At 39.5% G+C, this 221,540-nt stretch overlaps 5 protein-coding genes across 10 annotated transcripts; 3 read left to right on the plus strand and 2 right to left on the minus strand.

Annotated features, from left to right (window-relative positions):
* Positions 1-14,817: 14,817 nt before the first annotated feature.
* fbxo11a (F-box protein 11a) lies at positions 14,818-28,132 on the plus strand. 2 transcript variants are annotated; one of them, XM_042501635.2, is made up of 22 exons: positions 14,818-15,220; positions 17,169-17,293; positions 17,402-17,483; positions 19,036-19,180; positions 19,945-20,074; positions 20,839-20,922; positions 21,010-21,142; positions 21,427-21,533; positions 21,665-21,776; positions 22,125-22,231; positions 22,463-22,600; positions 22,804-23,021; positions 23,144-23,324; positions 23,469-23,591; positions 23,880-23,965; positions 24,204-24,280; positions 24,486-24,629; positions 24,935-25,045; positions 25,177-25,284; positions 25,433-25,541; positions 25,632-25,730; positions 26,287-28,132. In XM_042501635.2, exons 1-22 carry the CDS (start codon positions 15,127-15,129, stop codon positions 26,414-26,416), a joined length of 2,643 nt encoding a protein of 880 aa, XP_042357569.1. In that variant the 5' UTR covers positions 14,818-15,126; the 3' UTR covers positions 26,417-28,132. The 2 variants fall into 2 exon arrangements, with proteins under 2 accessions (XP_042357569.1, XP_042357570.1); XM_042501636.2 differs by having other exon boundaries at positions 19,039-19,180.
* On the minus strand, positions 28,100-37,554 carry msh6 (mutS homolog 6 (E. coli)). The gene is made up of 10 exons (XM_042501633.2): positions 37,139-37,554; positions 35,685-35,890; positions 35,384-35,568; positions 32,618-35,192; positions 30,857-31,140; positions 29,970-30,087; positions 29,782-29,871; positions 29,505-29,659; positions 28,444-28,643; positions 28,100-28,322 (listed from the first exon to the last, which is right to left on the minus strand). Exons 1-10 carry the CDS (start codon positions 37,399-37,401, stop codon positions 28,241-28,243), a joined length of 4,158 nt encoding a protein of 1,385 aa, XP_042357567.2. The 5' UTR covers positions 37,402-37,554; the 3' UTR covers positions 28,100-28,240.
* Positions 37,555-51,956: 14,402 nt separating this feature from the next.
* kcnk12 (potassium channel, subfamily K, member 12) lies at positions 51,957-84,890 on the minus strand. Its single transcript, XM_042501542.2, has 2 exons — positions 82,905-84,890; positions 51,957-59,603 (listed from the first exon to the last, which is right to left on the minus strand). Exons 1-2 carry the CDS (start codon positions 83,242-83,244, stop codon positions 58,711-58,713), a joined length of 1,233 nt encoding a protein of 410 aa, XP_042357476.1. The 5' UTR covers positions 83,245-84,890; the 3' UTR covers positions 51,957-58,710.
* A 24,323-nt stretch (positions 84,891-109,213) lies between these two features.
* On the plus strand, positions 109,214-138,160 carry golga4 (golgin A4). Of its 5 annotated transcripts, none has more exons than XM_042501530.2 (25): positions 109,214-109,446; positions 110,954-111,031; positions 112,702-112,803; positions 115,953-116,021; positions 116,115-116,444; positions 117,324-117,371; positions 117,487-117,543; positions 117,647-117,745; positions 118,281-118,428; positions 118,571-118,761; positions 120,060-120,143; positions 120,888-121,035; positions 121,120-121,298; positions 121,628-121,726; positions 121,833-121,988; positions 122,428-126,242; positions 127,110-127,231; positions 127,685-127,815; positions 129,146-129,232; positions 131,707-131,727; positions 131,902-131,970; positions 132,335-132,410; positions 135,472-135,554; positions 137,201-137,287; positions 137,400-138,160. In XM_042501530.2, the coding sequence occupies exons 1-25, from the start codon at positions 109,369-109,371 to the stop codon at positions 137,412-137,414; spliced, it is 6,372 nt and encodes a 2,123-aa protein (XP_042357464.2). In that variant the 5' UTR covers positions 109,214-109,368; the 3' UTR covers positions 137,415-138,160. The 5 variants fall into 5 exon arrangements, with proteins under 5 accessions (XP_042357464.2, XP_042357466.2, XP_042357465.2 ...); XM_042501532.2 differs by having other exon boundaries at positions 127,685-127,752; XM_042501531.2 differs by having other exon boundaries at positions 116,118-116,444.
* Positions 138,161-139,583: 1,423 nt separating this feature from the next.
* On the plus strand, positions 139,584-204,827 carry itga9 (integrin, alpha 9). Its single transcript, XM_042502004.2, has 28 exons — positions 139,584-140,062; positions 140,354-140,481; positions 144,169-144,275; positions 147,343-147,466; positions 149,056-149,123; positions 152,256-152,385; positions 153,116-153,201; positions 153,293-153,355; positions 153,812-153,949; positions 154,374-154,479; positions 157,974-158,068; positions 159,447-159,537; positions 159,872-159,917; positions 160,030-160,184; positions 162,823-162,983; positions 184,476-184,628; positions 186,359-186,435; positions 186,861-187,008; positions 192,291-192,377; positions 192,504-192,583; positions 192,723-192,806; positions 193,517-193,625; positions 193,745-193,852; positions 195,075-195,200; positions 195,384-195,503; positions 195,593-195,688; positions 199,566-199,685; positions 201,975-204,827. The coding sequence occupies exons 1-28, from the start codon at positions 139,872-139,874 to the stop codon at positions 202,071-202,073; spliced, it is 3,096 nt and encodes a 1,031-aa protein (XP_042357938.1). The 5' UTR covers positions 139,584-139,871; the 3' UTR covers positions 202,074-204,827.
* Positions 204,828-221,540: the final 16,713 nt, after the last annotated feature.

A 221,540-nucleotide genomic window follows, 5' to 3' on the forward strand; every position in this document is an offset into this window, starting at 1 on the left:
TCAGACATAGCACTCAATTTTGTTGTATACTCTCAGTATAATGACAATAAAGGCATTCTATTCTATTCTATCAAGAACCCCTGCCTCACTCTATGATATGTTCAGGTAAAATGGGAGTGATGTTTGTTAGTTTTATAAATGATTGAATCAAATCATCAGATCATTCATGTAAACAGTGGCTATTTATTTAAAAATGACTGTCCAACTTTTCTGCAATATTGTCCCCTGTTCATTCACTGCCTGTTACCTTGGTGCCATATTGTCCACAGTGGACATATGTGCTTGCATGTGAGGAACAATTATGGCTTATTCTGGGCTATTGTCGCTGACATGGACTTACTGCGTCATCTTTAATACTTTAATACTTTTATAATGTGACAAAAAAACAAAAAATGTCTTTAATATTACAGGGTGGCACACAACCAGCAGGTCGGTTTTGTGCCGTTTCCAGGCTATCTGTTGAGTGCAGCTTTACTGGCCAACTGACTTCACACCACACTGTAACTTTCACATCATGGTGATACCTTGCTCATCTCAGTCACTCCATTTCATAAGTGTAGCCTACATGAGTAGCTCTCTGTGGACTAATCTAATAGCTTCACTGTTTGCTTTTACTGTGCCTAAACCCCAATACTGGCCACGCAGCAGTGCTGTAAATACTTCTGCACTGGTGTTGATGCACACCCTTGTTTTTCCCCTTCCTCCAACTTGACAAACAGGCTTTGCAATGCTGTAATGGTGGTTTTGTGTCAGAGTGAATACCTTAGCAATACTCTGGAAAGTGTTGTTGATTTGCGGCTTAGATTATATCATTAATTAATTATCATTAGGGTGTTCCAGTAAGTTTGTCCTTTGTTAGGTTATTAAGGTGTATTACCAATACAAACACTCATATATATTTTATACCTAAAGAATGGTATTAAATGTGTTAATACTCATTTATCCAACAAAGAAGTACGTTAAGTGATTTCTCAGTGGTGAGAGAGCACTTTGACAACCATTATACTGTATTCATTCATTCATGTTTTTGAGCCTTTGCTCAGGTTGCTGTGGCATAATTTCCTTGCGCACTGAGCTATTCTTAGGGCCAGCAAGCAGCATAGACTCTGCCCCATTTTTCTTTCCAGTATCACTCCTAGGGATGATGAAGTTGCAAAGCTAGCAAATGAGAAGAGAGGAGCACAAGATGCATTAATCACACAGGGAAACAGTTGATTGAGGTTGCCTTGAAAAGACAGAGCCATTAGTCTGTGTGCCTGCAATGGTGCTAATCTGATTGTAAAAGCTGTTAGGCTAAAACAACATGCCCCACTGACCACCATCAGAGATGTTCATAACAGTACTGGAGCATTTTATGGACCATATAACGTGTTGTCTGCCCATGGTGCTGATGAGGGACTTTAGGAATGATCCTTTCTGTGACACGACAGAATAACAAAGAAAGTCTTTGTGAGAACTGTGTTAACTTAACAATGGAGGAGAATAATTACAGTAAACAGCTCACTTTGTATCAAAGGGAGTGAGGTGAAGATTAGTGGGATTACAGACTATGAGAGGAGTTCATGTAAGGCAGTAAAAGTGGTGCTGATGAAAGGATGAACAATGAGGAAGCTAGCCTGTGATGGGGAGCAGTGGCCGAGCATGAATGAGGGTGCAGTGTGTCTTAGCAGCCAGCCTATGGTGGCACAGCGGTCAGGAGGCCTGCTGCTTTAATGGTCCATAAATCTGTGTGGACTGGCTGGTCTGATGCCGCCCCAGTGAGACCCTCTCATGCGGAAAATGAATCAGACCATTTTTACGGAGCGCAAGTGTGGAAGCTCTCACCCTCCCCTTACTGCCAGTGAGCCGATAAGAGCTGCTGCACACGCACGGCACTCCATTTCAGCAGGTCTGGAGCTCATAAAACTCTCTATTAGTGACAACCCCTGTTTGTATGCTGCTCTTCTTTCAATCTGTCCTCTTGCCTTTGTTGTTCTCTGTTTTCTTTTTTTTCTCTCATTACACCTCACTTTGGTTTCTGGAGTGGGAACACAGATGTTGACACTTTGGTACACAGCCAGTAAAGAGGTGGAAACTAGTAAGGATAAATCACATTGCAGGAAAAACTCTCTGGGATTGCTTTATGCTGCAAAATGTCTCTTTTTCTTTCTGTCACACACAGATTTTGCATACTGTTTCTTAGAAACATGCCAGGTACTGTTCTATCTTTCTTTCTCCTGCCTGCTCTCACACAAACACAATAGATGCAGTTGTGTAAGAAAAAGAGATTCTGGGACTTTTCAGTTCCATTTTATGTACCTGGGACAGGTGAAGACATTACAGAGTGTGCTAAGTAAAGTTGCTGTAGAGGATCTACACGTTGGAACAATCACCTGCAGTTGTTATGGGACTGAGACCAACAGACAACTGGCACCCTGAGCTAATTAGTTGGAACCTCTTTTGAAATGGGAAGTGAAAGACTCATCAAGAGAATTGTGACGTAGATTAAAGCGTGTTGCTAACACACATTCACACATGCACAGACAAGCATGCAAGAGCACACTCAGATGCACTGGGGCTCTATGGTATTTCATTTTCCTAGACAACTGTGGTCAGTTAACCATTTGAGCAAATTGTCTTTATTTCTTTCAAAAACATAGGGAGAATTCAATGAACAGCAAAAGAAATGGCCCCAAAGAACAAGAAAATTACTTTAAAATTAGTAACAAAACAACAAAAAAACAGCCCAAAAAATTAAAATTAAAGACAGAAAATTGCTTAAATATTATAAGTCTGCAAAACATTTAATATATAATTTGGTTTATCATTTTTTCCTAGCTTTTTAAAAAATCATTTCTGAAAGCAGCACAATCAAAGTGATGTCACTCCTGGTTTTAAAGGTTTGAACAGGTATTTTTTGCATTCTGTCCAGGACAAGAGGGCCACCTTAACTGTGTGTGGAGTTACTAGAGGCCACGTAAAGTGTCAGGACAAGTCATAAAGGAGTAAACCACTGTTGTTTGAGAAGAGAGCACAAAAAAGCATGTTAGACATCTCATTTTTACCTTTAAATATTCCTAAAGGCTACATATGCTACATTCATGTGTTTGCTGTTAAAATACTGTCAATGTTACTTGTTCGCGCCCTCTAACTGTCAGCAGAGCAACCAGGCGTGGTCAACTTGTTTCAAATGCAACACTTTCTTTGTTCTCCAGGTTTGTTTTCCCTGGAGGTTCTCCCAGCTTTAGCCTGCAGTTATCCTCAACTAAAGAGCGTGTTTGCCTACAGAAGCCTTTGTTTGACAATCCTTTCTGCTAACCGGGTCTTATGAATTGTGTCAGCAGTGTGCTGATTGTCTGTTATCTGTCAGCTGATAAGTGCCTCCTTTAATGCACAGGCAATAAAATGCTCAACATGTAGGGCGGAGGAATGATCCTTTCAACAGTCAACAAATATCCTGTAATTCTGTATTGATTCAGTGTATTTATTCAGGTTAGATTGGGTAAACGCTTGTATAAACAGGCACAAGTATCAGGGTTGTTCCAGCGGGGGCTTAAGCATACCAGCGTGAACTATGGACAATAGGTGAAATTTTACAAGTGCTAAATGATAAAGAGCTGTTTAATGAGACAGGGAAATAGATGTTTAGTGTAAGAGATTTTTGCCTACTAGATTTTGTTTGTTCATATTAGTAATCAGTGCTCAGTAAACAAAGAGGTAAACAGTTTGAAATGAAGACAATTCACTCTTTCACTAATCAACAAAGACATAAGCAAGAGTACTAGCTCTAATCATATTAAAGAACCACAGCAGGGGCGTAGCTAGAAAAGCTTGCCCCCTTAGAAAAATGAATCCACCCCCCACACCCCACTCTTTATTTGAATAATTAGTTCCAAACCCCCTTTTACATCTGAGAGAGCCCCCTTTGCTGAGAGCCTCTACCACACCCACAAAAATGACAAAATATACTGTCTGGGAAATAAAGGATTACTACATTGTATAGCTACAGTAATGTTGCATAAAAGAATGGTCACATGGTTAGTCACTGAAAAGGTCAGATGAGGCTAAAAGAAACCCACATGATATAAAAAGTCATTATGAACTTGATTTGGCCATTATGGCTTCTTTTTAAGATTCTGGAGTGAGTAAAATCTGTAGTTTAAAAAAATCTGTCTGGAATACAAAAAATGAAATGAATGACTAAATGAATGACAGACTGCCTTTTCAGTCATCTGTATTTATCTGACTGTGTCACCAAACACACAGCACTGAACTTTGGTCTTTTTTTATGTCGTTGCCTTCGGTGCTTTTTTTCCCCTCTTTATTGACCAATATCCATGCCATCTCTTTGCACTTTTAAACACACTAAAACGGCATGACTCCCATAATAAGGCCTTCAAATAGTCCTGCTATACAAAACACCACATGCAGGGGCAATTGAATTAACCCATTGATCCCTGGCTGTTCTATTGCCGAGCTAAATTTTGTTATTCAACCTTAATGACTGCTCCTTGCAGGCAAATGAACACTTGTAGTCAATTAACTGTGAAGCAGGAGTAGGATACAGGAAAGGCAACCCACTCCGACATGTACCTAGAGTTTAAAATACTCCCATCAGCAACGTGAAGTCGAGACGTCTGCAGTAACATTCGACTGATGGCTTCACTGTAAACAACTACACAACACCAAAAGCTTTGTTCTGTGACACTCTCCTATCTTTTCACAGCATCGGGTCCTCCCCGCCTCAGTCACAAACGCACTTTATCTTGTAGGACAATGATGGTCTTGTGCCCAGCAGCGTTGTCTGGCACTACCAGCTCCATAGTGGGCTATGACACGTATGAGGGATTGCTAACGTTCTTCTCGCAGTGTGAATAAGTGTGCTATGTAAATACACTGCAATAATCAGTCTGTGTGCAGCTTTGTAATTATCATACACAGATGAACTATTACATGCTTTTTTTTTACCTACAGTTTAAAACGATTATACCAGATTAAAAAAAAAGAAAAAGAAATGCACCCATAAATTCATAATCTGGTATCACTGATTCCCAACCAGGCGTACATGTAGCAAAGAGAGTATTGATGTAGTTGCCAGAGTGTACAAAAGAAGATTGTGGATCAACTTAACTGTCTGGATAAAAAGAAAAAAAAAGAATGTTAGAATTTACGACTAGATTTTCATACATATATGTATACTTATATTGAGTTCCTCTTAACATCTGAACAATGTCGTAATTCATTTGTGTTATAAAGTTATTGTGAAAATAGTTGACAAAGTGAGCAGTTTAGTTAGCTAAAAGCTAAGAAATGCCTTAAAATAAAACACATTTAAAATACACAGCTAAAGTTAAGGTGTAAACAATTAAAACAGTCAATAGCTCTTTTTTGAAATAAAAATCTAAAATTAATGGATAAACAGTTGGATAAAATTAAGGGGAAATTGTAGTACAGTTAGCCAAATTAAGCAGAGGATAAAGAACTGAACTCCTAAAAGTGAGGGATAAATAGCTGAAAAACATAAAACAGATCAATGGTTGAAATAGCTAGCTAAAGCTAAGATGAAGGGAAACATAAGCTTATGCCAGTCCTGTTGGCAGCTTGTATAAATACAAACGGAGCTGACAGTGGTGCCTCCAAGGGGGGCCAGGGGAGCAAGTGGCATGCTCATTTGAACTAACCAGCTGTAACGGGGTGTGGTAGGTCCCAATTGCAGCATAACAGAGCTTTATTTAATTCTTTTGGCAGGTTGAATAGAGCAAAGGTGAGTATAATCAGGTTGCAGCTAAGTAGGGACAGATATCAGTTCTGGGGTGGAGCAGAGTTAATGGGTTGAGCAGAGTTCGCAGAGAGACTGGGGTGAGTTCACGTTCACAGGTGATAGTTCAGAGTTTGAGTGGGGAAATTCTAAACATGGAGCTGACTGGCATGTGAATGTATCAGGTAAGTTGCAGAAACACTTAGAGCAGGGAGCTTGTGGGAAAAGCGGGAACTCCAGAGAGGGGCAGGCAGGGCTTGTGGTTAAGGAGGAAGCAGAGTTGGCATCAGGCAGGTAGGCAGGCAGCAGAGCAGACAAATCTAGTAGGAGCAGGAAACGGGATCAACGAGGACAGGCAGGGAATCGATATACCATCAAAACAACAAACACCAGCGGCACTCACACAGGAGATATTTCACTTGGCGGGAGGCTCTGAAGACAGCCACAAGAATCTTTTTCTAGGGAGCCGAAGCAGTACAACACCACACAGCCACAGGCAGACAAGAACTAGGAAGTGCACAGGCAAAACTCGTGGTCGTAGACAGAAGGCTGTTAGGTTTACTGGGGCAGAGACAAGGAGAGATGACCAGAGGCAAGCTGAGCCAAAACCAGGAAAACAGTCTGAGAGTGAGTACTGGAAGGTCAGGCATGAAAGCGAAGACAATCTGGAAAAGAGCGAGTGGAGTGACGATGCTTAAATACTGCCTTGATTGGAGCTGAAGAGCAGCTGGGAGCACCAGGTGGAGGTGATGAGGCTGATGAGGGGTAGTGCCCAGGTGGGGAGAGAGGTGGGGGCGGAGTAAGTGGAAAAGTCCCACAGCAGCAGGAGAGATGCAGAGCAGACTGTGACACCAGCATCCAAAAATTAGCTCTATGGGCAGCCACGAGTCTGCCTTAAACTTTAGACTTAAACTTAAACTTTCTTTTAGGAAAAAAGGACACCTTGAGCCAATTTTAAGAATAACAGAGTATTATATATAGAGTATTTCAGTATGTGATTCCTTAGCTGTCACATAGACATAGTTTTTCAAAGCCTATATTCTTCAAGAGCAAAAATAATAGAGCTCCTGAAATTCAGTTTTGTTTTGGTGTGCCACCCTGAAAAATCTGACCACCCCTATGAGAGATTTTTAGGGGCACTATGTTATTCGAACAAAACATTAACAGTTCAAATATGAAATAATTATTTGAACATCCAATTTTATATTATTATTAGTTAAATAATATGTTGTTTAAAAATTGATTCAAAAATACATTTGTAACATGACAGGTGGTGTCAATGAAGGGATACTTAAATTCATCTAACAGGACTGTGGCGGTACATCTGACAAAAAGGCTGGAAACCACTGCTTAGTTTTCATACCAGTGCAGACCTCCCAAATGTTTGTCTCTGCACTATGCATATAAAGTGAGTGTGACCCGATGCCTGAGGGGCAGCGTATACCCTGCCCGGGTCTGCGGGGAGCCTGGCTGCGAGGCTGTGAGCGGGCACACGGCTGTAGTGTGGAGAAAGTGGTGCAGTGCCTCTCTGTGCCTGGCTGAGCACTGGGTAATGAAGCGTGGCAGAGGAGAGAGGAAAGGAGTGTGTCTGCAGGGTAGGCATGGCCCTCGTGTTCCTATGCAACCAGGGCGGATGGCTAGGTGATGCAGGACCGCCTCTATTCTGCTTACTTGTCATGCTGCTGCCACGCTTTCTTTTGCTCGTTCTGGTTAGTTGTCCTTTTTGCCCTCTTTTCCTATCCCTCTTCCCTTCCAGCACACAAATGCAATGTTGTCAAACATCCCACCCCAACTCCCAAATTGGGAATTGTGAAATGTCTCAAACCTAATCAACCAACATTAATTATCACAGCAAATTACAAGAAATTAAGCTGCTTTTTGTGTGTAATCTCATATCAAACTATGACGCAACAACCATTCAGTAACTGGCACAGTGAAGCATTTACATCAACGTAAATATGATACATTTTTTCAGAAATGATCTAGATTAGACTCTCTTCGTTTTCTCAATTGATTTCTCCTCCTTCTTGTTTGTGAGACAGTTGGCTGCTCTTGCCCTTTCAACCCGAGGTCTAGTGAGAGCAGATGTGCTATTGTTTCAGAGGTGGTGTCTTGACTGATATACTTCCTGAGTGCTTCACCTCACCCCACACTCCTTTATTTTGGTGCACTCTTTATATTTGAATATGGTTGGCTACATTTAACAAATATGGCAGTCATTAAAAACAAGGTCAGTGACTCAAATGGGGATGCTCAGATTGGGAAAAACAAGAGAGATTAAAAATAACAGAGGTGTGGCTAAAAAAAAACCCACTTACGTCAGATCAGAGTCATGTTGGGATATTGTGTGTTTGAGTGGGTGGGTGTATTATTTTAGTACTTCCCTATACAAGGATTGACCAAATCATTGCCATTAATTGTTTAGGAACTAAATGGCAGCAAAAGAGATGCAAGAGAAAACCTGTGATTATCCTCAGTGAATGATTTTCATCCTACTACAAAGCCAAACTCTCAACATATTATCATCTATTGTGCAGCCACACATTTCCTGTGGGCAACAAGTGTGGATCTATTCTTAGCTGATGGCCTGGGCTTCAGCACTCTCCGCTCCTGTTTCTCATAGGTTGGACAGGATAAGGTGTGATTCAGTCCTGCCAGGTCTGACTGTGTCAGTGTAGCCCATGTCCAGCTGTATAGACGGTGGGGCCCATCGACCATCTGTCCCCGACCAGCAGATTCAAGGCTCGGTCCCCAGAGCAGGGAACGAGGGGGCGGGAGCGAGATGAGGTCGGATGGGGGAATCAGCTTTGTGTTGCCATAAAGCTGTCTTTCCTCTCTCCTAGCAACGGCCTCCCATTTCCTTGGTTTTGGGCGGCATGGTCCTGTTGGTCGGTGTGCACGGCCCCCTCACTCACTCTCTCTCTCTGTCCTATTTATGGTAATGAGCCATCTGCCCTCTCTGTAACAGCCGCCCAAATAGAGGAGAAGCTGGGAGGGGGGGGGTGTCTCTGACAGACAGGAGTCTGAGACAAAGACGCTTATCCTGTTGTGTCTGCCTCTGCCTGAGCGGATGCCTTCAGATGTGGATAGCACTCAGTGATGACGAAAAACGGAGACATTTTTTATCAGAGAATATAATATAACCCTTTAACACCCTGCTCAACACAGCAAATTTTGATTCACTATATCTCAAAGAAAAATGTGTTGAATTTAACTGATTGAGCTATCTCTACCATTCAGTTTATGATTATTATACTAAAAAAATCCACTAGATGTCATTGTGTCTTGTGTCTGCCTTAATAAGATCACACTACACATGGGGGCTCTGTGTGCTGAGGCTTTCAAAGGTGGGCATATTTTTTCGACGTTATAATTCAGAGGTCTTGATGAACAGATTTATGACATTTTATACAAAAAGTAAAAGTCCCATAAAGGTTAAATCATTTTTTAAAAACATGCTCTACCAAATGGGCCAAATTGGCTTTTTATGATAAAGCTAGTGAAGCTAAGTTTATATCATTAATATCGACCGTTTGCTACGAAAAACAATAAACATTCTGATCATTCATTGTTGTTAAATTATACATTCAGTTTTATCCATTATATTTATAGTGAACTAATTTCAAAAGTATGATTTTTTACTGTCTAAAGCCATGCTCAACCGGTTTAATTTTTATTGTAAAGGTATTGATGTTTGATAATAAATTCACATTTTTTATGAAATAAAAAAAGCATGAATATTTACTGTTCTTAATACCATATATTTTCTGTAATTCCATTTTATATTACATACAAAATATATCAGTGCTACCACTTCTGAGATGTTTTCAAAGTACTGTAATGGCAAATATATATAATACATACATAGAATAATAGCAGTACTGGTAATACCACTAATGACATAGTCACAAATTGTTAAATGTTGGTATACTAATATATTACAAGCATTATAACAGTACATGATTTGTAATTTTGATTTTTCTTTCTGTTCTACCTTTCATGAAGGGCCATCCCAACAGTTGGGGGGATCTGTTAGAAAAAACAACAACAATTTTTGTTATTATAGCCCCAAGCAAATTAAAAAAGGCAAAGAAAAAAAAATGCTTCCATGCCTTTTTTTTTAGTGAGGACATTAAATGTATCAGGAGGGAGTTCATTTGAAATGGTGATAAACTGTGTATATTCATATTTGATGGAGAGACACAGATAAAGTGACACACAGAGACAGAAAGTGCTACCACCTCCAGGTCAGTACATTAAGTTGTTGAACACAAAGAGCATTTGTAATATCAGTGCCTGGGTGACCCCTCCCCAGTCACACACACACACAATATTGACTCCTGAGCTGAATATTACAGAACCCTACCATTATTCAGAGCTGCTATATGGATGTGCGTCTGTGACTTGGTGACATGGGAGAGTGGTGGGCACAGCAGCCAATACAGAGCCACCCAGCATTCAATAGACCTCTGTTGCCACTGGATACTAGATTGGTTACCAAGCCAACACATGTGCCTCACTGTCATATCTCCGACAGATTAGTGTCGAAAACAACGGATATCTTGACAGTTAAGCTCCCCATGCTGCAGGTTTAGGTAAAGCAGTATTTTTCTAAGAGGATTGGTGATTCAGTATGTAAAAAAAATGCAAGTAAAAAAAGACATACCTAAATGAAGATTGCATAAGACGGGTTGCAAATGTTCCTTCTGGCCATGGCAACACTGAGTCCAACCATTTTATCATCACAGGGCAACAGCTAGTGCATCACGAACACAAAGAGAATTGGTTTGTCATTCTTTTTTTTTTTTTACTGCTGGCAAAACAACTCCATTCAGAAAAAAGTGATTAACTAGACACATAACTGCAGATTTAACAATAAAAGACACAAGACAAAAACTACAACAAGAAGTCCTTTAGTTCGTGGGACAGCTAATGTTGGCGTTTGTACAATGTCCGACACGAGACTCTCAGATGACTCCTTTCAAGAGGTCAATCACCATTAACCTCATCAGGCAGACAGACAGACAAAGTCACAGATGGGTCAATGACCACCGAGCAACAGATCACAGATGGTCCTGCTGATAGGCCCGGAGTTGATTGCAGGCATAAAACAAACCATTGTGAGAGTAAACAGATGCATGAACAGAAAATATATAAATGTGTATGAAAAATGTTGCATCAGTTGTGGGGATGCTGCCACCTAAAGGCAGACGCAGGGTGCAGCTCAGTGTGACTCATTTGCTGTAGGTAGTTAATTAGTCAGTGCAACAGTATTTCATTTAGAGCAGCCAAAAAATATGCTAACTAATTACCATGTTGTCACCACAGGCACATATTGATATCCTACGAGCAAACATTTGCATAATCAAAATGCTGAGCTGTGTAAAAAGACAGAGGCTCCAGTCTGTCAGAGGGGAGATCATTCTTCAGTATATTTGGAAATCTGACGCTATTAGTATGACAAACAACATCATTGCCATGGCAACAACCTGTGGGCAAGGGGCTCGGGAAAGAATAAATTTAAAGTAACAGCCAGGAGTGATTGCTCAGGATGCATGTGAATAAAAATAAAAATGAAAAAAAAAATCATATTCTAGCAACAAGAAAAAACAAATGGTAAAGGTGAGGCATAATTTAGACAAAGAGACAAAAACACACAGACCACAGAGGGAAAGTATCATGTGATGCTCATCTTCTACACAGCATGCAGTTAATACTCTCCACTAAAGTGGAGATGAAGAGACATCTAGTGGACAACCAGGCTCCTGTGCCTGTTTATTTTTATTTGGTAAACTATGGAGAGTGGCAGTTAACCCAAATTCATGAACAAAAATTGATAGATTATAAAAAACTATATAGGCCTCTAGGCAAGCATTTTTTGTAGAGCATCTCCATGTGATATGTTTTTGTTTGTTTTGGTGTTGTCCGTCTCTCATCGTGCTGTCTTCTATATTGTAATTTTATTCTTTCATTCATTTGTTTTAGGTGTGTGTACGTGTGTGTGAAGTGCTTTGTAAGTGTGTGTTTTAAAAAGTGCTATATAAATAACGCCTTACTTACTGTGCATGCTGTTCAGGCTGGATAAATATATATGTGAGACTGTATTCAGTGTGATCCTTTGGTTATGCTAAATAGCACCACCATCTGATAAAACACCAGATTTTAAAATTGTAAAATGCAAAGTACCATTTCAACCAACAGTAACATGTTTGCGAATTCTTAGATTGTACACATTCATTTGCTGCATAGGTTTGGTTATTGTGGTTTTGCTATTATTTTCATATTTACATCATTTAATCAGATCAACTTGTTCATGAGGAATGCACTCACTTTATGATGTGTAAACCAAGGTTGCACCAAATCACAAAAACTGGGAATAATACCAAGAGGGAAACTATGTTCACTGGATTTTGATATGTGGCTCACTGACTTGTGAGGTCATTGAGTTTTATTTCTCCTGACAAACTGGAAAGGTCTCTGTAAAGATGTTACTGTTTTAACAACTAAAAAGATCTGGTCAATACTCAGCCATTGTAAGACAACTTCACACTTCACTCTCTCTCTTTGTTCAGTGTAGATCACATTATTTATACAATGTACATTACAGTAACACTGTGCTTTTTGTTTTTTTTCAACATTATGATTTTGCAAGCTAAACACTGCAAGGTTTGAATGTCTGTATGAACTTGTGTGAAGCAGGAGAGAAAAAAAAAGAAAGCATATCTGCTGTGGGTGAATAATGTTCCCTGCAGCAGAGCCTGAGATGTTTTTTACTGACATAAAATGATCAATCATCCATTTTTGATCCATTTTCTAGTTGCTTATTCAGGTCACAGTAACACCTGTAAAATGGCAAGCCAAAGATGCTGAGATGTATAGGCAGGTCTCATGGTTCTCCTCCCAGTCAGTTCCAGTCCTCAAAACACAGACACGGCCACATGAAGAATCTCACCTTGGCCACTCACATCTGAAATCTAATTTTCTGAGTCACCGTGCAAGATTATGCGAGTGAGAGCTTTGAGAGCTTCCTCATCACTTCATGCAAAGTACTCCACATAGTAATAATCATGACACACTTTATTGATCTTAGAGGAGAAATTATCTTCTTAATTGCTTCTTCTCTGAGCTCAATTTTCAGTAGCCTAGTTCCTACTCACTGCCAAGGACAGCTTTTCTCACCACTGGGACCAATCTGTTCTAACAGATCAATACTTTATTTTATTTTGTATTTATTTTAGCAAATTATGCAAAATTGATTACTAATCAAATTTTAACTTTGCTATTCGATCAAGATACCAACAGTGGTGTAATGTAACAGAGTAATAACACTTCATTATTACTATATCTAACTATTGTTTGGGAGTATCTGTACTTAAGTTTTTATATTTCTGTTAACTTTCACATTTACTCCACATTTCCTACATAAAATGTATACTTTTATTTCAATACGTTTCCACAGTGCCTCTTAGTTACTTAGTACAGAATAAGGAAGGAAGGGAGGAAGGGATGGACAGACAAATGAAGACATGGGAGGGAAAGAAAAACTGGATTTTGTTTTTTAAATCGTGTGAAGAAGGCTTTGTTTTTCTTCAAGTGTAATGTAGGCTGCATTTTTGTGGTGGTGTACATGTTACATAGAAATCAACAATCGTGTAATGTACACAGTAATGATACTTTGTTACAGTACTTAAGTATTTTGGGGGAGTATCTGTTTTTCACTTGAGTTTTTAAAATTTCTGTAAACTTTCATTTTCACTCTACTACATTTCTTAAACTGGATTTTGTTCTTTAAATCCTTGAACTTGAAAAAGACCTAATTGTTGTTTTTTTTTTTTTCAAGAGTAATGTAAACTACATTTTAGCATGGCGTATGTTACAAAGACATAAATCCCTAGAATTCTGACCATTTGCTTTTTTATTCATACCATTTACTTGTACTTTTACTTTCAAAATGTAAGTGTATTTAACATCATAAAAATACTTTTGATACTTAAATTACAGTAAATATCAGATCATGTGTGGGTTTCAGGTACTTCATCGACCCCTAGAAATAAACGTAATAATTCTCAAAATTCTTGCTTTTTATTAAGAACATTTTCGTGTAGGCCCTACTTTTAAGTAAATTTAATATAATAACATTCCTTTTGATATTCAAGTAGAGAAAATATTAGATACTTTAAAACTTTTCCTCAAATAATATTCTGATAGGTGACTTCTACCAAGGACATTTTTTGGTAAGAAGTCTGTATTTTTAGAGCATGGCTTTCAGGTATTTCCACCATTGGCTAAAGATACATTTTTTTCAAGGCCTACACTTTGTTAGATAAAAGTGGCCAACTCTTGTCTGGGCATGAAAAATATTCTGTATGTTATTTCTTAAAAACAAAAACACTGATGGCAGTCTGTTACATTGAAGAAGGTTCAAATTCCTCAAAGGTTCAAATTTCTCAATCACCCTGGTGATCTTTACAAATTAGTTTTGCATTAAAAAAAACATAGGGAGAGCTTATAAAATATGATGTTTTATTATGAGTTAAATTAGCTGCAAAGATTAGCTAATTCACATTACCAACTATTGTGATACCTAAACATTTAAGTTATTTCTATTTTTTTTTTTTTTAAATAAATTTGAGTTTTGGGAGGTGTTTTTTTCTTCTTTTTAAAATGTTTTTGATTTTTTTATGATGATATTTTTTCTTCTTTTTTATATTTTGAGTTTGGGGGTGTTTTTATATTTTTCTTGAAAAAATAATTTTGAATCCTCTATCCATCTACAAATCTATCTATCTAAGTGTCTGTCTGTCTGTCTGTCTCTGTGTGTGTATTTAGAGTTTTGAGCTTTGGGGAGTCTTTTTTAAGATGTATTCGCATTGCGTCCTTTTACTTTTAATAGCCTACTTTTCCGGATTATACTTAGTATACTTTTACTCAAGGAACATTTTCAATGCAGGGCTGTTATTTGAGACAGAGCATTTCCACGGGGTGGTAGCATCGTAGTACTCTTACTTAAGTAACGGATCTGAATACTTACCCTGCCACTGCTCTCATGATAGATGGTTGATCTGTGAAAGCAGATGCAATCACAGTTGAATAGGCCGCCGTGGAAAGGGAAGGCGACGTGACGGCGAGAGGTCCTCCCATGTGATGTGACTGTGGCCTGACGGACCGTGCTTGTCTGTTATGGCTCCTCCTGCTACAGTAGATCGGAGCTAGACGTAACACCAGTGCGGAGGAACGGGAATAACACACAACGATACGTTTTTTCCAGGTGCCACGGCTAAAGATGGCAGATCGTGCAATGCTGAAGAAAAAGACATAGACGATGTGCTCAGAGTCGCCTCTTCTGCTGTGAAGGCTTCGACATTTCTTCAAGATTAACAACACCCCAAATGAACTCCGTCAGAGCAAGTAACGTTAGCAGAAGACCTAGGCGAGTCTCGAGGCCGCGCCCGGTGCAGCCGGAGAGGAACCACCAGGAAAGAGGTAATGCGTTAGCATCACTGGACGGCTTGTCAAACAACTAGCTGTAGGGACGAACTGTGTTACATGCTTGGACGGATGTGTGTCCATGTGTAATGCGTGCATTACGAGAGTATTGGTCGTTTCAGTAAGACACTGGGGAGCTAACAGCAGTTTTCACGGGTCGCTGTGTAGCCAGGAAACACCGAGGCTTTTGTGTTTGTACCTAGCATTCAGGCCGCGCTTTGTTTTTGCTTGATTTTTGCCCCGAGTCGGCCTGTCTTTTGCGTATCTGACCTCATATCTCTTCTGAGTTTTGTTTTTCGTCAGCTAACGTGACATTAGTGGTGAAAATGGCGGGCGATAGTCAGCGGTTAGATTGGTTCATGGGTGACAAACGCAGGGGAAGGGTACACAAAGTGGTTTCGCCAGTTGTCGTAGCATGCTAACTGGAGGTAGCCTGTGCTAGCATAGCTGTTATTATTAGCATGTTTGGCTAGCTATCTGCGTCCTGGCGTTTTCAGAAAAAAAGCCACTTCTTCATAGTATTTGCAACGGTGAAATGTCAATGTGTGTGGACATTATGCTTGTAATTAATGTAACAACGTTACAGTCACAATTCACTCACAGTATGTTTATTTCTACCGTAACGCTGTGTGACAGCAGACGGTGTAATGCAAGCGAATATTGACTGCAATTTTTCAAAGTAAACATTAGCTAGGGATGCTCTGTAATCATAGTTTCCATGGCTGAAATCTGAGGGCACCGATCACAAACAGTAATGGTTGGTTGCTGAATTTAATTCAACGTTATTAGGTTGCTATTGACATGTTGTGATGTTGGATCTCACTGTATTTAGTGAGTGACAATCATCAGAAGAATATTAACTCTTGGTGGTTCTTTCAACATTTGTTATAAACATATAAACTAAGGTAATGACTTGATCATAATGGTAAAACAGTAATTGAGGAGGGCCTGCTCATTTGTTATTTAGAGAGCTTCTCCTGCTCTCAATTAATTTGTTCAGCCATGACCTGCCATGGTACCCATTTCCCTCTGCACAAATGTCCACAGCATAGCTTCGCTGTCATTTTAAGATGACATCAAATTAATAAATTATGGTGTAGTTGGTAACAGACTGACGACAGTTTCACACTACACTGTACATTTGCTGTGACATTTATACACCCCTGGTCTTCATTTTGTTTGTTTTAGTCAAACAAGGCAGGAAATCCTATAATTCACTCCAATTTACAACTACAGAGAAGTTGTTTTAACCAGCCCAGTTTGTCACACAGACAGTGTTTGTAGTGGTTACTGGTCTAGTAGCCGGGGAGAATCATCCCTGCAACCAGAGCAACAAGAAGACAAGAGTTTGCATCTCCCATCTGGGGTAGCTATCAACTCATCATACCATGGTGAATAGCCACACAAATAGATGTCGGGTTGAGCTTAGGAGTGATGCTGTGGTTGTTTTCTTTTTCTGTTGATTGAATCCTCTCTTGATAGGGGATGTAATCAATTTGGAGCATACAGAGCAAGTAATGAAAAAAAAACCCTGCTTTTGTTTTTTTTCTGGGCTTTGCTGTGATGACAAATACTGTTGTTAAGGCAATTGTTTCTGCTAATGTGTTGTTATAGTTTGTTGCTTATTTGTGTCTGATGGCTCAGAATCTAATAATACATTGTAAACAATAAGTAGATAGTTTAAATTGCCTGTTGTTCAATCAAAGACCTGATTAAATGAATACACAGTGTTTTAGTCATATTAATGAGCGAACCTCAGGAATATCCAGTTGCTTTCTCACTTTCTTGATGAGCATATTTGAAATGCTATGTCATGTATTAACAACACATCAAAAACACATGGTTTTCATCTAATTCCCTCTGTTGCATATCATACTGTGTTTAGAATTGGTTTTATTAATAGCTTTGTAAGTTCATTTTTTTTCCTCTTTTCCACTCTATGCAGATGAGGACGTTCCTGCAGATATGGTCGCAGAAGAATCCGGTCCAGGAGCTCAGAATAGTCCCTACCAACTTAGAAGAAAGTCTCTACCCAAGAGAACAGTGTGTCCGACAAAGACAAACATGGAGGTGCTTTTACCATTGCTCCCTTAAAGATAATATAAATGCCTACAAGAGAATAATGCACTGAAATGACTGATGCTTAAATGTCTCACTGACTTTTTTGTCTATTGACAGGGTGCTTCCACTTCAACCACAGAAAACTTTGGACACCGACCCAAGCGCCCGAGAGTTTCAGGAAAGTGTCAAGATTTACCAGGTAATTAGGAACGCATTATTTGATATGTGAGTGGATGTGTGTTTCCCACAAGTTGTGAGGGGTTGGTTTAAGGAATCATCACTTTTCCAATAAGTAAAGTGAGAGCAGTGTATTGACTCATCAAATACTGAATCAGGGCAAAATGCAGTTAGTCACTGTTGTTAGTTAGCAGTGGGCAGTAATGCATCATAGTTGAAAACTTTTTCCTTTTCAAATTGTGAAATTTAATGTTTCACTTTTGCTTTAATGTTGTTGTAATGACAGGTCTGTGTATTGCATGTATCCGATTTATATAATGTCAGGGTTCCCACGGTCATGAAATTCCTAGAAAAGTTATGAAATTAGAATAGCTGTTTTCACGGGCCCGGAAATGGTTAATTTGAATTAACAAAATGTTTTGAATGTATATTGTTTTGGCTATTGTTGTAAAATATGTTCACAAAAAGGTATCAAAGTGTTGCGTATGCTTGGGCTCAGGCAAGGACACAAAGCAAATATTGGACATGTCTATAAAACAAATGTATGCTGACCAAGAAATAAATACATACAAACTTGTCAAAATTAAAACCCAAACACCCATTAAAAATAAAAACATCTGTAGGATGCCCAAAAATGGACATGGCCTTGACATTTTGCAAAGTGACCGCATGTGCCAGTCTGGTCTATTGGCACATACAGCTAATAGCCGGTGGAAATGTCTAACGAGTAAAGTTATCAGGCACTGGCAGTTTGTTTATCTGCAAATGCATGAGAAAGTATGTGTTTATTAATATACCACATGGCTCTGTCGCTATGTAGTCCTACCATATTTAAACTACTTTCACCCTTTAGTCCAGGCTTTTGCTTAATGTCGGGGATTGCAACCTGGGAAAAGTAGAAGTGTAAGAGTATCAATCTCTCAAGAGTTAAGATCATCGTTTTAAAATGCGTGTTGGTTAAGACATGAAGTAGCACCATGAGTTTCACAAAGTAAAAATTATAGAGTCTGTTATTTGTGGCATTTGGAGTCTTTCTCACACGGTGCAGCTCTTGCCAAAGCATCTGAAATAGATGTTTGCCTTGTTAGATGGCATTTGCTTCTAGCTTTCCATTCATCATACATGGCTTTGTGGTGTCCGAGTAAATGGTCACATTGCCTCGTGTTGCGCTCCCAGTAGCTCCACGTGATCTGTTTAAAAAGCAAAATTTCTTCCTAACAGCAAATATGACCCTAATGTGCACAATACGTCTTTTTGTTTCATCTCTGTCTAGATGCACGCTAGATGCAATAATTCACACAAATAGCAGCTTTTTTTTCATGAACAAATACACTAGTATACATAATTAATTAGGATAATGCCCGGCAATTCAGATCATCACATTTTCTTAATATTCAGATGGAGTCCTCATCATTTCTGCAGCAGCGTGTTGCTTTTGTGACTTGAGAGATACTTTTAGTTCCTTGCATGATCTTGCTATAAATACGCTTGTATGACTGTGGTTGTCTAACCCCACCCAAACCTCTGTCCTTTGAATATATTTTATTCTAATTCCCTGGTCGTCCTCCTCCCAGCAGCTCCAGCAGAGCAGTATTTGCAAGAGAAGCTTCCAGACGAGGTGGTGCTAAAGATCTTCTCGTACCTGTTGGAGCAGGACTTGTGCCGCGCAGCATGTGTGTGCAAGCGCTTCAGTGAGCTGGCCAATGACCCCATCCTCTGGTGAGATGATGTTTCCTCTTGACCAGTACACTGTTGCGTTCACTATGTGTGTTTAATATATGGTATAACAGCAGCTTTAACGTTTGTATCTTATAAATATGTTAATCTATGCTTAGTTCAAAAGTTTTGAGGGCACTTACAATAACAGTCCCTCAGCCGCTTCTTCAATTTATATCGATTTTGATTGTGCCTTTAATTTGCCTTTGATTATGTTGTGCATCTGATTTGAAACAGTTGCCCACATTTGACAGCTGAATCAAGAGGGATGTATGTTGTTTTTTTTGCCTTGATCAGAAACAAAATAATGCTGCCAGGCCATTGACAGCCTTTCAAAAAAAAAAAAAAAACACTGGTCAAATTGTCATTAGGGCACTTGTTTTTTATTTTGTAGTATATCAAAATAACTTGCATAGTAACTTGATTTTCCTTTATCAATTTTAGTAGAGCAGATTTCTTTTACAGCTGTAGAACGAACAACTTCTTGATTTAAAAAGAAGAGTTTTAAAAAATTTAGTCTGTTTTTTCAATCCAAAAAACATTTTGCACACGCAGTGAAAGCAAACCAGCCTACCATGTCATTTCGGCTGTCCTGACCATGATGCAAATGGTTGACTATCTGCGTTGTGTGTCGGGGCCCCTAATGTGGACATGACCTTTGACTTCTGAGTCTATTGTACAGGAGCTTTTGTATTGTGGAATGAGAAACTCTGACGCAAATGAGAGGAGAATTTGGTGTTAAATATGGTTGTGCCTTCACGTTTCAGGAAGAGGCTGTACATGGAAGTGTTTGAATACACACGACCCATGATGCACCCTGAGGCAGGGAAGTTCTACCAGATAAACCCAGAGGAGTATGAACAGCCAAACCCGTGGAAGGAGAGTTTTCAGCAGCTGGTATGGAAGCTCCTGCAGGCTCACTGATTCACCAAATCACCTGTTTGAAGTCTTACCTTTTGTATTGTTGCAGTTTTCTACATTAACAAATTAGACACTGGCATACAGAACACTGCTCTGCTCTTGATTGTTATTATGGCCTTTATTTTAGACACCAGAAGAGGCAAATGCTATTTCCAGAGCGTCAGCCCTAAATAAAGGACGCCATGAAAACAATATCACACTTTGAAAATATCAAAACTAGAAAATAATGAAACCTACTGATGTGAACATTTATTAGAAGGTTAAGGTATGCGGGGTGGAACCATTAACCATAAGTTGCTCCCATATAAAGTAAATTATGATACAGTACTTGATCAACTTTTAGAGGGGAGTGTTCTGTTCAGGAGATACAGATTACACCGTCCGCTTTCCTTTAATATTTTTCGATATTTTTGCTGCCAAAAGTTGCTTCAGTGCGACTTTAAATCCTCCCGTGTACCGACAGCTAATGTCATGTGAAAGGGCAACACCACAGGCCATAATGGTGACATTCAGTATTCAGTGGATAGAGGAGAACTGTTTTTAAATTGTATTCCTTTGCGATATATTGACCTTTAGGTTTGTTTTCTGTTGACCAAAGTTTCTCAGGCATTTTTTTCTAGTGACAGTTTTCTCATCTTGTCCGAAATGCAATGTCAGTGCAATGTCTTGTCTCAAATGATTGATTATGAATTATTCTAGTTCTTTATGTGTGAATTGTCATGTGAATATTTTCTTGACAGTATAAAGGAGCACATGTAAAGCCGGGCTTTGCAGAACACTTCTACAGTAATCCTGCCAGATACAAAGGGAGAGATAACATGTTTGTAAGTAAACTGTTTCTAAACATTTTTAATTTTTTAATTTTATTTTAATGCTCCAGTCATTTAACTGACTTGTGATGTTTTGTCCAGTACTACGACACCATTGAGGATGCTCTTGGAGGGGGTCAGGAGCCTCACTTTGACGGCCTGATATTCGTCCACTCTGGTATCTACACAGATGAATGGATCTACATCGAATCGCCAATCACAATGATCGGAGCTGGTACGTGTGCGAAGTCGTGTTTACAGTTTCATTGTATTGTCTTTCATTTAAAGCTAGGGTTTGGGACTTTTACATATGATCGCCTGCTACATTTAAGCTTTTGCCAAACGAGTTCACACAATGCTTATTAAAGTCAAAATAATTGCACGGGAAGACTCGAAGAGAGAGATGCAGTGAGTTCACCTGCAAGCATAGTCAACAGTGTTTGTGTAATTATTCTCACAGCCAGAGGGGGGAGACAAAAGTTCTGCACTCCAGCTTTAACCTTTCGGATCATTTTGCAGCTCCTGGAAAAGTAGCAGAGAAAGTCATCATTGAGAACACCAGAGACTCCACATTTGTATTCATGGAAGGCTCAGAAGATGCTTATGTTGGATACATGACCATCAGGGTGAGATAACTTTCTCTGTTTTTTTTGGGGGTTTATAAAGGCTACATTTATAATGCATACATTTGTTTAAAAAACTTGGCTAGTATGTACATTTACTCTGTATGAAAGAGCTGTTTTTGTCTCTGCTGCAGTTCAATCCTGACGATAAATCCGCCCAGCACCACAATGCACACCACTGCCTGGAGATTACAGTCAACTGCAGCCCCATCATCGACCACTGCATCATACGCAGCACATGCACAGGTATGTCTGCAGCTCCTTTGATCTACTTCTGTGGTTCATAGCCTTCAAAGGGGTCACAAGATAAATGTGATGGGTTGAAATGAATAATGGGATAGATTGGAAGAATAAAATCAAAGTCAAATCAAACTTATTACAAGAGGTTGCAGGAAGCCACTCCTTCATTGTGAGCGCTCACAGGACAAAAATCACTGCTCTATATTATGCCGGCAGACCTTCAATTCATGTTGTGATCACTGGATATGTTTTGAGCTGAAATAAATGTTTCCGTGACGGGGCAGAAATTCTTTTTGTTGTATGTTGTAAGCGGCATATTTGCGCACTAATACATCTCTGTCCTGCTTGTTTCAGTGGGGTCGGCTGTCTGTGTCAGCGGTCAGGGTGCTTGTCCTACAATCAAGCACTGCAACATTAGCGACTGTGAAAATGTTGGTCTTTACATCACTGACCATGCACAGGTAAAATACACCTTTCACCTATGTTGCAAAATATTACAGTAATATTTATACAGTAGGTCTTTTAACCTAATTGAACAACAGCAGCAGAGCTCAGCTTTCTCCATTTGTCATGAACAGTTAATGAGATTAGACTAGACTTTTACACACAAGGTTAAAGTTATAGTACGATAAAATAAAAGTATAACACGAAAATGCTCAAAGCCTTAAACCTACTCATGGTTCGTCATTCAGGGAATATACGAAGACAATGAGATCTCAAACAACGCTCTGGCTGGGATCTGGGTTAAAAACCATGGAAACCCAATCATCAGACGGAATCACATCCACCATGGCAGAGACGTCGGCGTTTTCACATTCGACCACGGCATGGTAAGATACAGTAAACTAATGGTGGATGTGTGTGTGCTGTTGCTTTAATCCCGCAATTATATGATGCTTTCAGGTGTGTATGCAGTGTTTTGTAAAGGGTTGAATACACACGGTTTTTAGTTGTTCTCTGAGTTGTTGCTCATGGACTGAAAATTAGTTTGATAGGACTTGCAGTAATGTTATATTTCCATGATCGTTTCCAGGGTTACTTCGAAAGCTGTAACATCCACAGGAACCGTATAGCCGGCTTTGAGGTGAAGGCGTACGCCAATCCGACAGTGGTTCGTTGTGAGATCCATCATGGTCAGACGGGGGGCATCTACGTGCATGAAAAGGGCCGCGGCCAGTTCATCGAAAACAAGATCTATGCAAATAACTTTGCTGGGGTGTGGATCACCTCTAATAGTGACCCCACGATAAGGTCAGTGCGGCGTGGCTTTCAAAGGTCAAATACTAAAACTGAAAGTGTTATTTAAAAGGTATCCAATTAAGCACAGTTGTGTCATGTCCTAAAACGATTCTTTTTTTTTTTTTCAAATACAGGGGCAATGCCATTTTTAATGGCAACCAAGGTGGCGTTTATATTTTCGGTGACGGTCGAGGCCTCATTGAAGGAAATGACATCTACGGTAACGCCCTGGCAGGAATCCAGATCAGGACAAACAGCTGTCCAATCGTCAGGCACAACAAGATCCATGACGGCCAGCATGGCGGTATTTATGTGGTAAATATGAACCCATAAAGTTACACAAGCAATGTCTTTTTTCCCCCTTAACAGTCTCACATCTTAAACTGTTCACTTCTTCAGCTTTGTTATGTTATAATTTAGAAACATGGCAGTGATGTAGGGCGGTTTTGTATCACGCAGCATGAAAAAGGACAAGGCGTCATAGAGGAGAACGAGGTGTACAGCAACACGCTGGCAGGAGTGTGGGTGACAACGGGCAGTACGCCAGTGCTGAGGAGGAACAGGATACACAGCGGGAAGCAGGTACCATCACATGCTTGTTACAAGTTTAATGATGAAGAAATAATGGAAAGTGACAAACATGAGATGTACACTGTTATCTGGTGGGATGCAGTTACACTGGTATGTTCATTTTTATACCGATGATGACATATATGTGAACACAAACTGCCATGTCAGACTGGCATTGTCTGTAAACTAAAACCAAATCTCATGCAGTTAGCTCTGTGTTATTGATACAAATTCATGAAATGCATTTTAGTACCAGGAATAAATGAGAGCTGATATATATTTTCACTGTTGTTTTACCAGGTCGGGGTCTACTTCTATGACAACGGCCATGGCGTCCTGGAAGACAATGATATCTACAATCACATGTACTCCGGAGTTCAAATTAGGTTTGTGGAAAGTGGCTATAATATTCAAATATTTACCTTAAGACCTTAAGACAATGAATTATGTTATTTTTATTGTGTGTTGTGAAAGTTTGAATGGATTATTCTCAGATAAATGTCCCAATAAAGTCAGCCTCGAGCTAGTTGTCTTGATGTTAAGATGGTAAGGCGAACGAGGAAATGCATTCAGCATTAGTGAGGCAGTGGATCAATTGCCCTGTGTGGGCTCTTTTTTTGACAGGACTGGCAGCAATCCCAAGATCAGGCGGAACAAGATCTGGGGAGGCCAGAATGGAGGCATTCTGGTTTACAACTCAGGTGAGCAGCAGAGAAATCTTTTCTGTTTGGTTTTTCTAAAGTGTTTTTCCCTCCAAGAGGTTGTTTTCTGCCAAGACTGAATCAATCTACTCGTTGAGACCTTAGAGTCTCCGCGGCTGTTGCTAATTAACAGTTTGACAAATCTGACGATGAGCGGTTCTCCCTTGTTGCCCTAATAACGAAACATGAATTTGTTGTTTTTCAGGCTTAGGCTTCATCGAGGACAACGAGATCTTTGATAATGCTATGGCAGGAGTGTGGATCAAGACAGACAGCAACCCCACTCTGCGGAGGAATAAGATCCACGACGGGAGAGACGGTGGGATCTGTATATTCAACGGAGGAAGAGGTGAATAATTTATTGTATGGAAATGGGAGGATACTTATCAATGTTGTTGAAGGGGGACCTATGGAGATTTCTTGTAAAGAAACATAAATGATGTTTAGATTCAGTGTTTCTCACCAAAACTCATCAGGTGTATTCGAATTATTATCATTATTTTCTGTCATATACATATTTAAAGTTAAAATGTGAGATGTTCATATGAAATGTGGCCAAAGTATCAAACATACGTAAAAGTAATCCTTGGGGTAGGACATTTGTACAGTTAAATTTTCACGTCAGTGATTTGTGGGTTTGTTTTCTGTCTCCAGGTTTGTTAGAAGAAAACGACATCTTCAGAAATGCCCAAGCAGGAGTCCTCATTAGCACCAACAGCCACCCTGTACTGCGGAAAAACAGGATATTTGACGGCTTCGCGGCAGGTGGGTGACGCCTTTACGCAGGCTGCAATATCATTATTTACAGATCCTCACAAATATGTCTGTGTAAACAAATAGTCCTTAATGGGACCCAGTTTGCCTAACTTATTTATATATATTTTTTTGACTACTAGGTATTGAGATCACCAATCATGCCACAGCGACCCTAGAGGGCAATCAGATCTTCAACAATCGCTTCGGGGGATTGTTTCTTGCATCTGGTGTCAATGTTACAATGAAAGGTACTCTCTCCTTCTTTTTAACCTCATATTCTCTCACAATGATTGTGACTCATTTTCTTAAAAAAAACCCTGAATTGCCTGGTAATGATACCACTTAGCAAAACTGTTGCCTGTAGTTTACTGATATATGTTTTCCCTTTGCCTCCAGATAATAAAATAATGAACAATCAAGATGCCATTGAAAAGGCTGTGAGCAGAGGTCAGTGCCTGTACAAGATTTCAAGTTACACCAGCTACCCAATGCACGATTTCTACAGGTAAATTATGCTTTCCCTCACTGTCAAGGTGACTCTCGTTCGTCAGTTTGTCTGTATGGTTGTTAACAAGCACAATTTGACTTCCTGCAGGTGTCACACCTGTAACACAACAGACCGCAACGCCATCTGTGTGAACTGCATCAAGAAGTGTCACCAAGGACACGACGTGGAGTTCATCAGACACGATAGGTCAGTTCTTTTGACCCATATTACTAAAAAACAAAAGTACTACACACACTACACAGACAAGCAGGGTTCCCGCAGATCCTTAAATAGTCTTCAAAGGCACTGAATTAATTCATGTACAAATAAGACCTTAAAAGGTATTAAAATATCTTAAATAAATCTTTCAGAATTCTTAAAAATGTATTGGAAATAGGATTTAAGTAACTGGTTAACATCTTTGATTTTATTCATTTTTAAAAATATTTTATTTTAAATATATGCAATCTGCTAAGATCCCCTCGATAAATGTCACCAAAAAGTCATGTTTTATGTTACAATACATATTTTGACAAAACTGTCCCTAAGCAGTTGACGTCAGTTTTGGTTGTTGTAAAATTGGTCTCAAATCGCATTCAAAGCGGCATTAAAATGGACTTAAATCTAATCGCATGAAGCTGTAGGAACCCTGAAGAAGTGAATTAAGGGAGGGGCAGTATTAGAAATAGATATGTTTTCTTCCTGTGTATCTTAATGGAATTTCACTAAACATAATTATTTCTCCGCTTGCTTCCACCAACAGATTCTTCTGTGACTGTGGTGCAGGGACACTGTCAAATCCTTGTACGTTAGCTGGAGAGCCAACTCACGACACAGACACACTGTATGACTCAGCTCCTCCTATAGAGTCCAATACACTGCAGCACAACTGAGCTCGAGACCCGAGGTCCCTTTGCGCTTCAGCAGTAACGGACACGAGACACTTTAAGTTGTGCAGCGGAGGAGATCCAAACTAAAATACAGAGCATATACAGTGATTTTCAAAAAAGACTCAGACATGAATATGCTAAAAGGAGACATTTAGATAAAAAAAAAAGTCTGATTATGGATGCCTCGCTTTTTCTTTTTCTTCAATTATTGACAAAAAAAGATCAGTGGGAGAGAGCGGAAGAGCAGCTGACTCAGGGTTTGTGGGTGTGTTGGTTTGGTCGAGCAAGAGAAGCCTGTGAGAGATGGACAAAAAGCCACCGAGGCTCACCTGCTTTTTGAGAAGCAGAAGAACGAAATACTGCAGTCATGTACAGACCCTTCGTGGACAGACGCTCAGTCAGAAGAGGCACAACTTTTCTCACGTGGAGGCAAAACATAGGCCCCAAATACAACAATGCTTCCATCACTGGGCAATCGACGTGCTCGTATGATATGTACGGGAAAAATGACCTAGCACTTCAGCTTTTTTTTGTTTTTTTTTTCCTCAAGACAAATGTTGAGATTTGATTTTAATGCTTTTTGTGTAGTTTTGTATTTTCATGCAAAAATCTTACTGTACTTGAATGTCTTTATTTTATTAAATGTGTTCATTTTTTTTGGTTATTATACCCTAGAATTGCTGTAATTATACATGTCGCAGTATCTAACTTCTTTCTGTGAAAGAGATCAGAGAAAAGAGAGGAAAAAACACTAAATATTTTCTCCAGCAACGTTGACTCATTTACATTTTGCAATACCGAACAATAGATGCTGAAATGTGCTTTCACCAGACTTGTATAGTTTTATCTGTTGACAGTAGCTTCATAGTAAATGTTTGTCTTTGTAAGGGAGCTTAACTGTCCGTTTTACATAATCTATGCATATTTTGTGTTTATTTTTTATTTGTGTTGGCCTTTTGTGCAAGACCTGATTCACAGGAAAAAAGACATGGGGCAAAAATCTTTTTTTTTTTTCCTTTTTTACTCCAGGCCGCAGTTGTATAATAAGTTTGTTTATCTAGTTGAACCTGCAATATTGTAATTAAGATGAAACCTCTTCTATACTTGTCAACTGAAAAACACATTGCTGGTCAGGGCATTATTATGCATTTGTTAAAAAGTTATCCAAGTATGTTTGGATGGTTGTACCGTCAGTGATACATCAAGTGTCACTAATTTCAGTCAAGTAGATTATATAATCTATATCTTGCCCTGTGTTAGAATCAGTATTTGTCTCCAATGACAGGCACAAAGGCTGCTTCTTGGCCTGTTAAAATACGTTTTCTTTTTAGATAACAATAATTTTTTTTCACTTTGATTAGATCTAAGGAAAATAGACAAGTCTTGTGAAAGCACTGCTAATTTTGATGTGTTTTTCCCTTGTTTGCCAATGTTGCTGGAGAATTTAAAAGGCTTTTACTCTACTGAAGCTGAGACAAGTATCTATATACAGCACTATATGGTTTCCATTGCCCCTCCCCCTCCCTCTCCTCCCCATTCATGTGTACTGGTGATTGTGGGTTCTCATACAGACTGAAATGTATGCATGTATCATAACATCTAGACTTAATATATTGTGAAGTATTCAATAACCGTTATGTAGGCGCTAGCGTGAATTAAAGGGGTTTAATTTCCTAGATGAAACATTGTCATTTTTTAAAAATAAACTTTATTAGATCATTACAGTAGTGTTTTTTCAAGCGCTGACGAAAACAAATTCAGAACAAATCATGTTTTGAAAACAACTTCTGATACGAAAACAAAATTAGGACAAATCGTCTTTTGAAACTACAGGGTGTTAAGCATCTGAACGAGTGATGCAAAGTGTGTGTTGCCCAGTGAAGCATCCTCAGCATACTGGCAGAGCTTCCTGCAAGACAAGAAAAAGGGGGAAAAAGTCACAACTAAGCTTTGACATTTGTTATTACCAAGTTCAAATTCTTGCTTTGGATATCGCTACATAATATTTTAACCCAAATACTCATACATACTTGAAGAGTCTGAGGCTGATGGTGCTCTTCTCAAACTCTCTGGCCTTCCTGTGTCCTGACTGGATGACCTCCTCTGGCAGGCTGGCGAGTCGAGCAGCGTTGAAGCCGTAACTCTTTGGACAGGCACCAGAGATGAACTTGTAGAGGAATGTAATGGTCTCCTGACTTGGATCCTCACATTCATTCTCCACCATGCACGCCTAAAAGGGACGAAACAGCAACATATTAGACTCAATACACAAGATGCAGAATCATTTTGATTGCTAGACAGAGTTTGGATTTTTCTGTTAGACATTGTGTGATAATTAGGTAGTAATTTACCTAAAACCTAGGATCTGCATGAAACCAAGGAATATGACTTCAGAGGTGAATTCCCATCAGAAATTAGACTATAATATATACTGATAACAGAGAGGGAAGTCATGAGTAAGTCTGTTTACACAGAAATTTGACTCCAGTTCCTTAAAATATCAGGTAAAACAGACAGGATGCAATAATCAAATACAGTTTTGAACATATTTGCCCAGTAGGGGTGCCACGCTGTGGTATTTTTCACACCAATTAATAAACAAGTGACATTTTGCAAGAAAAAAAAAACTAATCTCAATATCTGTAGAGCCCTGAATCAAGTTCCTGCTCATGTAATGTATTTCCTCCTGCTGCAGCTTCACATTTCAAGCATATATCTGGTACAAGTTGACTTTTAAAATAAAGTAGTTCCAGGAAACACAGTGTTTTTGAGATTAGCAGTGCCACTGTCAATCACAAATGCTTCTACAGAAGAAAACAGAGGCCATTTTTGGCATTTATAGAAACCTGATCAATTTAAAATGTTGCAGGGAGCAATGGAAAAAGCAAAAGCCACAGCAAGTTGTTAGTTACATAATTGGTCTGTGCCCAAAACACAGTGTAAAACAGTTAAACACAGACTGCCGCGGCAAGCCGATTAACCAAATAATAGTTTTACAATGAAGCTGTTTACATTTTACCGTTCCCAAACTGTCTGCTCCCGTTCACCCTTGCAGTGCAGTATTTAGGGTGTTCAGCAAAGCTGTACTCACCATGTGGCCCAACCGCACAGCAGGGCAGTTGGCGTAGTCCTCCACCAGGGAGTGGTAATGTGTAGAGAAGAGGGTGCGACAGCAGATCTTCTCAGCAAGCTCCTTCACAACAGCACTGGCAATCGCTGTGCCGTCATATGTGGCTGTGCCCCTTCCTGCAAACAGTTCACGCCTGAATGACAACACTCCGAAAAACACGACAAGAACAAAACAGCGCTTTGGAGACCGCCTGTGATGTTCACTGTTGAATCAGCATTGGTAAGCATCGAAGACGTACCTAATTCATCAAGGAGCACGAGCGAGTGTGTAGTGGCGTGGTGCAGGATGCTGGCAGTCTCGCTGAGCTCCACAAAGAAGGTACTCTCTCCTAAAGAAGACATATTAGAAAGTACAAGCCGATGAGGTGAAAAGCTGATGACATTGTCCCCTATTTGTTACATTGCAGGAGTTCATCATGTTACCTACCGGCCATGATACGATCTGAGGCTCCCAGCCGAGTGAAGACTCTGTCAACTGGTGTGAAGCGCAGGCTCTCAGCAGGAACATAGCAACCCAGCTGAGCGAGGATGATCACAAGTCCGCACTGTAGAAAAGACCAGCACAGTATCAAAGTACAGGCCGACAGAGACTTCAAACAGACCCGCACATTGTCCACGTGAAATTCAGATTACCTCCAGTCCGTCACTGTTAAGGTTTTGTAGTTTTACACACTAAAATAATTGTTAGACCATTATATATCAATAAAGCTACATAAACACTGTGGAATGACAGTGTGAACAGCCCAAATCACATGGAATCTGACCTTTTCAAATCAGATTTGGGCCCCTTATATATGCAGTCATAAATCAGATACTGACACTGACTTTTTTAATGCAATCTCTGTCTGAACATCCATGCATCAGAATTCAGTGCAACTTCTGCATCACTCCAGATCAACATCCTTTTGTAAACTCCATCTGTCTGTCTGCATCCATTTTTCTCTTCAGTGTGTCGCCCAATCAATCTGAAACTGCGCATGGCCGCTGAGAATTGCCATAGGTGGAGACTGACAAGGCCCTTGTCTCATTCACCCACTGCCTGTGCCTGTTTTGTATAAAAATACTTCATAAACTTCTTCTTCTCTTCACTCTTCTCCTACTCATCATCTGGTTCCACATTTGTCACTGCACAATAATTTAAAAATTAAACCCTCAACAGTCACTTCAGGGCCTCCATGTTTATTATAGACTTCTTCTCCTTGTTCTTTTTCTTTGTACGCTATGACCAGCTCACATTGGAGTCTGTTATTGGCCGAATTTTTAACAAAAATGTAAACAGCTACATTAAGTGTAAGTATAGTGTAAGTTACCCACCTGTCTCATAAGAGTAGACTTTCCTCCCATGTTTGGCCCCGTGACGAGGACACAAGAGGCATGCTCTTTTTCCTCATCAGTGTCACTGCTGCCAGAGCAGCCAATGTAGATGTCATTAGGGATGAAGTCGTCGCCGAAAAAGGTCTTGGTGACACAGGGGTGGCGGGATCCAATGAGGTCAAGGAAGGGTGCTACCTGATCATCACTCTCAGGAAGCACCACCTGTGGCCTGGCCATCGGTCCATCTCCGCCCTGACTGTAGCGTGACAAGGCCAGCAGCACATCTGGCAAAAACCGACAGTTCATTAGTGATCAAACTTAGAGAAATAAAGCACCGAAACCAGTCATCCTTTAAAACTCCAAAGAGGATTATCTACCTGCTTTCTTAATATTTCATGGGGTGATTCTGCAGCTCAGCTCTTAACTCTAAAACATATAAACAATATAAACCTGTTGCTGAGCGATGACTTGGTGGTAGGAAAACACATTATAAGCACATTATTTTACTGCACCAGAGATCCGTATTAAACTACGCAATTATCTCTCCCTCAGTCAGGAGCAAACTCCAGTGCACGATTTCCATAACAGTGATAAACAAACTAATTAGTGTCAACTCAGCCAAGTGGAATAACTGAATAATTACTCAGTGACATAAAGATCTTAAACCACCATCTTAAACACACATTATGGAAGCATATCTGTAACATCTGCAGGAAATGTATTTAGAGCATACACCTGCAATGCAAACTAACAAGCACAAGACAGCAGCAAGTTTTTATTCCACAGAATCAAAGGAAATTGCACTATAGGGACGAGATGAGAACGCTCGCCGTTTTGTTCTGCAGTAATTGAAATGCATCACAATTTCTGAATCAGAATCATGTACATGATACTTTTGTCGTCTTTCTCTTCAGCTTTGTTATCCTTGTCCCTAGCTGTTATGTCTATTTGTCAGTCCCCTCTGGGGTGTGTGAACTCTGCATGACCTTGCAATTTATCCAATCATCGCAATTTAACAACAAAAGCATTGCAACTATTTTTAGTGATTTTCATTTGCCCCCACAATTTCGTTGCATAAAATATCACAACATGCAATGCATTTTTAAAAAGGGTGCTTGTAGGATTACAAACAGCAACTCAACATGAATGTGGGATTTTTGTGTGGCTGGCTGGCGCTGGAGTTAGGTGAACAACATGATGTGTTAAAGAAGCTCAGATGCAGAAGTCTGCAGAAAAAAAGTCACATTGACGACCCCCCCCCCCCAAGCCAAGGCTGCCAGCAACCACAAATATATCACTATCATCAATAAACTGGGTTGAAACAAAAGTAAAAACAAAATAGATTAGACACCTAACTGAGAGCTTCACTCTGACTAACAAGGCACAGGTGGCCTAATCAAGCGTGCTGACAGTGACTGCTGTTGAGGATCTGTGCATGTGAAAGGGTATCACAGTGCTGTTAAATCAGACAGCTCAGGCCACAACCATCCCCCCCAAAACAGCCGGTAAAATCCTGGAGGAACCGATTTCTTTTCAAGCACAATGAAAGCATTATTTTTTTTTAATTTTATTTAAAAAAAAAAAAAAAATCTTGTATGTGTTCACATACTTGGCCTAGAAAGACAATTCAAAAATGTGTCATGGGATATATTTAAATTGAAAAAGCAGTACAGAACACAAAGTGTTGCTCTTAGAAAAAATGGATTGGTGCATGCAATCAAAAATAATGCTGATTAACGAGAGAAAAAAGAATGTAATTACCAATCACTGCCATGCACTCCACACCAGTCTTCCAGTCTCTGTAGTTCTTGTCAAAGTTGTAGAAGAGCCTCCTCATGCAGTCTTTCAGGGCCGCGTCTCTCTTTTCCTCGAATCCCTGCAGCTCTGAGAACAGCCGCTCAGTCTCTTTGGTCACATAACGCTTCCAGCCTTTCTTTGTAGACTTCACCTCGTACTCCTCAGGAATGTTCCTCTCTGAGACGCTGTCGGGCACCTCCATCTGGTAGCGGTTTCGCCCAGTTCCCCAATAGGACATGTTTTTACAGCCAAGTCTCTTCTTCTGTCTGTCCAGGTAGTCCTGCAGCTCTCGCTCACAGCTCTTGATCGCAGTCAGAGCCTGGTCATACTCTGGGTCAAAGCCAGCTTTAGGGGTTATGACACCAGTAGTGCGAGCTTTCTGGTGGTCGAAGGCCGTCTCCCAGCGTCTCAGTTCAGCAGAGAGGTCGGGAAACAGGCCATCCTTTTCGCCTTTCAGACTGGCAACTTGACGCAGCAATGTGGATTGAGATTCACCTGAAACTGGCGCGAGGACAGTGATGATCTCCTGCATGGTTTTGAAACCTTCCAGTGCTGAGAGGAAGTCTGCTATCTTGCGCTTGCTGTAGGTGACCTCCTCGTAGAGTACTGCCCTGCTGTCTGGGTGATCCTGGCTCTTCAGGGGAGTGCCAATGCTGTGGATTTTACTCAGGAGACGCTCCAAATCTGGAAGCTTCTTCAGCAGGTCTGAAACCTCAGTCGCCTGGGCCTGAGCTCCCATCAGTTCATCCACTGCGTCCAGTCTGTCCTTGATGGATGTGGGGTTACACAGAGGAGCACACAGCCACTGCTTCAACAGCCTCTTTCCAAACGGGGTACAGCAGGTGTCCAAACGCTCCAGCAGCGTCCCTTCTGTTCCTCCTGACCCATTCAGAAAGATCTCCAAGTTTGCCAGAGTCACTCCATCAAGGACCATCCGCTGACGAGTCTTGGCAAAGAAACTGGCAGGTCCAGCAGCTTTCTCCAGCTCAACATCAACAGGAACATATTCCTCAAAATTGGCCAAAGAGAGCAGCTCTTGGTCCACCAGACATTTCTTCAGGTAGAAAATGCATCCACCCAGAGCTGACAGAGCCAGCTCATAGCCCTCTTTAGGGGTAAGGCACAGCGAATCACTCTCAGAGGTCATCTTTTTTAAAAGAGCAGGAAGGACGTTGTTCCCTGTCCCCTGATCCTTGTCAGCAGTCTCTCTGAAGTAATCTTCTTCTGAAAGGGTTTTCAGAGTCTTCTGAGCATCCCAGAACTGAGTGCCTGCATTAAGTCCTTCCTGCAGAGCAGAGGACAGAGAGGCCTTGAGGATTTTGCGTGTTTCAATGGATGGGTTACTCTTTTCAAAGAGCACTTCAGCAGGGGCGAAGTGCGCTATGAGCGTGCGCAGACGTGAGCAGTGACGATCGTCTGGGAACTGACCAACGTGAAAATAACCGACAGATGTGTCTACAAAGCAGACTCCGTAGGTACGGCAACGACCGGAGCTTTCCTCTTCAGCCTTTTCCTTTAAGCTCAGCAGGAACTTGCTCTGACTCTCAGACGGAGCACCATCCAACACGCTGTAGGTTTGGGTGCCGCGTGTGATAATCCGGCACACCTCTCTTCTCACCACACGGTCAAACTTTGTGGGCTTAGCCATGGTCTTACAGCGTGCTTCCATCATTTCTGGGGTCTCCGTCTGCTCCACACGAGCCACCTTGTAGCCTTTCTGGACCAATACATCTGAGAAACGCCCAAAGCCGATCTCTGGGAAGCCGGAGTGTGCCCAGGTTCCTTTCATGAACGTTAGACCCAGCTCGTTGACTCCGATCACAGCATCCATGTGGTACAGCTCATAAAACTTCCCCACCTTGTAGAAAATGACTGTGTCAAACATCTGGGATTTGAGTTGCCACCACCGACGCATACCAGGAGTGTTTCTGTTTGAAAAGTCTTCTGGCAGATAGAGTGTGGTGGGATCGTAGTCATCCTCTGACTGTCGCCGCCTTTTGCCATCTTTCCTTTTGCCGTCTTGCAACCACTCCAGCTTCTCATGGTCCCAAATTGTGGCGCTTCCACTGGTGCCTGATCCATTTGTCTGGCTCTCAAAGTTCTCCGGGGCAGAGAACGCCGATAAACGAGACTTTGTGTCGAGCGCAATATTTGCTGGAGCTCGTTTTGGGGTGTTAGACTGCATAATAGGCATCTTTGCTTTTGTAGAAGCAGTCTTTTCTGCAGGACGTTTGCGTTTTACAAGCTTGATGGGGCTTTCCACTTCTGACTCTTGGGAGCTCTCCTTTTCCTCCTCTTCACTGGTTACAGTTGCTGCTTCCTCCTCATCCTCACTGCTGGAAGCAGCTTGTTCAGGTTTGAATTCCTCATCTGATCCATCACTGTCAGATGCTACGATTATGCGGCGGCGCTTGGCCTTATTTCCCTTTTCTGTTGAAGCGCGGGATGAACGTCGACCGACCTTGGGCGACTTCACTTTCTCATTTTTCTGTTCTTCCTCATCACTGACCTCTTCATCAGTCACTGTTGACTTGTCAAGCTAAAAAAAGCACAAAGGGGGACATTTAAAAATAAAAATATGCAACCTGTATTACTGACCTGATTTGATATAACAACCATTCTGTATCATGATGAGATTAGAAAGAGGCATCAGAATGACATGGTTATTATTAATAGTGACTTTAATGTCAATATTATCAACATAGCAATAAATAATAATGAATATATCACCTCCATTTCTTCTTCTTCATCATCATCATCCTCTTCCTCATCAGACGGATCCATACAGACAGGCATCTTTAATCTTTTTTCAGGGCTGTCAAACATAACTTCATCAGCGAGCGCCATTGCACGACGGATTACAGGTTTGCCGCTGAAGAACACGCCTCCTGTTTTAGCATCGCTGCTGTCAGAGCCTACAAAACAGCACAAATAAGATAACCCCTCCAACTATAGCTTATTGCACATTAAAGACAGATTTAAGATCATTATTATTATTAATTAATTAATTAATGGACTAACTATTGCTAACCTTGGTACTCTCTTATATATTTGGTGCTGACCCATCCTCTGGTAGCAGGTTCATCGAAGAAATGGACATGTATGCGTTGTTCCCGACCACGACCCCTCATCTGCTGTCCAGTCAGAGGTTGGGGCACCACCATGCATGGCCACCAGGGGTGTCCCTCGAGTTTTGCCCACACAAGGGCACCAGCACTGAATGAGCATGTGTTACTGCTGCAGGAAAGAAAAAACAAAGTCTCATATTCACCCCACTAAGAGTGTTATCCCACCTGTTGAAATTTTGAAAGGTTGCATTACTGATATTCCTAAATAATCCTCAACCTACAGCTGCTAGCCATTGTGTGTAATATGTCATATGTTAGGTCAAACTGTGGCAAACTCTTCCTTAACTGGCTGTCAGACATTTTAGACATAATTCCAATAAAAAAAAAGTTTCAGATTTAAATTGTAATAAAACCTGTCTGTTTTCATTGCTTTAATGGCCATTGGAAATGATAATAATAATGATGATGATAGTGTGATAATGTATGCCATTAGATTTTCTTTGATGGTAATAGTACTGTTCAGATCTTATACCGCTGCAACCTCATGGACAAACTAAAGCACATCTTCAAATCTACATGCAACAAACTACTGTCCATTAAGCTTTTTACATTTTGACTAAACTGACTTACAACTTAAGAAATTCTGTCACAGGAAATTTATACAGGAAGAAGTCAAATTTCTTTTGCAAGGAGTTGCATATTTTTGATTAAACATTTTCTGAAATGTTGCACAACACTCATTTCAAGCTGTCAATTAAAGCTCTGCAATTTAACTTAAAAAGTAAAGACTACAAAAACGAACACAAAAAGGTTCTTCTGGTAATAATGTATGTTATTTTTGCGGGTTGTTTGACTGTAAGTTTTTTTATGAACACTACTACATTTAGTTTGATGTTAAAAGAACGATTTTGCCACTTGGACTCCTGCAGCATTGTTATGTTTGCAATACAATGATGAGCAGAGGAGGAGGGGCCGCCATGCAAAGAGTTCATTAAGCCAGTAAACAGCTCAGCATTAGCCCACGTGGCTCTAACTTCAGTCCACATTGTGTAAAAACGCTAAGTAACAGTCATGGGTACTGTATCCTGTATGGTTGTTAATATAAAGGCACTAGTGCTGATTTGACCATGATAAAACCTCGTGCAAGCATAATCTGCAGGACTTATCAACTCATTTGTGATTTGAAGCAAAGTTTCAATCATAAACACGAGCAATTCAACTGTTAAGTGAAAAAAAAGATAATGTTGCAAAGTAATATGCGGGTTTGAATGAGTCGATGAACTAAAAGAGCTGCGTCTTTCGATCAGCCAACGCATGTTTTCGGGGCCTTGCAGACAATCTTAGCAGAGAGGAAAAAGTAGTGCAAAACGTGTCTCCAGCAATTACACTGCTCCCAACATTATCATTGCTAACTCACCTTTGTTTGGTTGCAGAGGCCTTGTCGCCAAATAGTTTACTGAACCCCCCTTTTGCAGACTTGTCGTTACTTTTCGGTTTAACTTTGCTGCTCTTGGCTGGTTGCTGTTGCGCTGTCTGTTTAGCTTGCTCTTTGGGAGAGGAGCTGGACTTCTCCACGGAGGACGGCAGGTCTGCCTCGGTCGGAGAGGGACTCGGCTTCGGCTTGGAGACCGCCGTCGGAGACTTGGTGAAGAAATTGAAAAGTGAGCTTTGCTTCGCCATATGTGCGAGTTTAAAGGCAGTTTTCACTGTTTTGTTGGGATGAGCCTAGGGTATCCTGAACCTCCATGCATCACCTAGCACTAAGCTAGACTATAGCATCCCATTCGCGGGAAAGGCACACGCGGATGTTGTGGGAGTAGAGACGAGTCTCCACCAATGACAAGCGAGTATGCTGTGACGTAATAATCACATGCTGCCAACACAACTTCCTTTGGCGCGCAGGGAACTAATTTTTTTTCCCTTCAACCCTTTCACTCTAAGCTTTTTCTCCAATACAGAGTATACATACATATAACGTGCAGTTTTTGCCTTGAACATTTTTGCATGATGCTCATATTGTCACTCACCATGACTGTCTCTATTTTCTTAGAAATAAAAGAGCAATACACTGTGCATCTTATATAGAGTAGCTTATAGTTGAATAAATAAATGCTAAAATGTATTTCTCTGGATATTCTTTTTATCTGGCAATGTTTCTCAACCTATTCTTTTTTTAAGGTCATTTTAGGGCTTATATTGTCTTTATTACAGAGTGGCTAGAGAGTGACAGGAAAGGCGGAAGAAGGAGGGAATGACATGCAGCTCAGGGCCACAGGTTGGAATCAAATCTATGCCACTGCCAAGGACTTAGCCTACGTGTGCTGCATGCTCTACTTGGTGAGGCAGAGGTCGCCCTGTCAACCTTTTGTGACAGACGGCCATGTTTTTCAGTTACATGTAAGAAACCACTTTTGAAACCAAGTTTTGCATGAAGACTCAAACAAGTAGAGGAAAGGCTGCTATCTTGAAATGGAAAGAGAAAACCCATCCCTTGCCACCAACGTCATGTGTGTTTCATTTCGCTACCAGAACCATGTATATGTGCAAAAATTCAGCGCACAGAGAATGATTCAAAGAAAGCTAAAACAGGATCCAACACTAACATAACATCATGGTGAATATTAATATAAGGAGTGGGAAAAATTGATTAGCTGACAAATTGTGCCCTCTCTGTGTCTGAGGATTAAATTCTGATTGTGTACAGAGCATCTGACATTGGCTCTATAATCTGTATTAGTCATTTACCACCAGCAGAGTGCAGCAGAATACCGGAAACTTTATGAGCAATGGCTTCTCTCTATTAATATACATTTCTTGCAATTCAAAGATGAGATGGTGGTAGCCTACAAATATTCCAGTTTCTTTGCAACACTGATCAGTCAAACAACATCTGAGCCATATGCATGCTTTGTTTGCAATTATCTTAGCGTTACAAATTCACAACACTAATAGCGAACAAATGTTGATTTTGACATTTTAAGTAACTTGTTCTGCTATTACATAATTTTATCAATAGGTGCCAAAGGTGCAGTATGCAATGAGTCAGCACTGCATACAGTTCAGTGGCCTTGCCTCAACGCAAGTCTTATGCTGAAATCTTGTTTTATTCACTCCATGGCTGAAACATTGCAGTGTAACCTACCAAGTAATTTTATCGCCAGATGTGATGCACACAGACTTAAAAAGTCGAACTGCATACATTTGTTTTATTTTCAAAGTATAGAGTAGATAAATACTGAAATAAACACCGGAAAAGGATAGCCTTACATATTCAAAACAACCAAACATCCACCCACATATGACTTTTTGGCATATGGTGTGTGGGTGATAGAAAACATCTAATTAAGACAGCATTGTGAAACCTTACACAGCAGTTGTTATGAGGACTGTTTTAATTCTGTGAAATCTGCAATTGCTAATCAGTGAGTAAACATGAACTAAGTTACCATACCATAAAGCTGATTAGTGTCAAGTACTGTGTAACATAAACATAAATGCATGTACATATTTTTATCTAACAGAATATCATTTTGCAGAATTAGGTATGTTTGATGTCTAGAGAAATAAATAATTTTTACCCTGGAGAAAATGTGGAAACTCAACGTCTTTTTCCCTATTCATTTTCATCAGCTCTGAAGTCTGCTAAAGAGCAGCAAAGTGAGACACCAAATCCTGTACTAACAATTTAGGAAAAATCGTTCAAAACCACCACAAACACCTTAGTAACCCATTTGCAACGACCTAGCACCGCCCTTGTAACAATTTAGCAACCACCTACGGTAGCAATGTATCAGTGACCATTTAGCAACACCTTTGCTATAATTCTGAAAATGCACAACCACCTTCCAATTAAGCATAATTAGCAATAAGGTGATAAAGTTAGAGCAAGCATAAAACACACAGTACAATGAGCGTTTTTTCACTGCAGACAGTTTGAGGTGTCATAGTGGGAAAAGCATTGATAACATTAATGACTATGTTCTTATCTAGTGTCTCATTAAGCCAGCACAAATCACCATTCAGTCATCATTAATTTTATTATTTACACCTCTCTTTGATATTATCACTGCATGAATGCACTGACAAATGCTTAAAAAATGAAAGAAAGCCAAGCCAAAGACAATTTTTCTGACTAATTAAATCCTTTCTTCAAGCTATCATCTTCATCCTTGCCTTCTTGTATATGCATAATGCATTTTGCTGGGTTTTTTTTTGTTGTTTTTTTTTACTTTGCATGTGAATCTTCTTTCCTGTAGCACATGCAGTCTCCACAGTTTACAGTTGTGGTTAACCCAGCAGGCACACCAGTTAGGCTGATACAAAAGTAGGCAGAGACTGACATGGGGAGTTTTGTCAGTGTTTAACTGTGTTTAATAATCTCAAGTCAGAGAACAATACAAAGGATTATAAAACCCAATTAAGCATTAATATTCTAAGCACAGAATAACAGACATTGTCATATGTTTGAGCCGTGAAATGTTTCATGAGGTGGGCAAGAAGTCCACAGTGTAGCCTTGGGTGACAATATAAAATGTTACATCTTGTTCTGTCCACTGACGAAATCATCACCTGGCCTAAAGACATTTTTCACCCACACAACGACCATTTGTGTAACAGTTAGTCATGCCGTTCTACCTTGAATAAGATAAAATGTTTTTCTTGCATGCCTCCACAGAAAACGACAAACATATAGATTTACTGACTGATTGGGGTCCACTTAAATAACAGCAAAACTATAACAAAACATCACATTTTTTCATAGTTTATCTGTTGTTAAATGTATTAGGATCTGCGACACTTTGTCTTTCTCCTCTTGTCTCTCCAGTGCTTTTCCCTCCCTTCTTGTTGAATGTTTGTCCCCAGTTAGTTTCCCTTGTCTGTGTGTGTCTCAGGCTGGGCGTGGCTGACCTACATTCTGCTCTCCAGCTGCACTCCTTACACACCTGCTGATCATATACTCTGATTACAAGCCACCTGTTGTAAGGCCGGCTTTCCTCTTCAGTCTTCGCCAGTTTGTTGTGAACCTTTCTGTGTTAATGCTTCAGCCTTCATCTTAATTAGTTTATGATTCTAGGAGTTTTTGCCTTGATTTTTGGACACCTACCTGTCTTCTTTATAATTCAGATTTGCCAAACTCACCAGCCCTGTGCAGCCCCAGCCAGCCTCGCCTTTCTCTCTCTTGCACATGGGAGAGAAGAGACTTTGTTGCTCTCTGTTTTAGTTAGTTTTCTGTGGAGGCATGCAAAAAAAAAATAAAAATGTTTTCTTCATGAATTCAAGGTAACATGATTCAACTAACTGCTACACAAATGGTTATTTTGTGGTGTTGTGTTAAGTTTTTTTTTTTTTTTTTAAGCTGCTCCAGTATAAATGTGTAAAAATACACCCACCTAGTACCTGAATCAAAAATTGTGACTGTGAAAGGATCCCTCCATCTCACCTCATGGAGAGGCTTGAGATAAAAAAGTCAAATGCCAGGGAATGGTCACTTGCCAGCAGATTTTTATATACAGAAAGTGACAAATTAAACCTTGTGAGCAGCGAGACATTTTCTCCCAAACAGCAGCAGGCAAGCTGGACTGTGCAACAGTAGATAAACCCGCCTCTGAAGGAATTAATTTCCATCATTTCCATGGCTACCAGTTAACAAGGAGAGGATGTTCGAGTCATGTAGCATGATGTCTGGATGTTGAAATACATCAATATTTTTCTGTCCTTCAAAACTATTATCTGCTGCTGTCTCTTGGGGACACTAAATTGCAAGTTATGTAGTGCAGCTTTGAAAGATGATTTTTTTTTACCTTCAGATTTCTTCTATCATTCCTTGGCTATTTTTGAAGTGAGACAAATAAGCTTAGTAGCTTTCTTGTCAAGAGTTAGATGAGAAAATTGATATCACTCTCTCTGTATCAATCCTTTTATCTAATTCTGTGAAGAAAAAAAAGCAAATAACTGTATTTTTCAAGACAGAGCCGCCCTATACCCATTAAGTGATATAAACAGTTACTTAAGGCCCCCTGGTCCCTGGGGGGGCCAGCAGAAAATACATTTTAGGGGCAAAATAGACAGTTTAGGTAGGCTTGATAAGTAATTTATTGTCCCCTACAAAGCAAGCACTCCCATAATTCGATGTTAAAAAAACAAAACAAAAAAAACCAACATTTTGCTGTTGTAGAGATATGTGAAACAAAAGTAACAAGTAAAAAAGAACAACAGTCAACAGAAACAGGGATTTCTCTCTTCACAAGCTGTTTGCCCATGATTTATAAATTATGGCAGTTGGTTTAAGAGGACCATTCATAGTGTTTGGAGGTAACAGACAAATAATGTATTTACTGTTGTTCATTTAAAGATATCTGTTGCTGCTATTTTATACTTTACATGCTATGTACATTATTACTACATTACTACAAATGTTACAACACACACGTTGGTTCAGTATCACGTTAAGTGTCCACACACTCAATTAGTTCAATTAAAGTTAAAATGAACAGTGTAGTTTGGTTCAGTGCTTTACAAAATATTACTGTGAACTTAAAACTGTTTCTTTGTTTTTTACAGTGCACAGTCTTTATTTTTTACAGTGCACAGTACCTGATAGTGTTTGATTTGGATCCTGTGAGCCAGTGAATTATATTAAGCCATTGCCATCAGTGCAGGGAAGGTTTAGAGCAGTAGATCAAAAACAGTAATGTTAATATTATACTTAAAGCAAACAACCATCTCTATGGACATCTCTATTGGGAACAGAGCAAAAACAATAACACTGATGAGAGAACAGAGGCTGTTTTAAATCTCTCTTGTTTTTATTTTCCTTGGATGGGCTGCACCCACATCACCTTACCTGTTATTTTTGCTTTACCTTTTTTCTCTCTCCTGGGTGTCTTTCCTCCTCTGCGACCACTCCTGAAGCAACGCTATTGGAAAGCAAGCCATATGGGACTGTTTTAAGCATAATGAGCAGCGTACGCGAGGCTCATGTGCAGAGTGATTCCCTAAGCACTGCTGGGACTGTACAGAGAGAAGAAAACATGAAATAACAGCTCAGCCCCTCTTCTCTTCCTTCCTCCTTTCCCCTCATCCTCTCTTCCTCTGCTCTCATGCCTAATAGGGTGACCACTTCTCTCTTTGTTGTTGCTCTTACTTTACACCATCATGAAACAGACTTCATGATCACAGGGTGTCTTTTTTTCCTTCTTTTTACTTTTTTTCCCCCTTTATAGTAAAACACAGACCAATTAAATGCCTTCATGCAAATGACTAATGCCTCTTGCCAGTTCACAGCTATTCACTCAGTGATTTTGCCATCCCTGCTCCGTTCTGCCGCCGAGCTTTACTAAAATACCATAAATGTGTATAGTTCAGTCACATTAATTCAGCTGCCTCTGGGGGTGCTGAAGTGGGGGCAGTCACTGATAGTGGAGTGATAGTGCAGTCAGCAGATTTAACTCTGCAGAGCTGCAGTATCTGTTTCTCTAGATGGAAGGAAAAAGCAAGTATTTGTGTAGATGAGAATGGGAAAACGAGAGAGATGAGAGATTGAGACAGATATTGCAGCATGCATTATATTGTCCTCCCAATGGTGCAGGATGAACAATTCAGTCTATATTTAGATGCATTTAGTCGCTGAGTCTTTGCAAACAAGGTTATTTGGAGCTCCCACACAAATAAAACACTCAAAAATCTGACCATAAAAGATCAAGGAGAAAATACCTGGTGTTATCTAGTTTTTTCATCATCTCTGTAATTTCTGCTCTCCTTGGGATGCACCATAGTTGCGCACACTCATTTGCAATTCAAAAGCAATTTACCCGCCCCATTTTTAGAATCCAGTTTGGGGGTTTTTCACTCGAGAGATTTAGAAATACTTTACTGCCCATCAAGACTTCTCTTCTGCTTTCAAATAAGCAAAAACCTCACAGTATATGAGGACGATCAGGGGTGTTTATCCTGCCTAATCTTAAACTAGAGTTTGTCAGCGTGCTTTCTTTACCTTTCCTTTCATCATTTCCTTTTTTTTTGGGCCCCAGTTTCCCTTTATGATCAATATTGGTCCAATATTGACCATCTTTTAGCTCTGTTTAGGGCTCCACTATAGAAGATATAAAATAACGGCCTGAAGCCTTAAAGTTGGCATTTCGGCCATCACCATCTTGGTTCTTTGGAACCAGCAGAGTCCATATTTGGATGAGAGGATGAAGCTGTGGATGAGTGAGGGCTGGATCTGACTCACAGACTGTAAAAATGCCTTGCAGACAGCCTGTCACTCAAGCGGCCTGCTTGTAAATATGCAAAAATGGGTAAGCTATAAAACAATTCACCCCCCTTATAGTTTTTTATGTATGTTAAAATTAGCTGTAGAGACTCAAACCGTTTTTGCACCAGGCTGTGAGCATGTTTAATTCTGCTGTAGGGCCTTTTAACATGGGGGTCTATGGGGATTTACTTGGTTTTAAAGCTAGCCTCAAGTGGCCTTTCAATGAACTGCAGTTTTTGGCTTCTGCATTGACTTTATTTTTCTGCCTGCAAAGTTGCTGCCTAGTCTCCACCAACTTGTGATGGAAATATCTGGCTCTTTAGTTGCTAAATCATCCACTATGTTCACGAACCACTCTCTATCTGTGTCTGTCTTCTGTTTGATGCAGGAAGTGTATATTCATTTTTTAGCTCTTCTGCTCAGCACAGCTTTGTGCTGTGAAAGAAAAGACACTGACAAGAAAAGTGAGAGTGAACAAAAAAGTATAATTTTTTTTCTGGAAAACCAAAACAGTGAGCTGACAGAAGATAAAATGTGAGTGATGACTCTGTGGGTTCAACACTACGAGCGACCGCTTTCACATTTGCTCCATTATAAAAATATCAGTTGTAGCCCCTTTAAAGCTCCTGAGTGCCTTCAGCTGGCTCTCAGATACACCAGCAGGAAGATCTTTCCATCAAAGCAAGTCGAAACCAAAGTGAAGTTCATTCTTTACACTGCATTTTCTAAAATGAACGTCACCTGCTGTGCAGTGCGTTGACATATCGAAAGCAGTCTGCCAAAACAGTGATGAAATAATAAAAAAAAAACCTCTGTGACTGTGGGAATTTGCATAAATGCATTATTATGCTGTCAGGACTTTTAAACACAGACAGTCAGAGATGAGATGTTGGTTTTACTTGCAGCTCAAGAGTCAGCTCTGTCTTTTTTTTTCTTTTTTTTAAAATTTGGTTTGAGATAATAGCAAACCACATAAAGCTCAAGCTTTTCAAATGCTTTCTTTCAAACTTTTCATTATTCTAGTCTGTGTCTGATATTTACTCTCTTGGCTTGGTGAACGATTTAGAATTAATTAGTGTTTTACCAAAGACCATCTAATATTGCACAGGATTTAAAGGACTAGTCCGATAATTATATGTACCAGGCTCTTGTTATTTTATGTATATGTAAGAGAAGTAAACCTGGATGGCATTTGGTGTATAGGTAACGACACTTGAATCACTCTTTTGGTGCACAGAAGGAGGTGGATTCTCTGTAGAATCTGGACCTATTTTTCCCCAGCTAATGATAATGGAAACCCATTTGACATTTGCTTTATATCTCCGCTCCATCTGAGTCACTGAGGTGTTCAGTGCTGAAAGGTTTGCTTCTCACCTCCAGCATGGTATTCGTCTAACTTTATCAGCTCTGAGCGGTGTGGTTTATTGCATTGAAAGCAAGCTGACACTGAAGAATTTCTGCAAAAGTAAACACCGCTGTATTCTAATCTGAGGAGGGGATCATATTAAACTTCATTAGCTGAATTGGTGAGTTTCCCTTATCTATTAACCCCTCTCTCTCGCTCTCTCTATCTGTCCTCCCATGGTAATTGAAAGAGCAGATGTTATAAGGTAATTGCCTCATCACTCAGGCTGCTCAGCCTCTCTACATGTAAATGTCGCGTTTCCACAATGACTTTTGATTCTCACACTCTGCCTTTAATTCAGATATGCTCATGGTCTCTTCAGATACTATTAGAGCGCTGCAGGCTATTTCAACAGACTTCCCCATGTGCATTCTGAATAGATTGATGAAACGGCAGCCACTCGAACATGAAAGGCATGTATGAGGAGAGGTTGCTGGATTGAAAATGATCCTTAATGTGACTAAATGTATGACTGCTCTGGGTTAAGACATGAATAAAAAGAGTTAAGAGCCTAAGGATATTGAAGGCAGCTAAAGCAACTGACACTGTTAGTAGAGTAGTTAATTAAGTATTTAAAGTTTAAAACAGAGCAGTTTTATACTAAAGAGTCGTAGGTCAGTTATCTGTCCATATAAATGTTTCAAGAGTCCTTCGTTTATCCTTGGTTTATTAACGGACAATCAATTTAAAGAGTCATTTTAGAACACATTATATATTCTACACATCAGAGCATCTCGGCTCAGCTCTCATTTCTTAAACATGAAGATTGTAAATTAATTCAGAAAAAATCTAATGCAGCCACAGCTTGATATTTCTTTTTATCTCCTAAGATCTGAATCTAAATGTAAAAACATTGTAATGATTTATGTTGAGCACCAGCCAAAATGAAAAAAAAACAAACTTGAAAGTTCAAGCCATAACTTACTTGCCGTCTTATTTCTTATTAAAGTACAAAGCTGGTGATATTTTATCCTCAACAAATCCCAGTGCAATTAGTCTTTTGACGTCCCTGCCGCCCTTGTAGCTGTCAGTTCTAAGCCCATTTATTCCTACTGATGATGTAAATCCTTAAAAGATTTTTAAAAATATTATTGGATATGTTTAAATAATATATTTGGAAAAAAAGGCTAAATATAACATAGCAGGACACTGTACGACTAAGAAAGATTACTTGAACAAGAGGAAAGTGTGTTTCCGTTAGTGACTATTTTAGCTGCAGATGTGGTGTGTGAGTTAGCAGCAGCAGAATATGTGGGACTGACTACAGCGTCCAGGTTCTTCACAATGAAGGAACACATTAGACAGTGCAACAGTAGTCCAGTTTACCTCCAAATATATAGAGGTTCTAACCAAATTTTCACAAATTAGCACAAGAAAATGCAAATTAGACTGCTTTTTCCTTCAAGGCTGTTATGTGAATATTGTACCTTTAACTAGTCTAGTTGCAGTTCATTTTTATAGATGTTCTTGGATGTATAAAACTGGGTTGTTGGCTACCCACTGGAGATTACCTTGGTTAGCTGCTTAGATCACACATACAATATGTATATGTGTTTAAACTTTTGTCAATATAGACATACTACTCACAATGTTAGCTTGGTAATATTCTCTACAATTCAATAATTTAGTTAATTTTACTAAATGCGTGAGCACCCAGAAGCTATCATCGGCAAACAAAACAAAAAAGATGCAAAAAGTACATGTAGAATAATATTTTTAAAAAAACTTAGGAAAAACGTCCAGTGAACTGTATTCAGAATTATATAATTAAATGTATTTTACAGAATTATCTTTTTTAATTATTTTTTCCAGGTCTTTTCTTTGTATTTTTTTCTTGTTTTTGTTTTACTTTATTTCTTTTTCTTTTCTATTATCTTTTCATATATTTCTTAATAAAGCCAGGTCTCAAAAGGTTAAAAAAAAATAAGTTGATTGTATTTCCATCTTTGCTAAGCAAGTTTTGTGTGAAAGGAATTAAAAGCCCGTCCCTTTTAGACGCCTGGCCCAAATAAAAGCCTACTGAGTTCAATAATTTAAGCAATTAATAACCCGGGCTATTTATTGAAGTTTCATGGTAGTCTACCTATGGAAGACAGGTGCAATGGTAGCGGCCGTTGTTACCTCCCCCCACGGCTTCAAATGGATCGGTCCATCATGTAGTGTCAGAGGTCAAGCAGGAAGTAAACAAAACTTAACCGATAAAGTGCATGATAAAGTGGCGTAATTGGAATAAAGACACAAATTAAATGGAAAAAGGAGCCCGAAACGAAAATGTGGAGCACAGAAGGTTCGAGATAAAAGAAGAAAATACTCGAGGCTGATGCTGCAGAATATTTCAAAAGTTCAGACTTATTTAAAAATAACTTCAGCGTCGAAAATGTTCGTTAGCGGCGGTAATGACATGGTGATGGATGTTGTGACAGTGCTAACGGAGCTGGCAAAGCTAACGTCATAAAAAGGACAGAGCGTGGACAGAATGGACAGGACTAAGCTGATACCAGCGGAGTAACGTTACAGGCCAGGGACAAGAGGAGGAGGACGGGCGACATGACAACTTCTCAACAGGTGAGACCGCTGGTACTAATGAAACTAGCTCATGAAATGACAGAGCTAACCAGTTAGCAACAGCACTGCCGTTACCAATGCTGTACACTCGGGTGGCTAAAACGTATCTATTTTTAAGTGTATCTGCGCTGTTAATTGTGTTTTAAAGAAATTCCCAATAGCAGACCGTTGTTATGAACAACAGACCGTTGCTATGGATTCAGTTCTGATCGTAGACGTTTACAGCGAGCTATAAGTCATTCATAAATCAGTGTGAACCCCGTCATGATGCAAGACTTCACCATTAGTCATCCTCTCTGGGTTAATTTCGCAATACATTATCCCGTGGTTATTGTGCTGTTACTTTGAGTGTTTCTGTACTGTAAATCCTGCTGAGATGCAGGTAATTATCTGTGCTGTGTACCTGGGCTGTAAACACTGTGTTGATGAGATGCAGGTGACATACAGCCGATTTTTTCTGCTTATTGTGCTGTTGACTTGCACGTGAATGTATGACTTGGTTGATATGCTGTGTTGGTGTTAATTTAGTGTACCTGGGTCCTGTGTTGTAATACCTGTATTGCTGAGATACAGGTTAATGTAACTCTACCTACTGTGTTTTAGACTGTGTAAATCCTGTTTAGATGCCATTGTATGGAGAAATCTGTTTAGCTCTCGTTCACAGGGAAAATGCCATGTTCCCAGTCCGACTCTGCCCCAACCTTCATTTTGACATTTTTATTTTGGGTGTTTCCTCTTAGGTTTTTCGTGTGCAAATTAAAATTGGTGGATGGAAATGCATTTAGTGTGGCTCAGTGCAGTGTATCCTCATACAACGGTTTATGATATTTTACGAAAATGCACATTAACAGTTTGTATGATATTATTGCTCCAGGACTTACATAACATAATTGATTCAAAGGTATGCAGGTTACACACTGTAGGTTAGGTTTAGGAAAACGCTGGTCTCCTGGGGGAAAGTCCTTTGTTTGTTTGATCCATACACAAACTTTTGGTCTTTATACTACTTCCTTCTTTGCTCCCATCAGCACATTAGTGACCTGATCACAGCCTTCCTGATAACATAGTTAACTTAAATGACCAGCTCATGCTCACAGAAGTTATATTGTGGTACATTACTTTTTGTAGGTAGGAACAGTGCATGAGAACAGTTTGCTCATTTATTTGTTTTAAGTAGGCTACTTTGTAGCAACAAAGGAGCTCTATAGCACTCTGACTGTCTATAAAGACAAGAGACTTGATGCCAACAGGAAGAATATTGAATATCACCAGACTCAGCCTTTAATGTAGAAATTGGCTGTATTACAAAGTGCAGAACATTAACTTAAAGCTTTTACGTCATTTACTCCAATTACAGTATTAGCTTTCTCTTTATTCAAGCAGTCAAATCCCATTTATTTTATTCTAAAAGTCAATAAAAGACCTTTGATGACCACTTCTTGTTCAGGGTGTAAAAATCTGAAGAACTGATCTGAACAAAGCGGCTCCAAATCAGATAATTTAGTGATGAAGACTTCATCACCTTGAAAAGTGCCTTTCCACAGGCCTTACTGCCACCTTTTACAGTATTAATGCCTGTCATTATCCACCTCCTTCAAGACTGATTGAACAATGTATTTAATTTGACAAGGTTTCAAGAAGAGTATATTCTCAACAGCTTGCCAACCAAATCACTTATGACAATCTTAAAATGAAGATAAATGACATTTTGTCAGTGTGTGTGTGTAGGGAGTCCAATTTCCCTCTTCCTCAGTTTCCAGAAATAAATGTATCTGATTGCAGTTGCAACAGAAGTGTTCATATTTGTGAAGTGAACATAAACTGAAAAAAGAAGAGTGTGAGGAAACAGGGAGGAGGTGCAGAGAAACAGTGAAAACAGCCTTTGACAAATGGCAGGAAATCAGAGGTTTCTGCCGCAGTGAAGGAATTGAGGCACATGTCTCCGACCCAGAGGAAACATCTCAGCCTGCTGCTGGAGATTTAACTGCAGTCCTGTCTTTCTGTGGGATTACCACGCTGTTAACACTGTATCGGTGTGACAGGGAGCTTTATTTGTATGTCTAGTAAAGGAATTACAAAGAATAGATACAAAGATTCCCTTCCCCAAAAAATCAGGGGGACTGTTTTGTGCATCAAAGCTGAATTGACTTGTGTAATTTCATGTGAAAAACAGAGGCAGTTCCAGTTATTTTGTACAAGTCTGGCAACATGCAGATAACTCCAGCAAAACAAAAAGCTCAGCTGGTGATCAAATGTGGTCCAGCATAAGGAGAGGACAGACATTCTAGGTGGGTGTTAATTCCTCCAACAACAATATTGGACTGTTTAATGTCCCTGCTAATGAAAGCCGGCTTCTCGCTAAACAGAGAATTACTGATGAACACAGACTTTGTGGCACATTTCTTCTGCACAGACTCCTCTTAACCCCTGTGCAGTGAGATAATGTATGCTGTTTTTCAGCACAATTTGCTGGGATCAGACTCATTTCAATAATGAATGCAATTACAGGTCCCCCTTTATGACTAACATCCTGATCGACCCATTACTGAAGAGCCACGCTGTTTCCAGGTCCTTTCAAAAAGCTGTGTGCATTCTGGTGGAATAATATCTGAGATAAATACATGGATCAGTAAAGATCAGCTAATTTATCACATACACCGAGGACCACCGTTAACCAGTTGTTAATTAAGCATTTATGAACGCATTAAAATAAAAGCTTTAAAGGAAAAGCAAAATAAACCTCATATTTTATACTTCTTGGCTCAGAAATATGATGTTGGTGAGACACAGCAGGTCTGTGAGAAATCAAAGATGACATTTGCTGTTAAAACAAAAGCGAGTGTCATACTGAGCTTTTCTGTTGGTGACAGTTTTGCAGCTTAACAGCCTTTTTGCAGTTTTGCAGCATTGCTTGAATGTGTAAATTGTGAATTTTCACAAGTTAGAACAAATTTTGGGTTGCCAAGTTGTGAAAAATCTCTGTGACTGGTGAGTCATTAAAGGTCCAGTTTGTGGAAATTGGGGGGATATATTGGCAGAAATGAAATAAGAATGTTTTCTTTAGTGTATTATTACCTGAAAATATGAATAATTATGCTTTTGTTACCTGAGAGCAATCTGTCTATATTTACATAGCAAGCGGGTCTTTGTCCACGGAGATCGCCATGTTGCACTACACTGCCATGCATTTTCACATTGGCCATTGTAGTTGGCAGCCCGTCCACGATGAGCAGAGTCCAAAAAACACAAGATTTTTCATGTGATACTGCGTAATTTATTGTTTTTACTGTTTTACATCTCCTTGTCTATTTCTTTTGGAGAGGAAGAGACCTCTGGGACAATGTGGTTCCCAGTAAAAACTACTTTAACGTCTCGATCTTAACTTATCACAGAAAACTTGCGAGCACACATTAGCAGATGCTTGGCCAGTGGCCGTCTGTGACGCGCCAAACTGCATCGGAGGAAACAGGAAACATCTTTACTCAGTGCTTCAACCAGTTTCATCGATCTGGTCTGTGTGTTTTGGGGAGGAAGAGACTTCTGCGGATAATTCGTCTCCCGGTAAAAACCTCTTGAACAATAAACTCTGGCACATGGGAGAAGTTTGAGTTAGCCGCAATCTGTAGTCCTAACTTCAAGATGCCACTAAATTTTTTAGAAATTCTACACAGTGCTTCTTTAAAGGAATAGTTCAATATTTTGGGAAATATCCTTTTTTTTCTTTTTTGCCAAGAGTTGGATGAGTAGATTAACACCACTCTCAGGTTCTTAAGCTAATTGTGAAGCTGCAACCAGCAGCCAATTAGCTGAACTTTGCATAAAGACTGGAAATAGAGGTACAGCTATGGCTCTGTCTGAAACTGATAAAATCCACATCCCAACACTCCTAATGCTCACTAATTCACACATTATAACTTTTTTGCTTAATCCTCACAAAAGACAAAGTGTAAAAATGACATATCGTTGATGGACCACACTATTTTTTTGGCATTTATATTATCTGCAAAAATTGTCATTATATGAGAAAAACAGTTGAGAAAATCAGTAAATATCAGTGTTTAATGGAACCCCTTCTTGTTTCATATAGGTTTTACTTTTAATTACATAAATATAAAAGTACAATCATTAGTATAAATGTGCAACTTGCAGAAAGAAACAGAAATAATTTGCATACATTAACTGGATGTTACACCACGATGCAAGCAACATGAGACACACACCAAGGTGTATAATTATGTAGATGGAGCCAACATAACTGTGGATCACAGGCCCCTGAAATAGATTTAAAATTGAGATGTTAGCGTACTTTGTGGCGCCGCACCATCAGTCTTCATTTTATGAAACCATCAGGCTCACATCCTGTGGATTTGAAAATCAAGCTCCAGATCAAAGCCAACAATGTGACTCTTGTTAAAGATCAGTAGCAGCCGAGCAAAGCAGTGATACATCATTCTGTTACCGAACCACTCAGCTGTTTCCCGCTTGTGCTCCAGCCAAATGAATGTAAATACATTTTGTTCCTGAAACTAGCAGCTTTAACAGTCTCAAAGTACAAAATCGTTCATGCATTCTTCTTCAGAGGAAATCGGAGAGAGCGCAGTGTTATGTTGTGATCACAAAGAAATAATAGCTTTGCCTAATATATGATAATGCCATTAGCACCATCAACAGCCTTCAAGATTAACACTAATAACATCTCCAGTCGTTGCTTATTTCAAACAAATTATTCTATTATCGCCCTAGTGTCTCTGGAGCATGATGCTTTAATGGGGTTATTTTACAGTCAGAGTGTTGTTGACTACAGGGCAGATTATCCAGTGTAAATACAGTACAATAGTTGTACAATATGTGTAAACACTGGCAGTGTTGATTTTAACAAATTTAAGATTAATTATTCAGCGCTGTGATCCGAGTCTGTTATGTTCACCCATATTATGTACTTGTAGTGTGGGCTTGATTTTGCATCATTTCAGCCTAATTTGGTGTTTGACAAGAACATGAGAGGAATTAATTACATCAGAAACAAAAGTCAGTGATGTCACATTAAAGAAGCATTTCTGCTGATAACAGATACAAACATACAGTAAATCCTAAGACCATCTGTCTCCTCTTACAGAAGACACAGAGGACAGCGGGGCAGTTAAAACCATTGCAATCAATGGAGATCAATTTTGCAAAATGCAAAAGGATTGTATAGTACAATACACGAGCTCTACACACTAATCTTTTCAATAAGGAACCTTTTTGTAATATGCAAGGACTAAAGTAAGGCAATTAATTTCAAGCCACGCATGCATTTTAGGTGAGCAAACATTACTCTAAATACTATATTCAATGTTTTAAAAGCTTGATGTGTTTCAGGCTTAAGGAAAATACATTTTAATGGATATTATATTAAATTGAATACCTTCTGCAGGGGTCTTATGTTTTGGGAGGCATATAAAGATAACATATCACAGTCCTTTAATTCTTATTCTCAGTCCTTTACACACTGCTTAGGACGTACAAATGCATACACACATGCTCCTTGTCAAGGGGGTAAAAGATACAATGCAGCTAACAAGACCCCAACAGCTGCGGGGGCTTTTAAAAATCTGTAAGCAATCATAAAACCTCTTCCATTGTAACCTCAGGCTTCAGAGCGAAAATAAAGGTCCACATACAATACCATTCAGGCATCATTACTCTAGAGAAGTGTCAGGAAACCTTCCGCCGACACTTTATAGCAGGGGAACACCGCCGAATTCACGTCAGTTGCTACAGCGTGCTCCTGCTCAAATGTCTCGGGGTTTGACACTTTTCTATGCCTGCTATGTTCCTGCGTACAGCGTGGCAGCACATGAAGCCCCAACGCTGCAAGCTTCACATCACATCAACAACATACGATAAGCTCACTCTGCTGCTCACAAGCCACTCTGTTGGGAGCTGTTGAAGGAATAAATGTACACTTTGGGAAATTTACATTCGCTTTCTTGCTGAGAGCTTCTACCCCAATGTTTGTACGATACATTAGACAGCAGCTGGTTTTCTTAGCTTTGTGTAAAGACTGAGGAAAAAGAAATAATAGCTAGGTATTCTAGTTAAACTAGTTATTTTAACTATTTTGTTTTTATACAAATCTAACAACTGAGCTATAACGTTTTAATTTGGGAACTTCTGTGGTGCCGCTAAATAGAGTTTATTATCTTTAGGCAGATCCAAGAAGCTTAAGTTGGCAGCTGGTTAGCTTAGCATAAGAAATGTTTAGAAAAAGGGGAAAACAGCTAGCCTTGTTCTACAGCTCTCTAATGCTGCATTCCACTGCAGAGTACGGCATGGCTCTGCTCATCTCGCTATATTTTGGTTTTCCATTCAATTAAAGTTGTGAATAGTACCTGGTACCTGGTAATTTTTTTGTAGGCCTACCACCTCAGCTGAGCTTCCATGTGAGCTGAGCTGATACTACGACGTGGAGTTAAAGCACTGCAAACCACTGATTGGTCAGAAAATCTTTTCAACAATCTCTGATTGTACAACATGGTATGCCATTTTTTCAGTGTATTTTATTTTTATTTTTTAGGATGGCAAGGTATAACTTGCCCCACTCTTCCTCTGGCTAGTGCTTGTTACCTTTGTTTGTTGGGTTGATTTGGTTTAGATAAGAGGAGTGAGACTGGCTAGGGTTAGGGGTCAGGGTTAAGGGTTAGAGCCAATCAGGGGCAGAGTAAGGTAGAAGTCAAGCTCTCGCCATCCTGGTAAAAAAAAAGACAACAACAGCAATAAAAAACACTTTCACACAGGACAGCCTGCACAAGTCTGATGTTTTTACATATCCAATTTTCGCTCAACAGCAATTGCAATTTATTACTTAACTCAACCAAATGAAAAGTTTGTCAAACTACGCTGTGTACTACATATGCAGCACCAGTGCACACATTCCTGTTTGGTTGCTGATGAAAGGATTCAGCAGACATCACATTGAAGAGGATGTCATGGCAGTTTCACACAACATGATATGGCAGTCAGCTGAGAATCCCGCCTACACTGAGGGGTTATTTAAAAGAATTCGTAAAAAAGACCTGGTACCAAAGTGTGTTGAGTTAAGTTGAGTTGAGCCGTACTATTCAGTGGAAATGAGGCATAATCAACATGTAACATCTCACCAGTTTACTGGGTTATGGAGCCAAGTTATTTCTTGTAAGGCATCGTTTCCATGGTAACCAGCAGAGACTCCAGCAGGTTAGTAGTCCTGGTCAAGAAAGTTGAGCAAAGCTTTTTTTTTGTTAAGCACAAAGACTGAAACAGCTGGAAACAGCCAGACCGGCTCTGTCCACAGTCAACAGCTTACTGGATTTATGCCATAGACTGTAATAATGGATGTAGCTAATGTGACATCACCCAATGTTTTGTGGACTTTGGGTTTGGTTTGGGTTTTGTATTTTGGCCATTGCCACCCTTTTTTTTTTTGGAGCCAGAATTAATCATATTTTGCTGAGAGGGTGAAGATGTGGAGGAGCAATCGAAAGACATTAATAATGCCCTTAATAATGCCTAACTTTAAGTCTTAATAAAATGTAAACGTATGAGTTATATAAAAATTCACCTATGTACAGTTGCCATGAATGCTGAAATTAGCTTTCGAGATAGAAAATCTTTTTTTTGTACGGGGTTTTGAACATGTTTATTTCTGCCATAAAGTTGGGCATTTTAACATGGGGCTCTATGGGGATTTACTTGATTCTGGAGGCGGCCTCAAGTGGCCATCAGAGGAACTGCAATTCATGGCATTTCTGAGTTGACTTCATTTTTTATCTCTGGAGGTTGCTGCTGCATTAACACATTATCTATCTTGAGTGTTATATTTGTGCAAAAGAGTAAAAATTACTCACTGTGGCTGTGCAACCACATATTTAACTTAAGATGTGATAGATGTAAGAGCGATAAATCTAAGTACAAGAAATAAATAAGTAATAAATCATGTCATCTAACTTTCAGCAAGAAAAGCGAATACTGGCATGCGTAATTCCCAAAATATCAAACTACTCATTAACAACTGGAAAACCTGTGTTCACTTCGTAACCTTAGTATCCATGTTTTTGGAGGGTAGTTAGGTTCTGTATGGTGCATCTTATCAGTCTGCTGACTGGCTGTGTAAGAGACATGTGACAGTGACTTCCTCAATCATTCACATGTAGATATTTGAAAGCTATATGTAGAAAAATAGACTTTAAATAGTCCTCTGTTTTATATACAGCTATCTCGTATGGCTTTACCATAATGGCATGCAGGAGAAACTAAGACAAGCCTGAAGATTTAACTACCTGAGTCATTTTCTCTATTTCTCTGGATGAGACTGGGGAGTAAAGGAAAATTATTCAGATCTATGCACGAACAGGATGAAATCAACGAAGGATAGATCCAGATCCAATTTGCGCCTTGTTGAAAAAGCGCTTTTTAAGACATTCCGATACTATATACTATATATGTACATTTATGGCATGTCTCATCGTATTCACAGTGTAAGGGTGATGAGCGTGAGGAGAGAGCCGAGATCTGCAGGAGTGTTTTGGTGCAGTGTGTGTGAAGTGAATGCAGAGATGACAGAGAAAAAGAGGTGAGCGGCCTGGGAGGATATTAGATCTTGAAGATGGACGCCAGGAGAAGTTGAGCCCTTGGCTGAAAGAGCCCATTGATTTGGTTTGGGCATGAATTTGATACCAGCTCCTTTACCTCCACTGCTGTCACCAGAACCTCTCTCTCTAGTTCTCATCCTCCATCACCGTCTCCCGGACAGTTTAACTATCAGCGTCTCCTACTCTGCCTTGCTGTTTACGAACATCAAACACACATCACACGGCTTTAAATCACAGATGCCCTGGAAGAGATAGTCGCCGGCAACTAGGACATTGATCGCACGGCCTGACAGGGTAGCAGCGTATCCACCCGCCATCCATTAAACCTCGGCTACACATTTACACTGAAATCGAGAAAAACATTCAACTTCTGCTGGCTTTTGTATCATGCTTTGTTTCACAGAGAGAGCCATGTATCTGGAAAGAAGTCTTCCTCGACGAAAACAGAAAATCCCCACAAAAATAAATCAGTGCATTTGAGAGTCCTTCAGGGTTTTGTTATCCACTCCAGCATCTGAGATTGACCTGACTACTTTCAATCTGCGTCATTTAATAGAACGTGCCTACAGGGTAAAACTATCTGTACTTCCATCCACCTCAGTCTTCTCCCTAATATTTCACTTCAAACAAACAAACAAACAAACTCACCTCTCATTATTCTGTTTCTACAAACACAAGTTTATATTCTGCATCCAAAGAGTAATTAATACACTGCAGGCCTTTATCGTTTGTTTTCCTCGCAGACAGCTGAAAGCTTGAAAACGAAGAGAGAGAAAGAGTTGGGTGGTGCCTTCTTTTACCCTTCAAGTCAAAGTCTTTGGCCACCGAAGCATTTTCTGAGCTGATAAGGAAGCCAGTTCCTCTCTCACGAGAAATGGCTTTTCATTCTTCAACCCTGCTCTTTTCTCCATCTCGAGCAATGGGAAATTACTCTTTTAGAGCCCGCTAGTGTGGCACACTGTAAAACCGGCCCTCGCCACATCCCCGTCGAAATCAGCTACATCACAGCCATGCTTAGCTAAACCCAGGCACTCGCCCCCAGAAATGAAATCAATCACCTGAGGGCAAAACTTGATGTGTGCCAAGAAAGAAATGGGGTTTGCACAATCAATGGAAGGTCTAGAAATGGTGCAAAAAAATGCATGAGAAGTATAATGCATAGATCAGTATGTGCTATGTCATTCAGTGATTACGCTTTTTATATCAGCATTCAGTATGTACATTCAGCTAAACTGGTGAAAGCCCAAAACAATGAAGACTGCACTGTATGCTTCCCTTGGCTTCTTTACAGCACAACATTTCAGCTGTGTAAGGCTGATATATTGAGCGTATATAGCAGAGCTGCAGACTAACACTGATGTTTCAGTGAATTGTTCTGGGTTGAGTTTGAGGTGAATGTGACCGCGAAATCTGACAAGTTGATCTTACTTAAAATAATCTTGTAAATGGATTGCATTGAAAAGGGAAAGTAAATATAACTAATAATATGAATTTATGTTTATTTTGTATCTAACTGTTGAATTTACTCAAAATTTAGCTGTTTTACTTAATTTTGTGAAGTTGTTACAACTTAAAAATGAAGTGTTAGCAGCTTTATTAAACCAAGTTAGTCTGACTTGATACAGATATATAGCACAGTAAACTTGCTTCAGTGAATTTTCCAAAACTTCGAAAGATTGATTTAAATAAACTAAACTAAATAAAAAAAGTAAATATAACTAAATTTTAAGTGAACTCAACAATTAGATATAGAGCAAGCCTAAATTAAGACTAATAGTTATATTTACTGACATTTTTCAAGGCAATGGGTTTCCTTAATTTTTTTTTTTTTTTAAATAAAAACAACTCTTACAGATTTTACAGTGTGGGTGATGAGTGCTCCCCACACTTTCAGAACAACTTGTGTTGAGTCTGTGGTTCTCTCATCATGCCATCATCATGAAAACATCACTTACACCATCACTGTCGTGCCTGTATTATCATCGCAGGCTTGTAATTCCAACCAAAAGTATCCAAAAACTCATATGTATCATGCATAACGAGTTACAATCCATCTCAAAAGCCTAGTATTTTTCTATGGCGATCAACCTCAGGGTTTGTTACACAGTATGAGAATCAAGAGCTCCACATTTCATGTCTCACTGTGTCCTCTACCTGGAGTTACTCGTCTCTGCCAGCCTGTTGTTCATGATACCGAGGGCGCCAACCCCCCCAGAGAAACCATTATGGCGTGAGCTGCCACAGACTGTCCTGGGATATCCATTGGCCGACTCAGACAGCTGCTTCTGCATGATGGCCAGCGACACCTTGTTAGAGGCTGCCAAGTCTTTCATAGAGATCATCTCCCCTGATAGTCTGCGTCCCTCGGTATCACTATCACAAGGACCATCTGAGTCGGGCGGCTGGCCAAGCCGACCCTTGCGACCCTTGAAGCCCGGGCGGATGGCGTTACGTCTGCCCAGGAGGGCGCTGGCCTTATTGCAGCGCTGGCAAAACAAGCAGCTCATTTTCTCCAGAATCCAGTTGAGCACCTGCTTGATGACAATAGAGATGACATTAAAGAGCGAGTAGATGCAGCACACTCCCATTAGCATGAAGAGGAAGTTGGCCACCCTGTAGAGGCTTTGGTATTCGTAAGCAGCGCTCTGACTGCTGACATAATCCCCAAAGCCGATGGTGCTGAAGGTGACAAAGCAGAAGTAGAGTGAGTCTAAGTACGCCCAGCCTTCCACGGGGGTGTACATGGCTGATGCACAGCAGGAGATGGTGATGGCTGACAGGCCAAGAATCAGCATCACATGGTACACGGATGGCTTCCAGCCAGGGAGGGAGTACGCTGAGAAGTCATGGCGGATTCCTGGAGGGAGTAGACCACTGTTCCTGATTCGACGCTCCCTCACGGCCTTCATCACCACAGCCAGCAGCGTGATGATGCGTTCCAGGAAGAGGTTAAAGAAAAGGATGGTGGCGGCACAGCCCAGAAGCCCATAAAAGATCAGGAACACCTTGCCTGCAACTGTCACAGGCGTTGTCATCCCAAAACCTGCAGAGACAGGAGAGATATATCAGACAGTTTCCACACTGAGGCCAAAAACACATTTTCTCTGACAAGATGACTTCAGCTCCCACAAAAAATTATGTCCCTGAGACAGGGGAAGTGAAGCGTGAAAGCATGACAACCTCAAATCTAATGTTTTTTTTTTAAATGAAGCTTAAATCATATTTTGTGCTATAAAAGTGTGTAAAGGAAGGATTGAGTGAAGTACACACAAGTTATGTGCAGAAAATACCTGATACTAACTGGTGTTGACGCTGATACACGACTGTAAGCTTTCTAAGGAAGATGAGTGTTTGTTAAGTCATAATGAACAAAGAGAACAATAAAAAAGTGACTATGGGATTTTGAACAACACAGTATTTTGCATTGCAAATGAAGCTGCAAGTTGTGAAATGCGACAGCGACTGAGTGAAACTAACAAAGTGGACACTGCTAGTGAAACCAGCATTACATATATTAGCAGAAACAAGACAACATTTTGACATCTGAAGGAACCTTTTATGTAAACTTGTATGATTAAAAAGAAAGCCCAATGACAGTTGAACAATCCATCTTTTATAGATTTTTACCCTTTGACACCTGAGCAATAACAATTATGATGATTATAAATATAATTTTATGAATATTTTCCCCTACCTTTTAAACATTTTTTCTAAATCTACTAAATCTTGCAAATTGCGGGACATTTTTTGTCAAGTTCCTTATTGGCTTTTTCTCCATATTTTTGAATGAAACCAATTTGTTCTGGGATTGAAGGTGTAAATACTTGTGAAAGGCATCTAAACTCAGCACAAGAAAAGTCATGTCCTTCCAGGTTTCAAAGGGTTAATGTGTCCAATATATCTGATTTAGATGGTACGCTAATATAACGTTAGATGATATTACGGCAGGTCTACATTCGTGTATTGTTATTTTGCATTGTGTAAAGCCACATGATGTTTTTTCATGAGTATTTGCTTTACCGTATACTGCTGTTGGTTAGGCTGTAAAAACAAGGACATAGGGGTTACATTGAGGGGAGGATGATGTTGGGAACAAGCTTAGGTAAGCCTTCTGAATATTTTTTCTCTCTGCTGTGCGGTTTGGCTTCCTGCTTTCTTCTGATTTCTTAGTCAATTAGACTGAGTGTTCAAGCTGGGAAAGGGGTTATGAGAGGATGTTTATGAATTCTGCTGCATGTTGAAGGAGCACTTCTTGCTCTCGATGAGCATCACAGGTGCAGCTCTGATTTCGCAGCTACAGCGCGGCTCTGATATTAACAGTAGCTGATGAGTGCCTCTGCATTTAAGCATAATATTGTTTCCTTTATAAGATCAAATTGTGCTAGAAATTCTTTCAGCTTCACTTCAAGAAGGCTGCCACTTTTTTTTTAAGAGGCGTTAAAATAATGAAGAGAAGATCATTTACCTCAATATTTGATGGGGAGAAAATTCTCTTGGGTTCATAGCAGTGGTTCCCAATTTGCATTGCTAAATATAACACATAGCCTTTCAACCCCTCATTACAGGTTATGGTCATAGTCTGGACATTTGCTCTGAGCAGTCCAGGCACAGAGTGACTTTTCCTCAACTAAAGGTTTTATTAGATGCCTGAAAAGATGAAAGTATCCAGTGTTTTTGCAAGAAAGTGGTCGACAGCCATGAAAGCAGCTCTGTGAGGCTGTATCACAGCACTGCTTAGAGTTAAATGCTAACACCAGCATGTTCACAAAGGCAGTGCTAATAACATTAACCATCCATTTTACATTTGTGTGCTAGCATGCTAAGATAACATTACATCAGAAAAAAATCTGCCCAGTTTTATGAGAATTTACAAGAGTATTGTCTCAATAATTCAGGAAAAACAAGAGCAGGTGTTTTTTTTTTTACCCAAGTTTTGTCTTATATTTTCCCAAGTTTTTTTTTTCAGGATTCTGATAGAATAATCTAATTAATTCAGAAAAATAGGGCAAATTTCCTCAAGTGAATGCATAACACTTCTGTATAAAAGTTTTGGAAAAATCAAAAATTTACCTGACCTAACCTTTAACAATAGACCTGATGGTAGTACATAGAGGTCAGAGGAACAACTAATTTGTAGGCTGATATTCATTGGAAAGAGGATATGAATGTGTGTACCAAGTTTCATGGCAACCCATACAATATATATTGAGAGTATTTAAGTTAGTAGGACTCTTCCTCTGGAGACCATGAATGTCTGTACAATCTATCAAATAGTTGTTGAGATATTTCAATCTGGACCAGAGTGCTGGACCAGCTGATGGAGTAACATAGCCGCCATTACTATAGCCATGCTAAAAGGAACAAAGTACAGTCAGGTTTAAAAAAACAGATTTTGTGCAACGTAAAAACTGTTGTTTTTTGTTGTCCTTTTATTATCTTGTTATGGTTCAGATTTCTCCTGGCAGCAATTTGTGGGATCCAAGAGGTTATCTTCAGGTCTGAAAAGTGAAGCAAATGTGGAAAAGCTTTAAAATTGCAATTATTCTAACGGCCATGCGAGGCAACTCCACAGGTTGTAAAAAGAAGGCTGATTGTATCTAAGTATATATGGAAATGAACCTACTTCTCACTTGATTTATTACCTCATCAAACATTTTCCTAGTGAGTTAATGGTCTCAATCACTAATTTAAAGTGTTCTTTAATACAGCATGATGTTCATTTTGTAAATGATGGTCCCATTTAGAGAAAAATAGGTAATAAAGTAGGGTGTGCTTTATTATTAATTACAAGTCTATACCAAGGTAGTGTACTCGGCCTCCCTGTCAGATTCACCCCTTTCTCCTTCACAGCTTCACCCTCACTTCCAAATATGGTAATTTTTGGCTCCAAAAAATAAGATGGAAATGGCCAAAATGCAAAATCTTAAGGTTTCAAAACAGGAGTACATAAACCAGTCGGTGACATCTTGGTAGTTACATTCACTTCTTTTATACACACTGAAAAAAGAGAACTGTTAATCAACGGAAATCAAATGATGTCTTCAATCATTAACACACGCATGATTTAAGTTTTTTCAAATCAAGTTAGATCAACACAACTGTTTGGAAATCGAGTTGAGAAAACATGATTCATTTATATTTTATCAATTCAAGTAATTATTCTCAGTTGATTAACAGTCGTCTTTTTTCAGAGTAGTCTATGGTAGGGTGGCATTTCAGGTTGGGAATCACTGTAAATAAATGATTGAAATGATGATTTCATCATTTCATCAAATATAAATGTATATTTATGTATATGTATACATCTAATGTGTCAGACCACGTTCTTTTCTGGTAACAACTGATGTTTGCTTTTTCTTGTGCAAATTTCTGCTCTTTGTGTTTACGATATATGGTTATTTCTATACACACACACACACACACACACACACACACACACACACACACACACAGTCATTCCCCTTAACCACAGAGCAGCAGATGGTATATTTGTCAACAAATAAAATCGTGCTGAAAGATCAACCAGTTCACTTCCAGGCCAAGGTTAATTGATTTTTCCATCATGGCGATCCTCCATTTCAGTCTTCTCTGAGCATCAGGGCAGCGCCTTTCCCCCCCTTTTCACCAACCACTCTGTAATCATCCTCGTCAGGTAATAAATGACATCAATAACTAGACGATACTTCCTTTATGATACTCAAAATGGCTTTTTTGACCTTATCTCTCGTCCTGAAAACCACTCTCCGGTGGGTTTGCTGACACCCCAGGTCATTTAAATCAACACTGATTGATACAGATTGCTTTATAGAGACAAGAGGGGATACATCCCCCACATGTGCACACATGTACACACACCTATGGCCTTACACACACGGAGGTAGACGTGTAGGTTTTATATATTACACCAGACACTGAATTATCCGGTTTTGTAAAAGAAAGTGACAAAGTTCAGAGAGGGACATTTGGATGATGGGAAAGTGAGGGGGCAGTGATTACCCAAATTAAGCCCTTCAGTGGAATCCTATTTCAGTGTTTCATGGTTAATTAATTAGTAGCTCAAGTCTTTTTAACCCAACTGAATAACAGGGAAAACAGATTACATCTTCTCAGCGTGCACAGAGACAGTCTTCCGCACTGTCTCTCATTACCAAGTAAATTACCTAAGAGAGGAAAAGGCACCAGGCATCGATTCAGTGTAGCATTTCGGAGCCATTACTCCAGACTACTGTGTCAGGATGCATTAGGAAAAACAGAACAATAATAGAAAGCAAAGGACGGGCAAAGCTAAAACCAAACACTGTGTGGCTTTATACTTGCAAAGACTTAAAACTCTTGATTGTTACAAAGTCCAGACCAGCCATCCTGCTGCTGACCTCGGTGGACACTTTTAATGTCTCCACTGTTTCCAAGCCATGATGAGTCATTTAATTCCACAGAACCTGATAAGGCTGGAAATCATATGTGTGCTAATCCAATTAAATCAGTGCCCTGGGAGAATATTTATTCATTAACATTAAATACAGTATGCTCAACCCAACATAGAAAATGATGCTATGCTCTAATGGCTAATGATGCTTGCACATATAATCACACTCTGGAGATTCGATCAGAAGAAATGTGATGAAATGGTGCCATTAGTATCCATTAATTACCACTTGACAGTTTTAGGAGAAAAAGAAGAAGAAGATGCTCTAATGGTTATCAGACCGTGGGGAGGTGAAATGTTAGGGGGGTTGGTTGATGAAAATAGATTGTTACTGAACTGATGTGACGTCGGGGTTAAGGTCAGCTTTTATCACCAGTGGTCAAGTTTAAACCACATGCACTCAACAGTAATCACAGAGTTGACACAGTTTAGACCGAGTAGCTCTCATTACAGTCCAACAGCAGATTTCAATGGCCCATTAAGTTGTGTAGTAAAGTCGGGACCTAAACAAATAGCACAAATTACTGAGAGCGCTGCTAATAGAAGTATTGATGGACTCTGCATTTCATTTGTACACTCAGTAGACCGCTGGCCTCTAAACAGCAATCAATCATCAGATTTTACAGCAACGAGCCACTCTGAATGAAGGAGACCTGTTTGAAATCTACAACACTCAGCAGGTATCTCATTATCTAAAGAGTCTGCAGCACCAAGGAGTTAACAGCAGGTGTTTAATCTAAACCTATAAAGTGCGGTGTTCAAACTCTCCTCGCCTGGTGGAGTGACATTTCTGCTGGCAAGATATGTGGAACTGCGCTATTTTATAGCCATTTGTGCATGAAAACAATGAAGCAGTGGAAATTATTTCTCTATAAGCATATAAACATCATAACAGAGTTATGGTGATAGACTATATAACAGGAATGGATAAGGCAGGCGATAACCAACCTAACTGCTGGAGTAAATGTTGGCACTGTACATTTCTGCAAACCGCAGATGTGTTACTTTTATATGCGTATATGGTGAAACTTTATGTTTCTTCATGTTTCAGTTTTCAGTTTTATGTTGTGACAATGCTGTAGTTAAGTTGTGGGTTTAGACATCTTGGTTAGGGTTAGGAAAACATCACGTGGGGGCTTAAAAAACAGTTTGGTCACTGCAAACATGGCTGAACAAGTCTCGGACTGTCATTATAACGACCCTGTTTTTCTGGTCTCCAACAGTGGACTGATGCTGTCTGCTGCTTGGCAGCCATCTGACCTAAGTGTCACTATAGCCTCCTACTAATGACAGATACTTGATTGATCCTTATAGGAAATTATTTTTCTAAAATGAAGCTCAGCTCATAAATGTCATGTGAAGACATAAATGTAATGTGAAGACTAAAAAAATATTCACTATCTTTTAGCTCTGTTTTTATATTGGATTGAATATTGGACACGACTACAATAATTTTACAATGGTTCTTTCAACAGTTTTTCTTGGAAGTTTGTCTTATCAACCAAAGATGTGGGTATTTGTCAGTGCTGGTTTCTGCTGCCCCTAAGTGGCAAAAAAGCCCCAAATATGTTGTTAAATCTTTTAAAAATGCTAAAAAATTTCCAAAAACTGCTGGAAACGTGTGGCCATCTGTGGGCCCATATGCGTGTAGGTCTTAAAATGAAGTGTTGCTGGGCGCATGGTTGGCGCGTTGCTATTTTGAGGCAGCAGAAAGCAGTTGTACCACTGACCAACAAAAACCTAATCTCAATTGCGCAGAATTTTTCTGCTATTTAAAGAGTGCATTATTCAAATAGTAAGATGCGTTTACATAGCTGGTTCACAACACACCTACACTCTACACAAGGACGGACGGATGGATGAAATAATACATCATTAGTGAGGAAACTATTAATTACATTCTCTAAAATGTGAACAAAGCAGAGAGCAAAGCTGGAGAGCCGCTGTAACTCTGCAGCAGACTCCTCATTAAAAGAGACACAAAGAAGCAGTATGACTTCATTGATTATCTGAGAAGCTTAAAGTTTAGTTCTGTTTCCTTTGTCAAGTTTATAACTTCAGTTTTTCATTTTGCTGCCCACAGTATTTGCTGCAGTAACATTACTGCTTCTACTGCATTACTCTCAGCAAAAAACAGCTGGCTACTTCAATTTGCCAAATCCACCATGTAAATAACAGTGCACCAGCTCCAGGAGTACCTGGCTTTTAAATGGAAGGTGAGGTGATACTGATTGGTTGAATTCAGGTTATGCCAAAAACACACCTGTGATGAATCAATGGACTAAATACAAATCCTCTTTCGCCCTTGCACCTGACTTTGCACACAGATTAAAAAAGTAGTTTGGCATGCTCTAAATGCACTTGCACCATACACTTCAGACCATGTGCTATAGTGCTTTTTAAATAGGACCCATGGTCACCGTAATAAAGGAGCATGTCACCCAACAATCGTTATTGTCAACAAATCCCATGTAAATCGCATTATTCCGCATTATGTGCCACAGAGCTCCAATGCGATTTACATGGGATTTTTTTGACAATAACGATCATATATAAAACCAGCAGACATACATTTATCCACACCATTTCTAAAGGGAAAGATTTGTCAACAGTCCAACTGCAGATATGATACATTATTTAACACTTTAAAATAAAATAAAGATGAAGTAATCTATTTCATACTTGGTATGTGTTGTGGAGTTATTGAGTTATAGAGTTTTCAAAGAGTTCACCTTGGTGCTGGTGACAAAGCTGAATTGACACCTTTTACGAAACAAAGTATCCTGAAAAAGAAAATATTGATTCACTTTCCTGGAAGAAAGCCTCACAAGGCCAACTATCATAAAGCTGAACCCATTTCAGTCTCAAGTTAGAGAAGAAGTCTGCTTTTAGCGTAAGTGAGTTCAGCTGATAATTTTGGGAATGTAAGGACAGTCAGGACTAATCGACAACGGCCAACGAAGCACATAATGCAGGAGAAAAATACAGGAGAGCTGGTTCAAAAGGGCCAAGGTTCCTAATGGATACACATGAGAATAAAGGGTAACTAAAAGCACTCAGTCATGCCTCTGTCTTTGGATGAAGGACATGTGCTGTACATTCAGCTGTCTCTCTGAGCCGTATTGAATCTGAAGGTCACTGTGTGTCATTGAGGACAAGGTCGCCCCCACACAACTCCTAGAAAATTGGACCCAAAGATTCATTATGACTGTTTTGCAAACCAAAAATCAAACCTTGACCTCCTTTTCCCTCTTCACATCTTCAATTTGCGTGCTTGAAAGCAAGCTCCCAGTCAAACCAACTGCGTCCCACTAGTGGGAATACTCTTAAATTGGCCTGATAGGAGCGACAGCAGAAAACGCCACGTCCTCCTGATGATGACTGTGTTTCTGTGAAGAACAGGAAATCATTTGTCATGGGGTGGCGTGGTGGGGGTCTGCGGAGAGGACAGAGGGTTGAGGAAGCATCAACGTGGCCAAACCTGACACATCATCACCACACCATCTGCTGAGGAGCTGCCAGGATTACTGGCAGACCGGGTAATAATAGGAACATTCACACTATGCTGTCAGGTTTACAAAAAACACATGATAGAATAGGTCACATACATCATTGAGATGCGGCTGTATTGCTGCGTCTGTGCACTGCATGAACAAATAAAACAAAGACCATGGTAATATTAATAAATCACCCAGAGCCTACACATGCAACAATATATATATAGTGCCCTGAAGCAAAACAATGTAGCTTTGAATTTCACACCCGGCTCACCCACACACAATATAGGCGATACATTAATGGTATCTGTTCTGTCAAAGCATTGATAATAATGGTTTTGTGTTACACATGGCTGCGCAGTAATTAGGAATAGACTGAGGTTATCGACACACTGTTCGAAGTAACAAGATCTGCAGAGCAACAAAACCTGTTCAGTAAAACACGACTTAAATACCTTCTTTTTCTGATTTTGTAATTTGTTTGGCCTCTCTGTAACTGGATCAAGTCAAGTGTTTTAAATTGTGTCTCGGTACTTAATTCACTGGCAAAGAGAGCCAGGAGGATTGATGACTCCGCCGCTGTCTGTATCGATTTATTGTCAAAAAAATATGCTGCATTGTCTTTGGATCTGCGCCAACAATTATTCTTTTTTTTTCTTCATTTTTCGATCTGTTTTTCATCTATGGAGAGTTTCGAAAGAACTAAAAAGACTCCAACATGCATGGAGTCTGCTGTTATGCAGTTAGGGGAGTCAGGGCTTACATAAGCAAAATTAAAATTCAGATTAACGTGGCTTCTTTGTCCATCTGCGGACGGTAACAGATTTTGTCCTTTCATGTGACTGAGGAGTCACTCTCTCATCAGATTAATAGCTTCTCCCTGAATGATCTAAGGGCTGAATGTCCTTGTGTTTCCGATTATCTTGTACTGTATGCACAGTCAATGTTTGAGCAAAAGCTTAGCTACATAAAGCCCTCTTCTATTATTCGCCAAAGTAAATACACCTGTCCAGGTGGAGCTTTTGAAACACTATCACCCTGAGATCAGTGAGATAAGCCTCCATGTTCAGCATAATATAGATTTGGTGCTTGTGCAGTATCATGGTAACTCTACATTAAAGGTCCAGTGTGTAGGATTTAGGGGATATATAGGCAGAAATGGTATCTAATATTACTGTGTATTCTGTAGTGTATAATTGCCTAAAAACATGAATTGCCATTTATATCCACCATGTTTCTACAATAGCCCAGAGCAGACAAACCAAACACTAGCTCTAGATAGGGCCATTCGCGTTTTCACATCAGCCTCCCTTGTTGGGGGGGGGTCAGTGCCTATTCAAGGTCTGTGTAAAGGAAATGGCTGGCAGGATGGGATCATGGGCAGCAGCAGCTGTAAATGTCCGCAAAAAGGGAAAACAAAAAGATTTGGGACCTCCTTACCCTCCAAGTAAAGGACAAGATCAGTTGCCATAAAACAGGAACAGTAAATGATTGTTATTGCCATGTTATGGTATTATTGTTTATATAAGGCTGCCAAATTGTATGTCATATGTCACACCAGAGACGGATGCTATTGCTTTAAACGTCACACCCATCATTCTCGTAGTGCCCCTGTTATGCCTCTTTTGATTCCGCGATGCCAGCATGCTACCCAAAAACACACACTTGAGCCGCATGATGTTGCCATTGTGTAATTCTTTTTAAAAGCGCGAAGATTGCATATTTTGACCTTTTTGTAGCAGCTCTAAAAAGTGATCTCTGTGTAAAAAGGGCTTAAAAAAACCTCTGAGACCTCTGTGGATAATTCAGGACCCGGTTAAATCCTTCACAGAGAACACTGAGGGAAATCTAACCTGGACAAGTTTCAGCTGGTTGCAGACTGCAATCCTCACCACTGGATGCCACAAAATTCCCCCAAATCATACACACTGTTCCTTTAAATTAACTGCTTCACATAAAAACTTTGAAATCAGATGTCAGCAGCAAATGAATGCTTGAGTGCTCAGTAGATAATTCAATATATTGTTTTTTTTTATTACTGATAATGTGAGAGCACACATCCCTGAAATTTAAGGCTGGGCACATTCCTGTCAGGGACTGCTAAGTTAGTGACAGCTGCAATAATGATCCCGGATCATACACAGACAAACCACTGCAAGCTGCCTCAGAGAGATGAAGAGGCGATGCTCTGTTGCTCACAATTAAATCATATTTTACTTTCTATTAACTGAATTTGCCCACTATGAGTCTGAGACTATGCCAGGGGCTGCCAGCCTGGAGGTTGCGGAGTAATTTGTGAATGCTGGCATGACGACAAAATATATGCATTTCAACACTCTCAGCTCTCGTGTGATCCTGGTGTTTTCCAAGGATAATTATTGTTTCATCATCAAATTAATGTGTCCAAATGGAAACAGGCTGTTTGAGAAGTAGATCTCTGATGTGAATGATTTAAAATCTTGGTCTGGCTGTAGTCCAGCTGATCTGCAGAGCAGCTAGTGTGGATTCACCCAGAATCTCACACAGTTTTGCTGAAATAAAAGAAAGGATGAGGAGTGCTGTTTCCTCTGATCCAAACAGACTGTTTTATAAAAAATTCACATTCAGTGGCCCGCACTGCATCTAGTTTCCAATTTCCAGCAAGCTCCAGTGTTTGAGTTTCCTGTCATTTCTCTCGAAGGCAGATGTGTAAAATGCAACAGCCAATGGACTCCCACTAGCATGCTGCCCATGATCTCATGCTGCACGGAAGACGCAGCGCTCTGTCAGTTTTTTATCTGTAATCTAATCGTAATGATCAACCGTCTGACTGATTCAAGGTCATGCTCAAAAGTCATGTGCCTCCTCTATTTCTCATGTGTTATGCTGTTACTGTGTTTGCTCTGTGTAGAAAGTTTTGACTGAGGCTCAAAGAAACAGGGGATTGTGCCAGGTCTGAAGGGGGATGTTGATTAATCTCAAATCTGAAATCTGAAGGGGGGCTATTATGGTCACTCTTTATTTTGGGTGTCTACTATAACATGTTTACGTGCCTTAATATTAAAAAAATTACTTTATTTTCTTTGTACTGCCCGTGGTGGGACAGCTGTGTGTGAAACGCTCAGTTTTAGCATCCTTCTCTTTAAGCCTGTCCTAGGTTTTGTTACATGATGGACTTTGTGGGTTTTCTGTTCTGTTTTTCTTGACACTCATGTTCTGTTTCCTCTTTTACTTTGTAGTATCACTCCTCATGTGTCATGTCTGGTTGATTTGTATCACCTGTCCCTCACTTGTTTTACAGTCCTCACTTTTTCTCACTTTCCTTTATGGTTTTCCTGTGTCCTTAGTTCGTCCTGCCTTTCCCTCCTGTTTTCTATTACACCTGCCTTTTATCAGTCTTGTTTGTCCTTCCCTGTTTTCAGTCTTCCCAGCACACCTGTTGTGTTTTAGTCCTGTTTGCTCCACCCTTGTGTTCCCTGCCACACCTTCCATTGTTAGCTAATCCCTGTGTTTCCCTCCTTTTACCGATGTCCATTTACTCCAGCTGTTTCTTGTTCTTGTGATTGGCTCCTTGTGTACCTGTGTGTTTCCCTTTGTTCCTCGTCACTTTGTCTGTGATCCTCCCTGTTGTCTCCACTGTGTTGTCCTCACCTGTGATCCTGATTGGTTTCCGTTTAGTTTTTCATTTGTGTTTTATTTGTACTTTGTGTATGGTTACCTGTTTTTTTTATTTTTTAATTTCCATCAGCAGCCCTTTTTGTTCCTCACTTGGTCCACGCCTGAACACACACACGTGACAAAGCCACCATCCCAAAAAAAAACAGCCCAGTCTGCTCTGACCTATCTACCATAACTTTAATTTTGGTGTCTCTGAAACAGGGCCCCAGGATATGCATCAGGCTTTGAATCCAATTTTCATAGTGGCCAAATAGTGAAATTACATCTTCCCCGTCCACCACGTGATGCCACTGGGCCCGAAAAGATTTTCCCTCATTGACTTACATTATGAGAGAAATGCTGATGAATGGTTTTGGGTTTTTTTTTAGTGTCACAACACCCACGAAATGACTCATTTCACTATCAGGACTTGATCCATTCAGTCTGCTAACATATGAAAGGTCTAGAGGAGCCGCACAATTTAGTCATTGTAACCTCTTTCAAGTTAGCGGTGCACCAAACAATGTTGAATGTTTTTAGCTTCATGCACCACTGAGAACCACCACTGAGGCGTTGCCCACAACACTTTATCCAGGTCTCTTCATACATCCATGCTTTGCACCAGGACCCCCAGGAAGTTGGTCGGACCTCGGAGCTAATTTGACACAGTGACCAAATTGTGTAACTACAACTGTCATGTCCATCACATGATGCTATTTGGTGCAACTTGACCCATCTGGTCCAAAAACAATTTGAAAGTCTAGAAGAGCAGCCAATTAATTCCTTTTATCCCCATTCAAGTTAGCGTAGGGCAAATAGGGAAGTTAGCTGCTCAGTTGGTGAAGTCTCTAGTGTGCTTGCTCTATAAGCTCAATGATGCAGAAGATCTGGGTAATTTTACACCAGTGAGGTCAGTTTTTTTTGGCTTTATTTGACACTGAGCAACTTTCATAGCAATAAACAAGGCCCCGTCTCCAACAATGCATCCAGTTCTCTTTTTACATCCATGCGCTGCACTGTTTAAGCACACGGGAGAACGACCGCAACAGAGGATAGCGACACTTTTTACAATGACAAATCACTTAAAAATCTTCTGAAGCTAAATCTTGACAACTAGGCATGGTCTGACAGAAATATAATTAGATATTAACAACAGTAGCAACCAAGATTTTATTTTTCCCCAGATGTAAGCATGTAGCAATGTTGGTTATGTAATGTAAACACTTTCAGGTGTGTTTGGAGTAGATGAACATATGAAGGAATCTGTCACAAGCTGAAATTAGCTTGTTTGAAAGGTAGGGGGGGAAAAAAAAGGAAAACAGTATTCAAATGATCTGAAGCATTTTACATCCTACACCCTGTAACTATACCTTGTTATTTGAAACTTCAGCCACAATGGCTCTGAACATCAAACACTGTAACATTATAAATATGACAGAAAATACGGCAACTGCTGTTTGCATTTAGACAGCTGAAAGATACAAGAGTGCAGCCTGTCCTCCGGTGTCTCTGGTCTCACACAAGCAGCCCCTCCTTCACACAAAGAGACAGATGGACGGCTGCCAAATCACGCTGTTTGCCAACTTGCTGTTAGCTTATTAACATTGATAACTATTTATATACATGACCCCGAGATGCAGATAAACGTTCTGCTGGTGCAAAAGTGGAATCTGCTATGCAGGCTTTCTGCAACATGGCGACACTTATTGAGATTTTACTGCATCAAAGGCTGCCGACCAATCTAAAAGTTTCAAGAGAGGGACTTTTCTGCTTATGGGGAAGAGTTTAAACTCACATAGCTGCAAGTCAGCATTGACGTCAGCACCAGTGCAAATTGGGTTGTCGCAGAAACATAACACCAGAATATCATTTAAAATGGCTGTTGAAATTAGCCCTGATAGGAAGCAGGTCAGAGGACTGCAGAGTGCAAAGAGCACACAGAGTTTATTTTTTCTTTGCCTTGGCTGGTGCAAAGAGCAGAATCAGTGAAATGCTAATCAGTTTGTGGAGGAGGAGGAAGCCCAGCAAATCTGCTGTGTCCTCTAAAATGATCTTGGTATCAGTTGGCCATGATGATTTGAGTCTGTGAGTTACTGTAGGCGAATGTGCGCCTTAGAGAGTCAGGGCAGATTTATGACCCACTGTGACAGCGCGCAGAGGTGTGTACAGCTATCCTGTACTATGGCAGTTAAGTAAGATGGGGATTTATTGAAGCGAGTGCTTCTCAGCAGGTTTGCCCTACGCACACACATATACACACACATTTCCACTCCACATCAGGAAGCGCCCGTGGAGGAGAGGAAGTGGGAGAAATGGTGGGATCAAATGTTGCAGCTGTGTGTTATCTTGAAAAGAATATTTTTTATTTCTTTGACTTTTAAGTCAGGGGATTTGAGAGGATGATTGTCACTTTACCAGTTATGTTTTTTCTTGTTATTTATTCACTTTCTTAAAATTATTTGTCTGCATGCTTGATTGCTTTTTTACTTCTTTTTTTAATGGCAGTGTTGGCCGTTTGGTTATTCAGTCCACCACTTTGGTCCAGGTTGATATCTCAATATCTGATGCATGGACTGCCATGAAAAACATTTGCAGTTTCAAGATTATGTATCCCAAGGATTTTGGTAAATGATTTCAAAAACAGCTGCCTGCTTATGCTAAAAACAAGGGGGTGAGTGTGAAAATTTCTTATATAAAGAAACATGAGCTCAAAAATACTAAAGGCCCTGACACACCAAGCCAACGGTCAGCCATCAGTATAGCCATTGGTGAGCGTCTGTGGGCCTCCTCACTGTCACTCTGATTTGCTTAGCACACGAGAAAAGAAATGGATTAGACTGTTTTTCTTTAGCCATTGAGCTCTTTAGCAGAAACATTTCCTGGTGGTTTTCGGTAGTGTTCACTGGCGCACAGTAATATATATTTTGTTCTTTCAGCATTGGGTTGTGTTTTTATTGTGCTAACTGGCTAACTAGCCTCAAGACGGAGACACACCGACATGAGGCAGCGCAACAGGGGACTTTCTTTGCTGCTAGTTCTGTGATGTTGGTTGGGTGTGTCTGGACCTTTAAAGCAGAATCTTTGCTCTTTGGTCACGATGAATGCTACCCTTCTCAATACACAAAACCAAAAATATTCATCATTGCACGTTTAAGGCAGAAATGAGTTATTGCACATCAATCTCAGAACTCACCGACTGATGACGATTTTGCCTCTAGGTGCAACAAATTTGTGTGTCCTAGGTTAGCGAAGGAACTACCTGCCCTACTCTGCCCTATTCTGTATCTGGTTGGCTTACCCTGACATTCTTACCCTGACCCTGACTAATCTTACTCCTCTTGCCCAAACCTACCCAATCTAACCAAAGAAGGCAATGAGAACTAGCTACCCAGAACAAAAATAAGGCAGGTTATGCCTTCACTAGCTTTGTAAACGCAAATCCGCCAATATTTAACAGATAATGGATATCCGGGCTGAGACTTCTCCCCTTTTTTGTGCACTTGTCATTGTTAACAGTCCAATTAGCAACTTGATACACAAGAATGTAGTTGAGAGATGACACTCATGTTGTTGAATCTCTATAAACATAAATCTGACACGGACTGTTTACCTTCTTGCATCTAAAGTCCTCTTAACCGTAATTTGTAAATACAACAAAGGGAAGCAAGAATGCTTCCAATAGGAAAATCTTGTCCTGCTGCCTACAAATTCTGCATTCAGTATCTGTTTAGATAGAGTAATTGCATAGAAACTCAATTAATTAAGACAGTCTTCTGGAGCTTCAATGCAGCGGTGGTGCAATTTGGTTCCACTTCCTCATTGGGGACACAATTTTTGTGCTGAGAGTCCTGACTGCACACAATCTAAAGAGACCCCCAGTGCCTTTCATGTGACTGGAGGCCCTCTGTTTTCCATTTTTAACAGTGACATTTCCTCTGAGTGTGTGATTCCACAGAGCAGCCCAGGAGATCTAAAGAGAAACGACGGAAAGACGAGGAGAGGGAGACGAGGTTAAGAATAAAGAGTCGTACAGACCGGCTTCAAATGGTTCTGTGAAATAAACTGTAAAGTGATCTCCATCTCATTATGTAATGCACTGCTTGTGTAATATGAGAGGACTCTCTTTTTGTAACACACTTGCAATGTTTTCCCACAGAGACTCACTGTATAAAGAGATCGAAATGATTGAATGAATGAATCTAAATAAGTGAGTGTATTGTGGTTAAGAACAAAGGAGCAGAGTAGTTACATTTGAGATAGATGTTAGACAGGAGTCCACACTGTCTGGGACAGTCTAGCAACAGTGCCGAAGTGAGAGACAGACGGCGAGAACAAACATCGCTGTGCACCGATGAATCTGCTTTCACAGACTGCAAACCTTTCCCACCCACCTCCTGTAAGCGCACTCATAACATACACCGACAGTAACGACAACACAGATGGTTTTGTCCCAGCGAGGCGGCACCGAGCGGTTAATCTAAATACGAACACGACATCAAAGCAAAAACACAGCCTGCCTTCAGGAATCCACCAAGTCTATCATGTGACATTTCAAACTGCTTAAATGCCAAACGCACGCTCTGCCAGTCTGAGGTGACATTGTCTTGTGACCTCAGAGACTCGGGAATTACAAGACGCAAATTTGGTTTGCAGTTTCATTCCAGATACATGGGCCCTGGTCAGACAAGCGTGTAATAGTCACACAGACCTCACAAGTGTTCCTCACTGCTGAGAATGGGCTGCCAAATCAGCACTTTTTAAATTGGCACAAGAAGATAACACCCACTAAACTATTAGGCCTGATTGTTTACTAACCCTGACAATGAGGTAGAAGACTTTAATTATAATTTTACTTCATGTTTCCTCATGACCATGACATAAGAAGCTCCTATATTTAAATTTCTTTATCACAGCAAGAGCTGATAATGATATTAGATCGTATTTGTGTGATCTCAAATAATTACTCTTTGATCAGAGATGAGATACAAGATCTTTTTTTTGTCATAGTCAAATCCTGTGAAAACACACCATTTCAAGCTGATATGTTCAGTCTGATTTTATGTTGACACACACATCTTGATTTGTTGATTTCCATAAAAAAATGTTGTATACCTAGTTTTATATGACAATGATTTTGCCAAGCTATTGCCACAGTTTATTAATGATTGTTTGACTTTATGATTTATGATGCATTGCTGCATGTTTTTAACAGTTTCTTATAAGGTGTCCTTGAGTGCTATAAACAGCCCCTATGAATAAAATGTATTATTATTGTTATTATTATTATTATTATTATTATAAAAATAAAAAATTGCTTCCTGTCCTATCTGGACCTCCTATTTGGAGGTCAGATCTACTGTTCATTAACAGGACTCTGCTGAACGTCTAACATCTGTGGTGAGACACTATATGATGTCGAGGTTCACTAAATTTGGCAGAATGTTCCATCTTCACTGTGGGGGAAATTGATTTGCCTGATTTGGGAGCTATAAAATTTTACACATAAATTTGATATTCTGAACACAGCTGGGCAGCTCTGCAAAGTTATGCATTTTGGCACTGCGTCCTGGCTTTTACAGCGCTGTGTGACTGTCAGACTGTCTATCATATTTTAAACTCAAAAGTGCTGTCTCAGACACTACTGGTCCAGATTTGGCTAGGTGTGAAGGGGAATTACACTCTTGTACAGTGTTCTGAGGTTATAAATGGTTTATATATATTTGCTTGATGGGGTTGCTGCGGTCAAATGTTAAACTGCTGTTTGACAGACTTACTCCTACAAGCTGAGTCCATTTAATACAGAACTGACAAATGCAGCTACAGGAAATACAAATGCTACTCTGCTGTTAAATTTATGTTGTTAATAATGTTCATACTTTATAATGTGTCAGACTGCGCTTGAGGGGCAGCAGATCAAGCTGTAAACATCCACATAATATCACCATATAAAGTTTATATATGGCATTATGGACTGGTTGCTGATTTTTGAAATCCAGCAAACATGAAGCAACATCAGCATTTATTGAGAGTAGTGTTTTCGGATGACGACGGATTTAAGCCCAATATTGACTCTCCTTTTAGCTCTGATTTGGTCTGCACCAGCTCCTGAGGGAAATAGCTATATCTTTAGTTAGTTGATGCTCCACAATGTTTACCAGCTAGCCACCACCTTTGTGTGTCTGCCATTTGGTGCTAAGTATAAAGTTAAGTATATGTATCCTCATACAATACTTCATGTGATATCTAAAGAATTAGCAACCCACAAATGGCATCGTTATATAATGTAGGTAGCATAAATTTCCATGGCATAAAGTTCCATAGGTTTTGTATGGAAACAGGGTTTTGGAAAAAAAAACAACATGGTGATGATGTACCTTAAAATAACGCAAAGTTCACTCGATTTTGAATGGGAAATGAACACCGCTCTAGTGGGTTAAAGTCCTGTGTTTCTTTGACCCCTCCACCACCCCAACCTGCCTTGCAGGAATTTTGCTCTTCATACTACTTTCCTCTTTGCTCCCGTCAACACATAGGTCAAATGATCGCCGCATTCCCAATTACATGGGTTATGCACATATTGCTGGCTCATGATTACATGAGTTACATACAAATTCTGTTGCATTACTTTTAGTAGGTAAACAAACAGTGCATGAGCACAGCCTGTGCCAAGAACAACTGCCTTTTGTTATGAGGAACAATATCAATGAGAGCTTTGACACAGAAACAAAGTAAAGTTGTGGACTGTAAAAATCAAAACAATGACTTGAGCAGCTCAAACCGTAAACATTCACATGATAACATCATTTTAAGTTTATATATGGAATTAGCCAATAGTTGCTCATTTTTAAATGTAGTAGACATGAAACCACATTAGCGTTTATTGAGAGCAGTGTTTTGGGGTGACTTGAAGAATTTGAGCCCACTATTGACTCTGCTTTTAGCTCTGTATTGGTCTCCACCAACTCCTGTGGGAAACAGTTGTGTAGGGCTGAAGGGAAGTGCAGTTTTTGGTGATAATAGTCTGAGAGTTTGTCACTATGAGCGACTCCTTTTACACCACAAATAATTTAGTCATTTGACACTTTGTTAATGTATAAATGTTGATTAGTGTAGCTTTAAGCTACATTTTAGGATCATTTACAATGTAATCTGATGCAACAGTAGTTGTTTTAAAACCTCTCTTAGTATCAATATATGCACTTTAAGATAAGTCCAATGAGGACACTTTGATTAAAACATAACGTTTCAGCCTGGAATCAGCAGTTTGTGAGGGATGGGACAATGCCTCTCTGCCGTATCCTGAGGGCAGAGCACCCCGTTATCCTGCTGCAGCACAGCTCTGTGCACCCAGGGTTTACCAGGATTTTATCTTCTCTTAACTCCTTTGACATTTACCCTCATTTTTGCAAGTTGTGTACTGCATGGAGGTTAAATAAGGCCTCATTTAAAAGGACAAACTGTATCAGTCTGTTTTGTGCAGTTTGTTAAACTGTCCTATTTTGCCTTGTCTGCTTGTGTGGCTTCTCTGAGTGGGTGGATATGAGTGTGATGGAGCTAGGAGCTGCAGTGGCTGCCAGGGGCAAAGAGAGGCACGACAGAGTCTATCCCCAGGAATAAATAGCCCACAAGATGATCCAAACCTGCAGCTGAATATGATAACTGCAGAAAAAATAACTGCCCTAACCTAACAGGCTTGTACCACTCAATCTCAACAAGTTAAAAGTCTCAGACCAGACAGCCACCACTGAGTACACTTGATTCTCAGACAAGTTGCCCCTGTGAGCACTTCAAAACGGACAAAGTGTTTCTTTAAAATGTCATCGTAGCAGCTTACCAGGAGACCCACAGGCCTACAAACAGTTACAGAGCGCTGTCCTAATTGGAAGTCGGCAGCTATCAATCAGCCTTGAGGATTATAAATAACTTTCCTATTAATAAATATTCTGTTTACAGAGCAGACTCTTGTGCCCTCTTTAATGAGCATGCAAACAGTAAAGCTGTGTCTGAAAATGTAGGACAACAACACCAAGAGTTGGAGGCTGACAAAAACAAACTCAACTTCAATCCAGCGCTTCAACAAGATGAGAGTCTACCGCCACACTGGTGCATCAGTGAGGCTTCACTAAGACACAGCGGTGCTTTGATGTCAACATGCTGACATGCTTACAGAGATGAAACTAAAATGTGGATGTTTATCCATGGATGTCTTATAGTGACTGGATGCCATGCTCAAAGATGTCGCCTGTTCACATGTATCGAAACTGACATACAAATGACTTAAAAGTTTCCTAGCTTCTAAATTTGCTTCTGCAATCTGCAGCCCACTGCACACGTGCATAGACTTCATATTGGAACGACATCATGCAAATAAAAACAGCTTTTTTAGGCTTAAATGCAAATAGTAGTGTCCTGTTGACTTTTATAAAGTCGGTGCTGGTGCTTTTTGGTGCATTTAAATTTTTCATTGCAGTATGATTGGCTGCAAGACAGGATGGTAGTGCCACAGTATCCACAACAGGCCAAGTGCCATGACAAAATGGATCTGTTAAAAACTGCAATTTCTCTTTTTGCGAATTGTTTTAACTATACAATAGCCACTTAGAGACTAAATAACAACAACATGAAACTGTTTCAGAATCAAAGAATGATGTGATGTGCTCTATCTATCTACCAATCTACTCCGCTCTGGTTCAGTTCTACAGATAGTACACCACATACATGGACCTCTGGGCTTACACACAACAAACAGCGCTATCCATGATTCTGAAACAAAAGCTAAGTGATTGTAACATCTATCTTGGTCAATAAGTTGTTGTTTGTTTATGATACATAAGCTTAAACAGATGTGGCAAAAATATGCAATCCCTCTTAATACCCCTTGTGGCCCTGGGCCTGATCCAGATCTCCACATACACCCATGTGTTTAACAGGTAATGTTTACCTTGGCCACTGTCTTGGCCAAGTGACAGCCTCTAAGGCTGAAAAATGAAGCCAATGTGGACGTTCCACAAACTGCAGTTCATCAATTAGCCACTTGAGGCTGGCTCCAGAGCAAAGACAATCCCCAGAGACCCCCGTGTTAAAATGCCCAGTTTTACAGCGCAAATAAACATGTTTACAGTTTGGCACAAAAAATGGTTTGGTTTTTTTATAGCCAATCTCAACATTCATGACAACTGCACAGGAGGTGATTTCTTTTATATGTTTATAACTCACCCATTCACATTTTATGAAGATTCAAAGTTAAGCATATTTTAGAGGGTGGGGTCACCTGGCTGACAGGCTGGCTTTGAGTCATCCCTACTGGTCGCTACAGTCTATAAGTCAGATCCACCCCTCGCTCCTCAACAGCTCCACCCTTTTGTCCAAACCTGGTCACTTCTGGCTCCAACAAACCAACATGGTGATATGCTGAACTAAAGGCTTCAAAAAGGCAGCCAACAAACCAGTGGGTGACGTAACGGTAGCTATCCATTATTCATACAGTATATAGTCTTGGCATAGCATGTTAGCATCTTAACATTTGCTAATCAGCACTAAACGCAAAGTATACCTGAGGGTGATGTGATTAGTTTTGCAGATCTTTGGTCATAATCCAAAGTTTTGGACAAATTTCCATGGTAAGCCATTTTATAGTTGTTGGAACATTTGAAATAGAGGAAAAGTCAGAGGAGAGTTGGTACAATTTATCCTCTTGCCTCCATGGATACCTGTACTTAATGTCATGGCGATACATCCAACAGCTGTTAAGATATTTCAGTCTAGACCAAAGTGGTGCATCAGCTGACAGATTGACAAGTCTGAAATGCTGGGGTTGGAAGATGAGAACTTTCTATGTCAACTTTTATGCAACCATGGACATGAAGTGAACTCAAGCATTTACAATTTCATGGCAACTGGGGAACTTAATTTGCTGAGAAAGATCCTGCGATCTGATTGAAAACTCCAGAACAGCTACTGAGCTCACCATGTGATGAGATGTCTTTGTCTAAAAAGGTGCTTTAGGTATAAAGAATTAGAGAAAAGTGTCAAAAAGCTGTTGCTGGTTTGTTTAGAGCATGCTTCAGAAAAAGCAATGTATTTTTTGTGTTCCCTGCAGCAATTCCTGAAATTGGGAAACTACACACTGGGTGCGGTACTAATGGCCGTTGAATCTGGCCAGAGCTCCTGGTAAACAAGCGCCTCAAGTGGCCACGGCTTCACTTTCATTCTTCAAAGCGATATTGTGGAGGTACATCAAGGGGAGCAAAGTGTCACAGCTGATTTGAAGCCTCTGCCACAGCCGAGTCAGAGGCGGGAAGTGTTTGGGAGGAGTGTCTAGAGTGCGCAGGGGGATGCCACTCTGATAAAGAGTTGTGTGGGGAGGCCCCCAAATCCCTTTCATATCAGCGGCTCACAAGCATGCAGAAAAAAGTAGCACATAAGCCAGAGGGGTAGGGGGGTGGTGGAGATCAAAGTGAGATGGAAATCTAGACAGAAATCCATGCAAGCATATGAAAAAGACAAATACTGTAGAGAGACATCATGCTTTTTTTTTTTTTTTTACCCCTTTTTTCCCCAAGCAGCTGAGTCAGTTTATGTGATCTTGCTTGTCGGGGGAAGACTGTGTGCTGCTGCATGACAACTGGAGCACAATGGATTTCAACCTGCCACAGACATGTACACAAACACAGCTGCTGTGGTTCCCTCCTGTGACTGGGTGAGCTAAGTGCACGGGCTGCCTGAAAGCTTTGAGGGGAAGACGGTGGAGGAGCCACTAAAGCTCTCATGACAGGTCTACAGTAAATAAAAGTTCTGACAGGTTTCCTGCTCATGTGCATCCAATTCTCTCTGTGCAGCCATGCACAACCATCAGTTTTCCTTATTGCTCTCCTCGCTACAGTTTTCAATTAATAAGAGGTGCCAGAGGTATCACAGTGTACACAGTGTGTGTGTGTTTGTGTGTTGAGGGCAAGGTCAGAGATAGTCAGCAGCTGTCAGTTCAAATGACTACCTGGAGTGTCTTTATTTGCTTGTTCACCCCTTCACACTCACCCACTCACTGTATGACTCCTTTCAGCGAGGGAGGGGCCAAGGGCCTGATGGGTGTTGGAGCCATCAGCCATGCAGTGCACCACACCACTGGCCCTCGGGGTGCCCTGCAAGGGACACTTGCTCTTTTCTGACCTATCGCGCGAGTAAATGTTAAATGGGGGGGAGCAGACGGGGCTTCTCATTGACATTCCTGTCAGTTTGAATGGAAATGTGGCAAAAAAGAGAGAGACTGCACCCATGGGTGCTGTCCTATAGCCAGGGATGAGTGTGCCGTTCCTGGCAGGCGAGTCAGATGTCACCCCCGTTGCCAAAGTCCCTCACAGCCAAAATGTAACACATGACTGGAAAAAAACAAAAATGTTAATCTGTTATTCTGTATGTAAGCCAGTGGAAAGAAAGCAGCCTGCAGGGATGGCAGCTCCAGTCCCTTTGACACCCAGACTGTCAGTAATGATATGATTATTTAACAAACAGAGGCCATGTAAAAATTCTTCAACTTGTTTGTCTTGAATTTGGCTTCATCAGGGCTCTAGATCCCAAATTTGATCAGCATTTAGACTCCTACACCTGCTGGAAGATTCAGTTATTACTGTTTACTAGTGTGAGATGATTATTATGCATCTATGCTCTGTTTGTAAGAGTTCATGTGGCTACATTGAAAAATACATGTTTTCCAACAAGTATTTAGAGGACACCATGGCTGCAAGCAAGAGGTCAGGGAAATCAGTGAATGCTGCATAGATCTACCCACCTATAGTCGACACCACAGTTCCAACAAAATAAAAAGCCCCTGTAAAATCCCATCGTGGCCTCAGAGCATCAGCCCGGATCCCGGCGGCGATTGCAGCCTCATACTCCCGCAGGAAGGAGTTGAGGTCCTGCAGGCTGATGTTGAAGGTCTCACTGAAGTTGTGGAGCGTCCCGTTCCAGCGGCCGTGAGCCCGCAGCTCCGAGGGCCTCTCTATGGCCGAGAAGACCGCAGCGCCGCACAGCAGGTACAGTATGATGAGGACGGCGAGCAGCACGAAGCGGCCGTTGTCCTCGTTGAGGTGCAGGGAGCGGCAGCCTTGCAGTCGCTGGCCAGGCATCATCCAAATTTCAGCACCACGCGCGCGTCGGACAGCGACAAGCTCCACATCGGAGACGGCATTCACTCGCCTGCAATTGTCCTCTGGAAGTCACTGCCCTGCACTCTCACTGCACTTCCATAGGCAACATTTCCTCCACTTAGCCCACCACGTTGTCCCATTGTAGTTGTGGAGTTATTTTTATCTGAAATGCAGAGAAAAACGCTCCACTTGTGGATGGAAGTCTGCGGATCCACTGGAAGAGTTCATAAGAAAAGCTGCATCGTTTCATGATGGATACATTTTCTCACAGTTGTGGCAATGCAGTTGGTTGTGAAGTGGACTGCAGCTTAAATCCAACCGGACGCGCTTCTTTGTGCAAATGCAAGCAGCAGTAGTAGTATCCTCTGGGTCCCCTGCACCAAAATGTTCCTCCACACAAATGGCGCTCGGATTTCTGCAAGTTACAGATTCATGCGCCGCGGGAAAAGCCGTTCCCGCTCTCAGATAAAGTCATCAATCCTCAGGCTTTCTTGCTCTGGAGAAGTGTGAAGCTGCGGCTTTCATGTGACATATTGCATCCTATGATCAGTGCATACGGTGAGATCACTCTTTGCTACAAACCGGAGACTACAGCATCCCTCCACTGCAGAAGAAAGCCAGCAGATGAAATGAGACATTTATGTTGTGCAGTTGGCTGAGTTAAAGGAGTAACCCCGTGCGTCCTTAATGAGGTATAGTCCTTAGATAACAGAGGATTTACATTTCCACTTGAGTGAAGCCGTGTTGCCCTTTTGCCATGCGCACTGAGGATACTCCACTCACTGGAAACTGTTACTCACTTTCTGCACCGTGGGCACAAATGCAGAAAGCAAAGGTGCACTCCTGAACTAAGCTGCTTAAAAAAGTTTCTAAAAGCTTCAACACGGGGCCAAGGACAGTATGAAAAAGACAATCCATTATAAGAAAAAGCCCTCATATTCAGAAAATTCATCATAATCAGCAAATTATGCATTCAAGTATTAAAAGTACGCATAATACAGAAGACTGAGATTATATTTTGATTGATTGTGTCTTATGTATTATCATTACAGATGCATGATAAAGCTGTAGTTTGCAGGTGGAGCTTTTTTTAATTAACATTTTATATATTGGTGGGAAATTGAATCACTGAATCAATCTAAGGTGTTGGTGAACTACATTAAAAAAAGAAAGATATTCAATTTCCAATGATATAAAACAGGGAAAGCAGTGATTCCTCACTGATAAGAAGCTGAAATTAGATAATATTGAGCTGGAAAATGTCAATTAATTGATTATAAAAATTGCTGGCAATGAATTTCATTGATTGCTCATGATCAATCAATTAATCTATTTCGCTCCAATCATATTTTACAAAGTGATCATATCTCAATTTGCAAAATAACTAGTTGTTAAATAAATGTAGTGCAGTAACAAGTACAATATTTCTCTCTGAAATGTAGTGATGTGGAAGTACGAAGTAGCAACAAATGGAAAGTTAAGCAGCCAAACACAAACGTTTTACTCAGGTACAGTGGGGTAGAGTGAGGCTGTTGCAACAAGTGTTATTCCTCCAATCAAAAACCTACTAGAGTGATGACACGCATTCTGCACATGCTCGGTTAGACCCTCCATTCATCTGGAGGACAGAAGACACATTGGACAACTGCTGCTGCATGTATTGAAAAACAATATTGTTTTGGAGGTATAAAAGTATTTTGTTTTAATGAGTTGTATTCTTGTCTTACTGTCCTGTCCTTTTGTATACAGTAAATTACTCAAAACTGACTTAGTTTGAATAAATGTTTCGTTGACTTTGAGCTGACATGGTTAGCACGTGTCGTGTCTAGCTTGCACATGAAGTGCTGTTATCAGAATCAGAATAAGGTTTACTGCCAAATTTCACTTACAAGTCTTTTGCTTTGAGTTTGATGTAAGCATTAAACATACAATAAACACAGTAAGAGAAAAAAAAAAACACCAGGCGACGTACTGCAACACTCAAGAACATAGATAAAGATAGGAAATGTACAATAAAAATATGACAAAGACGCTTCAAAAGTAGTACAACATAAACAAATGTACAATACAACTGTTTCAGAATCAAAAAGCTGTGCAGTTGTGCAGGATGTGTTAAGTTCACAGTAGAGCAAATATGTGCAGAGAATGGCTGATAGCTAATATTAAATAATCAGCCACATTAAAAAAGACTACACAACCTGGTATTTTTCAACATAGCAGACAGATGTAAGTTTAATTAAAAAAAAAAAATAGTTGCTGTAGTCCAAACAGTCTCTGAGTGACTGAGAGAAATGCAAAAAAATGTTGCAACTGTTCCTAGTCTCCCCTATTTGACTAAACGTACTTAATGACATAATATAGATATATGTCCTACTCATTTTTGTGAATGCTTATAATGCCTATGTGATACTCCAGATAGATTAAGAAAATGACTGGAGACAGACGTGATCTCACCCTGCTGTCACTGTTTCACTTGATTTAAACGACTAACGACCCACTCTGCGTGCTTTTAAGACCCAACAAAAGCCTTACTGGAAAGATGGAGTATTTTGCAATGCATTGATAGCAGTGAGCTTGTGTGCTTGTGCCAAAATATACATAAAAAAAGAGCACCAGATTCATCGAGTTTCTGCTCACATTTACAGAAGGTCAAGACACTCTATTGACCGTTTTCAGAGCGATTAGGACAGGGTTGAGTGATTTTTTTTTTACAAAGCACACAAGGCTTAAATTACAGTCCAGGAAAAAGAACAGCAATATCCTTTTGAGTTGTTGGACACGCAGTGGAGATTCTAGCAAAATCTATTGACTACCTTGAGCTGCTGATCCATGAAAATACACTTTGAAAATCGACTGATGCTTTAAAAAGACACTGGAGCTGAAGCTGGAGTGGAAGCAGTGAATCTCTGTCACACATAAAGTGTCACTGTGGAGCTCAGAAAGGGCTGTTTAGTTGTTACTTTACCACACCTTAACATTTCTCCACAGATGCCTAAACAAATAGAAGACCTGTAGAAGAGAAGATATCCTATGAGAGCCCAAAAGTGTGGTTTGGATCCACATTGTTGCAGCAGGCAGTAGATGTTTGTCTAATGAGAAGACAGTAGCAGGGTTGCACAAAGTGGCTGTATTGATTATGCTTTCTAATCTAGCTAATTGGCTTACAAATATCAAGGCAGAATGCAGGACGAGGGCATGCTCAGCACAGTCATCTCAGCTGCTCACAGTCTGTCCTTGTCAATTTTAATCATTACCGCAAAGTATAGGAAAGCACGGGATAGAGATTTAATAGAAGGAGACATCAATGAAAAGTTGTGTCTGTGGCAGTGATGGGAAGACTATCCATTAACTGATCTGCGTTTGAAAAATATGCCTAAACACACAGGACGTACAGAAGAACATTAGCGGACTCTGATCCATCAGAAGCAACATGCAGCATCGACGGTGGTGATGATTAGCAACATGAGGGACGTACTGATCAGTGAAATACAATATGTTCCCGTTTTTAGTCATTTATTTTCTCCACCCACTAATTTCTTCTCAGGGTTGTAGGGGTGAGGCAGGCTATCCCAGCATGCACTGGGTGGAAGGCAGATAAGTCATTTCAGGCTTTTAGACACACAGTTCAGATGCTCATTCATACCTCCGGGCAATATAGAGTCTCCTGTCCACCTGACTGTGGGAGGAAACCAGCACGACCAAAGCTGAAACTAATCCTGGGTCCACTTGTTTTCAGGCAACACAGATACACTTACATCCAGCATTATAAAACATCAGGAGATCACATTCACATTTATTTGATAAGGTAACTTCATTTCAACCTTAAGTACTCTGAATTTATGAGCAGTAAATCAAGAAAACACTTTATAATAGAACTCAAACAATAATATCAATTTAAGCAAATACTGTATAAGGTCAATATGGACAATGTGTTTTTCAGCTATTTTAAATTCTCCTATGAAATGATCCATTTATACTGTTGACCTATAATAAATACTGATCAGTATAAAGAGTTGAACTGTGTTTGATAGCACACTGTAAATAATGTTTTTACACAGTGTAAATATAAAGCATTTATTAACTGGGTATACTCATATATGTAAGTTAGTAAGTCCATAGACGAGTGGGCTTCAAAAGCGATTCATCATATATTTTTACAGCTACGTTAGTTACATGATGTTATTAAATCCATTTGTTGAATAATTGATTCTGATTGGTCAATCATGGCATGTTATTTCCGAATAACAGGCTGTCACTAAGGTCTCTGGATGGAAGCAAGACAACCATTTTTAAATCAATATTTTCTGTCACATTATTGATTTCTTTAGTAATTAGCCACGTAATAAGCAGGATTACATGTCGATGCAGGAGTTCATTTTTTGCGGTAATGACCCGCTCGCTGTACATTATCACTTATCAGCTACCACGAGTTTCATAACTGTTCATATATGTTTATAATGGAGGAATTATGTTTATTTAGATAAGAAAGTGTCCTTATCGCTGCACACAGTTATAATATGGTGACTTGTTATGTCCCATCCATCCATTATCTGTAATCGCTTATCCTATTCAGGCTTTTACAGGCTATTACAGCTTATAAATGTCAAATAGTGAACAAAGTAAGAAGTGACACCACAGTAGAATCTACAATTAGATATTCAGTGAAGTCAAGTTGTCATCAATCTAATAATAAAACATATACATGGATCACTTTCAGTTCTCATCAAATAATATTCACAGGAGGTGTCCTGTTCTCTGTTGTGTTATGTGATGTTTTCGAGCTTGTTTAACAGACACTGGGGCCAACAGTGACAATAATGGATCCTGTGAAAGTGTAGAGTGTAACAGTGGCACAAGTAGAGATGACTCATGAAGTTAGAACACTGACTCAAAAATTGCCTGTTATACAGCAATATTGACTTAAAGTTTCTACCATTTGCTATCATCAGCCATCATAATCTGCTGGTTATTACCAGACCAAGAATGGCTGTATTTAATTAACCCTTTAACACTTGGATCGACACCAGTTTTTCTTTGCTGCATTCAGCCTTTTACTAGCATTTAAACAGCTGAAACCTGGGAAAATTGGTTTGATTTCTTTTAGAAACACAGGAAATGTAATGAGCAACTTACTCAAAAAAAGTAAAAGGTGACAAGGAAATGATCTGAAAATTAGCTGGGAGGGATTTTTTAGATATTAACAAAAATCTAAGGGAAAATGTCTAGAACACTATATTTGTAATCTTAATTATGTAATTGAAATAATGTCACAGAAAAAAAGAGAAAAAAATAAATAATTTAAATAAATAAATAAATAATAATAATAATAAAAAAATAATAATGATGATGATGATTGTGATGATGATGATAATAATAATAATAATAATAATAATAATAATAATAATAGTGCATTTTATGTCGTTTTCTTTGTTTTCTTTTTTTATTCTTGATTTTAGGTATTTGTCGTCTTACATTTTACTTATTTCTTGTTTATTTTTTGGTAATTTCTTTTTGGTAATTGCTCATCACCCTCTTCCCATGTTTTTAACAGAAATTAATGCCAATTTGCTCAGGTTTCAAAGGGCTAGGTAAGCCTGTATTTTAGTGCTCATGAATTAAACTTTTAATTGAGAGGATTTACAGTTTTGACCTGTCCCTTTAACATACTTCTATTATTCTACAAAAACCTGCATGGCATATTCCCCTTTAAGCTCCAATGCAGCAATCATTTTACAGTCATGTTAAATGTAGTGTTAAATAGTAAAAGCACTCCAGCCGTATCTTGGCAAACACCTTAACAGGCCTGTAACAGGAGATACAGGGGACATGTGAGAAAGACAGAGGACAGACAATCCTTCAGAGTGCTGCAACAAGGCCTCCTGCAGTGAATAAAGATGAGGAGACAAGGGAGGACACTCATCCGCCTACAGTGAGAAATGAAACGGCCGGGGGAGCGAATGAGGGATTTCCTCTCACCCTGCTGAGAAAGAGGCTGATCCCAATGATTGAGAACATATGGTGAAATCAATCATTTTGTCATTTTCAAAAGCACTCTGCTCACAGCCCTTTAATGGGCGAATGTGATCCAATGCATCCCACAAGTTCTTGTGTGTAAGGTTGACGTGAGAGGTGAAAAAGCAGGCGCGATAGTGTTTCGTGGAGTGAGGGTGTATTGATTTAGATCTGGCTTGACAAGGCCAATTTGCCCAACACAGTCCTCTGAGATTTGAGAAGAACCGTTCAGGAAGCTCATTTGGCGTGGGGGCTGTGGAGTGATTAACCTAACGCAGCAACACCTGCACACTGTGTCAAAGGTCAATTCAGTTTTACATGATTTATGTCTATAATCGTTTTGTTTCATAGGAATGATTCAAATCAAGACAAGGCAAAAAACACACGAGGCAAGAAAAACAAGCCAAGAAAGTAGAAATCCCATCTCTACACACTAGCTCTGTCCGTGGTGCTGATCCCGCTACAGTGCTGATTGGTTCTAATTATCTCTGCAGCTTTGACCCTCGGTGGTACTGTGTTGCCTCTGGGTAACATACCCATTTGTTCGCTGTTTACACTCACACAACACATCCTTAATTATGTTGCAAAACTTTAAAAAAGAGCCAGGGCCCTAAGGAAACCAACAGCGCTGTATATATTGTAACATGGCTTTCTAGAGGCTATGTTGAGTCCCTTTTTCAGGGCCTTCCTCGCATAGTTCAGCCCCATTAACTCTCCACAGAAATGGTATTTTTCTGTCATTTTAAAATGTTGGAGAAAAAAATCATCACAATAGTAGATGAGTAAAGTTTTTTTAATAGTCTAATGAGCTTGATTTGAGAATTACTTAACATAAAATTATTGAAATGCAAATGTTGCGTTGAAACATTGTACCATTATGGAATCCCACCATGACACTGGTATTGTGTGTTTAGGTTTATAGCATAACCGTCGTCATAATTTTCTTTTTATCTCAAGTTTAATCATTTTGAATATTTCTGACACAGGATTGTATGTAAGTTTATTAAGATTTTAATATTAACCCCTTTTTAAAAAAATTTTACCATCATGGTACAGTGTTGCTTTAAAGTAACATAACCAAAAGTGTACACCAATTTTTTATGTTTTTTACCAACTGCAATCATATTGCGTACCATAGAGTGTTAAAAGTAACTTTGTCTGTTAATAAGAAGTTTGACTTAATCTTTATGATAAAAATAATGTGTATAATTTGAAGTTACAAGCAAAATTTAAGCCGCATGTAGCTTTTACCATCTGCCTTTGTGACTCTGAGGTTTTTCTTTTTGAATAAACTCCTGTTGTAATCTCTGACACAAGCACTGTCAAAAGTGCAAGTCAATCAGTACGTCTGTCCCACAACTTTAATCAACTTCTTTTGTGCTCATGTGATTTCCTGTGTGCATGTGTGCGTGCATGCATTTGCTTTAAATGAAAACCATTTCCCCACTCTTCCCGCCGAGGAGGATTTGCCATCAAGAATCCAATTAGATTTACAGTCCAACAACAATAGTTCTCCTCGAACATCCTGGAAGGTACACTATTTGGGGTTTAAGGTGAATCATTCAGTTGTGGAACCTGCATTTCATTTTGCTAAAGCAATGGATCCACTTGGCTACTCGGTGGTGAATTGAGGTGAACCCTGTCTGACAATATGTGATTTTCCACTCTGAGGGTTTCTTGCTGCCCACATGTCTTTTTGAAAATGTAAAGCTGTTTTGGTTTTGATACCTCAGTGGAAGGATCATCCAAGCTTTGTCATCTTACAATGCAACAAAAAAAAAACACGTAAAGTTTTGCTTCTGTTTACACTTTTATCAACATTTGTGCTTTTCTTCAACCTACTTTAAGACCAAGAGTGTGAGAGCAGGTGAATCTTCTCCAGATTAGAGCTATATTATCCGCAGAGTTTCTTCCTCTCCAAAACAAATAGACCAGGTTGTGTAAACACTGAATAAAGCAGTTTTAGGTTACAAATCAGTGTTTCTCCTATGCTGTTCGGCATTTCGGAGGCGATCCACTATCACTGCACCTGCTGAAGTGTGCTCGTTTACTTTCTCTGATGAAACGTGCTCACCAGGGATGATAAAGATTAATAGGCCATCCATTAATTTCTCATTAAGAATTTGATTGAACATGTGAAATTGAATCGATCAAAAAAAGACCTGATTCTGAAATATGAACAACGTGAATTCTGCTAATAAATTCAAGCTATCAATAGAATGGTGCATTTTGAATGCATGTTTCTATTCAGCAGACAAAGGGTGTAATATCACTATTTCCTGACATGGCAGCAATCTTAGGGTCTGGCAGAAGAGCCTGGTGAACACTGGAAAATGCAGTGGGCAAAGCATTAATCATTACATTCAGTGTGTTTAATTTGTCCATCAGAGAACATGTAATATTTTGCTGTGAGCTTTGATTGAGGAAAGAAAAAAAACACATTTAGTATTGTTCTGTATAAGTAAAGTTATTATGTGTAAAAAAAAATTAAAAAAAATCACAATTAATTCATCATTCACGTTAATGATGATTGAATAAGGAGGTGCTTCCAATTAGCAACCCTTGTGCTAACCTTTTTTTCCAATCCATGTTCAGGTCTGATCCTCTCCGAAACAAATCACCGACTGAAGCAGTTTCAGTCCCAAATCAATGTTTCTTCTACACCATTTGAGCATGTCAGAGACAGGCAGCAAGCCCAGGACATGCTAATGTGTGTTCATCTTCTTCTTTGATAACTTAAAATCCGGATGTTCAGGAGGTTTTTACCAGGAGCTGAATTATCCACAGGGGTCTCTTCCTCTCCAAAACAAACAAGCCTGGTGATTTAAACCAGTAAAAACACAGAAAATCTAGTTCACGTTAAAGAAACTACTTTTTCGACCCTCATTGCAAAGAATAAAAGGGGAAAAAAATGCAAAAAAAAAGCTTGATTGGCCCTATCTAGAGTCTATGTGTGGTTTGTCTTTTCTGGGCCACTGTAGAAATATGGCAGTATAACATAACATAGCAACTTCTGTGGATGAGGACCCGGTCTTTATGTAGATATAACTGGCTCATTCGAAGGCAACAAAAACACGGTTCTTATTTTCAGGTGATTATATACTAAAGAATATATACTTTCTCATGTTATATTCCATATATTCCATATTGGCAGACCAATATATATCACACTAAATTCTACACACTGGACCTTTAATGCCTTCATGCAATACACTCATTTTAGTCATTCTGCAGAGTGAGTCAAATTTTCTGTATGTCCTTTAAATCGCAGCCTTCAGAGAGGATCCTCCTCAGTAGAGAATATTTTTCTCGCTGAGAACAGTCCAGTCAAAACCTGGAGGTGGTCCACAGTAAGAGCTGTGGATGGTTGTAGCATGCTGCACTTATTATACCTTCCAAATCCACTCACCTTTTCAACAGCTTGCAGCACCTCAAGGGCAGCCAGCGGAGTGGAATTACAAAATAACATATCATAACTCTCCGACAAGCTAAATGGTACAAGGAGGAGGAAAGCGGACTTTTAAGTGTCTCGGGGGTATTTCAGCCAACATATTGCCAGTTCTTTTACTGTCATAATCGTTTTTTTCAAACACCACCTCAGTGCGGAAAGCTAATATGCACGAGGAGTGCCTGACAGTGGATAAAGCCTGCTTTGGATGCTTATCTCCCTGAAACATACTCATGTTAGGAACCACTGTCAGTCTCAGTTTTGTGCTGCAATGCTGCTATTTGTATTCAACACATGTATCACCATGTTTGCCTAATGTGTTTATGAATTAAGTAAGACTAATTAGAATAAGTGAATGCCTCGCAGAGCAGCATCACACAGTGTGGTGTTTTTCTTCTCAGATTGCCTTTATTCCTTAAAGACCACGAAACACAGAAGCCAAACTTGCAAAAACCAACAGTAGGCTGAATGCAGCGAGGGGCTGTTAATTACTGAGAAAAGGCTGATTGGACAGCTTCACATCCCAACAGGCTGCATTCCTGGTTGCTGCAAATCCCCTGAAGCAGCAAATGTCACAGTCTAGTAGTTTTGCTGTAAACCCAGAGCTCTGCGATAAATCCAGTATCTCACTCTCCACTCCACATTTCTACAGTATGTTATTTACCCGAAAAATGCCACTTCTCGACATCCATCCAAGAAATTACTTATGGATACAGCAATAACACCCAAGACGAACCCTATTTATTACAAGATGATGGTGCATCACCCACAACAGAAAGGAAAAATCAATTGTTCCCATGATGATATGGATTGCTGTTACAGCTCCTTAAAACCTGACTCATTTTATCCCATCGAGACTTTGAACTGTAATTGAAGGAAATCTAAGTCCCCCCTCGATTCATTCATCATGATGACAGTCGCCTATAGCTTGCCCCACCCTCTATAGGCTCTAACTCTCTGCTGGAACACTTTCCCCAAACTTTTTTAATTAAGATGTGCAGAGATGATAGCGTTGCGGGGTGATACACATAAGGTACACTGTGTCTCATGCCTGCATATGACAACACACACAAACAATACTGCAAAATCTTACGTTACTCTGGAGATATTTTGGTTGACAAGAGGGATGTTTGCAGTCATGGCCCTGATGACCTAATGGACAATACAGATTTGAAAGGTAATGTTCCCCGAAAACTACATATTTTCCCTCTTACCTGTAGTGCTGTTTATCAATCTAAATTGTTTTGGTGTGAGTTGCAGAGTGTTGAAGAAATCAGTCATGGAGATGTCTGCTTTCTTTTGAATATAATGTAACTGGTTTGCACTCGATCTGTGGTGTTCAAAGCACAAAATAAATAAATAAATAAAAATAAAAATAACTTAACAGCAATGTCTCTATCCAGGAATCCTGGCCCTATTACTTAAGATAATTTGCAGACCTTGTTGTTTGCAGTTTCATGTAGGAACTACTTTTCTTTCCCAAACAACACAACCATCAACCATATCACCACACAGAAAAAAACGTGCATCTACTGCTGACGTTACAGCTCAGCTGAGGAGGACACTGTTATTGTTTACATTTAGAGCTGTGGCGAGCTTTATGAGTAGATGCACAGCTTCTTCTGTACAGATTTCCAACCAAATCCGCCAACAGTTATATTCAGAATGGGGTTTGATTTCATGTAACTCTTACACAACTTTAACATCTAAATAGTGTTTCTAAAACATTACCAGGACCAAATATCTAGTGGGAAAATATGGATATTTTTGGTAACCTATGGGTAGTCAAATTTAAAAAAAAGTTCTATCAAGAACTATTTTCCTTCTACTGAACTACACCCGTATCACGGTGGAAGCATGCATCCGCTCATGAACAAGAGTCTTGTACTTGTGACAGCATGAGATGTAATCGGTAATGACATCGTCCTCGGCTGAACTGCAATGTTAGCTAGCTCAGTGGTGCTCAGTGAGCTGGTAGTGATAGGGTTGGCGGGTGAAGTTCAGTAGAAATAAAATAGTTCCCGTGTGAAACACCACAAGCTGAGTGTCATCTAGTTCCATTATATTTGAGAGAAGGGCAGACATCTCTACGGCTGATATCCCCATGACTTGGCAACTCACACCAAAACAATCTAGATGTATAAACAGCACTGCAGGTAAGAGGGGAAATGTGTGTTTTTGATTTGGGCGTGAACTGTCCCTTTAAAGCTGCCTTAGTCCCTAAAGAAGAAAAGCTAATCAACAATCCTGAAACTATGCTTACATGCCCAAATAAAGCAGCTAGGAAGACTAAAAACAAAAATCTTGGGACTGATTTAGTAAACCTGTCTGGATTCAGTTACATTCCTCCTTTTAGTGTTAATCTGTTTTTTTTATGACTATTTTGGCATTTCGCAAAATGACTCATAGCAAACAACCCAGCAGCTCAGAAACATCACAAACTGGATGTTCAGCAAGTGTTTTGTGCAACGTTGGGGGAATTACACACCATGTTATACTGCTCTGGAACAGAGACTAAGAGAAGGAAAAGTCCTGTCACAGTATATTAAAAGCGATTAGATAAGGTGTGCTGCGTTCTTAGCGCGTGTCTTAGTCAGCAAATTGTGAAAGCTCTGTGCAGCCCCACAATGCTGCTTATAGAAAAAGGCTTTTGAGCCTCTATTTCAGACAGTGGGTCGATTTTATTACACTATGTGTTGATGGTATGGATCCAGCCTCCTATAGGTCATGAACTTGTGATGTGTGAATATCTCACACCACCGCATATCAAAATAAATGTTTCCTCCACAGCTCTGTACCAGTGAGACAGGAAATAAACACCAGAATTATGTTGCTATAATATAATGCACTGTAATGGTGTGAACCGAGCACACAGAAAATACAGACCCAGCTCATAATGTTCATGTTGATGCTGCTGAAATAGAGCTTGATTGCTTAAAATGGTCACAAGAAAGGAGTCATAAAGCACATTAATGCTCTTCCTGACAATTTTCACATCTTCATCCTTCCCTGTGGATACCATGACTGCTTGCAAATACTAATGCTAATGATAATGTGACATATAATAGTGCTAATAATATGATTATTTCTAGGGGTTTTGTAGTGGGGGGAGAAGTGGAACTAGTTATCCAAGGTCCCAATAGGTGGGGGGCAAAAGCCTGGAATGAAAACTTTGGTTTTGTTAGCAATATTTCATTTCGAAGTAATACGTGCCAGAATTGAATTAAAATGTACAATATATATTGGTTGAAAGACCAACATGTTTTCATCCCAACAAGTCAAATAAGTGGACTTCCACGTGATGCGCCTCATATCCTCCTGTGTCTGTCGTTGACGTTCCATGATGCCATGTCAATTTATGCCTGTTAAATCTTTTTGTGTCTTTTCAAAATAAACTTCCAGTTTCACTGGAATTGTGCAATTTCTGCTTGCTAGATGCACTCAGTATTTTTCAAAATAGACTTAAAATGTTGGTAAAACACCTCGTATTTACATGTGTTTTCATGTGCAACTAAAGCATGTGGTTGAGTTCAGACAACGAAACCATGTGATTAGGCTTTAAAAAACCCATCATGGTTTGGCTAAACATTTACACGGGAAGCAGACAGCGGGCTCCCAGGTGAATTTGGTTCTTTGCCTCTGATTATTTATAAATTAGTCCCATTCAGAAACATTGTCAAAAAAAGAAAAACACTAAAAGGAGCTCTTCATAAAAATAAAAAATAAAAAATTACATGTGCATAAAGTGAGTGTGAGAAAGTGTGACAAAAAAAAATTAACATTTCGGTAATGGGATCATCATTAGCACAACTGAGAGGCTCCTTCAGGCTTTTTTTCCTATGATGAAGGACTGTTTATCTTGACTACAAGCACCTGAAACTACATTTTGAAAAGCCTGAATTTAAAACCTTTCATTAACTTGTCTTGACCCTTAATTATAAAGCAGGGAATTATTTTAAACAAAGCCACAACCCATGCCCTTAATTGAAATTGAGAAGAAATTGGGGTAAGTGCAATAGTCACCCCAGTGTTCATTTAATCAGAAGCAACTTTTTTTTTTTTGTCAAATACACTGGCTTCATTTAAAAATACTTGATAAACTGATGTGAAAGTGGTGAGGAGCTGTGGAAATGGCCTTACTCATAAAAAATCTATACCTACAAATGATGATGTCAAACATGGATTGGCACCAATTAAGATAAGCTAAACATAAATAGACAACAGCTTCGTTTATTGGTGACTTTGCCTTTTTTGGCCCTCATCCAGCATGCAATTGACTTTATGAGCCTGCTCCTAACCATATGTTTTCCTGCAGTCGGCTGAGTAAAGTCGTAATCTTGCTAATACAGACACCAAAGTGCAACCTGAAATGCACAGATGTCAACTGATGTTAACACAGAACAAATAGAAAATTGATGTTTGCTCTGAGGCAGAGGTTAACATTATGGCACAGTTGACTGATGCGGCATCTGCCCCTATAGGACTTGATCAGATTACTGTCTCTTTCTTCTCTAATGGCTTCTCTGTCTCAACCCCACCTCCAGAAGCTCAGAGGGGGAGGCATCACAGTTATCAGCAGGATTGCTTTTATCCTCTGCCACAAAGCAGCATTTTATTACCACTGGCATGGCGATGAGGGGACAGATAGATAACCCCTTCTTGCCATTGCCCAAAAGCAGCCTCCCCTGCCTGTGCATTGTGAGACCAGACTTGCAGCTGTTCTCTCTCCTGAATTTATCAAACACTATTCAAGGTTGCACCGTGACAATCGTGGCCATTGCAAGGACACAGTGGAGACATTTTAACAGGCTAGAGTGATGTTTGTCTGATCATTGTCAGCAACAGATGAGTCTCTATCTGTGGTGCCAGATGCCATTTAGTAGTTCAAAAATGTAAAAGTGTATCTAATTAGATACATAGTCATATCAGCATTGAGGCTAATTGGTGCCCACGTGGTGGGATCCATGGAGAAAAGTGACAAGTTTCAGCCCACCGGTTATTATGCAACGCCAATTCCTCCTGCCTGATATCCATACAAAGCAGTGTCCTATTATGTCTGTATAATAAAGATGTAAAACAATCTGGTGGGCCGCAGCAAGGATTTAAGTGGTTAGTCCCCCACCCCACCCTCCTTCAGATAATTATGATAGCAAATGAAAAATAGAGTCTTTTAAATGTTTAAATTTTGAAAAGCTTAATTTAATTTTCTTTAAGTTCTATTTAAATTAACCCTTTTGAAACTAAATTAAATTGGCTTGATTTCTTTCAAAAACGTGGGAAGAAGGCAATGAGCAACTTAACAAGAAATGATACCAAGATTATGGAGAAATAAGTAAAAAGTTACGAGGAAATAACCTAAAAAAGTAAAAAACAAAATTACCATATGAAAGTGCTACAAAAATCTATTTATTTTAATATATAAAATAATTTTAAATATATAATTATAATAACTATAAATTTAGTTTTCTGGACATTTTTTTCCTATTTAGTTTTAAATGTCTGAAACTCCACTGGGCTAATTTTCAGATACTTTTCTTGCCACCATTATTATTATTATTATTATTATTATTTTTTTTTTTTGCATTTTTTATAAAGTTTCTCATTATCTTTTTTCCACATTTTTGCTCACAAGAATTACTTTTATATGAGTTTACCATATTATTTCAAACTTTAGCCATGTTTGATATGAACAACCAACACTGTAACATTAAATATTTGACAGAAAATAAGAAAAGCGCAATAGGTCCCCTTTAATGTGAAACAGCAGCAGTAGGAAATGTCCAGTGAATGCAGCTGATATCATTGAGGTGAAATCAAACAGTATCACTGGATTACATGCATGCATCACCTCCCTCAATCTTAAATCCGTAATTTTAAGTCACAGCGAGAATGGTGGACTCTGCCACTGCCAATGAAAAAGAATAAATAAGGAGCTTGTTACAATATGCAAATATATTGAATAGCTATTGTTGAAAACAAAACTGTCAACCATAATGTAAAAAATTGGTTTGATTTCATAAACCTCTTCTCACTTTAAGATTTAAACAATGCCAAGACAAAATATCTGGGAAGAAATGAATTTTTGGTAATAGTGGTCAAATATAAAAGAAAGTTCAGAGAAAAGACACTGAAATCAGCCGATAAAGCTGTTAGTATACTTTTAATTTGGAATGTGAACTCCACCTTGGTTGCCTAAATCTCCAAATTACTGGGAAAGTTGTGAGGATATGATCTCTTTTTCCTCAATAGTTGCTACAGCCTTGAGGTATAAGCACAAAATGTAATGTGCAATATAGTAAAGTGATTTACTTTTCAATATTTCTGCCCTTTAAAGCCAAATAGCTAGAAGTAAGCACTAATGAGCTTGGTAGATGAGATAAAACTGGGATGAGTATGCTGTTTTATGCACCAGGGTGTTAATGCCATCTGGAAATGCCAATGGCTTTGACCACAGAGACGGGTGGAAATCCAGCTGCTCGAGAGATAATAATATTGGGACCAACACAGCCTTCCAGAAAGATATCCTTACATAAAACATGTTCATCCAGGTGTACTCTCCTCCTCACAAGATGCTGAATCTTTCAACAGCAGGGGTCTTTGTAATGAATGATATCACTATCATCAGGCAAACTAAAATACAACCAGTATTCAAACAGCCTAAACAATTACCAGATACATGTTTCATCATTCTTTCGTTAACCCTTGATGTTCAGTTTTCCTTTTTTGTTATTTCTATGTGTGTCATAGTAGAAAGCAAACAAAAAATGTAGACACTAAATCAATACAGAGCAGGATCCGTCTTTTTTCTTCTTACCGCTGCAATTAAAAAGTTATGTTAAACTGACTGATGAAACAAAAAGAAGAAACTGAAAAGGCAATTATGTCTTGGGTTGGAGTGTGTAGATCTGTGTGAATCCCCTGTGGGGAAAGTCTTAATAATGGCTTCTATTTCTGAGGGAGACTGCAGTTTAACTGCTTAACATGCAAAGTCTGGGACAAGTACTCAAGCTCATGAGAGACTCTGGTTTGGTATATAGCTGCCTGTTCTCTATAGGAATATGAATAAATGTTGAATCATGTCTTCCCATCATTCATGAGGTAAAAAAAAATGTGTGAAAAGTGTCAGGATGGAAAAAACCCATAATTTACCTACACACTGAAACTTTCAAAGGTCTTTGGTTGGCAGCTCCATTACATTATTCAAAGATCCCACATTTCCTTTTATTCAAGATTTATTAGTAACCCGCACTGGCAGAAAATTAAATTCTGATTTATGTCAGTGTAGTCACTTTTCATGTAGAAATAAATTGAACTGTGTAAATAAATACAGCTCAGATCTTTTATTCCTGTAAAATAGTGGTCAGAAAAGTCAGTAAAATGCCAGTGCCCATCACACTAAAAGCATGTGTTTATTTTCCTAAAGTAATACTGGAAAAAAATAATCTGTCATCTTGTCAGTGAATTTCTTACTGATATGGTCAGTGGCTTACATGGTTAAGCCTGGGGAAAAGACCGTTATAACAACATACAGAGCTAACCTTTTTGGGTCTTTTGCTCTGTTGTCAGGCCGACATTCATTTAAAGAGATACTTTGCCAGTTTTCAAGCTTTCCATCAAAACAATTATTGCCTATTTCCTTTATCAAATGTTTTCAGAAACGTGTTTTCGAGCACTTTTTAGTTGTAAAAGCAGAAGTTTCTGAACAGGAAGTACATGCCATACAGCGTCCAGCACAGTGCAAACGAGGGCCAAAAATAAAAAATGAAAAAACTGAGATCAAGATTTCGTTACGATTGCCTCTTTCTCTGTACCACCAATTTTAACAGTTTTTGTTTCTTTGCACTGCGTAGACAGCCTAGTTTCATTTGAGGACCTTGAGAGAGACATTTGACAATCAGTGGCTACTGTAGCTGAAAGTGACATAAACGGTGACATATATAATGCTAAATGCTATACTTAGTGTAACAATAGCGCGGTGGAAGCATTAGCCATCATAAGGTACTGGTTATACCACACCAAATAAGGCTCTAGGTGACGTAACCCTGAGTGTATTGGATTAAGCAGGTGTATTTTACGTGTATTTTTTGGCTTAATAATTTGACTTTTCATCTGTTAAAGGGAGAATGTGTTATTTCTTTACTTCCCACGGTGGCTTAAAGGCGAGACAACCGTGTCCCCTCACTCTGCGATCGTACTTTCTGTACAGAACGGCAAGGCGGCATTAATGGCATGAAATTCCCACCCTGAACAGACAGTGTAAATGGGCTATAGTCTTGCTTTAACCTCTCTTGTCATTCCCTCCCTTACCCCCTTAATCTTAATTTGCTCTGCTCCAAACTCCCTCATTAGCCCCACACTATGTGGTGTATATTATACCTGCCCTTTTACCACAGTAGTTCTCCAGAAGCTCTCTGTTGCCTTCAACTTCCTGCTTGTGCCCCTATGGACATGTTCCAACTGACTGCATTGTTTTACTGAGCCATAAAAGTAAGGCTAGATCCACTTTATTACAACTGGGGTCCTACTTTTTCTTCTTTAAGGTGCACTTTGTAATTCTGGAGAAATATCGTTCAGTCTAATTCCCAGGTTGAACTTTTGGGTTGGTGGTTCAGTCAGAGTCCTAACCCCAAAGCATTGATGTTTGATGTCCTGGGAATGAGTCTCATCTTTCTCGAGAGTTACATACAGCGTCTTTATGACCCATGATATTGGATTCACTAATCTGATCACTAAAATCTGGGAATACACTCACATCCAGAGAAATCCAGTACTGGTAAGAAACAAGCTGTCAGATGTTTAGACAGGTTGGGAAAAAAAAACAAGCACCATGTTCTGTAAAAATGAAGCAGCATTAGCATGTTCATTGTCTAAAATCATCACGAGTGTGACAGGTCAGACCTTGAAAAAAATATTTCAAACTCAATCAGACTTTTAGTTGGTTAAATAAAGGGAAAGAAGAGTGTACTTTGCAAAATTTAACTCACAGGTGATTGGATTTGAGGGCTTTGGTATAAGCCTTTTTCACCGAAGACATTTGAACACCTCACTGGAAAAACATAAAAATCCTGGCATTGTACTTGTGGGCTCACTGTCACACTGTCTTACTGGGACATAGATAAAACAGACCCATCGTTAATGTTATTAGTAACACTTGTGCTTTTCCTGCCATGACCAGTCAAATGTCTGCTGTGAAAATTGTGCAGTTTGCCCCACCGTCATGGCTTATTGGCTCACCTAAATGGAACAGAACCATCATTAATGTCATTAGTTACACCTATGTTGTCTTGGTATGACAGGTCAAAATATCTGCTGAGACAACAGTCTTGTGATAAGTTCTCACATGGAGGAGGATGCAAGCTGTCGGTAACTTTGTGAGCAATGATGAACATCTGTTGTTGCAACAGATCTTTAGGCTACAGTGAATTATCGTGGGCTGTTCCAGATAAGACAGGCTGAGCTGCAATGTTTTCATTACACAAAGCCTTATCCTTTGCTGAGAGAGGTGGGTGTGTTGTAATGCAGAAGTAGCTCCATCTAGTGGATCCACTCTTCATTAAACCACAGCAGCATCATACAGCTACATTGAAAAACACCACAGAGATCATGGTTCCCTAGAGGGAGTTGTGTTCCCTCAGTATCAGAGACACCTCAGGGGTTATGGATGTACAAAGAAAACTGGATACAAAGTTGGGAGTGGGGCCCGTTCAAAAACGCAAAATTTCCAGGATGCGAAATTACCAAGCGCATGAGATAATCATGATGGCAGAGTGGCTAACTTCTGGTATAGCGCTCTGCTAGCTTGAATCGGCATAAAAGTGATTTAATCATGCTACTCCTCTAGACTTTTGACTGAATAGATCAAATTCATATAGTGAAACTCGTCATTTCACAGGTATTGGGGAGTGAAAAAAAAATTCCACAGATGTGTAGATGTCTTTTTTAAGAATGTGAGCCTATAGGAAAAAAGTATTTTTGGGCCCAATAGCATCAAAAAAAAAAAAAAAAAGGGACCCTGAAGTTGTCATTCCATGTTTGGCCACTGTGTAAAATTAGCTTCAAAGCCTGGCGCTATTTGTGGAGGTTAGGGTTAGGTTAATGTTAGGGAGGGATTTGGGATTAGGGTTGACCATGTTAAAATCGATCTAAAACTTTTTGAGATACCACACTAACAATATTGTTAAGATGCAGAAAAAGAGACAGGGACAGGGGCAGAAACAATGCCTGATTGGCAAAGATACTGATCTGAGCGGACACAGGGATGAGGGAGCATTTAAAATGCTCCCCAAAAACTTCCAATGACCTTTTGATTTAAAATAAAACTTCCTAGTGCTGACTTTGGCCTTATCACACCTTCATCACTACAATTCAGTCAGATAACTGTTAACCAAATGCTCATTAAAAGGCTATGTTAAAAGGTTTGCAAATCATCATGTGCCACTGTTGTGGACAGGGCATGAATAAGAGATGATGGCTGTGCAATGCTTATCCCCATGCCAGTGACAAAGATGTGCCCGTGGAGCTGCTTCTGAAACAGGCTCTTCAAGCTGGCACGGCCTCACTGTGACAGGAGGCATGGGCACAAAACAACCAGATGATGACACCATGGGAGGTGGGAAAGGGGCAAGAGATGGTCAGTGTGCCAGCCTTTAATCATCAATCACATCAGTGTCCAAAAACTGCTGTTATATCAACCTCAGCAAAAAACAGACACATTTTAAACCTACAAATACAGGAATATAAAGTAATATTTGACTAGCAAAGATAACAAAAAATATATATATATATAAAAATAAATAGTAGCTCATTAGCATTTTTTGACTAAAATGTGCTATATTTACTTCTTGGTGTTTTGAACACTTGCTCTTTGCACAGATACACACACAGCATGCAAAATTTGAGCAAAGGCAGTTTGATAGAGATTTGGGTGGTTTATTACACAACTCAATAAACCATGTGCAAGACTGGAAATCTATATGTCTAACATGTATCGCTGTCCTACTGCCATGACAAAAATAAATAATTAGACTGCTGAGTCAGCTTGTATGCTCCAGTAAAATCTGCTCAAATAAGCCACATGGACGTCATCTGTCTAAAATAACATGGGCACACATTGAGGGTGCAGATTTTAAAAATCATGACAGACAATAATAAATAAAAACTTAAACTTTGAACAGGTCAACTTGTCTTTGGCAGTGGGGTTACTGGAAATCATTCAGATTGTGGTGGGGATTTTACTCTTAGTAAGCCCTTTATAGCCTGTTTAACCCCTTGTATAGGAAGACAGGTTTACTAGTTCACAGTTTTAATAAAGGAGAAAAGAGGAGACATGAAACATGACAGCAGAGAATGCGAGGCTACCTCAGATGACCGTCCTTTGGGCCAGCATCCTGTCCGCATTGTGGAAAGGGTTTTTAGAGAGTAGGGAGGTGAGAAAGAGCCATGACAAGCATCGAGTCAGGAAGTGTATCAATATTTAATCAGTGTGACCCACTCTCTCAGGAGGGAGCCTCCAGAGAGACAATTATATTTAATGTTAGTATCCAGGAGACACTGCATGAGGCACCCTTATGAGGACCCATATACCTCTGGGTGCTATATACGACATTCAAAATCTGGGATTATCTGTACATGCCTCCCAACTTTGACATCAAAAGCAAATGAGGACATGGCTGAGCCTAAATGGCGGTGGCTAGCAGTGATAGCCGTGCTCACAGTGCTAAAAGCGCTAACAGTACTAAAAAAGGCAACAGTGATGACAGGGCGAACAGTGTCAACTTCAGGGTTCGCTTCCACACAGACTGTTATTAGCAGTAACTCCCCAGCAGGTTTTATCCCAACTTGTTGTTGCTGTTTTGTTAGTGGACTTCCATGTCTGCTGTGATGTCAACAAATGCACATGGTTGGATGAGGCAGCGCATGTTTAGGCAACAACAGCACATGGCAACCAACGTCAGGACATCAACAAACACGCATGTTCTGGCACAGATGGTAAGGTTTAGAAGGAGGCATGGTAAGGTGTAGAAAAAAATCATCACATTCAGACATGACACAAACACTGGACTCCTGCATGAAAGACTCTTGTTTGTGGGACCCACCCACTTACCCACCCTACAGGCACCCTTGCACTCCTTATATTACTTCAATACTGGCAGCATTTCAACCTGATACCGTCCTGCCGCATTTCAAGCGCACACAACATGTTCTGTCCGACCGCGTTCTCATGTGGATGTGGTAGGTGCCATCCAGCTGTCCGCCAGTGTATAATAACACCACAACCAGCTCTGTCCTGCAGCTCTGTCCAGTGACTCCATCCAGTGACTCCATCCAGTGACTCCATCCAGTGACTCCATCCAGTGACTCCATCCAGCAGCTCCATCCAGCGGCGCGGCATGCGCATGTGAAAGATGCCTTTTGGCGTCGCACAATACTCCAAAAGCACTGAGCAAGAGGCACTATTTTTTTGAGTTTGGATTGAGAATAGGCTTAACCAGCTCAGTGAAGAGTGATTAACTGGCCAGTGGGACATTAGGGATAATGATATCTTTTTCCTACAATGGTGAAGGCATGAGGCGCCCTGTTCTTCCCTACTCTGTCTCTGATTGGCCAACCCAGCCAATGAGGGCAAAGAGTCAGTCAAAGGCAGAGTAGATTGGGTCAAGCCTTCACCATAGTGAGAAAAAAACCCCCAATTGTTTTATGTTTTGGCCTGGCTGCCAAAACATAAAACTGAGAAGCTTGGATTGCAACACACACACATGGAGTGTGACTTAATTCTCTGCTCAGGACGCTATTCTTTGTATTGCAAATAGTTGTTTGAAAAAAATCAAGCTCTAAAATATTTGCTTGCACTTCAGGTCCTGCAAATGTGCTTTTAATTGGGCATCAATAACCTTCAAAGAGGATTTACAGATTTCTTCTCATTGATCTGGTCTCTGAGCCTCATTGTGTTGTCAGCAGTAAATTTAAGGTGCACAATACTCTGGAGTTCATATTTGTTGGACTTAAGCCATACTTCCAAGAGAATGTGCTTGGTGGTCTTTTCCTTGCTGTCCATGAGGGTGTCTGTAACTTTGCAGGAAGGCTCAGAGAAGTTCCTGAGTTAAAACGGGCATATACTGTATATTTCAGTTTAGAACGGGCACATTCATTAGTTGGATGATATAATAATACATTCATGTTTGAAATCCTACAAACAAGCCACAAGATTGAAAGGGAATGATAAAATATAGTTTTTAGGTGCTTTTATTGAGTGTTTCTATTTCATGCTAGCCTACTTTATACTTTATAAATATTGTGATTTCATTTATTTAGCAGCTTTAATTAGTTACTTTTCCAACTAAGACTCCCCATAAAAATCGCATAATAATAAGCTGAATATATAGTTTGGCCCTTTGATACATATCAGATGTCTTAGTTAAGAGATGTTTCCCCTCCAAATTCTAATATGTTTACATTAAAATCATTGTTCAAGGCCTAAATACATTAAATTATATAATATTTCACAAATTCATACATTCATATTTGTAGTGTATTATAAAATTTAGCTGCTGTCTGAAACAAAACTGCCATAGCAAACAAGCAGCAGCTGATTCCTCTGTTTTCACTATATATGCTCTCTGCTGTAAACCTCAGGGTGAAGCAGTGACTGCCGCATTGTATAGGAGAGCTCCATCATTCTGCTGTTAACCACCCATCGTTCATACTCACTGTTCCAGGCACCCATCATAGATCAAAAGCCCTGCTGAGTTGTAAGCACTAAAGCCAGAATGGTGAAAAAATGCAAATCATATCTTCATTTTAGTCCTCATTTTAATGCATTTAGGGCCTACAACAGCATGTTTTTTATTCTTTTTCCACTAGACAGCAAAGTCTGACTCAGATGTGTTTATATCAGATATCTGCACATGGCCAGATCCCAAAGGAAGGAACTATTTAAACCATTACTCACGCCCACAGTGTGAACTTCTCTGTCTGTTACAGTTTTTATTATATTACCCAAGGACATGACTCAGATGAAGAGCAAACATACAGACTTTCTATTTTTAGATATGCATTGATATAAGATTAATATAAAGCATAAGAGTGCAGAGACTGCCACAGATCATCACATAAACAATAAACAAGAACACACCGATCTGTGTGTGTAGTGTATGTATGTTTCTAATGAAACAAAACTAATATTTGTAAATCACTGTGGCTTAGTACTGGCTCATCCTAAACAAATTCTCCAAGTTTCACAAAAAATATATTTGTTGGCCCTTACATTATGAGTTGTTGATCCCCTCTGCAGCATAAAAAAATAAATATGTTCTTTTTGAAACTGGTCCAGGTGTAGCAACACAAAGGCATTAATAACAATACAAAAAGCCACTAAAATGGCAACACTGGTATCACTGCAGCTTTTCTCTGTGATGTTCACTTTTAAGGATGCCGCCAAAGAATAAAGAGAAAGTGATTAATGTTCTTTTGGCAGGGAAATGAAGTAGTCTCAATAGCACATACAGTTTAAAACATTATGTAAGTCTTGGTAGTTTAGCTTTCAACTGGCCTGAAGCAAAATCTCAGTAAAACGTGTTGAAACAGTGCCCTCTTCTGTCCAAGCAAAACCTCCTCTGCAGTAACTTTTATTTATTTATTTATTTTTTAAGTGTGTTAGGTTTTTGTGTTCCTATTTGGCGCATGGTTTTAAAAGTTTAAAGACCTGGGGTTTGTCCCAGACAGATTCAATGATGATGAATAAAGGGATAAGACAGAGAAAGAATACATGTACAAAACATATGTTTCAACAAATTAAGATTTAGAAGTATTTTCACTGTTTTCACATCAGAAAATATGAATGTGAAAGTTTGTCTTCAATACTACATCCTGATCAATTCTGCATGGATCAAACTAACAAACTAAGTATGCTTCAATTTTATTATTATCCCAGAGGGCAATTTGTTTTGCAGCAAGTGCAAAACATAGGAAAAACACACAAAAGCACAAACAATATGACACAGAAACATACAGCAACAACAACACCGTGTCCACCGTAACTTCATAGGGCCTACTGTTACTGTCACTACTGTTACTGTCAACATCCTCATCATCATCAGCATAATCAATACTACAAGTACAATATGCACATTCACTGTCACCCTATCATCATCATCATCATCATCATCATCATCATCATCATCATCACAGGTAATGAACAATCAGACCAGTTGCCTCCTTCTGCTATCAGTATTTAAAACATGAATGGAGACAGAATTGGAGTTCCTGGAGCTTAGGTGTAGGTCAGAAGGTAATAGCTTGTACTCAGAGTTTAGGGGATAGGCACAGTCAGAGTAAATGACTGATGCTTCTTTGAGCAACTGCTCATTAAATAAGTTATTTAAAACTACTGAACTGTAGCCTAGTCCCATTTTATGACTTGCCTCTTTCACAGTCTTAGCGAGGATCAATTTTAACACATTCAACCAGCAGGAACTATTGAGAGCATGAACAATATATATGGCTGCAGCAAACCTACGAAATTTTAAAGTAGAGCCATGTGGTTTTTGTTTAACAGAGCCCAAACTACAGAGCATTTGTTTTTCTCTTGCTCGGCTACTTACCAATTTTGGCAATATGTTTACATTTTGATGAATATTGGGACTGAAAATCCCTCTATATGGATGGTCTCTGAAAGAAAATTTGAAAAAAAAAAAAAAAATGGTAAAATTATTCTGGGTGAAAATCATATTCACATGTGCAAATGAAAACTAACCAACAGCCAGCCCTCCATAAGCTGTTTTAAGAATGAAGTCATTCATAAAGATGAAGATAATCAGTCCCTGAATGAGTTGTACAATGTCATGTCTAAGTCTCTTGCACTATAAGTAATAGTCCTTGCTTTCTATGGGGTTTACTGGTTTGTTTTCTATCATATTGTAACCCCACAAATGTTTTTGTTTTGCTTTATCTGTACAATAACTCACCTCTGTCTGCGCATTAAACTCCGGACTTAGCTCCATGTCACTCTACACTGCTGACTTTATTTTTATTTATTCAGATACTGTTCCGCACTTTACACATGTATATATGTATATATGTACAGTCTCTTAGTTTTTTTTTTAGTTTTTTTTAAGCATATTCCTTTATATTCTATTAATAATGTGTGCTCTTTATTCTCTGTTCTATCTATCTATCTATCTATCTATCTATCTATCTATCTATCTATCTATCTATCTATCTATCCATCTATTTCATTCCACTCTTTCATTTCATTTCAATTGACTGGGATATATGTTTTTATATTTCTGGCTTTTAATGTTTAAAGATTGCGGTGCCGTTCTTAACATGATTGTATTTTAAATTTTTCAAATTTAAATTTAAAAAAGGATCTACTGAGAGCTACCTGGGACATCACAGGTGCTACTAGTCTTCTCCACAGGTGGCGCTGTGGCTAATTCATCTCTGACTGTCCCTTTAACTCTGACGTTTCAGTTTTTCTCCACGTTGGCCGCACATGCGCAGAGAGCCCGGTCACCTGCTGGATATCAGAAACCAACAAGGAAGTCTGACACCGAGGACTGGATGTCAGGCTAAACTAAAACAAAAATACATCTCCGCCGGATAGGAGACATCTGCTCGTCAGCTGTTATCTACACAGGCGTGACAAGATGTTTAAAAAACTGAAGCAGAAGATTAACGAGGAGCAGTCGCCGCAGAGGAATGCGCAGTCACAACAGCAGGCCCAGGTTGGTTGTGTGTTGCTAACTAGCTAAGCTAATGTCTGTTTACATTGCTGAGCTGCTAGCTCAGGAAGATAAGTTAGCTGTCGTTTCGCATTGCTCGAGGTTCATGCCCCGAAAATGTTTATTTAGTAATATTTAATTGACATAACGTAATAAAGGGTTAACTTTTGTTTACTTGTATGCTCAGTTTGCCCTTTTGCTTTCCTCCAAACGTCAGCACCATGCTAATCATTTAGCTGCCCAACTTAGCTGTCATCAGCTGCTGCTAAAACTTGTAACTGGTATATCTCGTCGCCCCACGTATAAAAAAACCACCCAACAGGCTCGTGTACTTCGTCGAGCTAAAACTCTGTCAGTGAATCTTGTAATAGAAACTGAGACAGTAAGGGCGTGTCTGTTTTATGTTGCTTGCGTTGGCTGCAAGTGGATGTCAGCTGGCAGCTTTATTTGACACATGCAAATCCCGCCGGTGTCAAACGCCAGCCGTCACAGTACAAAAATATAAAACGTTAGAGAAAGTGGAATTCATCAAGGAAGTTTAAGTAAATAATCATTACAAACATTGTTACAAAGCTGCTTTGTCCTGTGTTCATCGTAACCCCGCTGGTCAGGTTCAACCTGTCTTTATTTGCCAGTGCAGTTTGTCAATGTTTTGCAGATATTGACTAGATCTTTTAGCTGGTCACTGTATTTTGGACACATAATTCGGTCTCTTTACGGCTCTATTGTCTGGCTTTGCTTTAATATGCAAAACCTACATGTACTCGTTTGTCAAACCTCCTTAGCAGCTGTAAAAGGCAACTGCTTGATATTTGTGGTTAGTGTGTCGTAATTGTATTGTATGTTCTATATATATTCTATTGTAAGTTTCTTCAGATTTCTTTTGATGTAAGAAAGCAATATTTCATATTGCATGATATTTCTTCGCCCACGTCTTATTAATGGTTTAAGTTTCTCTTAATGGCCCTTGTGTGGAGCAAACTGTAATTTGCTACTTTTTGTGCTTGCAATTCACGTCACCCATTGTCTTGTTGTAAAACCCAAAGCTGATTGGGTTCAAAGGTGAAGACTGACAAACAGTAGGGTAAAATCACAAGAATAGTTAGCATAGGAAAATAGACGTATTACAGTGGCACATTGTATGTTGAAGACCCCTCTGAGGCTAATAATGATTTGTGATATTGGACATTATGGATCAAGTTGAAATTGAGTTGAAATTACTATTTTTACACCCCTTTTGGGCATATTTTGTTATAGGGCTCTAATTAACTTTGACTCGATTAATCTAGAAAGTACTTGAGTTGCCTTTGGGTATGAAATGTGCTGTATGAATAAATTTGCCTTACCTTGCCTTGCTATCAAATTAATGTATGTCAAGTAACTAAAATACTTGGATTCTCAAAACCTTATCAGAATTAGAAAGAAGAGCACAGGTATAAGTATGAGATTTGTGGAGCAGGATGCTGTGTTTTGATACAGATATTCTTTTTCTTTTTCTTTTATTGAACAGATGGGCAGTGTTGACCGGCGCAGCAGTCAAACCCCGCCGTTTCTTCATGATGGCTCACCCGCTCCCAGTGACAGAGAGGTGAGCATGGGGTCAGCTTCTGATAGATAAGCTAAATATTTAATATCTTTGAGTTCAAACTGCAGCCTGCAAAAGTGTCATGTTCTCTCCCCGGCTTATATTCTAATTTTCAACACAGAATAATGTTTCTGTCAGTCATGTGTTTTGTTGTGCTTAATGCTCCGTCAATAACAAACCAGTCCCTTTTTGACTGCTGTGCCATGTGAAAGCAAATCAGTGACTAAGTAGTGCTTTCAGTTTTCAAAGTGTGCAGGCTACCCATTTTCAGTACTCATTATCTACTCTCAAATTAAATAGTCTGAACTCTCTGTCCTGAATTGATCATAATTTGTTAATATGATAAAATATGCATAGTATTCCTGCATCGTCGCTGTTCCGTCATGTTAGGCAGCAGATGGCAACCTGTCACCAAAGGGTCCTTATGATTTCATGAGCTGGAATAACATTGCCATAAACTGATCTTGTAGAGCAATCAGCACTGTGATCACTTCATATGCAGGTATGGTTTGTTAAGCTTCCTCTACAGTTAACTGCATGTATTATCGCATGGGAAAAGGACGTAGAAATTAAGATTAAATTCATGGCATTGTAATGTTCATCCTTAAAAGCGCTCGGCCAATTATTATTATTAGGTCTGTTGCTAAAAAGCTTTCTAACATAAATTAAATATTGTGCAATATATGTACAATAGCTCCTCTGATGAAACAACAACATATATATCTTTATTATTCTGTGAAAAGAGATTCTGATTCTGAAAAAAAAAAACATTTTAATGGTGGAGAGTCAATCACATTTCATCCTGTGTATGAATAATTGATGTATCCTCCTCTGAGTTTTTTTTTCTCTCTCTGGTGATTTGTTGTAATATTTTCCTCCAGTGGATATGGGCAAGTTTTTGCAAGACTTCTTTGATTCATTTGACAGAGGTAGACCAGCAATGAGGTACCAAACACGACTGTAAGGCTGATGATGCAACAGCTGGTTAATACATCTATTTTAGGGCTTAGATATGGATGTTAACAGTTTCGGCTGTTTGATCTTGAGATCAAAAAATGGGCTTAATCACTCATTCATGACACGTTTTCTACATTTCAACACTGCAGACTCCGAACTGGAATAGTGACAGTGCCCCTTTCTGCTCAGGTTTCTATACTCTCACTTTCTCCCTTATCCTGTGGAAGCACCGATGTGTTGTTGTAACTTTGGGCCCATTTGCTCTCAGCGTAGAAGCTTCTTATCATTGCAGCATCTTTTTTCACCTCACAAATCTGTAACACTTTGACATCTCTGAAAATGTGTGTATTTGATTATTGGAAACAAATTTAGCCTATTTTTGACGTCATCGTAATTTAAGACTGCATGCAGAGATGTCAAACTGTTATTCATAACATTAATGTTGATTGAGTGTTACACTTTCCCGCTTTTCTTATTTTTCTTCCTGTCCCATGTAGTCTCTCACCCTCTGTCTCTCTGTCTCTCTCTCTCCATCTCTCTCCCTCTCTCTCTATCTCTTCATCCATCTCAGTCTCTCTTGGCCAGCCACGTCTGGACAGTCTGGCTGGACACTCCCTTCAGCGCTATTTCACACTCATGGTGTTGTTTTTCTCATTGCTCTCTGTGTTCCTCTCCTTTCCCCACCTTTCGTCCCGTTACTGCACTGACGGGGTCAGATGCTGGCCGGGATGATAGCAGAGCCCGCTTTTCTCTCTGAATATACTATCTTTGCTCTGGACCATTCAAAACGACCCAAAACGGCCCAGGTAGCCAGTGTGGTGAGTTTGTCCTCACTTCCTGTCTCCTCCTCCTCATCTTTCTCCTCCTCCTCCTCCTCCTCCTCCTCCTCCTCTTGCCCTGTTCCTTCCTCCTGTCTCCGTGCCTTTGGGGAATCGGTAGAGGATGTGGCCCACGTAGGGACAGCTTGTTCCCTGCTCTCTGTCTCCTGTTTCCTTTGGATTTAGCAACAAGAAGGCATCTCGTATCTAGGCTAACCCTGCATCTAATGGGAGTTATGGTTTAAACTTTGGGATAGAAGCTTGTGTGCTTTTCTGCCGTATGTTGGTTTATTGCCCCACCTTTCAGTTCTTATGAGCTGTCACAGAATTGAATATTGCCCCCTCGTCTTTAGGTATCCTTAGTTGCTTGCCGTACAGACCCTCAACACCCTGTGATGTTGCCTGATGGCCTCTGTCCCCTCTCCCAACAAGTCTGTTTATTTGGAGAGTTGCCGTTTTCATTTTAAAAGCTATAGACACACTTTTTAAGCAGTTGAAATGCTGCATTTCGCATAACTTTTCCAAATAAACAAACAAACCAGAGCACCCTTGTAGATGCGCTTGTGGAACTCAAAAGCTAGATGATGTGTGTTCGTACGTCTAAGAAGTGAGAGCAGTGGAGGACAACGAAATTTGAAAAAATTAATCTTTTGTGATAGGAACAGTTTTAAATGCATACAGTAAAATCATGTTTCTAACATTTCGTATATGTCTGTTTAAATGTCTAAGATACATGTAACCTTTAATGTGAATGTTTGTTTGATGTACAATAGATAATTGTGTTTTGACTACTAATGAACTGCTCTGTGTGAAGGGAGTTTGGCATGCTATTTGCAGTTACTTTAATGGACATCTATTATAAAACTCTAATTTAAAATGCTGATTTAGGTTGTTTACCCAAACAATTTATATTTAAAGAACAGTGTGTAGGATTTAGTGGCATCTAGCAGATGGCGACTGCAGATGGCAACAAGCTAAAAGTTCTCCCATGTGCTAAGCATGAACTCCCTGTTTGGATTTCTTCAGTATTCATTGTTTAGAGATTTTTATAGGGAGCTGAATTATCAGCAGAGGCCTCCTCATCTCCAAAATAAACAGACCAGGTGATTAAAACCAGTGCAAATACTGGAAAAAAGCGTTTTTCAGTGAACCTTTTTCCAACACTGCATCTCGCGGAGGGGCTGTTAATGATGATTAGTCTGGTCTGAGCGGGGGAGAAACATGGTGGTGTAACGTGGCAGACTCCGTGGACAATGACCCGCTCCCCATGTAGATATAAACAACTCATCCTTCAATAACGAAAACGCTCTTATTATTTTTTGAAGGTGATTGGACTCTACAGAAAACCTAATTTTTATATTCCATTTCTGTCAATAGCTCTAACTCCTACACACTGAACTTTTAATACTTTTATAATTGTCCAGTGATATGAGTATTTATATTTGCAAAAATAGTGTGCCATTCATTGTAAAAATCATGAACTTCTTTTTGGGGTCAGTGGTAACAACCTTGTCAGTGTTCACCAAATGCCAGTCAGGGTGTACTTTTTAAGTGACTAAATTAATGTTTGAGTCTTGAACTCTGTGCCCTATGACTCTTTATTACACCCACACCTAAATAAAATTGAATTGAGAAATTAGCATATAAAATATGTAAATAAATTAAAATGATCAGGGTAGCCTAACGACTTTTCCTCTGTTGATACAACCGCTTTTGTACTTTGTCCATAATTGACTAATACATAATTGAATTATTGCTCTACAGTCTTGAGTGCTTTAATGTGTAGCAGCTACAGATACGATCGGTGCTAATATCATGTCCTGTGATTAACCACACATAACTTAAATTCATCACTGTCATTGTCATTTTCCATCTACATTTTATTCAAATGTTATCTACACGAAGTGTAAATTGCTCAATCCAGCGCTAGTAATCCCATCAATCTATCTCATCCATTCACTCCTTTTGTTGATTTTTTACATTTTATTTTGGAGGAACCAACTTGTTTCACCAGCTATGTTTGTCTTTTGACGAGAGCTTTTTTGAAGGAATCTTTTGGTCTGTTGAAAATATGTTTGTGCTTGGTACTTGATCAAGGTAACAGTTGCCGTGTTTACTATTGTAAGCAACAGTGTTTTGGATTCAGAACGTCTTTGAACGTAGTCGATCAGGTTTTGTCTGTGAGACTTGGGAAGTGTTTGGACATGCAGTACTGAAACACAGTAGGGGCATTCAAGTCTTGGTTGGTGACGGGCATCTCCAAGGGATGACACAGACGGAGAAGTAGTCAGTAAGTATAATATGCTATATAGAGTTTTTAAAGTTAGTCACTTATTCCTGTTTATTGGCATGAAGCTGTGAGAATCAGTTAAAGTAAAGACAAAATTATCTCTGACTTTATTAAAAGTGAACTTCTATTACTTACAGTAAAATTAATGCTTACTTTAAATTATTTTAGCTTTGTTAAACCACACAAACACACACACATTGAATCTAACAACTGGCCAAGTGCACAGATAAATGAATAAATACATTTGATCATTTGGTTTTAAACGTCACCATCCCCACAAAAGAAATACACTACGATGGCCATTGCTGCATAGCAAGCAAAAACAGATCCTGTCTCATTAAGGACTTCCCCACAAGAAACAGGACAGACACATAATCCAGAGGAAGGACTAGCTCGGAGCTGGACAAGGGAGGAGGAAATATGCTTACTCCGATTCTGCTTCTAACAAGTCAACTAAACCAACTGAGCTGCAAAATGTTTACTTACTTTAAATAGGACTCTCTTGTGCTCTTGTAATACAGCTGCACACGGCACTGCCAAGCATCTTTAATACAATACCAGCTCTCCTTCTCGACTATTAACTGTCTGTTTGTTCTGACCTCATGGCTGTTCTGTAGTCTAGTTTTAACCCTTTTTTTGTTCAATGTACAGTAGAGATGCCTTCTTTTATGTATTTAACCCCTCTGTTTTTTCCAAGTTGCATGAGGGTACCCATTGCCCCTGCATTGCTCCCAGCAATACTAATATTGCTCCCTCCAGAGTAATCAGGGAGAGCCACGCTGGGTGTGGATGACTAACTGGCCCAGGACAAGTTCACTGGCACAGTTTTTCTTTCTCTCATAATCTGTTTTATCTGCAGAGCACCCCTAAAGGACCAGCAAGATCTCCCAGAGGTAGCATCAATGGAGATGGAAGCGCTTCTCCTCATGTACGTTCATTATCCGTTCTTCTCTTACCTCCTCTCTGATTTATTGCTCATTCATTGTTTGAGATGGCCTTTTAAAGCAATTTCTTGATCCAGCAGAGAGAGGAGACACAGTCATTTGCCCAGAAACTGCAGTTAAGGGTTCCCTCAATGGAGTCGTTGATTCGTGGTGGTGCCAGTCGGGCAGAAAACCTGTTTCGCTCTCCTTCGAAAGAAAACCTGGTCCGAAGCTCATCGCGTGACTCCCTGACACCATTGGGAGAAAACGACTCCCCTGGCGCCCCCACATATGACCCCCCATCAGATATTGAGAGTGAGGCTGAGGAGCCACCAGGAACTGCAGAGTCCCTTTCCAAAGAGCAGTTGTTGCACCGACTGCTCAGAGTGGAGAGGAGCCTGGGGAAGTACCGAGGGAAGTACTCCGAGGTGAGAGTCACAAAGAAAATACAAGGTACAAGGTAGATTTATTAGTCATTTTTTAAAAAAAATGACATTCAGATTTCGCCTTGATCTTGCTACATCTTTGGAGTTGAAGGGGAAGTTGATTAAAATCATCACCTACTATGAAAATTCCATCCAGCTGCTTTGGCTTGTTGTCGCTGATGTTATCATACAATTCCTGCAGTGCATTTTTGAATTTGCATCAGAGTCTTGTGTCCTGTTGGCTCTGAACAAGGTCTGCCCATCCAGTGTAATAGCTTGATCCGGGATGTTAGGGGTTAATTATGTCTCTGTGTAGATGTGCACAAAGCAGTCTCTGATTTCCCATTGTTGAGTAAGCCTCAATCACATCTCATCCACTTTATCTCCTGCGACCGTACAATCTCTCTTAGGTCATGGATAACCTGGAATAGTCATGGAATTGGTAAAAAATTAATTGAAAGTGTAGAAAAGTCATGGAAATTTGTTTTGTGTAATGAATTTGTTACAGTAACATTCTGTGGGTAACCTTCCATATGATGTAACATAATGGCAAAATTATTTTCTCTCGTGTGACGTTTTGTTTACCATCACGTTTCTTCATTTTCTCCCCTTGTTCATCTCTCCCTCCATGTATGCCAGCTAAAAAAATTTGTTAAAAAAATGTTTTTGAAATTTTGTCCACGAAAATGTGTGGGAACACTGTTACAAAATTCAACCTGTTATAGAAATGGTGTGTAACTATAGCTATTTTGATATATCCGCATTCATGATTTTCTTTGTTTGTTTCTTTATTTGTTTGTTTGTTTGTTTCTTTATTTGTTTGTTTGTTTCTTTCTTTTTGTTTCTCTCCCTTTTACTTACCTCCACTTCTTAACCAAACAGCTGGTTACTGCGTACCGAACAGTACAGCGAGATAAAGAAAAAACGCAGGTAATTTCCTCTAACTACAATGTTTGCTAATATTTTATTTAAATCTGAGGTTTTCCTGCAGTTTCTTCATCATACTGAATTGATCAGTGTTCATTTCTGTCCTGCCTCCTCTCAGGTCATCCTCAGTCAGAGTCAAGATAAAGCGCTCCGCAGGATAGGGGAGCTGCGGGAGGTATGGCTCTATGTTATGAATGTTGTTAACTTTCTAGGTCAGTGTCTGTCGTCCTTTTTGATGACGTATTTACGTGTCAGTGAACATATTGAATGATTTCTAGGAGCTTCAAATGGACCAGCAGGCAAAGAAACACTTACAAGACGAGTTTGATGCTGCATTGGAAGAGAAAGACCAAATGATCACTGTTCTCCAAACACAGGTGAGTGATAGTATATGGACGGTGATATGGATATGATATTAACTTATTGCGAAATCTGCAACTTTCAGGAATCACAAGCCAGCAAAGTCTGACTTAAAATCAGGTAGAAATGTATTCTTCACCTATACAATACTTGATATATGTTCAAATATGAATGTGAAAAAACAACATCAACCATAATCATAAAATAATTTTAACTTGTGCATTGAACCAGCACAGTGATACAATGTATGATTGCCACTGGTGCAACCTAGAGTCGTGTTGATATATGCTAGTGTGTATAAACATGGCTGATAAATAAAGAGATAGATATTATGAAGAAACCAAAGAGGTAAATTTCTCTGTGGGGATTGCCACGTGCTAATTTGACTAATTATTCTTTGTTGTGATATATTAAATAATAATAATAATTTCCAAATCATTACAAATAAAAACACAAAAACATATAGAATATATAATACATAGAATAATGCTGGATTTGAGTCTTTAACCCAAATAGTTAGATGTTAATTGTACCTTTTGCGCTCTCTAACAGGTTGCTCTGTTGAAGAAACGAGCCAAGGGCTTCTCTGAGGGTGCTCTGCCACCTGATGGTGACGTTGTACAATCTGAAGATGCAGACTCAGTCTCTTCCACACAAAGTCCTTTGAAGGAGCAGGAAGCAGAGGCTGAGGTCACTGAGGGTATGCACATTTGTTTTATGCATAGTTATACTCTGGTTTGGAGCAAAAGCAAAACATTGAATTACTGTGTATGAGAGTTATATGAGAATCATTTTTAGTGCTAATGCTATCTTTTAACCAGTGCATTTTATTTTCTGAGCAGGAGAGGGCAACAGTGATCCAACCAAACTCATGGAGGCTCTGCAGAAGAGAGTGAAGAGGCAGGAAAACCTGCTGCAGAAGTGCAAAGAAGTGATGCGGACACACAAGGAGCGGAGCGCCCAGCTGGGCAGTGAGAATGAAACTCTGCAGGAGCAGCTGCAGGAGAGACTGCAGGAACTGGAGAAGATGAAGGTGGATAACCTGTGTTAATACTGATACTAGAGTGTCGACCATGGTCATACTTTAATATGAGTGCATTTTTCAGTCAGTTTAATCTGCAGATTTGATAAAGTATCTGCTTATACTCATCACTTTGTCAGTGTTTTAAGTACAAACTAACCACATAATCAATAGAAACTGATGTGGCGGTAAACTGTAATTATGAAGAGGTCTGGTTAAAATTAGGCTTGGCTGTGATGCTGCAAATGACTGAACAGTGTGCTCAGGGTAATTAATGTTGTTTTGCAAAATGTATGCCAAATACTTAACGGCCCACCGATAATGTGACTCAATTATCTCAGTGACACAGTGGATCTCTGTGGTTCTCAGAGTCCAAACATCCAAATTCTCTGGCAAAGCTCCAGGACGAGGATTCATGTCAGCGCGACATGACTGAACCGTTGTTTTCACTGATTTGAAAACATTTTGCTTCGGTGGTATGATCTGCTTGTTTAGTTTATCTGTGGCCGCTCTGATGTTTTGCAGCGTCTGATAACAAATGTTTGTTGGTACAAAGTCACTGTGATAATAGACAGCACGTCTGTGGCTCTATGTTGATAGACTTGGTTTCACTTTTTGCCACAAATTTATGTGTTGTATCTGCGGTCTTTTTTGGGAACAGGGGCTTTCCTGTGTCGGGAAAAGGAGAGGTTAACAGGCGCGTTGCCCTCTTAAGCAGCATGAAGGCATCCTGGAACTGCAGGGCTGTGCTGCTCATCCTCCACCTTAGACAAATATCCCATAAAACAGACCATCTGTCTGTGATTCCAGACCTTCAGCTCAGGGATTTTGAATCTGTTATTTACAGTCTGGTCGACAGAGTGTTGTCTGCTGTAGTGGCTTTTTTTTGTATATTTACAGCAACCTTATACATTTTTAAAGTTTGCTCTATGAATTTTTGAACATCAAGATGCTGTTAACCCAAAGTTTGCAAAGATACTGATACTTTGGGTCACACAAAGATAAAACAGCTGAGAAATACAAGCAGCCCGGCGTTTCCTGTTTAGAAACCACTGGTTACACAGCGGTGCCACAGGAACACAGCTACTACATGCCACTGCTGCTAAACTGGGCTGTAATTTAGGTCGACTTGTTGGTTTAGCTGGGCTTGTATACACTCTCGGGTTATTTGGCTTGTGGGCGAGGCATCCTGGGTGGTGCAGAATACATTTTGAAGTTATCTGCCCAAAGCATGGACAAGATATGAATCGAAAAATCAGAAGTGGCCCTGTGTAAAGTATGACATACTGTCAAATGTTTTATGTTTATAGGAACTGCACACAACAGAAAAGACTAAGTTGATCACTCAGCTGCGTGATGCCAAGAACCTTATTGAACAGCTGGAGCAGGACAAGGTGAGTAAGGAGTTTTTTTATGCATTAGTCACATCTTGATTGACGGTCCCGCAAATCCAGACATGTCATGTTTTTTTTACTCCGCAACTGAGTAAAGAGGTCTGACACCTTGAAGTCCCATGTTGTTTCTTTTAAACTTTGACCCCGACTCTGTGGGATGAACAGCAGCTCAAGAGATCTGTGTGAGGAATGCTTAAAGCATTTAAAGTCAGAAACAATTACAGACATTTGAGCTTAAGTCAGAGCAGTGGTGGAAAGTAACTCAGTACTTTTACTCAAATACTATAAGTGCAAATTTGCAGTACATGTTCTTTACTTGTGTATTTCCATTTCCAGAGACTTCATATTTCTACTCCACTACATCTCATTTTTTTTTTATAGATATGTGGTTCTCACAGGACAGCCACACTATAAATACATGTTGATGTTGTAGAATATAATGCATTGCTGTTGATTAAACAGGACAAAAATGAGTTAAAATGAGCACAACCATAAACATCTACAGAAAGAAAATGCAACGTATACATTAATGCAGCAGAAACATTCATCCAAAAAAAGTGTGAATGCAGGACTTGTAGTGCAGTATTTTCAGTGTGGTATTAGTACATCTTGCAGTGTTGAGTTAGGGTGTAAAATACAAAGATAGTACTTACAAAATCAACACCAGTTTAGGTGTGAATTCATTTACTCAGACCATGCAGTTAAAGGCCTGATGTTCTGTCATGCATTGCTGCTGGCTTTCAGGGAATGGTCATTGCTGAGACAAAGCGTCAGATGCATGAGACACTGGAAATGAAAGAAGAGGAGGTCGCACAGCTCCGCTCCAGGCTCCAACAGGCTACTGCTCAGAAAGAAGAGTTACAGGAGCAAAAAGAAAAGGCTGAGAAATCAGGTGAGTAAAATCAACCTCTGAAAGTTCACGTGTATATGCATTTTGTGGATATGTTAAATGATGTGTTGTTTTTTTTCCTGAAAGCATTTGAAGAACTTGAACGAGCACTGGGTGTAGCTCAGAGGGCGGAGGAGGCCCGTAAACAGCTGCAGGTTCAGCTGGAGGAGCAGGTGAAAGAAGTTGAAAGGGCCAGTGAAGAAGAGAGGAAGACTCTGCAGCACAAACTCACAAAGGTCAAACAAGAGGTTGTTGCCATCATGAAGGTGAGAAAGTGACGTCTGCTGTATTTTCATTGCCCTATGAGTCAGCTTCAATGAAGTAAATCTAATGTGTCACGTTTAACAATACACAACCAAAATAGTCAAGACACTGACTCACCAATTGAAGTATTTACATTGGAAAAAATAATAGTAAACTGCAAACTATTGCGCTTCTGACTTGTGGGAAGCGCAAGGCAGATTCACTTTGTTTGATTTTGGTTGGTTTTGATTTGGTAGATTTTTAAAATGCATGTCATGCTGAGAAGTGTCTTTAAGAACACAGAAAACCACTACATACATTTTTAAAAAATTGTTATCATTTATATCATCAGAAATCATCAGAGGAAACGGTGGCCAATATGGAAAAACTCCACAGTGAAGCTTTGGCTGCGAAAGAAGAGGAGATGACTGCCAAAATCAACAAAGCTGTGGTATGTGCCAAGGGTTCTCATTTGTTTAATTTCGCAACGTGATCAAATTGATCAGATGAAAAATAGTCACATTAGAATTTTGATTGTGTGCTGCTTGTGTATTTAGGAACAGTGCAAAGAGGAGTTTGCCCAGTTAGGAAAGGAGCGAGAACAGCAGTCCTCTCTGGCTTTGGAGGACGTTGAGCTACAGAAGATAGCTCTGAGGACTGAAGCTGATAACAGGGTTAAAGAGATACAGCTGGAACTGGAAGCTGCAAGAACTGTGAGTGTTTTTTTCTTCACAATGTATTAAAGAAAGTGTTAAGTAGACATATTAATTAGGGTCGACTGAATGCTTTGAGGCTCAACAAAAATTGCATTTATATGATCTGACTTATGTATTCATTTAGTTATTTGGAAAGCTCTCAGTTCTACAGAAACGCACACACACACACACACACACACACACACACACACACACAGTGAGAGACACGGATTTATTCAAGACAAAATTTAAACTGAAATACTGTTCTTCCCTTGTATAGAAATAATACACACACACACATCACTCCTGGCCTTTTCAGTTTTTAATATTTTGTAATAACTGTACTGTTTAAGTACAGTCCTACTATTAAAAAAAACATGATTATTTACCATTTGTTTTTCAGTTAACATTATGACATTATAGAAAAAACTAACAGCTTATGTATATGTGATTGCAGAGAGTGTTGGAGTTGGAGAGCTCTCAAGAGAAGATCCCACAAGAAGGATCAAGTCTGTCTCATGAACTTTCCAGTCAGCTGGAGGAGTTGAAGGATAAACACAAAAAACAAATCTCTGCATTAGAGGAAAAGCACCAGGAGGAGCTGGAAAAGCACAAGGGCACCTTAACCCAGCAGAGTAATGCTGCTCTTGAGGAGCTCAAGGAGAAACAGAGAGCTGAAGTGGAGACCCTTCTGAAAGATAAAGAGCTGCAGTTTCAAGCACACGTTGAAGACATGAACCAGAAGACTTTGGAGAAACTGGATGCGAAGCAGGCAGAGTTGGAGGCGGTTTCCTCTGAACTTTCTGAGGCTTTGAAGAGTAAACAGCTTCTGGAGGAGAAGTTGGTGGCAGCTGAAGATGCTTGTCGTTTAGCTCAACAGGAACACGAGAAGAAGTTTCAAGATCAGATGGAAAAGCACAATGTAGAGCTCTCAAATATCAAAAAGGAACATAAGCAGTCACTTGGGGATATGAAGAAATCTCTGAAGGAGGAGCTCAATGCATTGAAAATTGTTCTGAATGAAAAGGAAAAGGAAATTAAAGAACACATCCTAAAAGAAAAAACACTACAAGATGTATCAGATTCCACTGTACAAGAATTAAATGTCAAGGTTAAGGAACTGGAGGAGCTGCAGGCACGTTTGTCACAATCCCAACTGGAAAGTGGGAGTCTAAAGGAATCTAATGCACAGTTGAGTAATATGTCAGAGGCTCTTGATCAGTGTAAGAAAGATTTGGCAGATTTGGAGCATCAGTTGGAAGCAGCAAAGACAAACTGTCAGCAGAAAGAGAAGGCACTTCAAGAATTAGAGCAGCAATTACAGCAGACCAAAACGGAGCTCTCCGAACAGAAGACATCACTCACAGCAGAACTGAACACTAAACAGGAAGAGCAAAGTCGCCTCAAGAAACAGCTGGATGATGAAAAAGCTGCCCACGAGATGAAGTTGCAAAACACTGTCACTGAGATGGAAGCTAAGCTGAAATCACAAGAGACAAAAATGGAAAAGTTGAAAAACAAAGCCAAAGAAATGCACGAGAGTTTTAAAAAAAAGCTTCAGCAGAATGAAGAAACCATGAAGCAGGAACTTGCAAAGAAGGAGAAAGAGCTTCAGCAGACAGAGCAACAAGTTCAGGAGAAAATTGTAGAGATGGCCCAAAAAAGTTCCCAAGGCCTCAGCAGTGCAATGTCTGAGCTGCAGGCCAACCACAAGGAAGAGGTGGAGAAACTACATGACACCCATAAGTATGAGATTGAGGAGCAGGAGCGTCGTTGGCAGGAGAAGTTGGGGCAGCAGGAGGAAGAATTAACGGAGAAACATTCACATGTACTACAGGAGAAGGCCCAGGAACTGGAGGAAATGTCTCAGCAACTCAGCAAAGGCAAAGAGGAGAACGAACAAGTGTTGCACGAATTAAAGGATTTAAAGGAGGACCTGGCAATTCGAGAAACCACTGTGCAGAAGCTGCAAGAGGAGCTTAACGAAGCAGCTGTTAAGCTTGAAAGTTTGTCTCAGGGCGAAGCGTTGCTCAAGGAGCAAATGGAGTCAGTGGAGAGGAACCTTAACCAGGCTCTGAAGGAGAGAAACTCCCTCCAAGACGAGCTTAACAAGACAAAGGAAGAGAACAGAGAGAAGCTAAAGAGCTTGTCTGGAAAGTTGAAGGAAACAGAGAAGCGGCGTAAAGCACTGGAAGGTTCTAGATCTAAGGAGAGTGCGGACTTGCAGAATAAATTTGAAGAAACTGCCATTCAGCTAAAAGCCAAGGAAGAAGATTTCCAGCAGCAGTTAATTCTGATCAGAAACCAAATGGAGCATTGCTGTAAAGAGGTTGAGTCAAGGGTGGAGAGTGGCTCTAACGAACTCAGTCAGAGAGTTGAATGTAGGTTGAAGGAGCTGAAAGATAAACTGGACTGTAGTCAGAAAAAGGTTGTGAATCTCAAAAACGCCATTGTCACTAAAGCAGATAGAATTTGCACTTTAGAGGAGAATCTCCGCCAGCAGATGGAGGAGAATAAGAATCTATGCATTTCATTAGAACAGACGACTGCTCAGGTAAATGCTCATATGGAGCATGTCAAAGCCTTAACACATGAGAAGGAGAATCATTCTCAGTCTATCAACGAGAAAGCTCTGAAAATTGAGGAGCTGAGTGAAGCAAACAGACACATATCTGAAAGCATGAAAGCAAATGAGTTGCAAATCAGTAACTTGGAAAGCATCATCAGTGACTTGAAAAATCAGCTAGCAAGTAGCATAAAAGAGAAGGAGGAAGCCATAAATCAGCTGGACCAGCAGTATACAGAGGAGAGACGACAGGCTGCTGCTCAAATGGAGGAGACCATTGAGAGATTAGAGCAGGAGAGGAAGTCTGCTTTAGAGCAGGCGGATGCACTCAGGAACAGTTTGTCTGAGTGTGAGAACAGGGCAGAGACAAAGCTGACCCAGAATGACAACACTATTGCATGTCTGCAGACCAGGCTCGATGAGCTGCAGCGAGAAATCTCTGAAAAGAATGAAGCCCTGCAAAGGCTGGCGGCGAGTATTGACAATCAGTCCATCAGCAAGTCAGAGATGGACCAGGTGCTGAGCGAGAAGGAGCAGAAGGTCAGCACGCTCACCTCGGAGCTGGATAGCTGCATCGGTCGCCTCAGTGAGCTCCAGGAGCAGTTAGCCTTAAAGACAAAAGAGTGCGACCAACTCACAGCTGACCTCAAACAGCAACACAGCATCAGGGAGAATGAAAAGAGGGAGTTAGTGGAGCAGCTGCAGCAGACCCAGATGCAGTGCGCTCAAAATGGTGATTTGGAGCAGGAGATGGTTGAAAAGCTACGCTCCCTTGAGGAAGACAACCAAACTTGTAAAGACAAGCTTGAAAGTCAAAGGGCTGAATTTGAAAGGACGAAAGACGAGATCATCAAGAGCAAAGAGGAGAGTCTGAAGGCAGCCGAGGAGAAGTTTTCTGCGGAGAGCGCTCGAAAAATATCGGAGCTGAAGAAGAAAGCCGAGCAGAAAATCGGTCAGATTAAAAAACAGCTGACCTCTCAGCTCGAGGAAAAAGAGCAGGCGATCAAGGCTCTTCAGACGAGCCTGGAGGAAATCAAGATCAATGAAACGTCCGGCAAACAACACGCAGAAATGTTAGAGGAGAAAACAAAAACACTCGAGGAAGCTCTGGTCAAGCTTAAGGAAGAGCAGGAGCAACAACACGAACAGATTCTGAGTAATGAGAGACTCGAAAGAGAGAAGTCTTTAGAGGAATTGAAAAACTTGTATGAAGAGAAGCTGTCCTCACTGCAGAGTGATGCAGCACAACAAGGGGAGCTCAAAGAAAGTGAATCAGCACTGCGTGAAATTGAGGCAAAGCTAAAAGAAGCAGAAGAGCAGAATGGAAACCTTCTTGCTGAAATAAATCGTCTGAAAGAGGAGCTCTGTGCGAAGGAGGCCCAGATCGATCAACATCAGGCAACTATTAAAGAGACGCAAAATCCATCTGAACCTGATGCTGAGATAAAGGTGGAATGTAGCAGCATGCAGCAAACCAAGAGTGTGATGCAAACCAAGATGGAAAACCACTCCCCGATGCAAGAGGTGGAAGGCGACTCTCTGGAGTCTCTCAAGGACAAACTGAGTCAGCTGAAGAACGAGAAGGAGAAAATCCACAAGGACTTTGCCAGACTACAGAAAGACATGCGCGTGCTGAGGAAGGAGCACGAACAGGACCTGGAATACATGAAGAAAGAGTTGTTAGAGGAGAATGAGAAAAAGCAAAAGTAAGTTCATGGTGTCAATTTATTCTTGTAATTTATAATGAAAAACTAAAGGCACAGTGTGCAGGATTTAGGGGTATACACTGGAAGACATAGAATATGATATATACATTTCTTTACTGAAAACAGGAGTAGTTGTGTTTTAATTACCTTAGAATGAGCCGTATATGTCCACACAGAGAGCGGGTCTTTTTCACTAAGTCCATCATGTTGCACCGCCATGTTTCCAGAGTAACCCCAAACAGACACGCCAAACACTTGCTCTTGATAGGGCCCATTTTGCCAGCCACCGTACTTTGCAGCTCCTCCACGACGAGCAGCATCAGAAAAACACACTTTTTTCAGTTTTTTTTAAACTGGTTTTAATTCCCGGGTCCATTTGTTTTGGAAAGAAAGCAACCTCTGTGGATAATTCGGCTCTGAGAAAAAATCTCCTGAATGTCTGGATCTTAATTTATCAAAAAAAAAAAGGTGAGCACACATAAGCAGGTGCTGGGCTAGCGGCCTGCCCAAAAACATCAGAGAAACACTAATTGGTAATGTGAAACAGCTTTATTATTTTTTTGTTTTGTTTTTATCACCTGGTCAGTTTGTTTTGGAAAGGAAGAGGCCTCTGTGGATAATTTAGCTCCCAGTAAAAACCCCCTGAACTTTGAGCACTGAAGAAAATCTAACCAGGAGAAATTTCAGCTGGTTGCAATCTGCAAACCCCCCTAAATCTTAAACGCTGTTCCTTTAAAATGCATACTAACCTATATTTGCAGATAGGAGGTTGTAATGAATTTGTGTTCTGTAAATATTAAAACACATGCTTGTAGTGTCCATACTAATTGAATACATTTGCTGTATTATCTGTATCTGTTTGAACAGAGTGGAGTTGGAAGATGTGGAGATGAAGCACAATTCTGCTATCAAGCAGTTAATGAGGGAGTTCAACACACAGATGGCTCTGAAGGAGCAGGAGCTAGATACAGCAGTGAAGGAGGCCATTGGTGAGGCGGAAGAAATGATTCTCCTTTCATCAAATTAAACTGACAAGATTTACAGCTGGGTTGATGAGGATGGTACACAAGTGGTTTCAATCATTATCTCTTGTTGTGGTGAAATCCTCTCATTACCCGACAAACCACTTCTGTTTTAGGCAGCTAAAGAACTGCCTTAAAATGAAAAAAATCAAAGCGAATATGTCTCACTTTCATGTACAACAGTAGGGTGGAATAATTACATGGAAACATGTTTTTTTTTTAATCTTGACGCTGGGTGGAACAAAAATTAAGGGATCATTGCGTTTGGAAACAGTGCGTCTGAATTGCCATGTTTCCTCGTTTCCTCTTTGGTTAAACTGTGTTACATTCCAGATGGGATGTGACTGAGTGGTTTGGAATATGAACTTGGTTATTTTTTTTATGTGCTAACTTTGGCTTTGTTCCCTTTCCTCGACACAGCGAAGGCCCAAGCTGTCGAGTCAGAGCTCATCAGCAGCCATCGCGAAGAAGTCGGTGATCTGAGGAAGGTGATTACGCAGAAGGAGGATGATTTGCACAGAACTGTTCAGAAATATGAAGAGGTTATACAGGTACTCTGAAAAGATGAAGCCAAAAAAACATGTTTTCCCCAAAACAAGACCCCGTTTTATAGGTTTAGCATGAACTCCACCCACCATTTGGATACTATCACTGTACTAGTTGGCAGCTATGTTCCCTCAGTCTAAAGAGGCGGTTCCCAACTTCTTTTTGTCTGACACATCCCGCATTCCCGCCAGATAAGTACCCCCTCATTTTCACCAACCATTATGATCTGAATGTATGTATTTTAATTTAGATTAAACTGATTGATTTAAAGTGGAGATATAGGTATTTTTCTGCTTTATCCTATCATTATGAAGTAGATGTTGATTGCACACTGTAATTGCTATAGAATAATGACATCATTGGCAATTAGATTGGTTCCCTATTAGCCTTCCTTTTGTTATGCAATTATGTCTGCCACCTTTACGATCTCCCAGAAAAGAAGGGCATGATTTGAGGCTACCCATTGGGTAACCAAAACAGGAAGAAGTTAGCCTTTTTGTTTTCTGTGGTAGCTATCAGCTGCCTTAAGTTACTAAAAAGTGTTAATGAAGGTTCTTTGCTATCCGAAGCAGTTTAAATGGTGGATGGTGGAACAACCAAATAACTGTGGAAACTTTACAGTGTAAAAGACGCTCTCTGAGGAAAACCGAAAGCGATCTGGTTGTCTCTGTGAAAGTAGCACCAGCAATAATAGCACTTTGAAGTATAAGAGACTGGGAGCTGAAGTTGTCTGATTCAACTTTAATAATATTAATGACCTATTTCAATAATATATCCACCACTTTAAGCAAACTGTTGCAACTGTGTATAGTATTAGCTATCTTTCAGCTGTTTATAACTATTTAAAGCATTTATCTGTGACCTTTTTCCAATTATTAAGTCTTTATTTATTACATTTTTACTGTTTTCTCTTTTCCGCTTGCTTGCTAAGTAGTTTTTTTGTCTTAATCACAGCATTGTCAGGATGTTATAGCTGACTACAACTATCAGATTTTTTACATTTTTATAATCAAATCAGAATTATACTACTTCACAAACTGTCTACATGTCCTCTGGTAGCCCCCTCCGTAGGTAAACCAGTGGTCTATGAAAACCTTGAGTTGATTACCAATGAATGCCTGCTGAATGATTTATATTTGGAAATCTGTCAAACAATTACTTAAGAACAGTCACCGTCTGGTCTAAAATTTTCTCCCTTACTGTCTCGAAACATAATCAAGAGTAGGGGCCTTAAATAAATAAAGGCAGTTCTTTGACTGATCAGACCAACATGCTTGAGTTGTGATGCTGAGATGAAACATAGGAAATGACTCAACCTTTTATTATTTTTTTCAGAGTCGAGAGGAGGAGATGGGAGACAGAGTGTGGCAGGTTCAAAAAGAACTGGAGGAGCTGCAAGCAAAGAGCCATGACACTACAGAGGTACAAACCTGTCTGTCCTCCTCTTCATATTCACCAGGTCAAACATCTGTGACCGGTGTCACAGCTGGCTCATTTATCTGGGAACATTTTTCATTTATACAGATGTAGAAATTCATACCTGCAGCCATTAAAGTCCATTATGTGTGAGACTGGTGGCTTAGATTAAATTTATATAGTCATTCTGTTGAAACCATCAGTCATTATGAAGTCACGTCACAATGGCTGTATGAAATCACTTTTTTTCAGCTCCCTCGTCTCCTCTGAGAAAAGGCTGTCTGATGGAAGCATTACTTGTTTTGAATGACAGCCCAATCCAGACGCATATTTGTGTCCCGTACCACGAGGCCTTTATAGATACTTTTCTTATTTCAAAGTTCACATCCAGGTTACCAGACTTAGCAGTGTTTGGTTATCTTTTCCTTTGTCTTGCTTGGTAATTGAAGGATTCCGCCTAAGAGCTCAGGGACAATTTGCTCACATACTTTGCTCTGATCAGTCTCTCGCTCCAGTCGTGTGGCTGCTCTCCAAAGCGCGCCGGATACTGTGGAGCTCGTTTGAATCACTCAGGAATGTTCCCCTCGGAAAACAGAGATTGTGAGGCAGCAGCAAGCCTCAATCCCTGTTCTCAATTATCATCATGCGAGGTGATTCTAGACCCATAGATTTATACTGCAGCGATACTCACAGGCGAGAGCTCATACTGGAGAGTCGCCAGAAAGGACAAAAGTACTCCAGGGAGACATTTTACCCAGGTGTTGAGGTGCCATGAGACCCCTGCGCTGATTCCTCTACCTTTACGCTGTGTCCAGATGCACACAAACACAAAGAATTATGTTGCTCTCTCTGCTGCATTTTTCCCTGGTGAGGTAATAACTTTATGGGTGGATTGTATGGGTTCATGCACAGGGAGGCCTTTCCCACAACGGGCCTCACAAACCATTCTTCATTTAGACAGTGGGTCAGTGTGTCTCTCCATGGAGACAGCAGCTCAACACTCTTTGAGTTTAGACCTGAGTCTGGAAAAAATATAGAAAGGATACAGTTTAAGGGAGAGTTAGTCCATTTCTCAGTTCTTGAAAATAAATAAATTGATAGTAATATTAATACATTTTATTTGTGGCCGCTTTTTCAGGACACACTGACAGATACAAGAAACAACATCAGACAATCACAGAATCTCTCTGAGAGCAGCGGCACACAGTCGTGCCAGCATTTACTCCTGGCAGTCATTTTAGACCTCCTCCACCTGTGTGTGGCTCCCACAGTGGTTCATAAAATATGGTTTAAAAAAAACCCTGCTAATCAATTTCCTTAAACAGCTGGGCGCTATAGCTTTTGGAAAATATTAATTAAACAGGACCAAACTCCCTCTTGGTTGGGAAGTATTTTCAGTGGTTGATTGATACAAATTGGTTGCTCTAGTCAGAGCATTCAGCTGCTCTGCTCCTCAGCTCTGGAACTCTCTCCCACCTGACCTCCGTAATACTGACTCACATTTCACATTTTAAATTCAATCTCAAAACTCATCTATTTAGACTAGCGTACTCCATCTGACCACCACCATTGTCCATTTTCCTCTTTCTTTCTTTCTTTCTTTCTTTCTTTCTTTCTTTCTTTCTTTCTTTCTTTCTTTCTTTCTTTCTTTTCTCTTAAATCTTTTTAAATTGTATTTTACTGGCATTCTTATTTGTTTCTTAAACTCTGTGTTTGTTTTTTATGATGTAAGGTGACCTTGAGTGTCCAGAAAGGCGCCTATAAATAAATTGTATTATTATTATTATTATTAATTTTTATTGTTATTGGTCTTTTTCTTTGTTGACGACAAGAAAAATGTAGAACATCAGCAGAATTGTCCTTTAAATGAATATTGCACATTTTATTTAATTATTATTATGTCATAACTGACTGAATTAGAGGTTTCACAGAATAGTCCATTATCGGAACTACTGGTCGACGTTATGTATCGTAAACTAACCGTCCATCTATGGTTTAAGCACTGTACTCGGGCAATGCAGCTACAGCAGATTTGGGGATTTGTTGACGTCGCAGTTGTGAGTTGAAACAGCCCTCTAATTCCTTCATATTTGGTTGTTGTTGAACATAGATTTGTCATTAGGTTATGCTATGTTAAATAAACAGAATTTAAGGTTTTTAGAGGAGTAAAGACTCCAATTATTCTTACAAGAAATCATTAGTCTGGTCAGATATCAGCTCATTTATAAACAGCCTCACAGGAACAATTACACACTCTGCCATTTCACCTCCTCACAATGTAGGTCCCCCCTAAATCAGCTAACCCTTTACTGGTTGCAGTTGAGACTTTTTTCGTGAGAACTGACCGTTCTTATTGGTTGGAAAAACATTGACTACTTTTTGGGAGTTCACCAGTCATGAAAACTTAATGTGTGTAGTAACTTATGTGTATTCTGTTGTAACATTCAATAACTTGTTTTTTCTTTATTTTTTGGGCACAGATGAGCACAGAGGAACTGCAGGTATGTTTACTGGTCACAGTTTCACAGTTTTTTTTCTGTTTATAGGATCCCTATCATACCAGTCCATTTCCACTGTAAAATGTTTGTTTGATCAAAAAACATGCATCACACTGTGTTTTTCATTACATGTTTCAGTTTTCACTGATATTGACATTCTTTCCCTCTCTGACTCAGGCTCAGCTTGCCGAGAAGACGACTCTGCTGAGTGAGGCTCGACTGAAGGAGCAGGGCTTTGTTGAGAGAGTGAGTGTCAGGCCCTGTGTGCTCTTCACAGGGACAAGTGGACAGCAAATCCCACGCAGCGTATTCCCATCATTCTGTGGCCTCCAGCAAGAGCAGCTACTGCTCTCCTGCTGGATCAACTTAATTACAAAGCACATCTGTTTACATTTGGTTTAACCCTATAAACAGTCACAGCAACGCCTCCCACAGTTTTTCTCACACACATCGTCATTCTCTGAAACATCCCCCCGAGGATGATCAACAAAATGCTGTGCTTATGTCCCATGCAACAATTAAGCTAATGCATAGCATTAACCCACTGGGGTCAAAATGTTTTTTTATATTATTATTAATCTGTGCATGCATGTGTGTTCTTCTACGGTAGATTCACTCGCTTGAGGACAAGATTAAATGTTTCCACCGAACCACTGTTGTAACTCATCTCGGGAGCACACTCAAAGGTAATGTTAACACCATGAATCACTTAGTTCTGCGTCTTGAACCAGTTTCCTTTTAGATCAGCATAAAGAGGATGCTTTGCAGAATGCTTGAACAGGTTATAGTATCACTGTAAACATACACATCACATACTCTACATACACCTGCAATATAAGGCTACATCCACACAAATATGTTTTTGTTTTTATACACATATATTGCTATGTTTACTCCTAGTGTCCACACTTTTTGTGTGTTTTTGGAGCGCCTATAATAGAGACCTTTTAAAACGCTGAAGTTTTAGTTTGAAAACAGACTCAGTGATCAGATTGAAACGTTGCATTTCAGTCTGGATGGGTAAAAAGGAAAACTTTTAAAAATAATGACACAGACGCACATTTTCGCTTCCTGACTCAGTCATGACGTTATAACTTGGTCTAAGTGCCTTTTGTGATTTTGTCCTACTTGTGTGTGCAAGGTTAATTCTTACCCATTGCCATGGCTTCCTCTGGCGATGGATAATCCTCCTTGCATCACTGTAATATATGCTTTGCAGCGACTCCCAATCTGTTGTCCGCCACCTTGACCACCTCATACCCAAGTGTTTGTCTCAGTACCAGCTCCACCTCATCGTAGGTCCAAGCAAATAAATCTCTGGTCTTACTTTTCACCATCTTTGAAGTATTTTTTGTAACTCAGCAACCAACTGCTGAGTTGGCAATCTGATTCCTGTTTATATCTGCATGCGCATGATACATGTGCATGAATGGTTACGTAATATTAGTTTCCAGGCATGCTTATTTGGACAGAGATGATTTCTGAAACAGTGCTAAAACACTCACACCCTGCAGAAGATAGTTGTCATTTTAAAATGCTGCTTTAAAATAAAAATGTATTAGTGTGGATGTGGCATTAGATAGGTTACCTAACTTTAAGAAAACAGATTTTAAAACCAGAACACATGAATATTTATGTTGTTATCATATGTAGCTTAGCTGCTCTGCAGGATTGCAGGGTTGGTGTTTTTGCAAACCACCAGCAGTCTGCCTCATCAGCCAGCCCCCACGTCGCTTTGTGGATCAGAGATGGGACAAGAGATGCAGATCCTGAGAAGTGTGTGGGTGTGTGGCCTGGTTTTTAACGTCCTTTTGAGGACTTTTTAGCCAACTAAGTGTGATTTTAGGCTGGTTAAGATGAGAGCTGTGGTTATAATTAGGGTTTGGTTAAGGTTCGAGTTAAGAGCTCGGGTTAGACATATAACCACTGTGGTTAAGGTTAGGGTAAACCTCTGGGTGCTTACTGTAAGTCAGTGCTGTATCCCCAAGTATATCGTAAACTGAACACAGTGTGTGTGTGTGTGTGAGTGTGAGAGAGATGGGGGAGATAGATTGCATTTTACCCTCCTCTTAGAGCTTCCCTGCTGGTGTAATAAAGAGAATCTGCTGTCTGAAAGGGGGCCGTGAAGAAGCCATCCTTGGATTTAATGGGTTTTGCAGATTTTGGTCTTAACGTTTCCCACACAGGACCCTGCAGACTTTCAGGTCTCAAATCCACTACTTCCAGTACACATACTATATCCAGCCTAATACCTACTCTCCTTCCTGTATTCCCTTTGGATTACAGTACTTATTAGTGAAGACGTCTTCCACTTATTATGAATCTGTTGAGCCTACTTAAATCACAGAGCTGTGGTTTCAGGTGGAATCAGAGGGCTGTTTATATGTAGGGAGGGAGGGCAGGCTCCGTCAGGGCACCGTGGGGTCAGGAGGGCAAAGGCTATGGGATTTATTGGTGACCCATTGCTTCACAAAAGAGATCAAAGAGCTGTTTGCACCTCTGTATCACCTTTTCCGGTCCTCTAACCACACAGTCACCCCTGGCACATGCGAGGACATTTAGCGCAGCCCGAATGATTATTCCAGATAAGCAGAGAGCAAGTGGGTGTTGTTCCATATTAAAGAGCTGAGGGGGATATATCAGTGGAAGAAGCAGAAGTCTAAGTGTTGCCAGCCCTGTTAATGCTGTAACACAGTTTCCCATTCATAGTTTTTAGAGGGATAATGGCATTATAGCTTTGGGCGTAGAAGTAAAATGTTCACTCTTTGACTCTTGTGGTATTTATTTGCTCACGCTGAGTCTCGCCGTTCTTTCCTGTGCTTTTAGTCGGTGCTTAATTTGAACCCATACCTGTGCAGAAAGTGGCTCTGTATATGGTTGCTAACAAACATGAGTTGTTGTTGGGTCAGGATTCAGCTGGAGTATTTGACAAAGGAAGGCATTGTCATGTGCTAGTCTTATTTTAAAACTAGAAAGAAGATTTTGTAATGGTTATGAAAGTACATCCAGATTTAGAGTTCATAGCAATCTTTTATTTTACTGTATTGATACAGAAAGTCTCTTAAAATGTATTATCTCTTTCACCAGAGAGACATAGCAGCATAGAGTACCAACACATAGTCCCATAAAACCAGCTCTCACATATAACGCAGTACTGGGTCCTGAGAGGGTGCATGGCTTTCCAAAACAGATACATTCTTCATGAAATATTATCTCAATATGACAGCTGTTTAGGGATGTGAGCACATATTGATACACAGGGTGAAATGTTTTGTGATACTGTATCGATCCTCAAAAACACTAGTGATTCTTAAGTGTTTCGATTTTTTTTATTTTTCTTAATTTGTTACGTAATGAATCCTGCAAGCGCTTTTATTTCTATTTCTAACTGATATAAACGAATGTTAACTTTTTTGCTCAGATTTCACAAAAATGAGTGCTCTGACAGTGGATGTTAAAGGGACTGTGATAAATACAAATGCAGATCCCACTGTTCTGATTGCCTTTAAAAAAGTAAACGTTTTATGCATTTGTGGTGTGCTCTTTATATTATGACTTTTTTTAAAAAATGATTTAAAAAAGGCAATATATCACAATTTATTAAACTGTAATCCCTGTATTGTGATACGCATTGTATCGGCAGATTCTTTTCAAAGCAGCTGATTATTACATCTTATACAGTGTGCACTGTCGTGTGACTGACCAGGTCTCAGATGATTAAGTGGCTCTTCCTGTTTGTTTTCACAGATCCTGTATTCAACAGCGAACCTACTGAGATGGAGTACCTGAGGAAGGTGTTGTTTGAATACATGATGGGACGAGAAACAAAAGTATGCTTTTGATTTTCTTACAGTACTAAACTTAAATGAACATTGAGTAAATGTTTTTATGCTTTTGACATTCTATGCAGGAATTGTCAGTTACGGTACAAAGACTGTATCACCAGTGAAAGTGAAAGTGAAAGCAAACCCCAGATTCATTTCTGCTTTGGAATGACTTTTTTCTGCTTGATGTTTTCCGTGCTGTATGCGGGGGGTTTTTCTCGACGCTGTCCATGATTTTTCGTAGCTTCCTTTAGGATGCATCTGGTTGCTACGGTTTTATAAAGTCCCGACCTTACCTCAGTGTATTGCTCAGGAACATCCCGAAATACAGCAGAATAAGAAGAAAATAAGACAGAGACAGAGTCTCTGCAAAAAAATACTCCGCCACACTCTCAGTGTCCATGTAGTTGGTTGACTGTGAAAACATCAGGAACAACAGTGGAATTAAGTCCACTGGCCCTATTTTAATCGTGTGCAGCGATAAATGCAAAACAGCAGGTCCCAGACAGTTTGGGCATCTCACCTGCTGCTGATCCGAGGGTGCGGTGATTAATAAAATCACGCTCAGCCCATCACGTCACTGAGTCCCATAGACCTAAAACAGCTGTGCTGATCACAGTGATGTATTATAACGACAGCTCTACAAATATAAAGATGCTTCTTCAGGAAATGGTATCTTGTCTGGGTGGTTCACAGTGACATGGTGTGAAGGGTGTGTTCATTTGTACAAAGATAATAGCATTAAATTATGAATTTTTTAAAAACTGTTTATTGAGCTGTTTATTTGATTGCATCAAACCGGTGCAATTTAAATCATAATTCTGCTGTTTTTCGTGGTACAGACGGTTACATCATATCAAAAAATGTGACAGCTGCATTTGCTGTTTAGCAAATTTCAAGAGGAAAACATGAACTGCTAACTATTTTTTTATTCATTTATTTCTTCTAAGTTGAAAGGAAGAACATTTAAAACCACTGCTTTTAAATAACTAATGATATCAGAGGGTCAGGCCATCACATCTTCTTTTGGCAGGATACCCATTGACCTCTGTCCGCCACACAAAACGTGAAACCATTTAGGACGCCAATATAAAAGTCATGTTGTGTCCAGCCACTCTGGGTAAAATTAACAGTGATCTCCCTAATTAACAGTGCTGTTGACATGGTCCTAAAGTCAGCGGGATTTTCCCAGCTCCTCAGCAAACAGTTAGTCTTTATGGCAACACAGCAGACCTCCTTGGTGCGGAGGATGTCCCCCAGGCTGCCTGCTAGCACATACATCTCGCATGACGCAGACTTGCCATTCAAAGGCATGCTGGCCTTGTTTAGTGTTAGTTGCACGGTTAGGTTTCCTACACAGCAGCTCTGTTTCTGATTATCCCATGTGTTTACGGGGAAATGCATGCACACTGGCAGATAGGCCTGGAGTTGATTTTTTTTTCTTGTTGAGCTTTAATTGACAAAGAACAAGCTCGATTTGTTTGGATCATGGTGTTAAAGGTAGGGCGTTAGCGTGTCTGGTTTCATGAAAGGGATGTTGAGAATTTGTACCAGGGGAAACAGAGATTGAAAAAATATATTAAATCTTTTTTCTTTTTTTTTAAATTCTGATTTTAAAGCTTTTTTATATATTTGCTGCTCATCCTCCTCAGACAATGGCCAAAGTGATTACCTCCATGCTCAAGTTTCCTCCAGACCAAGCGCAAAAGGTTTTGGAAAAAGAAGACTCAAAAGCCACTGTAAGCATCAGTTACCTGCTGAGGATAATCTCATGAGCTCATTCACTAAATTCACCTCAATTATTCTTAGTGCAAGATTTATTGAATCGGTCTCATCTCTCTCCTTTCACAGCCTTGGTTACGATGAGCGTGTTAATGTTTCGGGTATTAATGGATGAAAATCTGCTGCTGCTGCTGCTGCTGAAGGGAAAGACTGCCATGGATTTGATTAAGCCCTTCTCTGTATTTCTTGTCATTTTGTGTGTGTGTGTGTGTGTGTGTGTGTGTGTGTGTGTGTGTGTGTGTGTGTGTGTGTGTGGTGTGGGGGGCGGGGGTTTGTATGTGAGCACACACTGGGGCATAAGTGTTATGTGTGCGTGTGTGTGGTGCTGTATGAGTGAATATATCTTAAGGTACGAGGGAATTAGAGAATATGCCAGAAACACAAATCTTCCACAAATCTAGTTTTACCCTGAAATTTAAGTTTTTGTTAATTTATATGTTTTAGATGAAGTGAAATTGTTTCCTTTTTATTTTAGATTGTGTCTATACAGATTGGCTTGTGCAATAAATTATATCATTATCACGTGTTGATGCTGACAGGTCAGTTGATTTATTAGGTTTCTGTGTTGTGCTGTTGTCTGAATCACTTCCTCTGTAAAACTGTAAACGACCCTTTAACTGTGCACTCGCACCACATTAAGATATACTGGCCTCTGGACCTTGTTTGTTTAACACAGCTTTTCTATGCTTTATATTTTGTCACTACACTGACATAGAGACACAAAAAAACACAAACTGTACATTGTATTATGATAATTAAGACTGTACTATAGGGCACTATATGACTTGCTATACATTTTCAAATTAACAAATTAAAACGTATTTACAGAACACCTTTTGTCACTCCTTTATCCGTATTATCATACAGTATCTTTTGTGTCAAATGCAATAGGTAATCTCATTACCTGGTTTTACATTGTTTAGGCTGTCAAACAGAGGGTAAAGTATGATAACGTCCTGTTGAAATAGAGGTATGAGGAATGTAGACATCACAGCAAATCTTTGTTTTAAAGATCCGGTGGGGTCACATCTTAGGTGAAGGTAACCCTTGTTTGACCTTTTTTTAAAAAAAAAAAAAATCCTCCGCAACAATTCCATATAAAGGATATACATACAAGTATTTGACCCTAAACTAAAATTTAATAGTCAAGTACAGTAGTGGAATGTCACTGAGTATGTTTACTCAAGTACTGTTCTCGAGTACAAATTGAAGGTAATTTTTTCATGCCCCTTTAAACTCCACTACATTTCAGAGGATTATATTGTGCTTTTTCCTCCACTACAATATTAGATCATTTAAGTTACTTTACAAATCAAGATCTTTGCCCACAAACCATATGAAAATTAACGTAGCTGAAATAATCACTTGATTGATTCAAAAATGAATTGGCATGTATTTTCATAATTTGTCGTTTTTTATGCAAAATATTTAATGGCTCCAGCTTCTCAAATATGATGACTTGCAGTGTTTTGTTTTTTTTTACTTATTAGATTGCTTTAAATGTTTGGGTTTTTTTTTATAATGATGATAAATACTTCATTTATTTATAACCTCCAAGATGCAGCCCAAAGTGCTTAGCAAGACAAGATCAAAAAACCTAAGCAAAGAAGAAAAAATTAGAAAAAATGGCAGTAATAACGACAGAAGTAAGTGCGAGCAAAACAAACAAAGCTTATTAGGTCTCTAATTTCTTTGAAAAGATGATTTCTATGAGCAACAGTGTTTTTACAGAGTGGTATTAGTATTTGGGTAAAGGATCTGAAAATTTGCTCCACCACTTATTAATGCTGACACCGACAAGGATTTTGATCTGGTTGTCAGTCACTGTAACTTAACTTAAATGCAGTGAAGTTTACACTAAAAATTCTCTCCTTTAAAAAAAGAAAAAAGTAGAAAAAAATCTAAAATTGCATTAATTATATATGAAAATCTATGAATATGTAAATAAAATTAAGTTGCATGCTGTGAGTGGGAAACGTTAGATGGCAGCAGTGCGCCCTCATCTCACAGTTTAGGTGAGCGGAGCCCCCAAAGCTCACGGGTGAAATGTGATGCTTTGCGCCTCAAAACCATCCGCGTCTCTCCATGACCGCGTTACCAGTGTCAGCGCACCAGCATGAAAACCCATTCCGGTTTAAGTTTTCACATTAAAACCCACGACTTATAAGAGCTGTTCAACCAGCGGCGATGCTTTTATTTTGAGTAAAACTTCCTTCTATTTCCGGTCTTGTCCTGCACACCTCTGGGTACCTTGACACCAGTGACCGCATTTATCTCTGGGACAGGGAGCCTGCGAGCAACAACTTTCTCAGATTGACACAGAATGGAGAGAAGCTGACGCACCGTTATTTACCGGACCGTTAACTTTCCTCCTCAAGCTTTTCCTCATGCCATCACAGCCTACATGCGCTGCTAGACGAGGGGAAAACAACTGAAAGATAGTTTTGTAACAGTCTGACAACCCCAGAGCTGACAATTCCCCCTGACTGCTTTTTTTCTTCTTTCTTCTACTTTTTGGATACTTTAACCGCGTTATTACGCATGATGCGCAAAGGGATGGCTCCACTTCGGAGACACAAAACGGGAGTACAGAATGTTTTTTATGTCTATCTCTCTATTTCAGTGGCTTATTCTTACAATATAGACTTAGAACATCCTTTGGTGTTCCGCGGACCCAATTCTAGTTTTTTTGGCTATTCTGTGCTGGAGCATTATCATGACAACACACGCTGGTGAGTCCCATGTTTCACTGTTCCTGGAAATGATGCTATTTTCTGTCCGTGATGTAATGAATTTGTACTTTTGAGGCAAATGTTAGTTTCTTTGGAGCTCAGAGTGCATCTACACCCAATGAATACAAATTATAATGCGTAATATTCCCCATTATAAGCCATTTCTGTTCGTACTGTAACTTTTTCTGCCTGCAGACGATTTTCTTTTTTGTTGTTGAAAGGTTTCAGAGACAGATTAGAGATACTGCAAGGTGTTTGTCCCATCCTCTCCTCCTCTCCTCATGTCTGCAGGGTAATAGTAGGGGCACCAAAGGCAAACTCTACCTACAGTAGCTCTGTGCACTCTCCTGGAGCTGTATATAAGTGTCGAGTTCACAGCAACCCAGAGCGCCGCTGCACAGAGATGGATCTGGGAAGAGGTCAGTCACCACTGCCTGCAGCGTAAATACAAGAGCACATAAAGACATGTACACTAACTGCAGCCTCAGGACAACACATGCACCCACACAGACACACACACACACAGCATCTCACAGAAAAGTTCACTATCTGGTGCTGCAGTCCACACACACACACACACAGACACACACACATACATGCTGAGCCTCCCTGCAGCTTTTCTCTGTCCACTCTTTGCCTAAACTCCCCCAAGCATCTGTTTTGTTTTATCAGAATAATGCAGCCTTATACTGCTATTAACAGTGCGACAGTTGTTCTTTTTAGTTCTGAACCTGCTGTATGGAGAGACACGCAAAAAGACAAGAGGGTCCTGTCTGCAGACGTCCATAAATAATTTTGATAAATATGATTTATGCTTCTGCTAATATTTTCCAAGCACGTGAGCCAAAAGCTTCAGCTCCCCCCCAGTCCCCGGCTCTGTTCTTGTGGTCAAGAAAGCCGGGGTGCACGCATGGCTTTAATATTAACCCTGTGCTCAGTCAATGTGTCACCAAAAAAAACATACATTATCAGAGTGAGCGTGTGCCGCACCAGTGCTCAGTGAGCCACATGGAGCAGAGGAGCTGAACTCTGACGGGCCTCTGGGAGCTCCCAGCACACTGACACAGAGAAACACTCACAGCTACATGCCATTGTGCTGAATCAGTTGTCTGCAGGGAGAAACAGAATAAAACTTTGGAAAGGAAGGATATGGAGTCTTTAAAAGAAAATTTGCAGAGGTGCCGCAGATCTTTGTCTTTTCATTGGCTTTATTCTCCTTAAGGGCTGCAACTATTAGTTATTTTCATTGTCGATTAATCTCATTGTTATTTCCTTGATTATTCAATTAGTTGTTTGGTCTATAAAATGACAAAAAAATGTGAAAAAAAGGTTGTTTCCCAAAGCCCAAGATAAAATTCTCAGATATCTTTTGTCCACAACCCAAAAATATTCAGTTTACTCTCACAAAGGAGTAAAAAAACGACAACAACAAAAAGAAACAGAAAATATTCTTTGGAAAAAAAATCAACCAAGTTAATCAATTATCAAATTACTTGAATAATTTAACAGCTGACAGCTATTCGTATAACTGTTGGAGCTCTATTCTTCTTGTCATGTACTGTACCTTTATGTTAATTTTTTACTTTTGCTGGATTTATGTTCTTAATCATCCTTATGATTTGTTTATCATAAACTGGTCCAGGATTTAAATACACTAATGTTTATAGCATCACAAAGCTGTATACATCATACAGTAAATTATTTGGAGTTTTATATTTGTTTAAAGTCAGTTGTTTAATCCTCATATGGGCCCTGCAGTCTATAGCTTATGTTGAAGTGTCCTGGTTCCCAAATTTCTGTGTGAGTGCATGTGAATGTTCATCAGATGAGCAGGAGGCACTTTGTGGTAGCCTAGTGTTTGTGCTTTAAAGTGCTTTGAGAGGTCCTTAAGACTAGAAAAGTGTTACATAAATCTATATTAAGTCCATCTTCCAACTGAATTTGGAGTGGACATTTTTCATTGTTTTCTGAAATTGATTCAGATGACTAAATTATCAAAATTATCCTTTGTTGCAGCCCTTAAGTGTCTCTATCCTTAAAAATATGTGTTTACGTGTTAATGGAAAAATTGAACATTGATCAATAGCCTATTATCAGACTTGTTTCACCCTTTAACACCTGGATCGACATCGGTTTTCTTGTGCTGTGTTCAGACGCCTTTCACAAGCATTTAACCCTCTGACACCTGAGAAAATTGATTGGATTTCTTTTGAAAACATGGGGGGGAAAAATAAGCATAAAATGAACAAGGGGTGATTATTTCATATCAGCTATCAAAAACCAGCAAAAAGTAATTCCTTGCAATGTTGTTTGGCTTATGTTCAGATATTTTTCTTGAAGGTCTTACTAATTTCTTGAACATTTTTTGTGCCGTGTCTTGACAAGTTGATTGCCTCTTCTTTCTGTATTTTGATAGAAAGCAAGCGAATTTGCTTAGTTTTCAAAGGGTTAAAGGCTATGACACACCAAGCCGACGGTCGGCAGTCGGTTCACGTTGGCCCTCATCGGCCGTCGTTGGCTTTTTCCGGCCGATTTAACGCGTCGAATCGGCCGTCGGTGAATGATGAGTCTGATTGGCCGTTTAGCTCAGCGCACGAGCGAAGGAAGGGGAGGGAGGAAGTAAACAAACAGGTAACGTCAACAGGCAGTGACGTCTTAAAAAAACTAGTTACAAGAGGTAAGCTTGTCTTTCTTTAGCCACTGAGCTCATAACAGACAGGTTTCCTGATGTGTTGTGTTACTGTTCACTGGCGCACGGTAAATATGACTTCCTCTTTCAGTACTGGATTGTGTTGTTAACGTGCTAACTGGCTAACTAGCGTTAGCTGGCTAACTGGCGGTCTTCCGGTTTATAGTTTTGACCATGGCTGTATTAAGGCAGAGTCCCACTGCAAGTCGACAGTCGATAATTCAGTGTCGGTTTTTCGACTGCCGACCTAAATGTGTTTCTGTGCATCTTCTCGGGAAAACACAGATGCCCGCAGGGGGCTCATGTTGGTTTGGCTACCCTCTGAACCCCAGAAACGCGCACTGAAGACCTCTGAGCTACCACAGCACCGTCAGCAGTGTTGCCAGATTGGACATTTTAAAGTGGCTAAAAATGATCGGATTTGGGGGAAAAATATCATACGACAGTCACAATCACGAGAACGAATAGGCTAAATGTATAATTTTAGTAAACAAGTATATAAACAACTTTTTGACACATCTACAAATCTGCTCATATCCACTGCCTTAGAGAAAAGCTATTTCTCAGTCTACACAGCTCAGCCATAGCATGTATATACTTACATTTATAGACTACATATATATATATACATATATATATATATATATACCGCATTATCCAGGTGTGTGCATTATCTAGGTGTGTTAGACCGACTTCAAATTTTTCCCAGTACGATTTCAGTCAGATTAACATTTTTAGCCGTATTTTAAAGTCCATCTTTAGTGGGACTAAATTCTACTTTTTCTAACATCATGTAAATGTTCTAACTTTATCTTATTCACATAGTATATGAATGTTTCACTTCCTGCCCTCCATTTACATTCTGCACATCATAACAGTCATGTGATTGCAAACAGGCTATTCAAAGGGACCTATTTAAAATGTTTATGTTTAACGGTCAGTATAGTTGTGACATCACATCTTCAGTGAAAGTGCTGATGGCTCTTTCAAAGTTTTTGAATACAAACTGAGTGCATTTCTCTGTGGATTGAGCGTTTTGAGACTTTCACAGCATCTAGCACCCTTACATGCTTTATTTAAAGACTTAAAGGACACGGTAATCAAACTTTTTACAATATGGGACCTTTAACACTCAAATATCAATGTAATATCAGCCTCTAAAATCCACTGTTATTGAGCAATACATGAAATCATAATAGAGTGGCTTACAGTATTTGGTTGTATCAGATACACAGCCTTTTTAAATTTTCATCTACATTATTTCAAACTGTCAACTGTGTAAACAGCGCTTGCACATTCAGCAGAAATAAAAACGAAGTCCAAAAGCTGACAATGGCTGACAAGTAACAGTACTTGCTCCAAGTCATCCTCCGTCCTGATGACTCAGTGTCTGCAAACTGCTCTCATTGTCTTTCAGGAAACAAGCTGAGAGAGTCTTGTGGGAAGACGTGCCAAGGGGACAGGAATGATGAGTGGATGGGGGTCAGCCTGGCCCGCCAGGACAGAGCAAGCGGCAAAATACTGGTAAGTTCCGGGACGCAACATCGCTGTCACCCCGCCAAATAGTTTAATGTGAAACATGTACACTCGTGAAAAGCAGAGCTTATTACACCGACATCATTGTTACCAATGAACCGCACTGTTAAACCACAGCTGGTCTCAACATTACAGTAAAAAAGCCCTCTCCTTCTATTCTGTGTTTCCATGCTCACAAGTAAAAACTGAACTTTTTGCATATTCAGAGTTACAACTAAAGTGAGGCAGATTTGGAAGCGGCTGCATGGTTACATAATACTGTGAAACATTTACCTCGTGTTTGGAGCTGGAAGAGTCAGTGGGACGGGGTTTGTCAAAAGTAGATTGTTGTTTATGAAAATGGAAGAGAGATTTAGAGAACTAACTAGTGGTGCTAATCCCAGAGGTGCTTGGCTGGGTGTTTGCACAGAGATCATAGGGCAGCTGGCAGAGTTTGTTTAGGCTTCGGCCCCTCTGCGGTGGTCCCGTCCAAGGGCAGCCTTTCATTAAATGTTAACCCCCCGTCTGCTGCGGCAGGTAGCGAGGAAACCAGCAGTCTTACAGGACAGTTTGAAGCCGGCTGGTGGACTGGGCAGCTCAGAAAAAAAACTCATGGCTGATGTGTTTGAATACCTGCTGCTGATTGACCTCTTAAAGGAGTCAAATAAATCACAAGTATTCCTTTTTAAAGGGATGGTCCAGATTTTTTGAAATGGGGTTGTATAGGGCCCTTATCCACAGTCAGTGTGTTACATACAGTAAATGTCAGTTGGCATTGCCTCAGTTTGGAGAAGCAGCCTGCAGTCCAACACAGAAGCTAAGCAATGTACTGCTATGGATGCAGTCAGCAACAAGATGTGTTTTAGCCACCTACAAAAAGTCCCACATAAAAAAATCATTATCAGTGTAAGTGTACGCTATATTGGGAGTATTTTCATTGTTTAAGTTTTCCGTTCAGGCAGGGAAGCCGTTGTATGCTCTCGTCAAAGCTACCAGACTCCATGGAGGAAAAAAAGTAATTTGAGCTTACTGAACACAGGTGCTGCTTTTCTACTGCTGCCTCAATCACTTAGTTTGTGTTATTGTGTGACTTTGGTGAATTTGAATCAGGGTTGTTAAGATACTAGAATTTATTACTCAAAACCAGTACTCAGGAAATTACTCCATACACGATACCATTTTCAATAGCACAAAGGGAAAAATGAGAAAAAAGGTCTCAGGCAGTGAAAAAAAGAGCAATCTTACTGTAAGATATCAATGACAACAGTATTTTTAGGTTGTCTTAGGTAGTGAAACAAAACGTAAACAATAAAATGCATGTTTACTCTGCTACAGCCCTGTTTATTTCTGTGCCTCTGGTGACTTGGCACCACATTTTCATTGCTGATCAAATAGAGCTGGTAGGGTTGGCTGTGAGTCCGAGCTGACGGCATTATGCACGACAGCTGATGGATTCAACTGCTAGTGAGGGGACGGCCTGTGTGTGTGTAATTGTGTGTCAATGAGGAGGTGCAGAGGGCACTGTTGGTATTGATACTGTTGCAAATGAGTATCATATCAAATTCTATTTTTTAGTTTTGATTAGTATGTGAGTATTGACTTTTTTTTGACTGTGTGCAGTATTCTGTATGGACAAGTACCCCATACAACCCCACTTCAAAAAAACTCCTTTAAACAGACGTTCAGATATCAGTTTGGCCTTTTAAACCTCTATTCCTTTCAATATGTTTGTCTTTGGTCCATTTTTTGTACCTCAGTGGAATGTGTTGGCGTGATTTTCAAACCATGACCCAAAATTTTAAAAGTTCCTGGAGTTGTCAGTCTTGGGAACTCGAGTGTAGAGTTGTATAACAACAAGCTTTTTTGGCCGCCCAGACAAAGTATGATAAAAGAAAGGTGGTGACTCTCCGGAGCCACGTGTTGCTGTGCCTGTTTTTTTTTTTTTTATCTCATCTGAATGGACTCACGTTTCTGTGCAACAGGAACGGCTGCTTGGCAGATGTGTACAGTGGTGATTTCATCCGCGCTTTCAGTGAGGGCCTTGTTTGTGACCACCGAGGCCTTTAACTGAACAAGAACATGACAACAGCACAGAATCATAAAACCCTTCCCTGCTGCCTCGGCAGAACTTGTCAACTGCTGCAAGAGTGCCTTTTTCTGTGTTTATGTCAGCTGATGGATCTTTTTTTTCCCCGAAAGAATCTACTTCTACTCAAGAGGGAGAGTTCACGCTGGTATCGCTACTACTGTTGTCCAAGCCGTCCTTTGAAACACAAACATTTCTCAACACAGTAACTCGCTTCCAGACAGTCATCTGATGCTATGTGTTCGCCCACGATCTGCCAAGCTCTTATATTCATTTAGATTGGCTGTGTGTGTGTGTGAGGGGGGGGGGTGCTGGGGGAGTTAAACAGCACAAGGGGAAATGAAGTGAACTTTGTCTGCACAGAGGCGTCCAGATCTGTCCCCAGAGCCACAGGAGCTCCACCACCATCCCCCCAGGGTACTAAATTATTACCACATTTACACATTTATGTGGCAAAGTTTGAAATCGAGCCCATATTATCCTGTTGGCCTATTGATCTGTGGAATGTTTTATTTTGAAAAACATAGCGGCAAAATATTGTTTTGAGGATTACTCGCTGTCAGTTTTAGAAATGTACTCCCTGTTTCAACAGCAGCATAATAAAGTGAGAGTTTGTTCTTTGTCTTTTGATCCACTTTTTTTTTTCCGCTGTCTGAACTCTTGGCTTCTCCAGCTGCCTGTGAGGGCCGGAGGATCTGTTTTGAAATTAAAACTTTTAAAATATGATGTGAAAATTTTCTTGCTGCTTAAGAAATCTCACGCTGCAGCCGCGATATTCACACCACAGACCATAGCTGTTATGGTCAATGGTTATGGCTGGGCTTTATGTCCCCCTGTCATTGACGCTCATTTGACAGCCGCAGAGACGCGCTGACTCCAGCCCAGAAGGGGCTCAAACAATCAGCACGGCGGAGAAACAGCCTGCCTGCAGTCTGAAGTGTTTGTGTTTACAAAGTGAACGTGTGTCTGAATTTGTTTTTTCTCTCGCAGGCCTGCGCTCACCGTTGGAAAAACGTCTACTATGAATCGGAGCATATCCTTCCACATGGATACTGCTCCATTATTCCTCCCTCTCTTCAGGGCATGACGAAGCCACTCATCCCTTGTTATGAAGGTACAGTAGAGATACAAATCTAATAAGGATTTTCCTTCATTTTAAACCATATTAAGTTCTCACAAAGCTAGACACTAGAAGAGATCAAACACATTGCTGGGGGTGAGTTATCTTATTGGTTTAAGTCCACTGGCTCTAGACCCTTTTGCGTCATAACCAATTAAAATCAAGCAAAGACCCTGGTTATTGCCTCAGTGTGGATGTGAGTTGTGAGCAGATAAAGTGTAATCTTTCCTTGCGCATTAGTTATGTTTTCGGGTTGATCATCTGTCTGACCGTCCATCCCATTCTTGGGAACGTCTCCAGAACACCTTTAGGGAATTTCTTCAAATTTGGCACAAACATTCACTTGGACTCAACAATGATCTGATTAGATTTTGGCGATCAAAGGTCAAGGTTACTGCCCTTACAGCCTTCACATTCTCGTGAATGTTATATCTTAAGAACACCTTGAGGGAATTTCCTCAAATTTGCCACAAATGGGGCTCAAGAATTTGCTGATTACAATTTGGTGTTTGCGGGTCAAAGGGTAAGGTTGCTGTGACCTTCAAACATGCTTTTGGCCTAAATTCAAGAATTCCTATGCTAATGATGACATTTTTATAATAAAAAGGTTGAAGGTCAGCGTGACATCATTATGTTCTGGAAAAACACTTTTCTGCCCATTATTCAGCATCATATCTCAGGAACAGCAGGGAAGACATTTGGTCAGATAATGAATTGGTGACACTAATATTGGGTGTCCACCTTGAAACTCTGCTGATTGTATAGATCTGTGTTTCCCGTTTGAAGACGTGTGTGATGCATCCATGTTTTCACAGACATGGATGTAAACTGTCAGTGCAACTCGACTGATACATTGAAGCATACAGCCGCGAGGTGGTAATTCTAGTTATGAGTGTGAGGATATATTCCCTGTGCACCTTTTTGTAGAAGACAAACATTTTCACAAATGTGTAATTGTGGCACACATTTTTAGCTTTCCCAGAAATCAGGTGCTTTTCAGGAAAGATTTGCTTGCAAAGTGTAGAAATCAGATTTTCTTATGATTGTAGTAAATCAAATCCATTTGTGCTGCAGGTTGTATTCGTTTGAGCACTCTCTACAACACTAAAAACCAATTTCCATATAAAAAATAATGTGCTGCATAACATTTGAAGCTGACTCTTGCAAATGTGCTCTTCATATGTTTTCATATGTGACTCAGAGCTATTTATCAAAGCCTGTTTTACACCTTAATTGCGCTCTCAGGTCAGGATTTCACTTCCTTCCGCGACTCTTGTTGCCAGCAGTTGTGCAGAAGCCAGACAGACTTTGCATGGGACCGTATTTGCAGTGCATTCTGCGCAGATCCAAGCTCAATATTTTTGTAACCTGAGAGCACTGTGTCCCCCCCAAAATCCAAGTGAGAGGTCTTCTTGTTGAATGTGGTGTTTCACCCCTTCTTCTCCCAGTCTGCTTTCTGGCCCAAGACTCCTCGTGGATGGGACTGGGACTTTGACTAGCTCCATATGGAATGCAGGAAAAACTCCAGTAAACGCTGGCTCAAGCACACAGTGAAATAATTTGTGGTTTGTTTTTTCTTACAGACTATAAGCAAAAGTATGGGGAAGAGCACGGCTCGTGCCAAGCCGGGATAGCGGGAGTTTTTACGGAGGTCAGTAACAGTGCTTGTTCATCTTCTTAATCCATGTAATACTCTCTTTTAGTCTCACATAGACAGAGTTGTTTGGAGCCATCCAGACTCTGTTGTCCAGACACTCAGTTTGATAAACTGAGCAGCTGAATCACATCAAATAACAATTTACATTCTTTTCATGTTACATAATATTACAAACTCTTAGTTATCTTCATTGCTGCCTCTTTTTTTTGAGGTGACAAATTTTCTCACTTAAATGTATGATTTGCCTTAATAGCACCACACGTCTCATGTTTCAAAGAACATTTTCGTCCTCAGTCTTTGTTGACTTTGACTCTCTGGTAGATAGTTAGCAGAGACTTTATATATGTGGCTGAGGGGGATTTTTTTTCTCCTCCCCAAGTTGTTTAAGATGTCAAATGACGTGGAAAATTCTGCCGTCAGATATACTGTACATGAGTATTTGTATCAAAGCAGCCAGCGCTCTGCTGCTGACTAACTGTTGATAACTGTTGACTGATGTTTCCATAGGAAGACATTGTAGGAAAGGCTGTAGCGACCTCACTTGACCTGGTGTGGCTCCACGGATAAAACATTTAAGAAAATACAAGTTTGCTCTAACAACTGGTCCAGCCACTGGGTCCAGATTTCTCCTTAGTCATTAGTTCTATGTCCACACATGAGAGAAATGACCACATATTATTATTTTATAATCTTGCCACATTCATGACTCACTTGCAGTCCATTCAGAGTGGACCCGCGACCCACTTTTAGACCAAGACCCACCCATTGCGAACCACTGCTCTATAGTTTTGTAGCAATACTGGAGTTTCTAACTTTGATACAACACCTTGAAAAAATATAAATTTTGGATGCCCTGGGGAAAATTTACATTTAGGAAATTACATTTAAAATTTGTATGGAAAGACAAATATACCAAGGCTATTACATGACAACAACTTTTCTTTTCTTGGTTAGGACAGTACTTACTACTGGACTGTATTTAACATTAACGATAATTAAAACCTTTTTACATTAACAGTATCCCTCTTGCGGTGGTGCACATTTTCCATAGCCTGAGATTGTCTCACATTCAAAAAGCAAAGAAGTACTAAAAAATAAAACAAAACCGTGCAGAAAGCCTATATCCCAGCCCAACATTTGTATGTGGGGCTCATGTGGGTAGTATAAGGGTTGAAAAATGAGGCCTATATGGGATTATCCACAGGTTCCATAAAGGCCCCATGCCAGTTTCACTCATGAATGGGTTTACCCAAGTGGGTCCACATGGGTTATGATAGATAGCTACCTGAGTACAAAGTGGGTATGGGCTTAAAAAGGGCATCTGTTGGAGAGAAGAGAGTGAAATTGTAGTATTGATAGTATAGATACTGAGTAAAAATCAGCATTATAACTTTCTAAAACATTCAAAATCAGTATGCATTGGTAAGTTGATATTTTTTTTTCTATTTTTACTATTTTTGTATAAACGTAAGGAATCATCCGTGGTTGGACAATACATGTTTATGTCCTGAAAATATCTTGGAAAGCTGAATGTGGTGCAGGGAGCAGAAATGGTGAGAGGAAGGTCAAAAAGATTTAACATATAAGTGCATTATAGCAAAAATATAGCTTGACAGGAAAAAATGTGTATTTAAGGTATAAATTTCAATTTAAAAATGTATATTTGAGCAGTTCAGACATTTAGTTTTTTTTATCCATTAAGAGCATAATTCTTTCCTGATGTTGCCTGTGAGCAGCATATTCTGTGAGGGTCCTTTTCCAAGTCTCAAATTACAGTTACGCTCAATTTGGGACACACAGACAAGTACAGTGGACTGTAAGTGACTTAAAATGTGTCCTTGGAGCACAGCAGTGCCCTCAGGGTGAAATTGGTGAGAAAAAGTCATCCAAAAATTTCATGTCATTTGAGCCTTTTTTCTTTTTTACTTTATTAAATAACGTTATTTTACATGTGAAGGCGTCCTCTTGAGCTGTGGGAAACTTAGCCCTCAACTCTACATTTATTTGCTTACATTTACAAAGACACGTGCTTGATAAACTCAAGAGCGTGCAGCTTGCACTCAAAAGTTTTTCCTTTCACATATACTAAAAAGGGATAAATCACATGATCTGCCTGCTAACTTGTTGAACATTACATTTCGAATTCTTTGACATGTGTTTCAAGAGCGTTTGAAAATTATGTTCATGGCTTTTGTGAACGCTTGCAGCAGTGTATGATGTCACGTTATAGGGATTAGTTTCATGATTTTATTACGTAACCTCCCAATGAAACAACCCACAGTATATATTTATATACATTAGCTGAAATAACATGTAGGCATGTGAGAAGCTTGTATCGGGAAATTTGTCAAATTTTACCGTATGAGATGTTTTTGTCCACATCATGTGAAAGCTGTAAGTAATACTAATGATAAGACTCTTGGCCTCAGGAATTAAAAGATCCTGATAACACAATGCAGCTACTGTTTTAAGCCAAAGTGAAAATCATCAAGCCCACTTCTTCTCCACAGACTGAGGACGTCAGTGTTGATCTGTTAAAGCATTCGAACGAGCCCCCCACCGGAAGAATGCGAGGAATTTAAAGACAGGACGTCCAACCGTTAAACCGTATCCTCGTCTGAACCACGGCACCCAGATGTTTGACACCACAGCACAGCAGATATACAGTATAATGCTGAGTGGGGTCTTTACTGTGTTGTTCAGTTTGTTTGAGTCCTCAGAGGTGAATACACATCCTCTTAGGTAGCTGTGGTGACAGTTTTAACTAAAAATCAGCAATAAAACTCAGGACTCTGAGCAGAGGTACAGTACTTAAACAGAGCATCTTAATTGTCATGCTCTGGTCCGTTTAATAGCTGTGGAGCATCACAACAAAAAGCCTTCAACAACTAATTTTACAGCTGTCAGTTTTGCTTGTGCTCTGAATTCCTCATCACATCAAAGGAGGCAGCATGCCGTCTGGCCATGTGGTTAAGAGCAGATAACACAAACCAGTCTGTGGCCACTGGTTAACCAGACGTTCACCCAGTAGCAGTTTTCTTTTTTCCCCCACGTCTTCAGCAGGCTGTGGCAGCGCAGATAAAAAGGTGAATCAGTCATCTGGATGAATGTGTTTTTCATTTTCAGGAGCTGGTGGTGATGGGGGCACCGGGGTCATACTACTGGACTGGGACAATCAAGGTGTACAACCTGACTTCTGACTCTTTCTACAGCCCGAATAAAGAAGACGTGGACTCCCACAGATACAGCTACCTTGGTGAGAGCCTGTTCATAAGGATGATTGTGTAATAGGAGCAGTGTGAAAGATTTTGGTGGATTTAGTGGCATCAAGCAGTGAGGATTCAATGTCCTTCAATGTTCATTGTTATGGAGGTTTTTTACTGGGAGCCAAATTATCCACAGAGGTCTCCTTGATTCCAAAACATACGGACAAGTTGATTAAAATAGGTAAAAACACTGAATAAAGTTGTTTCACGTTAAAAAAACAGTGTTTCTCTGTTGCTGTTTGGCATGTCAGGGTTTTTACCAAGAGCTGAATCATCCGTAGATGACTCCTCTCCAAAACAAACAGACTGGCAATTAAAACTGGTAAAAACGCTAAATAAAGCAGTTTGACAGTAAGCAGTTTGAAGAAAAAATCTGTGTTTTTCTGTTGCGGAGGGGCTACTAACTAAGGTGACTGATGCAAAAACACAAATGCCCCCATCCAGAACTAGTGTTTGGTTTGTCCGTGTTGGGCCGCTGTAGGAACATGGCGGTGCAAGATTGTGATCTTCTTCTGCTTCCTGTATATATATAAATGGCTCATTCTAAGGTAATAAAAACACCGTGATTCTTACTATTAGATGATTATACACTAAAGAAAACATACGTATAGTATATTAAATTTTTGCCAATATATATCCTCCTAAATCCTACACACTGGACCTTTAAATGTTAAAATTATAGCAAAAAGCACTGTAACTGATTACTATCTGTGTCTCCAGGCTATGCTGTGACTGCTGGACACTTCTCGTCTCCTAATGTGATTGACATAGCTGCAGGGGCGCCTCAGCACAGCGGCAGTGGAAAAGTAGGGACTTCTTCTTTTGCATCATTTCCAGCTGTTGAGTTGAAGTCCTCTTGTGTTTCTCGCTACAGTGACTTGTTTTTCTCCCGCACAGGTTTACATTTTCAAAATCGACGGTGCGTCTTTGGTGAAGAGTTTTCAAGCCTCAGGGAAAATGGTATGAGTACGGATGTGGTCATGTCCTGTTTTTAATCATTATATGGCAGCACATATTTTGCATTGAGGCTGTTGTTATACTATATGACCATATTTTAAATCTAGCCCAGGGGTCATGTAGTTCATTGCGTTGCAGGCACGCTCCGCTGCCTGCTTTGTTGTCAGAACTGCATTGTTTATATCTGCCATACTTGTTTAGACAGCAACAGATTTAAAGAGGGAACACACTTGCCAGAAACTAAAGCCAGGGAGGTAGCTAATGCTCCCCATTCAGAGTAAATAAAAGGAAGTCAGGGTGGCTTTAAGTCGTAAGTTCTGTAAATATTCCTTTATTGTCGGTGTAGATATAAAAAGGGGAGTAAATCCAGTCAGAGCGTGAATTGTATGTCAATGGTATGAACTGAAGAAGAAGTGTCTGTGATCTGACCCATTGCTCTGTGGCTCGGCTTGGTTCCAGATGGGCTCTTACTTTGGCTCCTCATTGTGTGCAGTTGATCTGAACCAGGACGGCCTGTCGGACCTGCTGGTGGGGGCACCCATGCACAGCCAGCTCCGGGATGAGGGCCAGGTGTCTGTGTACCTCAGCAAGGGCAACGTGAGTGGGATCATGCGGGTCAGCGGGAGCACGAGACCCACTTGCAAATTTACTTTGTCAGATGTTTCTATACTTCCGTTATTGTTTGCAATCTCGATTTGTAGCTCTGCTCATGTTTGATTTCTTTCTGACCGTGTTTGTTATTGTGATAGTAGAATAAAACCGCGGAGCATTGTGAGACTCTGCTGTGAAATGATTTAACCGTCCAAGACTCGAGCTTCTGTTGGAACATTTTGTATTTATGATTATTATGAGGAAGCTGACTGTCTGTTTAGTTGTTAAATTGTTTGAATTTAAGCCAGCTAACTGCAGTCGTGGCCAAAGAATGTTATCTGAGAGCAATAATTTCACTTCAGCAGAGCCGTTCTTTGTTCTTCTGCCAGCCCAGTATATAAACGGTTATCTTGCCTGCTTCTGTTCTCAGGGGGTGATGGAAGAGGACGCGGTTTTGAGTGGTGACAATGCTTTCAATGCACACTTTGGAGAATCTATCGCTGCAATTGGAGACATAGATGACGATGGATATCAAGGTCAGTACAAAGAAACATTAGAAACTGCCTAATGTTGCTTTTGAAAGCATCCTGTGGTCTTCATCAGCAGATAAAGTTTGCTCATTCAAGAGCTGCAAAGTAAAGATTAGATTAGTTGTCAGCCATTAACGGTCCAGTGTTTAGGATTTAAGGGCATATATTGTTAGAAATGGTATATAATGACCTCACCATTAGGTGCCACTAAATTCTGCACACTAGACCTTTAAGTTATCCACCTTATTTAACTATTTGGATAATTGATGAATCAGTTTGAGTCTTTTTTTATAGAGAAAATATGAAAAAAATTTATTCCAGCTTCTTAAATGTAAATATTTCCTGGTTCATTTGCCCCTCTATAACCGTAAACTGAATATCTTTGGGTCGTGGAGAAAAACATCATAAAGATGTCATCTTGGTCTTTGGGAAACACTGATCAACATTTTTCACAATGTTATTGACATTGTAGAGACCAAACAACTAATGTATTATTAGAAAAATTATCAAGCTATTATTCAGCAGTGAAAATTATTTAGTTTTAGTCCTCCACAGCTGTCACTTAAGATGTTTTTAAATTGCATTAATCTACACATCAAGAACCGTCCTTGCTGACTCATATGTTTTTCTTAGATCTTTTATTGTATTGTAAACAAATGATTTATTTAATGAAGTATTCCATATGTTTAAAAGGGAAAGTACAATCCTAGTGTTTAAACATTCTGTATTTTGCCAATCAAAACAAATACAGCTACTTAATATATTGATACCCAACCCGTTGGTCGGGACTCCTTCAGCATAATGGATGATAGATGATTAGTGGGGAAGAAGAGAAGAGGCAAAGATTTCTTATTCACTTTTGTTGTTTTTCTTCAAAAGTTTGGATAGTTTTACCTTTTTGAGCCGTAAACAGTAATTCAATAACAGAACATGAGAAGGTCAGAGGAAAGGAAGAAACTGCTCATAACTGATAGGCATCTGAAACCTGTGACATGGGGTTACAAGGAGGCACTGCTTTCCTTTAAGGGGTCAAAAGCCAAAAAGGTTTGGAACCACTGAAGTAGAGGACCACACTGGAGATCTTATGAGCTTATCTTTTAAACTTTTCATCTTAGTCATTGCCCTTGCATTCTGTACACTTCCAGTTTTATGCAGTACCCACATTAGCAACACAAGAGGATGTTCGACAGCATGTCAGATAGAGATAGGGTAACTTAGAAATGTCCAGATGTGAAGTGGCTTGTCATCAGGGCTGTAACTGATAAATTAGATTGGAAGCATCCTTTGATTCAAGTTCACAAACCCATTATTTGATCTTTTATCAGCTACATGTTGCACAAAAACTGTAAAAATAGTTATATGTATTTGTTTGCCTCCCATGATCAGACTCCTAGTTGTGTAGATGTCCTTTTGCAAAAGCCCACTTTAACCCTTTGAAACCTCAGCATATTGGCTTGATGTTTTTCAATATCATGAGTAGAAGACAATGAGCAATTAAATTAGAAATGACCCAGAAATCAGCAAAAAGGTACAACAAATGACCTGAAAATTAGTTTAAAAATAAATGACAACAATAATGATAATAACTTAAAAAAATGAATAAACAGAAAAGAGAAACAAACAAATTAAATGACCTCAAAAAAGTGCTTACAATGTATTATAATTCTGTTACATAATTTCCAATATGTCATCATAATAATGATCATTTAATCATAATTTCCCCTAGCTTTTTTCTCGTTTCCCTAGAAAGTGTTACCTATTTTTTTAAAAATAATTTTCTAAATCTACTAATTTCTTGCAATTTGTGGAAAATTTCTTACCAAGATGTAGCCTTGTTGCCTTTTTTCCAATGTTTTTTAAAGAAATAGCTCCAATTTGCGCAGGGTTCAGAGGTTTAAATACTTTTGAAAGGCTTCTGAAAGCAGCACAAGAAATGTGATGTCACTCCAGGTTTCAAAGAGTTAATAAACCTTTTTTCACTTCATTGATTTGTCTTAATAAATAGATTTCTCCAACATGTTTTTTTGTTGTTTAGTGGTGTTGACCATTTCAACAACCATGCCACAAGTTTCAAGATGTTTCCTATCATGTGACCCTTGTAACTTAAAACCTTCTTTACAAATGTAATCTGTCACAATAACAACCTGTGAATTCATTTATTTTTTATGTTGCTTTTTTGAAGTTTAATTATTGTTTTGTAGTGATACATTAGGAGGTGACAGTCTTATAAAAAGTATCCTTATGAATCAGCCTCTGGAAGAAAAAAAAACATGGTGTCTATAAAGCAAGAGAGTCCTCAAATGCACCAAAAATGAGGTCTTTCAGTTCAAAACTACTGTTTTTTGTCCTGAAACCACTAAACTTTATTTGGGCACGTCAACCATTTGCAGCAGTGTAATCACTGGTGACAGGTCAGAGCTCAGATGGAGGTCGTGTTTTCAAAGAAGTCCTTTAATGGTCATCCATTGGTGTATGAATTTATAATCCAGGCAATGGCAACCACTTTTCAATAGTATTTGGAGCCATTTTTGTCATGTAGTCATGCAACGAATCCATTTCCTCTGTCATCTGGTGAGTAAGTCACTCAGTTTATATTCCCCACATCAGCCCCCGAGCCAATATTGGCTGGTTGAGATACTCAGTCGGCGCAACAAACCTCCTCATTTTCACAGACATTTTATTTCAATAAGCATATGGCGAGGAGGAAATATTGCCCTCTTTCACCCTTGTGTGCACAAAGTCATCCAGACACAAATTATCCACACAGAGAGACATACATTTAGCTGTCTGTTTTCCTGGCACGCATGCAGGGTTTGGCTGTGAGGGCTCGATTTGGCGCCCATCTTATGCTTGAGGCTGGTGGCTACTGCCCGGTTTCATCTCTGTGTGAGATACGCCTCGAGGCTTGCAGCCTGGCATCAAGTATGTGCAGAGAAAGATGGCAGCTGGGAAACATAACTCATCCTATAACTCGTCGCTCTCAGTGTCGAGAGCCAGACTTGCTCCCTGTCTGACAAGCTATTATTTACAGCCGAACTGCTACTATTTAATTTGAAGAACTACTGCAGAAATCAGAATACACATTTATTTTAACTGAGAACAAATTATTTGTTTTATTCTACCTTTTAATAATTAGTTGAATATTGTTCGATATTTAAAAATAAGATTACTGAACTCTACCGGTTCTGCTTTGGTATGCTGCAGCACATAGCGAGGAAGTGTTTTCATTTATGAAAAGAAAGTTTATATATAGACTTTCTGTTGAAATGGGATAAGGAGACATTGTTTCAGTGCTCATGCCAGCACTTTATAGTCTTGTTTCCACTCTCTCAGAGCTCGCACAGGTTTAATGGCCACTAACAACACTTAATTGTCTGTCTAACTGTAACAGCTTGTTTCTCAGGATTACTGAAAGCTTTTGCACACATTCACAAACACAGTCATTTCTCATTCATTTTTATACTGACTTTTCACTGTCTGTACACTTTCTGTCCCTTCAGATGTAGCTATAGGAGCGCCTAAAGAGGATGACTATGGAGGAGCAGTTTATATCTACCATGGGGACGCTACAGGAATCATCAAGAAATACTCCCTGGTAGGAATTGTTCCTAGAATACACAACATGCCAGTATCACGCATATTTTTGTTTTTAATTTAAGCAATGGAATATCTTATTCTTACTTTAATCTCTAGTTGTAGTTTCTCCATAGCTTCACCACCGCATGCTAAATTTAGATGAAACCCATGTGTTCACCTTGTGCATCAAGCTGTTGCAGTAGCTGAGTAATGTGTGGTAAACTTGCAGGTGGTGATGTAGTTCCGGGATAACACAAAACACCCACGTAGCTCTGAATAAGGAGCAAGCAGTTCATCATGGACTTTTTTTTGTTAGTGACTTCAAAGATTTTTTTATCTTTTGCATTTTGCATTATTGCTTTTGTGAGAGTGAGAGACTTTATTTCAATAATGAGAGAGAAAGGGCTGGACTCAAACGCAGTAAGGACTTAGCACGCCTTACTTGGTAAGCTACCATGGCTCGCCAACTAGAAAGAATTTCAGTGTTAAAAATCACTCTTAAAATGCCAAATCGGAGCTGTTTTGAAGTATAGAGCTAGAACCGCAAGGTGACTAGCTCAGCTTAGCATAAAGACCAGGGGAAACTGCTAACCTCTGTCCAAAACAATCCACCTACCTGCATCTCCAAAGCTCACTAATTAACAATTTATCTTTTTTATTAAATCTGTATAAAAATGTCAGTGTAAACATGACATATTGGGGTTTTCAAGGAGCTACATGATTCAACTATTTCTTGGCTTTTAAAGCTGTTAGTAGGTAATTTTTGTGTGTGGTTAGCTTTTAAATTTCACTGTCAGGGTAGGTTTTCCCCTGTGTTTCTATTGTGGATGTTTTATTAAATCTAGATACTGGGCCCTCAGATGCACCTATTCAGTCTAATAAGAACTGCTTGTCTAGTGTAAATGCAAAGCTGCAAAGTTTACTTTGGGGGTATGCAGCCCACTAATTATGCGCAGTAGTGTTTGTCCTGACACTTTACGTTGTGATGATGACAAAAAAATAGATATAAGACACAATAATATAAAACCACCATGACTCAGAAATTCAAATTAGAAGAATTCATACATGATCATTTTGAGGTGTCCTGTTCTGCTCTGTTTTTTACAAACTGGGAATTTGTAGTTTTTTTGTTTTTTGGCCACAGGGTATTTTTTGCCACAATACTGTGAGTGGCCACTGGGAAAAATTGAAAGCAATGCTGAGCAGTGTTCTTGGGGACTTTGTTTCCAGTATTAATACTAAGCTAACATATGGGTTATTTACTTTAAATCTATAGGAGCGGAGTTCATTCCTCTATGAAAAATAAACACAGAGCAAAAACACATCACACAATGTGCTGTTTTTTTTCCATATTGGCTCACGTGTGTTAACTTGAAGGCTGGTATTATCTGTTATAGAAACTGTCTGGGCGCAGTGTAAACCCTGGTCTGCAGATGTTTGGCCAGTCAATCTCAGGCAATGTGGACATGGATGGCAACGGATACGCGGGTAAGAACATACCAGACTAGATGGAGGCTTAACCACGTCAGAAAGTAAGATAAAAACTTCAACTATGAAAGGATGAGATGATGAAATATTTGTTTTCCACTCTGATGGTTTTGACTCTCATTCTCTTGCAATCGCGCTGCAAACACTCGTGATAGAGGCATCTTGTTTACTGCATTCCTCGGCTGACATTCAGACTTAGCCAGCATGACAGTTAAAACCCTCTGTGCATTGTTTTGGATTTGCAGGTGTAAAGAGTGCTGTGAGCTGATGTTGCATGTTATTTATATCCTCTGTATGGCTTTACAAATCAATTATGTTCATGTTTTCATTTCAGATGTCACTATTGGAGCCTTCATGTCAGATAGTGTGGTGCTGCTGAGGTGAGTCACAGAATCATTCTCTGCGACACTGCACTGTTTTCTTCTACTTCTCAGTATTTTAATGTCTACTCTATCCCTCGCTGTGTCCTTGTGTCGGTTTGTGTGGTTGCAGGACCCGGCCTGTCATTACGGTGGATGTCTCCATCTTCCTGCCTGTCTCCATCAACATCTCTGTGCCACAGTGCCACGAGGGCCACCAGAACCTAAACTGCTTCAGTGTTACTGTCTGCATGCGCTTTCGGGGAAGACAGCTGCCGGGACAGATAGGTGAGGATAAATCCTGACAAGAGAAACCTCACAAAAGTTGTCAGTCCAGTCTGTCCATTATAATAGACATAACTGCTCCAGGATGTCTATATCTATGATGGCTGACACTTGACTCCACCTAAATGCTCAGACTTGACTTGATTAGATGTCTTTGAGGCAATCACATTGTTCCACATCATCTAAAGTGGACTGCGGTAGAGCCAAGCCCCCTTTTTTAACAAGCATGGTTGACTGCATGAAAAGAGGAAGAGGCGGGCTCTTCAGTTGGGTTCTGAACGGGTTAACCACATGTTAATATTGTGACTGAAGTAATTCTGGTGAATTTGCTTATTAGCAAGAGCCAAGAGGCAATTAGCTTAGTTCATCATATACCATTAAGGCAGGGGGAAACAGCTAGCTTGGCTTTTTCCAAACGAGAAACAAACACCTACCATCACCTCTAATTCTTAGTATATGCTGTATCTCACAAATTCAATACTTAAAACCAGAAATTTAAAATGACAAGCTGTGGTTATGTTTCTTTCTTGGCGTCCAGCGCCCAGGCTCAGTGACTGTTGATGGTGCTGTGAATTTTTTTCAGGTGAATCCTAAAATCCATAGATCTCAGTAGTAGTCAGTAGTAGTCTTGATCATACAGAGCATATTTTGGTCATTTTGTGTTGTGAGGAAAGGAAATTCATACCTCCTGAACTTCTGGTGGTTATTTAAATGGGGGAAAATATGTAAACGTGATCATGCTGAGCAGTTCTCCCCAAGCTTGGAGACGGTCGGTGTGGTTAGCCTTTGGCCCGTGGTGGACTGTTAGTGCGTTTGGCCAATGGTTTACCCTTCAGCCTTTGCAAACTGGCTCATGGGTGCGGTGCCTGTTAAGTGCTGAGGTGCAGTCCTGTTCCAGTGTTTGGGTGTGGTCACTCACAGCCCCCCCAGGGGAGCAGGAGCCCTGTTGTTACATAATGACTACGTCCTGGCTCACAGCAATAAAGCCTCTCTGTTTAGCCGTCTGGCGAACATCGTGGAAAGTGTAGCACTGTGTGTTTGGTGACTCCCTTAATGAAACCTTCCTTTGCCTCCTCTGGAGTGAGCTCATGGCGTTCCTCTAGTGGATGAGGAAACAGTAGGCTTTGGTCCCCCTGGGGTGTGTTTGTCACCCGTCCCACTGTTTTACCAGTGTGACGTGCTCTTGAAGCAATTACTCCAAACTGAGGCTGATTCATTCAGAGGAATGGTTTAAATGGCCAGACGCCCATATACGGTTTTCTCGGAAATATTGGTAATGTTTACTTCATGCTTATGATTTCTCATTTCAAAATAGATTTAAAGTTGTCCTGTGCCTTAATGACTCTAAGGTCAGGGGTGGAACCAGCAGGAATGTTGTTATTGAAATGTTTTCTGTCATATTAATGCTAGTTCTGCCCCACCAGCTGGAAAATGACTTCCTGTTTTTTTTTTGTTGTTAATCCTTGTCTGTTTGCCTTAAAGGGACAGTTCACCCCAAAGTAAAAAAAAATACATATTCTTTCTCTTACCTGTAGTGCTGTTTATCAATCTGGATTGTACTGGTGTGAGATGCAGTGTTGGCGATATCAGTCCTAGAAATGTCTGCCTTCTTTTGAATATAATGGAACTAGATGGCACTCAGCTTGTGGTGGCCAAATCGCCAAAAAAATACATATGAAAAACTCAACAGTAATGTGTCTTTCCAGAAATCATGACCCACTTAAATGTAGGAACGACATTCTTTCTACCAAACAACACCCACCAACAGTATCAACACGTAGAAGGAAGTGTGCATCTACTAATAGCTCACCTAGCTCTACTGAGCTGGTGAAAGTTACAGCTCAGCAGATAAGGATGTAATTAATGTTTACATCTCGTGCAGTCGCGAGCCTCTTGTTCATGAGTAGATTCACACTTCCTTCTGTGTGGTGATACAGTTGGCAGGTATAGTTCAGTAGCAAAAACAATAGTTCCTACACAAAACTGCTCATAACAAGGTCTGTGGATTATCTTGATTAACTGGGCCATGGTTTCTGAAAAGATTTCTGTTGACTTTTTTTAATTGTATTTTTGGCCGAGTACCATCTAATATCATTATATTCAAGAGAAGGAGGACAGCTGACTTGGCAACTCATACTGAAACAGTCTTCATAAATAAATAGCACTACAGGTAAGGGGAAAAATATGTCTATTTTTTGTATAAATGTGTAAATTAGTTACTGTCTTTGCTGGCTTGTAGATGTAAAATGTGGGAAACATCTCTAAATTCTCTCTCTAGTCTCTGGTTGACATTGGAATTCCTAACATTTTGAAGCCAATGCAAAGTGGGGGTACATCATATAGCAAACCTATAGGAAATTACATTAAATTATCACAGTTTTCATTACACACCATGGAACAAGGGCTCTTGCTAAGTTAAAGTAATATCAGAGGATTTGACCAAGAAATGTCAAACACGTTCCCATCGTCCCTCTAACTCACATTCATTTCACTGCAATAAGCGATAAATCATTTTTACCCACGTTTCAAAGTCAGTCACCAGAAAACCAAACCCTGCATATTTGACATGTTTCTTAAGATTATCTTTACTTAATCATCCGCCGCTGTCGGTTGATGTTATTTTTTTTCTGTCTCTGTTCAGAGTTGCTGTATAACTTGACGGCTGATGTGGATATACGTCAGAAGAGCCAGCCTTCCCGGGTCTACTTCACTCAAAGCGGATCTCAGATCAGCCAGATGAGCCAGCAGGTCAGCTTGGACATCAACAGGGAGGCGTGCCAGCGCTACACCGCCTATGTTAAGGTAAGGTTGGATTTTCCCGTCTCAGTGCTTGCTGTTTGTGTTGGGTCGTCCGTGTGTGGCTCATGTCCTCAGCTGATCTCTCCACTGCTTTCACATAACCTTGAGCACCCCCCCCCTCCCCCATGCTGATGTGTGATATGAGTTATTTGCTTATGTGGTTTGTTTTTCTTTTTATCTGTTTATGTGGCTTTTGGTTAGAGCATCAAAGTCCAGCTAAAATGTTTAGACAGATCAAAACAAGAGGAAAATTAAAATGTCAAGATATATTAAAGGCCATCACATATCCCATAGAGCAGTGACTGCTGCAGCTGAAGGCTACGGATCAGCAGGCATCTGCTGGAAGCTCTTTGTGTCACCCAGCTGTGTTAGGTTAAAGGTAACGCTTGATGGTTCGTGAAACCATGCTGCTCAAGTGTGCGCGTCTGCAGGAACTGACAGAAACAGGAAACAGAGTCTCCTTTGTCATTGCATAGATCATCTATTGTCTTCCTCTGTGGTTTAGCCTCACAGCCTCAGAGCGGGTCCTCGTCCTGAGGGCACCATCCATGTTTCACCTCCTCGATTGTGGAGGCCCACAGCAGGCCTGTAAATTTCACTGGCATTCTTAACTGTGCTCTCCAGGCGCTTTCACCGTGGGAGGCTGAGCTGCTGACTGAGGGGGGCTGTCATTAACACGCCTGCCTCTCTTCCCTCAGCCATTCAGGCTGTAATGAGTGTACATCACATAGCAGCAATGGGCTCCTTTTATTCATCACATTATCACAGTTATCAAGGTTTATTCGGTGAAGTTTGGCACGTGTTTATACAGGTTCCTCAGTAAACCTGAAGGGAGGAATCTAACATTTCAAATGTAATTTTCACCTCCCTCCATCGAAGTTTCAACACACAGAACATAAACAACAGAGTAAGTCATGTAAAATAGTGTTTCTGCCCAAAGTAAATCGAACATTTCAACACTTGAAGCAAACATCTTTTGGGTTTGTGGGTGGGCGAGTGAATTATCACTCAGTTGTAGCTCGTAGCTGCCACATATCTGTGGCATCTCTCCGGCTGTGAGATAAACACACTTATACCTTAAGTGCCATCCATCAGGCCAGATGTCACTTCAGGAGAGAGTCGTGTTTTGCAGCTTAAGGTACTAGTGTTGCCGGATGAAATAACTCTTTGATGTTGTTAAAGGAATCACTCTGTTTGGGGGGAATTTTGGTTTTACAAGGTGTTATGTGCCCAATGTTTCTTTGCCTGAAGCAGCAACTTACTAAAAACTATGCAACTTGTCATTTTTACTTTTCAATTTTTGTACGGTTTTAAGGTATCCTACACTTGGCCCCCCTTCCCTTCTTCATGTTGCCTTTATATGTACACTGCAAGCCACTATTGTAGGAACAGTGCTTTTCTTGTGGGCTTCTTCCGGGCTCCAGCTCATTAAAGGGCCAAATATGAGAATGCCATTGACCTTCTCATATATTTCTCAGCTAAAAAAAGGGAATTGGAAAGTGTGTTTCCCAAATTGTCAAACTATTCCTCTAATACACAGTGAATGTTTCAACTTAGAGATGACGCAGATGACACTACATCATCCATCTGTTGAGAGTGTTTGGATTGGCTTGAGTGAGGTGTGAAGTGCAGCATGGTTGCCACTTGAGCTGTGTGGATTATTATTTTTCTCTACATGTGGCCACAAATTCCACCTGCTCAGCAGCACAAAGCAGTGGTGAGATTCCCAAAGTTACAGACAGCTTAAAAGCCAGGACAGTAAAAGGTGTGGTGCCCAAATTACAACCTCACCAAAGTGTTTACAGGTGAAATTACCTTAGATTTGTATGAAAAGTAAAGGGGAAAAAGATAACAACATAGTATGATAGCCTAACCATCTGCCATGACGTATGTGTTTCTCCTAAACTTGAGAGAAGAGCTAAAGAATCACTATAATCAGAGGTGATGTGGCTCCACTCTGAGATGGGTCTAGTCTGCTTGACCAATTGCATCATTTATCATCCTCATGTGTCTGCCCACATGAGCCAGTCCTCCCATTCCCCAGAAGAGGTATGGTAATGGAAAGCAGCTGGTTGCCCAACTGCATCCCCAAGGGTGAGGTGGGGGGATCGTGCACCCCCGCCCCACCCTTCACTCAGCTAAAACATACAGTGAAAACACGGGAATGAGGCTGGCGTCACAGCGGGGGGCTGGGCTGCTGTTATGTCAACTAGAGCTGCATGCTGGCGCTGCTGATGGAAAACCCTCACGTCAGGGTTGATTGCTCAAGCCCTGATGCATGAGGGCCGGTGGAAGCAGGCCATGAGCTATTCTGAGCCACTCTCACGTTTTTAACTACGCTGACCATCTGTCAACCCCGTTTGTTGACTTTATAAATTGTATAAAAACTTTTCGAGGACCTCAGTTAACAGCAAAACTTAATAAGGTGCCGTTAAAGTTGTATTTGTTCTGCATAATGTACTGTACATACAGCAACAGGACTGGAACAGACAAGTTCAATTTTCACCATCTGAAATCAAGTAAAAAGCTGGATGGGCCACTCAGTAAATCATGTAGTGTTGAGAACACAAGGGCATAGCTGGAGTTGTTCAGAGAGCACAGAGTATAGTTCAAACCTTTTTTTTCAAGAGTAATTCCTCCTGAAATTATGCAAGTCTTTCATGTTGATCATTTTAAACATGTTTTCTTTGGCATCGATGAACAGCATACCAGCCCACCAGATGGTCTTTGTTTGGTTATTTTTAGCTAAGTAAACCCCACACAGGCATTTTACTTGAGTTGTACCTCAGATTTAGGAAGGAAAAACAGTCCTCACAGTGATGACTGATGAATGATGAGAGTTCAGATGACCAGAGGTGCTGTATGCGTGAGATGGCAATGACTCATTCAATAGCAGAGCCCCTGACTTAAGGCAGGAATTTTTCAGTTTGATGCATTTCATTAAGAAATATTTTATGTTATCCTCCTGTGGTGTGTGTCTCAGTTTGTAGGTTTTGAGTATTATTCATGTTCAGCTGATGTCTCAGCAACTATAGCAGTGTCAAGGACAGAAAACTGGGGCAAATATTTATGAGACAGGTAACTGACTTGCCCTTACTTATTAATGTCTTGTATACATCTTATCTTATGTACTTTTGCAATGGAAGTCTATGGGGAAAAGTCTTTATTAACTCCATGGAATCACATTACGGACACGAATAGTGTAATTCCACTTTTGGCCACTATGTGAGATTGGCTTCAAAGTCCAGTGCTGTCCCTGGGGGCTTGGTGTAATCTTAGTTTAACATCTAAGCATATGTTAAAATTTCAAGTAGAGTTGAGGTTGATGGGAATGCAGTTAGTTTTGTAGGTATTTGGGCATAAATTCAAGTATTGAACTAATTGACTTTACATCCTGTGCCTTCATCAGGTCAAAATTTTAAGTGAGTTTTTACCATTCCTCCTGATGTTTACATGAATGTCTCTCCTAAATGTCATGGCAATCCATCAAACATTTGTGGGTATATTTTGTCTGAACCAAAGTGGTAGATTGGCCGACTGGTATTATAAACAAACAAAAATGAAATGACAAAAGTATTCAGATCTGCATTTTGTGCAAATAGGGAAAATTGAGAAAATCAAATATTGATATTTTTTTTCCAAATACCTCAATATCCATATTACGATGGTAGTGTTTTGTTGACTATTGGTTCTTTCACAAAATATTTACACAATGAGATTTTTGATAAATTATCATCAGCAATGTGGATATAATGATTATGTGTGTAAATTAAACGGCATCATCAATTTACTGCTATGCAGCCTTTAAAACCAGGAAAAGACAACAATTATAATGTTATGATACAAAATAGTCTTGTATCACAATATCAGTATTGTAAGTATTTTATCAGCCCTGAGTGCAACACGTCGAATGTCAACATTGCGCTGTAACATAAGTTTCACTATAAACTCATCATTCATTGGGTCAAGTATTGTTTGGTTGGAGGCTGGTTTTTACTGCTCACTTGACTTTGATTTATGCTCGTCTTAGTAAACACGTTTAACTATTCCTTTGTTAGATGTCCTACACTTCTTCTGTGATATACATCTCATGGCATGTTTACATCTTTGGCAGCTTATCCATCATCATATACATGTTTTTACTCCTGCAGTTCCATCACAGTGCAGTGCACGTGAGCCTTGAAATCATGCCAAGAGCCATCCCCATTTGTGGTCATGAGTGGTAATGTGTAGATGCATTGCCGTCTCCAAGGAGGAGCTAAAATAGGTTTTTAAAGCCCTGCCTGTAACAGTTGTCCGTTTAATTTAGCTTGTAAAGTATCCTGCTCACTTTCCCCCCTCTCTCCTCTGCCCTATATTCCACTGCGCCCTATATCTCATGTCCCACTAACATTTGCTTGGCACCACTGGGGTATTTAAAGGTCCACCATACTTCATTCTGATGACTGCCGCTGTTAGTGAGGCATCTAAAGGATGAACATTATCTGTCAAAGCTTAATGCGCTGAGGCCATCACCGGTCTCTTATGACTGAATGGAAAACTAGAGACATGTTGGATTTGAGCAACACAATACAATGATGATGGGCTGTGAAGCTACAGAGGGAACCAGGTTCTCTGCATCATTACCTTCGCAAATTCAATTGAAAGGAGCTAATGTTTTAACCTGCCTCTGTGTCTGCTCGTTAGCATTACACTGCACCTCATTCATGTCTCTCTTAAATGCTTTATTTTGTAAGAAAACAAATCCAGAAAGACAAACAAAGATAACCTGAAGCTTTACAGGTTAGAGAATAAATCCATGTTATCGGAGTTTTGTGTTCTGGTGCATCATATCAGGTTCATTCAAGGTCCACTTGAAAGTAATTACACTATAACAAGCTGCCTGTTTCCACAAATGACCAACATCTAAAGTAGGCTCTAGCAAATGATTAGGTCAGAATTGGAGATGGTAGAGTTGAAACGATTTGTCGATTCATACATAAGTGGTTCATCAGCAGTGATTCTGATTAATGGTTATTTTCAGCTGCATTTAAATGCTCAATAGCTCGCTCTTTAGGTTGGTCAGTGCACAAACCTATCCCCACCCATTGCTGGCCACAAATTTAGCCTAGTAGGCCGATATTTGGCATGGAGGTCAAGTGTTTGTTTGTGTGTGTGTGTGTGTGTGTGTGTGTGTGTGTGTGTGTGTGTGTGTGTGTGTGTGCGTGTGAAGATGTGTGTTTGTGTTCATGCCTTTTGACTAAAAGGGAAGGGATGCAATGGTAATGACCCTTTACAAAAAGGCCCAGAACCTCCAGTTGCACTCAGACTTGCACAAGATTTTGTGGAAAGATTAGTCATGAGCCAAATGACAGTTGATTAACTGTTCATGGCAACCAGCAACAAGGGGAAATTTGTGGATGCATGGGTGTGTGCTATTGTGAATTTGTGCTTGTTTAAGCAAAAATGCTGAAAATGTACCAGTTGCAGCTCCTCAGTTGTGGACTTTTATGTGTTTTTAGTCTTTAGTCTTGGTCATTTAAAAGAAGTGATTTGAATGTGTTGACTTGGGCTTTGGGAAAATATAAGGGGCTTTTTACAATTTTTTAAACTTTTTTTATGCATTGATAATTTGGGATGCACAATAATATTGGCATGTCAATAGTACCGGCAGATACTGGTTTTAAAATCGGAATCAGTCAACATGCTGATTTCTGCCAATATCATAAACCAAATTTTTTTCTCTCTAAATTATTGACAAAGTGAACATTTACATTTATTTTCAATCCTAAGTTGAAGTATTTTTCTTATTTTGCTAAATAATGTGATATTACGAACACTGAAAAGCATTGTATTTTATGTTTCCATCTGCTGGTCGGCCATCACAATAAGAGAACGCATAATATAATGTTAATTCCATTACACAAGAGACTTAATGATCACTAAAATTGCTGGGGAAAAAGTGAATATACTGATATCATAATTGGTTATCAGCCAAATGAGTTGTTATATATTGGATATTGGCACAATATCCAGTATTGAGCATCCCTATGGATAATAATTAATCAATAGAAAAAAATCTTACAATATAAGACTTTGGTAAAAAGGTATTTTTACTAGTTGCCTTGTCTAGTAGGCCGATATTTGGCATGGAGGTCAAGTGTTTGTTTGTGTGTGTGTGTGTGTGTGTGTGTGTGTGTGTGTGTGTGTGTGTGTGTGTGTGTGTGTGTGTGTGTGTGTGTGTGTGCGTGTGAAGATGTGTGTTTGTGTTCATGCCTTTTGACTAAAAGGGAAGGGATGCAATGGTAATGACCCTTTACAAAAAGGCCCAGAACCTCCAGTTGCACTCAGACTTGCACAAGATTTTGTGGAAAGATTAGTCATGAGCCAAATGACAGTTGATTAACTGTTCATGGCAACCAGCAACAAGGGGAAATTTGTGGATGCATGGGTGTGTGCTATTGTGAATTTGTGCTTGTTTAAGCAAAAATGCTGAAAATGTACCAGTTGCAGCTCCTCAGTTGTGGACTTTTATGTGTTTTTAGTCTTTAGTCTTGGTCATTTAAAAGAAGTGATTTGAATGTGTTGACTTGGGCTTTGGGAAAATATAAGGGGCTTTTTACAATTTTTTAAACTTTTTTTATGCATTGATAATTTGGGATGCACAATAATATTGGCATGTCAATAGTACCGGCAGATACTGGTTTTAAAATCGGAATCAGTCAACATGCTGATTTCTGCCAATATCATAAACCAAATTTTTTTCTCTCTAAATTATTGACAAAGTGAACATTTACATTTATTTTCAATCCTAAGTTGAAGTATTTTTCTTATTTTGCTAAATAATGTGATATTACGAACACTGAAAAGCATTGTATTTTATGTTTCCATCTGCTGGTCGGCCATCACAATAAGAGAACGCATAATATAATGTTAATTCCATTACACAAGAGACTTAATGATCACTAAAATTGCTGGGGAAAAAAGTGAATATACTGATATCATAATTGGTTATCAGCCAAATGAGTTGTTATATATTGGATATTGGCACAATATCCAGTATTGAGCATCCCTATGGATAATAATTAATCAATAGAAAAAAATCTTACAATATAAGACTTTGGTAAAAAGGTATTTTTACTAGTTGCCTTGTCTAGTAGGCCGATATTTGGCATGGAGGTCAAGTGTTTGTTTGTGTGTGTGTGTGTGTGTGTGTGTGTGTGTGTGTGTGTGTGTGTGTGTGTGTGTGTGTGTGTGTGTGCGTGTGAAGATGTGTGTTTGTGTTCATGCCTTTTGACTAAAAGGGAAGGGATGCAATGGTAATGACCCTTTACAAAAAGGCCCAGAACCTCCAGTTGCACTCAGACTTGCACAAGATTTTGTGGAAAGATTAGTCATGAGCCAAATGACAGTTGATTAACTGTTCATGGCAACCAGCAACAAGGGGAAATTTGTGGATGCATGGGTGTGTGCTATTGTGAATTTGTGCTTGTTTAAGCAAAAATGCTGAAAATGTACCAGTTGCAGCTCCTCAGTTGTGGACTTTTATGTGTTTTTAGTCTTTAGTCTTGGTCATTTAAAAGAAGTGATTTGAATGTGTTGACTTGGGCTTTGGGAAAATATAAGGGGCTTTTTACAATTTTTTAAACTTTTTTTATGCATTGATAATTTGGGATGCACAATAATATTGGCATGTCAATAGTACCGGCAGATACTGGTTTTAAAATCGGAATCAGTCAACATGCTGATTTCTGCCAATATCATAAACCAAATTTTTTTCTCTCTAAATTATTGACAAAGTGAACATTTACATTTATTTTCAATCCTAAGTTGAAGTATTTTTCTTATTTTGCTAAATAATGTGATATTACGAACACTGAAAAGCATTGTATTTTATGTTTCCATCTGCTGGTCGGCCATCACAATAAGAGAACGCATAATATAATGTTAATTCCATTACACAAGAGACTTAATGATCACTAAAATTGCTGGGGAAAAAAGTGAATATACTGATATCATAATTGGTTATCAGCCAAATGAGTTGTTATATATTGGATATTGGCACAATATCCAGTATTGAGCATCCCTATGGATAATAATTAATCAATAGAAAAAAATCTTACAATATAAGACTTTGGTAAAAAGGTATTTTTACTAGTTGCCTTGTCTTAGTGGATATAGGGTTGGACAGGAAATGTTGTTTTCAAGACATGAATTTGGGTCCCACAAAAATATTTGACAGACAGTGAGTGTTCTAGACTTGCTGTCATTAACATCTTATTTGACAGTATTTGAACTGCAGTGAATTCCACTCATCTGTTCCTCCAAAGAAGCTGAAAAAATGTGTAAAAAAAAAAAACTTTATGCTAACTGTTTAATATCCTTCGTCTGCTCTCCACAGACAAACAGGAAACCCTGGAGAGTAAAGCAAGGCAGGAGTTCCTGTCGCTGCGTCTCAAAGAATCTCCACTAAGACAAAGTCCTTCAGCACTATCTGGCACATGGAAACCCAGATTGGGGCCGCTGCCACACTGCCTGCTTTGTTTGCCTCTTTACAGTTCAACAGAAATGTGCAATTCCCTTGATGCCGTTCCCCCAGTTTCATTTACCTCAGGCCAAGAGAGCTGATACAATGAAAGTATAGCAGGACGGTAATCAGATCCAGCTGTCTTCTGTTACACACGGCAGCGGGTCTATTTATAAAGAGTATAATGAAAAAAAAGGTAAAATATACGAGCAGTGTGCTGCGATAATAAATCTATTGGAAAATGTCATAGACACTGTCATATGAGTAAGTTCAGCTGAACGCTTTGTCTGTGAGTATTAGTGTTAATACCATTTACTGGATACTAAAGAAGAGCTATTCAGGTTAATTTTAGCTCAGGGTAATATTTTGGTCAGGATTTCCCTACATGGTCGTGCCAGAGTGAACATTAAACAGTTCTTCTCCAGGCTTGTTTTGGGAGTGCACAGCCAACAGACTTTTGTTAGAGTAAAACAAGTCAAAATTCTCACGGAGTTCCTCTCATGCATGTGCATCGTAGATTTAAGTGAGGTATTATTTTTGGTATGGCTGCTCATTAGAGCTGCTCGGTGTTGTTGCCATAGTAAATCCATCGTTGTTACTCATATCAAGACCGACCAAAGGTTGGGCTGATTTGATGATTTGTTGATTTTGGCAGTTAGGCATGCTGGGCAAATGTTTTCCGCAGTCTTTTGGCCGCTTTACTGCCACACGATGCCACCGCAAAGGCAACGTAATGGGTGGCCAAGTCTGACCACAATGAGAGACTTTCTCTTGCCATGTTTCCCACTTCCACTGCAGAGGAAACATGTATGTGTGCATCAGAACGTCATGAGTACGATGGGGCCTCTGCTTCTCCACAGCAGGATAAGACAAAAGCCTGTGATTACTTTATCACTTAGTATCATCATTTCACTTCCTTAACAACCTGGCGGTGACCCTGTTATCATTTCCCACTACTTGACCCATTTGTTAATATTAGTGTGTATTCTTAGTGTGGTGGCGTCAACATCAAATTCTGCTTCCTGTGCAAACGGATCCGTCACAAAGGAAGTGCAACAATAATATACGCAAGACATGTTGTTTATGTCCGGCGGAGATTGTAACCTGCCCCTCATCAGGTGGATTTTGACAAATTTGAGTTGGCGTGCCACAGTTTTATCAGGGCTTTGTCTTAAAACAATGGACTCTGAAGTAAAAGTGCCCCAGATTTTGTGCGCAGTTACAAAATCAGCTGCAGGAAGCATCTGGAGACTTCCTCTATCACCAGGATGGAACTGACTCAAACAAACTGACACGCTGAACACTATTTTAAATACGACATATTTTGAGCCGCTCCTCCCTGCTGCTGGTATCTCATTCATCAGAGGGTTGTTTCTCCTCAGCTTGAAGTAGCAACTTTCAACAAAGCGTGCAGTTGCATCGCAGTATTGTTTCAATCATAACACCATCAAAAACAACATAGCAACATCACAGTTGCTGATCAAAAATCTTAAAGAATCTTCATTCTTTGAGAAAATGTGCTTAAAAAATAAGTTACATCACATAATGGACTTCCTGTTTATGCATGAAGACGGTTTAACAGGATGTTGCAGGGAGTTAATCTCTCAGCAAGAGGATGTCTTTGGATGGTTGTTTTTTTCTCCACAGTTCAGAAACAGAGCTATGGTGCTTTTACTCTGATGAGTTTATGAGAAAAACCCAATAAAACACTGTTTGTGTCTAAGGTCACTCCATTTACCACAGGACTTAATACGCTATATTTACCCTCTGTCTTTTTATTGAGTGAATAAGGAAGTGATTTGTACATGGATATTATCTCAAATGGCTGGAAGCATTCTTTTAAGGCTGACCCAAATGCTTTGAAGCTTAGATCGTTACCGTGATAATTGGCATTAAAATCAGTTATATGCATTATCCCCTAAATCCCATAAATCAAGAAATATAAGCCCAACATTGTTCATTGTGCAACTACATTGATTAATTTTTATGAGGCAAGGACAAAGTTAGTGACTCTTTTATGAAAGTGTCTGGAATAGTTTCAAAATTTGTGAAGGTGAGCCCCAGAAGTGAAGTGCCAGATACGCCAAAGAAAACGAGCTGTGCAATTCACCAAAAAACTGCAAGTAAAAGCTCAGCTGTTTTGCAAAGTATTTTTTTCTAGCTGTTATAGCTAATTTTGCCTGCCAACGATGTGGCTAATGTTATGTTATCTTAGATGCATTGGCTGATCAATCTCTCTCAGACCCCACCTCCACTCCCATTAAGTTCTTATTGATCTGGGATGTTTCTCACTTAAACTTCAATGCCCAAAAATTGGTATTTGGGAGAGCCCTAAATTGTTATTGTTATCCTTCTTTTCATTATTATTAATAACAGTAGTAGTATTTCCATTATTTCCTAAAACATGACACCGACTCAAGTAGTGAATATAGCCACCTTGTTTCCATTTGATTCCCAGCTCTCAAGACCCAAAGCTGCTTCCTTAAAAGGATCTCATCTGGATTCTTCTTTTTTCTTTGCACTGAAGTCTGTTTTGCTTCTCAGGAGACCCTCTCATTTGTCCTTGCGGTGACTCCATACCTGTCAGTCAGGTACAATAGATATCAGCGAGGGGTTAAAGTTAGATAGTAATGATGATTATGAAGATGTGAGCCCCCGAGGTCGAGAATTCGGGGAATTTGGAGGCTGTAATACAGAACCTGGTAGACTAATTTCCCTTCTGCTGCTGTTGTTGAATTTCCAGAGCTCAACTTAAGGGTCATTTCAAGAGTGTAAAGCCTTGTAAAGCTATAGAATTAGAAGTAGTAACAATACTGAAATAGCACAGAAACGAATAATGTGTTGAGAGCAGCACAGTGTGGGATGGGACAGAGATGTGAAAGAACACATCTGTGCATTTATAGGCGGCTGGCTTGATTTCAGATCCAGATATTACTCTAATTCAGCTATAGTTAGCACTGGCATTAGATCAAGTTGTTGTTGATGGAATGCAGTAAAAATAACACGCTGATGAATTTGGTATGTTTGAGCACTAAACCTCTTCCATCTGCCAATTTCCACTGGGGGAAGTGAGGCACCTTTCTCTCCTCCTTTATAAATCCCAGCTGTGGGTTTTAACTGTCCAAGGGTCAAATGTTGAATGCCTTCTTCATGATGCATGCAAGACCATAAAAGTTTCCTGTAATTTGTGTTTACGTGAGCCTTGTTTTAAAAAGCAATAAATTCAATATAGTGGGATTATCCGAGGCGTAAGAGATGTATATCTCTTTATCTGCACCCTTGGGATCTTTATTGAGGGGAGTCATTTTACTAAAAGTTTGAAGCAAAGAGATGTGTATTTTTGTTTGTGTGTTTCAGAGGAAAAGTTGATGTGTGGGACAAAAGTTTTCATAGCCTGCTCTGTAGTATGTGCTTCTGTTAATGGATGTTCCTGCGTGTTGCTACGTTCAAAACAACATGTTTATTCGTGATGCAGCCTCATTGAATGACAGTACAGATGGTATACGTTTCCTGTCAGTTAAGTGAGGGTGCTCCTCCGATTTAGCTGGGAGGAAATTCGTGTTTGCTCATGGGAGACATTACAACACGTCGTCCTATCTAGCGGTACTCAGTCTTGCTAAAGGTTAGGATTTGGTTGATTTATGTTTTCACTGAAACTGCAGCCCAAATAGTGCTCAGGATTCAGTGTTCTTTTTTTAACTGTACAGCTGATCAGTTACTCATTTTCTGTTTTGTGTCCACATTTTTGGGGGTGGTGCGGGTATAGGATGTAAAAGTACACTCTTTTTTTCACCATTTTTGAGTGACAAAGTGACTAGTTAAATGTCAGCCAGAAGTGGTTTTCACTGTTTACTGAATGGACCATTTACTCCTAATTACCATGAGTGTACAACCATATAAATTCACACATTTGTTTTCATTTCCAACTAAATTAGCTTAATAAGGACTTCCCGGAGAAGCTCTCAGTAAGAAAAACATGTTTTCTTCTGTCATAGACACAATGTACGATGAATTTTGAGCTCTGCCGTTTTGAAACGCTTCGTCAGTTCGATTTGTTTCTGGGCACAGTGTGTTTTGATGTTCGACAGGTTGTGGAGTTGAGGCCTGATTTATCAGCCTGAAGCTGGATGGATATCTGAGAATCACTGCTCCTAACATCAGACAGGCTGAAATATTTTCCAATGGTTGGAGTAAACATGGCTCATGTTGAATGTGAACAGTTTTCAAAGGCATACTGCATACATTTGGTATGACTGGCAGTCTGGATTTTTCAGATTACTCAGAGTAATTTGGTTTTGGACGGACTAAATGTATTAAAATCCAAGTGCGTTTTGTTTTGTTGACTTGTAACTTTCTTTAACCAGAAGGGTCATTAACAACAAGGTCATTTTGACTGATTCATGTAATTGTTTCAGACAAGACATCTCACTTTAAACACTTATAATCAATATTTTTTCTATAGTAACATTGTAACAAGAGGTTGCTTGTAGTGATGAACCTACAGAGTTATCTTCTGAATCTGCCTCTCCCTTCAGCTTTACGGAGCTTTAAGGTGACCTCACCTCATTTTGCTGCACCTTAATGGTTCCAAAATATTAACTTGTGTAACCAGTAGTGTCTAGCATTGTGTTTAGGCGTTGACCAGGATACCGACAAAAGACGTAAATAACAAATCCTCAGTCAGTCAACGTTTATGTGTCTTGAGACCCTGCACAAATTTAATAACACAGGAATTTGTTAACGTGCTACACAATAAGTTTAAGCTAGCAGGTAAACTTCTAAATGTAGTTAATGTAATTCAACAGAAAGGCTAAGGTTACACTTGTCACTAAAGGTGACCGAGCCTTCGCTACCTGGCCTCTCACCTGTGGAACTCCCTGCCTGAGGAAACAAACTCAGTAACCTCTTTTAACTCTCTTCTTAACCCTTTAAAACCTGAGGAATTAGTTTTAAATTTCTTTCAAAAACATGGGGAGAAGGCAATGAGCAACTTAACAAGACATGACCCAAAAGTTGGCAAACTTTCTGGCAAACAAAACTTTCTGGCAAACAAAAAAATATAAAAAATAAAAAAATAAAAATTCAAAAACAAAATTAACACAAAAATTGCTTAAAATTTTGATAAAGTATTTATTTTATATATATCTTTTTTTTTTTTGCTCTAACATGATTTTAAATATAAAATTATTATAATTATAAAGATTGTTTGTAGGAAATTTTTCCCAAGTTTTTTTATAATCCTCCCCTCTTTTTTAAAACTATTTTTTAGATAATTTTCTCGTGACATTTTTTTTTATTTCTTGCGATTTGTGTGACATCTCTTGCCTAGTTGATAATGACCTTTTTTCCTCGTGTCATGGAAAGAAAGAAAACCAATTTGCTCAGGTTTCAAAGGGTCAAGTCGCTTTCAAAAGGCTGAAAGCAGCACAGGAAAACAAATGTCGATCCAGGTTTCAAAGGTTTAATTCTCACTTTTATTTTTTGGCCTTTTTAATCTCATAGCAATTATTTTTTAGTTTTTTATCCTTTTTTTGCCCTGTTTTTTTAGATATATTATTGTTTTTATTATAAAGTACTTTGTGATTTTGTTTTGAAAGGTGCTATATAAAAAGTTATCACTGTTTCTATTCACTCTCACCACTCTATAGTGTTGTTTTTTGGCCACAGCAGCCAGCTGTTTTCAAAGGACACTACCTGCTCGATACCAAACAGCAGACAGATGCAGTTTGGGACTTTCTGGTGAACATTGTGAAGAATTTAGCTGCTAAAAAGCCTAAAACTTCCCTCAAAAAATTAATTAAGACCAAAAGCAGAGCTAAGAAAGAGAGGATGTCCATAACTGATGGACATGTAAATAAGCAACTGTTTGCTAACATGTATACAGCCTGTGACTTAACTGTTTTGGTTGACTCTCACTGGTCTCATCAGTGCCATTATCTGCAGAAGCAGGCAGCTGTTTTCAGTGAAAAAGCTGATAAACTGCCACAAGTCCAGCTCCAAACAGCAGACAGGAGCATTTAGTAGGTAAACAGCCAGATATTTCCCTCAGGAGACCAAAGTAGAGGCTAATAGGAGAATGAGACGTGGACTTACATTTACCAGATGGCCAGAAACAAGACGCCAAATGAATGCTAATGTATGCTGGATGTGTAAATAAGAAACTATTTGCTAATAAATTTGCAATATAACCTTTATTAGGTGATAATGTGTCAGTGTTGAGTTTACAGCTTATTCTGCTGCCCCCAAATGTCCAAAAAATTCTATTAGTACTAAAAAAAAAAAGACAGAAACATGACAAAAAGAAATAGTAATAGAAGAATAAGTATTTAAGTAAAAATTACAAGAGGCAGAAAAACACTTTATTTGAAATGACAAGTCAATGAGAGCAAACTGCTGGGTACAGGAAGTGAACAATAAAAGCACAGTTAAAGAAAACGGCAACAGGAAACGCACATAGAACATAACAGTAAAAAACCACCAGGTTTGGAGGCACGCTGCATTCACTCTCACTAAGAAGTCCTTGATAGTGTCCTTGAAGGAAGATATTGAATTTAAAAAACATATATTTATGTATCTTGTCACACAACAGCAGTGTGAAGTGAGGAGCTGCTCGTTGGGGGATTTTAGCAGGATATAAAGGGGTTATTAAAGTGAAGTTTATTGCAGATAAATCAAGTCAAACCAAAAATAATTTGGTAAAATATGCGTATGAGCTATGGGACTTGTTAAAAGATGTGGGGTCTCTTCTGTTTCAAGAATAGAGATTGCCGTTTTGACAATTTTAAGATGCTATGTTGTCAAAGCAAGTATACACTGGTCTTTCTGCCGTGACGCTTGACTAGAAAGATTTAGGAGTACAAGGATCATTTTCACAGACAGAATGAAGCTGTCCATACGCAAAAGCTCTGAAAGGGTTTCAAGCTAAAACAATTGGACGACACTCTTTCCTCCTCCTACACAATTTGTCATTCTAGGCCTTTCAACATCTGCTAACCTATTCTGAGCCGAGCAGCTGCCGTAGTTTGACCTATAGTCGATCTGGCAGAGAGTAACACGCTAAAACCTTCAGTAATTGTCTCACTTCTCAACTTTTTTTTCAAGGACACGCTGAGATAAGCTTCCTAAGTGCATGTCGGCCATATGCTGCAGACATTACTGTAAATACTTTCAATTTCAAGTCATCTCCCTGTGCTTTAGTGCACACACATAACCTCAACCTTTGACATGCTGAATTCATTCATCACTAAACTAAAAAGCTTTTTCCATTTAAACTAAGATTCACTGGCGTTCAGCCCTTGAATGAAATGGCCTCAACCTGCGAGTCATCCAAACATCCATTGTCCTAAAAAGGAGTGCTGTGTGTGCATCTAACTCACGAGTTAATAAAGACTTCCCATGACCGAGCTTAAGCTATATGCTTTTGAGGGAATGGTTTGGCTGAGAGAGGAGCTCTTTCGCATTTCAGCCAAGCATGAGGCGTTTAAACTGAGGATCAGAGCCTTTCTCAGGCTGACATCATCCTCTCCGCACCCACCGTGGTGGAGCTGCTTTGAGAAGGGGCAGCTTGCCATCTTGTTGATCAGATTAACATGTGAGAATCAGAGCTTGCAACAGTATAGCCTCAGCTAGAGTTCAGAGTGAAATCCATAAAATATGTTCAACAAAGTCAGATTGATGCATACAGTAGCTGTGTTTATGCTTCTAAAAACATGCAAGCATGAAGTATGGAAGTATGGGAAAGAAAAGTACAGGCAGCAGAGAGGGAAGTGAAGTGGAAAGGATGTATGGTAAGGTGGGAGTTATGCTCTGCCATACTAAATAAATGGGTCCTGAGTGTGAACATAAACACTGAGATAGTATAGGCAGAAACCTTGCTCCGCAGAGAGGAGGGTGTTATAGGTGAGGGTTTGAATCCCAGTTGTTTTCTTTCAAAACACAGTGGCAAGTTGTGCTCCATCCTGAGTTATCTGTATGAATATGCATACAGGGAGGAAGACTTTGTATCAAGTGTGTCATAAAAAGATTGCAACTGCTGTAACATGCAGATTTTTTTGTACTGTAGTCGAGGATTTACAGTTTCCAAAATGTGGTGGGAAGCTGCTGGAAAACTGTTGCTTCCTGCTGAGTTTGCTGGCATCTCTGCAGTACGACTGGAACCATTAATAAGTAATTTTGTCCATGGGATGATGAGAGGGTTCAGACTATTTTTAAGTGACCATGCAGGAAATTTACCTTTTGCATTGGCAGTATTTCCATCTCTAAGGACACTGTTTTAAAAGAAAAACACTTCATCTTGTTTAAAGCCAGGTTGTCTAAGATTTTAACACTCAGTGGTAGTATTGAAAAACAGATAGAGATAATCTGTACACCCTAACCTGATGTATGATGTTTTGCCCTCAGACTAACACTACCTAATAATCAGATTAAATGGGTGATCTATTAATCTTAATGATCTCAGTCAATATTTAACAACCATCACAATTATTAAAGGAGTTGTATAAGACATTCAGAGCATATCATTGGTTCAGAGTTTGAGCTGGATTGTCTGCAGTGGCTAAACTGTAAGCGAGCAGAACAGTCTTAACAGCACAAACAGTGGTAAAAACTGCAAAATGGCTAACAGTGTTAACCTGGGGGAAGGACCAGAGGTTGGGTGTTTTGTGACAACACCGCTCTGCCACCGTTATCAGCAGTAAGCACCTTCTGTGCACAGTGCAGAGCGATTAGCTAGCCAGCAGGATACACATGAATGGATCCCGAATGGATGGATGCACACGCGGCTGTACCGGCTTTCCTCAGCATCAACAGATGAGCTTTGTTCTCTGCTCAGGACACCATTTCTCCAGTATATTTTTACATAGCGAATTGTTGTATGCTGCTATATTAATTCCCTGCATGCTGTATAGAGCTCCTTTAAAGAAATATGCAAATTTGGCAATAAACAGCACAACACAAATTAGGGCTGCACAATTAATTGAAAAATTGTAGAAATCGCAATACAGCCAAGTGCAATATCCTAATTGCAGGAGCTGCATTTTTTTTTTTTTAACTTAACCATTGTGGTGCTACAAAATGCCCCAACCTATAAATCATATTTCAGCTGTCAGAGAGCATTCTTGTGTAAGTGTGGTGATTAAAGGATAATGGCACTTTTTAATTTCCCTTTTATTTTTCAAGATTTTCTCCACTCAGTAGCTTTAAAGATGTCATCAGAGGAGTCCCTACAAAAAGACTAAATGGAATCGGACCCAAAGCAGGAAATAATAAATAAATAAAATTATAAATATATAAATATTTTGGTGTGTTTAAGTCTCATTTCCATAATCATTTTGTGTGGATAAAAGCATTGAAATGTTTATCTGTGAAATGCTGAAACATAGTGTGACCGAGCACAAGTAGAAAAGAGTCATAAAGTCGGCAGACAGACTCAGTAATGTCTAAAGTAAGCTAACATTAGTTTACCCTAGCCACCATAAACTCCTGGTCATACCCAACCAACTGAAGCTGTAGCAGCAAAATACTTGACTTTATTAAGCCAAATCAAGCAAGGGTGTCTTGTACTGTTTATAAGTTAAACCTCTTATTTTTAAGATGAAGAATGTTTTATTTATTCTTTCAAATGTCATTTTATGCCACTTCAGAACAGGCAGAAGCTGTTACTTTTGTACACTTTTATTGTAACGGTCTTTAGATAACATATTAAATCCCAGAATGGCTCTGTATATCTGACCTGAGATCAGAGACCCACCCTGAGTCCTCTATATGTGAATGAGGATTAACACAGTGGAGGCCTTTGAGTGGAGAATGGCCTGACACAAGGTTCACCAGCATGTAAGGAACAGTTGTTGCGTTTCTTTCCATAGAGTTATAGGTAGCAGGCAGTGTCCCTCTCAGCTGGACCTCAGGAACTCCTCTGTTCCATGAATATGGGAATTAAAAGCAGGATCAGGAGGGAGTAGGTGACTGAACCAGGGGCGTGGACTTGGGTGGGGCAATTGGCAGCATTGATCGAAGGATAATAAAAGCTTAGGCCAAGTGTTACTGAACAGCCTCCGGCACTTCTAATGTGAGCTTGCTGTGAGTCTTGGGAGCTCTCCAGTTCGTTAGCAGTCTGTGTTTTTTAAGAAGAAAGTGATCCTGTATGTGCACAAGAATAGACGCTCTGTTGAAAAAGACACAGAAGTCCCTCTAGAGCACACTAGTTAAATGGAAAGATTATACCTATTTGCTTGTACATAAAAGTCACTCTTTAAGCATGAGATTGTTCAAAAACATCACATTTCATTCAGGTCATAATGTCCCCCAGTTCTCCAGAGGCTTGTGAAAATGTGAGATAAGCGCTGGGAGTTTGGGGCAGTCAGCTCCCAGGGGGTCAGTTCACTCAGAGGCCAGTGGACAGGGGCCATTTCAAGCATTCTGCTTTAATGGCTATTGGGACCGACAGCATAGTATACCAGCGCTTGTCCGGCACTGACTACAACACTGTGTCATGTTTCCTCCCAGCTGAGACGACATACTACTAGAACAACACCGTCTCTATATGTCTAATGAGGCATGAACTGCAGACCAGTGATGGATGTGAGGTCAATCTCTTGTGTCTGCAGTTCTCAGTCTTACTATGGACCAGTTCTACTGTGCTAATGAGCACTAAATTTTGTCATTTTCCATTAGAGCCAAAACATTTAGTTGAATAATTGCATGGTTGATTTACAGAACATTATTGTCCAAAAATTTGCTGTTTTGTTTGTCTTATGTGATGTTGAATTGGAAGCCTTTGGGTTTCGGACTGTTGGTCAGACAAAACAAGTAGGTTGAAGCTTGGGCTCTGGGAAACTCTATGAATTATCGAAAGAAAAAGCAGATTCTGTTTTTTTCCTGCATAGAGAATAACAAGGTGGCCGCCTCCATCACATTTCATGCTGCCTCCAGCTCTTGACAAAATTCTGACGGTTTTTATGTAAAACTTTTCTCATAATCACTTTGTTGATTATTATCAATTCTAACTGCAATTGCAGCGTTATGCCAGTCAGCGACAATGTAGTGGCATTGTATTGTAATAAATGCTAATTTGGTTCCATTTCATCATGATGAGTGCTGATGTGGGGGCATTGTGTCATAACTAGTGTAGATTTTGTGGCATTGTATGGTAATCAGTGCCGATGTGGTGGCATTGTATTGTAATCAACAACACTGTGATGGCACTCTATACAGTGCACTAGGAAAAGTGCTGCCAAAAGATGGACTGTTGCAAAGCAAGTACCATCCCTATAAATGCCAAAGACAGCCGATGAGGTCATTATTAGTGTCCTTTTCCCTGCCATTCAATGTTTAATATAGTTTTATATCACCAACTGGCACTGAAAAACACCATTGCAAGTGGTAGTTTGTGTTTGTAAACACAATTCTATGGCGTTTGGTAAAGTTGGAAAGACATTCACAAATTCAAACCTCATCAATCAAAAACTTGTAGGCAAAACATTGTTAAAATACAACCATAGTAGAGAAGACAATGAGCTACAGCCTAATTTACATCAAAACGAGGCGTCCTCCAAGCTTGACAAATTACGTTGCTCTCTAGGTACAAACACCTGAGAGATGAGTACGCAAGGGCTGTATACAAAGTACCAAAAAGAGATACAAGAATATTCAATAACTTCACTTTACCCAAATCACTTCAAATACATATAATCGTTAGAACTCCTTAAATACAGCTTGTAAAAAAAAAAAAGCGTTGGCTTGAACCAGCTGAGCCGGGGTACACATACATGTGTGTAGATATTAACAGGATGGTACCACCTCCTGCTCTTTTTGAGCCAAGAAAAACCCTGAGGTTAGTAGATAATGAAAATGGGTCTTGATTTAAAACTATATTTTTAACAATTTGTGGTAGAGCCAACAAAATAACAACAAAAAAATCTCTAAAAACAGATTGTGTTAGTCCACATCTTTATCTGTGTGCAGTACCATTTCCCAAAAGAGCCCCAAATCTTCTGTTTTTGTCTATTCATGTCCTGCACTGCTCTTTCCTGCTATAACTCTCTCACTGTTGATGAGCTGGGTGGGTTCTCCACCGGTGATGTGTTCAAAGTCCAGACTGGCTTTATGCCTGCCTGAGAAAAGAGCAGAGGATGGGTGGGTGGGTGAGCACTGGAAAATGCTGTGATAATGGACAAAAGGGAGAAAGTGCAAAAGAACGAGTGGCCTAAGTGACCACCGGAAACCTTTTGTGTTTACACTGTGGGTTTGGCTCCATGTTGGTAGACATCAGTTGGGTAAAGGGACACAGGCTGCCTGGAGCTTGTGAGTGTTTTTGCCGTGGCTTTGAGACACTAGGACCAAAGCCAGATCCACCAAGCTGCATTCAAAGAGCTGAGTGTAACTGAAATGGACAGAAGAGATTTAAAAGCAACATCAGTATATGCTTTTCCCATGTACCTCTTTCAGCGCTGTCATCTAATGAAGATTTGGGATTTGATCACATTTAGCCCTCTGTTTTCATTCTGTCTGTATTGTTTCCAAAGCTGCTGCCAAATCAAACACTTCTTTTGTGGTCTTAGATGGAGCCGCCAGAAACGCAAAGATATCTCTCAGAGGCAGTGCCAGCAGGTTCCAAAAAATCATCCATGTGTTTCCTTTGCTGAAAACTTAGTGATGGCCCTGCTTTTATGAGGTTCAGTAAAAGTGTGTCACCTGTCCATTTAGACCAATTCACATTAGTTTGAGGTTTATCAGTAAACTCACATCTGCATTGAACCCTGTGGATCTTTGGCTCACTGATAACCTCATATCCAGACTGTGTGATCTTCCAGTAATCTGCAGTATAATCAGTCTTTGCACCAGGCGTCAATTGGAGAAAGATGTTAAATTAGCATAATGACCCAGGCTGTTACATGACACTTAGGCCTGTTTCTTTGATGTTTAAATTTTGTTTTGTTTCTATGTTGGGATAAATTCTTTGCAATAGCCTTTTTGTTTTGTGCTCTCTGCAGAAAGATGTGAAGGAGGTGTTCACGCCCATCACGTTCGAGGTGGCGTACAGCCTGGGGAAGCATGTGCTGATGGGACACCAGGAGCGAGACCTGCCCGCACTTTCTCCGGTGCTACGATGGAGGAAAGGAAACAAGATCGCAGTGAGGAATGAGGTAAAACATTGTGATGAATGATATGGAGTAGGTAGAAACTTTCTTAAGTTAAGGTGTCAAAGGTTTCAGGGTTTCTCTGTGTCTGATTGAGTGTGATGAAAGTAAAAAGACGGTCTTAAAGGAATACTTCACCCCCCACATAGCCATTTATATATAAATGACTCATACCATGCTACGATGAATTTGTGAATTGGTATTTTAAGCGGTTAGTTCTCATTCAACAGTCACATACATCCAATATTGGCGGGGCTCTACTTTTTAAAAGTGAGCCTTGTGTATTCAAATCCAAAAATTCAAATTTTGATTGAAGTATGCCAAATGTCAAAATTCTGTTTTCCCATGCTCTTCTAAAAATGGCTTCTAACATAATCTGCTATTGGTTTCTGGATGATGACGTTGCTACATTTAAACCCAAGTACTGCTGTGGATGCCACGTTAGCTCAGCTCTTAAGGTCACACAATAACAAAAACTACTGATCAAGGCAGCAGTAAAGCAGCAGCTCCAGTGTTCAGAGAGGTAAAATTACTGTTTTTATCAATAGAGTCTGGCTTTGAAAAGCTTTGATAAGTTTCGCTTCAGTGCATTTCCCATCATAAAGGGTTGTCTGAAGCAAACAACTGGATAAATGAGACTTGGATTATACTGCTTAAGCTGTGTGAGAGTTTTTAAGTGGATGTTTTGATATAGTTTTACTTTTGTTAAATGCGGACCCCTTTTACTCCAATTCATCAAGAATTTCCTATTTTGGATTCTTTGTACATTGTGGAGGCATGAGTGGAAAAGAAATGTTTCCTCACAAATTCAATGTAACAAGGGGTAAGTAGTTGATATGCAGATGTTCATTTAAAAGATGAATTATTCCTATAATATAATTACAAAAAATGGCCTTTTTATTTCCTGTAATTGGACTTTGATATTAAGTGGTTGATAAAAGCTGCAATCACTGAGAGTAAAAACATTCTAGCCACAAAATTAAGTATATAAATTTGTGGTTCAGAGCAAGAAAATGAGCATCAAAGAGAATTTGTAGCTTTTTTCATTCAAACCCCTATGAATGTTGTTATTAATTCATACTTATAAATTATTCAGATGCCAAGACATCCTGCACTTTTATATAGAGATGTTTTAGTAACTGCATCCTGCAACAAATAATCGCTCTCACAAAAAAATTTATTTTTAACTTATTCTGGATCTTTTCAATTGATTATAAAGAACAAAGTCGGGTCTTCCCTTGGACCACAAAAGGAATGAAGGAAATAGCTCAAATTGAGGTTATAATGATTTGGTGTGGGTTACCAGCTTATTATTGTCTGTGTTAGCTTTTCTTGAATGGAATCCAAAAAGACTGATTCATTTATTTTCTTTGCAACCACCTCTAACCTGCCCCACATGTTTCCCCACTGTCTGCACTTCTTGAAAAACGTAGGGATTTACATCTATCAGCACCTACAGAATCCATTTATCTGAAGCTCATCAACATAACGTCGAACTTTACCGCTTGACTTAAGTTTCCTTTCATGATTTAGCCCTAAAACCAAAGACCACCCTCTTGACTGATTAAAAGAGAGATCAGATAGAGTAAAGATTTTAGCTTCCCTGCAGAAAAATCTTCTGGATAGCTCCAATAACAGCACAACACTGCCCCCTAGTCTGAATGTGGAGTCGGTGTGTTCAGTGCATGGACAGCATGAGGTCATATGAACTTTGTACTTTACTGTTTCCTCTGCAGACTTGGTTCGAGAAGAACTGCCTGTCAGAAGACTGTGCTGCAGACCTGAGGCTTCATGGGAAACTGCTGCTCTCCGGGTAAAAACCTTCAACTTCCTCCACAGTTTAGATTCATTCTCTGTCTCGGCCCTTTCTTCACCACTGAGGAAGCAAGCAGACATCATAGGCCATGTGGGTGTGGCGAGTGGAACCATGACGCATGCTTGGAGGATATCCATATGTTTTTCCATACTTAGGGAGTTCCCTTTCTTTTTATTGTGTCTTTTGCTCTCTTGTACACTTAGTGACAGCATGTCATGGTGTGCAATCATCATCTTTTACATGAAGTCTTTGTTTTACTCCAAAAACAAGCATTTCAAGGCCACTCATCTTTGTTAACATACATTTTAAAGATTAAATTTCAAAATAAAACAATTGTAGATTTGTTGTTAACATGAATGTTTGCTTACTGCTCCCTCTGTGACATCCTACATTTGTAATTGTTTACGTTCTGTTTCCATCAGGTTGCATAGCAAACCCCATTTGGCCCTCGGAGGAGTGAAGAATGTCTCTTTGAACCTGACCATCTCGAACACTGGGGATGATGCCTACGACACCAACATCTACTTTAACTTCTCCAGAGAAGTTTTCTACATCAACTTCTGGCAGAAGGTCAGTTACACTTGTTGAAGTATCTCCTGATTATTTACTCGAGTGCACGTGTTTGTTTCTGAAATGCATTTGGCTGCTTGGTGGAAAGGATGTGGATAAAGTGGAGAGCTGAAAGCCAAATGTTACACATACGTATCAGCTGAATATCATCTGTTTTTCCACAGAGACGTACATTTTCTAAAAGACAGTTTATTTAAAAAGACTGATTAAATGTCAAGCGCACAGTCTAAACAGCGAGGCATACAAAAAGACAGACCTGCGAGAGGAGCGATGAACTTAAAGCTTCGCCCAAACTGTGTAGGCAGCCCTGCAGATAAAAGAATGAAGAGCAGGAGAGCCCCAGCAGCAGCAACAGCTGTCTCATCTCACAGCCCCTCTGGCTGACCTGTCATACGCTTTTCTGACTCATTCAAGGCAGACACACCATGTCAACAACATATGAGCTGTGTGCATGAGAACAAATCGGAACACATGCTTCATATTCCCACAAGCTTGACTTATGTGCGGTTCAGATCACATAACTCATGTCAAAAAGGAGACATATAATGGGGTTAATACAGGTATGTAAAGAGAGGATTATAACTGACCTTCATGGAGATTCTGATCATGCCTCCTCACCTGACCTCTAAAAAGATTTCAGCATTCTGTCACTGTTAAAGAAATATCTACCCACTGCCATCCCATGGTAAACCTGAGAGATTTTCCTCGAGACCACGCTGTCCTGGATGTTGATGGATTTCACATCAGCCACCTCAGCTCACGTCTGTTCGCTCACTTGTTGCAAAGAGGCCAGCCGGTTCGCTCACAGCTGAAAGAGACGCCACGTCACTCAGACACGAGCCTGCGCCTGTTCAGCAGCTTTTCAGATGCAAGAAGGGACAACATCCATCATGAAGGCTTCCCCCCTCATAATGGACCTCATGTTTATCCTCCAGCTGGGTTTGCACCCCGTGATGGATAAGATCATCTGGAAAGCGCACAACCTGTGACACGAGTTGAGAAACCCCCAACAAAGCAGAAATTGAATTTAAATAGAACACATGCTGCAGGCAAATATTAGAAAAACAGTGTTTCAGTTTGAGTTTCATGGCTAATCTAATAAACTAATTAAGTATCAGGTTACCAGCAGCAGCAGAGCCTCATTTTTTTTCAGGAACCTGATAAGTCAGGGATGTCTGCTGCACAAAGGGAACAGGAAGTGAACAGTATGAAGACATGACAAAGAGGCCACCGGGCAGATTTACTGCGGTGTGCTCTTTGAGACATTTTTAATTACTACTGAGAAGTCTGAGGTGATGATGTGACCCCTTTTTGCAAAGATACGGTCAGCTCCCAATCCTCCCCTGAGGCTTTTCTCCAGTAAGCTTGAACTTGCCCTTCCCCCTCATTTTTAACAGCAGAGTGTGTTATCTCTCTGTTATTCTTGCAATACAAGCTGTCAGAAAGCTGTGGAGGTGAATTGGTTTCAGTGGTGCAGCTTTCTTTCCCCTGGGATTCAGAGACTGCTGCACTGGCTTCTGTGCGTTCTTTTTTTTTATTGTTGTTTTTTTCTTTTACACCTAAAACGTCAGTTTTAGCTTCTTCTTTTTTGTGACAGATATTTTGTGTCATAGTATTTCAGGCAGTGGTCTACTCTTCTGCTCCACTACATTTAAGTAAGAAATATTGTATAGTTTATTCCACTACATTTAATTGAAAGCCAAAGTTAATAGTTAGCCTACTTTGCACATTAAGATTTACACAGAAAACACATACCTGCCTCTAAATGATAATTTGTTGAATTAAGCCACACAGCAACATACAAAGAGTTTGCAATACTGAAATACTGCTTAATGTTAATGCAGCAGTTCGGCTGGCTGACAAAATCAAAATCAAATATTTATGAGTGTTGTCCCGTAATGATGTACAGTACAAAAGTATGAAAAATTACATACTTTACATTCAATTTAAATATAGGCCACTCTGACAGGGGTCAATCTGCGTAATGTGTACTTTTATTTTTCATATTTGAAGTACATTTTTCTCATAATAGTTATTCACTTTTACTCAAGTTCGATTTTGAATGCAGGACTTTAATTGTAATGGAGTATTATTATGGTGCGCTATTACCACTTTTACTTAAAGATATAGTGTGTAGGATTTAGTCCCATATAGCGGTGAAGTCGCAAATTGCAACCGTCTAAACTTCTCCCATTTGCCATTCTCCCATCCCCCAAGCATGTAGGATAATCACATGCTTGGCACATGGGAGTGGGGACCATTTTAATGGCCATCTTGAAAATGTGAATGGCCCTATCTAGAACCAGTGTTTGGTTTGTGTGTTCTCTCCGTCTCTTGGTGTAGAAGCGGAAGACCTAAATAAAACGCTTAATAAGCATTTAACTAGCTTTAAAGGCAATTACAATTAGTGTGACATCTGATTACTTATAAGGTGAATCACATCTTCATGCATAATAAAATATAAAGTGGGTTATTGCTCATTTATTCACCACAATGCTGTGTAGTAGCAGCGTTTAAATAACCATTGCATTGGTGGGTTTAGTTTAGTGGTGGTCGTGTGGTGTGTTTAGACTTTTAGACTATTTTTGTCTCCACTACCCATACCTACTGTATTACTAACATTGCCGTCTCTTACGTTTTAGTTTAAAAGATTAATAGACCTACCAATCACAACACAAGAGACGGACACCGCATAGATGTAAAATAAAGCTCAGCTCTGCGGCTCTGCTCCAAATCGAAATAGATCTTTTTCCTCTTTTGTGGCTTTCTGGCAGGCTAGACATTACTGTGGCACATTACTGCCTCCTGCCACCCTGAGCCACTACCTAGATGGGCCGCTGTGTAGGGGTTATGAAGTGCCCCATGGATGACATTTTTCTGTAGGCCAACCCGGAAGCTAATGTCTCTCTGGTTCCCTTGTCAAAAAGCCTATGGGATTTTTCCATTGCAGAAAATAAGCTCTGTGGTGAGAAAACGTGTATGATACTCACACATTTTTTGTTTAGCAACATAATCTTCATAAAACGACACCACTTTAAGGATTTTTTAAGCCACAACGCAATGGCCAGAAGTAAAAAGCTATTGATGGGCTAAAACGAGGTCTCCGCTGTGTTCAGCGCTGTTCGGCGTGATGAAGTTCTGTAGTCTAATTAAGCCAGTTGGTACCAACTGTCTTTTTTAAAACAGATACAAGCTTTAAAGTTTGTGAGCAGATTATTTGCTAATGTATTTTATGTCGTAGAACAAAATGTGAAAGTCTCTTTAGCTTGTGTTAACTACAGACATTATTTAAGACTTCTAACCAAAAACCCATTCAAAAAAGCCATTGACTTTGAGATAAGGAAACCTGAGGTGCTAAAATGCTAATGCATGTCTGGGTTTTAGGACTAATTACTGGGGTTCTCGCTACATGTCTCGGAAGAGGACCTGCACTTATATAGATTTAAACAGCTTATTCTAAGGTAACAAAAACACACTGGCTGTTAGTTTCAGGTGATTGTAAACTAATGAAAACAGTTATGAAAATTATTTCCATTTCTGCCAATATAACCCCTCTGAATCCTACACACTGGAACTTTAAATAAAGAACCTGAATACTTCTTCCACCACTGATTTCTGTTGATAAAACAGTTGGAACCGATGAACTTGGTGGTGGAAAGCCCAGAAATCGGGAATGAAACTGAGAAATGTGTGAAGTTGTGAATTTCAGTGGACCTTCAAACCCAAAGAATACACGAGTCACTGATTTTCTTGGCCATGAAGTGCAGCTCAGCACATGCTATGAAGCCAAAGGTAGATCTTAATCTTCATACCTGTGTGAAAGTGTAAAGGAGGCAATGACACTGGCTTGGAAAAGGTTGACCGAAGTTGAGCCAAATGTACAAACACTGAAGTGGATGGAGACATAAAGCAGAAAATGGGCCTCCTGTGTGTTATCATCCACACGGACGTACCACTCCAGTGCAGACTTCAGCTGACACTAAAGCAGCGTAAACAATCCTGGTGATATGTGGTGGGCCTGCTATTAGTGAAAATTGCAGTGTGTATTTGTTCCTGACTGAGAAAGACAAGAGAGAGAAAGTGAAGAAGTGCTGAACAAACAGACTATGTCCCTCTTCTCTCCATGGAGGGAGGCACAACACGCCATGTGTCTGCTCTGTTCTCTGTCAAAGGCCGCCAGGTGGATGGTGGGTAAACAGGCCGACTTCCCCAATCCTGCCCACCCCCATGGGACAGGCGGTGTTTGCACAGCGGCATGAAGGAATACAGGAAATAGAGGAAATTCCATCATTGCCATTTGTGCTGGGGTCCCCTCCACCTCCTTCCCTACAGGGCTCGCCATAGTGTCCATGCAAGGGGCAGCGCTGCTTATTTAAGCTGACTTAATGAAGATGGAGGGAACAGCCACACCCTGGACTTACACTGAGAATCTGCTGAATAAGGGGAATGGAAGCGCAGATGATTCTGTGGATGGATGTCTACCTTTAAATATGTCAGCAGAGACGACCTTCACACCTCTATTCTTTATCACTTTTGGAAACATCTTATAAACACACGCCCAAACTGGATAGGAACCGATGCATGCAGACATTTTGTATGACTTACCTTAAGCCCCCGCTTGAATGTTCCAGGAGCGCACTCTTTATTTTAACCTTGTAGTCATGAAGTGTCTCTGCCCTCTTTCATGCTCCCAACACACGAGCTCAGCAGACAGCCTCCCAGTGAACTCTCTCTAAAAGAATTCTTACTCCTCGTAGGGTCGAGGCCTGAGTGTTTACACAGCGCAGCCGGTGAAGCTCCATATTGTTTAGACAAGCTTCCAAACACACAGTCTGGAGGTTGTCCAATTACCCACCCGCTAAGATGTGTGTGTGCCATCACTGCTATGTACATTCTTCGTTTAACCTAATTTAGAACTTCAAAAGATATGAGAACCTACTCTTTTACATGTAGACGTCTGTTTCTAGAAGTAAACTTCGACCTTACTGTAAATGTTGGCAGGTGTGTGTGTGTGTCTACGTGTGTGTTTTTAAAGGTGCAGTTGAGGTTCTACTGTTGCTATGCATATGTAGTCAATTACAATATCTGTGATATTTTCATTTATTTTACCACCCAAAGTGCTGGTGCTTTTTGCCTGGTAACTTATCAAAACTGGCAGTTCATACCAGTGTCTGTGCGTCTCCCTCTTTGTCACTTGTGTGTCTGTGAGCGTCACCCACTCCGTCTCCAGTCTGTCTGTCTTTTGCTTTCCTCTCACTCTCTTTCTATCTGTCTTTTTGCAGGAAGAGAAGGGCATTTCCTGTGGACTTGTAGATTTGGACTTCCTCAAATGCAGCGTGGGATTTCCCTTCATGAGAGCTCAGACTAAGGTAGCTCAAACTAAGAGAGAACTAATTGCACAATGTCAAAAACCTGTATGCAGTGAACATACCTTTCAGAAAAGCATGGTGCATTGGTGTGCACAACCCCCGGTTTATTGGTCTTTTTCTTTCTAGTATCATTTTGCAGTGATTTTTGACACGAGTCAGCTTTCAGGGGAAAATGACACGCTGCAGTTCTTAGTTCAAGCAAAAAGGTAAGTGTTATTATTATTATTATTGTTCTTATTGTATTTCCAAAAAAAATAATAAATACGTTTTTTTGTGAATGTTCAGTTAATCCTGAATTAATTTACAAAATGTCTGAATACGTTTATTGTTCCTTGTATGTTGCAGCGCCAATCCTGAGCACAAACTCTCTGACAACAGTTTGGATCTCTCCATCTCTCTGGTTCATGAGACCGACACGACTATTACCGGGTAAGAACAAGACAAAAATACATACTTAACTGGAACCAGCTTGAACTGGTTTCCCATCTGTTGGAAGGAGAGGGAGTGCTTTTGTCAGTATGGAGCATGTCAACTTGAAAAGCCTTATCTCTGAAGGCTTTATCACAGTGCTGCCTCACAGAGAAGGGAAGGAGATGTAAAACAGCCCAAATCCGCCAGAACCCTGACATCTGATAAAGCTGCTGTGTGTGCTGCCTTTAATGTGAAGGGAGGCTTCAGAGCAAAGCTGGACACATCTGACTCATATCTCAACAGCTAAAGAAAACTCTTCTGTCCAGCTAATAACATGACTGAAGCCAGAGGGTTTTATGAGGCTCTCTTTAAGATAATTTCTGTTGACATTTAAATTGTTTGTTTTTAAAAGAGCTGTATGCAATATTCAGAGAATGAATATAGCAGCAACCCACTATATACTACTCTTCTGCAATGGCACCTGACTGAAGAAGTAGGACCACCTACTGCTTATCTAAATGAACCAATTCCCAATATAAGCATACCAGTAGTGAATAAAAAAGTGCATACATTTGCATTTTCTTTTGCAAATTTCCCCAAAATTCAGTTAAAATGTGTGCTACACTAGATTGGAAACCAAACTAAAAATATGCTCTGCATGCTGCATAGAGCTGCTTCAGTGTTAATGCATCGTCTTCTGTCTCTCTCCCGAACATTGCTGTTCGCAGTGTGGTGACGCCGAGCTCCTTTGTATACGGAAACTCCATCGATGCCTCGCGCTTTGTCCAGTTGGAGGACATGGAGTGCAACTTTCAGCCCCTCAATCTCACTTTCCAGGTACTGCTTACAGCAGAACATATAGGATTTTCTGTATTTTTTAAATGTCTTTCTATATATATTCACTCCTCTTTTCCTTTGTCTCCATCTTTCTCTGTCTCTGTGTGATGTGGTTCCAGGCTATAAACAAGGGGCCCAGCAGGCTGCCTGGCTCCACTGTGGACATCAGGATACCCAACCGGCTGGCTGGCAGCGGGGCCGACATGTTCCACATCATTGAAACACAGGTGGATGCCAACAGCAGTCTATTGATATTATTTTTCTAGCCCAAATCTTTATTTATTAGTTTATTCACCTGCAGGCAGACATATTTTTAGCTAATTTATCCCACCAGTGCCTGCCGGTCTTTGCTTCTCTTCATGGTACAGCTGCCGTGTATCCACCTCAGAGGACCCTTTTATGCACAGAAAGCTGCTAAACTGGTGGGCTTTTTGTCATGGCATGGCTAATTTGCTTAGTGTGAGGCACCACTGGGCCAGTGAAATCGAAGCGAAAGTGTTGACGCTACTACTGAAGCTAGCCAACCATTTAGTTTCACAACATTTTGCATTTAGATAAAGAAACACAATACCCCCACTGGGTTTAAATGTTTTCTTAACCCTTGCGTTGCTCCTTTCATATAGGTAGATCATGGGGGAGCTCAAGCTGTTAATTGTATTTACTGTGAATGGGCGGACGGGGTTGACTGTATCCCACCCTCCTTGAGCCCATCTGGAATCACTTTCAGGGGATCAGACAGCTTGCACGAAAAGGGAAAGGGACACCTGCGGAGCTGGCTACTGCCCAGTACCATCCCCAGCCTGGAAACACACATCATTAACGCTGTTAACACTGTGTCTAGCCTGTGGCACACTGGACAGTTGCACACATATATTTTATAGCCAGATATTCTTACATTTTATATAGACCTCCATTTGTTCTGACATGATATACAAGCTCCTGACTGCTGCTCCATATGTTATAGTTTTTCTGCGCAAAATCCCTCAAATTTATAATTTAATGTGAAATTTGTGTTCTCGTGAGGGGTTAAAGTCAGTACAGCCTATGAATCTTCACATCAGCAAAAGCAGCAGAAACACAAGACATGAGAAAGTGCAGCAATAAAAGCGCAGACATGCTGGGTGGCAACAGAGCGGACAATGAGAAAGGCCTGAGGAGATTTCCACCTCCAGAGCTTCAGGATGGACGAAGGAGAGGGGAAAGGGGAAGTGTTCCCTGGGGTCTGGGCAGTTAACCAGACACCTTTAAATCACTCCATATGGGAAATCTGTCTGGGAGGGGTAACAGCCTTTTGTTGGGGAAAACTTCCTGTTGACCCTGGAGATTTATAACAATAGTGGGATTAGGCCAGGTTAGGTGTTAAAAGTGCTTATGCCTACATTTCAAACCAATATCTGCCACACAAACAAGGCAGCAACTCAGTTTTTCTCTACCACTGTCCTGCTTCAGGTGGTCGACGGTCGAGGAAACTGCACCCCTCACAAGAACCCGACACCTTGCACCATCCCACAGGACAGAGAAAGCATCTTCCACTCCATATTTGCCTTCTTCACCAAATCAGGACGCAAAGTCTTGGTAAATATGCTGCCGTCACGTTACACTTTGACATTTCAGAGGTCACTGACGGTCACCCCCTGTGAGGGTTCATGTTTTTGTTTTCTTTTGGTCAGTGGAACATCTGTTTATCACACATCCTTCCCTCTTACACTCACTTTCTTCCGCTCTTTCCCACTCTCCTTCTCTGTCTTTTTTTTAAAGGACTGTGACCGGCCTGGTAGAGCTTGTATGACGATCTCCTGCAGTCTGGGCCCGCAGTTAAAAGAAGAAGCTTTGAGCATAGATATAAAACTTCTCCTCAACACTGAAATTCTCAAGAGGGTAAGAAACATTTCACAAGTTTGATGAATTTTTTTGCAGGTTGTGATTCGAATATTAACAGTGATCCACCCTCTCATCTCAACTCACAGGATAGTTCCTCTGTGATCCAGTTTGTAACACGTGGCAGTGTGCAGGTAAATGACAGGGCAGTGGAGGTGCCAAAGGGCCTGCCAGAGGACATTTCTGTGAGTACATCATGAACATTTATTCCACCATCTACTTACAGTAACTGCAATACATTGTCTACAAAATGAAATAAAATTATAGGACACAAAATAACTACACTGAACATCATAATCAAAAACTACTTAAAGCTACCCCAATCAATGTTTTTTTATTTACAGTTGGTCAGATGACTATGTGTGGTGTAAAAGTATTTGTTTATAATGTCAAAACCCACAGAATTATCCCCACACTCTGCAGTTCCCCTGAGCTGTTTTTAGCATTGTAGCATTTTTCAGTTAATTGTTTTGGTTTCACAACCTCATTTTCAGCAACAGCAGAGCTTTTAACTCAATATACACTACTGTTCATGACCAGCACCAAATAGTAGCATTTCATCACTAGACTCATATATACAAATTGTTTTTTGGCCATTTTAACGACTGAACCTTTAAACGTTGTTCGCTTTTGCTCAGTCTTGATAAACAGCACTGACATATTCTCACAATTCAGTGGCTGAATTGCAAAACAGAAATGCATCAGTTGGTAATGCTATTGTCCCTTGTTCAGTTTTCAAATTACACAGTGGTTTTGGGGATTCCCTATTTTGGGGGTTGGGGGGGTTGGAGGATACCGCACACAGGCATACAGAGGTGAAAAAATATATAATATCAATTAATTATAGCTGATATAGAGAATATTTTTCCAGGTACAAAAAAGAAAAAGAAAAAAAATTATTTTTGTTTATTTTTATTTATTTTTTTTTTAACTTCTTAATTGCTCTCCACTGAGAAACAATACAAATGCCAACACACAGTGGAATGGTTTGCATTACTTTGTTGAAGCCCAGAAACTAGGCTGCATACCATGACCATTATGAAAATGCCCACAGCCTCAAGTTTTGGTCTTATGGGAAGCATAAGATATTTTTTTTCAGAAGCATGAATAGACAGCGTTGTGTTTATTAGACACAAATGATCAGAAATTATTATGCATGTATAAACACGCACATTTACAAGTGCTTTTCTGTTAGCCATTCTTTATTCCAGGAACCTAAATATACAGAAAAAATATAGATTATTACAGGGAAAATCTATGGCACCAAAAGCTCTGATATTTTAGAGCTCCTTTTAAATTTCTTAAATGAGGCTTTCTGGGGAGTTCAAGTCTTTTTCAAGGGAGCTGAGACCCTGATCTTACTCAAAGGCTCTGTGGCAGGGCAGAGCAATTGTGGCATTCTGGTTGGAGGGCAGACAACTCACTACATGTCTCTGCTGGCAAAAATATATCAATAAGTAAATATAATTTTATCATTAGATGGTAGCACTTCATGCTGTGGTTAGACACTCCTTAAGCTGCTGATGTGAGTCCAGTGAACAGCTGTGGATTGTGGGTATACTGAGGGGTGGCACTTCTATCAGCGTCTTCTCTGGGTCCTCAGCTGTGCTCAAGGACAGACCCTCCCCCCACTGTTGTGTGCTGAGTGATTGAATGGCCCACCAGATAGGATGTGATGATTAAACTGAGCACCCAGCGTGCTCACAGGGAGATCCCTCAAGTGATTAGGGTGCTGACCGGGGCCGCAGCCCTGCTGACCCTGAGCTTCAGACATGCTCGGAAAATTCAGACCTGCTATGAATACGTCCATACCATGCCACTCTTTCAACACATCGTGAGTCTGCTCATTCCAGCAACCGCTACCCCCCTCCTAGGTTTTAGTAAACACGGCTACCTTTTCCCTCAGGATCCCTGCTGGCTAGAGTACACACTGCAAAGTATGATTTGTGGTCCCTGGTTGTGTCACTCGCAGCAAGCTGACTGACTGTCAGCAGAACGACAAGCTCACTTTAAATCCCCCTTGACATGTAAACAAACTGACATAAATCTATAGGATTCTGTTGGAAGTACGCAGACTTTGCATTGCATTGAGCTGAATGAACTTTAAATTCAATTACACATTCCTAGAATTAACTGATTGCACAAGTTAAATTTGGGAAAGTCAGAGTCAAAGAGCAAGGACCAGCAGAGCTTTCATCTTTTCTGTACACGCAAGTGCCTCGGCATGCAAAACAACGGTTAGATTCCATAGCTCAGAGGAAGGGGGAGGTGTTAATGTGGGAAACTATTCAACAGAGAGATTAATCTTCACTTGACCGCTTGGTTTTGTCTTGGCTCACAGTTGGCGTCTCATGCCACATCTGTGTTCAAAGCCCGTACAGCACTGCACGCTGAAGCTGTGAATTCCTCCGTCATTTCTGAAATTGTCCCACCAATGTTTGCAGTAACAAATTGTGCAAGAGTATCTGACATTAGGGAGATCATAAATTATTTGCCTTTGTTTAGGATCATTAGTAAATAAATCCATCTATTTTATGATCCTAGTAAATGTGTTTTTTTTCCCCATTTAAGGCCAGAATGCTGACATTAAAGCAGGCTCAGCTGTGGTGCAGAGTCATGCAGTATTTCCCTCCCCCCTCATTGTAGTTGAGTGTTACAGTTTGTATTGGGTTAAAGGAACCGAGTTTGCTATCAGTGACATATTATCAAGCAGGTCAGTGTTCACTCATGTCATGGGAAACAGCCTAAATAGATCTTATTTATTGTGGAACCAAGCTATTTTTTAAGAGTTGCCAAGCCTCCCGATATAACTCTCACAGTCAGACTCATCCTGAGCTTCAAGGAATCAGTTTAAAGGCACGATGCTAAAAATTGAAAAGGGAGTAGATGATATATTATTTTGAATTGCACTGACTTAATGAGACAAATACTTGTTGGCATTAAAGAGCGGTGCATTTCGAAAGTGGTGGTCATGCAACAAGTTCTATGATGTTATTCAAACTTGTTGAAGCAGTAATGAACACTGAGACTAAGAGTCTACAGCCATGCAAGCAGCGGGGTCATCCCTGTTTCCAAGGGCCTCGTCTCACCTTGTGTTGCATTTTTAGCATGTGTCTCTTGATATAAACAAACATTGTAAGGATCTGGTGAGGGCTGTCTTTTTAATTCAAATTGCAAAAAAAAATGAAAAATGTAGGTAGATGGATGTTTGAAATACAGTTTGATGCCAACTGACTTTTAATGTCTATTGTCAAGAAAAGTGTCTTGACTGAAAAATGTGAGGACGAAGGTTTCATCAATATGGTATACATTTTCGTGTATTCAAGATATTCACCCAGATAAACATACACTGAACATTTGACAGAGCTGGGAACATAGGACATGGAGCACAGATACGATCATGTAGCAACTCTGCAGTGGTGCAACCTGATTGTATACGACCGGAAATTGGCTTCCATTTATTGCGTATTGGAAGAGGCCGGCAGGTTTCACTAACAATAAAACTTTTGTTCTATCCCCCCAACAAACTTTAGGTCTCATTAATTTAATGGGCATTGTAACTGATAATAATGATAATCATGCAGTACTGTGTACCATGAAACCATGATGTTTTCACGTGATATTTTCAGAGTTGGTAATTGTACTGTGAAAAACTCGTATCATTGCAACCCTAGAGGGCATGCACTACTAGGCCGTAAATAAATAAAGTTGTGTTTCAACAGATGTTGCTTGAAAAAATTATAGCATACAGCATAAACTGATTCCAAATATACATTAATTAACTGTTATTGTGTTTTTCTTTCGTATGACTGATTGATTAAATGTGCTCTTTATAAAATAAACTTCATTAGTATCCACTTTCATGCTGTTTCAGGTTTACATGTTGCTCCTCTTGAGTCAAATCAAGAGTTCTGGCAGCAGCTAAAGACGTGTCTCAGTTGTTAATGTTGCACTGCATTGCATCATTAGCAGCACATGACCTAATGATTACTCTTGTGTGTCCCTCCGTTTCTGTGTTTTATTTGAGTGTGACTCACTGACTGAAGTGTTGTTGTGTTTCAGCTGGTGTTCGAGGCTCTCCACAGTCAGGAGCCGAGGGGTTACGTAGTCGGCTGGATCATTGCCATCAGTCTGCTGGTGGGAATCCTCATCTTTTTGCTGTTAGCTGTGCTACTCTGGAAGGTAACCAACTCACGAACACAGATTGCGATTTTATTTTTTTTAAATCTTGGAGCAATAAAACTCACAAAACTGCTTTTTTTTGGCAAGTAAATAAGAGGCAGTTGTCACAAGCTTGCGTGTCACTCCCAGAAACGCTGTGTCCAAGCCTCAGCACAGCATCCAGTCTTACAGAGACAGCTGGAGGTAGAGGAAGAGGTGGGGGTGAGAGCTCGTGTTGGGCCTTTAACAACCATGAAAAGGACAAATCACAGACTGGACAATAATTCACACCATACCGCTCACATGAAAGAAGAATCTAGAAGGGAAATGGCAATTACACTGATGTCCAGAGGCCCCGTTAGCACAAAACTCCTTTTCTTTTTCACTGCCTCATTTTCCACTGGGAATACCACAACGAAGCCTTGGAATGTTGGTCCTGGGTTACACCCCCCCCCACCCCCCCCACCCCCCGATCCCCAGGTCCTCGGACCCTGCCAAAATAAACCCCACTTACAAGAGCAGCACATGTCCTGTATTGCTCTTTTCAGGAAATGCCTGAGGAGAGTACAGGTCTGAATCAATAAACTTTAGTCGTCAACGCAGATAAATGAATGGAGTCATAGTAAGAGAGGCATCATCCCAGTGTTGCTGTTTTGTTTAGACACTCACCGAGAACCTACTGTTCTCTCCATCCTTTCATATCTCCTTCATATTACACTTGGTTGTTAAAGTTAAATTAGAGCACAATATTGCTCTCCTAAAGAAACAACAGATTTCTACAGGGGAAATGCTTGATTTGCATCCATCCATGTCGGTGCCTTTGTGCGGTCTAGCCTATTAACTTTGATCTGTACATACTTATAGTGCTGCCGGCCATTTTTCAAAGCATACCGTGCCGAGATGTTTTAAATTGATTTCCTGCCTCCTAAACATCCATTGTTTCCCATTTGTTTCGCTGCAAGAGAAATCTCAACTTGCACACATTTGTAACTTTAAAGATGATTAATGCATCTCACTGAATTCAGGATTTGACTTATTACTTGATTAAATTCTGTTATTATTATAATAATGCAGCTGAACCAAGACACTGTTAATGAAGTCTTTAATTCAGTGGTGCCTTGAGTTACAATCCTCCAGACAGCTCCTGAGTAACACAAAATTTACAAGCTTTAAAATGAAATCCAGAGGACAAGCATTAAAAATGTTGCTGTTCTGCAGCTGAATCTCATAGGTCTGTGGGAGAGCCCCTGAGTGCACCAACAAGTAGTATGTGCAATACAAACAAACGCACGTTTCTTTTTGTACTGAAGCCAGATATTGCGACATGATGGAATGCTCCCTTTTAAAATGAATTGAAAATGAACAAATCAGTCTTTAAAGAGAGCATCTTACCAATGTAAGGTGCCATTTCAAAAGCTTCAAAATAGAGCTTGTTTCTAAAAAAAAAGAAAAGGAAGGATGCTTCGCACCTCGACACATGTGGCAAAGCCCAGAATGTCCTCAAATCCTAGAAAGGCCCCTTTGTTTATCTGACCCATGCAGGGCTGCTGTAACTGGATTTGCATCTTGGCCTGCTGTCATTTTGCAAGAGTGGCCTCAGGCAAAGCACGTTGAGTATCCCTTATATATTAGCTCAGACAGTTACCTTGTATACTAGTTTCATGACATCTTTGACTAGAATCCTTTACATTTAGTTATACATTTAGTGTGTTTGAAAAAAATGGCAAACCTCAAGAGAAAAATCTACCTTAAAATGTACAATATGAAAGTATATATGATTTGTAGCTTTGTTTTTTTTTGTTTTTTTCACTTACTCAAGTAAAACACAGAAACAGTAAATCAGTTATTTCTCAACAATTAAATGATCTTAGAATTCAAAAGTGCTTATCAGCTGTTTAAGAACAAATTTATACCATATTTAAGGTTTTTAACATCAAGTGTCTTGTATAAATAGCTTACTATATAAAAGCATTTGTTGATAAGGCAAGAGAGATTCATAATTTTGGTATTGGGCAAGCTTGTATTTAAAGAGAATTTAGGTATTTTAGAAGTGTGAATTGGCTGCATATTCTGTGAAAACAACACGAGTTGTGTTACGTAATGGCGTGGTCTACAACAGAGGGATGTTTTGCTTTTTGTGTTTAGAGTTTTTAAAATGTGACTTCAAATTGGACCAAAATATGTTTGGATTATTAAAACAAGTGTACTGAGCTAAATTATGTTGATGCTTTTGCTCCTGTAGTCAGATCTGACCACAGATACACTTCACTAACTTACAAGACAATTTTTGTTCCTGTTGTTCTTTGACAGATGGGATTCTTCCGTCGGCGCTACAGAGAAATCATCGAGGCTGAGAAGAACAGGAAGGACAGTGATGAAAGCTGGGACTGGATGGAAAAGAACCACTGAGACTTGCAGTGGTGGGGGGGTGGGGGGGGGGGGTCCCACAGGAGCCAGTGAGATTAGGGATTGGGTCAGGAAAGATCCAATAGCACGTGGTCTTGAAGCCCAGCCGCCCCAGTGGCACCAGGCCCTTCAGTCTTCCATATGTGGAAGAGAAGAATATTCTCCATATTTTTTGGAGACTCGATATTTTTTTGTGGGTGGGGGTCCAGGAAACAGGCTTCTGAGGTGACAGTGTGGCTTGCCAGAGGACACTTGCTGCGGAATTCAGCTAATCTCAAAGGAGGTAACTCCCAGCTAGCGAGAGCCGAGCTGTTGATGGAGACCCACATCCGTACGGGGATGTGGAGACGGCATGAATACTGGTGGACAACAAAACCCTCAGGGCTGTGTTACATAGCAAATTTATTTTTATACATACAATTTAAGCCATATTGTATAAAACTGGGCTTTGTGAGGAGATGGGGTTTTGAAGGCCATTATAAACATGCTGTATCTACAGTATGTTTTCCTAAAAGCACTGATGTTTGATAAGAATGAATGCCTTGGCTCCATAGCTTTACTTTTTATGCCAAAGATATGTCATGTATAGTTTATGATTGGAGTCGTTTGTATATTTAGTTCTTCCCGGGAGTGAAAGATTGTATCTTTTCTGTATCATTTCCGGCCTATGAATATCTGTTTTATACATATGACTGCCCCTCCCTCCCACAGATAATCAGCCTGAGCTAATTCTGTGTTTTAGACTCTCACACACAGTGATTAAAATGCTGTGTCCTCATGTAATCCGTTAGTGTTGTCAGCGTGGTCTCAGAGGTGCTGAGCGCCCATGAAAGCGCTCTCTGAGGTCATTAGGAGCTAGTTCAGGATGTGGTAATCAACCGCGCTACAGAGTTCTCTATTGAGACTTTATTTGCCGCGGTCCCTTCATTATCCACGCGTTAACATGCAAGGGGATGGGTTGTGAATTATAGCATTCACATTTTAAGCTTTGTGACTTTCCGTAAGCATTCCATTTGTTATGGTCTTGCTTTTAACCATTTGTTTGTAGGTGAGAAGGTTGATACAATTTAGTCGGATTTAAATTTGAATCTTTACTCTCTGCGATGCTTTGAAATAACCATAGACTGTATATAAATATGAATTTGTCACCACTTCCTTCCACTGTTCAGAAATGAAGCCAAAGATGAAAAAAGTGGAAATGCTTTTTGGGGTGCAGTAGATTTATTTGCTGCAGTACCACAAGTGGCCTATTGGAAAAATTGGCTGCAAGGCTGAGCAACTTTCCTAGAGACCTGGTTCCCGCTCATACACCCATCCAACCAATTGTGAGCAGCGCCATTGTACATGGATTGGTACACACAGCTGATTTTTTTTAGTTTGGCACATGTCCTATTTGCTATTATGGAGGGGGTTAATAACCTATACTGCAGCCAATCACCAAGGGGCAAACAAGATGTTTTGGCTTACTTTTGAGGTGCTGTCTTGTTGTCCATACTTATATACAGTCTATGGAATAAGTTTATGCTTTTAAAGTGCAATGCGTAGTAGAGTGAATTATCTAAAGCTGCTTTTGCAAGAAACTATTGCTCAGGTATGCAGCTGACTTTTTACACGGACCCCTAAAAGCTTCCAGGGTCAATTGCAGACTGAAATACTGTAAGATACGGTTCACTATACGTCATGACACAAGACCTGATCATGATTTATTTCCAAACCCTCTCTGGACTTCACCTATGCGGACCATATTTGATTTTACTATTATGTTATTAGGCATTGGGTTTTAGTGTGAAATGTGAGATAGATTTCTCTCCACGGCCAGATGAAAGTTAGTGATGAGAGTCCACCTACAGTCATTTATAGGGGCCCATGGTATGAGTAATGCCCTAAAAATAGTTGAGAATGTGCTGCACTCAATCACTACACATAAATGAGCTCTTTGGGGCCCATGGGAAAAGCTCATTTTAAGTCAGCATGGAGGAATGTCAGCTCCCTGAAAATCTGCCACTATTAAAGTTCACAGCTCCTCGGTACTCACATTCTTACCCCACATGTTCTTAAGAGTATTTTAAAAGCTGGCTTTAACTGTGAATGGAATTTTGCAGAACACAGTGAATTAAATTGTATATTGAATTTCCCCAAAGAAGTAAGATATCAACTTTTATATAAATTTAAAAAGCTTTATTGCAAAATTGCATGACCATTGGATGATAAAGAATTCAATAAAACAGATAATTTAGGTTGAAAACCTGCAGTCTCATGAATTTTAGATAATACTGCTTAAGACTGAAGTCAGATTTAAATGTGCAATGCCAAAAACCAAAAACAATATTTGAATATGTTTCACATTTCAGTGCTCAGACACTTTATGGCTCACTATGATTGCTTGGCTCTATGTTTTGTGCTGTATGAATCTTTTATTGATCCAATACACTTTATTTTACCATTTAATTCCACTGGCATGACGGCATATACTGTACACATTCACGTCTTCCTTCTGCATCTGTTAAACCGATGCTATACCTGAATGCAGAAAAACCGACACTTGACTTTTTTTTTTTTTTGGTAAATTTGAACTGTGATGGTTTATATTTTGTTTGTACGTTTTGTTGTCACCGTTTATCACACCGTTATTTGGGGTTTTTGTTCTGAGTATACTACTGTCACTGAATATCATTTCCATTATAGTGTGCTGTATGTTTGATGTTTAAAGTCATGTTGGAGCTGTATATTTATCTGTTGATAAATTTTAGAGTGAAATTTCATGGCTCTGTATGTAGTTTTTGTCAATGTGGGACCAGTGTGGCTGATGGTTGGTTTGTTTTTGATGGTGTGTGGTGCTCTCTGCTGGCTGCTTTGCTCGAAATGTACAGACAGAAGCCAAAGAAAAAAACATATACTCAGCGCTATTTGAATACTGGAGTTATATTTGCTTAAGTTTGTATGGACAAAAACAGCATTTTAATTTTCAGCAACTTTTCATTGCTTACAGTATGTACATCATAGTGTTGATCAACGCAATGTCAATCAATGACATTTATCATCATTTATCAAGCAAGAATGCTAATAGTTCTCTTATTCCAGCATCTAAAACATGAATATTTTGGCTTTTGGGGGGTGCAGGACATACTCCACTGGTACTTTTTTTTATGATAAACAAACTCTATTCTAAAGCTTTGTTATGCAGTTACTCTAGCCCATAGAAAATGCAAAAAAAAAGTCATCAATTCATTTTGCTTGTTTAACTGTCATAATAATATAATAGTATAATCTGTCATAAAATGTAAACGTTTTATAGTATTTTATATAATAACAATCCACAAAACATGATAATATATCAACAAAAAGTCAAACTGTTGTATGTCATGAGCATGCAATAAAACATGATAGTGTAGTATGTCACTGAAAATCATAGAACAGTCTGTCATAAAAAATTCACAGTATAGTATGTAAAACAATGCAAAAAGGGTCAAAGTATAGTATGTTAATAAAAAGACATCGTAAAATATGTCATGGAAACATTATATTGTATAATGTCATAGAAATGGTAAAGACAAAAGAGGCACAGTATATTATGTCATTAAATGCAAAAAAAGCTATAGTATAGTGTGTGATAAAAAAAAAATACAATACAGAAAAAAGTCATAATATAAAAAAAAGTAATACCATGGTATACCGGTATGCAAAAATGACATGGGAAGTCATATTATAATATGTTATCCAAACAAAAGCCTGCAAAAATTCATTGTCTAATATATTGCCCAAAATAGCATAAAAATACCATAGTACGCTGATGTAACCCAGGTCAAATAAACAAAGTGTCACTATGTGCCCTTACCATGGATGTGTTACAGTAAAGTGGCCTTTACCTGTGTGCGAAAAAATATCGCGAGACTAGGACAGCCAATCAGAGCAGCCGCAGGGCTTTGACCGGCAGTAGTAGGTTGATGACGGGCTTGCGTCCTGAGGGTGGAAACAAGAGCAGAGCACAATGCTACTGCTATCTGTAAATAGTAGACCGTTTACCAACGTTATTCACATTCAGTGCTTTCAAACATGCAGTGCATAGGTTGTCTCTTGGGACGTGGAGCCATTGCACAGAGTGAGAGAGAAAACTTAATCTTGGAATTGGTGAGTTGCTAGTGCTATCGTTGTTAGCACGCTGCTATTGTTGATTTAGCCTCGGCTGTGCTCTGAGTAAAGGTGTAAAGATGTTGTTATTTAATCGCTGTTGTGAGCCATACATTGCAAATGGGGTGTTTTGTATGTATACTGTGCACTGCGACTGTAATATGTCGTTGAAAACTGTATTAGCGGCTACCGCTAGCTCCTTTAGCCTAGCGGCTAACGCTGGCTTAGTTAGCTGGTGGCTGCTAACCAGAAGTGACATTATGCTGATCAGCTGATTGCTATATAAGTAAATATTTCAATCATGTTGGTTGTGTAAATAACTGTTCTGTAACAGTATGATATTTTGATAGTAGATTGATGCTTTGGTAGCTGATCATTGTTGTTATTGAAAGTAGCACAGATGCGAGTATTTGGGAAGTGTTTTGTTAATGAAAACAGCCATGTATGTTGAAGCTGACCTCATCTCTTTGTAACAGGTCGCGGTTTTTTGCACAAAGAAACTGTGATGGCGAGCTAGAGGACAACGAAGAACCATCAATGAACTGAACCAGACGCATTTCAAATGCCTCCACCTACATGGTAGGATGTGCCCTAATTGAGGGTTTGCGCCCCTCACTTTGCAATTGCCGCCCACCCCCCCCCACCACACACACACACACACACACACACACACACACACACACACACACACATTCCCCCAGCCCAACCTCTTGCCCCTCTTTTTTTCATTGTTGGATTGACTGACTTCTTTATTTTTGCATTTTGTACCCTTGGACATGGATGGCCCATTTCTGGCGCTAGAAGGGAATTGGACTGAAGGGATGTGATGTAGATTTTCGTGATGTAACTACTGAACGTGGTGTATGTGGGGAGCATAAGTAAATTTTATCTTTGATGTGAAAGTAACTGTTCTTGTAGACCGGTTTATAGACATGGCCATATTTTACAGATTTTGAGCTCAGTTGCTTTTGTTTTGTGTTTTTATGGTTTCTGTTGTTCTCAGTAATACATGGTATCTTTCCATCGCACTTTCTGTGTACTGTGTTGTCATTTAATTCTGCCCATCAGTCTACAAGCTCCTCCTGTTAAGTCCCTAGAGTCTCCTGAGTTACTCCACTCTACTAGTCCTGAAACTTTAGTGTTAAGAACCCTCTACAGTATGTTTTCAGAAATAGCAAAAAAAAAAAAAAGAAAGAAAGAAAAATCATACTACAGTATGTCGTCAACATATGATTAAAAAGTCATACTATACCTGTGGCATGACATATAATAGCATGACTTTTTGATCATATGTTGGATGACAGTATGAATTTTTCATCATAGTTTAGATGTCATGCTATAGTATGACTTTTTTAATCATATTTATGACTTTTAAATATTTTTAAAAATGTTTTTTATGCTAATTCTTTTATCTTGTAGAACTGATATTTGTTTCAAATGTAAAGTGCATTATAAATGAAATTTATTATTATTATTATTTTGAACAAGACACTATGGTATGAATGTTGTTAATCACATTTTGAATGACATACTATAGTATGTGTAGTGATCGGAGCATCTGAAGGAATGGACAGAGTTTTGTCAGTGTGGGATAATATTTTGTATATTCTGGATAAGACCTTTTTGGAGGGGGAAATGTTTATAGATGCTGAGGTTGATGGAGGGGGGTCTTAATTCATAGGTTAAGTTTTAAGCTTTGAACAGGTGATTTAACTTAGAGGTATTGTAGGAATATTTTGCTCCCAATGCCAAACCTCTGGACCAGGATGGGGAATGATAGCAGCTTATTGTAGTTGAAGATATGTCTGAGATGCCTTTTTTGCTCCATGTGTGTAAATAAGTGTTTTTCTATTGCTAAGAAAGTCCAGGTTTTACCACATTGGGGAGTGGAGTTAGTGATTTTGTGGAATTTCCACCAGGCTGTCAGAGTTGCTGATATTGTTAAGTTTTGGAAACAGGAGTGGTGTTTTATTATCTGACTAAGAAATGGTAAGTCTGAGATGTGGATGTCTTTACTAACTGCTTCTTCTATATCTATCCATGTATTATCTGACTGAATAGGGTGTATCCATTTGTAAATGTACTGTAGCTGATCAAGTGAGTAGTGGTAGAAATTTGGAGCATCAAGTCCACCTAGTGTTTTGGGTTTTTGCAGTGTTGTCAGTAGGGCCGCAACTAACAATTACTTTGATAATCAATTAATCGCTCGATTATTTTTTTCGATAAATCGATGAATCGGATTTAAAAAAATAAAAATAGTGATGAGAAAGTGAAAAATAATTTGTTCAAAAACAGATTATCATTGACAACAGTGCAAAAAGTGCAGTGCATAAACAGGTGGTTGCTTGAACATCTCTGAACTGTCAAAATAATAATACATTATAAATAATACATAACTACAAAATCAAATATGAAACAATTCAGAAACTGAATGTTGACAGCTTTTACAACATACTGTTACGTTTTCTTACTTAAAAACTGAACGTATTTGTCAAGACTTACTCTGCTTCAAGCTCTTTACACTGCAGGGCATTATTCACCAACAAAACATAGCCAGTCTTAACTGGTTATCTGTGTTTTACAGTCTCATATAAAGTCTCTCCAAAATATAATTAATGCAAGAGTTTGTTCCACTCAAGTAGCAAATAGCAAAATTAATAAAACAATGTAAAATACAAGTCACTTTCAGGAGGAGGAACAAAACAGTTTTTCTTTTACACAGTAACAAACCTCAAATTTAGCAGTCCAATAAAACATCTTACAGTAAAATTAGTGCAATTTGAATAACACTATAACGTTTGTCTAACAGAAATAATTATAACTGTTACATTCTTCTGCATCAAAATAGACCAGCCTTAACTGGGCCTTAAGGCATAACGCTGCCTGCTGATATCACTGCTGTATTTTCATATTTCTAAGCACATATTCCACTCATTTATGAAGTTGCGCAAGCTCCTGCACAGCTGACAACCCCATCCTGTAAATATTTAAAAATAAAATGCATTGTATTAGCAGCTGATGGCATTCTGTTCAGAGACACGGTCAGATAGCTTTTATTTTGAAAGGAAAGCAAGGAAACTGAAGTAAAACATCTTTGTATTCCCTCATCTCTGTGACAGAGAGAGACTTTAAACTGCAGTATAAAGTGTTATAGAGTCAACAAACGCGAGCATTACGCTTAAAAAACGGCAAGCCACTCCGTTGGTGATAACTGGGGCTGCAGGTGAGGTGTATAGTGTTTTGACTCAGTTAATAAATGATTCTCCAAAGCCAAATCTGTATAGTGTGTTCATGAGGAATGACCAGTTGACTCTATCGGAGGCCTTTTCTGCATCTAAGGTGGCTGTGATGGATTTTTGGTGTTGTGAGGCTGAGTAGTGCAGTAATTGAATAGTCTGTGTGTGTTGTTGGATGAGTTCCTGCCTTTAATAAATCCTGTTTGGTCTGGGTGGATTATTGATGGAATGATCTTTTCGATTATGTGGGAGAGTGCTTTGTTGATGATTTTTATGTCTACGTTAAGGAATGATATTGGGCCGTAGCTTGATGGTAGGGTCGTGTCTTTATTTGATTTAACCCTTTATCAGGCATTCATTGAAATATTTGGAAATTAAAAATTTCAGCCCTAGAGTGTCATTGCAGGACACTACAAGAATTTCTTATTTTTGTGACATTTTTAAAAATATTCAATTTTTATGTTGAAAATCAAAATTTATGAAGTGACCATATATGGTTCCTCGCCTGTCTAGGATAAAACATTTTCTGAAAGGTGTATATATAAAAAATATAAAACACATATGAACTTTATTCTTCATTTATTTTGAACCTGTTTTATGGAACATAAATAACAAATGTGGTTCTCTGAACTAATATAGTTCTTTGCGGGATAAAGAAGAGTGAGATTGATGCGTTGTTCATGTTGGTATTTTCTACTTTACTTCTGTCATAATTTTTTGAAAAAGTGGGGCGAGGATGGATGGTTGGAGAACTCAGCAGGGAAGCCATCGGGTCCTGGAGCTTTGCTATTTGGCATTCTGTTAGAGCAGTATGGACTTCCTCCGGAGTTAAAGAGTGTTTTTTGATCAGTTGTGAGCTGTGGTAAATCTGTGCCTTTGAGAAATGATTTGATTTTTTCTTCTTTTGGGTTATTTTCTGAGGAGTATAGGTTGGCATAAAAGACTCTGAAAATTGTATTTATTTCTCATAGCAAGTTCGTTATTTTCCCTGCTGAGTCTTTGATGGAGGAGATGGCTGATTTTTCCTTGTCTCGTTTGATTTGCCAGGTGCTTACTGGAGTTGTTGTTGAAATTGATTAATTGAGTCTATTGATCAAAAATTCATATTCAGAGTTCATTTTCTCTCAATTTGTTCTGGGTGTCCTCTGTTGGGTTACTATTAATTCTTATTTTTTTGGCCTAGTTCAGATTCTTGTTGGTTTTCTTTTTGTGTGTGTGTGAGATGATAATTCGTCTTAAAACAGCTTTTCCTGTTTACCATAGGAGGACTGGTGATGACTTTGGGGAATCATTTATTTCTAGGAAGGATGCCCACTGTTTTTTTAATTAGACTGTCAAATTCTGGATCTTTTAATAGGATGTATTAAAGCGCCATCTGGTGGTAGGTTTATGTAGCCTGGGTAAATTCCATTTTAAAGATACTGGAGTATGATCACTGATGATGATTGGGTGGATCTTTTTCTCTGAAATATTTGATATAATTGAACTACTGGTGAGGAAAAAGTCAATGCATGGGTATGAGCAATGAAGTGCCATGCTATAGTATGACTGTTTTGTCATATTTTGAACGACATACTATAGAGTGGTGAAGGGATGATGTATTTCTGTAGGCCATCCAGGAAGCTAGCATCGCACTGGTTGCATGGGATTTTTGAATCGGATTTTTGATTATTGCCAAAAAAAAGCTCTGTGACTAACATGAGTTTATGATACTTACACGTCTTGTTCAGCATGATAATCTTCACAGATGAACACTACTTTTGTGTGTTTTGAAGTGTAAATGAAATCGCCAGAAGCAAAAAGCTATTGTGAGGCCATAAACAAACTACATCGTGGTCGCACGTCTTAAACGTCACCACCCCAAATGGTTCAACTTCACATGAAAACACAATTGGAAAATATAAGAAACAGATAAATCTACAAGTTCGAGCGTGACTGTCCGATTTAGCCACTTGTTAGCAACCGCCTTTTTTAAGATGCGTAAAACCTCCAAAGTTAAAGAATTGGGTTTGTACGAACGTACTTTATGTTGCAGAACAAAACATCTAAATATCTTTAGCTTATGTAAACCACAGACTTTATTTAAGGCATTTTACTGTAAACCCATTCAAAAAACCCATAGACTTTGAGATGAGGGAACCGGAAGTGCAAAAAGGCAAATGGACTTCCGCGTTTTAGGACTCATTACTTCACCACTCTATAGTATGACTTTTTAATCACATTTTCAACGACATACTATAGTATGACTTTTTTGTGAAATTTCAAACAACATACTATAGTATAACATTTTTGACATCCTTTCAAAGACATACTATAGCTTGACATTTTTGTTATTTTTTGAACGACATACTATAGTATGACATTTTTATCATATTTTGGATGACATACTTTAGTATGACTGTTGGGAGACCAGACAAGAAAGAAAACTTGTACCCACATCCTAACCCAAGCTGTCCATCCCCCCCGAGGGAAATGACCCCCTTCATGAAGATGCAAACAGCTGCACCCTGGCTAATGAGCACGTTTAACATGTTCATGAGCCAGCAGCAGCAGCCGTCTGAGCAAACAGCGACAGGAAACCACATGCGGAGGGGTGGAAACTCCCCTGCATCGGGAGAAAGAAGCTTGTACCCAAACATGACACCCCAAGCAGCAGGAGGAAGCTTTTATTTGGACATGCCACTCCAAGGCCAGCCAATGAGGAGAGACGGCGGGTGGAGAGAGTGATGACAGGACGGACCTTGACAAGAAGAGGAACAGCAGATCACTGTGTGGTTTTTTTTTGGGGGGGGGCTTTTTGTGCTTCTGCTTTATCCTGCCTAGACCTTGTGTTAGACTGTACATGTAGCTCCTGTAAACGGGAGTGAGGTAACTGTTGCTTTTGATTTACGCTTGTGACATTTTTATCTTTGAATAAAGCCTGCCATGAGCAGTTTTAACCATTTTCAACCATCCTTGGGTGTTTGCAATCCATCCTTCTGAGAATCTGGTGAGTGGCTAAAAGACAAAAAAGAAACAGGTTGTTGGACAAAAGCGAACTTTCAGTTTGCTGCTTGGCTTTGACTGACCATGGGTGAATAAAAATTCACCAGAAAAATTTACCAGAGGTACTCCCAGAGCTGCCCAGGATCCCCCTAAGAGGGGATGAACCAGAGACACTCCCTCGGCCTGAGTGTTAGAGGGTTTATCTCCTGGTCTGTTCAACCATGAAAGTAAACGCTGTTGGGTATCCATCACTCAGAAAAGAAACAGACACCTTACACCTATCTAATAAGCCACTCTCTCACAGGTCTGAGGTGGTGTTCGATTATTTGGACTAAATTCTATTTCTATGTGCGACCACCAATACTATGACGTTTTTGGTCATTTTTTCGACATGCTGTATTAATAATGCTTTCAGATGTTTTTTTGACATTTCATGCTATGATGTGTCTCAACAGGCTATTATATGTACTTTTCAGCTATTTTTTTTGGCCATGTTATAATTTGACTTTTTTTTGATATACTATACTGTGACGTTTTCAGTCATTTCTTGACATGCTATATTATGACGTTTTCGTCCTTATTTTCGCCATTTTATACTATGACGTCTCGATACGCCACACTATGTGGTTGTGACACCATAGCATAGAATGTTGCAAAAACGTCCAAAAAGACTTTCATGTAACATGTCGAAAAAAGGACCGAAAAAGCCATACTTTAGTATGGAAAAATGTCAAAATATATGTCACAAAAACAGCTGAAAACCACATAAGATAGCGTGCGGAGCAAAGAATCTTGCAAAAACTGCCAAAAACACAGTAAAATAGAATATTGAAAATATGGCTAAAACTGCCATACAATAATATTGCTTTTTTGGTCATTTTATAATATGCTGAGGACTTTTTCCTTGGGTGATATGAGGGTCTAAGGGCAGAGGAATGTTGTACACTGTAAAGCCCTCTGAGGCAAACCATGTTTTGTGATAATGGGCTCTATGAATAAAACTGACTTGAAATTGACTTGACATGTCATATTTTGACATTTTTGCCATACTATAGCCTTGCTTCTCTTTTCATTTTTTCGACATACCGAATTTTGGTGTTTTTGACTATTTTTACAACTTTCTATGCCATGGCATGTTTCCGAGGGGTATTTTATTTGGTTTAAAGTTGTTTTTCATTGTTTTTGGGACATGTCATATTGTGATACTTTTGCCATACTATAGCCTTGCTTTTTTTGTCATTTTTTTGACATACTGAATTTTGGTGTTTTTGACTATTTTTTCAGCTTTCTATGCCATGGCATATTGCGGAGGGGTTTTTTTATGTGGTTTAAAGTTGTTTTTAGCTGTTTTGGGGACATGTTATATTTTGACATTTTTGCCATACTATAGCCTTGCTTCTTTTGTCATTTTTTCGACATACCGAATTTTGGTGTTTTTGACTATTTTTTCAGCTTTCTATGCCATGGCATGTTTCCGAGGGATATTTTATGGGGTTTAAAGTTGTTTTTAGCTGTTTTTGGGACATGTAACATTTTGACATTTTTGCCATACTATAGCCTTGCTTTTTTTTTTTTTGCTTTTTTTTTGACATACCGAATTTTGGTGTTTTTGACTATTTTTACAGCTTTCTATGCCATGGCATGTTTCCAAGGGGTATTTTATTTGGGTTGAAGTTGTTTTTAGCTGTTTTTAGGACATGTCACATTTTGACATTTTTTGCCATACTATAGCCTTGCTTTTTTTGTCATTTTTTCGACATACTGAATTTTGGTGTTTTTGACTATTTTTTCACCTTTCTATGCCATGGCATATTGCGGAGGGATTTTTATTTGGTTTACAGTTGTTTTTAGCTGTTTTGGGGACATGTCATATTTTGACATTTTTGCCATACTATAGCCTTGCTTCTTTTGTCATTTTTTCGACATACCGAATTTTGGTGTTTTTGACTATTTTTACAACTTTCTATGCCATGGCATGTTTCCGAGGGTTTTTTTTATTTGGTTTAAAGTTGTTTTTAGCTGTTTTTGGGACATGTTATATTTTGACATTTTTGCCATACTATAGCCTTGCTTCTTTTGTCATTTTTTCGACATTCCGAATTTTGGTGTTTTTGACTATTTTTTCAGCTTTCTATGCCATGGCATGTTTCTGAGGGGTATTTTATTTGGTTTAAAGTTGTTTTTCATTGTTTTTGGGACATGTCATATTTTGACATTTTTGCCATACTATAGCCTTGCTTCCTTTGTCATTTTTTCATCATCCTAAATTATGGTGTTTTTGACTATTTTTATAACTTTCTATGCCATGGCATGTTTCCGAGGGGTATTTTATTTGGTTTGACTATTTTTACAGCTTTCTATGCCAAGGCATGTTTCCAAAAGGTATTTTATTTGGGTTGAAGTTGTTTTTAGCTGTTTTTGGGACATGTCATATTTTGACATTTTTGCCATACTATAGCCTTGCTTCTTTTGTCATTTTTTCGACATACCGAATTTTGGTGTTTTTGACTATTTTTACAACTATCTATGCCATGGCGTGTTTCCGAGGGGTATTTTATTTGGTTTAAAGTTGTTTTTAGCTGTTTTTGGGACATGTCATATTTTGACATTTTTGCCATACTATAGCCTTGCTTCTTTTGTCATTTTTTCGACATACCGAATTTTGGTGTTTTTGACTATTTTTACAGCTTTCTATGCCATGGCATGTTTCCGAGGGGTATTTTATGTGGTTTAAAGTTGTTTTTAGCTGTTTTTGGGACATGTCATATTTTGACATTTTTGCCATACTATAGCCTTGCTTCTTTTGTCATTTTTTCATCATCCTAAATTATGGTGTTTTTAGCCTTTTTTTTGCAACTTTCTATGATATGGTGTATTTCGGAGGGGTATTTAAAGTGGTTTACAGTTGTTTTTAGCTGTTTTTTAGACATGTTATATTTTGACATTTTTGCCATACTATAGCCTTGCTTCTTTTGTCATTTTTTCAACATACCGAATTTTGGTGTTTTTGACCATTTTTACAGCTTTCTATGCCATGGCATGTTTCCGAGGGATATTTTATTTGGTTTAAAGTTGTTTTTAGCTGTTTTTGGGACAGGTCATATTTTGACATTTTTGCCATACTATAGCCTTGCTTCTTTTGTCATTTTTTCATCATCCTAAATTATGGTGTTTTTAGCCTTTTTTTGCAACTTTCTATGATATGGCGTATTTCCGAGGGGTATTGTATTTGTTTTAAAGTTGTTTTTAGCTGTTTTTGGGACATGTCATATTTTGACATTTTTGCCATACTATAGCCTTGCTTCTTTTGTCATTTTTTCGACATTCCGAATTTTGGTGTTTTTGACTATTTTTACAACTTTCTATGCCATGGCATGTTTCCGAGGGTTTTTTTTATTTGGTTTAAAGTTGTTTTTAGCTGTTTTTGGGACATGTTATATTTTGACATTTTTGCCATACTATAGCCTTGCTTCTTTTGTCATTTTTTCGACATTCCGAATTTTGGTGTTTTTGACTATTTTTTCAGCTTTCTATGCCATGGCATGTTTCTGAGGGGTATTTTATTTGGTTTAAAGTTGTTTTTCATTGTTTTTGGGACATGTCATATTTTGACATTTTTGCCATACTATAGCCTTGCTTCCTTTGTCATTTTTTCATCATCCTAAATTATGGTGTTTTTGACTATTTTTATAACTTTCTATGCCATGGCATGTTTCCGAGGGGTATTTTATTTGGTTTGACTATTTTTACAGCTTTCTATGCCAAGGCATGTTTCCAAAAGGTATTTTATTTGGGTTGAAGTTGTTTTTAGCTGTTTTTGGGACATGTCATATTTTGACATTTTTGCCATACTATAGCCTTGCTTCTTTTGTCATTTTTTCGACATACCGAATTTTGGTGTTTTTGACTATTTTTACAACTATCTATGCCATGGCGTGTTTCCGAGGGGTATTTTATTTGGTTTAAAGTTGTTTTTAGCTGTTTTTGGGACATGTCATATTTTGACATTTTTGCCATACTATAGCCTTGCTTCTTTTGTCATTTTTTCGACATACCGAATTTTGGTGTTTTTGACTATTTTTACAGCTTTCTATGCCATGGCATGTTTCCGAGGGGTATTTTATGTGGTTTAAAGTTGTTTTTAGCTGTTTTTGGGACATGTCATATTTTGACATTTTTGCCATACTATAGCCTTGCTTCTTTTGTCATTTTTTCATCATCCTAAATTATGGTGTTTTTAGCCTTTTTTTTGCAACTTTCTATGATATGGTGTATTTCGGAGGGGTATTTAAAGTGGTTTACAGTTGTTTTTAGCTGTTTTTTAGACATGTTATATTTTGACATTTTTGCCATACTATAGCCTTGCTTCTTTTGTCATTTTTTCGACATTCCGAATTTTGGTGTTTTTGACTATTTTTACAACTTTCTATGCCATGGCATGTTTCCGAGGGGTATTTTATTTGGTTTAAAGTTGTTTTTAGCTGTTTTTGGGACATGTCATATTTTGACATTTTTGCCATACTATAGCCTTGCTTCTTTTGTCATTTTTTCGACATTCCGAATTTTGGTGTTTTTGACTATTTTTACAACTTTCTATGCCATGGCATGTTTCCGAGGGGTATTTTATTTGGTTTAAAGTTGTTTTTAGCTGTTTTTGGGACATGTCATATTTTGACATTTTTGCCATACTATAGCCTTGCTTCTTTTGTCATTTTTTCGACATACCGAATTTTGGTGTTTTTGACTATTTTTACAGCTTTCTATGCCAAGGCATGTTTCCAAAAGGTATTTTATTTGGGTTGAAGTTGTTTTTAGCTGTTTTTGGGACATGTCATATTTTGACATTTTTGCCATACTATAGCCTTGCTTTTTTTTTCATTTTTTCGACATACCGAATTTTGGTGTTTTTGACTATTTTATCAGCTTTCTATGCCATGGCATATTGTGGAGGGGTTTTTTATGTGGTTTAAAGTTGTTTTTAGCTGTTTTTGGGACATGTCATATTTTGACATTTTTGCCATACTATAGCCTTGCTTCTTTTGTCATTTTTTCGACATACCGAATTTTGGTGTTTTTGACTATTTTTTTAGCTTTCTATGCCATGGCATGTTTCCGAGGGATATTTTATGGGGTTTAAAGTTGTTTTCAGCTGTTTTTGGGACATGTAACATTTTGACATTTTTGCCATACTATAGCCTTGCTTTTTTTTTTTTTTTTTTTTTTTTGACATACCGAATTTTGGTGTTTTTGACTATTTTTACAGCTTTCTATGCCAAGGCATGTTTCCAAAAGGTATTTTATTTGGGTTGAAGTTGTTTTTAGCTGTTTTTGGGACATGTCATATTTTGACATTTTTGCCATACTATAGCCTTGCTTCTTTTGTCATTTTTTCGACATACCGAATTTTGGTGTTTTTGACCATTTTTACAACTTTCTATGCCATGGCATGTTTCCGAGGGGTATTTTATTTGGTTTAAAGTTGTTTTTAGCTGTTTTTGGGACATGTCATATTTTGACATTTTTGCCATACTATAGCCTTGCTTCTTTTGTCATTTTTTCGACATTCCGAATTTTGGTGTTTTTGACTAATTTTACAGCTTTCTATGCCATGGCATGTTTCCGAGGGGTATTTTATGTGGTTTAAAGTTGTTTTTAGCTGTTTTTGGGACATGTCATATTTTGACATTTTTGCCATACTATAGCCTTGCTTCTTTTGTCATTTTTTCATCATCCTAAATTATGGTGTTTTTAGCCTTTTTTTGCAACTTTCTATGATATGGCGTATTTCCGAGGGGTATTGTATTTGTTTTAAAGTTGTTTTTAGCTGTTTTTGGGACATGTCATATTTTGACATTTTTGCCATACTATAGCCTTGCTTCTTTTGTCATTTTTTCGACATTCCGAATTTTGGTGTTTTTGACTATTTTTACAACTTTCTATGCCATGGCATGTTTCCGAGGGGTATTTTATTTGGTTTAAAGTTGTTTTTAGCTGTTTTTGGGACATGTCATATTTTGACATTTTTGCCATACTATAGCCTTGCTTCTTTTGTCATTTTTTCGACATTCCAAATTTTGGTGTTTTTGACTATTTTTACAGCTTTCTATGCCATGGCATGTTTCCGAGGGGTATTTTATGTGGTTTAAAGTTGTTTTAGCTGTTTTTGGGACATGTCATATTTTGACATTTTTGCCATACTATAGCCTTGCTTCTTTTGTCATTTTTTCATCATCCTAAATTATGGTGTTTTTAGCCTTTTTTTGCAACTTTCTATGATATGGCGTATTTGGAGGGATATTTTATGTGGTTTAAAGTTGTTTTTAGCTGTTTTTGGGACATGTCATATTTTGACATTTTTGCCATACTATAGCCTTGCTTCTTTTGTCATTTTTTCGACATACCGAATTTTGGTGTTTTTGACTATTTTTACAACTTTCTATGCCATGGCATGTTTCCGAGGGGTATTTTATTTGGTTTAAAGTTGTTTTTAGCTATTTTTGGGACATGTCATATTTTGACATTTTTGCCATACTATAGCCTTGCTTCTTTTGTCATTTTTTCGACATTCCGAATTTTGGTGTTTTTGACTATTTTTACAACTTTCTATGCCATGGCATGTTTCCGAGGGGTATTTTATTTGGTTTAAAGTTGTTTTTAGCTGTTTTTGGGACATGTCATATTTTGACATTTTTGCCATACTATAGCCTTGCTTCTTTTGTCATTTTTTCGACATACCGAATTTTGGTGTTTTTGACTATTTTTACAGCTTTCTATGCCAAGGCATGTTTCCAAAAGGTATTTTATTTGGGTTGAAGTTGTTTTTAGCTGTTTTTGGGACATGTCATATTTTGACATTTTTGCCATACTATAGCCTTGCTTCTTTTGTCATTTTTTCGACATACCGAATTTTGGTGTTTTGACCATTTTACAACTTTCTATGCCATGGCATGTTTCCGAGGGGTATTTTATTTGGTTTAAAGTTGTTTTAGCTGTTTTTGGGACATGTCATATTTTGACATTTTTGCCATACTATAGCCTTGCTTCTTTTGTCATTTTTTCGACATCTCAATTTTGGTGTTTTTGACTAATTTTACAGCTTTCTATGCCATGGCATGTTTCCGAGGGGTATTTTATGTGGTTTAAAGTTGTTTTTAGCTGTTTTTGGGACATGTCATATTTTGACATTTTTGCCATACTATAGCCTTGCTTCTTTTGTCATTTTTTCATCATCCTAAATTATGGTGTTTTTAGCCTTTTTTTGCAACTTTCTATGATATGGCGTATTTCCGAGGGGTATTGTATTTGTTTTAAAGTTGTTTTTAGCTGTTTTTGGGACATGTCATATTTTGACATTTTTGCCATACTATAGCCTTGCTTCTTTTGTCATTTTTTCGACATTCCGAATTTTGGTGTTTTTGACTATTTTTACAACTTTCTATGCCATGGCATGTTTCCGAGGTATTTTATTTGGTTTAAAGTTGTTTTAGCTGTTTTTGGGACATGTCATATTTTGACATTTTTGCCATACTATAGCCTTGCTTCTTTTGTCATTTTTCGACATTCCAAATTTTGGTGTTTTGACTATTTTACAGCTTTCTATGCCATGGCATGTTTCCGAGGGGTATTTTATGTGGTTTAAAGTTGTTTTAGCTGTTTTTGGGACATGTCATATTTTGACATTTTTGCCATACTATAGCCTTGCTTCTTTTGTCATTTTTTCATCATCCTAAATTATGGTGTTTTTAGCCTTTTTTTGCAACTTTCTATGATATGGCGTATTTCGGAGGGATATTTTATGTGGTTTAAAGTTGTTTTCAGCTGTTTTTGGGACATGTCATATTTTGACATTTTTGCCATACTATAGCCTTGCTTCTTTTGTCATTTTTTCGACATACCGAATTTTGGTGTTTTTGACTATTTTTACAACTTTCTATGCCATGGCATGTTTCCGAGGGGTATTTTATTTGGTTTAAAGTTGTTTTTAGCTATTTTTGGGACATGTCATATTTTGACATTTTTGCCATACTATAGCCTTGCTTCTTTTGTCATTTTTTCGACATTCCGAATTTTGGTGTTTTTGACTATTTTTACAACTTTCTATGCCATGGCATGTTTCCGAGGGGTATTTTATTTGGTTTAAAGTTGTTTTTAGCTGTTTTTGGGACATGTCATATTTTGACATTTTTGCCATACTATAGCCTTGCTTCTTTTGTCATTTTTTCGACATACCGAATTTTGGTGTTTTTGACTATTTTTACAGCTTTCTATGCCAAGGCATGTTTCCAAAAGGTATTTTATTTGGGTTGAAGTTGTTTTTAGCTGTTTTTGGGACATGTCACATTTTGACATTTTTTGCCATACTATAGCCTTGCTTTTTTTGTAATTTTTTCGACATACTGAATTTTGGTGTTTTTGACTATTTTTTCAGGGGCGGCGCGGTGGCTTTGTGGTTAGCACTGTTGCCTCACAGCAAGAGGGTCCCTGGTTCGAATCCCGGTTGGAACGGGGTTCGGTCCGGGCAGGGGCCCTTCTGTGTGGAGTTTGCATGTTCTCCCCGTGTCCGCGTGGGTTCTCTCCGGGGTCTCCGGCTTCCTCCCACGGTCCAAAGACATGCTGCTCAGGTTAATTGATGACTCTAAATTGCCCTTAGGTGTGATTGTGAGTGTGTATGGTCGTTCGTCTATATGTGTCGGCCCTGCGATAGTCTGGCGAACTGTCCAGGGTGTACCCCGCCTTCCGCCCGATGACAGCTGGGATTGGCTCCAGCCCCCCCGCGACCCTTACGAGGACAAGCGGTTACAGAAAATGACTGACTGACTGACTATTTTTTCAGCTTTCTATGCCATGGTATATTGCGGAGGGATTTTTATTTGGTTTACAGTTGTTTTTAGCTGTTTTGGGGACATGTCATATTTTGACATTTTTGCCATACTATAGCCTTGCTTTTTTTTTCATTTTTTCGACATACCGAATTTTGGTGTTTTTGACTATTTTATCAGCTTTCTATGCCATGGCATATTGTGGAGGGGTTTTTTATGTGGTTTAAAGTTGTTTTTAGCTGTTTTTGGGACATGTCATATTTTGACATTTTTGCCATACTATAGCCTTGCTTCTTTTGTCA

Source organism: Plectropomus leopardus, chromosome 13 (genome assembly GCF_026936395.1).
Source record: "Plectropomus leopardus strain MGB_pleo_1.0 chromosome 13, ASM2693639v1, whole genome shotgun sequence".
Taxonomy (NCBI): domain Eukaryota; kingdom Metazoa; phylum Chordata; class Actinopteri; order Perciformes; family Serranidae; genus Plectropomus; species Plectropomus leopardus.

Bases quoted from the DNA above. Each gene is read 5' to 3' on its own strand.
- fbxo11a (XM_042501635.2), top strand. From the start codon at position 15,127: ATGAACTCCGTCAGAGCAAGTAACGTTAGCAGAAGACCTAGGCGAGTC. The intron at 20,075-20,838 runs GTATGGAAGCTC...TTTTCTTGACAG, and splicing joins AGGAGAGTTTTCAGCAGCTG to TATAAAGGAGCACATGTAAA. The intron at 23,022-23,143 runs GTCAGTGCGGCG...TTTCAAATACAG, and splicing joins AATAGTGACCCCACGATAAG to GGGCAATGCCATTTTTAATG.
- msh6 (XM_042501633.2), bottom strand. From the start codon at position 37,401: ATGGCGAAGCAAAGCTCACTTTTCAATTTCTTCACCAAGTCTCCGACG. The intron at 30,088-30,856 runs GTGGGTAACTTA...TCTTTTCTACAG, and splicing joins AGTCTACTCTTATGAGACAG to TGCGGACTTGTGATCATCCT. The intron at 29,872-29,969 runs GTAGGTAACATG...TGTCTTCTTTAG, and splicing joins CTCAGATCGTATCATGGCCG to GAGAGAGTACCTTCTTTGTG.
- kcnk12 (XM_042501542.2), bottom strand. From the start codon at position 83,244: ATGATGCCTGGCCAGCGACTGCAAGGCTGCCGCTCCCTGCACCTCAAC. The intron at 59,604-82,904 runs GTGGGTAGATCT...CTGTCTCTGCAG, and splicing joins AACTGTGGTGTCGACTATAG to GTTTTGGGATGACAACGCCT.
- golga4 (XM_042501530.2), top strand. From the start codon at position 109,369: ATGTTTAAAAAACTGAAGCAGAAGATTAACGAGGAGCAGTCGCCGCAG. The intron at 112,804-115,952 runs GTGAGTTTGTCC...TTTTATCTGCAG, and splicing joins CGGCCCAGGTAGCCAGTGTG to AGCACCCCTAAAGGACCAGC. The intron at 129,233-131,706 runs GTACAAACCTGT...TTTTGGGCACAG, and splicing joins AGAGCCATGACACTACAGAG to ATGAGCACAGAGGAACTGCA.
- itga9 (XM_042502004.2), top strand. From the start codon at position 139,872: ATGATGCGCAAAGGGATGGCTCCACTTCGGAGACACAAAACGGGAGTA. The intron at 159,538-159,871 runs GTAAGAACATAC...TTTTCATTTCAG, and splicing joins GGATGGCAACGGATACGCGG to ATGTCACTATTGGAGCCTTC. The intron at 192,807-193,516 runs GTAAGAACAAGA...TGCTGTTCGCAG, and splicing joins ACCGACACGACTATTACCGG to TGTGGTGACGCCGAGCTCCT.